This window comes from Eleutherodactylus coqui, chromosome 4 (genome assembly GCF_035609145.1).
Source record: "Eleutherodactylus coqui strain aEleCoq1 chromosome 4, aEleCoq1.hap1, whole genome shotgun sequence".
Taxonomy (NCBI): Eukaryota; Metazoa; Chordata; class Amphibia; order Anura; family Eleutherodactylidae; genus Eleutherodactylus; species Eleutherodactylus coqui.
The window spans coordinates 62714815-62926714 of record NC_089840.1 but is presented as its reverse complement, the minus strand read 5'-3'; the positions used below and the strand labels follow the sequence as shown (position 1 = coordinate 62926714).

Genomic DNA, 211900 nt, shown 5'->3' with positions numbered 1-211900 from the left:
GTCGAGTGATTCAGTAGCGTGCATAGTGAAATAATCAGACAGACCTTGTGGTCAAGATGTTTATTAAAAAAAAAGTAAACCGGTCTAGCTTTACTGGGGAATGAGGAAAACTATTCACCCTCTGCATAATATGGTTTTATGTATCAGGATCCAAAGAAATTGGCTCTTAGAAAGTATGAAAATTAGGTAAGGCTGGGTTCACATTTGCTCCATTCGGACACAGATCTGTCACAAAATACTGAAAGAAATGGTGCTGCAGCGCCTTCTCTTCTGGAAAATTCCAGGCCACTGCGTAGGAACCGAATGGACCCCATCATAGTCATTGGGGTCTGTTTGTTTCCATCATAAGACCTAGCCATTCGGCCAGGGAGTTCCCCTTTCCTGTGTGCTTTTATAAAGCTGATGATTGATTAATTAATCAAGGGCATTTGATTAGTATCTGGCTGCTACTTAATTCCTTTGGAAGTCAGTAAGGGTGCCCTCACACTTGCGATCGCTGCGTTTTTTAAGGAGAATATCAATAGGACTTTCCAATGTTAATGCATCATACAACAATCTCAAGTTTGCGCTTTTGTAATTTTTGTGCAATGCGTTTTTAATATAGATGAGCGAGTAGACTAGCTAAAGGCAATTGGTCACGTCTGCCTCTCAAAAATTTTTCTTATGTCCTGATATATAAACCGATTGAGGATGTACTTAGTTTTTTGTGACCGTATATTACAAGTATGGAACATTAGCACTAGAGATGACTGAGCACCAAAATGCTCGGATGCTCGTTGCTCAAGTCAAACTTTTTGTAATCCTCGAGAGCTCGTTTCGAGTAACGCATCCCATTGAAGTCAATGGGAGACTCGAGCATTTTTCAAGGTGACCGATGCTCCACATAGGGGAGGTTGTGGGAATCACCTGAAAACATCAGAAAGTCATGGAAACACCACAGAAACTGATAGGGAACGGCAGGGGCAGCATGCATGGGTGCATCTGAGGCTCCCAGGTCGCACTATTAAGACAAATTGTGGGCAAGAGCCTGGTGGTCAACCCCTACAATTTACATGACAGACCATAAGAAGCAAGGCACATGCGCTGGCACATCTTAGCTAAGCACCACACTAGGTGCAACGAAGGACTATCGCCGCCTGTGGGTGACACCACTGTCGCTTCTCCTGTGTTACATGTTGGCATTGCTGTCCAACCCCCCCCCCCCCCCCCACACGAGCCTATGTCCACAGCGCACACAAAATTTTCCCTGTGCAGCGTTCAGCTGCCCTCATGCGGCTCGCTTGATAGCCACACCACCCTCCTGTCTATTTATAAGTGCGTCTTGGATGAGGAGGAACCAGAGACACACACTGCAGAGGGTTGGCAGGGCCTGGCAGCGACCTGCTTTGAAATTGTGGGCGATAGACCACAATGCTGATGATGAGAATTGCTGATAAATTAACGTACAATCCTAATTCCAATCCCGTGCCACCTCTGTCACAAAATTGTCAGGAGCCGTGGGCATAAAGGGGACTCAGATGCCAGCACTTCTACACATCTCCACAATGCAGCAGCGCATACTAAAACAAAAGATTGGTTTGAAGCAGGAGGTGTCGCAAAAGTAGCAACCACAGGTATACAGCGATCCTGTGAAAGTTTTATTAAATCAGTTGCGCTTCCTGTGAACGCTCCAATCCAGTATCTCGGATAACTGTGGTAAGTTGTAACATGAGAGCTAATACATGCTGACCAGTGCAGACCCCCCCCCTCCCCCCCCCCCCAATGAGTTGACCTGTTATACACCCGGGATGCTTGCAAAAGCCTAGTGCGCACTACTGCGCACAACAAACGTGGGCATAAAGCGGACTCTGATGCTAGTACTGCTGTGAACGTTTCATTAAATCAGTTACGCTTCTTTTAATTGGTCCAAACCAGTGTCTCAGATAACAGTGGTAACACGAGAGCAAATACATGTCGACTAGCGCTGATTCCCAGACACCGAGGAGGAGGTGGCATAATAAGCCCCAGAAACCGTGACCGAAGTAGGACCCGCAATCATCAGTTACCTCATCGTCCACCCGCTCTTCCTCTGACTCCTCAGTCTGCTCCTCAGTCTGCTCCTCCCTCAGACTTACTGCCCTAACAACAACCTCACTGACAGACAACTGTGTCTCGTCCTCATCATCCTTAAATAGCTCTTGAGACAGTAATTCAAAGTCCCCACCCTCATCACCCTGAGTCTGTGAAAGTTCCAATGTTTAAGAAGGTTTGCAATATTACATAATGAGATTCTCAAAGCACAACCATTAACAATCCCTAAAAGAAGGAAGAAAGGGAAGCATTGATAGAAACCAGAGTGAATGAACACAGAAATTGCATACATGCTAAAAAGGAAGAAAGATGTGTTTATCAAATGTAAAGGGGGGGGGGGGGGGGGGGATATCTAAAGAAGAATATAACGCAATCCGCAGAAACTGTAGGGCAATTGTCAGAAAAGCTAAAGCTAATAATGAATTGAAACTTGCAAGAGGGGCCAAAATCAATAAAAAAGGATTTGGGGGTATGTTAAAAGCAAACGAAAAGTCAAAGATGCTATTGGAAGTACAGGAAGAAAATGGTGAATGTTTAAAAATGATGTTGAGAAGGCTGAACTTTTAAATTACTATTTTGTATGTTTTCTCTCAGGAAGTAAATGTAACAACAGCTGATCTTCCCTGTGCTATTGAAGGAATAAAAGAATACAGGTTATCTATAAGCAGAGAGATCGTGGGGGAACAATTACCTAATTTAAATAAATTCAAGTCTCCAGGTCCAGATGAATTAGATTCTAGGGTACTGAAGGAAGCAGCAGAGGTAATTGCTGCACCTCTTGCAACAATCTTGGAGAGCAGAAGTCCCAGGAGATTGGAGAAGGGCAAATCTTGTCCCTGTCTTCAAAACAGGAAAGAACGTTTACTCAGGAAACTAAAGGTCTGTGAGCCTGACTTCTCTACCACTAAAGATCTCGCAACAAATTATTAAACAGAATGTATGCAAATGACTTGGATGAGAATAGAGTAATTAACCAAATCCAGCATGGGTTTGTAACTAACAAGTCATGCCAGACTAAATAAATTTCGTTCTATGAGAGAATCATTGACTAGGTTGATCAGGGAAATGCTGTAGATATAATATATCTTGACTTTAAATCTTGACAAATATCTGAAGGGCTGTCACAGTGCAGAGGGATCAGCCCTATTCTTTTTTGCATAAGGTAAGACAGGAAGCAATGTAAAGAAACAGAAACGGTGGAGACACAGACTAGATATTAGAGAAAACTTTCTGACAGTGAGTGTGATCAATGAGTGGAACAGGTTGCCACAGGAGGTGATGAGTTCTCCTTTAATGGAATTCTTCAGAGGTTGGACAGACATCTGTCTGGGATGTTTTAGTGAATCCGGCATTGAGCAGCAGGTTGGAACCGATGACCCTGGAGGTCCTTTCCAACTCTACCATTCTATGATTCTAAGCCTTACAAACTGACATTTCAAACGGTCTTAATATAACTCCAGGTCTAACCTGGCATACATTTTTGTTGTAATTTACCCAATTTCTTGCATAGATTATACATAAATATGTCGATCCGGCATACATGAGCGATCTCAATCAGCTTCTCTTCTCATTGGATGCCATGACATGGAAGGAGGGACACACACCAGTTCATCCTTTAATTAGTATCACACATTGAATAGACCATAGATAGGATCTTGAAATTGCTAGTCTGGAGCTTTAGGCACTTGTTGTGCCTAAGGCCTCCTTCCCACGAACGGATTTCCGCCGCGTAATTCGCGGTGAAAATCCGCTGCGTTGCCCGCAGCTATTAGGTTCTATTGAACCTAATAGCACAATGCTCACGATGCGTAATTCCACCGCGGAATTACGCACCGCGATTTCTCCCGTCCTCACCCGCAGCATGCTCTATTTTCTGCGGGTGAGGACGGGCTGTACGCACTGACGGCTTCCATTGCAGTCAATGGAAGCCGTCCATTCACGCTATCTCCCGCTGTAACCAGCGGGAGATAGCGTGAAAAAACGCTTTCCCGCCCACCGCCGAGCGTCATATGACGCCAAATGACGCGGTCCGGCCGCGTCACGTGACACGGCCGGCCGTGCACGTGACACGGCTGGTGACGCGAGGGCGGTGGGCGGTGACGGGCGGTGACGCGCGGCGGTGGGCGGGGAAGCGATTTCACGCTATCTCCCGCAGGTAAGTATAGGGGCTCTGGGGGGCGCCGTGACGGGCTTCGCAGCGGAATATTACGCTGCGGAGCCCGTCACGCTCGTGGGAAGGAGGCCTTAAGGTCCAGACCAGCAAATATTTCCAGATAGAAAGGAAATTCAAACATCTTGTGTGGCAGACAGAGCTCAGTTCTAGCCCCTCCTCATCTTCGATATGAGATCAGCATTGTCAAATGTAACCAGCGAGAACACTTAATTTCTGTCTTACCAAAGGTCAAGGCTAATGCTTTGTTACTCCTCCATGCTTTACACTGCAGCTCTGCTTGTTTAGAGTGACTGCTGTCTACAGCCATAAAGAACAGCAGGAAGTCAATACAAGAAGAGATTATAACATTACAGTTTAAACAGGTGATTATAAACTACAAATAACTAAATTACCAGAGAGAATAATAAACTTTATTTGTATAGCGCCAACATATTCCGCAGCGCTTACATAGACAGGGGATACAGAAAGACAAAAGTACAAACATTGCAGAACCACGGTTACATAGTAATCAATTGATGGAAACAATAGGGGTGAGGGTCCTGCTCCAACGAGCTTATATACTACAAGTAATGGGGTGATACAGAAGGTAAAGGGGCTGGAGATGTGCACAGTATGGCGAGGTGGAGAGTGAGGGATTCTGTACACAGACAATGGTCAGACATTTAGCCGTGTGACGGCAGAAACGGTATGGCTAGCATGGATTGCAGTCAGTAGGTCAGGGAGCATGTTATCAGGCGGAGTACAGAGAGGTTTGTTTAGGGAATGCGGTATGCCTCCCTGAAGAGGTGCGTTTTTAGAGCACGCCTGAAGTTCTGCGAGTCCTGGATTGCTCGGGTAGCCTTCGGTAGTGCGTTCCAGAGGACCGATGCTGTTCTGGAGAAGTCTTGGAGGCGGGAATGAGAAGTTCAAATTAAAGGGGCGCTCAGTCTGGTTTCGTTAGCAGAGTGGCAAGCCTTGGCTGGGTGATAGATTGAGATGAGGGAAGCAATATAGGGGGGCGCTGCACTGTGGAGGGCTTTGTGGATGAAGGTAGCGAGTTTAAATTGAATTCTGTATTTAACGGGCATCCATTGCAGTGACCGGCACAGGGCAGAGGCGTCCGAGTAGTGGCTGGACAGAAAGATGAGCCTGGCTGCCGCATTCAGGATGGATTGGAGAGGGTAGAGTCTGTTGCAGGGGAGGCCGATCAGCAACGAGTTGCAATAATCGAGCCGGGAGTGGATGAGGGCAACGGAGCGTTTTTAACGTGTCCATAGTGAGAAAAGAGCGGATTCTTGGGATGTTCCTGAGGTGCAGCTGACATGTTCGGGCGAGAGATTGGATGTAGGGGGTAAATGATAGATCAGAATCGAATATGACCCCAAGGCAGCGGGCATGTTGTCTAGGAGTTATGGTGGCACCACACACTGAGATGGAGATGTCAGGATGAGGTCGGTTAGTGGAGGGTGGAAATACCAGTAAGTCAGTTTTAGAAAGGTTTAGTTTTAGGTAGAGAGAAGACATAGTGTTAGAGACAGCGGACAGACAGTTAGTGATGTTTTGGAGGAAAGGTGCATTGATGTCACGGGCAGAGGTGTATAGCTGGGTGTCGTCAGCATACAGGTGGTATTGGAGGCCAAATCTCCTGATGGTTTGTCCAATAGGGGCTGTGTAGGTAGATAGAGAAAAGAAGGGGGCCGTGGACCGAGCCCTGGGGGACCCCAACGCAAGGGAAAGGGGGAAGAGAGAAGTGGATGGTCTGGTGACTACTGCATACAAACTGAGGGGGAGGAGCCAGAATAAGGGGAGGGGTCTCAATAAATGGTCAAAGTCTCAATAATGGGGATTTAATGCAGATCTGCTTTAATAAAATAAAAACAAACGGAATAGTCATTAATTATTAGGAGATCATAAACAGTAAATGCTGACGGATGGGTTGGTCGATGGTCTCCAGACTATGTCCATGGATTGGTGGAGCTGGGGTCACATTACTTTGCCTCTGACAGATTTGATCTGGTCAAGAGGATTTTTTGACTAAAGAACCAGCAATACAATACAGTGTTGTGAAGGTAGTTTTTCTTGGGACTATGCAGAACAAGAGCCCTTCCAACAAGCCCTTCTAAAGAACCCTCAGATGAGGTCTTCTTCCTTCTGGAGGACAGTTAAATAAGAATCTTCGCATACACCAGCCAAAAATGCCTTTGGCTCCAGTCATTTGCTCCTTACAGTTTGGAAGATAATAACATTTTCCAGCTTTTCATTGATACTATGATGGTTCTAGATCAAGTCATTCCAACGGACAAAGGTATTAGAAGAATAAGTGGGGCCCTTCACTGGAGGGTCCTTGAGGGCCCATTTTCCTGCAGTTATCTCCTTCCATAGACATGAAGCCAGCACTGGAACCTGAGGGAAAAGATGGACAGTCGGGATTCAAAGATACTGAGAGGCCATATTTATTTCCTACAGATACAGCCCATTGTCGTCAATTATCTGGTGGACAATGTGTGGAAAACCCTACCAGCTCCAGATATAGTCCCTTGTATTTTTTAAGTGGAGATGACAACACTTCTAATTGCCAGTTCAGCACAGTCAAAAGCTTGTTGGAGCCTCGTATCAAAACCCATGGAAAAAGAGCCCTTGTGCACATCAACTACTTGTGCAGTTCATACGGTCGGAACCCAGAGCATGAAGAGCAGTCGTAAGGGCAGAAGTTCTGGAGCTTTTCTCACAGGGGCCAACAGCCTTCACTACTGAGAAAACAAAAGTGGTGTCTATACATTAGAGCAGTGATTCCCAACCTGGTGTGCCGTGTAAGAACCTGCCAGGGGTGTGGTGACACCATGGGCAGATTAGCCACTCAGTCCACCGGGAAAAATCCTTGAGGGCTGGTCATATCCTGGGGCCACCCACAACTGCGACTGCTACAGGCATTCCCTTTAGACTCCAGCTTACGAAGTGGCCAGGTGAGGCTATAAAGTAAAAGAAAACAGAATACTTACCTCCTTTGCTTTTTCCCGATCCAGTCCTGCCTGACTACCGGCTGCATTGTCATGTGCTTTGTGGTATGTGACTACTGTCACCAACTGGACATAACAGTCCCGTGTGACCATACAACCTGGAAGTCGGAAAGGACTGAAGTGTAAGGAAGGACCGCCGCAGAAGAGCAGATTAGACAGTAAAGGAGGTGAGTGTATATATATTAATTATACAGCATATGAGGGAACGAGGAAGAACTATTGCTGATGGGGACAAGAAGAGGGCATCATTATAACTGATAGGAGCAACAAGGGGGACCATTATTACTGATGGAAGTAACAAGGGGAGAGGGGTTTACTGATGGAGTGCTACAAGAGGCAGCATTATTATTGACAGGACAATAAGGGGAATCATTATAACTGACAGGGGGCACAAAGCGCAGCATTTTTAGTGTTACTGGGGTCCGGCTATACTATTACTACAGAAGTATTAATAGGGTCTCCCTAGACTTCTGCAACATAACTGTTAGTGGGGTCAGCTTATACCTTTGCTACAGGAGTTTACAGGGGTCTGTGCATACTATCGGTCCACTAAGTGTTCCCATCGCGGTGTTCCACATACATGGCCGAAAAAAAAAATAACCCAGTCTGACTGGGGCATGCAGTGTGGGCCGAAGCCCACCTGTATTTTATCTGACGTTAGCTCAGCTGTGCAGGGCACTGCAATGGGATATATTTATGTACCGTCGGTGGGTTCCAGGGAGCAAATTCACCACCCACCGAGACTGGTTGACTTGAGAGGCTCTCTGCAGGGCCTGAAATAATTCACCGCCCACAGATAATGGTAGCTTTTATAGATTCTGAGCAAGGCCAGAAAAAATGGTAAATTCCTATGTACTGTGTGTACACCGCTGGCAGTACACTGCATAAAACCTCTACCAGTGGGCAGAATACAGCCAGGATGCTTGGGAAAAAAAAACAAAAAACAATTAGCGCACTACTGGTCCCAGCCAGCCAAAATGCTAATGCACGCAATGAGGAGTAGCCCTAATAAGGACTGTTAGGGTAGAGATTAGGTTGCGGTTAGGCAGGGATCCTGACTTCAAGAACCTAACGCTTTCACTCTATTGGCAGCTCTATCCCTAAAACAAAATAAGATATTTCCTATATAAATGGATTTTCTGGCTTGTACAGTCTCTTAATAGTTTGCCCCCTTAACACAACATTTGTCTCCCCTATTAGGAGGTGTTAGCCTGAAGGTGGTGGCAATCAGCCAAATAATTGCATCACCGTGTAGACCGGGAAGTGCTGCCAACAATGGAATTGGATGTGCTCTAGAAATTATTAGAGTACGCGCAATACTGCACATTTCACAGTGAAGCTAAACAAATGCCAATCAACTTGCAAAAGCATTGCTTTCCCGACAAGGACCCTTGTACAGCCATCAATTAAAAAGTAGACAACTTTTTTTTCAAAACTTTTGTGTCCTTTAAGCAGCTCACAATCGCGTGTCTTTCTTGTAATGCGACAGCGCTACAAATCACATGTATGTGAATCTTTCCAATGGGTTCCTTCACATAAGCGATGTATTGTAGGCTGCTACATCGCATGAAAAAAAAACAAAAAATATTGCCGCGATTTGCGCTGTTTTATAACCAATGTTTCCCTATGGAGCCTTCCTTTGAGTTGCATTGCATGAAAACACTGCTTTTGTGCGGTGCAACTTTTACAGTAGGAAATCCAACTGTTTCCCCTAAAATAACCACTAGCTGCATTTTAAAAAAATAAAAAAAAAAAAACAAAAATCACCACTTAACAGGCACTGTCTGCTCTGCCACACATCTCCTTTGCAGCTCCGTCACACTTTTCTGTAGCCTTCACCCAAGCTTGCCTCTAGGAAGCACTGGCTCTGCTTGGTTCTCGAGCACCACGACTCAGCCAATCACAGCCATTAAATGAGGTGGCTGTGATTGGTTCTTGAGTACCGCGGCTCAGCCAATCACAGCCATCTTATTTAATGACTATGATTGAGCCATGGTGCTCAAGAACCAGCCATTAAATGTGAGAGCTGTGATTGGTTGGCGAGTGCCGCGGATCAGCCAATCAGAGCCAGCACTTCCTCGAGGCAAGGTTTTTTAACCTCTGACCAGGAAGTGTTAGCTGAAAACTACACGTGTGCCGCAGCTGACAGTGCCTGATCAGTGATGGGGCTTATTTATGGGGTAGGGATTACACTTTATTGATATAGTTAAATCCAGCCTATAAGTAAACAATTTTTGTATTTACCATTACTAGAAAACTTAAACAAATGGTTGTCTCAAAATTTAAACCCTTTCTAATCTACTGTCTGCCATCTGAAGACATGATTTAAAGCTGTACAGCTCCGATGTTGGAAGACGTCCTTCGAAGTTCTCATACTGTATATTGGCAGCTTCTCTGCTGTCGGAGCCTATCCAATGTGTCACCTCATTCAGTACTGGCTTTAGCCAGCAGATAGCGCCATTGTATAATGGTAGAAAAAGAGTAAGCCCCCTAGGAAAACCAGAATACAAATTGGACTGGAAAAGGTTAAGGGTGCCATTTACCTTATATAGCTGTCAGTCAAGTAATCATTTGGTTGACAACTCTTACTTCATTTCCCATACCCATTACGCTCAGCTGATCTTGCAAGTGTGCTCAATAAGCAGAAGGGAATAAACCACTGCCAGGCATTTCTGGCAGTAGCTCATCTCCCTTTAACCCCTTAAGGACTCAGACATTTTTTTCAAGTTTTGGTCGCCTATCAAGCTTTGCCTGTGAGGAGAAATCAGCCGTGGTGACCTTCAGAAGGCCCCCAGGTACACGGCAACCGACTGCACTCCACGATCTCATCACAGAGGGGCCATTTAAGCCTCCCCACACTCCAATCGGGGAATTTAAGGGATTAAAAACAGCATTCACGTCGATTGCTGCGGTTGTGGGCCGCTATTAGCTGTCAAAGCCAGCCAACACCCGCATTGTATGGAGCAGGAGCCCACTTCATACACACCCAAGCCTTAACTATGTCCTGTATCATTAAGACATTAAAGCACTGGAACGGGCAAGTTGAGAAACAACGTGCCAAAAATTTTTTATTTTTTTTTATTATAAATTTTCATGAAAGGAGGGACATATGCCTATAGCTCAAATAATAAGAAAAACGAGAGATCTATGACCAGCTGACTATTTGACTTTGCTGGCCATTGATCTCGCATCCTTATGAAGTGAGGGGATTCTCCAACAAACAGTTTGGTTGCTGGAGAACTGAGGGAAAGGAAAAGCGTAAGGAAAAAAAAAAAAGGAGAGGGGGGAGGGCAGGGCTAAAAGAGGGAATTATGAGAGTGACGAGAAAGAATGCGTAAAAGTGAACAAAGATAAGTCAATCCCGTGAAGAACCAGAAAATATTCTTGTGGGTCTAAAGATAGATCAGAGCACATGGAAACTCAATGATTTTATGTGCTTCTGTATTCAAGAGTCTTGGAATTCAGTTCAATAAAACCATATTTTCAGAAATTTGTCATATGTACCTGAGTGAGGCACTGCCGTCTTCCATCTCCATGGGCTGCTAGTCCTACTGCAATCATCAGATTCGGCCAATGTACTTTTTTTTTTTTTTTTTTTAAATGTCCACCTTTAGCCAAAGCCAAGCCAGGTCCATCCTTTATATTTCCCATTCCTTCTGGATCCACTCCTGGCTTTGACTTTGAAGACAAAAAAAACCTTCCTGTGCATTTTTTAGCCATATCAAAATTTGTTTTTCTGTTTGGGAAACTTTTTTTCTGTCATGCATATCTATGTTGTAAGCTTTTTACATTTGTTTAAGAGCAGCAATTCGATTTATACTACTCGATTAGCATTTTTGCTCCTTTTATTTTGAAGGCTTGCCATCTTTGACATGTCGGATTGTGAAGCTACAGGTTCAGTGCTCAGTTGGTATTCCCTATCATTTATTTTAACCCTCCCTCTCCAGGTGGGGAGCATTGGCCACATTGCATCCTCTCAGAACGTGGCTGAAAGTGCAGTACTGGTAATGTAAAGAAATACTAAACACTTGTCATGCCTAGTTTAGGTCCTAAAGGGCCATACATGGCTTCTAACTTTGATGCTTTCTGAGTGTGAGTTACGAACTATCCCCATAAGCTCTATGCTAGGGACACCACAATATCAGTTTTACTGTACCCCAGTATATAAATGTAGCAATCATTAATATGACTTGACACGTTGTGATCTCTCAGTTTATAACACTATAGTACATTGTACTTGCATTGTAACAAATAAATGTCAAGTTACCATTTGCTACATCTGTACACAGCCAACACTTGTAGGGCTCGGGTGAAATATGTAGATCTTCACAACACCAACGGTTTACATGCATCACCGGCAAGATGCGGTGAACCTGTTCAGCCACGGCTCCAAAACCTTCATGCACAAAGTCACGGCCCATTACATGTAACCGCAAAACCACTGCGAATCGTGAGCAAGTTTGACAAGTTTATTTTCTGTAATTGTAAGTGAAACTGAGGAACACAGATGGTATTTCAGAAAAGAACACAAGGACACAATGTACTTTTAAAATGGTTTTAAAAAAAACTTGGAAGTGATTATATATAAAAATACAAGACCACCACAAAATACAACTGCTTCACATCAATAGTACAAAAATAAATATACTGTAAATTTATAAATGGTTGCCAAAAGCAACACTTACATTTCATCTTAAGAAAGCCGCAACGGGCTGTAGTAGATAATTCTCTGTTACAGAGAAAAGATGGCAGTGTTTAAAGAGACCGCTAAATCCAAAATACACCGTGGAAAATAACGTCACGTGGGCACGTTCTCAAATAGAAACTGGCAGCTACATTCATTTACTGGATACAGTCGTAAGGATTACATAAGTAGAACCTGTAGCTGATTTTTTCTTTAAGTCATATAGCCGATGGCATTCGGTATCTAGCACAGATTTGGCACAAGGCACAGTGAAAAACAGAGAAAACATAAAATAAGCCATCACCCAGTCTAGCGCGGCTCTGCTGAATACTAAGTAGCAATTATCTTCCTTTCTGTCAATGGACTGGAGCTTAAACAGCCATCAAACATCATAGTTGTGATATAGTGTATCCATCAACTACACCCCCCCCAAATAAGACCTACTCCCAAAATAAGTCCTAGCCTAAGTTTCAGGAAGGCTTGAAATATAAGCCCTACCCCCAAAATAAGCACCAGTTACACTACATTAAAAATAAACAAACTAGCAGGCTGTCCAGGTACCCCCAGCTGCTCTCTAGAGCTTCAGCACACTTCAGCAAGGTTCCCGCAGTCCTCAGCCGGTCGCACATCATCACTTTCTGGTTACTGGATTCATAAATCCCACCTCCAGCAAGTGATGGCTGTGATTGGTTCTTCGACCACTGCTTAGCCAATCACAGCCATTGCATTGGTTCATCCAGCGATGCATTAATTGGTTCCTCAAACGCTGCTCAGCCAATCACAGCCATCGCTTCCTGGAGGCAGGATTTATGGATAACGTGACCAGAAAGTATTGTTCTATGAGCGGCCGAGGACTGCGGGAAGTGAGTCGGAGCTATGGACTGAGCCTGCTAGTCTCGTATAATAGGACCTCCCCTGAAGATAAGACCTAGTGCCTCTTGTCGCAAAAATTACTATAAACACTGAGTACTGTGTTTCCCCGAAAACAAGACCCTGTCTAAAACTGGAGCTATATCTGAAAGTGAAGAATGTCATAGACCAGTATTTCTCAACTCCAGTCCTCAGGGACCCCCAACAGGTCATGTTTTCAAGATTTCCTCAGTGTTGCACAGGTGATGTCATTATTGTCAGTCCTCAGACATTGCCACAGATGTTCTTACTATAGAACATCCTGAAAACATGACCTGTTGGGGGTCCCTGAGGATTGGGGTTGAGAAACACTGGTCTAGACTACCATTAGAGTCCACATCTAAAACAGGTGGTGATGTTAATGCAGACACCGCTCTATTACTAACTGATTGATCTTACCGGCATTTTAGATTTAGTAGTCATTTAAAAAGTAAGCAATATACAAAATAATGCTGAATAACCAGAGTGAAATTTAAGACATCCAGGTTCCAAAGCTCTTCAGATGCCTACAGGCTTCAGACATAAAATGTAGCACACAAAACGGAGTAAATTGCACAAAAAGTCCAACGGAAAAAGTTAATTCCATCTTATGTGGGTTAATGAACTCTGCAAAACCTAAAGCTGCAAACAAAACTAAATGGATCATCCTTGTAGGGGCTACTGGAATAAAAAAAATCTTATAATGGAGCCCTCAAACCTAGAATGGACTATAAAGAGCAGAGGAGATACTTCTATGGCTATGATCACCGATTTACAACAGAATCAGAGGTTGACCCTTCAATTTCTGCCATAGATTTGTAGTTTCTTACTTTGTGGATAGTAGGTATCCACACACCTCTTTTCCTCACAACACAAATTAAACCCCAGCGCACACTTCATCCATGGGCGGTGGATTTCACACCAAAATCCTTGCGAAAATTCTATTATGTGAACATACCCAGAGAGAAAACATGCACTGCATGTAGTATATAGCTAGTAAAAGTCTAAAAGGTCTGCATAATTAAGAAGGACATAACTGCTTTCTTCCAGACACAGCACCACATCTGTCCATGGTTGTGCCTGGTACTGCATCTTAACGCCACTTAAGTTGGGCTAGGGCTACACAGCAGCTTCAGTGATGTGACACCAAGTCACACGTGACTAAAAAAAAATCTGCTAGACCGTTGTAGAATTGTCATTTGGCCGTAAAACACAAAACACACACACAGGCATATTGCAGACCGATCCCAGGCAAAAATCACAGTTGCATGCAACTTGTGACCAAAAATACAACCGTTTTGGATTCTTTGAGACCATCATGTCACATTCAGGACCCCATTAACAATCACAAGATGCAAGGTCACGATGCGACACTGAACTTGATGTTGAGCAAGCAAAATCACCATGTAGCCCTAGCCTAAATAGGGCACAGATGCAATACTATACACAACCTAGTTAAAAAGGACTTGTACGAGATTCTAAATAAGTTTCCATTCCCGGCTGTGTCTGGTATTGCAGATTCACTTTAATGGGCCTGAGTTGCAATACCAGAGACCGCCCATAGACAAGAGTATCTCTGGGAACGGAAGAGTCTTCACTGCTGTAAACTTGACCTTACCAGGAAATAAAAGAATAAATATATCCCTGTCAAACATGAATGTGGCATTACTAAGACACAAAGTCACACTTCCACGATAACTGGTGTGGTCCACAATTTCATTCCCTTTCTTGTGTGTCTTTCCATTTCCAGATCGGCTACACCGGCTCCATGTGATGACCTACTCTAGATGTGTGCACTTCTAATCTGAACTTTCACTCAGACTTTCATACAAGACCATAGGGCTTTTCTTGCGGCCAGTCCATTTCTTGCGTATGCTGTGACCTTGAACCAACCTCCTTTTGATAACCGCTAAGAAAAAAAACAAAACAAAAAACACTTCATACTAATGAAAGACAAGTTAATTGTACAGTCTTTAGAGAAATACATGGCAACAGAACATTTACATAAACGCTCACAAAAGGGTAAAAAAAAAAAAACACGCATGCTCCTGGTTGTAGGCGGTGACATGCCAGACTGTAGGATCACGCCCCTTTAAAAGGGGTTGTCCGAGACCCAGAAGCACACTTTAATCTAGTAATAATGGCCGTATTACAATACTGTTGTGTGAGGCTGGTCTTCGAAACGGTGTGCCCTTTTGTCACCTTTAGGGGGTTATTTTTAGTTTCTACTAAAGTGTGCACAACTAATCACACCCCGCACCTAATCGAGGCATTAGTCAACTCTGTGACTCATTTACTGGCATTTGGATTATACAGAGATTGTTGGTATATCGGTTTTGGTTAATGAGTGAAGATCTTAACCTGTAGACGACACAAGTATACATAAAGGAACTCTGAACTTTTATTTTTAGAAGTCTCCTTCTCTGTTTGGGTCAAACTTCACCACAAACATTACAATTTGATGCAAAATTGCATGACGGTGCAAATTACTGTAAAGTCCCTGGTGGCATTTACACAAAGTGCGAGGCATACCTACTCTCAGAACAGGCGTATTAGGGGGTTATTTTTTTGCAATTTAGGTTTTGTGTTGGTCAAGAGTGTGAAATTGGTTTTAGCCGCATAAGAGCTAAAAAGTTGCTACTTTGTGACTATATTATGAGATGACAAACCAACCTGTATTGTACACTATAACAAATACTTACACGCCACAGACTCCTCATGCTCCAAGTGGCTTTCGGAGGTCCAGTACAGAGACTGACTTTTGCGGAATTTCTTGTAAATTTGTGTGTACAAAACCGAAAAAGCGAGCAATACGAAGAGGAAGATAAGAGATGCCGCTGCCCACTTTGCTTCTTCAGTTCGTGGGGTCGAAACAAACACTCCAGATTTCTTCTGTTGATTGACACCCAACCTCCTCTGGGCTTTTACCGGTAACTGCACTGTGGCATCTTGCTGACACCGGCACTCTGGCTTGGAAGGCTGTTCAGAGGGCAATACCCGCTGGTCAATAGACTTACCCTGTGTTTGGGGAGTGGGTGTAGGAAGGCGAACAGTACTCACAGACACCTTGGATTCAGGAAAGACCACATGAGTACTGGCAGCATCTGGCAACTCCTCTTTTTCATGAGCATGGTGACTTGCCCCCTGGTTGGCATTTATTCCAAGAGAAGAACTCAAATTTAGTCCAGAGAAGCCATGCGCGCCATCTCCAGGAGTGGGTACGCTATTGTTTGCTGGCAGTTTGGGCATTTCTGCTTGGAGATTCCCATCTAATTCTCTGCTGTGGAGGTCAGTCTTTGATCCTTCAGGTTCGGTTTCTGGAGGTATGTACACACGAGGCCCTGGTGTTACAGGACCCGGTAGAGAACTAATGTTGGCAGTAACAAGTATACCTGTCCGATTGACGAATTCTCCAGTTTGTGGTCCAGCTGGTGTAGTGGAAGCCGTACCGTTGGATATAGTATGGACTGTTCGTTCTTGGACAACTGGTAACTGTAATCTTCTCCGCCTCCTCTTTATAGTACGCCTCCTCCTTAAGAGGAAACCTTCGTTGGTAAAATAATTTAGTGCCTGGAAAAAAAAATTCCAAAAATAGAATTTATATAGTGGGGTTAAAAGGAGTAAACAAAGTTTTAAACAAGAGTCTTAATCTTGGACAACCCCCTTAATACTGCATTATGACAGGCATCCTGTCGGGTTTAATCCAACCGAACTGACGAAGGGGCTCGACCCGGAAACGCGTATTCACTTGCTGGTTCTCTATGTTAAATAAAAGAGAAGTGCTTTCACTATCGCATCTTGGACCTTTAGCTTTCAACTAGCTTAGAGTGTTGCGCCTTCACCATCAGTATTTTAGCACATTCGCTCGTTTGTTTTGTTTTTTTTTAAATTCAAGACTTCTGCAATTCGCCCTGGCATGCTGAACATCAGCTTATGGGCCAAATCATGACTGAATGAAACTCATTCTTCCTAATTACTGCTTGGAGTTTATCACAATCTCCGTTTTCCGCACTTTGAGGATTGACCATAGGTTCTCAGTGGGATTAAGATCGGGCGAGTTTCCTACTATGGACCCAAAATTTCGAAGATTTGTTCACTGAACTTCTTAGTTATCACTTTTGCCTTGGTACACGGTGGTCCATCATGCTGTAGAAAGCACTGCTCATCGCTAAATTTCTCCTGGATGGTTGGGAGAAGTTGCTCTTGGTTAAGAAATTCTTTATTCGTGCCAATGTTCTTAGAAAAAATTGTGGATGAGCCCGCTCCAAGGAGAAGCAACTCCACATGAATGGTCTCAGGATGCTTTACTGTTGGCCTGACTCATGGTAGCGCTCAGCCTTTCTTCTACTGACAATCATTCTTCCAGATGTTCTAAACAGTCTGAAGGGGCTTCAGAGAAAATGACTTTACCCCAAGTCCTCTGCACTCCGATCCCTATACTTCCTGCAGAATATCAGCCTATTCTTGATGTTTTTTCTTTAAGGGAAGTGGTTCTTTGCTGTCCTTATTGACACCAAGTCAGTCACGAAAAAGCCTTCGCCTCACTGGGCATGCAGATGGCACCGACACCTTCCTGCTGCCATTCCTAAGCATAAGCAAGCTCTGCACTGGTGTTGAGCCGACACCATAGAGGAATCCTCTTTAGGATTTTTGGCACTTGTTAGACATCACAGAAATTATGTTAGCAGGTCACTTGGTGGCAAGGTAATGGTAATGTTTTTTTGTGATTAAGTTAATTTAATGGCAAGGAATGACTTCCGATTTATTGCAATTCACGCGATCACTTCATAACAATCTAGAATATGAAAACTGAAGCATGCAAACTTTATGAAAAAACAAAGTTTGTGCCAGTCTCAAAACTTGTCGATGACTTTAATTTAGGGGACATACCATCTCAATAGCAGCTTGTAACCCTCCTGTACTTACAAGCTATAAAAGGATTTATGGGTGAATCTCTTCTGTAGAGAAGAGTACGGCCAAGATCAGTCCCCCATGTGGGCAAAAAGCTAGTTTCAAGTCTGGATCCAGGCAGAGTAGTAAGGAGTGATGTATAAATCCCGAACCAATGCAAGTCTACACCAATGGGGTCATGAATTTATTAATATTTGTTTGGGAAGGTGGGGACCAGGTGCAGAGAAAAGAAATTCGAGAGCTGGATAGATGTCCCAGAGCTCAGTGGGCTGGGATCAGCGATGGCCATTATCTCTTCACGGGACAGCCAGCTGGAAGCAAACAGTTATGCATTTGCCCGTCGTCCACTAGTGTTAAAAAGGTTCAGTTCACAAGTCAGCGAAAAACTGTGGGTTCCCTATGATAGGGAACAAAAGTGAGGGGGACAGTTGTAAGAATTTTGAAAAAAAAAAGTGCCCCATAACTCAAAGAATTAGACCTACGATGCAGGCTAAAGGTCATCTGGTGGAATAGAATTTAGCAATGGCAACGGAAGAGAAAGAACGCTATAGCGAAACCCAATGATGTAGGTCATGTGTGTACACCAATCTAGGATTTCTAAAGAAGGAAGGCTTCATCATTGTTGTTTATAATCCGGCAGTCCAACACCACTTGGAAAGAAAGAGAATGGATCGAGCCAAACGGATAGTTTGTCTACCAAGATAAACTTAGAGCACGTTTTAGTAATTGGAAGAATCTGTATCGGGAAAGACTGCAAGTCCAACTGAGCGCAAAGCCCTTTGAGCCATCTACGCAGGTTTTCCCTAATGGTTTATCCTTAACCCCTTTTTAATCTAAGTTCACATCAGTGAATTAAGTTTAGAGTTTTCTTACTTGTAATCACCTCCTCTTCCCCCTGCCCCCTTTGAAACAAACTGTATGTTAATTATCTCACATCTCAATGATTTTGACATAATGTGACTAGGTTGAGGTGTCCGTTTCTTACCCGTAAGTAGATACTAGAGTCACCAGATGCCATCACTGATGGTCTGATGAGTAAATGCTGGTAGGAACCTTCTTCTCCTGCCTTATAGCGTCGTTCAATGTACACGTTGTCCCTTAACCAACTAAGGAGCTCAGTCCTATTTATCTGAGACATCTCCAGAGTCGAACACCAAGCAGCCAGTGCAAGAGGCTGAGAAAAAGAAACAAAAAAAGTAACAATTAAGGGACCACAGAAAATGCAAATAAGGCTTAATCACACTAGTAGGTTTTCCTACTCCACTACGGAAGCAGGAAGATGGAACAGTCATATGACAACTGACGAAGGGCTCTGAAATTTCTTTACAGGCCTTTAATTCAGAAAAAGCAAACAGTGGAAGTTCTAGATCACAGACTTCACTTAGTTCTTTCCTCTTGAAACAGGAAAACCAGATCAAACGGTTTTCTTGTGCTAACATCTTATCAAAGACCCAGCTATATATTTTTTTATTAAAGGGGTGGTCTCGCGAAACCAAGTGGGGGTATACACTTCCGTATGGCCATATTAATGCACTTTGTAATGTACATTGTGCATTAAATATGAGCCATACAGAAGTTATTCCACTTACCTGCTCCGTTGCTAGCGTCCTCGTCTCCATGGTTCCGTCTAAATTCGCCGGCAGCTTGCTTTTTTAGACGCGCTTGCGCAGTCCGGTCTTCTCCATTCAGCACGAGCCGCTTCAGTGTGCTCCCCGCTACAGCTCTTCTGCGCATGCGCAGACGAGCTGTCACTGCTCGGGAGCGCGCTGAAGCGGCCATTCTGCACCATCCTCTGTTAGAGGAAGGTGCAGAAACTGGAGCTGCCCAGCGGAGAAGCCCAGCCCAGCCCAGCAGCCCCGAGAAGCCTCCCAGGTAAGTGATGGGTCGGGGGGCTGCCGCTGCGCCGGGCTGCGCCGGGGGGGGCTGTCGCTGCGCCGGGGGGGGCTGCCGCTGTGATGGGGGGGCTGTCGCTGCGCCGGGGGGGGGCTGTCGCTAGGCCGGGGGGGGCTGCCGCTGTGATGGGGGGGCTGTCGCTGCGCCGGGGGGGGGCTGTCGCTAGGCCGGGGGGGGCTGCCGCTGTGATGGGGGGGCTGTCGTTAGGCCGGGGGGGGGCTGCCGCTGCGCCGGGCTGCGCCGGGGGGGCTGTCGCTAGGCCGGGGGGGGCTGCCGCTGTGATGGGGGGGCTGTCGCTAGGCCGGGGGGGGGGGGCTGCCGCTGCGCCGGGCTGCGCCGGGGGGGCTGTCGCTAGGCCGGGGGGGGGCTGCCGCTAGGCCGGGGGAACTAGCGCTGGGCTCCGGAACCTAGCGCTGGGCTCCGGGGCCTTCACCTGGGCTGAGGGTCTAGCGCTGGGGAGCCGGGGGCTAGCGCCGGTTACCTGCTGTCTGGTCGGCGGCTGCGGGGCGTCTGGTCGGCGGCTGCGATGCGTCCGGTTGCCATGGAGACACAGCTGGCGGCGTCTCGGGAGCGCGCACGTCGGGCTGCAGCGAGCGACGGGGAAAGAGCCGGCGGCCATCTTGAGGAAACTTTTATAAGTTGCTGAAACGCTGGAACGGTAAGTACGAACCAGCTAGAAATGTCATTTACAGGGGGGCTTAGTTATGTATGTTTAATGGGGGGGACTGGGCAAAAAAAAAAATTAACTGCTTCCTCGAGACATCTCCTTTAACTACTCACATAAAACAATCTTGAAATATTACAGTTTCTACACCGCTGACTAGAGCAAAACACATTGGGTTGACATTTCCTGTTTTCTGCAGTTCACTTGGCAGTGAGGTCAGGATCAGAAGAGGATTGGGGGGGAAGGGGGTTAACCCCTTAATGACACGGCCTATTTTGGGCTTAAGGATGTAACGATTTTTGGCGGATTTTCTTCTCCATTTATTAGAAGTCATAATTTTTTTATTTTTTCGTCGACGCGGCCAAATAAGGGCTAGTTTTTATCGGCGTCCTTTTTGCGTACATTCACTATATTGTAAAACTTAAATTTTTTTTTAATGATAGCAGGGAGAGAAAACGCATCAATTCTGCCATAGATTTTTTTTACAGCGTTAATTATGCAGCATAAATAAGACAATCCATTTTTTCTGCGGGTCGGTACGGTTACAACAATACCAAAATTCTAACTTTTTTTTAGGTTTTTCCACTTTTCTGCAATACACATTTTTTTCCCCCTAAATTGCTGCATTCAAAGTCCTGTAACTTTATGTTTTGATGTACAGAGCTGTATGAGGGCTTATTTTTTGCGAGACAAGCTGTAGTTTTTATTGGTACCATTTTGGGGTACATACGGCTTTTTTGATCACTTTTATTGCGTTTCTAGTGAGGCAAAATGCTAAAAATTAGCATTTTGCCTTAGTTTTTTAGCGTTTTTTTTTACGCTTTTCTCCGTGGACAGTGAAAAGCATGTGCAGCTTATTGTACGTGTCGTTACGGACGCGACAATACCAAATATGTGGGGTTTTAATATTTTTTAACCTTTTTTTATGCTAATCTGAGAAAAACATAAAAAAGGGTTTTTTTAATCTTTTATTTTTTTTTACAACATTTGTGTCCCTCTGGGGGACTTTGACCACAGTACTGCCCATCGCTGTGATAAGGCATGGCAGGGCTACTGCCCTGCCATGCCTTATCGCTAATACAGCGATAACAGGCATTGGCAATACAGGACGCCAGTGTCTGGCTTCCTGTTGCCATGGCGACAGGCCAGGCTCTTGCAATAACATCGCGAGAGCCGGCCGAAGACACAGAGGGAACGGGCTCCCTCTGTGAACTCTTCCCCTGCCGCGATCTACTTAGATTGCGGCAGGGAAGTGGTTAACAGCGGGACGCCGGCTGTGACTGACAGCCGACTCCCGCTGCGGGATAGCGCGGGATCATATGTGATCTCACGCTATCCCCAGGACGTAAGTTTACGCCCTGTTGCAGGAAGTACCCCGCTCCCAGGACGTAAACTTACAATAGAGCTGTTATGAACCCCTTCCCGCTCCAGGGTGTATGACTGCAGATTTTCAATGCAGTTTGCCTTGCCGCACTCTTGACTGTCGGAAGAAGGCTGCAGTTCAGCTGCCATAAAGCATACACCCCTTAAAGGCCATGTACACCTTTGTCCTATTTTTTTAAACCATTTGTTTTTGTAAAAAACGACTTTTTGCAATTGGTTTTTTATAAAAAGAACTTCGGATTGCTTGATTTCTATATGCTTATATTGTTTTCCAAAGCACTGCAGACTAAAGGACTGAGGTCTTAAATTCTGAGAAAACTAACAGCTCTTGCCCTAACAGCTTCCATGTTGTCAATGTGCATTCACTGCCTTTCTACTAAACTAATACAGAGGGCTGAATAACAGTATTGGGGGGAGCAGTGAAAGATCAGGATAACAGAGAGCAGAGTAGACAGAGCTACTAATACAGAGGGCTATAATTTACTCCAGGTGAACTTTCTACTCATCAGTATTGAAGGGAAATGGTACCAGCATCTACTCAGACAGAATGGAGAGATAGCTGTGTAGTATTGAGTGGGCGTGGATATGCTACACAGCCTCTGAAAGACGAGAGGGAAGGGGGAGATTAGCTTGTGCTCCTTCATGAGAGACCAGCTGATACGTGCTGGGAACATGAACCACCAAGTACAGAGAACAATTAACAATATAACTTAAAGGGCATTATTAAACAAATGCTAGTGCTCAAGTTTTACAGGTATTTGCCAGGCTAGAGTTGCAGGTGCAGCTGGGCAATTAATCACGAGAATTAGCCGAGTTGTAAAACCGCACCCAAGTTGTTTTAGTACATGGTCAATTGATCAAATACCTTTAAGAGTCAATCTATACAAATTCTATGAAGCGTACATCATATTGAGATGCTTACCCTGTCTCTGGAGAGAGTATGAAGGGGTGTAATTACATGTTTTGCAATGTATCGTCTGGCCAATGAAGATAAAGCTTCCTTCAGCTTTGGATGTACACATGGATGATACAGGAAGGCCACACCACCATGCTGGAAAGCACAGGTAAGACACACATTACATTCACAGGTGGCTCAATGAGCCCCAATGTGGGCAGGGACCAATGTAAGTGAGGGCAAGCTTTGTACAGCACTGTGGAATATGAATGCACTATACGAGTTAGTAAAAAACATGCAGCAAAGTAAGAATGCTCTCAAAAACAGAAGTGTTAATAGTTTTTTGGTCAATTAACAAAATGCAATTCCAAAATTATTACAAATGATCTTCCCAATCTGGAACCCTCATCACTAACATTTAATGCCTCAGATACATAAATTTGATATCAATGGAAACAGAAACTCAAAACATTTTGTTGCACAACAGCAAAAAATGTTTCCCACATCAGAGGTGACCAGTGTGACCCCCTTTATCACTCCACACACGGAGCCGGTAGTCAAGTTCTTGGCATACACATTGTAGGGTATCACGACTGACTGATGCAATGGCTTCTGTTATATGTACTGGCAGATCATGTATGATGGGTGGTGAGGAGGGCATGTAGACCAACACGCCGACAGAGAAAAAAAAAAAATCATAAGGTCCTGGGGAACGTGGAGGCCAACGAAAAAGTTCACTATTGTCACAACCTGCACGGACAATCCACACCAGTTTGGCAGTCGCCTATAAAGCTGACTTCATTGGGGTGGGGGGGATGTAGTGCCCCATCCTGTTGGAAGATGAAACCTGGGATTTCCTGTTCCAGCTGCGTTGGAAGCCAAATATATATCCTTTAAGTCAGCTCAGTTTCCTTCCCTACAATCTCCAATCGGCCAGGTGACCTTCAGTAATCTGGTAATCACTGCACAAGGTAGATTATTTTCTTATCCGTGTACTCTGTAACTGAGTATAGTGTAAATAAAGAGACCTGTAGACATAGAAGATGGGAGCCGTCTGCAGCGAACACTTCACAAGTACCAGATGCTTATAGCAAAATGGCAGCGGCCTTCTGCCCACGCATTCTTGGCCAAGCCGAGTGCACGTGTGTGTGTATGGAGGTGAGAGATAGTCGAATGAGTGTCCAGCCAACAGCTACCCAATGTATATGGGAACCCAACATACAGTTTGGTTGAGGAATGAGAATTGGGGTCTCCCTAATTGGGTTCTTCTTAAAAATGGCTCTACCCTGTGCAGTCACTCCTGACCACTTTTTTGTGTATTTAATGGGCATATACACCCTATGGTGTAGACTGCAATAGCCCACTCATCTTGTTTACTGGATGATTCTGAATGGAATAGCATTGTTTGCATATACCGATCCAACAGAGGCAAAAAGGACACTTTTTTTGGCAACCACCAAGTGAATGGAGGCCTATGGATAGACTTGACATATGCGCTGGGAGCTCTCCCGGCATATACTGCAAGCAGACACTGCAGAACGCAGTGTAAAATTAGCCTCATAATATGACCCACCTGGAGATTGTGAACCCATTGCTGAGGTGGGCAGTAGATGTATTCTCCATACTTGGCCCATGTAGCTCTATGTGCTCCACTGCAAGAAGAATGAATATTCAGAAAAAGAAAATACCATAAAAAACCCAAAATACAACCATATAATTACAAGTCAACAATGTAACTTGGGCACAGAGACTATACAATTATTATGTGTTAATAGATCACTATGATGCTCAAAGTTCACATTAGGAGACTGGCAGTCAGGTCAGGACACTTGTCTGTATTAAGGTCACACAAATGAGGCCAGAATACACTCATGCGTCACTGGCTTTACATTGCTCAGTACTGCTGTATAATGTCCTCCATGTTGCCTCTGTTGCTTTTCTGTATATGAGGGATAGTAGTAGGGGAGCAGGATCTTCTCTTTCCTGTGTGTAGGAAAGATCGTAGCAGCTAGTCTCCACCCACCAGCTCAGAGAAAACTGAGAATTAATGATACAGCCTACAGAAGGAAAAACTGCTTAAAAAAAAAAAAACTGTGTACAAGTCATAACGATCAGAAATGGTTTTTTCGTAACGTACATTATTGTACAACAGAAGATGCTCACGATATCTTCAGGGCCTCTATATAGTCCTCTTCTTTATATAGCAGCTGTTCTCAGAATCATTCTTATGGGGATTCAGGCACACAAACTTCACATCCGTGTGACCAACATCACACGGACCCATAGTAGTCAGACATTCACTTGTATGCACTTCTGGTCCGATTAAAGGGCCCAATCGCATGGGTGTATTTTATATGGATGTAATACGGACAGCATACAATACTATTGATTAGCTTTGGTGGATTCATAGGAGTTTGCTTTTTTTTTTTTGCAGTTTGTTCATACACATGAAAAAAAAAAAAAAATCATCACATCCTTTTCGTCCGTGTCTATGGATCAAAACCTCCCATTAAAGTCTATAGTATTATGTAAAAATGCAGCAAATACACAGTTGCATGTGAATTCACTGCTGTTTTATGCAGGATGCCAGAAGACAGTGTGGGAAAAAAGGGACATCTATTGGGCCTTCTTGCTTTTTTCACATACACACAGTGAAAACGGTGTGCCTTTCATGGGCTGAAAGTCAAATTCCTCCAAAATTGACATTGGAGCAAAATGGAGCACAAAATGGCATGATTAACAGGGTTGTACTTGTATTGCAAGTTACCCTATATCTACTTGATAGGGGATGACTTTCAGATTGGTGAGGGCCTCGCCCCCATCGTTTCCGGAGAATGGCAGTCCCCCATCCTCCTCACTATGGGCTTACTGCACCCCTTGCAGTGAGGAGGAGAATGAGTGGAGCGCAAACACGCTGAGCTCCATTCACTTTCAATGGGACTGCCGGAGACACCCAAGCACTTGTCTCTCAGCCATTTCAGTCAGCCCCATTGAAACGAATGGAGTGCTGACAGTACATGCTCAGCCATGACGTCATTGTGGGAGAGAAGCCACCCTGCAGTAACAGGCAGAGGGGGAAGTGGAACCCCAAGGCCTAAGTGGCGAGACCCCCACAATCAGCAAGTTATCCCTATCCTGTGGACAAGGTGCCATGCTTTTTTAGATTGCGCCTGTGTAAACAATGATGGGTATACGTCGCTCACAGCAGACTCCCATCAAACAACAGAGGTAGACCATAAATATCTAGGTCATGCAGAACCCTTCAATACAGACAGTTAACCCCTTAAGGACCAAGCACGGTGTAATAAATAGATTTATGGCACTTTGTCCTGGGCTTTAATCCCGCCCAATAGGAAAAAGAAAGCATGGGATTAAAGCCTCTCTGCAATGAAGCAGGAGCAGGTTGGGTCCTGAGCAGTTAGTCACAGCTGAGAACCCAGAGGAGAAGCGTTTTCTTTTTTTAACCACTTCTGCCTTCTCCTGTTCCTGGTACACAGCACTCAATGAGCGCTATGTACTAAGAAGTGGAAGTATAACTTCCACCACGTAAACCAGCAATCATGTGACCACCGGAAGGCGATTGCTACAGCAAAGCTGCAGGTCCTAGCAGACCCTGATCAGCTCTGTCAGTGACCATTGTCAAGGGGTATGTTTACCACTGTAGCTGGGGCATCTATAGGAGCTTCAGGTACTGGGGAAAAGTTTTTTTTTGTTTTTTTTAATTTGCAAAACACCATGTGAATGACGCCCAGTGGTCTTAAATGACATCATGGGGGTCAAAAATCGTAAAAAAAAAAAAATTGTTACAAAATTAAAGAAAAAAAAACTCCTAGCATAAAAAAAAAAGAAAATGACCCAAAGCTGACGCCAACCAAAACAGTCGCCGTATGCGCCCTGTAATCCGAAACCATACATATTATCTATCAAAGTGTCTGAAACAAAATGAGGAACCCATTCCCAAACGTTAATTTAGCATAAACTTACTCATTATAAAAAAAAAAAATAAAAAAAAACACAACAAACTATAAAATGTTTTGTAGACCAATAAAACCACCACACGGGTAAAATCCCTAAAAAGTGTCTGGTCCTTTAGGTACATAACAACTTGGTCCTTAAGGGGTTAAAACATATGCAATTGTCATAAACGATTGAGAGCAGGAGACTGCTTCTGATGTTGTAGGGCGACCGCTCACTTACCGCCGGGCCACTTACCTATTTGGTATTGCAGCTGTGTAGACTATTGCAGTGTCCAGGCACACTTGAGCAGGGTTCTGCAAGAGAATATGTAACCCCCCATTACCCTTATAAGCTGAAGAACGTACAGAGCGCACAGATTACAAAGCGTGGATACAGCATAACACAGCGGGCGTGACCTGCGGACATACTTTAAGTCTCCAGCAAGTCAATATTACGCTGAGAAGTTTCACTACAAATGTCACCCTTTGCAATATATAGGAAGTAATCTGCAGCAAGAACGCCACAAATCTGGAACAAAAAACACACCGAATTTGGTGCCTTTTTTTGCCATTGTGCATTTCCAGCGGGCATGCTGTGGTAACCCCAGTCCTCTGCAATTCACCCCAATATTTTCCCCCAGATGAGGTTCAGAGACAGTCAGCATGCAACTGAGCAACAGCAAGAGCAGAGGAGACTACAGCTCTGAAAGCAGGAAGGGGCTTCAGGCTGGGTCTTCTCTGCCTCCCCTGCTCAGTGTGCCGCAGCTCCGGGACCCCCTACACACTGGCCGCTGTTTGAAGGGAGCGCAATATCAGAAGATGGTTACATTTCAGAAGATAGCGCTGCTGCAGGCGGTCTGGCGCTGTCTGGTTCAGACCCCCAAGTGGTAGGGACTTCCCAGTTGTCAGTTTATTAAATCTGCACATCAGTCAATGGGTGGATTACGGGGTAACGGAAGCAATGACCAAAGTGATCTACATTCAGGGGACACGCAGTAGTTGAGGCACATGGAGACATAAGAGGGAACGCTAACAAATATGACAAGACTAATGAGTGGAAATCACATCCATCTCTTACCTCCTGCTCGTAAATGGAAGCAACGCTGGGGAGTACCTGTTCAGAAGAAGAATGTAGAGTAAGCACATACAGCATTATACATAAAGAGTCATGTGCAAATATCACAGTATGATCTTTCTTCAGCACAGCAGATGCATCTGGTGATGGGATCCCCTACTTTCCCGTGGATCCGTGGCACCTCCACAGTGTCCGCTACGGGTGTGCCATGGCGGGGACGGCTTCCATTGACTTCAATGGAAGCTGTCGCTGCGGGACCCGCAGGAAAATGAAGGATGCTGCGATTTCGTCCCATGCATGTGACCCGCACAAAAAAAAAAATTAAGAAATCTTATCCGCATGCTTTCACTTGTGGTGCGGATGCTAATGCATCCCTATGAACAGCTGGAGGTCCGCACGTGGACATTGGGCCTAAATAGGGCATTTCGAACTGTGTAGTTCTTACTCATGCTGCGAGTAATGGCCCTATAATGTGATTGTTCTCAGTAACAGAAACCAAGTAATCTTGTAGATTTGATACCTTTTAATGGCGAACAAAAATATATTTGATCTTATTGCAAGCTTAAGGATCCTCTCAGGATCCTCCCTCAGGCATAATGGAACAGGTCTAGATGCGGCAAATAGAAGTAAGCCGGCGACAGTCACCAGCTCACTCGCACAGCCCATTTAAAATGCATGGTCCTCAGGCACTCAGCGTTTCACATTCCTATATAAAACGCTGTATGATCAGCGTTTCAACTGCCAGCGCAGCTTTTCTGCCGGCTGAAACTGAACGACAAGCAAGAACCCCGCGATTCTCACTAGTCGTTCAGCTGTTTGAAGGATAATAGTTCAGTGTAAACGTGGCATAAGAACTACCCTGTTTCCCTGAAAATAAGACATACCCTGAAAATAAGACATAGCATGCTTTTCCAGAATTTGAGGATGCAACATTTTTTCAGGCTTTTTGAGGATGCTTGAAATATAAGCCCTACTCCAAAATTAAGCCCTGCTAACAGTTAATTAAAAAAGTTAAAATAAATAGTGTCCAGGCAGCTATACATGTAAAAAAGTTAAACCTTTTTGAACAAAAATTAATATAAGACACTGTCTTATTTTCGGGGAAACCTGGTATAAAGAATAAGACAAGTAATCAACGCGGTGCTGGGGGTCTGTTTGTCATCTGATGTTCTTTGATTCTGTGGCTTGTAATAAAGTATTGGATGTTATCGCTTGGCTGGGACACTTTTCTTTCACTGTTTGCCGCCATTGCTTGAGCCAGCGATGATTATATAAGACAAGGACCGACTTTATTTAAGAAGTTACAGGTGAGAGATCTACTTCTTTCATTACAAAAATAATGATCCCAATCGGTCTTCATAAGGAACAAGGTGACGGCTGACAAGGTGAACTTTGCAAAGGGTTCAAGCCAGTTGGAAGGCCGGCCGTCACCACCCTGCTTCTGATATGGAAACTCTGAATTTGCACTTTGAGACCAAATGTCACCAGGTAGTCCCATCCTTATGGGTCCCTCTCACAATCCCAAGACACGCTAATAAGGGAGTGACCCGTAATACCCGCTATGTGGCTGTGATCAGGACATGTAAATGAGTAGAATCTATGTACAACACCATGGAATAAAGTAGAAGTCCTTCACCTACCTGACGGGCCTGTGGTATATAATGGCCAGTGCAGGTATACACATCCTCATCCGGCAGGTCCAGCTGTATATCAGACTGTAAGAGTAAAGTAAGTGTATGAGGACAGGTTGGTAAAACTGCACATACGGACAAGCATCCTGTTGGCTGCTTTACTGTGTGAGCTGGAACATCTGTCACTCACAATAGTTTCCATGACCAAGAAGGGGGGGGGGGGGGAGAAAAAAAATTAAATTAAAAAAAAAAAAATTGCATTTGCTGCAGAATCCAGAAGCAGACACCCAGTCTGTATTCCGCAATGCCAATCCTCCCGTGTGCAGGCGGCTTTAAGCTACAAGCCAGGTCAATTCTTGATGCGGTATCAGCATAGAATCCGCACTGCATGGCTGCACATGGATTCGCCCCGCTGACTGGGACCAAATGTATGTGCAGATCTGCATGAAAATCTGCGCCGGCGATCACATGGATCTGCGGTGAATGGGCCGCAGGATAGACGATCGCACAGACGGCTTCCATTGCAGCCAATGGCAAGATTCGCACTAGAATAGAACATGCTGCAATTTCCCCTCCCATGAGCGGAAAATTGCAATGGATTTCCGCTCGTGGGCATGGAAAAGAGTTTTGCATAGCAGGTCTATGGGCAGTATTTGCTGCGGGATCCGGAGGCGAACGCCCGCTCCAGATCCCACAGTGCAGATATGCCCGCGGGCATTGGGCCTTACACTAAATAACTTTGTAACTTCTCTACCGAGCAGAGTCATTTATCACAACAACAAAGTTGCAAAGATGCTCAGCGGGCGATACACTAGAAAGTTTAACTGGGGGGGGGGGGGGGGGGGAATACTAGAAAGTTTAACTGGGGGGGGGGGTTCTGAGGCTTCCTTATGGGAGCACGGGGGGGGGGGGGTCTGAGGCTTCCCTATGGGAGCACGGGGGGGGGGGGGGTCTGAGGCTTCCCTATGGGAGCACGGGGGGGGGGGGGGGGTCTGAGGCTTCCTTATGGGAGCACTGAGGCTCATTCACACTGTGCAAAAAAGAACAAGCAAAGTCGCACTGATTTTGTGCATAGAGAATCTAGATCTTCACTGCGTGCCGCGCATATTACACGGGTGTGAACGAGCCCTAAGCTGCAGCAAACAGCAGGAAAGTGCAGGAAGTGTAATGCGATGTACGCAGCAGCCCGAGAGGCGGACGTCAAGCCGCCGCTAACAGCACAACCCCGGGATCGGTATTCATGCCCTCCCGAGTGCACCGGAGAAAGTTGCTATAACCGCGCCGCAGGTACAAGGGGGCTGCCGCCTCCGCCCGCAGCTCTCACCTGCTCCTCGGCACACGCGGCGGCTGCTGGAGGCGCCCGGGTCAGGAGCAGAGCTACCGCCGCACAGAGCCACCACATCCCGCACATAAGCCCCGCTACATCCTGGAGCCCCGGCCTACACACAACGTCACGTTCTACCAGCTCCGGCGCGTCTCAGCCAATCAGAGACAGCAAAGTGCGGCCAAACATATTCTATTGGTCAGTCATGGTCACACCCACATGAGTGACACGCCCCTCCCCTGGTCGGTTTCCTATGTGTTTGGAGACGCGTTCTTTGCTTCCGGACGACGATCTCTGGCGGCACCAAAAGCCTTAAAGGGCAGGTCCATCAATACACAAACGTTTATTTGCTTCCCCCTGGCACCTTCCAAAGACGGGAACAAAAGCTGGAGCGCTTATTGCGCTGCATAAAGTTTTTTTTATTCCCATATGCCACGCCCATTTATCTAGGACACGCCCCAACTTCAGTTTTTGAATCACAAAATAGTACATATCATCCACGAAATACGCATGGGATAAAACGCGGAATGCCCTATATTGGTGCATATTACACTATGGATATGGAATATACTCTTGCATACCCCTGCGTTAAAACAACGCCTAATACACACTTTCACGCGCTCATGTGGGTGAGGCCCCAGTGGGTCCATAATGCCAACCGCACACAGCAGATCCTTTAAATAAAGATATTGGCGTGATTTATAAAGCCTTTTTTTTAGGGTAAAAATAAAAAAACTTTTAAAGTTTGGCACAACTCCTGCTTGCACAAAAAAGATTCCAACTTTGACAGGTACAACATGCTTTACCACTTTCCAACCCCCAAAAAGGGGCATGGCTCGTCAGGAGGGGGCGCGACCACCCCAGACCAACGTGTTTATGTATAATTTGTGCCAGAAACTGGCGCAAATTATACCAGAAATCTATGCTGGGAGCGGCCATAGATTTCTGTGTAGGCACAGCGCGTGGAGCTGATGAGACGCACATCATACGTGAAGGGGAGTGCGCCAATTCACACGTAAGGCTGTACAATACATGCATGGATGGAGGAATCATCTTTTTGGTCCTAAAAAAATAAGTCAGATTTTTCATGCAATCTTACTACATTTTAGCGATTTTCATCAGTTTTGCGTGCATCTCAAGCATGTAAAAAAATTAATTAAAAATTTGCTTCCTGCTTCTCATTTTTTTTTATGGTTCCCATGGTTACATGCAATAAAAATGGATCGCACTCGCATCATATAAGTGCAATCCGTTTTGTTTAAACGCAGCCGTAGACTTGAATGGGCGATTCTTATATGAAAATGGCTACAAAATAGGACATTCCTTTTTTTAGGGTAAATGACCGATTTTTCCAACCGATTTTCGGACAGAAAAAAATCGGTCCGCAAATTGGACGGGAATAGCACCCCGTTCAATCGAATGCGTGTATGACTGATGTCAGTCCGAGTAAAAAAACAGCAGCAAGTCCCATCCGTGTTCTGCACATTGATGGGATATCTGAGTGCTGTCCAATGTGAGCTGTGCCCGAGAATCTCAGGCACAGCTTTAACGCCCATGTGCATGCCCCCTAAGGCCCCCCTCACACGAGCGTATGCTTAGTTGCACACGCCTGGGCTCTGCCTATTTGCGGAATTAACTGTGCTTTTTCGCACGTGAATCGGTGTATTGTACTGTACGTTTTGTGCCTGCAAGGCACCTTCATTTTCTCGCGGCTAAAACATACTGATTGAAATGGCTAATGAGTCTAAACCCACATTTACACTGAAAGATGATCGTTCAAACATCACTCAAATGACAGTTTGAGCGACAGTTTTGAGCGATCATCTTTGCATAGTCTACAGTAGCTAAGTAGCTACTTAAGAGCTTTGCGGGACGAGCGGGACACCGCTGCTATCGCTTGTCGAACAATACAGCTGTTTTGCATAAGCAAACAGCTGCATTGTTCTGCGCGCTTACAGCTCGTGTCCCGCTGTGAACTACCTGGCTGTAAGAATCTTATCAGCGCTGCCGACTGTGATAACAGCCTGCACTACTAATAAGAGTTCATCACTGAATTCTAGAAAACTAGAATTGAGCGAGGAACGAAGTGTGCACGAAAACTGAATTACGTCCGTGTATTTAGACGCCACAATTATCGCTCAAAAGACTGCTTTGAGCGAATTTTGAGCGATAATCGTTGTGTCTAAATGGGCCTTAATGAGTTCCAGATATGTTCTTTTTCTTGAGCAATTCTGCAGTGTTTTATGCATCTCCTTGCGTATTGCATGCGCATTTGCGTATGACCATTGACTTCTATGGGGACTCTGCGTGCACAATTGCGCATAAAAGTAGAGCGTGCTGCGGGTTTTTTTGCACAACCGAAATGTGCAGGGAAAAACCGTGCATGTGAACAAACCCATTGGAATCAGTGGTTTCTATTCTTTGCATATTTCGCACCTAAATTTTGCATGCGCAAATGTGCCCCGTGTGAAGAGGATCTAAGGCCGCTCTCACACTGGATGCTTTGTACTGTGATTAGCATGGCGCACCGAACGCAGCGCTAACTGCGGTACAACACCGCCATTCATTTCAATGGGGCCTTGTAGACCAGCGCTCGTTTTTAACGCCACAATTTTCAAGTGCTGTCTGCTTTATCGTTGCGTGTTTAAAAGAGCGCTGTCAGATGTGTTCAAATGGTAAAATGCTGTGGTTGTGCACAGTTTTCTGAACGTGTGTGAGAGCAGCCTAAGGGCTTATTCAGACGGGCGTATATCGGTCAGGTTTTCACGCCCAGCTGATATACGCTGCTCCTCTCTGCAAGGGGAGGAGGCAGGGCAAGCCGGAATCTAGTGCACTGAGCTCGCGCCCCCCCCCCTCCGCCCCTTGCCTCTGTTTGCAATGGTAGGGGTGGGGCTGAACTTAGCCCCACCCTATCCCACCCCTCCCATTGCAAACAGTGGAGAGGGGGGCGGGAGCTGAATGCACTGGCTCCTGGCCCGACCCTCCCCCCCCCCCTTGCAGAGAGGCGTAAAAACCCGACCAATATACGCCCATCTGAATAAGCCCTAACTCAGACTGTTTGCCCGAGTTCAAATAGCCCAGAGTCACCACACAGCTAGGGGAGCGAGACTGCAATCAATTTTTCGACTTTATAAAAAGTTCCATGTCTTTAAAAACTTTACTCAAACCCCGCCCCCATTTATAGACACTTTTAAAAAGTCGAGTGAGAGGTGTAAGATCTGCCCTTTTTGGTGGAAGTCGATAGTACATTTGTTTAAATTGATTTGTAGCAGAAAAAAAAAATCACAACTTACTCCAGAATTCTGACATAACGGCAGTCATAAATGTGCCCCTTTGCCTGGAGTGCAGGAACGCAGAGGGGCGAGTATGTGAGGCTCACAGGAAATTTGTTGACTCTTGTGGGAATCTGAAAACTTCATGGCATTTGACAATTGAGTTTGAAAAATGTGTTGAACCGTGCGATGTACCTGTCCTCCAGCTCACCTGCAAGACAAGTGAGCTATTAGTACGTCAGTCATCACCAACCAACAGGACCAGGGAGTGCAGGACAGGGCAAGGTTACAGTCCTACCAGCGGGTGTACTAGTAATACAGGGTCACAGTCCAGCAAAATGTAATGGCTCCCTGCCTCCTTAACCAAGGTCAGAGATGTCGCCGCACATACTCAGCAATCACCCGCTGGCTTCATCTTCCCCAGCTCCAATCTACCCCACAAAATCATGTTGGCCCCTGCCAGTAGCCCCCAAAGAGGCAGGCCCAGACAGGAACTCTAGAGTGGGCGGCTACAGAAGTGGACAACCAGGTCATCTTAAACTATTCTTCATCAACAACCAACAAGTGAATTCTCACTGATTGCACAATTGCTGCCGTTTCCACTGGATCATAATTGGAAACATTTGCTCAATATGATGAATTTTTACAAGACAATGGCTCCAAACTAGCTTTATTTCTCATTTAGTTCCATTGGAACGATAAGGCTATGTTCACACCTGCATTGGGGCTTTCTATTGCTGTGTTCCATTTTTTGAACAGAGATGGAAAAAAATGGAATTAAATGTTTCCATTTTCTCCCCATTGATTTTAATAAGTTTAAAAAAAAACAAAAAAAACGGAAAGCTCCATTGGAGCCATAAAAAAAAAGAAAAAAAAAAAAAGAATAGAACGGAAGCAAACCGAAAACTCTCTGTTTTTTTTTTTTTGAAAACCTGTTGGAACCAATGTGGTAAAAACAAACTTTTAACTCTTTGGAGTTTCTATACTCCAAAAATGGAACAGATGGAAAGCCCCAATACAAAAAAGTGTAACGCTGCCTGATAGGATGATGAGAAGGTGGATAGAGCTTTCAAGTTCTCAATGTTCAGATCTGGCTGAGGTATACAGTTTTTTTATTTAATGGTTTTACTTAAAAACATTTTTTTGCCAAAAAAGCATTCACCAGGGTGTATTGAGTGTTACTCGGTAGCGCCTTACAGCAGATAGGTCTTATTCGCAAATCCGATCACTTAACAAGAATCCCACCATAACGGTCCGTGGGGCTGCAGAGGTGTTTACAGAGGCTTTAATCCCGTGATGTACTTCTGCTATTGGCGGGGATTAAAGCCCAGGACCAAGTGCCGTATATATTTACCACTCTTGGTCCTTAAGGGGTTAAAGTGAATTATTCTAAAACGGAAGCATTGCATATTTCATTATACTGGACCCACATTGGATTACCTGATTTTAAGCAATATTATCAGGCAGCGGTCCTTATGGGAGTTGCAGATTGGTTCAGGTCAGTTTATAGGAGCAATGGGTAGGGCTGGAAGGGGAAATGTCCCACTTGGCACTTAAATCACAGCCATTGATCCACAAAACCCAGTGTAGTAGTTTAGATCTTCCATTTCTAACTCCAAACTTCCTCACCGCCTGGGACATAGATGAAAGCATAGCTTCTGACACATATCAGGCCCCTTCTCGCTGCTTTTTGATAACCCAGTTATTACACTTGGTGTAGGAGTCGATTTTTTTCTTGATCTTGGATAAACAAGATGGCACTTATTTGGCACAGATTCTTCTGGGCATGGCAGAGACGATGCTTCCCTGACGATGCTTCGGGAGCTCAGTCCAGACAAGACTGTATCGTGGTTCTCTTATCTACAATTTAAAGGGAAATGGAGGTCCGAGTCAAAGGAAGGTGGTGGTGGGGCGCCAGCTTCTCCCTGCCTGCAGCATGTTGATTGGACAGTCAGCATACAGCAGGCAGGGAGAGGCTGGCATTGCCCACCTCTTTGAGGCAAAGACTTGATTCTGAGTCAAACTTTAAAGTGTGTTTATTCTAAAACGTTGCAACGGTCCAGCATAAAACCTACACGAGTGCAATAGGCACCCAGTGACAGCTTTCCTTTAAAAACTACATCTTCTCTCTTGGGAACCCCCATGGGTTCCTCCAGAATAAAAGTCTTCTGCAAAACTTATAAAGGACGACCCCCTTATGCCGCTCACTATCTGTAGTTCGCAGCCTTTTACAGGATTCCTCTTGTAAATTGACCTGTGCTGCAGATTTTAAATAAGTAGCGTCAATTTATGCTGCATATTTTCAATACGGGTTCTGAAATCCACACCAATTGGTACAAATTTAGTGTGGACTTTACATTGCAGATTTGCTGTGGAGTTACTGAGTATTTTCTACTGTGGAGATTACTCAACATTTTTAAGCTGTGGGAACATACCCTTATTAAATGCTTTTTGCGCAAATACATCTAGAGCCCACTAGAGGGCACTCCAGTTCATTAAACAAATGTATAGAAAAAGGAGACAAAGAACATATTTATGGGTATTTATATTACTAAGAAATGGTCAGGAGGGGAACTATTGTGCATTAAAAGGGTTGTCCAGAACTTTTACTACTGATGACCTATCCTCAGGAAAAGTCATCAATAGTTCATTAGCGGAGGTCCGCCACTTGGAACCCACACCCATCAGCTGTTTACCAGGCCAGTCATCATTGTAGACAGTACTGGAAGCAGGTAGTGTGTCAACATTACAGCGACTCAGATTGGTACTAGAGGCACAGCTCTCACTGAATTGAATGGGAGTGGTACCTACAGTACCAATCTGGGCCACTGCATTACAGACAGTGCTATCTACTTCCACCACTGTGCTCACTGGCAACTGACAGCTGATTGGTAAGGATCTGAAATGGCAGAGTCTTGCAAATCAACAAGGATAGGTCATCAGTAGTAAAAGCCCCCAAAATCCAACACAACCCCTGTAACTAAGTCTTACATGCCTTAGGATAATGAGTAATAAGCATTAGACTATTTATTAAGCTTTACGGAGTTGTCATCACCATTACATTTTTTGGCAGCTATAATGAATCATCTTGGCTTCTGTCAAGTATTTCTTCTCTGCCAGGTAGAACAGAGCAGCAAACAATGCCATTCTGACCAATAGGAGCAATGGTGATTTGGTAGACTGTAACTAGGTTGCCGGAGTGAACAGAGTTTAGGTACTTTTCACAGGTAACCAGGTGGCCTTCTTACTGTGTTCAGCCAATGAGCGCTTCTCATTTATTTATTTTTTTAAAAAGTGATAAAAAATCGGGAGTACAAAGATGGGAAACATGGCCGTAAGAAGTTATTGGGAATGTCTTCCATTTTTAATTAAAAAAAGGCATAGAGGAATCAGCCCATCTACCCTGCTAAAGGCAACCCTAGGATAAGACTCACAGTGGCATTATGGTTCCATTCTGCCTTTCTGTTGCCCCCTAATGGGCAGGATAGTATAGCTTGGTCTGGTGAAAGAAAGCAAACCCGCCATTGGACAAAATCCACACTGCAATATCTGTGTCATGCAGGCTCATTGGGGAAGAAGCCAAGTCCCTTCTACTCAAATTACACCGAAATATGCCCACAATTATGATCATACAATGTACTACACCAATTAGCAGCACAGCATGGATTGTATGAGTAGCTGCTAGAGACATGGGATATTGGGGGTACATATAACACAGAATGAGAACTTAGAATACAGAGCTGTCAACCAGGGAGAGCTTTTCACAGGGTGCTTCGCAGGTAGGACCAAAAAGTAGGACCATTTGTTGTCCAGATAGAAAGTCTGTGACTCATACCTGCAAATGTGCTAATTGTAGTGCTACTTCCTCTAAATAAAGTAACTTGTGAACTGCACTTTAAAGAAATGTAACTTTGAATTGTACAGAAAATGCAAAGTAATTCTCCAATTGCACTAAAGAAAGCTGAAGATTCTTGTTATTTTGAAGAAATAAACTGTTCAATGTTTGCACCGCTCATTCTGCCTCCTGGAGCCCATTCCCACCATTCCCCATCTGTGCTGAGGTACTGCACTATGCTTCAGGGAAAAGAAATGTTATTTTATTTTTCTTATTTTTATATTATTATTCTGTCTAGCACAGGTTTTGGTCTGCATGCAGACTGGCGTCACAAATTTGACAATTCCCCTTTCCACCTGTCAGAAGCTGCACCAGAAATGCATATTTTCCAGTGAGGAGAACAATGGTGCCACCGTGACAAAAAGCTGCTGTTCCACTGCTCCCCCACCTGGCTCTGGTCCAGCCAACTGCACTAGCAGGCTTGCTTAGTCCTCAAAATCCACTTTTAGTGTTCACACTATTTGGTTTTTAATGAGGCTGGCCTCACTTACAACCCAACGCGTAAGCCCTTTGAAATATTTTACCTGGTCCTAGTCCAGTTATATAGCACCCCCGGTCAACATGCAGCAGCTACTCCTGGGATTTCTCAGTGACGTCTCCCCAATTCCAAGGTACATTTCTGTCCAGCTATCCTCCCTCCTCTCTGTAGCAGGCCACTCTTATTGCAATCATACTCTGGTGCCAGCAGATAGGTGCACGCTACTGTCAGAGTCCCAGCACTTCCTCCCTTCTGCCCAGAAGTACCTCTGTAGTCTGTAAAAACTTCTGTTGCAACCCTCTTACTTAGCCCTGTTCTGCTTTCCTCTCTCCAATGTGTAGCTTAGAGGCCCTTATATATCAGCCCAGAATCTTCTTGACCTTTCTAGAGAGGGAGGAGGAAAGATCCTTATTGCTCCAGATTGAGGGGGCTGCTCCCTGAGTAGAGCTGTCCTTAACCCCCTTATCTCCCTCCTGCCTATGCACTGGGGCCGCATGTCTTCTGCACCCAGCTGTTCTCTGCTCGGAGTTATACAGCCAAGCTCTCCGAGCGGGGGATGAAGAACACAACTGGAGAGCTGTGTTCTTCATACCCCGCCTGTTTTCAGGGAGCGGGATACAGCTGAAACAATAGTATCAGCTGTATTCCACTGTGAATTCCTGATAAGGCTCATCATTGTCTTTCAGCATGCTGAAAGACAACGATGAGCAACGGCTTAACGAAAACTGTGCGATGTCAGTGCAGTCAGACACAACGATTATCGCTCAAAAGACGGCTTTTGAGCGAATTTTGAGCGATAATCGTTGTGTCTAAATGGGCCTTCATGCTCCCATTCTACAACAGCATCTGGAGATCCACAGATAAGTGATCATATTGATCCTCTTGATATTAAATTTGAAAAAAAGCCAACTACAAATGTAGTTTCTTGAGCTGATGTGAATATCTGCCAAAAAAGGAAATATAAGCACCAAAGTTACTTGATAGTTGCGATGAAACCAGTTTTTAACTGCCTATTATTACATGTATTTCCATGTAACCCATGAGATAGGTGGGTTGAATACAGAATTTCCAGTCCAAACATGATTTTATCTTACTGCAATGAACTTTACCAATCCTGGTAGGTCACAGCCCAGCAGGGCATTGACACCAAGGAGGATGCCCTGTAGCTGCAGGCTTCACTTGAACACAAACATGAATCACTGTTCAAACACTTTGGCACAAGAACAGCTCAACCTTTACTAAACCTCAAAGCCAATGGAGAGCTGCGGACTTAAAAAAATAAAATATTTGCTAAGTAAGAGAGATAGTAAAATGCTTGTGTTAATGATAGGTTAAAGGATAACAAATCAGGAAGAGGCAGCTCCGAGGTCTCTCCAGAAGTTGCATCAACATTATGTTTTCATTACAAGGTTTGTGGCGGACAATCTGTTCCTGGATGCATTTCCTTATGGGTTGTATTTCCAAGATCAAGTTTTGGTCTACAAAGGTCAAACAAGAATGTCCTGGAGAAACTGAAGAGGAAGATTGCTTTGAAGATGACTTTGGAGACTCTTGGGAATCTCTTCCAGAAGGATACCAACTTATATGCAAACCATCAGCTCTTGCCCAATGGCTGCTTAAAGATATTCAGCGCTTAGTCCTGGAGCCAATACACTGGTGGTGGAGTCGTTGGCCAAACCTTCAGACCCTTATTCAACACTTCCTTCCTCCTGATAATGCTTTGGAGTTAGCCAGGGAAAACCTACAGCTCACAGATGGTGGCATCATTGCTTTGGACTGGGTAGTGGGACCAAGGCAAAGTGTAAAAACAAGAAGGGGGACAAACGTCACAGATAACCCACCAGTACTCCTGGTTATTCCTAACCCTTTTGGAAAGCTGACTAGAAACGTTCATCATCTTTGCCTGCTTGCATTAGAAAAAGGCTACTATCCAGTCATTTTTAACAGACGTGGGCAAAACGATTGTCCACTGACAACACCTAGACTGCAGGATTTTGGAGAACCTGAAGACCTAAAAGAAGCTGTAGATTATATTCGTTATAGGCATCCAAGTTCAATGCTTTTTGCTGCAAGCGAAGGACTTGGGTCTGGACTGTTGCTTTCTTATCTTGGAGAATGTGGCTCGTCCAGCTACATGACAGCCGTGGCCTGCATTTCACCAGTGTTCCGCTGCCAAGAGTGGTTTGAAACAAGGCTGCCTTGGTTTTATGAATGGTCTCTCCTGATTTATCAAAAAGTCATTCTTAGCAGGTAATGCAAAGCTCAAATTAATGGGATGCTGCTATAATGTAGCACAGTGTAGTCTATGATAGCTACAACCTCTATTGCAAAACTGACTTGCCACAGTTAAGGGTGCAACTCTCAACTGCTAGTTTAGCAGATACACCTTCATGGGTTCTAGCTGAAGCTACTTTTAAAGGCCTTATTTATACTTTTCAGGTGCAGTTTAGTTTTTGGTGTTTATGGCAAGGCATGATATAAATCTCTCCTGTAGCCCAGGCTCACACAGTTGTATTGTAATATACTGTGTAAAAATCACAGTATTTTACTGGTGTATGGAACTGCGTATTGTCGTGTTTTTGCTCGCATATGCCTGCACATGAACAGCTTACTAATTAATTTGCATGGAGATCCTCTATATGAGCGGTTCCCAAACTTTCCTCTGCAGAGCCCTTGGGGCTCCGCACGCGACAGTCAGGGGCTCCGACAATCAGGCTGCAACGCTGAACCCGGTGTACACGCTGACGTCAGTTTTCATCCGGGATCCTCCTCCCCGGAGTCCTCTCCTCCTTGGTTCTGCAGGAGAGGACTCAGGGAGGAAGCGTTCTGGGCACACACGCTACTGTCAGTGTGCACCCGGGCATCAGCGCTGAGCAGAGGAGGAGCAGCGCTGACTGCAAGGAGAAGATAAGTATATGGGTTGGGGGGCTATTACTACTGGGGTTGATTTGGGGTTCATATTACTGAGGGGGTTAATACTGTGACTACTGTGGGGTTAATATTACTGTGGGGTTAATATTACTAAGGGAGTTAATATTACTGGAGCCACTGTGGGGTTAACATTACTGAGGGGGTTAATATTACTACTATAGCCATTGTGTTGGTCACTATTACTACAGAAGCCACTGTGGGGGTCACTATTATTACTGAGGCCACTATGGGGGTCACTATTACTCCTGGGGCCACTGTGAAGGTCACTATTACTACTGGGGCCACCAATATAGGGGGTCACTATTACTACATGGAATGGATTTGCTGCAGAATTTACAGTAGCTGTAGCAGCAAAGTGGATAAGATGTTGAAAATCTCGACCCCACGCTGTGGAAAAAATCTGCGCAAAACCCGTGTGGATATTGACATGTGGTGCGAGATTTAATTCTGGAGCATTGTAATTTAAGTATGATGTATATCACTAGCCCATCCAGTGCTCCAGCGTTCCTCCCTGTTTTCTTTTTTTTATTTATTTTTTTAAATGGCTCTGTCCTTTTTATAATGACGGAGGTAAAAATTATGTTGTGGTAAGCCACGCCCCTAACCCCTCCCCTGACCACACGTTGGAGCTCCACGAGAAACTTTTGCTTCAAAAAGGGCTCCATGGCTGAAAAAGTTTGGAAACCACTGCTCTATATGAACGATATATCAGCAGACAAATAATGAACAATCATCACTGTGTAAAAGCAACTTTTCTGAGTGACTATCTGAAATATAGTATATTCTTAAAGTACCTTTATAAGGAGAAACTAAGGCATAGAACACCATGCTAAATGCCGGTAAAGTATCAAAATAACTACAATGCAGTAACGTAGCACAGAGGGAAGGGGGCAGCCATCCAAATATCATCTGCACTTTTCCTTAAATCAATATTGCATGTAAAGATTAAAAAAAAAGGTTGATATATCTTGTTAGAGAGAAATGTCACTTCCCCTATACCTGGCTTTTACACTGGAACTATTCAGAAACTCTCATTGAAAAGTCACAACTAGAGATTAGCGAGCATACTCGCTAAGGGCAATTGCTCAATCGAGCATTGCCCTTAGCGAGTACCTGACCGCTCGGGAGCAAAGATTCGGCTGCCCCTCCCCGCTCCCCCCTGCTCACCTGTCACCCGCGCCGGAGATACTTGCTAAGGACAATACTCGATCGAGCAATATACACTAATATACACTGTAAGGAATTGGATTTGGTGCAAAAATTTCCGTGCAAATAGTAAGCTATTGGCATTATTTACAATTTTCCAGAACATTGCAAACAGTGATTTACGAGAAGTGTTGGCTCCTTGCGTTCGCATATAAGCTGCATGTGATTTATGAACTTCAGCTGCTCACTGAGGAGACATGTTAGCTTGTAGCTTTTGGATATCTGCTGCACAAGATTTACAAACGTCAGCTGGTGGGTGAGGTGAAAGCGTGGCTTGTCGCTGTGCCATGTAAGCTGCACAGCGGCATTGAACCCTCTGTGGTGACATGTTTGCACGACATGGACGGTTACTTTCAACACTGGACAACCGTTGACGATTAGATGAAGGCTGGATTGGTGTTGGCGGCATTAGCACTTGAGATGACAGGCTATCGCATTCAGATGTGAAGATAACGGTGAAGGACTATGCTTCAGTGTTGTTGGTCAACATGCAGCGTGAATTATGTATGTGTACATTTGTGAGGTATGATTTATTGGAGTCTCTACACAGTTGTGCAGCTGTCTCACAACCAGCTACAAACTGCCAGACTGAGTACTGCTGTATCCACAGCAACTGAGGCCGTGTGGGTTTGTGGGGGATGTAGTCCGCCTGTAATCCCTCATTCAGTGCACACATGTGATGATGTCACCGTTATGTGGTCAGGCTCTGCTGGTTTAGAACCTGCAATGACGTCACAGGCATGTGGTCAGGGGCGGCGCTCAGAGACCATGTGACTGATCACATGATGGTGACACCATCACAGGTCCTGTGAGCACATGGCTGCTGTCAGGCTCTGTGTTTTATATATTCTTTAGGACCTGCGATGATGTCGCCGTCATGAGATCAGGGGGTGGAGCATGTCAAGCACTCACAGACAAGTGGCCATTAGCACTTTGATTAGTCCAATTTGATCAATCACTCCTAAAAGTGATTGATAGCTGCACTGGTCAGTCGTTTCAGTGTAAAATTATAGTTAAAATGTGGTTAAAAACTGCTACCAATGATTGACCATAGCATCGAAGGTGGAAAGGTCCCACAGCTCATTGATGAGAACCCTCTGCTATGGTAGTTCATTTCAAGCAGACTTAGAATTGTGGACTGGGGAGTGCGGTGCTTCGGAGTTTGAAGAAACATTATAGCAGCCAGTACCTCCTGGAGCCAGACTCATAAAAGACTGACAATTAGGCGACTGCAAAGGCTGCCATGGATTTGGGTCAAGATCCGGATCCACTCTTCGGCTTTGCATTTTTTATCCTCACTCTGGAGGGCTGTGAACACCACAGGCAGTTGTGCCTTCATTTGCTGCTGGCAACTATTGTCGTTTCTTGATGCACACGGTCTAATTGACACTGGAACCTGGCACTGGCAGCTGCAGCATCCATGCGTACCTGTCATTTGTCTTTTCATCGGTACCATGGTTGGTTCGCACGACTCACCGTCAGACATGCGTAGTACAGATTATTTTCTTCAAATATTTACTTTTCCCGTGTCGTTGCTAGGCGAGGACGAAGAATTCACGAACTGTCTGCAATGTTCTTCAGTGGAAGCCGTCCACGTGGACACCGCACAAAAATGGAGCATGCTGTGATTTTTTTGTCGCAAGCAGAAATCACACTTGCCTTCCGTTCATGTGCAGGAAGAATCACTTTTCCATAGCATGCTATGGACGGTATTTGCTGCGAAACCCGGAGACGGATGCCCGCCCCGGATTCCACAATGCAAATTCACCCCTGTGTGGAGGGGATCTTAGAAAGAGTCTTCAGAGTGGGGAAGCCACTAAAATATGCATACAAGTTATAATGCAGTCAGAAACGCTTATTAGTCAAGTACACACTATGGCATGTTCTTACGGTTTACCTGGATTGATTCTTCAGTACCATAATATTGCACGTTCTTGTCACAAATTACTCCAGAAGGGCTGTTCATCCAGGGGTTTATTCTGATTTCCTGATTTTGAGTCAGAAAGGAATTTTTTTTTCTCTAAAATGACAAAAATTGGTTTCTACCTCATGGTTTTTTTTTGCCTTCCTCTGGATTAACATGGGGGTGGGGGTGATAGGCTGAACTGGATGGCATATGTTTTTTTTTACTCCTACTATGTAAGCTACCCTTTAATGTCAAATTGGGTTGGATGTCACCTCCCACCAGTCCCATCTTCCTCAATAATATCCCATGAAATGGGCAGCAAATGGTGAAGACCTTATGTAAATTTGGATGAAAAGTGGGCATTCACATGTGGATCGTGGTGGGGTTTAACAGTGTGCCGTAAACGGGGATGGAAACGGTGGAAGGTTTAACAACAATGCAAATACACATTGGTAAAAATATCAAAGAAGAGAGTAACGGATTTGATTCCCAATGCCTTAGAGATAAGGCCCAAATACAAATGATCCCTGTGGGGTTACCAAGGAGCCCAATTATTTATGGGAATAGAAGGGCTCCACATGGTCTTCTTCCATCAATGTGCATTTCGAGCAGCAAATCATGGAAAGGTACCAGTCTTAGAGAAAATGCAGTAGTTTACATAAAGGCAGAAAGATCTCCCACTCTGCTCCATCATTAGGCAAAAGAGGCATCACCCACCAATATGAAAGCCCCTTATCCAATATGAGGGTAGTAAGTGACTTAGGAACATTCAAAAAATTCTGTGGGCAAGTATTCAAGCCAAGGTTGAAGTTGTCCAGCTGATCCTCTTGCCATTTGTATACGCCAACTTATTCCATAGCACTTTCAAGTAATTTATTATTACCCCCCACCAAGCTGGGTACTCGTGTTACCGACCTCAGAAGGATGGAAGGTTGAGTTGATCTTGGGTCAGCTACCTGAACCTTGCGAGGATTGAACTCGCAACCTTCAGGTTGTGAGTGAGAGCTTAGGACTGCGTTTTTGCTGCCTTAACACTCTGCGCCACACATATAATTTATAAATTATATGGTTATCAGAAGAACAGTTGAACACTCTTGGGTGTTGAGAGAAGATTCTGTGGGAGGCCCCTAACATTAACATTTAAAAAGGGTTTTCTGACACTTACAAAAACAAGGTTAAAGGCAATGAATGGCACAAAATGGCAAACTAAGCTGTACTTACTTGTCAGATGCCCAACCACTGTAGTACCAGAAGCTGGTGCAGTGTTCACATGCTTCTGGTATCATCATTCATATGATCACTGCAGCCAATCACTGGCCTTAGCACATGCCATCTATGCACATATGACCACTGAGGCCAGTGATTGGTTGCAGTGGTTACATGAACAGCCTGTGACTACTGCAGGGCCTCCCGGGACTGGCATAGCTTTGCTGGACAGCTAACCGGTGAGTACTCTGTAGTTTGTTAATTGTGGCTATTTCCTGTCCTTGGCATTTTTTTTTTTGAAGTCTTGAAAACCCCCTTTAAGAATCAGTCCAACATTCAATAACTTTGAAGGTCTTTTCTGGGACTGAACTATTGATGTATCCTTAATATATGTAATCAATAGTCGATCAGTGGGGTTCGGCACTCGAAATTCCTACCGATCAGCTTATTGAAGAGGCCACGGTGCTTGACTGATCGCCACGGCCTTTCATCAGGCCAGTGCACATGGCCTGAGAATACTAGGTACAGCCGCTATATACTGTGCCTGGTATGGGCTGAAGTGACAGATACTCACCTGAGCACCTGATCAACTATTGATGACATATGCTGTGGATAACCCCTTTAAAACGTCACAATATTAGATTTACAAATCCAAATATGTAGTATGTGTTTTTTGTGGGAACCCATTCTATGAAATCTGCTTGTTATGGGCTACAATTACAGTTTTGTTTCTCTTGTGTTCTACGCTGCAGATATTTCACAGCTTTAGGAGAAGTTGTATCTACTGGGAAACTATTTGGAAGCAATTCGCTACAAGAACTTCATGAGACATTACATTGCCAGTGTGAGAATAGGCGATTAAGCTGGGACAGCTACTGGGAACGCAATGAGCCCCTACGTGATGTGGATGAAGTTGCAGTCCCTGTGCTATGTATCTGTAGCATGGATGACCCCATCCGAGGATCACCACAGACGACGCTCCCTATTGAACTTTTCAGAACCAACCCTTACTTTTTACTTCTGTTAACACATTGCGGAGGTCATTGCGGCTTCCTTACGGAATCACCTGTAGCCTGGAGTCATGAAGTTACATTAGACTATTTTAGATCTGTAACAGAGTTTTTCCGTACAGAAGAAAAGAAAAAGTGGTTCACAAGAAGAAGGAATTCGAACTTGATGACCCGACTGAGAAGGCCTACTCTGCAAAGACGAGAAACTGCTATTTATAAAGATCTCGAAGAGGAGATTTTTAGCTGGAAAAGGTCATACACCAGATGAAAGTCCCAGAGTCTAACTGGACATCAGAGTAAAGCGGTGTTAATAATACAGTCAGACAATATTGTGCTAGAGGTAAAATGCCAACTATAGCTGCTTTGTCTCCTACAACTCTAGCAATGCCCTAGTAGTGATGAACATCAGGAACACAAGTCCAATGGCATACAGTATGCCCCGCTCCCCTACATATACAAAATTGTATTCATATATACTTAGCAAATAATACCACCATACCATGACCATTATCACTATATTGTCATTGAGCATTATCCCCATACAGGGACCACATAATTGTAGGTACCACTCTACACAAAGGTAAAAGTGATTACAGTAGCGTTATACCCAGTGATCATAGGGAGCATCCATTCTTACTGGAGTTGTTCACGTTCCCTTTTCTTCTTCATCCGGCCAGATCACCACGATGACTTATCCCATCCATGACTTGTCACTGCAGAATTTGATAGACATCTTTGACTCCTTACAGTTTCGGCACCCTTTGTAAGTTATCAACTTCAACACGATCTCCCCATCCATACTGCCCTAAATAGCAATAATAATAATAATATTAATAATAATCTTTATTTGTATAGCGCCAACTTATTCCGCAGCGCTATCTGTGGTGTTACACGCCTCACCTTTTGCTTCCCCCTGCTAGTTTGGTCTGAGCTGCTCCGTTCTCCCATCATGAGACTGGAACTGCATTTGGTAGCACTCCCTTATGCAGGTCAGACGAGGAGGCAAGCGAAGACCAGTCCAGTAATCGGCTGCAGCAGGGGGTGAGGTTCTTTCATTTTCTTTTCTTTTTTTTTTTTTTTGTAATACTGTCATTTTTATTTGAAGTTTATGAAATCACAATAATGCAGTAAACATTAATTAGAATGAATTCCAGTCTTGTTAATACTAAACAAATGCTTTTCCCATTATACAGATTGGGGAAAGAGAGAGAAGGAAAACATAGCAGAAAGGCAAGGTGTAACATAATCCTCTCTTTTGAGTCCCGGTTCAATCCAGGAGTTGAATTGTTATATAAAATAACCTGAATGCTGGCGGCCTGGCCAGGGCCTAACCTGAATTAAATGGAAAGAGGGGATAGGTAAGGGGAGGGAAGGGGAGAAGAGGGGGGTCCTGGAGATGAGGAGGTTTTTCGCATGGGGTGGCTTCGTGCTATAGGGTAGAGTTATAATAGGTGTTTTTTGTTACTGTTATCATCACATTGAGGTTAGGGATCTGTTACCTTGTGGAGGGATAGTATATTCTAGCCATGGGGTCCATATTTTCAGGAATTCCCCATGTCTATCAGCTAGAATAGAAGTTAGTTTTTAATTAATTAGGTACCAATCCATTCTGGAGAAGAGGAAGGGGAATCTGGGCAAGAGACAGCCTGGTTATGAAAGCAAAGTGCTAACTGTTTTTATATTTTAACTAGTTTAGAGGATTCTTTGTACAGTTCCACTAAGCAGTCGTCGCCAGGATTATTTCTTTCTCAGTATGTTTCCCTCATTCGTTTAGTAGGTTTTTCTTGGGTTTCTTTGTTGGATGGTCTCTTGCATGTCAGGATGAGGAGGAATGTCCACCGCAGGCGAGGCAGAAAGTTGTCAGGTCATGTCATCTCGGAGGCCTTTTGGAGTGCTGCGAGTGCCTGACTGTGGGTTATGCTTGAGAGTTGTGGCAATTTTCTCTCTGGGCCCAGATGCAGGTTTAAAAGGTGAGGAGGGAGTAGGTGATGAAGCTGCGGAACCCAGCTGAGATGGAGGTTGCTATAGCTGTAGCTCCTTGAGGCAGTGACGGGCGCCCTCAGGGGATAGAACAGTATGCTTTTTGTCATGGTTAGCTTAAATGGGAAGCCCCATTTAGATTGGATTTTTTCCCATTGCAGGATCATTAAGTATGGGTTGAGGGCTCTGCTCTGCTCTTGGATAGTGTCGATGGTGCTAGGTAGGGGAACATCTGGTACTCAAAGCCCTGGAATGTTAGCTTGTGGGAGGCTCGTGCTGCGTGCATCAATTCCTTCTTAGTGCGGTGGAAGTGAAGTTTTAGCACAATGTCCCTAGGGGCACGATTTGGGTTTGGTTTTGTCAAGTTCTAATCATTTGATTGAGATGCTCAGGCAAAGCTCCTGGAACAATGCCGTCACTGTTGTCTGTAGGTCTCTGACAGATCAGGGGAGCCCTCGGATGCCTATATTGTCTCTACACGCCCTATTTTCCACATCTTATAATTTGTCATTGAGAAAGTGTATCTCCTCATGCAGTTACTCTTTTTCGTGGGAGTCTAGTACTCTGCTGGCATTGTCCATTCTGTCTCCTTAGGACTATTGTTCTCTGGCTAAGGTCCCAAAATTCGTTAGATAGTTTAGTTGTGATTTCGGAAGAAATCTTGGAAAGTTCCTTCTGCAATAGTGTTTGTATCTGGGCTAGAAGGTTTTCTGGAAGATCGGAGTCTGCGCCCTCTGAATCATTATGGCTTGGGTTCTCTCTGTTGATGTTCGATGGGGGCTGCAGGCCCTCCATCAACATGTTGGATGATTCACCTAAGGAGTTGCCTGCAGCACTGCTGACTTTTTGGTTAAATGTTGTGAGCTTTGGCTAGGTTTTCCTGCTTTGGTTTCTATACGGCTCATGGTCGCTGTGCCAGTGAGGAGTAAACTGGAAGGTGCTTGAGTCGTATTCACAGGTAGCGTGGGATTTAGGGCCTTTCCAAGATAATGACCACTATACGGTGTTGCGCGTGGCTATCGTTTTTTTTAAATGTCATCCTCCTTGTAGAAACTTGAGTCTTCTGCTTAACACACTATGGGCGTGACGCACTATATTGGCAGTGTATGTGTTTGGTGTATATTATATGACAGGTTACAGTTAAGTGACACCTAATGTGAAAAAGTAATTGTTTTTTTTCTTGATATATCAATACTGGCCGCTAGATGGCAGCAGAGGCAGCCTGCCGTGTATAGCGAGCAAGGTATAGCGCAGTTGAATTGGGTTAAGAATCTTGCAATTGGACCAGAACTACTGATGGTGATGCTGGGTGTAGTAGTAATCTCAACACTGGGGGGGGGGGGGGGGGGGGGGAATGTATTTTTGCAGGGATCTTCATATACTGAAGAGAGTCCTTCAATAGAACATGTGGTGGTCAGGTCCTCAGTTTGAAGAACGGGGACAACTGGAGAAGGGAGGCCGTTTGTGCTGTAGAATGGCTGATGGCCAGGCAGGGCATGCAGGTGATGAGGAAACAGTGTCTTTCTATTGTGAGACGGTATGCAGGGAATGGCCTGTCCTGCTGGTATGGGATGTCTCAGCTGTTCTAGGTATCAGCCATCTACTGTGCAGGGGTCTCACCCAGGTAAATGGTGCGGTGTATTATCCGGCACTCTGCAGGTCCAGCTGCTCTGCCTCCAACTTGAAGGCATCCTTGGGGATGGGGTCCCTAGTTAGCTTCCACTTAAACACTGGCCATGGTAACAAAAACTCACTGACCTCATAGGTGCTGTGAACGTGCTCTGTGACATGTGTCAAGGTGGGCGCCGTGACCTATGGTGTGTTCCCGTGTCATCTGCCTACAGCTTTTAATAAACAGTTTACCTTTCAATGTAATTCTATCTGCGATAGTGACTGCTGAAAAATGCGCTCTAGAAAAGTGAAAGAAGGAATTTATTGAGGTACTCACACCAATTTTCAACTAAACAAAAAGTGACAAATTTTGGCATCTGCCTTTTTTTTGCACAAACATTTGCAACTATATGTCATAAAAGACTACTAAAAAAAAAAAAAAAAAAAAAAAAAAAAAAAAACGAGTAGGAAAAAAGTGAAACCTTAACACTCGAGTAGTCTCCATAGTTTGATTTACTATATTTTAAGCCATAAATGGTTATAAATTATACCTGGCGCAGAGTTGCGCTTCTTGCATGCGGACAGGGAAAAGTTGTGTTAAATTTAGAAGTATGAACCTCTTAATAATGGACAGCTTACCTCAGTATCAGTCTATTGTGAGACTCAGCGACCAGTGTAAAAACTGCAAGACCAATGGTGTACGCCAGTAACAGGCAATGGTTCAATTCCGGACAGGGTACACAAGCTGCCTGGGCCACACGCACCTACTGTCAAAGATGCCTTGGAGGAGGGTAGAGTTGTTTCATTCAAACCTATCAAGACTGCTGTAAGAAGTGAAACCGACCCCAGGTTTCCGCAGATCGTTGGCATCACGAGCAGTGCCAGGTGAGCTGAGCACTTCATCTGCTGAAGTTAGACGATTTTAGAGTCAAAATCAGCACCAATGATGTGGAATTGGATTGTTTTGGATACGGAAATGTTAGAGTATGCCGTGGAATATTTCCTGCATTTCTGCCCCATGTGACCACTTACTGTTGGTGTTCCGTTTGGACCTACAGCTGACCACAATCGGGTAAGAGGACCTTTACTATTGCACCTTTTAGATGGCCCGCTTGAACAATAATGCAGGAATCTGAATGATCTATGCAAATGCATGCCCTGACTGAATGACGACCGAGAATTCATTCATTTCTCGTTCAGTTTCTGCATGTATAAAACTGAATGACCTATTAGCCTGTGTAAACAGGCAGTCATTCAACTATGAATGACTGCCTGTTTACTGTGAATGGAGATCGGCTCTGGAACGATCCCCGGCCTGCTGTCTCCATGCACTGACTGTGGCTCGTTCCTCCAGGAATGATTATCTCTGGGAAGACCTGTCAGGCATCCATGCCACGATCACGGACATTGACTGTTGCAGCTTGTTTGCAGACGGGCTTCAGTATCTAAAAGTGACATCATAGTGGAGATTGGAGCTGGTGGCGGACGGACAGGGGTTTCCATAACTCAGACAACCCCTTTAAGGCTAGGATCACCAGTTTCCTTTTTTAATGCTGGCTTCAGAGTTGCATCATAAATCCTTAGGGCTCGTTTACAGGCACCAAATTTGTTGCAGACATTTCAATGACTGTTCTGTTTCTCTGAACGGGGTTTGCAGAAATCAATGCTCATGTTGCAGAAACACCCCATTCAGATATATGGAACAGATTTTTCCATCATTGATGTCTACATCTTAAGGTGGCCCCTACAAAGCATGTACCTAAATATTCCAACCCTCGTAAGATGAAGTCTTGCTCGTCAGCAAGTTACTACTTACCATTAATTGCTTATAATGTCTCCAGCAATGACACATACATTCCTCCCTCTAGAGCCGCACCACGCATTTCAGCAAGATCATGCTTATATATGCAAGTGTGCATCATTCTAGAAAATGAATCATAATTACAGCTGACCTAAAAGGTTTCAAGCCATTTAACCGAGTGATTCAGCTGTTCATGCCAGCATGTATCCATGTATAGAATTTAGTTATTTCTATGGGGTGTTATTCAGACCAGCCTAATAAGATCAAATACCTCTGCAGCGCCAACTATTGGATGGCAGGATTCCTGCAAATCAATGTGCGACCCTTTATCCAGGTCTTTAAAACAAGGATTGCAAATTTAAATTTTGGCTTGGTTTTCAATTCCTAGTATTTGTTCTAAAGACCTGGATAAAGACTCAAACATTGACTTACAGGAATGCTGCCATCCAATAGGTGGCGCTGCATAGGCATCGGTCCATCTTCCTTATTTGCATATATTTCCCAGAGGAGCATGCATGGCCTTAGAAGTCTCCTCACTCACTTTCTAGGTTCTCTCGTCAAGGAGCTCAGACCAGACTAGTAATGGTAATGCCCAAGTTGGGGATTTGGCAACATTATTAGGAGTTTATGTTTGAGAAGTGCAAGACGTCAATGAAAAACTGAATGCTCGGAACTGCTCAACAGAATGTAAGAATCTCTCGGCCTGGTTCACAGGGGGTATCTTCTCGGCCTGGTTCACAGGGGGTATCTTCTCGGCCTGGTTCACAGGGGGTATCTTCTCGGCCTGGTTCACAGGGGGTATCTTCTCGGCCTGGTTCACAGGGGGTATCTTCTCGGCCTGGTTCACAGGGGGTATCTTCTCGGCCTGGTTCACAGGGGGTATCTTTTCGGCCTGGTTCACAGGGGGTATCTTTTCGGCCTGGTTCACAGGGGGTATCTTTTCGGCCTGGTTCACAGGGGGTATCTTTTCGGCCTGGTTCACAGGGGGTATCTTTTCGGCCTGGTTCACAGGGGGTATCTTTTCGGCCTGGTTCACAGGGGGTATCTTTTCGGCCTGGTTCACAGGGGGTATCTTTTCGGCCTGGTTCACAGGGGGTATCTTTTCGGCCTGGTTCACAGGGGGTATCTTTTCGGCCTGGTTCACAGGGGGTATCTTTTCGGCCTGGTTCACAGGGGGTATCTTTTCGGCCTGGTTCACAGGGGGTATCTTTTCGGCCTGGTTCACAGGGGGTATCTTTTCGGCCTGGTTCACAGGGGGTATCTTTTCGGCCTGGTTCACAGGGGGTATCTTTTCGGCCTGGTTCACAGGGGGTATCTTTTCGGCCTGGTTCACAGGGGGTATCTTTTCGGCCTGGTTCACAGGGGGTATCTTTTCGGCCTGGTTCACAGGGGGTATCTTTTCGGCCTGGTTCACAGGGGGTATCTTTTCGGCCTGGTTCACAGGGGGTATCTTTTCGGCCTGGTTCACAGGGGGTATCTTTTCGGCCTGGTTCACAGGGGGTATCTTTTCGGCCTGGTTCACAGGGGGTATCTTTTCGGCCTGGTTCACAGGGGGTATCTTTTCGGCCTGGTTCACAGGGGGTATCTTTTCGGCCTGGTTCACAGGGGGTATCTTTTCGGCCTGGTTCACAGGGGGTATCTTTTCGGCCTGGTTCACAGGGGGTATCTTTTCGGCCTGGTTCACAGGGGGTATCTTTTCGGCCTGGTTCACAGGGGGTATCTTTTCGGCCTGGTTCACAGGGGGTATCTTTTCGGCCTGGTTCACAGGGGGTATCTTTTCGGCCTGGTTCACAGGGGGTATCTTTTCGGCCTGGTTCACAGGGGGTATCTTTTCGGCCTGGTTCACAGGGGGTATCTTTTCGGCCTGGTTCACAGGGGGTATCTTTTCGGCCTGGTTCACAGGGGGTATCTTTTCGGCCTGGTTCACAGGGGGTATCTTTTCCGCATTCGGACACAGATTCAGTGCCGAAATTGATATCATTCTAGCCTCCCATTGAATTCAATGAAAATCTGCACCCTAGTTCATACAGAACGGAGTTTTCTGAAGACAGTGTAACTGGAAAAAAAAAAATTCTGACATGTCCATTCATGACAGCCGGGAAATCCAAGAATGAATAAACTTTTAACTAAACCAAAGTAACAGCAGAAATCCAAGGCTCTGCCTCAGTTACCTGCCTCGGGCTAGGAGGTGAATCCACATTTGAGGTTATCTTGTGAACATACGCTTACACCTTCTTCACACAGTGGACATGGACTTAGTGATTTCAAGTGAACTCTGCCTCAAATTCGAACTCTATTCATTTAAAGCAGAATCATGTTCGTTTATATGGTCCAGATTTGAAATCAGCAAAAGATATGAAATGTTGCTTTTTTGATACGGACTCTGTGTTGGATTAACTGCACACAAGTTTGTGCCATCAGCAAGTCTGCTACACAAATCCAAGACTCAGAATTATGGTGTGAAGTCATGTGACAGATCTGTGAGGCTTTTTCCCAACACCCATCATGCATGTGAATAATATTCCAAGGGGGTGGAAAGAGTAGCTGACAAATTAGCAGCTGCTGAACAATTACATAGATAGGGGTCTGAGCCACAGTTGTAACTTGCAGATATTAGTGGGATATTCCTCTTAAAGTGATGGCATATCAATCCTCTAGTTTTTAAGGTGAGATTTACCTTCATTTTAGCTTCTATACCGGCAGTTTTATACACACGAAGGGATATTCTTGTCTTAAAGTGTTGGCTTAACAGTAGGATATGCCACTGGAAATCAAACCTCTGGGATCCCCACTAGACAAAGGGGCTGCAGCATTGATACAACACTGATTCTCTTCCCCCCTCCCCCCGAAGACTTTCACTGCATCTATGAGCCATGTAGGGCAACTGCAAGTGAATGGGGATGGTTGTAGTTCCCAGCACAACCAGGCTTATTATACTTACCAGGCTCCCCGTTCCCATGCGGTCACCACCGATGCAAGCTTGAGCTTGATCACTCAGTCCTCCTTCTATAGGCTGTATGTGCACACTTCCACTATGCTCTGTGAGAGTGCGTGGACCACCAACAGAAAGGTAAAAATGACTGACCAAGCGCCCAATTCCAGTAGTGACAGCATGGGACCAGGAAGCACGATGAGTATAACTTACAAACTCTGGCTCCTCATTCCCTGTCCTATATGCACCATGTGGACGAGGAAGGAAAAAGAGGGGTGGAGCAAAACCCGTACGGTCGTGTTAATTGTGAAGGATGAATCTACATAAAAGGTGGAGAGTAGAGTGATATCTTCAATAGGGGAGGTGCTGCCCGACCAGATGGCGCACCACCTGGGTGGGCGTAATAGAGCAAGAGATTAGGACTAAAAGCTGGCAGTGGAGGAGGCGAAATACTCCAGGTTCTCCTGTTCTGGCTGACCCTCGCCACGCTGGCAAAGAGGATCTCATTATAAACCCTTTTGGGACCCACAAATTGCTTGTATGTTTTAAACACCAGCTAAACTGATAAAGGGGTTATCCCTGAAACGCCTCTTCATATGCTGATCACATATTCTATTAAATAAAAGTAGAAGTTTCCCAAACCTTTGGTCACTTCCTATTTGCTTTAACCTGGAGTGTTGCGCCGTCTCCACTGCCAGCTTTTAGTCCTATTCTCTTGTTCTAGATGCACCATAACTTAGTACTTAAATGGTACTTCTAAGAAATGACAGGTTCCCTTTAAGATGCATAGAACTGCAACCAGTGTCAAAGTGAAAACGAAAATGAAGGCAAATCTTACCTGAAAAACCAGAAACAAATATGGCCACACCAGCTTCTCTGACTACCAAGTGCAAACTGTGCCTCCTTAGTCTAAGACACTATACACTGATTGATCAGTATGAGCAGCATTGACCAGTCACATCCGCATGGAGTGTCTTAGACTACTGCTTCATATTAGTGCACAGGTCGTCAGAGTAGCGGTTCGCTCATCTTTGTTTCTCGAAGACCGGAGGATTGCTTAAAAAGGGGTTATCTAAAAAGGTATAAACTTATCTCCTATCCCCAGGATATGGCATAATATTATTATTGGTAGGGGTCTGACTGCTGGCCCCTCCCCAAGCGATCCCGAGAATGGGGGTTTAGTCTGTCCCCGAGAAATTGGAGCAGAGGTTGTATAGGCGTGCCGCTGCTCGATTCACTTCAATGGCAACGCCGGAGATTACAGAGTTTAATGGCTTCTGCAATCTCTGGCACCATCATTGAAATGTGCGTCCTCAGCTCTATTTACTCGGGGTCCATTCTCAGGATCGCTGGGGGTCTCAGCAGTCTGACCTCCACCAATCAAAGTTATCCCGTAGAAAGGGCAAAACCTCATAACTTGATACAACCCCATTTAATTCTAATCTTCTCACCTCTTAACAGACTTACAAGGATGCAGGATTCTTAGGCCCAATGTCCATGGGTGAATTTCAATTATAAAATCCGAGTGGGAGATCGGCACCTCTTGCCACCCACAGGGATGCATTAGCATCCGCACGGCAAGTACCCGCCACAGCACACCCGCAGCTGTCACTGTGGAGGTGCCGTGGATCCGTGGGGAAGCAGGAGATTCAAAAACAAAAAAAGAAAGCACTGCGCATGCAACGGGCGGCTCAAAGGAGACCTGTGCTGGACCTGAGGAGGTAAGAAACGGTCTTTTCCTCTCCATGTCCGCGGGCACGCATGGATACCACTGCGGGACTCAGCGGTGGTATTTGTGCGTGCAAGTGGACATGAGGCCTTACGCTGGAGATTTGCTTTGGCCGTCTATCTAGTACAGCAGTTCTGGAGAGGTTTTTCACACTAAACCCTAAGGCTGGGTTCACACGGGGCGGATTTTCGTCAGAAATCTCGCGGTTTGGCCGCAGCAAAAACCGCGAGATTTCCGCCGGGAGAACCGCCGCGGTGGCTTTGAAGCAGCGCGGCCGCGCTGCGGTCGGCGCTCCCATAGAGGAGAGCGCGGCCGCAGCGAAGAATGGACATGCTGCTTCTTTTGAAACCGCGTCTGCGGCCGCCGCAGCCGCGGTTTCAACCGGATTTACCGCAGCGGATTAGCCGTCCCGTGTGGACGAGATTTCTGAGAAATCTCATCCACATGGCTGGCTAATCCCGGGATTAGCGGCCGCGGGCGGATCTGCTGCGGCAAAACCGCGGCAAATCCGCCCTGTGTGACCCTAGCCTAAATAGCCATTTACATCGCTGAAGGCGGGAAAAAAGAAAAAACTAACAAAAATAAGCAATAAAGAGGATGCATTCCATACAAATCGTTCTCTAAAACGTCAGAAACGTAACAAAGAACCACTCTCAATGTGTACTAAAATTACTTTATTACAGTTGATTTTTAAACATTTCCTTTGCTATGATACAAAGGATAATTACAAACAAAATATTACATAGGATTTAATTTCTCTCCTTTTCTGACAACTTGGTAACAGCTTTAAATGCACAATCTATACAATTAATACAGGTTATATAATATATTGTGAAACCAGAGGAATACCAGAATACTGACATTACACTGTACAAGAGACCTCACTGTACAAGACCCCAAGAGGCAGTGGTGTGGGAACACTGCACTGCAGAGATAATGCACACCCGCAGGAACTTAGACCGGTACAATATGGAAACGTGAGTGGGATTTGTGCTGATCTCTTACAGGAAGTTCCGATTAATGGTAAATAAAAAAAAAAAAACTGCGGAAAAAGCAATATTTTTCAATGGGAGGGGGGTTTTAACATAAATGCCTATAAATCCATTCTACTCATACTGGTAAAAAAAAATGACAAATGCAATAAAAAGGTTTAAAAAGCTGTGCTAAAACATGAGCATGAGCCCGCAGGTGGGGAAAAAGCCTCCAAATGCTAAAGTGCTACCTACAAGCAACAACCTTAGCTTGGCTTACACCATTCTGGTAAATATAAAAATAAAACTGTATTTATACCCTGAAGGGAAACTTTGTGACATGACTGGTGGTTACAATCTTGGCCTTGATGGAACTTTTTGCTATGCAGAGAGGCAATAAGGCACGGCATTGGGGATTCTGATTATCAAGGGACGAAGTGAACCATGCAGTGAGCAACTTAAAATTGTGAGTTTATTGGGTTAAAAACCCAGGCTGGATATAGTATACAATGCACCCTCCATCTAGCATTCACATGGTAGGCTGCTACCCATGTCTATGTACAGACACCAGCATGTTCCCATTACTAGCGGTTCAACAACGACTGGCTTCCCTACAGGCGTTACGTGCAATGCTAACTACTGATGAGGCTTTCTAAGGTGCTCAGTGTGTAATGTCACCTGTACCCACACCCTATGCGACGGCTGTGTGGGCCGAGTAAATATGCATGCTAATAGAGCAACTCACCCTGTGCCCCACAGAGTTCACTCATCCCCCACAGTGGCAAAAAAAGCCATTTCTTCTAGAGCCTTCCAGCAGATACAATATTGACGGAAATGTAATTTTACAGTCATAATCACTGGTATGTGCCCAAGAGGGCAGCTGGATGGCAAGAATGACTACAATCTGTATCACCAGCTACTGCACAGTCTATAGAGGTAACAATCTCATGAATTTAGCACTTTAGTGAAAGTCAGTTTGACCGATGCCCCTTAAGGCGTCGCTTGGCAGCATCTTGCCTGGGTATCTGCGGGTGTGCATTCGTAATCTCCCTAATTAAAGACATTCTCAGCCATGTGTGTCTTCACTACAATAGCGGGGATGGGTGGGTGAGCAGAACTTTTTTTTTTTCCGGCTTTTTTTTTGTCCAGATGTTGCAAACAGTGGGAGTGTACAGAGTAAAGTGAATAAAGATTTCAACTTAAAAAATATATATTCTTGTAACTACAAATAAATGTGCAAATAAAAATTCAGAAACATGCCAGGAGCAGGAAATGCAACAAGAATATATCATCATGACCAACAGAACGTAGTTGAATGCTTTAATTTCTTCGGTTCGAAGCTGATTGAAGGGACCGGGCATACATTGCAATGTGGTACATATCTAAAAGGAGCAGTCCAAATGGGATGTTACTTAATACCCGAGCAACATATTGACCAGGTAGAGGTATCTCGAGCAGGGCACACTAGAGATGGAACCTTGCACCTAGCGATAGGAACGTCAAAAGTTTTGATAGGTGGGAATCTGCTGCAGAGACCCCCATGATCACTAGAACGAAGTAGCAGAAGCATGGATCTGAGCAGCTCTGTCTCTGCTAGCTACAAAGTCTATGAGCCAGTCTTCAGCAGCGACTGGATAAAGGCTTCTGCTGCATCATTCTAGCGATCAGTGTGGGTTTCAGTACCCAGAGGAAAACTTTTGACATGTCTGCATAACAAGTCAAATGTTTTTTGTTTTTTTTTAATACAATTTAAGGCCAAAAAAAAAAAAAAAAAAGATAACTATAGAAATCCGTATAAAAAAATGGGTAAGAGGATTTACCTTAAATAATGCTGGAATGGTCCCATCACTTTAGTGCACCTGCAATGTATGCCCAATGCATCCGTCAGCAGCCTGGATAGCTTTACCCAAGATCACATGAAGGATATAAAAAGGTATCGGAGGGAAGTTTTCATTCAGTAGAGTGTTAAAAATGTGTTAATAGAATTGTTAGACAACTCATAGTCCTTAGTCCTCTCAGCCAACCTTTTTGTTGCCCTACATAATACAAGCAAGCTATTAGAAAATGTACAATATACACAAACCTACCCTTTCCCCACCTCAGCTTTTAATAAGAATCTCTTCGTAAGCTTGGTTACACACAGCGCGGACTCAACAAGTCCTTCAATATTTTTCTTCTGCTTAGATCGGCTGGCTGAAATGGGCGCTGGGATCTCATAAATAGAACTTTTTTTTTTTTGTTTAGCAACCTAAGTGTTAATAAAAATGCTCTAGCATTTACAATTTATTAAGTCAATATATCTTTGTGTAATATGCACTAAATATTTTTAATGTAGATTATTTACACCAGTGTCTTTGCTGCCCTATCACCATCAGATTCAACAGGAAGAACCAGTCCCTGCCGCAAAACCGGTGATAGACAAGAAAAAAAAAAAAAAAAAAGCGTGGTACTAAAAACAAGAATAAAGAGGACTCTCAAATACAATCCAAGTCTCAGAAATCTTCACTTTTGCATTATACTCCTAATCACCAAAGCATGTCATATGTCTTACGTTACGGCCCTCGCTAGCCATAGGACAGCTACTATTTGTCAAATCTAGGTGTTAAAACAGGAGCTGTCACTTGTACTTGCTTCCCCCGTGAAATAAAAAAATCTCCAGCATTTTACATTTTGCATTGTGCTGTTCCTCTGTTATTCATCCTGTAAATTGTCAACTATTACCAGTTCTCCACAGTTACTGACCAATCTAGATTGACAGCATCTGTTTCCTGAGGGACAATTTCCTATTCACAAGGGAAATCGTAAAACGTTGCCTATTTAAAGCGACCCTCCGGTTTGGGGACAAAATTTATGTCCTAGTACTGAATGGGGGGGGGGGGGGGGGGAATATATTACTGATGGTTGTTCTTCTTGGCCGTCTTTCGATCTATCAGATCAGGATCCTGTTTTCGGCCATCCAAGACCGCCAAAAGAATCTTCAGACTACCTAATCCCTACAGTGCATTGCCAGTGGTCGACTACTTATGCACTATACCTGCTGCGTGATTGGCCAGAGCTGCTCATGTGATCAGCACAAAGAGCGGCTCTGACGTGCATTAGGTGTTATTAGAAAATTGCTGCAGCCATCATATCCAAAAACCAAATCCGAAACTGGTGGATTGGGGGAGCGGCAGAGAACAACTGCAGGTAATATACCCACCTGACCAGTATGGAATTTATTCTGAAGCTGGCATGTCGCTTTAAACATTTCCAGCAGTAATAGAGGAATGGCACAATACAGAGATCAAAGAAAAGATGGTCCAGAATTGTTTGAGAAATGCAAGTATTTACTAAACACTGACCGATACTATTTAAGGGTGTGTTTACATGGGGCAAAAATGCTGCGAAAATTCCGTGGGAAATTCTGCAGCATTGCCGCATCCAGAACAGAGTCACAATCCGCTGACTGCAAATCAGCTGCATACCTGCAGTTGATTTCAGAAGACAGCGCTCACCTCCGAAGTCTCTGGCTGTCAGTGCTTCCTTCACCCGTTAGCCCGCACTGAGCCGCTGGGCACTTCAGCATCACCTGACCAGCAGCGCTGCGCTCAATACAGGCTGCCAGGCACTGGGCGAAGGGAGCGCTTCTACCCGAAGACTGCAGAGTTCTGAAATCAACCGTGGGCACGCAGCCTTTTTTCCAGTCAAAATCTGCACCAATGTTGCGTGTTTTGACTCTGTTTTGGTTGCAGAAATGCTATGGAATCTCCACTGCGGACATGCCGCACCATTTCCGGCCCGTGTAAACATACTCTAAGTGGTACGTTAATGCAGCTAGATGGAAGGGAAAACTAGAAGATAGAAGGGAAGTTAATTCACTGTGTCAACTGCTTCCTTAAGACTGGTCTGGCAATAAATATGCCCATATGAGGTTGGCAAGTGGAGAATGGCATCAAGAGAATAGGAATGTATCTCTATTGGTGTCACGAACATTTATATGTGCGCACTCCGTCAACGCATACGAACGGATCCGTAATCAAATTAAAAACAAGATATCTGTATTTTCACACATGGCTTGGTTCCTAGTTTTGAATGCAAGTACCACCTCTTATCCAATCATTAGAGAATTACAAAGTGCATCGTTATCAAGCCAAGTCATGCAAAAACTGCATACTATTTCATCACCCCTCCGACCTAGAACACTTCCTCAAGCACACGTTAAGATTGAAATTGGCACGTCCTCTCTCAAAAAGGTAGCATAGCATGGTACAGAGCCATCTGTTGGTGGGACATATTTTGGCTGATGGCACGTAATTGGTTTCTACCCTTTGCAGTGGTTTCCATTGACAGAATGCGTGCTAGGAATGCCACAGCTCTACATTCACAATCGCATCTATGCCTGTAAAACGCTGCTTCACAAAGCCAAAAGGAGGCAGAGGTAAATATACAACAGCCTGAAGCTGCACCATCAATGGAATTAATAACTATGTAATTACACAACTTTACTGAAACTTCAGTTTCCTTTATACACTCTTACAAGGAACAAAGTATAAGATTATTCATATATAGCATTTTTAACTGGGAAACCCTTGGGGGGGAAAAAGGTGAAGTTGCCAAGAATTGTATTATAAAAGAAAACAACTTTTAAAAGGGAACCCATCATGTCCTATAAACTAAGGTTATGGGCTCATGAAGGGGGTGCTGAGTCTGGGGATGAATGTCATACTCCCCTGCCTCCCCATTTCCTCACTGACCACCTGTAAGCAAATGCTTGGTCCACTGAGCGGACTCCTTCACCGCATTGTGTGCGCACAGTGCCTGTGACGAGAAGACAGTGTGCAGGCGCCTGCAGTGAAGTTCACTCAATGTACTAAACGGCCGATTTGCAGACAGACGGTGAGGGAACGGGATGCGGGAGAGTAAGGAAGTCATTTCCTCGACACAGTACCCCCGTCCTACAAGTCCATAGCTCACCACCACAGGATTGAATCCGTTCTCATGTGAATAAGGAGGTGCAGGAAAAAACAAACAAAAAAAACAAAAAACACTCATTCCAGCAGCAAACCAACAGGTCACAGAAAAAGCAGGACTTCAAGCACGCTCTTAAAAATGTAGTTTTTATTGCATCTTCTAAAAAGGCAAAGAAGTGGGAAGCAGAGACTAAAAAGAGGAATGTTTACATGTTTCGAGCCATGTAACTCTAGCTTTTGACTAAGATTATATGGCTTGAAACATGTAAGCACTCCTTTTTCTACCTGCTGCTTCTCACTGCTTTGCTTTTTAGAAGATGCAATAAAAGCTAGGTTTTATTTATTAGAGTATCGGAAGTCGGACATTTTCTGTGACCTACGAATCTATAACCTTAGAACATGAAGCATTCCCTTTAGGTACACATGCCATTCCTGTTATTCCTTCTATTTATGAATAGGCTAAAGGGGTGCATTCCTACACAGTCTGATACGGTCAAAACTATGTGGATCAAGTCAGACTGTGCAGTGACATGCGCCACACTAACACCCAGTTGTCAATTTATAAATTTCCAGAAGGAACAACAGATGAAAGACAGACACCCAGCTCTAAGTAAAGATGCTACAAAATTGTTCCTTTATGAGGAATACATTCATTTACTAAAATAGACATGTTAGGAGAGCATATAGGTCCTATATAAAGAGCAAGAATAGGAAAAAGCTTGTAATTTGGTGCCCCACAGCATGCAATGTAAAAACGTGATTTCCTGCCCACGAGCAGAAATAAATTACGATTTTCCGCTCACGGAAAAGAAATTGCAGCACACTGCGATTTTGTGCGGACTACGCAATGACGGCTTCTATTGAAGTCAATGGAAGCCATATGTCCAGTGGGCATTCTGCAATCATTGCAGAACAGCCGCAGGAGCCGCAACATCGCCATAGCGATAGAGCGTCGTCCTCTGTACTACGTTCCGGCTAGCACATCTGTAGCACAGAGAACAGACACCGGACAGGTAAGCAGGGGGTCACTGGCCAGGCACCGGGTCGAACTTCGCTGCAGGAATCCTGCAAGCGTGTGCAGGAGTCGTTAACAAGCTTTGCGGAATTCGCAGCATTTATGTTGTGGATTTTGTATTTGTACTTGCGTTTTCACGTTTGGATTTTCAGCTGCAGAGGGAGGGTGTTTTTGTGATAGGTTAGTGGTAGTTCCTGTACTGAGTTCATACTGACAGACTATTTTCAATTAGCAAAGGCAGATTTCCAAGCAGATTCCGCTAACATGACAGCTCCTGCTCCATACATCCCCCACTGCCAGAGGGCATATATGTATACCCTCTTGCAGGAAGGGGGTTATAGTTAAAATCAATGGAAACACTCCAAAATCCACACAAAGGTGTATTTTTATGTTCTCCATTGATGTCTATAGTGAAAATACGCTGCATTTCCTCAGTTTCGGCAGCATAGACAGACATGCTCTGGATTCGTAATCCTCAGCGGTTTACAAATTTCTGGCATTTCTACAGCAGAAAAATTCATTAAATGTACGAAGGAAATGTCATTTACTTGCTTTGAACTGTAAACTCTGCGGAATGTTTGCAGCGATTCTACAAATGGAAATTCCGCAGTAGATCCATCATGTGTGAAGGCAGCCTTAGTTTATATTGGTACCAGTTTTGGGTACACACAACTCTGATCACTTCTTCATTACATTTTCTTGGATGGGGTGACCAAAAAAGTGCCATTCTGGCATTGTATATTTTTTTCCTCCAATAGCATTCATGTGAGATAAATGATGCATTATTTAATAGGTTGGAGTTTTATGGATGCGATGATACCTAATTTCAAGTTTTTGCAAATTAAAACTGGGGAAGGGTTAACTTTTTTGAGCGGCAATAATTAAATATGGGAAAAATACGTGAAAAAAGTTTATGTCCCTATAGGGATCTGAACGAGAGATTGTTTGTTTGCTTATACAACGTAATGCAATACTTCAGTATTGCAGTATATTGTATTTCTGAAGGCATACTATTAAGCGATGCTACAGTCACAAGTCAGTAGGCAGAAATACATGGTAGCCCTGGGGGCATATTATCCTTTTACTTCCCACTTCTACACGAGCCAACCTAAACAACCAATCAACGTGAATCAGCCAACTCATAACACCGGGAATGCGCCAACCCAAATAACCAATCACCGGGAATGAGTAAATCCAAACAATCAATCAGGTTGCGAATGGTGCGGATTTGGGGAGTAATATAGATATATGCGCCCTGGGGGCCTTCATAAGGCCTCAGGCTGCCATGACAACTGAATGTCACCCCGTAATTTCACCCCATCTGTCAAAGGATTTAAATGCCACTGTCAGAATTGACAATGGTACCTAAATGGCTACTCTTGGAGTTATTTCCAACTGCGGCCAGGAGACAGTTGTCAAAGACAGCTCCTGCCCCATACATACCCCCCTGCCGTAGGGCATATATGTATGCCCTCTTGCAGGAAGAGGGTAATAGTTAAAATCAGTACACAGTGCTACAAAAGTAGCAGTGTAGCACAAGTCTTAATCTTCTCCCGTTTTATACACTGACTCAGCTGTATCCTTATCTCCCATATAGTTTAGTTTAATGTAGAGGATGGTTGAAACTTCACTATTCTGACAAATATGGCATATCAAACTGAAGTGCATATAATATTCAGTGTCAGATAATCTGAATGTGCAAACAGTTTAATCCGCCCGGCCTACTGAATAATCCTGTGTGCCAAGAGGCTGATGAGACTGGAGACATGCTCATTTTAATGCCTTCATTTGGACAGATATGTACCTTCTTTGGGACTATCCCTCTTAAGTTGACTCATGTGGTGGTTGGTGCTTGTAACTACAGGATAGATCATCAATAGCATTTCCCTTTAATCTGAAGGCAGATGACATCTACCCAAAAAAGAACCAGTGATAGATTTGCAGATCACATTTATCATTTTGCGTGGCCATGCTGGGACCTCCAGAGCGGAGCCTCCTGACAGACACTGTGTTCCATGGCTACTAGAGGTGGGTTTTAAAATGCTGGATTCTAACTACAATTCCTGAATAGGGTATTTGAAAAATTGATTATTTTTCTAGAAGGGCCCTTTCACAAAGAGCAATGAATTGTTGGAACGAGACGTTTAATTCCAAATGATGCCCGTTTACACGCGCGGCTAAAAGCTTAGATCTTTTTCATCACAGTTCGTTCGGTGCATCGATGGTTGGTCGGGGGAGTCTGCAAACATCTAAAAACAGTTTGAGACCGAACAATCATCCTTTATATGAAATGACTGGCAAGAAATGATGGTTATTTCTGCATAAAATGAAGAACAAACTAAGCGAACAAATTGTTCACCGCTCATTTATCATTCTTACAATGAACAATTACCGTTAATTATCGCACAATTCAACGATGACCTGAATGATATTTGTTCCGTGTAAGAGGGCCCATACCCCCACAACCCCTTCAAGAGCAAATCTCGGCAAGAATACAGCAGATCAAAAGAAAATAAAGACCCAATACTATAGAAATTATATTCTACCAATAACGCTCTATTGTCTGTAAACGAGGCGATCAGATCAATTGATTCAGTATTCCAGTTGGGGTCTAAACCAGGGTCTTATTTATATTATAGCCTACTGAAAACAGCTCAAGAAGAGTTTAGGATCTGCATAGTTCTGTTCCCCTCAATAAATCTGTCCTATGATTATTACAGATTGGTTCTGACAACTGCCACCCCACTCACTTATTAGGATCGTAAAGCAGAAAATGTAAGACTGCCCTTTACATGGGGTAGTTATAGCATGAATTATCACTGGAAACAGTGAATTCAGGCAATATTCGTCCCATGTACAAGTGGCCACTGACAGGGCACCGAGCAAAGAATCGCTCATTTGTCAGTGTTGGTTTTTTTAGCAACTGTCGGGCCAAGTAAACAGGAGTTGCTCAAGTTTTGAGTCATGGCACTCGCTGGCATGGCTGTCGGAAACGGATGTGCCCAACAGTCGACCGGTGTAAAAGGTGCATAAGTCTCTATGGTGACAAAGTCCTTCTAATGAGAATTATCCCCAAGTTTACAGGCTTGAGATGCAAGGACTCTACCTGCTTCCCCCCACAGAGATCCGTAAGTCACCTATGCCCCGGTGTAAGGGTCATACCTCTACACTGAACAGTAAGCAGTTTACCTCTGGCCTTCTGACTTGCGAGTAAATATTTACTGTACTAATGGTAAGAGCTAAAGTACAGCGATGTATAACTTTGTTAAAACTAATTTGGTTTTGATAAGGGCATTTCCGCAGGAGTGCTTCACATAAAACTTCAAAACTAAACGAACTGAAAGCTGATAATATTCTGTGCTACAAGAAAAAAATGCAGAACCATTTACTAGTAGTTGGCTGGAGAGAAGAGAATTAAATGGGTCATCCTTCAACCTTGATAAATGATACTGCGTCTCTCTGTAGGTTTTTTTTTTTGCTGTGGATTCTGATAGCAATGGATTACGTAAAAGTGCACCTGTCAGCTCTCCCTATATGTCTATTTTAGTAAACAATTGAGGTCTCCATAAAACAACAATTCTGCAGAATTTTTTTTTCTAGAACTCTGCAATGTGCCGTTCCTCTTTTAATGCTCCTCAAAAGGATGTTGAAAAAAAAAAAAAAAAAAAGTTACTGGGCGCTACGATCCCCCCTTTTGTCAATGGGGTGCGTCCCTCTACACTTACACTATCCACTCAGTGTCACGCTGTGTATGGAAACACCTCATTAAAAAGGAAAACCGGTAATTCCCAGCTGTTCGATTATTCATACATATCCATGAGTAATAACAGAGGAAGGCACATTGCAGCGTCCTGAGAAGAGATACTTCAGCATTGTCATTTCTCAATAAATGTTTGCATTCCCCATGAAAACAAGTCAGGAGAGCTCATCAGTCTTTAAAAATGCAATAAAAAGGGAAAAAAAAAAATGTTAAATTTTTTCATTTTGCACGTAACCAACATGAACTCCGTTCTCCCAATATCACAGATTGCAACCAAGATATTAAAATAACCTAGTGTGTGATAAATGTAATAGTTTTATATAGTGAGGATTATAAAACAAGTAAAAGATACCAAATTTAATTAGAACGATACGTTCTGAACCGTGATATCTCCAATATTCCCCAGTAGAAGGAATACTGAGAAGCGGAAATACTTTCTTCTGCGTAACATGTAAATGCTGTGTCTTGTAAGACACCTGCTGCAGCGGGTGCAAGGCTCATTGCACACTGCCTACACCAGGATCCAAGACAAGGGCTTGTTCATAACCTTAGTGTTTCAGACCTTTTATTTTTTGGGGAGGGATTTTTTTTTTGCTACCAGAAGGAATCCCAGCCGCATTAAATCCGCACAGGCAAGCACATCGCTGACATGTATGTGTGACTTTGAAATGCTGGGACATGTCAGACATACTTCATAAAGCAGCTGAAAATGGAAAGTAGAGTCTTGAGGGATGTCTCTCGCAGGCTTCTGCCCATCTGCTTAGATCAACAGGTCTTCTCGTGCATAGGGAGTAACCTGTCATTCTGGGCAGGGAGAAGCCAGCGGGAGGCCACACCCCCTATGACTCTTCTCAGCACTCTCAGCTGCTTTATGAAGTATGCCTCCTCTGAAATACTGCAGCATTTCACAGCCAAACATATGTTGATACTTTGCATGCCTGTTGAGGTCTTATACTTACTGGGTTCGAGCAGCATAAAACTCCCTTTGATAATAAAGAGGGTGTACGGGCCTGAAATACATACGTGTGAACGAGTCCTATGTTATGGGAGTTACATGTTCCTAACTCCCCCCCCCCCCCCTCACAGCCCAGCAAACATACCATATCCACACATCAAATCTCTTCACATTCTGTGCTGTCCATATAAGACACTGCATACCCTCCAAAGATCAGCAGGACTAAAACCGTACCACTGCCACCCCACCGATAGCACCTAAATGGATAAAATTGAACAGAATTCACTCAATTCCTCACTTAAAAAAAAAAAATGCAATTGGCTCACATACAACTGTGCAGGAGGCATGGCATCAAACAACATGCAGTTAGCGACTAACATGGTAGCATTGATGTATGCCTGATATAGTTATGGCATAAACTGATGGAAAACTACTAAAAAGTACTGCGGCTAGAGCAGGATATGCATAAAGAAGGAAGAAGTTTCTGAAATATAGTTCACTGCTACACTGGGTGCCAAGCTTCCTGCGACGTGCAGTTATGAGGATGCAATAACACCTATTCCGAGACCACTGCCACCCAAAAAAAAAAAATGCTTAGTAAGCTACCAGCAAACATTGCTGAGATTTACATATCTTACTAAGCAAGGTAGGAGGGTGTCCGGACATCAGTTGTTATGCTCCATCCGACAGCAGCAAATAGTAAGCGAACATCGGCAGGTATAAGCGCCCGTCCATATCTAAGAGGACTGACCGCACCTTATGATATACGGCAGAAGAATAGGAGCACGAATGAGCATTAGACCACTGCAGTATAGCAGTAGAGAGAAAGAAAGAATAGTAGTAAAGCAAGCGTCATCTCAGCTGAAGAATGGATATGCTGTTAGTAAGCTAGTGCTGCAAGAATCGGCAATTCTGGAATATCCTAACATACTCTACACAATCCAAATGCAACATTTTGGCCTAGTTAAAGCTAATTCATTTGACACAATAAGCAAATACAAAGAAATGTTTAGGAAACCTAAAAAGTAGTAACTGCTATGCTCCTTGTAATCTTTTGACACTTGTCAAAAACGGCATCACTCACTCAGACAAAGGAGGATTAACTTAGTTCTAAAAAAAAAAAAAAAGTGACAAAATGACAATGCCCTTCCGGAGTGTAAGTGATGAATATGGAGAGCCAGGGAATGTTTCCGAGTGCTCAAGGTGCCAAAAAAGTTTTGGTAAGTGGAGTAGGTGAAAGTGTCTCTGCTTCCTTTAAGTCAAGAAGCCATTCCAAAACCACGTCCACTTTCAGCACAACCCAACATGCTTTACTTTTCCTTCAAACGATTCCCTGATTAAAAAGAAAAAGATAAAAACAAAAAAAAACCCAGCAGCCAATGCAATCATACTCTAGATTACACACATACAAGTAACCCTGTACAAACGGATTAAAATACAGCATGTGTAGGAAGCCTTATTTTGGCAGCTGCTCAGTACCATTGAGAAAGCTGCTGTGAGGACATCTGTAGGCAGTTTGTGTTGAATGATCAAAAGGAATGGCCGTTAAGTTTTTCTTGCAGTTATGTATAAGACATGTGTGAACCATTGGATATCTGTGAAGTAACACTTGTGCTCCTACTCATTCCCTGCTCTGTCCGTCCCCCAGAAGCTGTCCGCCTCAGAGCCTGGGGGCTGTTGCGGACCCCCATTGTACTGCCGCGTGAGACACCTTGTACAGACCCTGATGGATGACCCCATGGTTGGGGCCCACCTTGCATTGGGTGTCCCCAGGCTTGAGGTGGGCCTCCCATGGGGTGTCCCCAATGAGGTCCAGGGCCTCCAGTTGGATTGTGGGACCAGCCAGAAGCTCCCGGGTAGCTGTGGCTGAACGCCTCGGGGGAGAGATTAGAAAGTATCATGTTACTAAACCCTAGCCTCATGCTTTCAGAGTCAAAAGCTTCGATTTCTCGAGCTTGGCGTTCCAAAAGGCTCCGTATTCGCTCTGTTCTCTCATTCTGAAGAGCCAGCATTTCCTCTTCAATCTAAAATAAAAGCATAAAATAGGATAGTTTGAGGATAGCTTTCAAAGTGCAATAACAAAACTACAGGTACCACAAGAGAGACCCAAAGTAAAAAGTATACTGAGACTTCACACAGGGCTCATTCACACAGGCATATTTTGCCAGCTTAATCCGCATTGCTATAGGCCATTGGTTTACATTGGGCCATTCAGACCTGCATTTATATGCATGAAAAAAGCAAAATACAAAACAAAATATATCGTATTTTGGTGTATAATACGCCTATTATAGGCTATGAGTGCTCAAATTACGCAGTGAATATGTATGTCACATGTGTATGTGCTGTGTTAAACATATTCCTGTGTGAGTGATCCTAAGATATGAAAGGCAGCAAAAGTTTATAAAAAATAGTACTATTGTAATATTACAAGTAATAGTGATAAATATGTAATGAAGTTATTTTCTGCATCTCATGAGATCAGCCATGTCCCTCCCGTGTCTAGCTATAAGGCAAGTAAATGAAGAAGGCCCCTTCCTCCTATAAATGCACAAACAGCACTTTATGCTTCCCGCACTGACTACAGTGAAAGTGGCCCTGGGAATCAACTGATCGTCAGAGATCAGCGAGGCAGATCCAGGTTAGGAAAGAAAGAATAAATAAATAAATAAATAAAAAAACAAACACACGACACACAATTTACATGCAGTTTAGCAGTATGCAGTAACGGCGACGCGGATGCAAAACAAAGGAGTCCAATATATATTTGTACCCTCAAAAAAATAGTATGTGGTCTTGTTCACAGTTAGATCACAGTTCCATTGAAATTTCTGGTATTATAGAGAGCAAGTATAAACTGAGCCCAAGAATAAAACAGCACAGTTAAAATTGCCAAAACAGACACGCTGCATTCAACTTATTCACTGTATTAGCAGACAAGGGTACCTCAAATCACTTACTTTCTGCTCAAGAAGGGCTCTACGGAGGGAAACCCTTTGTTCCAGTTCACGTAATTCACGCTCATGTTGGGCCTCCGCTTGCATCTTAATCTTACTCTGATAGGCATTCAGTAGCTCCAGTTCTTGCTGCAGCTGCATCTTCAAAACCTGGCACTCTGCTTCCTGTGCTTCATCCAGGCGCAGCTGCAAGAAAAGGTAAGTTATTTACCCAAACTTTGTTAAATTCAACGGAAAACGGTCATCACAGTTTCAGTTGCTCCTACTCAGCAAGGATTTAACGATAATACCTCAATATACAGCAGAGGAGCTTAGCAATGCATTAATACAGTAGAGGCAAGTAACAAATGAGTGCAAGGTGAACTGCAGCGCTACCACAACCCTTCTTTGGTATCCTCAGCCCAAGAGGAGACCAAAGTACTTCCTGTACAGCATGTGGTAATTCCCTGACAGATTCCTACACTACATTGATGCCTTCCAATCAGCACCTAAATAGATATTGATGATATTCTTTAACAACTGCAATCATTCCAGACTTGCAAACTTGAAAATAGGCCGTACACTTAAAGAAGAATAAAACTTTTTCCCTTAACACTTAAACTAGGCCTAATTGCATTTATATTAGTGTAGGGACCCACTACAATGCAAGGAACCGTGAAGTGGTTAGTGGGCTCATGTATCTTGGCCAACATCCAACCAATGCCTTGTATTTATTATCTATCATTCACATGCAGTGTGGCATTAAGACTCCAGGGGGAGCCCAGGGTGCCAGTACCAATGTGGGTCACTGAAGGAAATGCAGGACAACCCGCCGAATTATCATGGCATCAATAGGTTGCTGGTCTGCATGGTGAACTACATATATCAGAATGGTCTGGCACCTTGTATCCACTGTGTGGGAGTGTACACCAAGCAGCCACCCCCCTCATTATCAAGAGGCAGTGTGAGTGGCTGTCTTATCGGTGTCCTGCACAGGTGTTATTGGCTCCTCCATTTAGTAGTCAGCTACCTGCATGGTGAGAGGAGGCTGCGTCTATATGCACTCCTCACTCAGTAAGTAACGGCCATTTTCTGTGTAGGCCTAATCTCACTACAACTTCAGTCATCAAATTAAAGGAAACCCGTTACTAGGTTCATACTGCCCGAACTACGGACAGGTATGCCTTATTCTGAAACGCTGTGGCGTTTCAGGATGACCACACATAAGTTTGTTTCACAATGGCACTCTGAGCCTGCCTCGCCCCACCCGCAGCATGTTGACCCTCTCCATCCTCTGATTCGGAGCTCCAGTCTGTGTCAAACTTTAAAGTGTGTATTGTGAAATGCCAGAGTGTTTCAGACCACCACCACATACACGGGGGCAATAGGCCTCCCTGTCCTGGGTGGTTTCATGCTGCCTATGGTTCTTTAATAAGCAGACCATTGAAAACCACACTTCCTCTTCTATTTCTAGGATCCCAAAAAGCTCTCATTCTGCTGTCAAGCCTTGGAGGTTACTTAATAAGGACATAGAGCTAGTGAAACTTATTTTATAAACACTCATTTCAGGACGTAGATATCAGAACATCTTCCCATAAACGCTTGGATCACACAGTCCTCTATAATGGGTGTGAAGAGTGTAATTACATAGCACACAAATGTATCAGTGCCTAATAGTGCTGACGAAGAACACTAGAAGCTCACAGACCGTTCTAAAACTAATAATGCGGAGCCACTAGTCCCCTGAAAATGGACAAGCAGACAGAGGAGAACCCAGTCAGTGGTTTGCTTCAAATCAGGGTGCTCTGCGTTCCCGCAAGCAGAAGATACCACTATGCCCATCCTTTAGTCTGAGGACCGGCGCTGACCATATACATTTTAAAAAGCCTTAAAGCCTTTGCATGCACTTACTGCTTGCGTAGATAGCATCTCGTTAATGCTATGGTCATACTGCTCGGCTAATATTGCCAGTTTACGGGTTTGCTCTTCTTTCAGCCGCTTGAGAACAGCTTTGTGTTCGTTCTTTGGTGTCGTCTCCAAAAGGTGATTTCGCAAAGCTTTATACTGCCGCGTCTGGATCTTGCAAGTATCCTGGAACTGCTTCTTGATCTGGAGCTCTTTAGACTGTGCAAAAAAAAAAAATGGCAACCCTCTTAGACAAGATGATTAAATATTAAAAACATACTATTACATCCACTCTTTACTAGTACTGGCTGCAGTGCATACTAAATATTAACCTCTTGCTAAGACACAAGTGTTTAGAGATGTCACCCATGGCAGTGCCATTTACATAAAGGTGAAAATGCTTCAGCCCCTGTTGAGCACGGAGGCCCGCTGACCGCTCGGAACCTAGAAGGAGCTGCCCGGCGGTCACGTGTCGTCCACTGTGCATGTAACAGCTCTGTCAATCAGAGGCTGCAGTGGCCATGGAAGACTCAATGCTGATGCCAGTGATTGGCTGAGTAGTCACCTGACCACCAGGCCGCTCCTTCTGTGTTCTGATCGTCAGGTAGTGGGGCTGCAGTGCTGAAAGTGAACGGCTGCAGCAAGCAATTAGGTTTTTGTTTTTTATTTTACACAACTCTAAGCTTGTGAATTTTTTTTTTAAAGCCCCGGAAAACCCTTTCTAAAACATTGACCGGGGCGGATTACCTACCACATAAACTTTTCAGTCAGAAATCCACACATTTAAAAAGAGGTATTCCTACCCGAGACGTTTATGCCAAATAGAGAATAGACCCCAAATATCCGATAGGAGTCGCAGAGGTGAGATCCCTACTTATCTGAACAGGGGTTATCTAACTGCGCTCCGCTAGGTGAGGTGGCCGGATCCTAGATGATTAAGAAGTGGTGATGTGAGCGGGGCACTCTTAATTTAAGCCGGTCTCACACGACTGGATTTGAATGGCGGATTCCGCGATCAGCGTTTGCGCAGACTTTCCGCAGCAAAATGCAGGCATTGAAAGGCATGTATTTCTGATATTTCCTTCACACTCGCGGATACGAATTGCATATTCCGTGAGCAGAAGAAAAATCGCGGCCTGCTTTATTTTCCACAGAATCTGCGCAGATGGCCTTCATTGATGTCAACATTGCATGTGTGTGGTGGGTACCCGTGTCATCGCTAAGCAACGGTGTGGAAAATACAAACAAGAATAAACTGTACTGCACATGACTGCCTGTGAGCCTCCGCGGTCATCCGCAATACAAGTGTTGTATATGCAGGATCACCAGTCGGGCTCACAGCCACAATCTGCTGCAGGCCTCCTGCATACAGAATCCAACCCAGTCGTGTGAGCCCGGCCTTATACTTTTTGGAGTTTTGAAAGGGCACAACCGCTATGGTCTCAGTAAATTCCAGAGCTGGGAGCCCCACCAATCAGACCTTTACAGCATAACCTGCATACATTCCAGAAAAAGCATTTGGATCCATAGTCTGACTTCACATAAAGAAAGAAAATCTGGACAATTAACCATCCCCCTGGCAGATTCTATAACGAGCGGCACACTTTAGCTTAGAAGAGCTTATTTTCTTATGAATATAATTTGGCATTGTCATTTTTAAACACGCTGCAAACACTACAAGCCGGTAAAGAGATCGTCGCTCTCAGTTTGCTCTCTTCATACAAGCATGCTGGCCCTGAATTTCTAAGCGGTCGCAGCCTTTACCTTGAGGCTTTTAGGTTGTTGTCGGACCTCCATGACATGTTTGCGTCTTAATTCCCGCTCTCTTCGTTTATTATACTCCAGTTGGTTGGTGAGTTCAGTTTGGTGCTGTAACTTTATAAGCTCACATCTCATCCTTTGGATAGTATTGAGATGGCGAAACTCTAATTCTTGCATGGACTCGTGCTGCCGTAGGAGCATGGCGTGTTCCAGATCCTTTTGTGTCTGTCGCTTATTTAGCTCCTAGCAAAGAAAAGACGTAGCATAAGTAAAAACTTAGTAAAACATTACAAAGGAGTGAGATTTCCCACAAGACTGTGAAACCAATTTTTAAAAAATTTTCACAACCGAAAGTAATTGATATGTTTCTGTAAAATTAAAACCTGCTGATTGCACTGGTAAAACAGGATAATAGCGGCGCGTCTCATTTTCAAGTTGTTTAACCCCTTCGTGACCAAGCTTTTTTCGTTTGACAAAAGAAAAAAAAAAAAGGAAAGAAAAGCGTAACTCCTTTATTTATCCATCAACTTAACTATGAAGGCTTGTTGTTTTTTGCGGGACGAGTTGTATTTTTCAATGGTGCTAGTTAACCCTTTCCAATTCAATTTGTACCCTGGATTTCCTAGGGCGATTACTCTTTTTCTGTTATAAAACGACGCTATCTGCTGGCTAAAGCCAGTACTGCATCAGGTGACACACTGGATAGGCTCCGATAGCAGAGAGGCTGGCAGTATACAATAAGAGAACCCTGCCGGATGTTTTCCAACATCTGAGCTGTACAGCCTTAAATCATAATGTCTTCACAGGTCAGACAGTGGATTGGAAAGGGTTAATGTATCATAATGTACTGGAAAAACGTTTAACAATTCTAACTGGAGTAAAATAAAAAAAAACAAAACACAAAGTTCCGCCATCTTTTGGTGCGTCTTGTTTCTACGGCCTACAAACTGCAACAAAAATGACATAACTTTATTCTATGATGCAGTACAATTACTACAATACCAAACTTATTTAGTTTTTTTTTTTGCTGTACTACTTGGATTTTTATCAAAGACATTTAATTTTTTTTCTAATTATTTTCGGCCACCATAGTCCACGTAGTTGTGCAAGGCCTAACTTTTTGCAGGACATCCTGTAGTTTGCCGTAGTACCATTTTGGAATACATACGAGTTTTTAATAACTTTTTATTGCATTTTTTCTTGGAGACAGTTTCCCGAACGACTTTCACCAAGCGGGGTAAATAATGTGTTACTTTGAGAGATCGGATTTTTACAGACGCAGTGATACCAAATATGTATTTTTGTTTTAGGATTTTGATTCTTTCGTTTAGTCTAACCAATGACCTGTAAACCACAGTTCATTAATTACAACTTACTGGTGGATGATCCGCAGCGTTTACTACAGTGGAAACATACCCTATATGTTACATAAACCTACCCTTATAGTGTTCAGTCAGCACAAGGTGTGTAACAGCGATTGCAAAATAGTTGCGTAGTCACTTATTGTTATTCAGCAAGGTTAATGGTGAGCCGACTGGATTAATTGTATAGGTATATTTCCAAAAAATACAATACAACGGCAATTGGATTACATTATTCCCCAGAATTGGAAAACCTTACGTGGCAGGAAAAAAAAAAAGCTTCTATTTGAATTCAGCGCACCAAGGTTACTATAAGCCGCATATCTGTTACAAAAATTGTGTTTTGCAGTGTAATGTTAAAAGTTTGAATAAAAGTTCTTTTCATTCTTTAGTTTTACCAAAAAACTCTGCAATATGTCTTTTCCACAAAGCTCAATATACCAGGACCACAAAAACAGCGAACAAATGTATAACTAGCATTATTCTCATAGATCGGCAAACCGGATATTACGGCACATATACCTATACGATTTGGCTTGCACGGCTGTGAAAATTCTAAGATTTCATTAGCCTTAAGCATGGGGTATACAGGTAGTCCACAGACATCTATGACTATTAGGGTTTGCAGTTCATCTATAGTTCTTTTTAAGACGGTCAAGAAACAATGCGAATTCTCTCCAGAAAACACAATGGGTAATGACTGTTTTAAGTCTTTCAGTAAAACAATTTGTTCTGACCACTGGAGATTGATAGAGGAAAATGTCAGAGTACCGGTTGGGGTAAATGGACATGTGCATTACTAGATTCTAGGTAGTGTATTATAACTCCCAACGAGCAGTACAGTCGATAACATACCTCTCTGACTAAATCCTGCTCAAGGTTATGTCTACTAAGTAACATCCGCCTCTTGAAACGGCGGCATTCCAGCTCTAGGTATTGCCTTTGACGGCGCAGGAGATTGGCTTCTTCTTCAGCCTGGTAATGCTGGAAATTCTCCTTCTGTTTTGACAGCCACTCTTGTTTCTCTTTCTTTGGAGTACTCTGGTTTTCATTTAATTCCTATGGGGGAAAAATGCAGAAGACAGATGTGTCATTTCTTATTAGCTGCGCAAAAAAACTTCAGAGGCAAATCTTGTACATTGTAGGTTGTTGATCATGAATTTTCCATTCGACATGCACAGTGAGCATTGCTTTACATCAAAGAAAATTGTAAGAATGTGGCAAATATCAAAACAAACATAAAACCATCAGAAAACAATGTGTTAGGCTCTTTCCACATGTGCGTTGGGGCTTTCCATCACCTCTGATGACAAGGCCAGCGCAGCATGCTGTGAAATTCTTGCTGTCAAAGCACTAGGCACTTCGACAGAAAAGACTGTAAAGGTTAATGAACAGTTTAGCTCAGCTATTTCTGTTAGACCCAATGAAAAATAAGCAGCAGCATTGCGCATGTGCAGCCAGAGCTTAATTTACTCAAGTGGGATCAGTGATTCAGCAGTTCATTCAGTGGTCCCGTATGTCAGACCCGCAGTTTCTGAACATAAAAAAAGGGGGCAGTGTCTGCGGAATACCTTTTTAGTTTGCTTTTCTGGGACTTTGATACTGATAAGAGGACGAACTGCAGCAATCTGCTAGCTGAAGTTGTTCAGGTACTCCATCAAGTGCGGTGCCTCCTGCATGGTTTAACAGGCACGATTTGTATTTTCTAGTGGCAGTGTCTGGTACTACAGCTCTGCACAGCCAAGTACCCTTTAAAAGAATGGGACTGAGCTGTAATACCATGGACAGCCACAACAGAACGTGCAATGCTGTGTCTGGTAAACAAAGGTGAAATGACACAGCGACTTCAGCCAGCTGATATGTCAGTGCCAGGAGTTACTCGCACACATAAATAAGCCATCAGTAGTAAAATACTGGAAAACGCTTTGTAGATGTCTTCAGAGGTTCAGAGCTACTACAACCACACCTTCACTTGATCTGTTTGGTAGAGATGGAATAGATCAACTAAACATGGTTACTTCCACACTTGGGTCTTGTTCACATAGCAGATTCTGCTTTCAAAAGGGTCTCATTGCTTTTAATGGTAATTCGCCACATGGTCAGGAAGTGACAAGTCAAACTTAAAGGGGTTGTCCCGCGCCGAAACGGGTTTTTTTTTTTCAAACCCCCCCCCCCCCCCCCCCCGTTCGGCGCGAGACAACCCCGATGCAGGGGTTAAAAAAAGAACACCGGACAGCGCTTACCTGAATCCCCGCGTTCCGGTGACTTCTTACTTACCCGGTGAAGATGGCCGCCGGCATCTTCTCCCTCCGTGGACCGCAGGGCTTCTGTGCGGTCCATTGCCGATTCCAGCCTCCTGATTGGCTGGAATCGGCACGTGACGGGGCGGAGCTACACAGAGCCCCATTGAGAAAAGCAGAAGACCCGGACTGCGCAAGCGCGTCTAATTTGGCCATTAGACGGCAACCATGGAGACGAGGACGCCAGCAACGGAACAGGTAAGTGAATAACTTTTGATAACTTCTGTATGGCTCATAATTAATGCACAATGTACATTACAAAGTGCATTAATATGGCCATACAGAAGTGTATAGACCCACTTGCTGCCGCGGGACAACCCCTTTAAGTAAGAATCTGCATATGAATTTGTCCGGTGGAACTGGGTCAATTCTGCATGTAGATTGAATCATAGAATGGTAGCGTTAGAAGGGACCTCCAGGGTCATCAGGTCCAACCCCCTGCTCAGTGCAGGATTCACTAAATCATCCCAGACAGATGTCTGCTCAGCCTCCATTGAAGGAGAACTCACCACCTCCTATGGTAACCTGTTCCACTCATGGATCACCCTCACTGTCAGAAGGTTTTTTCTAATATCTAATCTGTGTCTCCTCCCTTTCAGTTTCATCCCGTTGCTTCTAGTCTTTCCTTGTACAAATGAGAATAGGGCTGATCCCTCTGCACTGTGACAGCCCTTCAGATATTTGTAGACGGCTATTAAGTCTCCTCTCAGCCTTCTTTTTTGCAAGCTTAACATTCTTAGATCCTTTAACCGTTCCTCATAGGACATGATTTGCAGACCGCTCACCATCTTGGTAGCTCTTCTCTGAATTTACTACAGTTTGTCAATGTCTTTTTGACTATCCACAGCTCAGGCTATGTTGACATTTGTATCCGGAGCTTCAGTTTTCCTGCTCCATTATGGGAGCAGGAAAGGGGAATCCCCTGGCCGAATGTATCCACCTTATGACGGGACGGAACAAAACAGCTCCAAACAGACCCCCTTGACTATAACGAGACCTGCTCCATTTCAGTTCATGCAGGACTTTTTGCCCGGCATTACATGCCAGATCTCTGATGTAGTCTCCGAAACGAGGTTCCTACTGCAGCCGTGAACATAGTCTCAGTCATGGATTCAAGTAAAACACAAGGAAAATTGTTAACAGATGGCAAAGAGCATCTCTATACATGAACTGTAGCTTTCTATTACATGCAATATAAGAGGCTCTTAGAACCAGATCTTTAAGCATGCTACCTTATGACTTATACAAGGCGCTTTCTTACCCAATCCGTCTGCACTCTGCCTTGTATAGAGTATAAAATCTCCTGCTTCCACATCATGACAAGACAGACTGCATTCTGTTTAGAGCTCAGTTATATTATATAGGATGTATATATTGTACCTCTTTTAATTGTTCCTTTCGCAATTTGTATTCCCTCTTCTGTGACTCCAAAAAGCTATTCAGTTCTTTCTTTTGCTGTGCCTGGATGTGTTGCTGAAATTTCTTCTCTTCATTAGCCATAAGCTTCAGCTATTGAATGAAAATTTGAATTAAACCAACGCAAATTTTACTTTTACTCACAGCCTTCTTATGGTCACATCACAAGACCAGATCTAATAACCCATTAAGAACATTGTTCCTAACACTCAGACTGGGCTATGTTTTTCTGGAGGATATGCTGTATTATTTTAATCACACTATTCCGGGGTCATATAATGTTCTGAATAACGTTATCCATGGGATATGGGAGAAGAAAAAAAAAAGCAATTCCTCCACTGTTTTTTGGGATTTGCAGTATAAATGGCCTAACAACTTTATTCTGATCATTATGAGCACAGAGATACCAAATGTAAATTCATTTTTTTACCATGTTTTGTACAAAAAAAAATATTAAATTATTGTTGTGGCGTCTCATTGAACGGAGCCTGGATGTATTCATGGTGCTTTATATGTTTTGCTAGAGCAGTTGACTTTTTCAGCTTTTCTTTGGTAACACTGAGGTACATATGGCCATTTTGTTGTAGCAATGCCAGTTATAGCTTTCACCTTACAATCCCTTGAGTGTTTCAATAATACACTGCAAGAGTCCTATATTACAGCGTATTATGTATCGCAGAAGCTGGCAAAACCATATGTAAATTACATATCTGGAGCGGTTTTAAGGTCCCCTGGCAACCCATCAGCAACCCCTCTTTCTGTAAATCCGCTTAGGTGTTTCAGTACCTATTGAGCACAACAGCTAAATGGTTAAACAGTGGAATTGAAGTCATTTAGACCCCTCAGCTAGAAGTTGGATATTTGCTGGGGTCTAAGTGATGTAACTCCTGCTGGTTGTTAGAACGGAGTGACCGTGTAGCCAAGCAAGCATCACTGACTTTGTTTTAGCCATCAGCAATAAGTCTACATGACAAAGACAGACTAATATTATGGCAGCCCCACCTCTTTATCCATGGCTGCTTGGTGTTTCTTTATAAGTTTTTCCATTTCCGCTGCAAAGTTGTTGCGCTGAGTCTCTAGGTCCTTGTCAAGCCGGAGCCGATGCTCATCCATCTCCGCCTTCAGCTTGTTCTCTAATGCCATCAATTGCTTTTGATGTTGCCGCCTCATGCGCTTGTAGCCAGACATCTGCTCCCGCAGCTCTGAGTCTTGCTCATGTTCCTGGATTTGCCTCGTCACCTGGAAAGATGATAAACAGGAACTCTGTTAGAATCTACCAAAAGAGCAGATTTATTCAAGCGACGTCATTATCAGTTCCTTGACGTACTATATGAATTCTTCTCTATTTAAAAATAAAGCTCTAAAAAGAAAGTGGCATCTTCTCATGTGATGATTTCACATTTTTATTTTCCTAAGGCCACATCCACACGGGCAACGCGAGAAAATCGCACTGATATCGCATCATGGTCCATGCGATAATCAATGCGTTTTCTCGCGGCGATACCAAGGTTTTATGGCACTACAAAAACGCACGATGAACCAATCACAGCCATTCATTGAGCGCTGGCTCTGATTGGCTAAGCATCACAGCACACAGCCAATCAGAGGCAGCGCTTCCATGAGGCCAGAAGAGATGAGGAAGAACAGTGCCGGGGACCGAGAAGAAGATGCAGCGGAGTCAGACAGCGCTTGTAGGGTTATTTTATTTATTTTAGGGCTTTGACAATAGGATTTTCTACTGTCCAAGTTGCATCGCACTGCATGAAAACCGCATTTTCGTGCGATGCAACAGAAAGGAAAGCTCCATAGGGAAACATGGGCTACAAAAAATTGCAAATTGCAACTGTATAGAGCATGCCACGATTCTGTAGTCATGCAATTTCGCAGGCTACAAAACATCGCTCATTTGGAAGAACCCATATGAAAGCATGGGCTCTACATACAGGCGATTTGTAGCACTGTCACATAACGACAAAATCGCGTGATAAAGTTGCCCATGGATGCAGCCTAACTCCCACAATGAATACTGCTTACAGGGGGATTCCAGCGTATAAAGTAATGGCATCTCTCACAGGATATGCCATCGTTTTATGAAACATTTTCAGAATGAAGGGGGCACAGCTGTAGCTCCGTTCTGAATCCAGTTCTAATCCAATTGCAATTTTCCCTGTACAGTTAAGCCACTAATAACCGAGCTGAGTAGGGAACTACAGCACATCCCCATTCACTTAAACAGGGCCCGTGCTGCAGCTCCCCATTTACTAGGTGGTCAGCGCACCGCAGTGCAAGGGAAGGGTGGGAGGGAATGGGACGAGAACAAAATTAGAGATTGTTCACACCAGTGTTCATTCTGCATTTTAAGGCTTTCCATTCCTCTGATCCGCTTTTTTGAAACGAATGGAATTAAAATATAATTAAATGATTCCTTTTTTCCCCCATTGATTTCAATGGCTTAAAAAAAACAAAAAAAACACACATACACAAGGAAAAACTGAAAGCTCTTTGTTTCCATTTTAAATGGACCGCCACTACAGACTGCGCCATTAGTTCTGTTAAGGAACGGAAACCTAACTGAATAGAAGCAAACTAAAATCTTTCCTTTAGTTTTCTCATTTTTTTTTAAACCCCTTGAAATCAAGAGGGAAAAAAACCCCCCAAACGTTATATTCTGTGCCTCTGCTCTAAAAATTGAACAGATAGAAAGGCTGAACGTTGGTGTGAACGAGTCTTCGCCACACACACAGCTCCTTCACTCTCAGGACTGGTGGGGTCCCAGGGGTCTGGCCTATAAGCCAGGACCCTAAAAGATGGGAACAATTCTTTAAATGAACATCTCTCATAATACTCCATAATATCCCAAAAAGCAACAGGTAAAACGGTATTCACATATTCAAATATTCAGTTGGATTTAAACAGCATTTAAAAAAAAAACAAAAAAAAACAAAAACACACCACTGCAGTATTTAAATACAGTTTTCTTCAGACAAAATTAAAAGTTGATTCAAAAGAAATAGGAAATATAAAAAGGAAGGAAGACTTCCTGCTGGATCGACTTCTGACTTTGGCTCAAAACAGTGTGAAAAACCGTCACCAATGCTGCAGCGGTTTTCCAAAGAGAGGAGAAAAAAAGACTACTATACTGCTATATTGTTTACACATATTACAGCATCCTATGACAGCCATAAGTGTGTGCTTTAAACAGTTGGATCCGTTATTAAACACATCCATCAGTCACAACGTACACAATTCCAATGCATGTACCGCTGTCCAGCTGTAAAGGCCAATGATTTCTTGCAAATTTGATAACGTAACAAACAAGTAGAAATAAATAAATAATTTACAACAATAGCAAAAGAAAACATACCAGCGAGGCAGTGCGTATGGTGGCAAAGTGCTCTCGGTTCCGATAGTGGGATTTGTGGCGGGAAACCTGGGGTGGAGACTGTGGTTCTGATGGCCGCGTTCTGGATTCAGATTCCTCTGGGAAATTTTCTTCCTCCTGAAAATTAAAATATAAAGTTATTATATATATTAAAGCCCACCATAATGAGTATAAGCAGCTCGTGTGCATGTGTGTTTTATGGCTTAATAGAACATCTAAATTATAACCCCGCACCCATAGATATCTTTGGGACCGTACCTCATCTGTGTCCTACTGCATCTAGGGTGGAATAAGGCAGATTCATAAGGAATCGTAGTATCCTACATCCGGTGCCATATTATGGAGGTAGACTCCCCTAAAGAGAGAATCTCTCCGGAACCAGAGTGCCTACGATTCCATAATACAAAGCTACAGGGATTTCGTAAGCCTTGGGTTCCATGAAGCTCACGCTATGTTGACACGACCAAGATATCTGCTTGTAAAGATACACAGCAGCAAGATCTTACATTGCAGTGAATGGAATTTTTAACCGATCCATTTACAATGCGTGGTACAAAGCCATGTGGGTTTCATGGCAAGCTGCCATTTTCTTTTCAATATTGCAGCACATCCTATCCTCTATACTACTCCCCATTAACTTTAATGGGTGAAATAAGTGGTATAAAGAAGCATCCAAGCGATTGATTGTAAGATTTACATAAAAGCTATCTTAAGAACATTTTCTAGAATTCATGTGCCACACAGAAGAAACTTTAGTTCATAAAAGAAAGGCCAGCATTCAGGGTCAACGAGATATAAAATGTTTTTGGCCAATCAGAAAAAAAGCTAATTCTGCAAACTTTCAACTTGGTGGGTAAAAACAAAGATCTATCTTATTGCCAGTAGTCCAAGAACACTGCCATAAAAAATGACTGATGAAAAAAAGGCCATGTATCGGTGTATAATGTAATAAAGAAAGAAAACTTACTGGTTTCAAATGAATGACAGAACTGTTTGACATTACAGTGTGATCTCCTTCCATCATGTCCAATTCACTCTTGTCATCTGAGGCATCTGGAAGACTATTCACACTACTACTTTGGCTACTGGCACTAATAGACATGCTTGGGATAGACTGATTACTACCAATGCTGTTTACAGTTCCTGTTCTACCAACTCCATGATCTTGTTCCTAAAAGAAAGAGAAAAAGAAATTACCAATTCTACAATTTGGATGTTTTTCAAAAGATCCTTGTCTGCATAGACACCATCTTTCACACAGTAAATATAGTTTGTAGAGAACTAGAGAACTTAGCACACATCAACACAGAGCTCGAAAATGATGCGTGAAATTCGGACAGCCTCTACCGATATGGCCCAAATGGGACATATGGCTGCTTCAGAGGACAGTTCTCACTTGTGACCCCCATTCAATTAGCCAGATTAGAAAGCCTCTAGAAGGAGCTGCTTTGCACTGGCAGACTTAGTCATCCATTCATTTCAACAGACATTAGGTAATACTGCATTTCCACAGCAGCAGCCACGGTCGAGGATAAAATTGGCCGATTGTGATGACAAGTGAGCATCAAGGATTACAGAACTCCGGCCTCCAGCAATGATCTGATAGAAAGGATGACTATATACTAAAAGCGAGTTGTGCTTTATTGTGAAATCACATATACATAGCCTTAAGTGCAAGCAACACAAGTGAATGATCATACCTCCTCCTCCTCTTGGGTGTCCACAGCAGGGCCATTATGGGCCTCCTGGAAAAGCAGCTTCTTCATTTTACGGTACTGTAGGTTATCCAGCTCTCTGACTGCATCCTTTGTCCTCTGGATCAGGTCAATTAACACTGTTTCTGGTCGCTCACGCAAAACAAACATGTGCTGCAATATTATAAGCATATTAAATCACTCACGTAATGACCTCAAAGTGAGGTATGCATGTAACAGTACACTAAAGGTGAATGCGACCGAATCCAAGTCGGTATACCCAACATAATGAAACTTTCACTTTATCCCGAATTTAAAAATCATTAATCAGTCTCAGCTTTGTGCAGATACTACAAACAAATCTTACAACGTATATAGAAGGCATGAAAGATGACCTATCCCTAATATACACCATTAATGTTTGGCTGGTGAAAGTCTGACCTCTTACCTCCCCAATGATCAGCACATTGCACAATAGCCACTTCACACACAGCAGCGTCTCCATAAGGGCAGTTGTACATATAGTACTGCAGCTCGTACCACTCAGATCCCGTTGATCAAATAAATACTGACCTACTTGATCAAATATGGACCTCCTATCCTAACTACTGCCGGTGGGGTGCTATACTAGCTTGTCCTATAAAATGGTTGAAAATGGAGGAAATGCTCTATGGACAGTTTTAGTAACTAGAAAGGAAAATCTCACCCCATCATAATAATACAAGGAAACCTAAAAGCAAGACTCCACTGATAAGGGCAACCCCACGTCTAAAACCTGGGGGCAAGCTAGACTGCTACCTGGCGATGAGAGGGGGTGAGATTGACATAAATAACAATTGTGACAGAAGTACTAGGAAGCAGATGTTACTAAACTAATCAAAAAGTAAAGACACCATTGACCTATCTAATAAGCATAATGACACAAGGACAGCACAGACTGGACCAAAAGTCCACCTTGGGGGTGAATAACCTATGACCTCTAAGAGGAGGGGCTGGTATACAAAATAATAACTGTTGATTGGCCAGCTGGGGAAGCCAACTTCCTCCCGACCAACGAAACCTCAACACCAGCAGATTATGCGTTTACGTCAGTGCCCATCTCCCAATGACATGGCATGTGCTGACACGGTCTCATGCGTCAGGGAAGAAGTCATGACATCACTCCGGAGGCATTACTTGGTTCTGGCCGATGCGCAGCAACAAAAGGTTTTTTTTGGTGCACCACAATAGTCTCTGAATGCGCATAGTAGAAATATAACAAACTAGGAAACCCGTGATTGGATTTTCTAAGCTAATACAGCAATAAAGGTCATTTAGACTATTTGGAGATTGCCAGGATTCTCTTCAAAGTACAAGGAAAATAAGCACTGACCTTAAGCAGCTCATCTGATGTAGGTCGATCTTGAGGGATTTTCTGGAGACATGAATCTATAAAGTTTCGAAAGTAGTCAGTCCTGAGGTAGGAATAAGAAAACACACCGTCACAGATGCAGTTTCTTTTTCAGTGAATCACAATTCCTAATACTTGGCATAAACTGAAGTCTCAAAATACCATTGTAGATCATTGTTCTCAGCTTAAACTAAGAGCATTGAGAAGGATGAAGAAAACTACAGTACTTCCCTAAGAACTGATGAAGTTATGAATGCTGGGTAGGTTTTACATTGTTTGTAACTTTTACACTTAAAGGAGTTGTACCAAGATGCACTTTTATAACCTATCCACAGGATAGATGATACAACTTTGGTAGGTGGGGGTCTCACTGCTGAGACCTCCACCGGTCCCCAAGAACAGGGGGTCTGTTTTCCCTGTCCTCCTTATTGTGGGCTTGCTGAACCCACCCCACCCAGTCAGGAAAGAGAGAATGGAGCAATGGCAGCACATGCACGGTGCGGCTCCATTCATTTTTAATGCGAGTACCGAAGACCCCAAAGCACTCAGCTATTTCAGTCAGCCCCATTAAAATGAATGGAGCAGTGATGAAATGAATGGCCATAGCTTCATTCATTCTGACATTACTGCGGGTGGGAGACAGGAGACCCACACAATATCAGGATCGGTGGGGGTCTCACCTATGGATAGGTGATAAACGTATGTCTTTAATACAAAAAGGAATTTGATCCCATCTAACTTGCAGTATAACTACCTGGGGAGACATCTGCACATATGTGGAAAAAGAGCAATCTATATTGTTGTATATCACCATGCTATATTGTGTGTTCTACAAAGAAAAGTAACAAGCTGTCAGAATTACAAGTGCAGCACTTGGTTGTACTGGAGGCCCCACCCGGTCAAGTAGTCCCCACTGATCTATGACGGTTATATTATCCTGACATATTAGGATTACGACACTTCCAGGAAAAGGCAAGGCCTGCTGGCAGCACACCCATCATAGTTCAGTGGAGACTACGTCACTGGGTGGTGACCACTGGGAGAACCAAGAACAATAAAATGCCACACATGTTCTGTGACTGAGGTTGTCTACCAAGTATCATGTGATTAACCTAATTCTGGTTACTGCCAGATTCCAAAAATGAACTGTGCAGTTTATAGCTGAGAACTATGACTAGACAGGAGACTTGGAGACTATATATATATATATATATATATATATAAGTATATTTGCAGACCACCAGTAAGTTATTTAAAGAAACTTTTCAATTAAGGAGCTATCTGGGTTTTTCTAAAACGTATCTTTTTAGATTGGCACCTGTTTTTACAAATGTACGTTCACATAAAAGGGCCCTTGTTTTTATGTAGCATAGCCCTTTCGTTAGGGACGCCGATAAACAATTCACATTCTGTAGGACTCAGTTTCTTCTGTCTTATTTATGCACTCTAGCAAGATAACAAGATTATCCCCTTGCAAAGTACTTTTAACCCCTTAGTGACAGCCCTATAGTGTTTTTACGTCCTGCAGATGCAGGACGTGTATGAAGGGAGATCGTAGGGCGAACTATCCCAGGTGTCGGCTGTTTTTTTTACAGATCACACTTGGCGGCAACAGTGGCTCATCGGGGCTGTTAACCCTTTAAATGCCGCTGATAATTCTGACAGCGGCATTTAAATCCCCCAAATGATGTTCAAGGGTCCTGTACGGCCCCCGGCGATGAGATCGCAGGGAGCCGTGTGGGTGTCATGGCAGCCAACTGCCTTCTGAAAGGACCTGGGGCTGTCATGGCAGAATGCCTATCAAGCCATGTCCGTGGGGTGGTTTGATACACTGCCTGCCCAATAGAAAAATGATGTAATGCATCAATCAAAGCATCACAAGTTGTTGTCCCCTAGGGGGAATAAAAAAAAAAAAAAAAGTTTTGCCAATTAAAAAAAAGTTTATCCCACCCCCACCATGCTATATTTATAATAAAAGAATCTAAATAATAAATCAAAAATACAGCTATGTTGATGAATAAAGGAGTTAAGATCTTTTAAGAAAGGGGGAGGAAAATAGAAACAAAAAAGCTCAGTCACTATGAGGTTAAACTGTGTCCATTTGTAATATATGACCGATTACACTCTAACATATTGCAAGTAATTGCCCTGAAACAGACCTTTAAATAACAGCCATTGTCATCATTTGCAAAGCATGAACAAGTAACATTACAATAGGCATGTGTAATACTCACCATTCACTAGACTGAAGTGTAGGAGAGTCATTCTGCGCTATGTGGTATAAGGCACTCATTGCATTCATGTTAAACAAAGGAGGTTTCCTTTCAGCTGTAAAGAACAAACCAAATGATAAATCCTGAAAACTCTGTATTACAATCCTTGCCACAACTGTAATCAATGCCTTTATTTTATTTCCTTTCACAAGTACGTGAATGAAAGGTCACACCGATTGTGTCATGGCCTGTCATAGCCCTTATGACAAAGTGAAAGGGCAACCTAAAGACAAATCACTTAACTGGACATCTAAGATCTACTGCCAGCTCTCATTTCCCAGACATGAGCAGCACTAAAGGTGTCTGGCAGCTGCTTGGCCCACTAGCTTAAAGGAGCTGTGCCATGTTATCCCTTATCCACAGAAGAGGGGATAACTTTATGATCAGTGGGTTCCAACAGCTCAGAACCCATTGATCCCAAAAATAGGGGTTCCAAAGGTCAATGCAGAAAAGGAGTGAAGAACGTGGCTCCATTCGTTTCAATGGGAAAGATGGAAATTGCCAAGTACAAGTGCGCTCCACGATCTCCAGTGCTCCCACTGAAATGAAAGGGGCAGCAGTGCACGTACGCATCCTCTACTCCATCCATGTGGGGACCTAGGGGACCCCCAACTTTCCAACTGTTGAATGATGACAATCTTATGTGTATGGTCAGCTATACCCTTCTAGATCAGGATGATCATGGCACAAAGCCAAATCTGCTTCACAAACAAGAACATTTAAGCAATTTGTAAATAAGACCACAATATACAATCTGACTACACAAATCAGCAGTGCAGGCTTAGATACAGGGGGGTCTTAAAAGAAAGAAGACATCCACATAGAATGAAAACGGTTTGGCAGATCATTCCAATTTCAGACACAAGCTGTGGAGGAAGGCATAAACCGGTTAGGCCATAAGCCACCATCTTGGATTCAACTTCAGTAGGTAGGGGTGTGAAATATCAAACTGGTAGAGAATTTCACCAGAAAAACAATTGTGTGCTTCATGTTGGCATAACGCTATTCAGTCCCTTGTTAAAACAGTGATTTTTTTTTTAATTCTGTACAGGCATATGTGTTATCCAAAGCAAGAATTTTAACCAGTGCCACCCAAACAGGCCTCCCCCATTACCCACAGTGCAGTTTGCAAACTTTTTGCCAAATCGGCTTCATCACTTTACAGCACCTGATGGAGAAAACAAAGGTTTATCCGAGCTTGCTATAGTACGCATTGTGCAAATTCTATCCGATGGTCTGGGTAATCCTCGGTCAGATGTTGCAGCATCTGAATTTTGTAAGGATGCCATCTTTGGGTAGACAATTTGCTGAATTAAGGCACGGCTCACCCCTCATTATTGAGACAGATGAGGAGTGCTGCATTGTGGGCTCTTGCTGAATGTGGCCAGAACAGCAACTGCTGTTACTAAATCCATAGCCCAGCTGGTTGCCCAGCTTTTGGCTTATTGGCAACAGAACATACGTTGGCAAGAAGTTTGCCCACTGGACTGTGGATAATGGGAGGGCTGCACAGCGGTGCCCTTGAATGGAGCTGTGCTGCAGTTCCCCTGCACAGTCAGTGGCAAGTGAACATGGTCTGATACAGTTTTCCGTACTGTCAGGTGGCCGTAAACGCCACTTTAAAGAGAAAAAATAGTGATCCAAGATTGGTGGTGGCGGTGGGGAAGGGGGGGGGGGGGGAATTGTCTCAGGGGTAAAGTGATGGCATATCCTATCAGAAAGGAAAAACCCTTTAAATAATTTTGACTAGATGAACTCCATCGAAATATTTTTTATCCAATAAGTGTTTACCTAATTCAATACAAGTGATCCCAAGAGACCAAACATCCACTTTTCCATCATACTGTCCTTCATCCATGGCTAAGATTACTTCTGGGGCCATCCTAAAGAAGAAGGGAAACACCACAGGATTAGTCTGTAAAATATCTGGAAACTGCAACACATTTACCAAAGTTAGGTTGTTACATAATATACTGAGCACAAGCAACAACAGACACACTGAAGCTACTGCTTGGCAGTCATACATGTAAACCAAAAGGACGTGGGTCAGGAACGCTATCTTTACTCCTTAGGGAGAGCACCTAGAAGGTGAGTGAGTGCTCCTCTGGGTAATATGCAAATAAGGGAGATGGAACAAAACCTCTGCAGCACCACCTATTGGAGGGCAGCATTAGACTCTTTATACAAGCCTTGTAACAATCCCCAGTCATTGTTACAAGGCTTGGGGATTGTTACAAGAGTAACATGGACTTGCAGGAATACTGCCTCCCGATAGGTGGCGCTGCAGAGGTTTTGTTCCATCTCCCTTATTTGCATACTAAAAGGACAGCACATAATACAATGTTATAGTATAAATCATTGCAAGTTCTGCTCCTTTTTCCTGAAAGTCTTGCTCCACCGTGAAACGTCACTTAAGCCATTTTCTAATTGCACATACCACCAGTTTTGCATTGCCAAGTGTGTTCAACTGTGTGAAAGTTTTCAAGTCATTAAATGACCAATTAAGAGCCGACTCTGCAAAATGCTGAAGCGACATAGTTAAACTGCATCTGACACAACTCCTTAAAGGGGTTCTGACATGAATAATTTTTTTATGCTTTACCAGCCATTGTTCCCTGGTCTGCCTAATGGACACAGGGAACCCACGATTTAATGGCTGTTAAAGCATAAAAACATGATACATACCTTGTCTCCTGTTGTTGTCGACATCGGCGGGGTCATCTCCCGGCAGGCGCTGTTCTTCTGCTTCTTCCTCCACGAGCCGAGCCGCTCCGGGATCGTGCGCATGCGCAGTGGAGAGGTGCCCTCTGACAGGAGTCAGGACGGGCTGCGTCTCCACTGCGCACGCGCAGAATCTCGGAGTTCAGTCAGGACGGACGGGCCGCCCACAGCAAGCACTGCTTGTGACATGCTTGCTGTGGGCAGCCCGTCCGTTCACCTCGGAAGTGACTGACGGAGCTGAGCAGGAAGCGGTCATTTTGACCGCTCCTGCTCTGCTTCTACAAGCCACAGAAGAAGATGCCAGACGGAGGGGACATGCCTGGCGATGGGTCCTGGCCAGGCAAGGTGAGTAAAAATTTTTTTTTTGTGTGTCAGAACCCCTTTAATAAAACCATAAAATTATAATTTCACATAAATAAGCTAAAACATTTATACCCAAAACCAGTCATACTGTCACTAACCCCCTGAAATGTAATTGTACAATAATGAGCATTAGCTAACGCTAGCCCCGTAATTTCAGACATTTGGCATTCTAACATTACCGTTTCTATAGCAACACAAAATCTTCTTGCAGCAAAAACATTGCAGCATTTTAGTACAACATAGCTATCAGTACAAAGACATTCCATACGTTTCATTACTCCCTTACCAATATGGTGTCCCCACAAATGAATTGGCAGGAGAGGCTATCGATGCAGACCCAAAGTCAGCAAGTTTCACCTGGCCCGGCTCTGTGAGAAGGATGTTTCCTGCCTTTATATCTCTATGGAAAACAAAGTGTTACATAGGTGAGAAATCAGCCAATGTTGCCATTATTAATTTTGGGTCTTCTTTTACAATCAGGTATCAGCCTTAATTATAGGGTTTGTTCCAGCCGACTATCCCTATACCAAGCATGAGGAAGGACTGCATGTCCTAAATGTTACCACGTTGTACTACATTCAGTGGAGTTCAGATGAAAAACATTCTTCCTGAGAACAGTTTCTACTTCTTCGTTTACCCAAAGTCTAATTTCACACGGGCGAGCGTGATATGGGGCCGTAAATCCCAACCCCATATTGTGCTCACCGTCCAAGTGAAATCCCCATTCAGCCTTGCATCACTTTGGGGTTGCAGGGAACTTTCGCCACAGCATTGTTGTCAATGGGAGACCTCACATCGCAACACGTGAGCGATGCTGCCGCCAGCCCCATTGAAAACAATGGCCGATGAGATATGAGAGCACGTACAAGTCAGAACATGCCGCGATTTGTTTCCTGCATCATGGTGCCATGCAGGAAAACATTGTTCTTGTGTATGACCCCATTCAAAAGAACGGGGTTCATATTTGTACAAGATTTATGTATCTCCTAAATCACAAATGTTGCCTGATTTTATCGCCTGTGTGAAGCCGGCCTCAGGGGCTTCCATTGCAGATTCTGTCCACAATGCATGCCGTGTTATTTTTCCGGTAATATGCTGAGCGCTGTGATGGAAACCGGACCCTCCTACAAGAAAAACGAACATTGAAAAATTACGGCATACGCCGATGTAAAGAAGCCCTTAGGGGTTTGTATTGATGCCAATTTATGTTAATTTTGTATTGCATACGCAGAATCTCACAGATAGTTGCCACCTCTCCCCTGTACAGCGCACGGACATCGCACCTCGCAAGGGCATACAACACACATAAAGACACATGCCCCATGGGAAGGAGCTAAAAGTATCAAATGTGTTCTTTTAGTACAGAAGTTAAGTGACCGACCACCATGGAACCGGGTACATACAATAAAACACATTAATGCGTTTCAGACGGTGATCGCGTACTTAGTTATAGCAGCTATGACTAAGAACACCATCAGTATGTGAAACCCCCGAGCGTAGGCTTTTTTTTATATACCCAGTTCCATGATGGTTTGGCACTTTTCTATTAATAGAGGCATTTTCATGATTGTTTTTGTAACCCTGGCTCTATCTGTATATATTTACATAATATATCCTTGACAACTGCTCTGAACAAAAATGAGAAGTGGAAATACTGTCCTACGGGTGTTTCAGTAGTAGTGCAGCCTCAAGCTTTAGGGCTCCTGTCCACGGGCGTGATTCCGCTGGTGGTAAATCACCGGCGAATCACGCTGTCTGAAGCTTTCCATAGCATTGCTATGGAAAGCGCCACATCCCCGTCCACGAGGGGAAAGTCATTGCGATTCTCCACTCGCGGCCGGCAATTCGTAGCATGCTGCAAATTCCTGCAATTCTCTGCGGTCAGCCTGTTAAATAGGCTCACCGCGAAGATCAGTCTGCCGGCTCCTGGGGCGGCGATCTGCCGCGGGATATCGCAACGCCCATGGGCAGACAGCCTCAGGTTCAAAATAATCAGCTTTATTTAATCCACATTCATTCTTTACACCTAAAAAAAAAAAAAAAAAAAAAAAAAAAAAAAAAAAAAAAGGCACCAAGAAGTTGTCGTTTCATTGCAAAACCCAGCATGTAGTTACATCTCAGGCAGTTTTGATGTGATTAGATGAACGGTCTTGCCACCTGAGGCCCTAAAAGTGGGTCCACCTTCGGCCTATAAACAGGTCCTCAGAGGCTCCTTGTGAGTAGTGGACCTCTTTTTTCAGTTGTTGATCACTAAACGCTTTTACGACGCAATCCAAGAGATGTCACCCAGCTACCAGAGTTTGAAAGGAGGGCATTATTGGAATGCGAGAACCTGGATGGTCGAATCCATGAATTGCTGCCACCTGGGCTGTTCTGACCAGAATGTTAGGAGGTGTTGGGGCTAAAGGATGGGGGCATACATAGAAGGCGCCTGGGCTCAGAACGCCATCAACAGACCACCAGTTGAGAGGATCGTATGATCATCTGCAAGCATGAGCAACTCCGACTGTGTCGTTGTCCGCCATCTAGAGACAAGTGGCAGCATTGTTGTAGACCTGTGTCTGTCGGAAACATTTCCAGGAGCTCGGCTGAAGGACGTTTGGTCTCACAGCACCACCCATTCTGTGTACTGCCTTTGTCACCCACCATCACCTCCATTTGCAGTGGTGTGGTGAACGACAAAACTGGACTGCTACGGAGTGGAACCGGGTTGTCTTCAGCAACGAATCCACTCATTTAGTTTGGGCACGGACGACAGCCGTGTTCATGTCTTGAGACCTAGGGGGTAAGCGGTTCACTCCGGTCTTGTGATGGTCTGGGGAGCCATCAGAGCCGGTCACCCCTAGACGTGCTATGAAGGACAACGACAGCACAGCGATATGTTCATGACATCTTGCAGCCACGTGGGTTGCCCCTCATGGCATGGCTTTTGGGGCACTGTTCATCAGAATAACGCTTGACCACAGGCAGTTAGGGTATCATAGGAATGACCCCACAACATTGCAACATTTCTGTGGCTGCCCGGTCACACGATTTATCGCCAATACAACATTTATGGAAGTATCTGGGACGCCAACTTCAACAGCCTACGAGTTTGCCCGATCTAGAGGCTCTGATTAACCCCCAACTATATGGATACAGAAATGCTCATCTGTGTAAGGCATGTTCCCTATTTGGCTCTCCCAAAATGAGTATATGAGCCAGAGATAGCCATCTATAAATGTGGCTCTAGTTTATGGAAATTGTGAAATGCTGGACTGCCACATACGGGTTGTACCATAAAACATCTCAGATAGTAATACCCATTTTAAGTTTTGTTGCGGCCCTTGGGAGTGGTTCAATAGGACAGTGTGGCCTTCAGACCAGAAAAGGTTGTACATTCCTGCTTTAGAGATATTAGAGATTTTAGGTGGTCTGACATAATATGCACAGTACACAACTACAGCTAAATAAACTTAAAGTACATAACCGTAGTTGGCGGTGACACTTATTTTTAATTCCTGTAAACTGGAATGGAGAAAATCAAACGCATTCAATTATGTACTTACCTATGGATTAAATTATGAGAATGCAAATAAGCTAATCCCTGCAGTGCCCCATGTGTGATTGCTGCAATTTCATTTTCTTGCAATGGCTTTTTGTGTACTGGAATACAAAAAAAATATATATATAAAATATATAATCGTGTAAAGTCAATCTTTATAATGATAAAGTGATTCTGTCATTCTATAAATTCTTCTATGGAAAGGTTTGGCATCCAAGGCGCATTCTAATTATGGCGCCTCCCAACCTGACTGAAGGAGAAGCAGACCTCGCTCAATGCTATTGTACAGTTATGCAACAAAGGGACACGGACATGAGTCTTAGCTAAACAGGCCGGGAGGTGCCATTACTGGGATACAGCGTGCAATTCTGAACACGCCTCGAACTCCTGCAAGAGTTCCCACTGATTTACCTTAACCCTTGCCAACCCAGCATCTACCCTCGTCCGACATTAAGACTTCCCTACGTAGCTCCGACGTTGGACGCGTGCCGACAGATTTCTAGTATGCAGGCCAGCTCTCCGATATCAGAAGCTGCTCTGCATATGTATGCTACAGTATGCAGGCCAGCGCTCCAATGTCGGTGTGGGGTTCTGCATACTGTTAGAAACATGCGTCGCCCCTCATCCCAGCTTTGGGAGGAAATTCTAATGTCAGACGAGGGCGACACAGGATTAGAAATTAATTTAAAAAAAAGCTAATAAAATCATCACGACCGTTTCATGCGTTTCTGTGGAGTAATTCCAAGGAATCCACAATGCGCTTTCCCACCCAAAATAAGAACAGGGGAGTGTGCAGGTAGCAGGGAAACTAAAGTGGAAAGGGTTAAAAACTAGCATCTTTTTAGATGAGCTTTATTAACCCCTTAAGGACATGGCCTATTTTGGGCATAAGGATTTCTGGGGGATTCTCATCTCAACTTTTCAGAAGCCATTATTTTTTTATTTTTCCGTCAACATGGCCGTATGAGGGCTTGTTTTTTTTTTTGCATGGCGAACTGTAGTTTTTATTGGTCCTATTTTTGGGTACATAACACTATATTGTAAAACTTTTATTACATTTTTTATGATAGGGAGAGAAAAACACATCAATTCTGCCATTGCTTTTCTTCACAACGTTAATCATGCAGCATAAATTACAATAATTGTTTTCTGTGCGTTGGTATGATTACAATACCAAAATTTGGGGGGGGGTATTTCTCTTTTCTGCAATAAAACCCCCCTTTTTTTGAAATTTTTTTTTTCTAAATTGCTAGATTCAAAGTCCAATGCCTTTTTTATTTTTCCATCGAGACAGCTCTGTAAGGGCTTGTTTTTTGTGTAACGAGCTGTAGTTTTTATGGGTGCACTCGGAGAAGAGGCAGTTACTCGAGATGAGCGAGGCTCGCTCGAGTAACTGCCCTTACCGAGTGTGCTCGCTCATCTCTACTCAAAAGCCATCTTTTGAGCGTTAATCATGGTGTGTAAATGTGTGTCCATTGTGCACTCACCGTGCAGTTTTCGTCCATCACAGAGTTCAGCTCAGCTTAAAACCCATAGTCCCTGATCAGAGGGACCGCACGCCGAGTTCTCCGCGGGCAGCGGTGATAACATTCTTTCAGCAGCTGTCCCGCTGGAGACCAATAGCGATGTATTTAGAGAACAGACCACCCACTGTTCTCTAAATACATGCAAATGAAGCTGCAGCGTTAAGAAAAGTATCTCTTTATAGGAGTCAATACAAACCATGAACATGAATTACCTTCTAGCAAGTCTGATGCAGATCCTAAGCAATATTCCATGACCAGCTGGAGAGAGAAAATACACATGTATAAATTGTATCATGTACATTCAATCTACTGCACAGAAATACTGTATCTGCTTCTGAACGTTTACTGAGGACTGAACTGCACTCAAGTGCCCAATAAGAGAAAGTACGGACAACACACATAAGGACAGGTCGGCATGGTGCATAGAACAGAGCTACACAGAATACTGCAATATAAAAGATAGTAAAGACTTGGCTAGTGAGGGCCCCCTAGTCCCAAATGTATTACAATAGGCCTCAGTGTAAGCATTGGAGATAAAACTAATCTGTTAACCTGGGCTAGGTTTCAACTTCAAGACAAAAAGTTTTTTCTCTGTATTCAAGAAATCAGAAGATTTTACACTTTTTTCCCCCTATATTTGTAGTTTTTATTTATTTACTACAAAACCCTAATAGCAACGTAAACTTGTTTAATCTATATTCAAGTAAAAATGCTGAAAGCTGCAATACCGCTGCAGTGTTCACTTCTATCTGTCTGGTATAATCCAATTATAAAGGCTGCGATACGTTTATTGCACAGATTGTTATGGTCATGACTATACTAAAACATTTTTTAGGTTAATCAATGTTTTGGGACATTTAAGAGACGTTCTACAAGAAAGAATTATTGCTCAGATTCTCGCTGGATCGCGCAAATCTAAACGATAATCATTCATTCAGTGTAAACAGCGCCAGTTTCTGAACAAACGAAGCATAATTCTGTCGCCTATCGGTCATTATTCAGTTTGTGCAGGTGTACAAATGAAACAGTAATTGGCCCATGGAAACAGGCGGTAGTTCATCTATGCACAACGGCCCGCTTACTGTGAATGGAGACGGGCGGGCGGACCCATTCCGTCTCCATTAACTTAGCAATAGTCACTCCTTTAGGCCCCCTTGCTATGGAAAGCGCCGGCCCCGTCCATGAGCCGAGAATCATTGTGATTCTCCGCTCGCGGATGGCAATTTGGAGCATGCTGCGAATTGCCACGATTCTCCGCGGTCATCCTATCCGATTAGGCTGACCTGCGGATAACTGTCTGCAGCTCCTGCTCCCGCGGCGGAGATACCGCAACGACCGGGGACAGGGGGCCTTATGAAAGCACAGGAGCGATAATCGCTGGGACAACTGTCGGGCACTTAATCACCTGACAACTGTCCCGTCAAAAAGGACCGCAAGTTAATAAAGTTTACCTCCAAAAAAGCAATTGTGTTTTACTCCAACAGAACTATTTTTAAATTCATTCTTATAGTTAAAGGGGTTGTCCCGCGCCGAAACGGGTTTTTTTTTTTTTCAACCCCCCCCCCCCCGGTCGGCGCGAGACAACCCCGATGCAGGGAGGTAAAGAAAGCTTACCGGAGCGCTTACCTTAATCCCCGCGCTCCGGTGACTTCAATACTTACCGCTGAAGATGGCCGCCGGGATCCTCTGTCTCCGTGGACCGCAGCTCTTCTGTGCGGTCCATTGCCGATTCCAGCCTCCTGATTGGCTGGAATCGGCACGTGACGGGGCGGAGCTACACGGAGCCTGCATTCTGCACGAGCGGCTCCATAGAAGACTGCAGAAGACCCGGACTGCGCAAGCGCGGCTAATTTGGCCATCGGAGGGCGAAAATTAGTCGGCACCATGGAGACGAGGACGCCAGCAACGGAGCAGGTAAGTATAAAACTTTTTATAACTTCTGTATGGCTCATAATTAATGCACAATGTATATTACAAAGTGCATTATTATGGCCATACAGAAGTGTATAGACCCACTTGCTGCCGCGGGACAACCCCTTTAATACTTTAATAGACCGACTAAAGTATAAACTTGAGATTTAACATGTTATGATAACTTTGTGCCACCATTTACCCCTTTTAATTGATTTATTATAGATTTTGCTGCAAAAAGTTTTTTTTTTTCCTTCTAAACCGCTTCAGGTAAGATAACTTGTAGCAGAGTCATCACAAGTGGGTGTCTATAATCTATAACTTCGTTCTGTCGCTATAAGCCAAGCTTATGGACTAAAGGCAGGCGACTCGTGGCGTCTTGGGGAGTAACTTTTAAACTTACCTCTCCTGTCATTCTCCCAGTGTCAGCACTGGAAACCCCCCTCAGTGCATTCAGCGGTGGCTTCTAGCTCCGACACTGGGGGACCGACAGTGGTGTATTATGTGTCTGTTCTTGAAAACGCTGCACATTCACAGACCGAAACCTTGCCTATAACGTGTAGTTTGGCCTTTCTTGCGTGTTTTTTTTTAGCACATAAATCACTGACTATTTGTGTGTAAAAGAAAAAAAACGTAAGCCGGTCCCATTGATATTATGCGCAAATAGGCAGTACATATTTGTGCATTCCCATTGACTTTAGCCCCTTAAGGACCAGGTTGTTTTGTACCCTAAAGGGGTTGTCCCGCGGCAGCAAGTGGGTCTATACACTTCTGTATGGCCATATTAATGCACTTTGTAATGTACATTGTGCATTAATTATGAGCCATACAGAAGTTATAAAAAGTTTTTCACTTACCTGCTCCGCTGCTGGCGTCCTCGTCTCCATGGAGCCCGCCTAATTTTCGCCGTCTAAAATGGTCGAATGGCCAAATTAGACGCGCTTGCGCAGTCCGGGTCTTCTGCTTTCTTCAATAGGGCTCCGTGTAGCTCCGCCCCGTCACGTGCCGATTCCAGCCAATCAGGAGGCTGGAATCGGCAATGGACCACACAGAAGAGCTGCGGTCCACGGAGGAAGAGGATCCCGGCGGCCATCTTCAGCCGGTAAGTATAGAAGTCACCGGAGCGCGGGGATTAAGGTAAGCGCTGAGCGGTTTTTTTTTTTACGTCCCTGCATCGGGGTTGTCTCGCGGGGTTGAAAAAAAAAAAAACCCCGTTTCGGCGCGGGACAACCCCTTTAAGGACCAGACACTTTTAAGGGATTTTACCCATGTGGCGGTTTTACTGCTCCATTTTTTTTCCTTTAGCTACCAAAATTATTTTTGCTGCGTTTTTTCCCTGTGACATATAGGACTATTTTTTAAATATTTTTTTCACTGACTTTTTTTTCCGTTTTTTAGTTTTATTGGGGGTAAAATGCTAAAAAAAATGATTTATTTAACATTTATAGTTTTTAAAAAAAAATTTATATTTACACTAAAATAAAGTATGGAAATGGGTTCCTCTATTTCGGACGTTTTGATATATAGTATGTATGGTTTTGGTTTACAGGGTGCATACGGCGACGGTTTTTGTTGGTGTCTGCTTTGTGTTATTCTCTTTCTTATGTATGTACTGTTTTATTCTGTTTTATTTATGTATGTAATTGTGTATTTTGCTATCTATGTCCCCCATGACGTCATATAAGACCTCTGGGGGACATTCACATTTTTTTTTTTTTTTTTAACTTTGACACTTTCCCACTGTAGCTAGGGCGTCCATAGGAGCCCTAGTTATAGGGGAAAGCAACCCCTGTGGTGACATTAGTCACCTGCAGAGCTGCCAGGGTCTATGTCTGACCCTCCAGCTCTCGGTGATCCGAGGATTATTGATTGCCAGATTAAAGATAGGAAGGAATTTTTTTCCTTAAGGCCTCATGTCCACGGGGAAAATCAGGCCCGCTACGGATTCTACATGCAGAGTCCATAGCGGGTCCCTCCTGCCCCGCGGACATGAGCGCTTAAAATAGGAATTTGAAAGAATAAACTCACCCGCAGCGGACCGGGAAGGTCTTCTCTTCATCACGGCCGGATCTTCTTTTTCGGCTGGCGGATGAACTCGGCACGCCGGCGGCACGTCGCCGGGCACATCCGCCAAGCCGAAGCAAGAAAGATCCGGCCGTGAGGAAGAGAAGACCCTCCCGGCCCGCTGCGGGTGAATTAATTCTTATTTTAGGTCTCCCGCAGATCTGGACGGCTTCCATAGGCTTCAATAGAAGCCTGCGGGAGCCGTCCCTGCGGGAGACCTGCACGAAAATGGAGCATGGTCCAGATTTTTTCATGCTCCATTTTTTTTTTAAATCACTTTTATTGACCATCCGCGGGTGGTCAATGCATCCCTATGGGATGCGGATCCACGCGCGGGAGAAGAGTTAAAATCCGCTGCGGATTTTAATTCTTTTTTTGCCCGTGGACATGAGGCCTAAATGGGGAGACTTGGCTTCTACCTCATTGCGTTTTTTTGCCTTCCTCTCAATCAACATTGGAGGGTAATAGGCTGAACTGGATGGACATGTGTCTTTTCGGCCTTACATACTATGTTACCATTCACTTTCTCAATACGATATATCCCTAAACTGACGTGTGTGTTATGGGATACGCCCCATTTGCAAGAGAAATGATAACACCCACTTAAATTTATTTTAACATATCCAAGAGGAACGACAGAGAAATTGGCAGAATGCAGAGTTCTAAGAAAAGGTAATCTTGTGTTATTTCACCGGAAATGCAATTGTTTAGTACGATTCACCTCTTTAAACACACACAACCAAATTTAATTCTATGTATCAAATTACCCACTTTCTTTATTCCCACATTTATTTGCTCTTAATGGGGCATTACAAACTAAACAGCCCAAAAACTGCAGGACCGTTTTGTACAATATTAATAAATAACAGTTTCCACGAAAGTATGGGCAGAGCTTCATTGTGTAGTATAAAAGAGCGAATGCATTCACCAGCAAGAAAATGAGAACATGTAATAAAAAGCATGTAGCAGTTGGATGAAAGGCTTCTTACCCATGCCGTGTGCTCCCTCAGGTAGCAGCCTTTATATTCTATACTGTTCGGATGTTTTATCCTTTGAAGGAACTTCACTTCTTTGATGATATCCTGCCATTTCTGTTGAAGGGGGTATATATAAAAAAAAAAAAAAAAGTCATATTTGCTTTGGTATAATGAAGCAATGGAAGCACTAAAACTATTGTAAGCCAGAAAAAAAGTGGGGTGGGCGGTTGTTGGGCTTTCTTCAACTACTAAAGGTGACCTTAGGATAGGCAATGAAGTTACAATAAGACACTACAGAAAAGGCTGAATTTTAGATTAAAGTACTCCATCATTTCTTGTCGGCTACACGATACAGTTCAGCGGGGATTTATTTAATCAGATGAAAACAGTGCATAGCTTATCAGAAGGGGAAATGGATAGTGGGATATACAGGTAAATATCACTGTGTAACACTGCAAACAGTTGCCCTGTGCTGATCACTGGATCAAAGCCAACACTTCAGGCTTTGGCTAGCCTTAGCTCAGTAAAGCCTTATTTTTCCAAGAATCATGAAAGGGCAAAAAAGGATAAGAAAGGAGATAAACTGAATTCAGTGCAGTACCAACCCAAGCTGCTGCAACGCTGATAGCACTATCTGCTTCCAGTGCTGTCTGAACAGCTGATCAGCAGGGAATCTGAAAGCTGGACCCCACCGATCAACTACTGATGACCTATCATAAAGATGGGTTATCTATAGTAAAGGTCCTCCAACAACCCCTTTAAGGGGCCATTCCAGTGTTTTTTCTCATTTATGTAACTATCCCCAATTCCAGTGTTTTTTCTCATTTATGTAACTATCCCCAGTATATAGTGTATAGTTATACCTTTCCATCTGAAACTCCTAGCCATGTGATCTCAGTTCTGATTTACTTTGGTTTATGTATTATCAAGCTAGTCAGTAATATCTGTAGGATGCTATTACATGAACCCTTACACAGAAACTGCTTAGTAGGGACACTACAGTCCTAGGTACTGCTGATGATCACACAGTTAAAAAAGAGGAGATCACAGCTCATCCTCCTGAAAGTATACTTACGGTCTGTAGCTTATTTAAGTGAATTCAGAAGGTAATCATAATTAAACTGTCCCCCCTGCAGGCAGAGATGGTACAGTCTTTAGCTAATTCTTTGCTGATGCTTCATTGGATTGATAGCACAGAATAGTAAAAGTGAATGCAGTATCGAGATTGTGCCTGATAAGCATCAGATAGGAGGCTGCACTGCATGGGAGGGACTGCAATACAGAAATGAAATCTTTAGAGAGTGTGACAAGTGAGGAAAGCAGAGATGGAAAATGTGTTTTCGCCAAAGCGGACCTTTAATAGCAACTACTGAGACTATAGAGAGCATGAGCTGATAGTACACCGAACGGATACCTACCTCATTTGACTGCTTTCCACTATAGGACATTTTCTTGATGGCCACCACTTCATTGGTGCGCACATCGTGTGCCTAGGATAAAAATAAAACCAGGATGTGAAGCAACACGTGTTAAAGGTGTTCTTGAGCTCATAAACTATAAAAGTTAGCTAAAAACTTAATACAAGACACTCCCACCCCTTACCCTCCCATGTTGTGAAAATAATTGAGCAATTAACAGATTGTAGTTCATTAGAAGCATACCACAGCAAGGCCAATCATCTCAATTCTCCAGTGGATACAAGCGACCACAATGGGTATGTGAAGACTTCGGTCTGCACCATTAAACTTCCCAGATGACGACAATCACAACTGACAAAGATGAGAGTGACCTCTAAAGAAAGCGGTGAAGTGGTATATCCCCTTTCCCCAAACCTTTATAATTCTATGAGGCAACAGTGCAATACAATACAAATTACGGGTGCAAAGAGCAATGATTGATTGGCCAGAAAATAAGATGAACTGGAAGAGACAAGTCTTACTGCTTGCAAGAAAATAAATGTGTCACACGCACCTAGTAATGAACCCGATTGTATCTTTAGCCCACTGTACAAACTTTAATCCAATTGCTACTCTAGGAATGCAAGATGGGATTATTACTGCTATATTTTGCCCTATGTTGTCAAATCTCTCAACTAAATCCTATTTTTAAAGGTTCTGCAGCCGACACGAGTCATTTAACTGCGATACAAATCGTACTAAAAGCAGCTGTCAAGTGTTTGAGTACCCAACTATTAGAAGCACCAATTATCTGCCTCGTTCTTCAGATTCTAATAAAGTAAAGCCAAGATGAAGAAACGGAATGCTAAGAAACCCATGCTCAAACAAAAACAATGTATCCTGTTATAAAGAAATCGTGGCATCCTCTAGCAGTAAATGACAACAATGCAGCCCATTCTCCACTAGAGGGGGCCATATAATTAGCCTTTTTGTGTCCAGTACCTGAAGCGGAGTTCATATATTAGTCATTAATCACTAGTCTATTTTCTCCTTTTTAAATTTGGAGTTTTACAGGGTCATAAAAGCACTGCCCAGAAGAGGCAGGAGGCATTTACTGAGCAGCCTAAAAAGTGCAAGCGGAAAACATTTCATCACCAGACAGAATATCTTGTAGAAAACTTCAGGACAATCCCGAAAACTACAACCAAATTAATGGAATGCTTTGTTATAGAACATTGCAGGCCGTAAAGCTACTGAACAAGGTGCTTGTTAAGGAAAGGAAGATCAAGCCTGAATATGCAGCATTGATTGGAGTTCTCTCTAGCTCCCTTAACCACTGGTATCCAGGAAGCTGAGCTCTGAGGTGCTGTTTGCAGGGTCCTTGCACTGTAGGGCCATTTCAGTCCTCTTTCAAATTTTTAAGGCATTGCAAAGCAAAGCTTTCAGTCAGGAAAAGCAATTTAGGAATGACCAACTTGGTGCCTGACTTGAGGTTTTCGAACACAGAAAGAGCTAAAGCAACGATTTAGTGCAAGAATGTTGCAGAATAGATCTGTTTCATGTGCACTTTATGCAGTTTAAAAGGGGGTTTTCTGGGCATTTACTAGGTCATCATTAGTTGATCAGTAGGGGTCAATGAATATCATTTGATCCGCCAGCCTGCTGCCGTATAGCAGAACCAGACATCTGCACTGGGGTCAGAGACGTAAGGGTAATAAAAGGCATTGCTCTCACTAAAATCAATGGGAGCAAAACCTATTATACGTCTGGCTCCAACTCTAATGCAGACATCCAGCTCAGCTGCACAGACAGTAGGCCTAAGGATTAGGTGATCGGCAGGGATTTAGAGTGGCAGACCAAGTCAATCAACTACTGATGTCCTATCCCGAGAATAGGACATCAATAGTAAATGCCTTGACAAATACCTTTGAATGGGTTGCCCCTTAACTATTGATGACCTTGCATTAGAAAAAGGTCATCAATAGCAGACTGGTGATCAGTTGTTCTGGTATAGGAATCTGCTGTGTTGATGGAAGCACAGCTCCATACAGCGTGCAGTGGCCCAGAGCAGTACTGCAGGCTAAGACCTCTTCACTTCAAATGGAGCTCATCCCACAGTACTACTCCAGGCCATTGCACACCGTACAACTTCGACAGCTGATCAGTGAGGCTCAAGTACAGTGGACCCCCAAACAATTGATGACTTACCCAAGGACAAGTCATCAATAGTTAGAAATAGGACAATCTCTTTCAAAGGGTTGGAGGGGAGCCACTAAGGGTAGCCAAACATCTTCAACTGTTGTCCAAAATTTCTTATGACCTCCCGAAATATATATGCCCAGTTTAGCCAAGCGTACATGTGCTTTCAATCTGCACACCTGTAGCAGTATCTCCTAGGAGGGCAAGAAGTCTGACGGACTTCGGACCACCCTATACACATAAGATAGTTAGCCAGTCCCACCGAAATAGACGGATCCAGGCGACTGACTTTATGTGCATGGGCACCTTAAAAAGGGATTTTCCAGGCAGCATTCGCCATCATAAGCCGGGATACACCAAGATTGGAGCGGAACCCACTGCTCCGACTCGTATAAGGGTCGACACTCATAACTGCATTCATTTCAATGAGAGCTCCACCTGCAATTATAAATGCCGGTCTCTACACAGAGGTTGGAGCAGCAGTTCCCACTTCAACAGCAAGCGCTGCCTGGAAAACCCCTTTCACACAGGAGAGATGACCACTCATTGAATGGAGGCGCTGGAGTTCTCTTCTGTTTGCCTCCATTCAGAGTAAGCTGGCAGATAAAGGACTGCCTGTTTACACGGGCTCCGATAAGTTAGTGACTGACAGTCGCCCGTAGAAGCTCTAATACTCGGGTGACGGTCAGCCCATGTAAAGCACCCTACTGTTCCAAACTGTGCAGACAACTCCAACTTCCCCCAAGAACATCTACCGCTGTGGCAGAAGTACTAACAGCTGAGTTTTGCCACAAGTCTGCAATCAAACATCAGTTTTATCTTCTTGTGAATGTATAGATCACATAGCAGCAGTGGAATCTCAGTGGATTTCCCCATTGGGGAAGATCGTGCTCAACTGTATTAAAACATCAACGCTCAGGTTTGGAGAAGTACATAACGTACTTAAACCCTTTTGTTTAAAAAGCAACTTTTCAGTAGTTTTAAGATACCAATTCACTTGTGTTCCAGTCTGTTTAGGATGACTTCTCCTAGCAATGGCAGCAGTAAGTATATACTGAATAACAGCCACTCCCACCCATGTCATGTTGGACAATTATTCACCCTGAACAAAGCAACAAAGAATGAGTCACTGCCTGTCCGGGCTGTACTAGCGAGCGGCCAAAATGTTTCTTATATGACAAACATTCCATTGGTTTGCAGAACAAGTGCTCTCTGGCCGCCCCGATCATACATCTTACTTTGGCTGGCTGTACTTATTTAAAAAGGGGTTGGCCGAGAGGTTAAGATATTAACAGCTGCAGAAAATGTTACATTTACCAAAAAAAAACCCAGAAAACAATAATGACCTGTTCACCCCCTAATACTGCAAGTGTTAAGGGCCAAACTATTTTTTTTTATTGTCATTTACTGCCATTTCTGGAGTTATAACCTAATTTTCGGCAGTGCCTTGTTTTTTGATGGATGAGTCGTAGGTTCCAATGGCGCCAGATGTTGGAGTTAACTTTTTTCAATTGATTAACTTTTATTTTTGGGGGGTTGGGAGGAATGTAAAAAAGTTTCGCATTTTCTTTTGTTCCCCATTTACGGTGAGGTGGGGCTCTCACATATGTGCTTTTTACCACGATATCGCGCATTTGTGCGAGAGCGGCCGTAGGGATGGGTGACAAATTGAATTCACTATTTTAATGACGAATAATGCTGACTATTAGGGATGACAGGGGGTCCCCAATCTCTGGCAAATTCCTTAGATTCCTCTGGTGCTATTGACCGTAGTATTTAAGGGGTTGAAACAATCAGAGACCAACATAACTGGTCTGTGATTAGCATCCATTACCGGGGGCTGTTAGGTACAGCCTGTGCATCAGGATTGTAGCATTTTGAGGCATCTCCATAAAAAGGTAGGGCATCAAAAGTCATCCTTTAAACATCCTCCATAAAACACTATAAAGTGTAGTGCTGTACGTCACTTAATACAGAGTTCTGTCCCAACTGGGGTTCTACTGTAAAACCACCTATTAGTATGTTTTTGGAGTGCAGGAGGAGACCCACACAGACAGGGAGAACATCAACTCTAAGCAGATGTTGTCCTTGCTCAAACACTGAGCCACCATGCTGCTCTGTGTTCTGTATGTTGTGCATTAGCTAATACGAGGGGCTGCTGATAAGTCTTTGGCTTTGTGTTCTTTTTTTGTTTCTATGGTAACGAATGTTACATCACATGAAAGTCTTGTGTGTCTAAAACGTGTTTTCAAAATTTTGCGTTTGTAGCTTATGGCAACAGTGATCTAGGCCCGCGGGAAAACATGGCGGAGTCTAAGGCGATATTCACAGCAAATGAGAGCAGAGGAGCGATAAAATTCTTGTTTCTGCAAGGAAAGTCCATGAAGGATATTGATGGTGATATGTCACAGACATTGGGGGAGCAATGCCCTTCATATTCTACAGTTAAGAACTGGGTTGCCAACTTTATAACGGGCCACTTCAGCACCAATGATGAGGAACGTCCTGGACGACCGAGAGGTTGTTGTTTCGGAGATCGTCGATGCTCTGCACAACCTCATACTGGAGAATCGGCCAATTTCAGCTGTAGGAATAGCAGACATCATGGGGATTTCTGGTGAACGGGTTTGTGTCATTATCCATGAACATTCGAACATGAAGAAGCCATCTGCACAGTGGGTCCCCAAATGTTTGACAACAGATCAGAAAAGCTTCAAGTGAAAACCTCCCGGTCCATTTGTCAGCGTTTCCGGACTGATAAGAACTTCCTGGATCGACTGGTCACTATGGATGAGACCTGGATTTATTTGTATGACCCTTAAACCAAGGAGCAGTCAAAAGAGTGGAGGCAAAGTGGTTCTCCTCACCCAAAGAAGTTCAGCCACCAAGGTGATGGCGTCTGTGTTCTGGGATAAGGAGGCTGTGCTGCTAGTGGACTACCTTCAAAACGGTTCCAAAATCAATGCAAGGTATTACATTGAACTTTTGGACCAATTGAATGCAGCTCTGAAGGCCAAAAGGCGCAGCAAGCTGTCCAAAGGAATCTTGTTCCTGCAAGACAACACCTCCGCTCACACTGCACAAGCGACCACGGCAAAACTGGTGGAGCTAGCCTTCCAGCTGGTTGACCACCCACCTTATTCACCAGATCTAGCTCTCTTCGACTATCATCGGTTTCCAAACCTGAAGAAACACCTCAAGGGTACCAAATTTCACACCATTTCTGATGCCATGGCTGCTATGGATGACTGGTTTGAGGCACAACCGAAATCCTTCTTCTTGCAAGGCTTACAGAACTTGGAAACCCCATGTAAGAAGTGTGTTGGGATCAGTGGAGAGGATGTGGAATACATGTATAGTTTCATCTTTCTATCTCGTTTCTTTCTGGGTAAAGCCAAAGGCTTATCAGCAAACCCTTGTAGATTTTACAATTCACATTTCAGAAGATGCAAAAGAAGGAACCATGTCGGTAAAGGATGTCCTGATTCCCAGATTTTTGATTGGTTTTATCCGTGTAGGAATGTACAAGTCATGTAAGCTGTACTAGCAACCTTTGCTGTGTAGTTAAACAAGATAAATTGTTGTTGGTACTCCGCCACTAACGGCAGAGTTTAACCATTAGTGGCCTTCAATAGGGTTTTTGACCGGTTTCATTGCTGGATACCTCTGGCTTTTTGATACAACCAAGAATCAGAATGTGCTTTCAATCTCCTCTCAGGCCGCTCTCACACAGGCGTTTTTTCAGCGTTTTTAGCGCAGCGCTAAACGCTGTCAATCGCTACCAGTGATTTCAATGGGGTTTCTCAGACATGTGCTAAAATATTGCACTTTTTTTTAGTGCTGCCTGTTCTATTTTCATGCGTTTTAAAACACAATGTTTCGCCCATTGAAATGAATGGGGTGCGTTTTCAGCGCTGCTCAAAATGCGGTTACCGCGTTTTTGACAGCATTTTCAGCTACGTTTTTTCAGTTCTGGTATCAGCTTGCTTGTGCTGATGATGCAGTCAAACACGCATGACAACGCAGCTGAAGGCGCAGTAAACCCTGCGTTAAAACATGCGGCGTCTGTACAAGCGCCTGTGTGAGCGGCCTTATACATCTTATTCAGCTATTTAATTAGGTGCTGTTGCCATGTGCTTCTGCTTGTAGAATTACTAGATGAAGCTGCTAAGAAGCACTAAGGAAGGACAAAAGATGCAGAATTCAGATATCTTAATTAACCCCTGGGTCACCAAGGCCTCTGATACCTAAATGTCCACATCAATATTTCAGATTTTCAAAAGAATACATTCTAAGGCCGGTCTCACGCGACTGGATTTCAATCGTGGAATCCTCGATAGTCACCCGCGCGGACGATCCGCGGTATTCCACACACATTTAAAAAAATATATAGATCATTAGGATATCTGCTCAAATGAGCGGATAGCGATTGCGCATGTTCTGTTTTTGTGCAGACTCCACATGGACTGCTTCCATTGCAGTCAATCAAAACCGTCCGACACGCAGCTCATCCGCAATTGACATTTCAGATGGGCCGTGGCTACGAGCCACAGTGCCTTGTGACGGCGCAGGGGAAAAAAAATCTTTAAAAAAAAAAAAATCTGTACTGTGCATGACCGACGGCGAGCGTCCGCAGTCATCCGCAATACAGAAAGTGAAAGTACATGGTGTCCCTGGTGGGGGTTACAGCCAAATTCCACTGTCAGCTCTTGCATGTGGAGTCCAGGTCACCCGTGTGAGACCGTCCTAATGCCCAATGTCCATAAGGTGGGAGCCTGCAGCAGAATCCGACCCTATCCACGGTGCCTATCCAGATCTATTATTTTCTTAACTGCGGATGTGTGCGAAAGCACCAGTCGGCATGCCGCCGCCGCACGCACGCAGTAGAGTTTTTGTTTTTTTTTAAACTCCTGCTTTCCCACGGAATCCAATTGCGGACAGGGGCCACGGATCAGGCGGCTTCCATTGACTTCAATGGCAACCGCACTGAACTGGAGCATGATGCGATTTGTTTTCCAGACCCAAAGGTCCACAAAACAAATTTGCGTGCTTTAATTCATGAGCGCATTCCCATGCTTCCCTATAGGCAGCTTGATTTGCGGATCGTCCTTCCGTCAATGGACATAGGGGCCTAAGGGCTAATATTTTTTATTTAATTTCTAATTGTTTTATTATTTCAGGCATATATTCGGCTCTCTTATGGTCCCAGATAAGGGCCAGTAAATGCAAATTCTACGTTTAATATAGAGAAAAATGGGCAGAAAAATAGTATAACAATCACATTTTCTTATTTTTTTCCTACTTCTAATTCAATGTAATAAATGTGAATAGGAAAAAAAATGTAAAAAAATATAAAAACTGCACTCCTGTGTATAAAAATACCAATGGTCTCCATATTTATTTTTTAGCATCGCCTCTCATTAGCTGGTAATTCGGCTTGCTTTGACCGCTACATTGAGCACTTCATTGCCGAGAGCTGAACATGAGAATTCCATCATCCTAGTAGGATTGAATCAACAGTCAGATTTGCCACTAAATAAGGAGGACGGCACGGTAAATGAACAATTGGGATGTATATACACAGATGGTGGGCACTAAACGGGCTAACTACATCTCCCATATCATCCTTCTGTTACAAGAGCTGCCATTTCTTCCACATCATCCACACTACATTATATAATCACACCACACATTGTGGGCAATTAAAACCACCTACTAAATCGGTTGTTGGCCCAAGCTTTTGACTTGGTGCTCGATCCAAATAGTCTATTATGTGACTGCTACACATCTTTTCCCCGGTATGAATCTAACCCTACTCTACCCCATACCAGGACCCAACAGCCAGTGATCGGCAGTGCCGTATTACAGACAGCCTGTAGGCACTAAGTATCGTTGAATACCCAGGAAAGTACCCAACCACACGACGCACATACTGAACACATTCACTTGGTTTTACTTACAAAATAAACGGCTCCAAAACTCCCATGACCAATTTCTCGGAGGTCAGTGAAAAGCTTCTCTGGATCATCTCTGAAGAAGAGCTCGGCAATCTCTGGGTCTTTCAGGCTTCCAGCTCGAACTGTTGACGGCATCCTGCTTGAGCAGTCTGCCGTCGGACTATCTAGGGTTACACTGCTGCCACTGCTCTTGGCTCATCTGTGTGAACGTGGCCTCTTTAGCATGGGGAACTGAAAGACAAAAGGTTAGCGCAGGTTGATTTCACTTGAGTTAGGCAAGTAAATCTACTATTACCATACACCATGTGACATAAGGCTGGTCACCGGGCGTTTAGAATGTGAAGCTTCTCCTTTAACCTCTTTAAATTCTTTTACATAGATATTTAATGACTATTAATCTTCATTAGGGGTTCTCAGAGGCCAACTCCTGTCTATAAGCCATAATAGGGTATTTGGACATAAGTGGGTACCCCACTAAGGGTGTATTCCCGTGCAGATTCCGCGATGGACAGAACTTGCATGGGAAAATAACCTTTTTATGTATCTATACCCTTATGGTACATATCAATCAGAGTAAAGAAATCCATAGACATTTCATCTACTACATCTCTCTGAACAGATCACCCGTGGGTCTAGACTCAAAATGTAAATAGTTAGAGTAACACAAATCCTTAACTGCATGGGCACTTAGTTAATAAGAATAAGAATAGTGGCATTGAGCATTTAGTGTTAAAAGAACTGTCATTACAAAAAACACTTTAAAAGGATCCAATGACTGCTGAGTCCGACTACCAGAGCCGCAGCGGCAGAAATGTATCACATGGCGGTCATTCTAATAGAGACTAGCACTTTATTTTGGCTGATAGTAGGAGGTCCTGAGACAGGGACAGCCTCCCGTATACCCCAACAGGTGAAAACCTAATTCACAATAGAACAGCATGAGAAACATGATAAAGACAAACACTAACTGGTTAACAGAAACGGCATACTGAAGATGCATTATAGAACGGCCTCTTTACACTTACGGCAGCGGTGAATACGCTTTAATAGTATACAGGTCCCAGCAATATAAACACTTGAACATATTAACTACTATGGAGGAGAACAATACATGTGTGAGAACAATGCTCAGCTAAGAGGCCAGTGAGGAAGGAGCGGAGGGGAAGTCGCCATGCTACTGGAGGAATGTGATTTGGACGGACTGTGGCGGTGATGTCATGCTGTTCCATCTTTTGAGGAGCATCAGTCTTACAAAAAGAACATTGTTGAAAATCAACTGTTCGAATCCCACAATGCATCACACCCTACATCTGCTGATGAGAGGCTTCATCCCCCTAATGAGCCACATATTTATATCATGTTCCGGCACACAGGGGAATTCATTTGTGCACAAATTACACTGGCTAGCCGCATCTACTGTGTATGTGGGATGCAACGATATGACAGCAGTCATCTGTGCACATCGGGGGTGAAGAGAAACCTCCGTGTAAAGAAAGGAGGGGATGAGTTTGGGAGAAGGAAGAAAAAAAAAAGGAAGAAATAGAATTAAATTCTACAAAGCATTTGCAGTCTGCAGTGAAGACCCCAGGTCACACAGTAAAGCTTTGGAGCAATCTTTCCATTACTTTTCTCCTCCTCTCTCGACTCAAGCATTCAGCAACATATAGTTTAGGTTTACATGGGACGGATCTTTCATACGGACCATCTACACAGAAAACCTGCTGCATTTAAAGCACCAGTAGGGTGGATTAGATATTCAAAATCCTGTCCACACGCTGCAGAAAAGGTCTGCACAAAACCGGTGGACATGTAGTGTGGATTTTAAATCCGCAGCATGTTACTATAAGCACTGGATACACTGCGGATGTCAGCCAATAGGCTACAATGAAGAGGCTGAAATCCTTGCCAAATCTAGACCAGAAGCTGCAGATTTGGTGCTGATTTTCCACTACAGATATTATGCACTGAAAATACGCAGAAATTCTAATGTCAAATCTGTAGAAAATCCACAACATTAGCTGCGGGTTTGAAAAGCAGATGTTCTGTGCGGAGACCCTGCACAAAACCTGCGCTGTGCAGATGTAGCCTAGTGATATGCTTACACAGCAGAGGTTGTCGCAGGGTTTCCATACGAATTCTGCCTCTAAAAACCAAGTCAAAAACTGCAACAGAAAAACAGATTTTGGAGGTGGAAATCACACAGAAAATTCTACGGCGAATCGCGCCATGTCAACATACCGTAAAAACTCAAGCACATGGCCCTATTACAAAACCTTGCGTTCACAGCCCTAATCTATGGGCCTCGTACTGTACATCGCTCTCGGTGCTCCAGCTATTAGTGAAGAATTTGGTGCTGTACAGTGGCACCTTAAGACGGGCACATGGGGTGCCTACAGGTCCACGGGATAGAAGCATAGGGACTTTGTGTCATCCTGTTGCGTTTTTGGGTGTGCTTTAATTTGGTGAGCGGCTTTAATACAATATTGGTTCAATCTGTAAGTACAGCATATTTTATTACTCTGGGGGTATTCTGGCCGGCATGCTGGAAGCTGGATGGAGCACATTATAGTCAATGGGTGGACTGGCTGCTGAACAAGTGAAATCAAACAGGGAGGAAGGTGTGAACTTGGCATAGAGTCAGAGACCCCGCCATTTAAAATAGATAAACAAATCAGTGCAGATTATGGCTGCAGCTCCATTAATTACGGGAAATAAGAAAAAAAAATTCCCAAATTGACAGAAGGATTTTATTTACACTTTTTGCATGTTTTGAGCCTCCACAAGGATCTCCTGAACAACATAAACGAGGTAAGTCTCAGCGAACTTTGCTTCCGAGCCAAATGTTTAACCCCTTAGTGGCCAAGCTTTTGTTTTTTCCTCACTTTTTGAAAAAAAATAGTAACTCTGTTATTTATCTATCGACGTCGCTGTATGAGGGCTTGTTTTTTACGTGACTAATTGAAGTTTTCAATGGCGCTATTTAATGTATCATTAAAAAAAAAACAAAAAACACAACATTTCGCCATCTTTCGTTGAGTCTTGTTTCTACAGTGCACAAACTGCAACAAAAAACACAGAACTTGATTCTACGGGCCAGGACAATTACCACGATGCCAAGCTTATACGGTATTTTTTTTTTGCTGTACATGAAAAGTACATTTCATTTTTTTCAGCTTATTTTCTGCCGCCATCTTCTGCGCGCAATAACTTATTTTTCCAATCTAGTTGTGCAAGGGCTTATTTTCTGCAGGATGTCCTGTAGTTTGCATTGGTACCATTTTAGAACACATGCGACCATTTGGTCACTTTTTATTGCATTTTTTCTTGGAGACAGGGTGACCGATAAAAAGCGCAAAATCGAACGACCTTCACCTTGCAGAGTAAATAATATTGATAGATCAGACTTTTACAGATGCAGCTAAACCAAACACGTATTTTTGTTTTATTATTTAGATCTTACATTCTAAATTGCGCAAAAGTTTTGTTTTTTTTTAAAACCTTAGTACTTTTTCTTAAATTCGTAAAACTTTATTGTTTTTATTTTAGTCCCCACAAGGGACAAGAACTTGCGATGCTTTGATCGCTCCTGCAATATGATGTAATGCCATAGAATTACATCATACTGCGATCGGACAGGCAGCCTATTACGCCACTCCACGGAGATGGGTTCATAGGCATTCTACCATGACAGCCCTGGGGACTTTCAGAAGGACCTCAGGCTGCCATGACACCCGCACAGCTCCCTGCGATCTCATCCCGGGGGGACCCTACAGGACCCCGGAACAGGTATTTAAATGCCGCTGCTCGAATTGACAGCGGCATTTAAAGGATTAACAGCTCTTCATACATAGACCGCCGACACAGGCAGCCAACAGGCATCACTAAGGGGGTAACATCTACTCCAGGAAAAGATTACAGTGTATATGTTAAACGTATCCATAGTGCTCCATGCACCCAATGGAGGCCACAAGTGTCCTTCCAGCCTCCATGGGAGTGAGGTGTACCTCACTATATCATTTTGTCAAGGGTATCATTTGAAGTACCATATACTGTATTGAAAGATGTAAACCTTCCTAAGTGTGCTGAAATGGAAAAAAAAACAAAAAACACAACCCGAGTGATTTTGAAGGATGGGGTTTGCTTTTACAGTGTACATGGTGCTGTAAAAATTACATGTTAAATATTCTGCAGCCCAGTACGATTATGGCGATACCAACATTTTTCCTTTAAAAAAAAAAAAAAGATTTCCGTCACCGCATTCCAAAATAGTTTTTTTGCTCAACGAGCCATATAGTCTTTATTGGCACCATTTTAGTATATACACATCTTTTCGTCAATAGTTGAATGGTGCGGGTCCGTCACTCAAGATCCCCACCGATCAGGTGATCGCCGTGCTTGAAGTCAGTGTGGACAGTGGTTAACCCCTTAGTGACCAAGCCTGTTTGCGCCTTAATGACCAGGCCAAATTTTGCAAATCTGACATGTGTCACTTTAACATGGAAAAACACCATAAAGGTTTTGCATATCCAAGCGATTCTGACATTGTTTTTTCACCACATGTTGTACTTCATTTAGGCGGAAAAAATAGACCGATAGAATTTGTGTTTATTTATTAAAATTGCCAAAATTGGGAAAATTTTGAAAATAAAAAGTCATTTTTTCACATTTCCAACTGCAATATCTTAAATATGTGCAAACATAATATAGAAATTTTTGCTAAGATTTATATTTCCACCCGTTTATTTTGGGCGCACATTGGAAAAACTTTCTTTTTTTTAACCATTTAGGAGACGTACAAATTTAACATTACTTTTTAACATTTTGAGGAACACTTTGTTTTTCTATACCAAGCCAAGATTGGAAATTAGATACCCCCCCCCCCCCCCCCAAATGACCCCATTTTAAAAACTACACCCCTTAGTGTATTCACTGAGGGGTGCCATGAGTATTTTGACCCCACAGTTTTTTTTCAGGAATTAATTCAATTTACAGGAGAAAAAGTAAAATTTCATATTTTTGCAAATCTGTCATTTTAAAGACATATTTTTTTCCTATAGTTTACATGAAAATCAGGATTTAAACCCCAAAATGGATACCCCTATTTCTCCCGTGTTCAAATATATACCCATTGTGGCCCTATTGTTATATCTGAGTCCACAACGGGGCCCAAAATGAAAGGAGTAGTCAGTGTCTTTCAAAACAGAAATTTTGCTTGAAGTCCTTTTAGGCCCCAAAGCACACATGTAGAGTTCTTGAGCGCCCAAAACAATAGAAAACCCCCACAAATGACCCCATTTTGAAAACTAGACCCCTTAAGGAATTTATCTAGGGGTGTACTGCGGATTTTGACCCCACAGTTTTTGAATGAATTCAAACCAAGCAAAAGGAAAAAATTGTGATTTTTGTTTTTTCAGCAATTCTGTCATTTTAAAAACAGCTTTTTTTGTACAGCACACATATGAATGAAGACTTGCACCCAAAAATGGATACCCCTGTTTGTCCCGTGTTCAGAGACATACCCATTGTGGCCCTAATCTTATGTCTGGATACACAACGGAGCCCAAAATGAAAGGAGCGACCGGTGGCTTTCGGAACACAAATTTTGCTTGAAGTCCTTTTAGGCCCCATTGCCCACTTGTAGAGTTCTTGAGCGCCCAAAACCATAGAGAACCCCCATAAATGACCCCATTTTGAAAACTAGACTCCTTAACGAATTTATCTAGGGGTGTACTGCGTATTTTGACCCCACAGTTTTTGAATAAATTCAAGCAACGCAAAAGGAAAAAATTTGGATTTTTGTTTTTTTTTTGGCAATTCTGTCATTTTAAAAACAGCTTTTTTTGTACAGCACACATATGAAGGAAGACTTACACCCCAAAATGGATACCCCTGTTTGTGCTGTTTTCAGAAATATACCCATTGTGGCCCTAATCTTATGTCCGCATGCACAACGGGGCCCAAAATGAAAGGAGTAATCGGTGGCTTTCAGAACATAGATTTTGCTTGAAGTCCTTTTAGGCGCCATTGCCCACTTGTAGAGTTCTTGAGCGGCCAAAACCATAGAGAACCCCCACAAATGACCCCATTTTGAAAACTAGACCCCTTATCGAATTTATTTAGGGGTGTACTGTGTATTTTAACCCTACAATTTTTGAATAGATCTAAGCAAAGCAGTAAAAAAAAAAAAATTACGATTTACATTTTTTGGGCTATTGTGTCAATTTAAAAACAGGTATTTTTTTTGTACAGCACACATATAAATGAAGGCTTTCACCCCAAAATGGATGCCCCTGTTTGTCCCGTGTTCAGAAACATACCCATTGTGGCCCTAATAGACTTACAGGACCCATGGCAAGGCCTATAAAGGAGGGAACACCCGTTGAATTTCAGGGTACCACTGAATAAATTTCAGGCCCCATTGCCCACTTATAGAGCCATTAAGCAGCCCAAACTATAAAGAACCCCCTCAAATGACCCCATTTTGAAAACTAGACCCCTTAACGAATTCATCTAGGGGTGTACTGCGTATTTTGATCCCACAGTATTTGAATGAATCTAAGCAAAGCAGAAGGAAAAAGTTACGATTTTCAATTTTTTTGGCAATTTTTTCAATTTAAAAACAGTTTTTTTGTACAGTGCACATAGGAATGAAGACGTTCACCCCAAATGGATACCCCCGTTTGTCCCGTGCTCAGAAACATACCCATTGTGGCCTTAATCTACTTACAGGACGCATGGCAAGGCCTATAAAGGACGGAACACCTGTTGGATTTTAGGGCACAACTGAATAAATTCCAGGCCCCATTGCTTATTTGTACGGAATAAAAATTGACTCCCTAAAAATCCCCCCCCCCCCTCCGCGCCCTTTAGGGCGTTTGCAAATCTTAGATAAAAGTAATAATGTGAACTGTGTAGTATTTCCGAAGACACGGGTAATTACAGAGGCTGGTTGGAATGGGCCCATGGGGCAATAAAACCGGTATCCCCCCTCCTCTCATGTATTTTGAGGGGCTTTTCTTGACCTCAGCGGCGAGGATGGGGTGTAAAAAGTGGCGTTCCGTGAGTCTTCATAAGCTTGCTGAGGTGCGGCGGTCTCACACAGAAGGCGCTCAACAAGGGGCTCCTAGACTGCAGGAAGGCGAGCGTTCCCAGGGCTTCCTGTAAATTACGTATTACAGGTAGCGGTCTGAATAATGCCGGGCTCACGCGGGTGCAGGGGGAATCCGCTTGCGGAGGCCCGCAGCGGATTCCAGCTGTGAGCCGGCTGTGACCCTGCGTACGGCTGCGTAATGTACTGCGCATAACTGCCTACTCACACAGGCGGTCATGCGCAGTATATATATATTTTTTGTTTGTATTTCCCACACCGTCGCTTAGCGAGGACGCGGGTACCCGCAGCCCGTATACAAGGTAGTTGCGTATGGGCTGCGGGTATATCCGCGACTATGGAGCACAATGGGCTCCATGCTGCGGATAGCCGCGGTAAAATAGAACCTGCTGTGTTCTCTTTTCTGTGAGTGGATTACACAATTCCGACCCGCTAATGTGAGCGGAATTGTGTAATCCAATGCGATTGATCTGCGTAATACCGCGGATCAGACGCATGCGGAATCCGTAATTCCTATCCGGTCATGTGAGACCGACCTAAGGTAGATCGCTACCTTTTTATCACGTGACTGGGGAACGCTCAACGAGGCCACCCGTCACTGCTACAGGCTCTCGGCGACTGTTGGTCGCTGGGAGCCAGGAGATTTTAAGTTTCCTGGGCTCCCCGACTCCTGCGCATGTGTCCGGCTTTTTGCCGGCAATCGCATGTGCAGAATTCGGGAAGGTCCACGGAGGAGGATCGCGTCGGAGTTCAAATACGCAGGCCTCCGGTAAAAAGTTTCATCTCTTCTCACCGATCGCATCAGTGAGGGGAGATGAAGCTTCAAATTTTTTTTTTACTTTTACGTAATCGCCATTATTGGATAATGGCGAAAACGTGACCAGGAACTGCTCACCGCGGCCCCCGTGAAATCTCCATGCTCTTGGCTACGTTTTGTAGCCAGGAGCAGGGAGAATTTAAATGATCCTGGCAATCCACAGCTTTTGCGCATGCGTCCGCCATTTTGGCGACGGGCGCGTGCGCAGAAGCTGTGGTAAGGTCCACGGATAAATCCGGGGGCCTTAGGTACGTACTTTCATCCTCCCTTACGGATATGATCCGTGAGGGGAGATGAAACGTACGCTTTTTAAACTTTTTTTTTCCACTTTTTTACACTTTGTTTTTACTTTACATGATCACTGTCATCCATTGGATGACAGGTGATCATGTCCCCAGTGACATCCCTCTGCTCTTGGCTACACATGGCAGCCAGGAGCAGAGGGATTTTAAATTTCCCGGGGCTCGAGCCCCTCTGTGCACGCGCCCGATGCGCAGACGGGGATTCAGGTCCCGGGACATCGGGACACCGCCGAGGACTGGGGGTGAGTATTTTCACCTCCCCTCATGGATCCGATCCATGAGGGGAGGTGAAACTGACTTTTTAAAAACTTTTTCGCGATCGCCGCTATCTATTGGATAACGACGATCGCGGTACAGGGGACCGCTCACCGCGGTCCCCGCTGACATCTCCTGCCTGTGGGTAGCCGGGAGCCAGGAGATTTTAAATCTCCCGCGCCGCCGGGCATTCTGCGCATGCGGCTGACGTAATGCCGCCTGGCGCGCATGCGCAGAAGACCGGCTTCGGGGCCCGGAGCGGCAGGAGAGCGGGGAGCAGTGTGCCGGATCTGGGCGAGTATTTTCAGCTGCTCCGATGGATCCGATCCATCAGGGCAGCTGAATCTAACTTTTTTTGTACTTTTATTTACTTTTTTGCGATCAGCGTTATCCATTGGATAGCGCCGATCGCAATGCCGGGGGGGGGGGGGGGGGGGGTCCCCGCAGCCCGGGATGACAGCTCCAGCATGGAGCTGTCACGTCCACAGCCCGAGGGGCTTTATTCTCTGCAGGACACGTGTTTTTACGTTCTCAGAGAATAAAGCCCACTTCGGGAGGACGTAAAAAGGCTATGGCCCAGTCGTTAACGGGTTAAAGGAGACTCTGCTGTCAACATTGCGGTGGCCCATTGATTTCAATGGGAGCTGTGCCTGCAGTACCAACTCAGGTGTTTGCAATACAGGCAGCGCCATCTGCATCCAGTGCTGTCCGCATTGCAAATCACCAAACCGCTGATCAGCAGGGATCCTGAGTGGTGGACAAAAATGCTTGGTGCCTGGGGGCCTATAGAAGGCCCAGGATTCTATGGAACCGAACGACACCCTTCACTTTCTTTACACAGGGACCATTTGAGGAAAAGAGATAGACCCTCTCTTTCTTGTGCCCTCTAAATGACAGTCAGTAATCTCCCATTCCAGATGCTGCGGGTGGGTGTCAGCTATCTGACTGCAGCCTCCCAGGACTGTTCCATACAATCTCCAAATACATCCACTGTATTGGTATGCAGGATGTCATTAACGGGTTAAAGACTAAAAAGATATTATATACACACACATACATATACACACACAAAGTTAGTATTTGAATATGCGACGGGTTAATATGCAATTACTATGTACTCTTGTTTTTGACCCATGTAATGAACTATAAATTAAGTGCTACATGTAGATGCTATAGGGAACACAAACAAAACCCAGCTATTTTTAACATTTTCCAAACAATTAGATACTCTGAGCTTATAGTACATGGAGATGCCCCAAGGAGAAGTTTCACCTCCAAACAAAGGCTTTTCTTGAGGGTGTATTCTACTCCTCGGCGGGGTGTAGAGAGCAGATTTAATCTGACTCACATTTTCTGCATTAGGGAGAGGATCAGAAATGTATGTATTTATTGGTGGCAGATTCCTTTATGCAGAGCGTTAGGGGGACAGAACTAGAAGGGGTGTAGAGGTAGGGCAAACCGTATTATAAATGCCATATGGGAGGTGGGGCCCTGGGACTCATTTTGCATTTGGGTCCACGAGCTTCAAGTTAACTTTCTGGATACTTAATGAAAAAAAAAAACCTCTGAAAGAACTTCGTCTTAGTAGAAAGTGGAAGCAGCAAAGCAGGCCAGATACTACTGATCCTTTTTAGAGGCATAGCAATAGGACGAAGACATTACTTGACTTCGGCTACATGCATGAGCGCGAATATGAACTCTATTCTTGTGAAAGGAATCATACACACAAGGGATGTTTTCCCTCACAGCGATGCTGCGAGGTAAACACAAAACAAACCAACACAAAAACAAAACAGTGCTCATTTTTTGCATTCCCTAGAACGCATCGCCCATTGTTTTCAATGGGACGGTCAATGTGCATGCGAGTGCAATGTGATGTTTCTGAAAAAGTGACAAACAAGTGTTTTGCATGAAAAATGCCTCACACCCGTGGGTATAAGGAACGTTGAAAAGCGCAATACTGGTGCGAGTTTCTCGCCCATACGAATGTGGCCTTACGCTTATAGTTAAAGCAGCCAAGATCGAGGATTTGCCCAGGGCCGACCTAGACTGAGAAGGGCAATGAGGCGACCAAACAAAAGCAGGACTGGCTATGAATTCATAAGTAGTAACCCAAGGCGTTACATGTACACTATCTAGGTGCGGGGTTTGTATATGGCGGGAGTTGGCTGTCTTTGACTGTTAACACCTGCCTGTAATAGCCATGATCAGCGCTTACACTGAATGTTGCCATTTACATTCAATTGTCCTCAATTACGACAACAGCATTGATATGTCCTAATCAGCGTTTGAAGTCGAGAATGGCGCCTTCGTGATTAGATCACAAGGTGTCATTTAGCTGTCATAGCAGACCAGGGAATACTAAAAGCCCTCAGGACTGCCATAAATGACTGCCCATCAAGAATGCCTGTCAGAATACAGTATAAGGCCTCCCTCACACAGGCCTTTCTGTACAGCGTTTAGCGCTGCACTAACCACTGTACAACGCTCCCATTCTTTTCAATGGGGCTGTTCAGACAAGCATTAAAACGCTGCGCTCTGACAGCGATGCATTTTCTATCTTTGCCTGTTCTCAGCCCTGTGTCGCCCATGGAAATGAATGGACAGCAGTTTCAGCACTGCAGGAAAAATCGATACTTACCTAGCTGGCACCGTCCAGGTCCCTGTAGCTGCTCTTCAGAGCTCAGCAAGGAATCGCACGCGGGGGGAAAATGCAGCATGTGCCCCTTTTCTGTGGATCCCACCTGGGACAGCTTCCATGGAAATTTCAATGGAAGCTGTCCTGTCCGCCGCACACCCGCGGCTGTCAAAGCGGACGTGCCGCGGATCTGTGGGAAAGCAGAAGTTTAAAAAAAAAAAAAAAATGATGTGGCACGCCGGCCGGCCTGCCAAGCACATCCGCCGCGCAGAAGAAAGAAGATCCAGCTGCGACAGAGGAGACCCGCGCTGCATCCGGACAGGTGAGTAAATGTATTTTTTGTCTGTCTGCGAGCACGGCTGGAATCTGCTGTGGGATTCTGCACTCAGAATCCGTGCGTGCCCGTGGACATGAGGCCTAAGGGCTCATGTCCACAGGCAAAATAGGAATTAAAATCCGCAGCGGATTTTAACTCTTCTCCTGCCCGCGGATCCGCACCCCATAGGGATGCATTGACCACCCGCGGGGTAGATAAATACCCGCGGATCGTCAATAAAAGTGATTTAAAAAAAAAAATGGAGCATGGAAAAATCCGGACCATGCTCCATTTTCATGCGGGTCTCCCGCGGGCTTCTATTGAAGCCTATGGAAGCCGTCCGGATCCGCGGGAGACAAAAATCATATTTTACTCACACGCTCCGGTTCTTCTCTTCGGCGCGGCCGGATTATTTTGCTTCAGCCCGGCGCATGCGCGGGGCACGTCACCGACATCATGCACATCCGCCGAGCCGAAGAAAGAAGATCCGACCGCGACGAGAGAAGATGACGCCGCAGCGAAGAGAAGAAACGGAGCGGATGGGAGGTGAGTTAATTCTTATTTATTCTCCTTTTCAGCGCTCATGTCCGCAGGGCAGGAGGGACCCGCTGCAGATTCTCCATGGAGAATCTGCAGCGGATCTGATTTTCCCCGTGGACATGAGGCCTAAAAGTCATCAGATAAACTATACACCAGAATTGCATCACCCCTTCTAAGAAAAAGAAAAGTGAATACCAAAAGTGATCAAAAAGTTGTATGCACTCCAAAATGGTAGCAATAGAAACTACAGATCATCCCACAAAAAAAGCAGACTTTTACACAGCACCACTGAAAGCTTTATAAGAAAAAAAAAAAGGAAGGGCAGTTCAGAAGACCGATCCGTGCTGTTTAAAAAAAAAGTAAGAAAAAAAAAATAGATACATTTGGTATCACTGATCATAATTGCCCACAAAACAAAGTTATGCCATTTTGTCCACAGTGTGTACCCCATAAACACAACCGCCAATCCCCTAAAAGATGGCAAAAATTGCATTTTTTCCCCGAATTTCAACCCACTTAGAAATCTTTAAAAGTTTTTCAATACATTATATGATACATTAAATACAGCTATTAAAAAAAAAAAAACACAATTCGCAAGCAAAAAACAAGCCCTCAGACAGCAACGTCAACGGAAGAATAACAAAAATGTACAATTTTTAAAAAGTTGGGAGAAATCAAAAATTCACAGAAAAAAAAAAAAGACACATCCTTAACAGGTTACGGCGTAGAAGAAAGCAAAAAACTGTTTTATAACTAGGGATGAGCGAGGGTACTCGGTTCGGGTGTTTTTGCACTCGAGCACTGCTTTTTCCGCGTAACTGACTACTCGGACGAAAAGATTAGGAGGGTGCCGGGGGGGGGGGGGGGGGGGGGGAGTGGGAAGAGAGAGAGCTCCCCCCTGTTCCCCACTGCTACCCCCCGCTCCACCACGCCGCCCCCTGAATCTTTTTATCCGAGTAGTCAGTTACTCGGAAAAAGTGGTGCTCGAGTGCAAAAACACCCGAACCGAGTACGTTCGCTCATCTCTAGTTAGAACCCATAGCCTGTATGACCGGAGTGAAGGTATGTTGGTAAGAAACAGTGACACTCACCGACGAGAGGCATCAGCTTGTCTGTAACCAGTCAGATTGAATCAGGAATAATCCAGGTTAGATCTTTCTTGGGGCCACTTCACTATATATCTGTACAAGGAGAATAAAACCTCATTAGAAATACAGTACATGTAGAAAAACCCAAGTAAAACTGCAATGCAAGGGGGAAACTTTCTGTTCGCACCATCCCTAAATGTGTATAAGCCATAGACAGAACAAGGCTAGCTGAAGTTGCTCACTTGGAGACCCCCACTATCACGAGAACAGGGCTCCATGTCATCCTCACTGTTGAGGAGGACACTGAACATAGCAGTGATTACACTTCGCATCGTGAATCAGAAGAGCTCTAAGGATGCCCAACAGAACCTGGAAGAAACGGTTTTCTGACTCATCAAGATTCCAGCATTTAAAAACAAATTGTCTTCTACTTTCTGTGACAGGAGAAAACAATTAGACAGATCTATTAATACTGTGATAGAGAGAACTTAAAAAAGGATGCAAACATCTGAGACCAAGTGAGAGCGGCTCTGTCAGCTGTAGACTATCCCAATAGGAGGGCAGCATGGAAAAGAGGCCGAGTTCAGGAAAAAGTGGTTTTCTATGAATTCTCTTAGGCTGCATTGTGCACATTGGCACCAGGTTTCACATTTTCTGCTCCGTTATGGAGCAGAGAAAAAGCAACTTTTGCCCAAACGGAACAGTCAAATGACAGAACCAAACGGACCCCATTGTCTATAGAGTCTGTTCGGTTTCTGGCTGGCCGGTTGTCAACTTACAGGACGAAATAGCGAGCGCTGCTTCATCCTATTACTTTAATGAAATTCAGCAATGGACGCTGATGTGCTGATGAGCCCCAACTGCTGCCAGGACTTGATAAAGCCCTTCCCCAGCATCCCTACAAACAGTTATAAGAAGGGCAGCGGTCCATCTGCTCGAGCTGAAGAGACGTTGGGTGATGCAACAAGCCAATAACCCAAAGCACACAAGTCAGGCAACTCAAGAATGGCCGAAAAAGGTGATTTGCGTTTTGGATTGGCCAAGCAAAGAGCCCTGACCTTAACCTTATTGAGATACTGTGGCATAGCCTTAAGGGAACTGTACACGCAAGGCATCCCAGAAATAGTGAAACATTTGCAGGAGGGAGGAATTGGCCAAAAGTCCCTCTGAACATTGTGCAAATCTTATTCATAGCTACAGGAAAAGTTTGGTGGAGGAGACTGCTGCTTACAGGGGATCTACAGCTTATTACATTTAGGGGTTCATTTATTTTTTCCCCTGCACTGTAGAGGTCTACTCAATAAAAGACAAATGATACAACGGTTTGTGTTATTACTTTAGTTAGATTTATAATTGTGATTTGGGTAATCAGAAGACACTGCTAGTAAAAAATGCAAAAATACTTATAGGTATTCTTCTAGGGGTCATTCACACGACTGTATACATACAGCGGTTTACCGCCATGTATGACAGCGCATTTCACGCTCATGGTCATGTGCAGTCTGACTTTTTAAAATAAATTTACTGTTCTGTCTCATAGCGGGGTTGCGTATGTATAGTCTCCTGCATGCAATGTATTGTATATGGACGACACTGCATACGCTAGCAATAGAAAAGAATAGGGCTCTCGCTGTGCGATAAGTGGAGAAATAGAGCATGCTGCAATCTTTTCTTGCATGCGTATTTACTTGCAGTGCATGCACGGTATTGTGAAATCAGTGAAAGTCCATGTACTTTCATTGACTCCATTCACAGCGTGTCAAGCAAACGTGCATCATGTGCGCAACACGCACCAAAATCATGGTTGTGTGAATGAGCTCTTACTTTGCGGGGGGGGGGGGGGGGGGGGGGGGGGGGGCAACTGTACTAAATGAAACCGCTTTTGAATGAAAATACTTGACCGAATAGAAAGCTATTTAGATAAGCTGCTCTAAACATGATGGAAAGCCCATTGTAATGATAAAGATGTCTCTTATGCTATCAGATGTCATAAAGATGGCACAAGAGCCGACTTGTTATACACGTGCTCACTATCTATTTAAAAAAAATATATAATTTAAAATATTAATGAACATGTTGCACAACTGTGAACAAACCATCCCCGGCATCTCCACACCCCCGTCATATACACACCTCTGGCGAGATAAAATGGGAGAGGTATAAAGACAGAATCATGTACTTATATAAACCCATCGTAGCCCCTTTAAAGGAATTCCCCCATCCCCACGCAACAAACTGGTCCCCCTTGATCCCATAAGTCAATAGGGGGTCCTACTGCTGGGATCCTCACCAATGGAGTCCTGAATGAATGGTGCAGTGATCCTATGTACACACTGCCGCTCTAGTCACTTCAATTGAATTGCAGGAGATAAGCCAAGTGCTTGTATCTCCAGCAGTCCCACTGAAATAAGTTGGGGGGGGGGATTCATTCAGGGACCTTTGGTACCCACATTCTGGTCATCGGTAGGGTCCTAGTTGCTGCACCTGAATGGATCAGGTGGATAAGGGGATAAATTTGTTTTGTGGGACAACCCCTTTAAATTTTGCAACCAGCACTGGAATAATGAGGAATTGAATCTTCGTAGTCACAAATGCTCCAGCTTAGTTTGCACTAGTTATGAAAATCTTCACTAAAATTCAAGACCCTTCACAGTTGTTCAGCGGCCTCACAAAATGGTACAATTGTTTGAAAAATCTGGACAAACTCCAGTAATTACGGCTTTCAGGACAAAGGTTTTATGGCATAAAAAAAAAAAAAAAAAAAAAAAAAGAACCCGTCGCCATCATGCCACCTCCAGAACTTGACTGATCAGCAGGGAATGAAGAATCAATCACTTCTAATGTCCTCTCTTCCTCTGTAATTAGGGTCCAAAGATATCCTTGATGTATGCAAATGAGCTGAGAAGTCTCACACGACTCTAAATCCGAAGCATGGCTATTTGTGTTGTGGAATTCGACCTTTGAAATACAATGGGTAAATCCTGCCGCATGTCCGCTTCAGAAACAACCACCAAAAACGTACCGTTTAGTTGCAGATTTGGCCGATATGGTTTTGCAGCATGATTCTTGCCGATCTCACGTGACCGGATTTGAATTGCGGATTCCACGATTGAATGATCCGCAGTAATACGCAATTTAATCAAATACATTGGATTACACAATTCTGCTTACATTAGCAAGTCGGAATTGCGTAATCCGCTCACGGAAAATAAAACACAGCATATCTTATTTTACTGCAGAACCCGCAACCATAGAGTCCATTATGCCCTGCGGTCATAGAAACACTGCCACCCCCTCCCCCCAAAAAAAAGTACTGTGCATAACCGTGCGTACGCAGTCACATAACGCAGAGTCACCGTCCGGGTTCATAGGTGCTGTTCATAGGTTCATAGGCATGATGATTAGTCAGTGTAAAATGTCTATTGATTTGTACTAAACTAGATGTATTACGCAGCTGTAGTGACTAACTCTTAGAGGCTAATGACTGCATAATTTCATTATAGTAATTGCCGGACAATGGCATGGTGAAAAGATGTGTTTTGTGACTTCAGCCTAATGTGGAACTCTGCTGCATAAGGAAAGAGTTAAATCACAGTGTTATATATTATTGCTTGTGTTCATCTTGAGTGTTTTCCCAGTCCTTCCCCATCCCCCCACACAGAATCTTCTTCAACAAAGAGATACTTATTTTCAGTTTCAGTTTCGAGCACATGTTTGTAAGACAAAGACTTGCTTATACATTGGACTTGAGAGAAGGTGGGCATGAAGGAGGGGGGATTCTATATGATCCGACAAATGAGAATCCTATATGTTACTGATGTAATCTGTTGCACGCCCATTAAAGGGCAGGTGTTATGCTTTACAATAAAAGGGGCTGTCTGGGTGTTTCTGCCCAGAGAGCCATTTTGGATATGAGACTGATAGCTTGTGTCTGATCTGGTCGATGATGTGTGCACACTATACAATTTGGAAGCTACAAAATACCCCGAAACCTGCTGGAGAAAACCAATGTCCAGCTCAGTGCGACCCGCTACAAGCCTCCCGCTCACAGAATCCTATCCCGTTTGTGTGAGCCCGATCTTATTGCTGCAGGTTTGTGTGCGAGTGTACCCAAATACACAAGGTTTCTGGTGTAACACAGATGTGATGAGCTGTCCATCAAGAGGAAGGGGGTGTGGTTAGCTCATGAATCAGCACGACTCTTCTCTGCTCATTTGCCTAAGTTGCAGGGTAATTATGGCGGTACATGGGACTCCTTAGAAAAAGAGAAATGGTATTACAAATGATAATGAACAATTGTTCATCTCCCGATGGTGACAGGTGCCCTTTAAGAGAATACCGTTTACACAGAGAAGTCTATAAGGTTCCGTTCTCACGGTGCCATGTGGCAAAAACACAGTTTTCCTGAGAATTTCCATGTTCTGCAGCTAGCCTACCTGAAGCTCCTTAAAACTGAACAGAAGTCAACCCACCGGTGGTTAGCTGAATGATACTACAGCTTCCAAATTAAAGTGTCAGTCTGAAGAGCTCCTATCATGAGGCGTCCGGAGAAGGCGAACAGCTCAACGTGTGACAGTACGTTCATACAGTTTGGTCGATGCAGTTTTTTTTCCCTGCAGTTTCCAAACCAACATTCTGCAAATGGTTCTGAAGGTAAATGGATAGTTGGTTGCATTACAAGTTACAGACAGAAGTTGGACAACTTGTAGCGATAACTGCAGTCTTATTCCCTCTCCAATTGTTTTTTTGCTCCAAGAATAGAAACTAAATGGGAAACCACCACAGTAAAACAAAAAAAATTAAAATTAATTAAAAATAAACTAAAAGCAATGTGGATTTCCAGTGTTTTTTTTTTTTAAGTGTGGTTTTCTGCTGCATCAAGCAGCCTCTTAACTGCACTGTGTGACTGTAGCCTATAGGCAGGTTCATATGGGATGTAAGTTTATAGTACAAGCGATACGAGTTTCATTTCACGTGGTGCATAGAACAGCAGCACAGAATGTGCAATAGCATTCAGACACTCTGTGGTTTGTAAATCCGCAGCGCGTCAATTGTGTGCATTGCAAAACGTGAAACACCATGTGCAGATCTGCGGTGCAGTTGTTGCAGATGCAGAAAACCTGCAGCGACTACGAACCTTGTGAGCATATCCTATGTTGAAAAGCAATGTTGATGCAGAACCCAAAGGGCCCTTTCACATGGGTTGGGACGGTTTCGTAACGAGCAGCGGAACTTACAATTGTGCAGAACATTCTGCAACAAAATGCGCATGTGTATCCTGCGGAACGGAAGACTGCTTAATTCTGCATCAACACAAACATTCCTACTTGGACTTTGGTGCGAGTTTCCACAGCGGCTTAAAGAATTCCGTTTTGCGTGAAAGGTCTCAAAGAGGTGGTTATCGAAACAGAACAAGTCATATGAAAAATAGATGTATTTCCTCCCATCTACACAAGATACACTAGTGAATTTCATGCCAAGACACAGGAATTAATTCAAAGGCGCAGAAAGTCTTGTGACACAATTGTGTCCGGAGTACAATTTGCTTTAAATTTTAACCTCCAGCCCTCATTCAGCACAACCCGCATGAACAGAGGAAGCGTCACAAAGGTCACCAACAAAAAGGAAGGTTCTATGAAACTAGTTTATTCGCCGCTCATACCCTTCATATAAGAGTCAACGCCATCAACAGCTATTCCACCCAACTCCGCCATGTTTTTCAATGTGGAGAAGGAAATAGCGGAAACCACAACGCTATGGCGGTGGCTTAGTTCCTACATGAACAAAAGATGGGGGAAATTAAAATTCATCATGCCTGATCCTTCTTTCCCCTGCTATTTGCTATTGAGGCAGTCAGGAGATGCTCCCCTCCTCCAAATGCACATTGGATAGTAATAGGATCTTGCCAAAATCAGCGTTCATCCGACTTTTGCCTAATGTGTAAACCCACTTTAGTTGATAGGAGGTATCCGATATCTTTCTAACTTTCTCTACTGTGTGAACAGCCCCATCATAGGTGCATAAAAACCCGCAAGAGCGAGCGAAATACACAGGCAAATGTGATTTTCAATTGCGTAAATATGCAGTATATTTATCCGACCGAAACCTATATACGCCTGTGCCAATGAGACCCAAGTCCCTAGTAGGTGAAAGTAGTTGGAAAAGAAGAACCCAGAAGTTATGTGGAGCAAGGCATGAAGGCAAAGAAATCCTGGAATTGTAACACTTCACTTAGTATCCAACTAAGGACTAGGAATACATCTGCTGGGTACAAAGAGAAATGGAAAAATGACAAGCACCAAGTAGTAAAGCCATCTTTTGAGCAATAATTGTTGTGTCTAACTGCTCAGAGATTGTGCAGTTTTCGTTAAGCAGCCGCTGATCTTTCAGCATGCTGAAAGATCAGCGATCAGTTATCAGGAATTCACAGCGGAATAAAGCCGATACTATTATTTCAGCTGTAACCCGCTCCCTAAAGATAGGCGGGGTATGAAGAACACAGTGGTCCAGCTGTGTTCTTCATCCCCCGCTCGGAGCGCTCGGCTGTATAACAGCCAGGTGCTCTGAGCAGCGAACAGCCCGATGCAGAAGAGAAGTGGCCCTGCATGTCTTCTGCATCCTTCGCTCGGAGCGCAAGGTGATCACTCAACGTTTGCGCGACCACCTGGCTCTGTAAAAAAAAAAAAAAAAAAAGCACAACGATTATCGCTCAAAAGATTTGAGCGATAATTGTTGTCTAAACCAGGCTTAAGAGGTTTGATTAGTGCAGATTAGGACACCATTCAGCAGGTGCACCTATAGCCTCTGCTCATCGGTCTGCCAGTGCTGCACTTCCGTTATCCCCGTTGATACTGTTTACAGGCTGCAGTTTGCCCTTCTATGGGACATGCAGCCAACAATGTGCCTCGGCGTACACGGCTGAGGCCTGCGATTAGCTGTAGTCAGTCTGTCATGTTCCATATAAAGACAGACCGCAGCTTGTATACACAACACAGCAGGGAAAACTGAGGTTCTATGCTTGAGGTGCAGGGCCCAGGGACCAGCGAAGGCATAGGGCCTCATGCACACTGGCGGATTTTTGCTGCGGAATCCGGGGCTGGCGGCCACTTCCAGGCTCTGCAGCAATAACCCTCCTTAGCATGCAATGGAAAAATGATTCTTCATGCACACCAGCGGAAATAAAGTCCAGTTTCAGCTTGCGGATGAAAAAATAAAAATAAAAAAAATCACAGCATGCTCCATACTCTTGTGGTTCCTGCACAGACAGCTTCTATTGAAGTCAAATCCCATCCACCTTTGTCGGTCAAAGGCTAAATGCAGCCTTATTTCCAAACTCTTCCGGCCATTGGGCGGGGCTTCTGCCGGACGGCGGTGGGAGCGTACTCACAGCAGCATCAAAAACTGTACAATTGCTCTAGAATTACAATATAAACACAGCAGGTGTGATGTATGCAAAATTAGTTTTGCATCTGCGATCGCTAGTACAATCAGATTTCGTTCCAAAATGAGTAAGAGTTGTGCCGCAATAGCGGCCACACCCTGCATTAATGAATAACCTTGGATGAAATGCTTCTGCTTTCCAAAATCTATTTTAGTGCAGTGGCTAGTCCTGAAGAAGCAGCTTACATACACTTAGTAGGGAAAGGGGACAGGAGGGGGCGCTTTACTATCCTGCAAAACACAGCAAGGAAGGGGTCAGGCAAGTTCAACATGAAGCCCAGTTACCCAAAATACACCATCAAGTAACCAAAAAGGGTGAAACACTACCCGATGGATACAGCACCGCAACCAATCCTCCATAGGCTCATAAAGCACCATGGGCCATAATGATTGCACACAGCTGTATGTATACCACTTTGTTTAAAAGATTGAGGGAAAGTTGCAGCGAACAAGCCCCCGTGTGCCGCATGTTCCTTCTGACTTGTAAAGTGTGGCGGAATAGTTAGCACTATATAAAAGAGAACTAATAGTAATTAGATTACTATGTGACAACAATCTATCCATGTGTCCCAGTAATGGGGTACGAGGGCTAAGGGCTCATTCACAGTAATGTTTACAACCTTTAACATTACATCATTCTGATCCATCATAGGAGCAGAATAAGGAAATTAATGACAGTGTTAGATTAGGCCTATATAACCCTCCACGCCAGGCAAAAATCCATAGACACGCTGCTAGGACCTTGACAGCCAATCGGGAGCTAGAGGCGTGACAGGGGTATTCCTCCATGCAGGCCCCGTCAAACCCCTAGCTTCCGGTGGTGACAAGGTACAACAGTACCCCGATTACAATGGTGTCCATCAGGTTTTCTGTCAAAGTGTCTGGAATATTACTGGGAAAAACAGAGCTGTGCGGAGAGCTCCCTTATACAAGATTGTGGATGGAATCTGTGACAAAGGCCCCTAACGGGACCCCTGATGTGTTAAAAGGGGCACAAAACCAAATAGATTGGCTCGTGTAAACAGGCAGTCATTCCCCAGCCCACTCCACCTCTATTTACTCAGTAATGCTTGTTCCTGTGTAAAAGCAGGAATTATCACCAAAATGACCTCTGCAAGAATCTCAACTGTGTGAAAACGGCCTTAGACACTAAATGCTGCTCTGACCGGCCAATACTGCTCACATGGACAGCACTGGTCAATTAAAGCCAGTCTTATGCCAATTATGCATACTAATGCAGTGTGTCTCAGGTAGTCCTAGACGTAGTTCAGCCATTTTTGTTTCTCCAGGAGTCATTTTAACCCCTTTAACGATTGATGACCGGGGGTATCCTCCAAGGTATCCTCCAAGCTGATCGTTGGGGATCTCAAGTGGTGGACACCACCCATCAACTTTTGATGACCTATTCTAAGGATTGCCTATCAATACTACAAGGGGTAAAAGTCTATCAGTGTTTGAATGGTGAAGGTGTGACCTCCAGGTTCCCTACCAATCAGCATAAATAAGTGATCCCCCTTTATTTACAGAAGTAGGAACTGTACGGATGACTGCGCTTGGTACTGCAGCTTATTCTATTCCCTTCCATTAGATCAAATAAGACAAGCTGCTGTACCAGACACCACGGCTCATATGGACGAGCGTCCATGTGTTCTCAGTAGGGAGAGTGGAATAAGCTGCTGACAGAATCCCTGGCAGTAGATTATCTCCCATGAGAATAAATAGATTACACATGCTGAAATCTAACATGTTTATTAGGGCTATCCTGACAATGGCAGTTGTCAGGGAAAGCAGCATTAGAGGGTTGGCCCGCCCAACCGATATTGATCTAAATGTATATGGTCACCTCACTCCAGGCAAAAAAGTAATGATGACCTATCCTACATTAGTATGTATGCTTCTATGTAATGTGAAGTTAACCATACAGTTTAGGGCACATTCACACCTGCGCTTGTGGCTCCGATCCATTTCCGCTGTTCCCCTCTCACTCCTCAGTGCTGAACAAAAATACCGACACAGTCGGATCTGGTAAGGACCCCATAGACTACAATGGGGTCTGTCTAACTTGTAGCATTTTCCTGGATGAAATAACAGCGCCCGACACTTCCGGTAGTGGCCCATCTTCTAGCACAACCAAGGATCAGTATGGAGTCCCTTCAATGCAATAACCAACATAGTGACGTCTATATATAGTGGTGGTCTAAGCTGCAACGGAGGGACAACGCTCTAGTGAGAGCTGCTACTTCTCTCTGCTTACTGGTAGGGTCCCAATGGTCGGTCCTATGAATCCTGCTAGTTGTATCCTGTATTAAAGTAAAATCCCATAAAACCCATTTAGATCCCTATTTTTCCAATCATATATGCTGCGCTGTCATGGAAAATGACCAATACATTCCTGCGGGATCAGACTCCACACTGGTATGCTTTAGTCAGGCAATGATTGGCTGCATCCTCCCGGTTGTGGAAGGGTATTTTCCAAATCAAGCCAACTTGCTTCAATTGTGTTTCTTTTGGATGCATTAGAATAAACAGGGAAACAATGTTGCAAAAGCAGCACACAGACATTAAAGGGGTTGTCCCGAGGCAGCAAGTGGGTCTGTACACTTCTGCATGGCCATAATAATGCACTTTGTAATGTACATTGTGCATTAATTATGAGCCATGCAGAAGTTATAAAAAGTTTTATACTTACCTGTTCCGTTGCTGGCGTCCTCGTCTCCATGGTGCCGACTAATTTTCGCCCTCCGATGGCCAAATTAGCCGCGCTTGCGCAGTCCGGGTCTTCTGCAGTCTTCTATGGGGCTCCGTGTAGCTCCGTGTAGCTCCGCCCCGTCACGTGCCGATTCCAGCCAATCAGGAGGCTGGAATCGGCAGTGGACCGCACAGAAGAGCTGCGGTCCACGGAGGAAGAGGCCATCTTCAGCGGTGAGTAGAGAAGTCACCGGAGCGCGGGGATTCAGGTAAGCGCTCCGGTGAGCTTTCTTTACCTCCCTGCATCGGGGTTGTCTCGCGCCGAACGGGGGGGGGGTTGAAAAAAAAAAAAACCCGTTTCGGCGCGGGACAACCCCTTTAAAGAACAGGTTGTCTGTTATCTGCAGTAAATCTAAATACACTGTGTATTGGGGAGAGCGGGTTACTGTAGAAGCAGTGCAGTACGATTAGGAGTCTTGTACAGCCCTAAGGCTTTTACATTGTCATTTCTGCATTTTCTCACAACAGTTCTGATTTAAAGCCAACGTGGAGCTGACATCAGCATCTTATTACACAAAAGAAGGGGGATTGTTCTTTCAGGGAGAAGCATGACCATTTCATCAGATTCTCAGATTAGCATCCACATAATACATACTCTGAACCCTTATCATTCCAGAGACGCTTATACAAATGCCAACCTCTAAGAACACCGCTTGTGAAAGCCGATCACACAAAAACGTAAAGGATTCGGATTAGTTTGAAAAATAATGAAAATACAAACATTGTAGCATGTGAATCAAAACTCATCCATCATCTGACACATCGTAGACCAGAAGCCATGATGCTAGTGTGAACGCAGCCCAACACGTTTCATCTCCACAAATTTGTGGAACTACAAAACATAATGCAACTTCATCACTTTAGCCACAAAAGCCTTTCAAATTGTGCCAGTCGATAGTTGCTGGTGCAGTTCGCGGGCCTAGAATATTGGGAAGCCGCACCTATTTTGCTGCAAGTTTCAAGCTAAAGCTCTGCAGTGTGTGCACACGGTCAGAAAGTCTTTGTAAAGTTCTGTTCACATTCTGATTTTCCCCTCATGTCCACGGGGCCTGCACAGATTCCCCATGCAGAATCCCGCAGCGGGTCCTTCCTTTCCCGCAGACATGAAGCCATAAAATAGATTATACTCGCCTGTCCAGGCACGGTGGGTTCCTGTCAGTCGCGGACGGATTTTTTTTTCTGCCTGTCGGGTGTGCTTGGCAGCATGCCGTGCACAGGTTTTTTTTTGTTTTTTTTTTTAAATTCCTGCTTTCCGTGATACGGACGCAGTGACAGCTGCGGGTCTGCCACGGGACCGGATGGCTTCCATGGGCTTCAATGGAAGCTGCGGGAAACCCGCAGAAAATGGAGCATGCTGCGGGTGCTTTCTAAACGGCAGGGAAAAAGGACATCCGCAGGTATTTAATTACATGCTGGTGTCCAATGATTCCCTATGGGTGCGGGACACCCGCACGGATTCACTAATTCGATTTTGCCCTTGGACATTGGGCCTTAGCCTGTACATGGGGAAAGCTGCCGACGTACCCGCTAACGCCTCTCTTACACCCTGCATCAATTATTTTGGTTGTTCTGTACCATCATAGGAGCAGAATGAAAGTCACTGAAGTGATGGATCTGGCACATGACTGGCAGGAATGGTGCCTGACACTTGCTACAGATTACAAAGACTAAAGTTAATTGTTGCACAACCCCTTTAACCCCCACAAGTGGCAGGTTTCTTACCACCCTGTCGTGCCCACCAGGGCAGGTTTTTTAAATGGTCTAAGCATTTAATTTCAACTAATTATCCAGTCGCGTTCTAAGAGCCATAGCTTTTTCATTTTTCCATCGACACGGCCATATGAGGGCTTGTTTTTTGCGGAACAAGTTGTACTTTTTGATGGCATTTTTTGGTATATATAATGTATTGCATAACTTTTGTAAAAACATTTGTAGGAAGATTGGGGGGGGGGGGAAGAAATTCATATTTGTTTTTTGGATTTCATTTTTACGGCATTCAGCGTGCAGAATAAATAATGTGACATTATTCTGAGTCACACGATTCGGGCGATACCAGGTTTATACAGTTTTTTATTGTTTTGTACATTTAAAACATTTTTTTTCTTAAAAAAAGGTTTGCTTTTGTGTCGCCACATTTCAAGAGTTATATTAAATTTTTTCCATTGCCAGAGCTCTAGAAGGCCGTGTTTTTTGCGGGATGAACTCCAGTCTTCATTTATCAAAATTTTTAGGAACATGTAAAATTTTAATCGCTTTTTGTTCCATTTTTCTAGTGGCAAGATGAACAAAATCTGTAATTCTGGCATGTTTTTTATTTTTATCTGCATTCTCTGAGCAGCATAAATAATATATTAAAGTAATTCTACAGTCCAGTACGATTATGCCAATACCAAAGTGTAATAGCTTTTTTTCTTCTTTGCAACTTTTTCACAGTTTAAAAAAAAAAAGTAATAAAAGTTTAAATCACCCTCCTTTTGCCATATCTATAATAAAAAAAAATCTAAAATCATAAAAGAAAAATACATATTTGGTATCACCGCGTCCGTAAAAGTCCAATCTATCAAAATAGTGCATTATTTACCCCGCACGGTGAACGTAGTCCGAAAAAAATAAATAACGCCACAAATGAACTTTTTCCAGTTACCGTGCAATAAAAAGCGATCAAAAAGTCGTATGTATTCCAAATTAGTACTAACGTAAACTACAGTACATTGCAAAAAACGAGCAGTGCTCAAGTACGTCGACGGAAAAATAAAAAGTTATTGCACGCAGAAGATGCAGCAGAAAATTTAAAAAAATTAAATGTCTTTGAAAAAAATACAAGTACTACAGCAAAAAAAATAACTACGGTATACACGTTTGGCATGGTAGTAATCGTACCAACTGATAGAATAAAGTTATGTCATTTTTGTTGGTTTTTGCGCCGTAGAAACAAAACGCACTGAAAGATGGCGAAATTTTTTTTTTCATTTTACGCCACTTAGAATTTTGTAAAAGTTTTTCAGTACATTATATGGTACTTTAAATAGCACCATTAAAAAAATACAACTCGTCCCGCAAAAAACAAGCTCTCACGCAGCAACGTCGATTGATATAGGAGTTATGATTTTTTAAACGGGAGGGGGGGGGGGGGGGGGAGAAGGACCACAGCATGTAAAGGGTTAACAGCAGAGATCGGATGTTTTCTCTATTCTCTGCTGTGTAGAGCTGGTGCCTGGATACGCTCTGATAGCTAAGCACCAGCTCTCCCTGCCACAGAGACCATCGGCTGGCTTCTAACAAGCCGATGGCCTCTATGGCAACCTGTAAACAAAGCAGTGCAGGACTTTGAAAATAGAAGTGGGAGATTGCCGGCAGATCGGCAATATCTTCCTGATCCGGTTTTTCAATTCCTGAACTGTTCTGAGGGACTGTGCAGGCAGAGCACAATGCCACAGCTTATGGCAGTGTGCTCTGCAGCTCCCATAGTGAAACATAGCCTGGAAATGTTCCAGGCTATATTAATATGGGCAATAGAGCTTGTCCCTGAAAATTTCCGAGCGTGCCACTCAACGGGTTAAAGGCCAAAAATGGCTCCAACCTTCATGTGACTGTTCAGAATAAGCCGCTGTGTGTAAACGTGTGGAATAACATTGTCATTAGATAACTTCCATGCTGTATTTATCACCATTTCCCCTCTCTGCAAGCTGTATCTCCAATTCTCAGTTCTCTGAGCTGGTGGGCGTAGACTGGCTACTATAACAGCTTAATACACCGCATACAGAGGAATAGGATTTCTTCTGCTCTATAGCACACCATAATAGCAGCATGGAGGACATTATGCAGCAGTATAAAGGTCATCCTAGAAACTGTGAAACCGTAAACATTAGCAGCTGCCAAAGCATGTCTACATAATTTTTGCGGCTTCCATCTCCCTCCTGCAGAAGCCCCCTCATCCCTCACCTCTATAGACTTCAATGGGCAGCATGAGAACACCCAAACCTTACTTCCTGTCACTGGAAATAGACTTCACAGGACAATAGTCCACGGACAGTAAGTAAGGGATTGTTCACATCAGCATCCGGGAGTCCCATTTTTCTGCTCCTTTCCTGCGCTATGTCAACCCTATGTTCTAGTGTAAATCAGCAATGGAGGTTCCAAACTGAACCTTCCAACGCTGATGTGAATCAGCCCTTATCCAATCCCACATTTATCCCAAACGTTGTTTTTTCATCTGAATATCCCTTTAGGTTTTACCTACCAAGATTTGACACCTTTAAATTGTAGTACAAACAGGTATATTGAGAGATCATTCACGGGGTACACTGACACTGCAGAAATCTCTGTGATTGCTTCATTCATGTGAATGAGGCTTGCAGAAAAGCCATGTACGAGTATGCTGCAAAAACAACCTTAAGGCTCCTTCAGAAAACAGTGTTTGCATGCAAAGAAAAGGAGGGGAAAAAAAAGTAGGACCTGCTCTGTTTTCAGGTGTTTTGTGCAGCAAAGGCCCTATAGAAGTCTTTGGAAGATGCGCAAATACGCAAGCGGAAGTGTGAAACTGCAAAATGCAGGGAAAAGAACACATCTTGACCTTATTAAGCCAATTAGCCTTTTAATCCACGGAAAGGGTATGGAACAACCGTGTGAACTAGCCCTGCGTGCGTAAAAAAGTAGATCCACGTTAAGTAGATTTAGCAGCACATTTCTGCCGTGGTTTTTAAACGGCGCAGACCACATCTGATTCCGCCGTGTGAACACATCCCAGCGAGATGCACAAGACCATCAAGCCGGATCGATCCTTCCCAGCCACAGAACTTCAAAGACAACCAAAACGATGTCAGCATCTCCAACGGATGTCTTTCTGGTCCCAGAGCATCATATACAAAATTACAAGGTTTCAGCTCTTAAGAGCCTATATAGTATATCTTTATCCTCTTACGGCATGATCAGTCTCGCCCGTCTAAATAAAACTTTTATGAACATATGCACATGTTGTATGAAATGGGCAAGGTCTTAATGAAAAGTAAGGACAACCAACATGTGAGTCAGAGAGAGAGAAGAAGAGCGCCACACGGGGTAAATAAGTCTCAACTTGGGGAAAGCGATCCGAATAGTCAATTCTTACCCGATGGTGAGAGCCTGGCCTACAACCAACATATGGTTACAGATTATTATGCGCACGTAATAAGCTGTACCAAACTCTCATAGGCTCCCATGTTGTCGTTCACATGAATTGCGTGAAATATGCAGCCAAGAACAATCCCAGCATGTTCTATCTTGGCCTGTAGTACACCTGCATACACACCAAGATAGTACATGGCGATTGGTGGTTCACTGCAGCCATGGCGGCACGCAGCGATTTACACTCGTGTGAGCCTGGCCTTGTGATGTAGGGAGGGCCCTTCTACACAGAACGATTATAGCTCAAATCGTGTAATCACGGGGGGGAAAAAATGATCTCAGATAATCTTTCAGTGTAAACACGGCCAAAGATTGAACGATGACTTGTTCGCTTAGGCCTCCCCCACACAGGCGTTTGCAAAAACGCAGCGTTTTTCAATTATGTGTTTACTGCGGCTTCAGCAGCGCTGACATGCGCTTTCTCAGCGTTTTCAGCAAGGATGCTGGATGCCAGAACTGTATGAGGAAGGCCTTATACTCACCTAGCAGGCACCACCTGGGTGCCTCCTGCTGTTCTCCGGCATCCCTGCAGGCTTCCAGGCACTTGTCATCGCCAACATAGCATCTTTTGATGGTAACAGGGTTTGAAGACCCCACCTCCAGCTAGAGATTGCTCCGATTGGTGCATCGAGCGCTGGCTCTGATTAACCAATCACAGCCATTCATTGAATGGCTGATTGGTGCATCGAGCGCTGGCTCAACCAATCAGAGCAATCTCTAGCTGGAGGCGGAGTCTTCAAAACCCGTTCCCATCAAGAGATGCTCTGTCGGCGATGACAAGTGCCCGGAAGCCTGCCCAGAGCTCCGGAAAGCTCTAGGAGAGTATTGCTTTTTTTCTCCCACATAGTGTAGCTTTCATGCCTCCACCCCTGAAAATCAGGGTAGCAACCTGCATTTAACAAGTTGTGCTGCATTTTCAGCAGCCCCTGAAACCACTGCCCATTCATTTCAATAGGTGATGCAGGGCTGAAGACTGCCAAAAATAAAACATGCATCGCTGTCAAAGCGCAGCACCAAGCACTGAACAAAAACGCCTGTGTGAGGGAGGCCTTAGCGTTCATTTTATGCTCGCATAATAATCATTTATCGTTCGGAGTCATTGTGTGTAAATGGCACTCGTTCAGTCGTTCGCAAACCATCCCCAGGTTAGCCACTTCCCTGGCAAACTAATGATAAACTGAACAAGCTGAAGAAGACAATGCGGAAAAAGTGTAAAACGATAATATGTGCGTGTCAGGCCGGGCCCACATGAACAGGTCGGATATCCGCAGCGGAAGACCTGCGATCCATCACAGAACGTAACTGCGAATGGTCACAGAGGATCACAGATGTGTGCAATTTTTTCTGCGGATGTAAGCATACGCACAGCGCATCATCCACGCGCAAGAAAAATTGCAACAGGGAATGCCATTAGATCATTGCACAGGCAACCGCCTATGGGAACATGTATTAATCCTCTTCTCCCCCTCCCTCTACTGAGTATGGGCTGCGGGACGCATGCATCCATTCACTTCAATGGATGGAATCTGTGATAAATTTGCGTGGAACCCGTGATAAAACAGAGCATGCTGCGATTCCATAAGGTTGCGGAATATGCAATTCGTACCCTCGAGTGTGAATGAAAGTTTGAAAATACACGCCTTTCAATGCCCGCATTTTACCGCGCGGACAGTGATCGCAGAATCCACAATTCCAATCAGTTTGTGCGGGATCGGCCTAAATGAAAGCAAAAAGACTCATTTGCACATTCCAACATTTTATTGCTCTGTGTAAAAAGGACCATGACACTAGAAAAAGCTCTAGATAAGTTTAGGATACGTTTGGGAACTGCTACTATAATGAGTGCTCTCTCCGAGTAGGTGGTCAGCTCCCTCCCATATGGATTGGATAACATATGAGTAGCCCTTTCACAGTGGTGACTTGAATTAAAAAATATAATTTTTATTTTGAACTTTTTAAAAATGCACATATAGGGGCACAACACATAAAACAACAAAAACAAAAAAAGTAAGTAAGGTCAATACACAAAACTCCATGTATTTTTGACACAAATGACCAAGAGAAGATTTACATTCCAATGACAATGATACCAATGATACCATCGTTTGTACCACCTAGCTTTTTGCAATTCCTTAACCTAGATCGCCTATAATAGGCGTTTGTCTTTTACTTTTATACTAAAGACATCTTGTTTCTTCCTGTCACTGCTAAACAGACAAGATAAGCGCACCCACGATCTTCACAAGCCAATACAAACATAGTAACATAGTTCGTTAGGCCGAATAAAGACAATGTCCATCTAGTTCAGCCTGTCTATCCTCCTGTGTTGTTGATCCAGAGGAAGGCAAAAAACCCCAAGGCCAGAAGCCAATTAGCCCTTTTTGGGGAATAAATTCCTTTCCGACTCCCTAATGGCAATCAGACTGTTCCCTTTACTAAGGCCTCATGCAGATGGCCGGGTTGCATGCTGCGAGAACTCTCGAAGCGAAAGCGACCCGTGCCCCTGCAGTAACCCGCAGCTCACCTCCTCCGGCTTCTTCTCAGCTCTGCTATGTGCCAGCTGCCACTCAGCCGGACCGTCAGAGGTGACGTTTCTGTGCCGGCCTTTTCATTCGGTCAAATCGCCGCTGTCTGCATAGGATTGCATAAACTAATGGAATTTTATGGCAGTGTGCACTGGCGGAAATTCTACGAGAAATCCCGCCATAGAATTTCCACCCGTCTGCATTTACCCTAAATCCACACACCTTTCAAAAAACTATCGCTCAATTAACGCAAACCATCTTCACTGCAGGTATGGTGTTCTTTTGGTGATGCGCAGTTTTGGCTTTGTGACAAAGATACCTTTTGTAATTATGGCCAAAGAGGTCATCATCCATGACACGTTCTCCCACATACATTTGGCAGACTGGATGTAAGTTTTGGCAAAACATAGCCGGCTTTGATGATTACATTTGTTAGAAAAGGCTTCCATCTTGCCACCCTACCCCACAGCCCAGACATATGAAGAATACGGGAGATGGTTGTCACATGCACTACACAACCAGTACTTGCCAGACATTCCTGCAGCTCCTTTAATGTTGCTGTAGGCCTCTTGGCCGCCTCCCCAACCTATTTTCTTCTGGTCCTTTCATCAAATTTTCAGGGGAAACTGGAATTAAGAAAATATGGGGAAAACCCTAGAAGAAGAGCTGAACTTTATATGGGATAAACCAGAATCACTGTAAATAACGGCAGCAGAGTAAGTTTAAAGCCGCTTTCACACGTGCGACAAAATCGTGCAATTTTCTCACGACGCGACAGCGCTACAAATGGTAGGTATGTGAAGCCCATGCTTTCCAATGGGTTTCTTCACATTCGCAATATTTTTCTGTGATGCGATGCTGCGAGGAAAAAAAATTGTGGCAAGCTCTATACAGACCCAATTTGCAACAATTTTTTTTGCGCAGCCAATGTTTTCCACAAAATCGCGGCTTTTGTGCGATGCAATACAACTTTAACATTGTCATCGCAGTGCGCTGGTGGCTTCTGTGCATTCGCAGCACAGAAGACTCTGCACAGGTACGCAGGGGTCACTGGCCAGGCACCGAGTCGAACTCCACTGTGCAGGAGGCCTTATGATAAATGTGTCCAGGTGGGAAAATCTGATGCCCTGAATGAAGTGTTTAATGTTACAAAAGTTAATGGCCAATGGTTATCCACTGAAGACAAACAACTTAACTATCTACAAGTGGGAAGCAAAGGAGAAGTGGGGTCCTCAACAGGTCAAGTTGCAAGTCAGAAAACAATTCACCCTTCAAAAAGACAAAAACTTCTTGCTTCAGCATCAACATCTTACGATCCGCTACCTAGTGGTGATACTGAGTCTAAGGACAGCGACTATGAAGATGAGAGTACTTGTCAAGCAGCCAGAAAATACAACAGTAGTAAAATTGGAACCTGCTTGATGACATACACAAGAGTATCAACAAATAAGGCTGCTAAATTATGCATTTTAGATAATAAATACCCTGTTTCCCTGAAAATAAGACATACCCTGAAAATAAGACATAGCATGATTTTCCAGAATTTTTGAGGATGCAAAATGATTTTTCAGGCTTTTTGAGGATGCTTGAAATATAAGCCCTACTCCAAAATTAAGCCCTGCTAACAGTTATTTTAAAAAGTCTATTTAAATAGTGTCCAGGCAGCTATGCATGTAAAAAAGTTAAACCTTTTTGAACAAAAATTAATATAAGACACTGTGGTATGTTTCTGTGAGTAGTAGCAGCTTGAACATTCCCGTATCAGTCCTGAACACCCCACGCCAGACATTCGCATTCAAGGCTGATTTGGGTCATTAGGATACGCTATCTCTGGCAAATCTCAAATTATTGCTTTTGTCAATAAGAGAAATTTGAGTATCGAACTTTCTACCCAGGCTAGACCCGATCCTTTGAGAAACCTGCTGCATGAACAGGCCCTCCAAAAATTAAGATATTCGTTTCTTTATCAATTGGTCTATTGGTGACCTCATGATATCACCTATACTGTCTCTACTCAATCCCGATTTATAATGCTCCTGATGATCCACGAGAATTGAAGTGGTGAAACGCGTCGAGCAATTAAATACGAGAATCAGCATACTAAAAAGGGAAATTCGAATACGCTTGGGTCAAGTATTTACACTACGACCCTTATCTATAGAGGCGAGGCCGCCCTATACTAACCGGGAGACTCTCTCTGGAGGTTGGCATCATACATATCTAGCAACCTCGGGAGATGATCCCTACGGCCAAGGCCAATTCCGACTATCCATTTAGGAATTGGTCAGGTACCTCTACCCTCCTTTGAAAAAAAAGGGGGGGGGGGGGCAAAAAAGAATTGTGAAGAAACGAACGTTCAAATCACTAAAAATTGCATCCATCTACGGTGTGTGGGCTTTATAAATAAAAAAGACCAAAACAACTGGGGATTATCTTACAAACCCCAAGTACCAATATACCCCTGCCTCATACATTACCGGCTTTAAGCAGGACAAAAAAACTTCGTGGTCGCCGGTGACCAGATCACACAAACACCCACACACACAGCACAATTGGATGCCCATCTTTAGTGACGGTGTGGTTGGATGGTATTTACCACGCCCCTTACTTACTTTTTTTGTTTTTGTTGTTTTATGTGTTGTGCCCCTATATGTGCATTTTTAAAAAGTTCAAAATAAAAATTATATTTTTTAATTCAAGTCACCACTGTGAAAGGGCTACTCAAGTTAAATTTGGAGACTTTTTGCTCTGCCTACTCTGTGAAATATTGTTGGATAACATATGAAGACGACTTGACTAAACCCAAGAAGCACAAGATCCGGTCGGGTTGTGGAACACTTCATTGGAAATCACAGTATGAGCCGCTTCATATGTTAACATGTGAGGATGAGGAGGAGCTCATGCCCGACACCTGTAAACTGTGACCAATGACATGAGGTCAAACATATATTGCTGTTTTATCTGAACCTACATGGGGAACGCATAGACCGATAGAAGACGAATGCCTATATAGTAGCCTCAGAACTAAGACAAGTCCCTGCCATCCTGTGACTCAGTGATCAGCTCCTATGTAATTAGTAGCTGAGAACTACAGACTATTCTTCACTTCCCACAGCTTATATAGGTTGATAAAAATAACTAGCTTTGGTGAATATCCTTCCTACACATCTGCAATCCAATGGATTTACTGCAATATATGTAAGCTGATCAATATACATCGAAGACCTTAAAGCAACCATCCGGTTTCAGTACCAACTTCAGTGCCGGGACCGATGGGGGTATATTAACTGCAGCTCTCTGCCATCCTTCTGATCTCTGAGTTCTGACTTCCGTTTTCAGTCAGTTTTCAGCAATTTTCTAACTCGCTAACATACACGGCACTGCTCTGATTGGCCGATGCTGATCACAAGGAGTGCTGGCCAATCAGAGAGCAGATTTAGTGTACTGTTAGCTTAATCTGTGCGAGATTAGGTAGGCTGAAGATCGTGTCGATCATTTTGGACAGCTGGTAAGGGGACTGCTGATCAGTGGGTCGTCAGAACAACTGCAGGTAATATACAACCTCCGGTACGGAGACACAATGTTGTCCCGAACCTGGCGAGTCGCTTTAAGGCCTCATGCACAAGGTTGTATGGTGGAAAATATAGTCCCTTGCAGCTACCAACAAGGACGGTGTAGGATATTCTGTGGAAGGCATATTACACAGTCTTCCTTAAACCAGGTTCACATGACCATATTTGCATGCGCAATATACAGTGAACAGAATCCACTTATTTCAATGGGGTTGTTCCCAAGCGTGCATTGTGTGCGCAATTTCGCAGTAAACCAGAACATGCTGCACATATTTTTCGTGTATTTGCGCAGGGAAATTGCCATTCATTTCACAGTAAAAAACGCAGTTGCGAGTGCAAATATGCAACACCCACTGTGCAAAAAAGTAGCACAAATACGCATATTCTTGTGTGAATCCGGCCTTAGGAATATCATGCCATGTGATGCAGCAAAACAAAAGCCTTTGCACATAAATGGAGGCATACGCAGTCACCGTAAGGCCCCACGCTCCTCCACGAGGGCCATATCCTGGTTCTGTACAGCTCAGTCGTGACAGCTTCAGCTTTACACCACCAAGGATAGACCATCAATTGTAAAGGACCAGAGGGTCCCTTTAGACAAAACAGAATCTGGAATAATTGTGAAGAAAACTGTTATTATTAACCTTAGGCTGGGTTCACACAGGGCGGATTTGCCGCAGAAATTCCGCGCGGAATTTCGCCGCGGCAAGTCCGCCTGCGGCCGCTAATCTCGCCATTAGCCAGCCAAGTGACGGCCAATCCGCTGCGGTAAGTCCGGCTGAAGCCGCGGTTTCAGAATATGCAGCATGTCCATTCTTTTTTGCTTTCCGCTGCAGCCACGCTCTCCTCTATGGGAGCGCCGGCCGCGGCAGAAAAGCGAGCGCCCGGGCCGCTTCAAAGTCGCCGCGGGTTTTTCCGCAGCGGTTCTCCCGTCGGAAATCTCGCGGTTTCGGCTGCGGCCAAACCGCGGGATTTCCGACGGCAATACGCCTAGTGGGAACCCAGCCTTAGAAGAGAACAAAATTTTGTTTAATTCACCAAAACTGGGTTGTAATTTCAGCCACCCAAGATAGTTCAGTCTTAAAACCAGCTAATCCCCACAGCGCTCTGGTAGTGTTACTGGACTACTAATTATCTAATTGGCCAGAGCTGCTCAAGTGATCAGTACTGACCAATCAGAAAGCAGTGCAGAGTCTGCATTAGGTAGTCAGAAATTTGCTGCAGCCATCTTGGACTGCTAAAACAGGGCGCAAATCCGGCCAGTCAGAGGAGCGGCAGCGAACAATTCTTGCAGGTAGCAAATCCATAAGATGGCCATTACATTCAGGCCTTACAGTGCAAACCAGAGGTGAAATGCACTGCAAAACCCACATTACCCTCAGAGTGATGAAGTACCGTCAGTAGATCACCGATGACCAGGTTTTATTGCTGTAGCAAGGAAAAGAAGAAAGCTCATAGGTCCCCACCCACATGGATGTAGTATAGAGCCACAATACAGCACCTCCCTTCCGCTGTAATGTTCTCCTGCTTGGACACTGCAGTTATTAGTCAGCCCACTGGAGAGAGTGGGGCGCACTTCACACCAGTCCTGCTGCTAATGAAACCATTGACAAAGGTATATGTAATCCCTCTCCACAGCCCCTATGTAGCGCCAGCAGCAGTTTTGCATGGCCAAAGCTATTGACAGACTCCTTTAAGACCCAGCCTATTTGACCCAAAAGACAATTTTTGGGGGAATTTAATCTCAACTTTTCAAAAAGCCATAACACTTATTTTTCTGTCGACGTGGCCATATGAGGGCTTGTTTTTTGCGTGGCTAACTTGTTTTAATGTTACCATTTTTGGGTACATATAATACATTGCATAACTTATACTTTTTTGGCGGGCAGGGAGAGAAAACACATCAATATTGCCACTTTTTTTACAGTGTTAATTACGAAGATAAATTTTTATTTTTTTTTACATTTTTCCACACTAAAAATGCCTTAAGAAAATGTATTTTACATCGTCACATTCGAAGTCCCATAACTTTATTCTTTCATGGATACAGCTCTGTGAGGGCTCAGTTTTGCGTCGCGAGCTGTAGTTTTTATTAGCACCATTTATGGCCTTTTGATCACTTATCACGTTTTTTTGGGGAGGCAAAATAAACAGTAAGCATTTTGCCTCTGTTTCTTTTTTGGGGAGGCGGGGGTAGTTTACAGGTTTTGCTGTGCAGGATAAATATTGTATTCAATTTATGATACAGGTCATTACGGATACCAGGATGCCAAAGCGGTGTTTTTTAAAAAAAATTATTATACAAAACGAGAAAACGTGCAAAGAATGTGCTTACCTTTTTTTTGTTTACTTTTTTTTTTTATAATTGTCCCTGTAGGGGACTTGAACCATAAAAGCTCTGATCGCTATGATAATGCATTACAGTACTTTTGTACTGCAATGCATTCACAATAGTGATCGCAGAGTGTATGGCATTCAATTGCCATGGCAACCCATCGGCCCTTCCGCAATTACATCACGCCTTGCTGTCCTCACTTCTGAGCCCGTGCCATTCACAGGACGTAAGTTTACGTCCCGTTGCGTTAAGTGCCCCAGCTAGGATGTAAACCTGCGTTCTGTAACATTAGGGTGTTAAAATTGGCACTGCATGTCAAGTATGCAGCTTTTTTCCTGCATCCTCTGGACGAGATTTGCTACAACCTCATCTGCTTTGCCGCAACTGCTGTTGATTTGCTACAATTCATGTGTTTGCTGCCCAAACAATCCAGTTTGGATGAATGGAACCTCCTTTCAGTAGCCCAAGTCCCTGCAAGACATCTGCTGTGTGTGAATATTCTCCCCACCAGCTCAATACTGACTCACCAAGTAGGTAGGGACACAACCTATCGCCGGGGGCAATAGAACCGCTTACATATGAATAAACTAACACCTTTCCAGGAAAAGCAGAGAAACCCCACAAGGCAGAGTTCTAAGAAAAGGTGCTCCAGCCGTGTTGTCTTATGGGATTGCAAGTATCAGAGAAAGACCTGTTAGGAGAGCTGAGCCATCTCCTTCAAGAGGTCTTCCCAACTAAACACATTCATTCATCACCAATCCTAGGACAGGTGACATAATTCAGGGCGATACAGAAAGAATGGTGCAGATTTATACATATATCAGAATGACATGAAAAGGTGGAAGAATTCTTCTAGTTTTTAATGCATCTTACGGATCTCCGACGCGAGCGCCGTTGGTGACATTGGTCGACCTAAAATACGCATTTCCGCTGCTGTGGAGCTGATAACAGAGGATCTGCCAGGACGTGTCTGGCAGAACTGGTCTATTGACTTGTCATCTGTTGTGTCACTAATAGCGCCATCAAACATCTCTTAAGGCGCAGTAAAAACTTGAAGAGCTCCATATTTTCATGTCATTCTGGCTGTTTTATGTTGATTCTGTACAAATCCACTTTACTTTTGCACCATTTTCTGAAACACACTGTATATAAGTCACTGGGAGCCCCCCAGTAATCAAGAAACCAGTGGTCCCCAAGTGCCCTTTGTGAATGGAGCGGTATTGAGCATGTGTGACGACTGCTCCATTCACTTCTATGGGACTGATAGAGATTGCCCCACCATCTCCATAGATTAGTAAATTGCTTATCACACATGAGCAACAAAGCCACCCCATTTACAAAGGGCACTCGGGAACTGCCGGTGGTGAGGGAGGGGTCGCACCACCACCTATCAGACATTTCCCACCTATCACTTTTTGGGTTGTTTTGCTACTAATGTCTATGGCAGCTTTTAAGGTGAAATGAAGTCCAGTAGGCTAATGTGGTGATCTAATCGGCTTCTACTGTAATGAGTTCTTCCATATTATCCAATGAAACAATCACAGCAGATCATTAGATACATGCAGCATTGTAGATTCCTTCCTGACATACAGAAAAACAAGTACAAGGCAAACAAGAATGATCCTAGACTACTTGGGACTACTCAAGCACAGCGCATCCAACAAGGAACACAACATTTCTGAGTATTAAGTTACGGAGGACTGACAACTCCAGCCTGACTGGGAATCTGATAAAACACTATGAGAATGACTAATGAGTTCATCTGAGGTTATGCCGCTGCCCTTAAAGGGGTTGTCAGAGTTACAGCTAATCTGTACAACTCCTTTCCCAGGCACTAAAATAAACTGTGATCTACTCGCCTCTCCCGCTGTATCCGATCCTCGGTCCTCTGTGCCTGTGGTTGTTTACAGGCTGCAGCTCTGCCCGGTGTGTGGGACGTCACAGGCGCTGCAGCCAATAGCAGAGCTCAGTGATTGCCAAGCTCTGCTATTGGCTGCCGCACCTGTGATGCCCCAGGCGGGACAACCTGTAAATGGGATGTCACAATGGAGACCCAGCGGGAGAGGTGGGTATATCACTGCTATTTTAGTGCATGGGTAAGGAGTTTTGCAGTAAACTATAACTCAAGACAAGGACAGAGTACTTTAGGCCTATATAAACACTAGGAGATTAAAACGGTTGTGAAGGATTAAAAAAAACATGGCTGCTTTCTTCCAAAAAAACAGCACCGCACCTGTCCGCAGGTTATATGCGACACTGCAACTTGGCCCCCAGTCACACAAAAGAAGCTGAACTGCAAAGTCAAACACATGGACAAACTTAGCAACTCCTGGACAACCTCTTTAAGGCAAACCCCTGGCTTTCGGGACTAAATTCTGTCCCAAGACAGAAGGGGAAGGGAGTTCATTACCTGAAGTTCTACTCTGCTGCTATTTGCCAGTTCCAGGTCACATTTTCAGCTGTCCAGGATATCTACAGCAATTTCCTATCTACCTACTGCACACTGCTCCGATTGGCTAGTGCTGCTCACATGAACCGCTCTGCCCAATCAGATTGCCGGTATAGTGCATTAGTAATCTAGAACTACCAATGCACTGTGGGGATTGGTAGTCTGAAGATTGCATTGGCCATCTTGGATGGCCTAAAGGCCCATTTAGACACAACGATTATCGCTCAAAATTCGCTTAAAAGCCGTATTTTGAGCGATAATCGTTGTGTCTGACTGCACTGACATCACACAGTTTTCGTTAAACAGTTGCTCATTGCTGAAAGACAACAATGAGCCTTATCAGGGATTCACAACGGGATACAGCTGATACTATTGCTTCAGCTGTATCCTGCTCCCTGATGACAGGCGGGGTATGAAGAACAGAGCGGCCCAGCTCTGTTCTCCATACCCCACATGGAGTGCTTGGCTGTATAACAGCTGGGCGCTCCATGCAGAGAACAGCTGGATGCAGAGAACAAGCGCCCCCCCCCCCCCCCCCCGCTTGTCTTCTGCATCCTCTGTAGTGCAAGGTGATCGCTCAACGTTTGAGCGGTCATCTTGCGATGTAAATGACACGAATATCGCTCAAAAGTTGATCAAAAGACATCTTTTGAGCGATAATCGTTGTCTAAATGGCCTCAACACCGGACACGAAACATGCCTCATCAAGTATGTGAGCCCAACCTAACGCAACCCATACATGTTAGACTAATGTCCAACCAGGTGGGCTTCAGCCACAACCTAATAGGTATCAGGGCATCCAGACTGTCACCTGGTAGACGATTGTGGGAAAACACAGAAGAGTGTGTTTTATTCAAAATCTCAGAGTCACCAATGCAGTGAAGCTCTAAAGGACATTAGAAGTGCTGGCAACACAACCTTTTGCTCCACAATTATGGAGAAAAAAAAAACTATTTTCTGGGATAACTTGAAAACTGCCATTTATCATTTTTTGTTGCTAAAAAGAAAAATAAATTGTTTATTGCATGTAACACATTTATACAACTGCACCCCGACGCCGGCTCCAGGCACCAAACTTTATATTGACTAGTTCTTACTGACAACCACTAAAAATACCCAACGAGCTCCTGAAGGCTTTACATGTAGAATTACTACAAGTCATGTATATAGCGCCCCAGTGGGGAAAGGGATCAATCTGGGTTCCAGCCTCGGCTATCAGTAGGCTTTTTCTAAACACGTGAAGAAACTGGAGTAACAGGGAGGACATACAAACTCCATGGTGAGGTTGCACTTGGTCAAACTGGACCCCGGGATATCAGCTCTGCAAGGCAACAAGTCTAACCACCGCTGGTCAACGCAAATGGCCCGTTGTTTGCTCACAAGAAAAACAGGATAAACTCGTTAGCTTCACTCCTCACAGAAGAAGCCGTTTAATAACAAAGAGGCCAACAACCAAAGCGATGGAGTGAAACAAAGTTCCAACACCGCAGCATCACACCCACCATGTGAACAACTAATGAACACCAGAAACACATCCATAGTAAGTGCATTTTTTCCACATTAGTGGGAATGGCCAATAATAAACAGGCCGTGTACGGTGCCCAGTTATACGTTTATTGATAGGCAGAGTGCTGCCCGAGCCATCTTACAGCCCAAAATAAGAAGCTTTAATTCCAAATGCTGCACATGTATGAAGATTAACCCATGCATGGTATAGGTCATCAATAGTAGATCACCAGGTGTCTGACACCCCAGATCCCCACAGGTCTGCCGTTCTCGGGGCTGATACATTCCTGCAGGAAGCAGTCAGCTTCATTCCCATTGCTGTGGCCAGGCTTGGTATTACAGGCAAAGTTCTCATTTACTTCAAAGGGAACTTTACCTGTAATACCAAGCCTGGCCACAGCAGTGGGAACGGAGCCGCTTGCTTCCTGCAGAAGTCAGCTCAATACAGGAATGTATCAGTCCCGATAACAGCTGATCGATTGGGATCCCGGGTAGCAGAACCCTGCTCATCTACTGTTAATGGTTTATCCCAATGATAGGCCATCGATAGTTTACAACTAGATAACCCCTTTAAAAATCTATGTTCAGAAACGCTAACATTTGCTGAATTCCATTTCACATTAGGAGAATAAACGAAATTTGTTATTTATACAAGATTGCAGTTTGACGTTTACTGAGGAGTAACTGCAGAAACTTTCCAACGAAGTAGAATTTAATAGAGGTTGTCTTACCAGAAACAACCCCTTTCAGAATTCGGCTCCTGACAAAACAGCACTTTTCCTAAAGCCAGGCAGTGCCCTTTTAATGGGACAACTGCTGGTTTTACTGCTCAGTCCCATTAACTTGAATAGGACGAAACTGCAGTGAGCCGAAATACCAGGCAGAAACACTGCTGAAAACAGAGCTGTGGAGCCAGTAAGACAAAGCTCCAACTCCACAGCCCTGGAGGGAACGGATGCTGGACCACTGATGTATGCAAAGTTTATTAAACGTTTAGGTATGCTTTTACTTGCCGTAAAGGAGTTATCCGTTTACTGGACCCCCTGTATGAAAATAATAAACACAAGTATACTTACCCCATCTAAGGCTGCCTGTCAACAGGCGACTTACCACATTACCCCGTTGCTATGGAAAGCGCAGTGCCAGCATCCGCGAGTGAAGAATCAAAGCGATTCTCCGCTCGCGGGATTTAAATCACAGCATGCTGCGATTGCCGCGGTGAACCCATTAGATAGGCTCAGGGAGGAGACCTGTCAGCTCTCCCCCGCGGCGGAATATCACTTGCGATATTCTGCCTCGGCCGTGGACAGGGGGCCTAATGGAGAGGAAAGGCAAAGACTGATTTTCTATTGCTGTTTCCACATCCTAGTTATCAATGTTTTTGATAAATAGGGGCTTAGATGAACATATTTATAGGATACTTCAAATATTTCATATTTTATATATAAAATTAAAATAAATAAATCTTATTTGTATAGCGCAAACTTATTCCGCAGTGCTTTCAAGTTATTTATTACACTCCACCAAGCTGGGTACTCATGTTACCAACCTCGGAAGGATGGAAGGCTGAGTCGACCTTGAGGTCATGAGTGAGAGCTTAGGACTGCATTTCTGCTGCCTTTAACACTCTGCTCCACATGAGACTAGTAGAATTTTTTTTTAGTTTTTTTTTCCTATATAAGCTGGAGTTGGTACATTCCTACTGGCCCCACCAAGATGGGACTCCGACTCCACAGCCCCCTGGCTGCAAGTATGGAAGTCAGATTCCCACCAAGCTGATATTGGTGACCCTACCCAAGGACAGGCCATCAATTTTGTAGGCCTGGAAACCTCCTTAAATGCTGCACGTTTGGGGTTTCTCTGAAGATATCCGGTATTCCTCACAGCAACAACAGTGCTATTGTACTGAATTGTAGAGCTAGTCTTGCTTTCAAAAATACCAGAAAATAGTAAAGTCAATGGTATAGGTCAACGACCGCTTGGAAGGATCAAAGCATTATGGCTTCTGTACATGAGGGTGAACCAAGCCTAATCAATTGCCCAAGATTAAAACAAAAAACATCACACACTAACCACAACTCTATAATTATTAGAGATGAACGAGCTTACTCGCTAAGGGCAATTGCTCGAGCGAGCATTGCCCTTAGCGAGTACCTGCCCGCTCGAGACAAAAGGTTCGGGTGCCAGTGCGGGGGAGCGGTGAGTAGCGGCAGTCAGCAGGGGGGAACGGGGGGAATGGGGGGGGGGGGGGGGGGGAGAGATCTCCCCTCCGTTCCTCCCCGCCCGCCGCCGGCACCTGAACCTTTTAACCTTTTGTCTCGAGCGGGCAGGTACTCGCTAAGGGCAATGCTCGCTTGAGCAATTGCCCATAGCGAGTATACTCGCTCATCACTAATAATTATAGGTATTTATTTTGCTCTTAAACTGCACTCAGACGGTGCAGATACACAAGATATACGAGTTTAGTACTAAAAGGATGCGTCTTGTTCATGTTAAGACTCAGCTTACAGTACCATCCTGGGCCACTGCACAACGAGTGGAGCTGTCTGCTTCCTGCAGCTAAGCAGCTACAAGTGGGAGATCCCCTATAAGGAAAACCATATTTCCAATACCAAATTGCAGTATTTAGATTATATAGATTCTTCTGCTGTTAAATGGATACAAATTCATTGCCTGTATAAAGGATTATCATGGCACAATGCAATGTTGGTATAAATGTAGGGCAACTAAGGCTGGGTTCACACGGTGCGGAATTGCAGCAGAATTTCTGTGCGGAAAGTCCGCAAGGCAATTCTGCCGGCAGCTCCTTATCCCGGGATCAGCCAGCATGGTAGACAAGATTTTGCAAAGTGCAATTCCGCAGCATGTCAATTATTTTCTCTTTTCTGCAACGGACTCTCCCCTCTCTATGGGGAGAGAAAGCCGTAGCGGAATGCTGATGGCGAAACAGCCCCAAAACCCGCGGCTAAAGGCTGCGAGTTTTGAAGCTGTGCTTTTCAAGCAGAATTCTCGCGGTTTTTCGGTGCGACCATTCCGCGAGAATTACGCTGAAATTGCATCCCATGTGACCCCAGCTTAACAGTCCTTTTACACAGAGCAAATAAGCTTTGGAATGGGAAAACGAGTCATTTACGATCAAACAACGTCCATTTACACGTGCAGTTAACGGTTCAATTTTTTTCGTTATAGCTCGTTTAGTCCATCGCTGGTCCGTCAGGGGAGTTTGGAATCGCCTGGGAATCAAACTACTAACAACCAATTGTCAGTGAGTCTGTGAGTGCTTCTTATGCTCCGCCCCTGGTGACGTCATCGAAGGTCCTACAACATATAGGGATTATTCTGACATATGGAGTCGGGAAGACTCCATATGTCATAGTAACATAGTACGTTAGGCTGAATGAAGGCAGAGTCTGACTGACAGTCTAACACCAGTTAGGGCTCTTCAAAAGGGGAGGACAAAATAACAAAATGAGAATACAACTAAACAGTTATTATCTCAGACACAACTCAGCAGTCCTGACAGAGGACACGGACCTGCTGCCACCACAGAGATCCAGTGGGCTGAAGAACCTATGGTAAAGTCACTGCTGTGGGAGGAGCCAAGCTGTGTTTGTCTTGTGTGGGAATTAAGATGGATGTAGTAAAGCTGTGTGTGTGATGTGTAGAGATCATAATGGATCTACCATATAGCACAGCTGTGTGTGTAATGTGTGGGAATTAGGATGGATGTAGTAGAGCTGTGTGTGTGATGTGTGGGGATCATAATGGATGTAGCACAGCTGTGTGGCACATTGTGCCACCAAAAACACTGGTACTATAATTTCCTAATAATTACTAGTAGTCTGTAAACAACTGAACAATCAACTTTAGGCTGGCTGCGCACAGGCATTTTTGCATTGCAGAATCAGGAGCAGGCATCTGTCTACGGATTCTGCAGCAAATACCTTCCGTAGCATGCAATAGAAATATACTTTTTCTTGCACATGAGCAAAAATCAATTGGGAAAAATCACAGCATGATCTATTTTTCAACAGATTCCGCATGGACAGCTTTCATCGAAGTCAATGGAAGCCGTCCAACCCTTGGACCTTCCGCAATGACATTGCAGAAAAGTCGCGGGTACCCGCGACAAGGAGAAAAAAGAAAAAAAAAACTACCGCGTAAGTCCAACGGCTCGTCGTGCAGACCATCCGCAGTACAGAAAAGAAGAAAAGACAGGTATGAACGGATGTCGGCTGAGTACAAGGTCAGATTCCACTGTGGCTCCTGCATGCGGAGTCCAACCCAGTCGTGTGCAGCCGGCCTTACACAGAAAGATTGGCAAACGACTTCTATGCCTGCATAAAATGAAAAACGAACAAGTCGTCATTCAATCGTTGTCCTTGTTTGCGCAGAACGATGTCCAGACAATAAGACAGCATAAATCCTGTGGATACACAAATATCTATGATGGGAATACACCTTTAGTGTAAAGATAAGCCAATAGTAAGGCTGGGTTCACACAGGTCTGATTTCTAGTGGAATTCTTGTGGATTGGCCGCACCGAAAACCCGCGAGAATTCTGCTGGAAAACCGCAGCTGCAGGTTTTGGAGCGGCTTTGCTGCCTGCATTTCCACTGCGGCCATCTCACCCTGTAGAGAGGTGAAAGGCCGCTGTAAAAAAAGCAAAAATTGACATGCTGCGTCTTTAATTCCCATGTGGCATGGCCATTTCCGTGCGGTTTGGCCGCAGCATGTGGACGAGATTTTTGCAAAATCTTTTCCACTTTGCTGGCTAATCCCGGGATTAGGACCCGTGTGCAGAATTTCCGTGCGGACAATCCACATGGAAATTACGCAGCAAATCCATCCCGTGTGAACCCAGCCTTAAAGGGGTTGTCCCGCGCCGAAACGGGTTTTTTTTTTTTTCAACCCCCCCCCCCGTTCGGCGCGAGACAACCCCGATGCAGGGAGGTAAAGAAAGCTCACCGGAGCGCTTACCTGAATCCCCGCGCTCCGGTGACTTCTCTACTCACCGCTGAAGATGGCCTCTTCCTCCGTGGACCGCAGCTCTTCTGTGCGGTCCACTGCCGATTCCAGCCTCCTGATTGGCTGGAATCGGCACGTGACGGGGCGGAGCTACACGGAGCCCCATAGAAGACTGCAGAAGACCCGGACTGCGCAAGCGCGGCTAATTTGGCCATCGGAGGGCGAAAATTAGTCGGCACCATGGAGACGAGGACGCCAGCAACGGAACAGGTAAGTATAAAACTTTTTATAACTTCTGCATGGCTCATAATTAATGCACAATGTACATTACAAAGTGCATTATTATGGCCATGCAGAAGTGTACAGACCCACTTGCTGCCTCGGGACAACCCCTTTAAGCTTCTAATTTGGATAGCTGAGGTGCGCTGCTACCTCTCCATTCATTCTCCGCCTGAATGTGATGGCTTTACTACACTGGACAGAGGTGGGACCCACATCTGTCACACATTTCTGACATACTGCATACCATAAATGGCTAAAGTGTGAATACCCCCTTAAATGGGCCTTGGGCACTCCTTAATTTTGTCAAGAAGTGAAGATGCCAACATCCAAGTAGGTTAAATGAAGTCCTTGTGTTTATTAACACATTAAGTACGTAGGTTGTCATCTTCATCCCTGTTAATATATGTCCGATAGAGGATTTCTGACTTAGGTCATTTGCAACAGACCAATTTGGAAAGGAGTGTCCTCCCAACAGTTTGCCTTTTATCCTATAACTATTGGTCATCAGATTGGGCCAACATGCTAAATTCTTCCTCCATCCACTTGCTAAACAGGTTTTCTATGTAATCTAACAACAATAAATTACAACACTGCTGCGCATTTCCCTCCCTTCATGTTCGGATGCCTCCTTCTCAAGTGGTAAATAAGGACTTCCTATACCAGTGGCCACAATGTTTACACACATAATAGATAATGTTTGTAGCCATGGGTAGTTCTGTGCAGCACGGTAGACTCCCTCATGAAGCAGCAAAGCTGTGCCTGGCCCCGATACACGGGACGCCTGGCCCCACTACACGGGACGCCTGGCCCCACTACACGGGACGCCTGGCTCCACTACACGGGACGCCTGGCCCCACTACACGGGACGCCTGGCCCCACTACACGGGACGCCTGGCCCCACTACACGGGACGCCTGGCCCCACTACACGGGACGCCTGGCCCCACTACACGGGACGCCTGGCCCCACTACACGGGACGCCTGGCCCCACTACACGGGACGCCTGGCCCCACTACACGGGACGCCTGGCCCCACTACACGGGACGCCTGGCCCCACTACACGGGACGCCTGGCCCCACTACACGGGACGCCTGGCCCCACTACACGGGACGCCTGGCCCCACTACACGGGACGCCTGGCCCCACTACACGGGACGCCTGGCCCCACTACACGGGACGCCTGGCCCCACTACACGGGACGCCTGGCCCCACTACACGGGACGCCTGGCCCCACTACACGGGACGCCTGGCCCCACTACACGGGACGCCTGGCCCCACTACACGGGACGCCTGGCCCCACTACACGGGACGCCTGGCCCCGATACACGGGACGCCTGGCCCCGATACACGGGACGCCTGGCCCCGATACACGGGACGCCTGGCCCCGATACACGGGACGCCTGGCCCCGATACACGGGACGCCTGGCCCCGATACACGGGACGCCTGGCCCCGATACACGGGACGCCTGGCCCCGATACACGGGACGCCTGGCCCCGATACACGGGACGCCTGGCCCCGATACACGGGACGCCTGGCCCCGATACACGGGGCGATAAATCCTTCCAATTCCAGTCTAGATGTACAGCATGCCCCAACTGAGCGACAAACAAGAACTCCATGACAAATGGTCATCCTACGTAAACTTCGCTTACATGGGTGAATGGAGGCCCAATCTGCCTCCATTCACTAGAATGATTGTTCCTGTGTAAAAGCACAGGAACGATTATCGCTGGGCTGACCTGTCGGGCATTTGCTCCAAACAGATCGTTCAATGTAAAAGGGCCCTAAGGTGGGCAGTAAAATTGCTTATTTTTAGTGTTTTCTTCTTCAAAGTGAAGTAGTAAAAGTCCTCGCCATAGACCACATAACAAGGTCATTTCTTTTTCTATCGCTTTCAAAAACGCAGTGTTGGGGTTCATGCAAACTCCCTGTAAGGAGGACCACAAGTCCTAGGCCTTATGACCACGGGCGGATCAGATTCCACATGCAGATTTCTGCAGCGGGAGACCTGTGGAAACCATTGCGGGAGATCGCCTGTAATGGTTTTTCCACGCGGATGCACTGCGGACCATCTGCACATAAAAGAATCCACAATCCCACCTCCCAGCCTCTTCCCACCTCCCTAATTGATATCAACCTTCGAATCCGCAGTGCATTTGCAATTATATTTGCGGATGCACCGCGGATCATCCGCACCCATTGACGTCTATTGAGCCCGCTGCACAGAATCCGCACTGAAATGGCGCATGCTGCAATTTGTTTTCTGCACCAAACTGTCCGCAAATCAGATCTGCATGCTTAAATTCAGCTGCGGATGCCAATGCTTCCCTATGGGCACTATGAGCTGTGGATCTTCAGTGTGGGTGACCCGGGTGGATTCCGCTAATTAAATCTGCCAGTGGACATTGGGCCTCAGAATCATAGGGAATCCGAGGTGGTGGTATACAGATATACAGTGTTGGCCCTTGCTGCAGTATGATAAATCTGTACAACATGCATCGATAATAAGGCAGTGTGCATGAACCCATTAAATAGCAGTAGGCCATCCCCGGTAGTTAGCCGAAAAGCTGCTTTCACATGGAACGATAGTTTAAAAAAGAAAACAAGTCACTGGATCCTTTGGTTTAAACCAACAATTGAATGACGAATAATTAATTCACTTATAGTTCATTTTGTGAAAATAAGTAAACGTTATTGTCAGCTCGTTCACTACCGTGTTTCCCAAAAGTAGGTCCTACCCCAGTTTACGGGGGAGGCTTGAAACATAAGGCCTCCCCCGAAAAGACCTAGCTTACCTGCCCCCCATTTCCCCCCCTCCCCCCCTCAATAAAAAAAAAAAAACAATACTCAGCTGGTCTGCGGCGGCCCGATGGGCTCTAGGCGGCGCTGCAGCAAACTGCCCGTCTGAATGACATTACTGAATGGCTGTAATTGGCTGCTGGCGCCCGATAAGCCAATCATAGCGCTTGCTTTGCTGGAGGCGGGGTATTCAAAGTCCCGTCACCAGAAGAAGCTGAGATGGCAGACAGGGAGGACTCGGCAGTGTGCCACAGCGCCGCTGCAGACCATCGGGACGCCGCGGACCAGGTGAGTATAACTCCCCACTCCCCCAAAAATAAGACACTGCCTCTTTTGGGGCAAAAAATTAATATAAGACAGCGCCTTCTTTTCAGGAAAACACGGTAATAGTTTGGTTTAAACGCTGATCGTTCAGTCTCTCATTCACTGCTACAGTGAACTGAACGATCGTTCAAAAAAAACAACAAAAAAACATAATGTACCCGTGTGTTTAAACTGAACGCCTGAGCAAATTATATCATCGTTTGATTGTTCGCTCAAGTGAACAATTTCTCATTACGTGTAAAAGTACCCTTAGGCCCCTCTCACACACGCGGTAAAAAGTGGCCGGTGTGAGAGCTGACATGGGCAGAGTTCACACAGGGCGGAATTGCCGCGTGGCATTTATAGTAGCAGCAAAGTGGACAAGATTTTGAAAATCTCATCCACATGCTGCAGAAAAAAAACACCCGCACAACACCCGTGCGGAAACTTCGTTGCGGCGCGGAATGCAAATCCGCGTGATGTCAATTGTATCGCCATCTCCGCCGTGGAACTCACACCCTCTCAATGAGGAGGAGAAATCCGCATAGGAATCAGCAATGAAACGCACTTCAAAAACACGCACCAAATGGTCTGGGCTTGGAGGCAGGCGTTCCACAGCTGATCTGCGGCAGAATGTGCGCTGCGGGCATACCGCTGGCAACTCTGCCACGTGTGAACCCAGTGTTCAGCCATCAAGTCCCCACTAGCATGCTTATCAGCCAAATACAATATTGTGATAAAGGGTGTGGGAGGGCAACGGGAGACCACTATATAAATGTGGAGGACGTTATCTCCAAGCAAACATAGGACCCGCTTGGTAAAAATCCTAATTGTTGGATCCTAGTTTCCATCAATGGCAGCCACTGGAAGACTGGCAGTGCCAACAATAAATTGTCAGTGGATTCTGCCAGAATCAAGGCCAGCCTTCACCTTCAATATATACCAAAATGTCCTAATCTCATAACTCCCTCAGACATTAGAAGAGGCCCGGTTAGCCGCATTACATTGTAGGGCAGGATACCCAATCTTTTTTAGTCTGAGGGCCACATTTCCATACCGAAAAACTTTGAAGGGCCACAATAAATCTTAAACGTGATATTACCATTAGAGACCTTTATGGCATAAGAAAAGGACTCCCTATCTAATGGAAGAACGAGGGCCCCTTTTCCCACGTGGAGACAATGTGGCTCTCTCCACTGAAGATCATAGCTGTTGTGGTAACACCCTAGCATGTCACAACACCCAGTGGCACACAGCAGAGCCAGAGTCCGCATGCGGATTCAGTCTCTGCTAGCAGCGATGTCCACACGCATTTGCTGTCTTCTCGTTTGCAGATGGTCCGCAGGGCGAGTACAGTTTTTTGTTTTTGTTTAAACTCCTGCTTTGCCCGCGTCATCCACAACCTTTCCGCAACTTAACTGCAGGAGGGCCGCGGATCAGATGGCTTCCATTGACTTCAATGGAAGCCGTCCGCATGAAATCTGTGGAAAAATGGAGCATGCTGTGATTTTTCCTTTGCTGGCAGAAACCACAATCTGTGTACACGAAGAATCGATTTCCCATAGCATGCTACAGGCACTAATTGCTGTGAATTTGCGGTGCAGACGCCGCAGCGGATTCCGCAGCAAATATCCATCCGTGGGTCAGAGCCCTAATGCAAAGAGCTGCATGCGTAGACAGACACCTCTCTAACGCATCTACAATTTTGGGAGCAACCAACAAGGATCAAAAGGACTCTAATTTCCTGGTAAACCGGAGACCCAGAGGAGACTACCACAATACAGCATTAGGCTGGGTTCAATCAGGGCGGATTTGCCGCGGAAATTCCGTCCGGAATTTCTCCGCGGCTAATCCAGGTATTAGCCAGCCATGTGGACGAGATTTCTCAGAAATCCATCACGGATACGCTATTTTTTTTCCTTTTCCAATGAGGCCGCACTCTCCTCTATGGGAGCGCCAGCCGCAGCGGAAAAGTGTGCAGCCAAGCCGCTTTGAAGCGGCGCTTTCCTGGCGGAAATCTCACAACTTTTTCACTGCGGCCAAAACCACGAGATTTCCAACAGGATTCTGGCGTGTGAGAACCCAGCCTTAAGGTCCTTTTACACGGAACAATTATACTAAAAAATGTTATCGTTCAAACAAGCAAAAATAAATGATAATTCGTTCTGATTTTTGTTAATCGTTCATTTTCTGCAGGCATAAAAGTCATTGTTACGTCGTTTGCTAATCGTTCGGTTTAAACACCAATCAGGGATTCATTCTCATTCATTTACTGTCGTGGATTCCTGGTGGCATGCAGATTAGACCTATGGCATGCAGTTTAATCTGTTGCTCCATTAATTGCTAACCCGCTGCAGAAATCCTCGTGAATTACTACAGCGGGATTTAATGGAAAGCCGTGTAAACACACCTTTAGTACTTACCCATTCCTGAGCTGCGGGCCACTCCTCATGTCCTACATGTAGGAAGCCATAAACAAACAAGCACTTGGGTCCAGGTGGTTGGGGGCGCAAAGAACGGCATCACAGGTGGCATGTGGCCCTCGTAGATCAACTATTCATAATCTATCCTGAGGATAGGGACTCAATAGGTAAAGTATCGGAATACTCCTTTAAATGTGTCTAGTACTAATGCTCCTTTTACAACAGACGAGAACCTCGCGATTCTCCTTTGCCTGCGGGAACGAGCAGGTAACGTCATCACGTTGAAAATGGTGATGACTAGGGACTGTACCCCTGTTTTTTGAGGGGGTGTTGGTACAGTACTACTACCCCTCTGTGACTCCTACCTAACACCCTGATACGAAGCAGTCTTGCACGCTGTATAGATGATTACTTCCATCTTCTTTCTGCACTTCTGTAAATTAGAGATCAGAGAGTAGTAACCAAATTAGCTACTCACTAGTACTGCTACCCCTCCTTGACTCCATTAGCTCAAACAGGCTGCGCAATAGTAATATGAAAGTGTGGCTTTATAGGTTACGGCACTCGCATCACAGCATTTCCACATCAAAACCACCATGTTAAGTATCAGGACATACTTTCATGGTGGTTTGGTGTTCAAATAAAAGTGATGCAAGCATGAGGTTCCGCAGCAGCCCAGGCATTATGAGGTTCCGCAGCAGCCCAGGCATTATGAGGGTCTGCCAATCCCAACAAGAATATTTTCTACGGGCAGCAATTTGACGTGTGTAAAGAAAGAAAACTTCTCCCCTGCCCAGCTATTAAAAGTCTTTCTTTTCCTCGCACAACACCTTTTAAATTACTGCTTTAATTATTGGGAAATGCTGGTACTTCTAATGCAACAATGCAGAAGACAGTCCGGCTGCAGTCACACTGCATGTACCATGTGCTTGGTGGCAAAAACCATGAAATACATATGTTCAGTTCTCAGATCACTGCCACCTGATAGAATATTGCCCACCTGCCATACCACTCCAAGGCTTAGAGGGTATTTTGATCATTGGGCATCCAACCTATGGACCCTCACTGAGAATGAAGGGGCCGCAGCACACCTGTACTCACAGCGGTGCAGAAACTGCAGCCAGCCCAATTCCTTTCAATGCTGCATTTCTCTGCACAGACAGGTGAACAGGGCGGCCGCTATATCAGACAAATGATGAAGGGGACAAAACACTACACCGGTGGCCCTTCGATACTCCAAATCAGCGGGGATCCCAGGGGTGTGGCCCCCAAAGATCATAGAGTCAATGCATAACTTGATCTAAGACAGTAATTTAAAGGGGTTGTATCAGAATTAACTTTAATCACCTATCCATAGCATAGATGATAAGGTCTGATCATTGGGGGTCTCACTGCTGAGACACTGACGAGTTCAGGTGGTTGCTTAGCGATAACAGGTATATCTGCTGCTCATATATAATGTAACCACGTATGTGTATATACGCGGCAAAAGAGAACAATGGGCTCTGACACATATACGCGGCAAAACAGAACATGCTGCGTTCTGTTTTGCAGTCGCATATTACACGATTCCGACACTAATGGGGATGCAATTGAATACCTGCAAGTTACCACTTATTACATGAGCGTACGGAGCCCGCGGTACAATCGCTTTAATAGGGGAAAACCACTTTTAAAAAAAACCAAAATGAGTGGGACCTGCGCTTTCACCTTCGGAGCACTTCTGCTTTGTGGGCCGTTTTCCAGCAGCTGAAGATGGCCCCATAGTGCTATACAAGCATTCTATAGGGCAATCTCCAGGTGCTGGAATGAGCCAAAGACGGCCAATGGAGCAGAAGCGCTCCAAAGGTTGGTGGACTTTCATTTCATGTAGACCAAGAAACAAATTCCAATCACAGCGATAATAAACCAGAAATAAGAAATACTGCCACCCTAAAAGGCACAGCTCGGCGTTACACAAAGAGAAGCTAGCTGACAGTGTCCAGATGGCAGGTTACCATTTCCCCTTTTCATTAATAGGCCGTGCTACTAATGGCAACCTATAAAGTCACATGTGTGTCATGTCCGTGACTAGATGGTTCTTAGATCTGGCCTCAGTAACATGTCATAATACTGCTATAACTACTTGTGATTGGCTGCAGCGGTCACATGTCAATACTGCTATAACTAATTGTGATTGGCTGCAGCGGTCACATGTCAATACTGCTATAACTAATTGTGATTGGCTGCAGCGGTCACGTCATAATACTGGTATAACTACTTGTGATTGGCTGCAGTGGTCACATACTGATACAACACATCATCACTAGCAACTTCTAATAGAAGACCCCACCTCTCTCGCTATCTAAAAAAAAAAAAAAAAGGACATCCTCTTCAAAGCTTCTACAGGGTTACCAGGGTTACATCACTAGTGTTAGTCAGACTAATGTAAGGACGCCCTGATGGTACTACATTATTTAGGATTGCAAATATCCTTTGTATATTCAAAAAGTGCAATGACAGAAATCGCCGTATAATTGTGATGCATAAAACAGCTTTGTATACATGTAAAATGAATTAAAGGCATTGTCCACCATAGTAACTTATCACCCATCCACAGGACAGGGGATAAGTGTATGATCACTGGGGGTTCTCACTTCAGGGACCCCCACGATCATCCCGAGTCTCCCTGCATTACTAGAGTGGTGGCCACTACGGTGACATTTATCTCTATGGAGCTACCAGATATTTCCTGCACAAAATTGCCCTGCAAACAAGAACCCAAACTGCATGGCTGCCACACACCAATAAAGACTAAGGGGTGACCTGTTGGGCGCTGACCGCCCAAAAGTCATCCAGGCGATGATCAGTCCTGTATAAAAACACAGAAACTATCACCACTCAGTGACGGGAGATGGGACGGCCGGGGATCATTCTGGCCAGCCTCTCTTCATAGACCAACGACTGCCTGTTTACATGGGCTCATCGTTATTACATGGGCTCATCGTTATTACATGGGCTCATCGTTATTACATGGGCTCATCGTTATTACATGGGCTCATCGTTATTACATGGGCTCATCGTTATTACATGGGCTCATCGTTATTACATGGGCTCATCGTTATTACATGGGCTCATCGTTATTACATGGGCTCATCGTTATTACATGGGCTCATCGTTATTACATGGGCTCATCGTTATTACATGGGCTCATCGTTATTACATGGGCTCATCGTTATTACATGGGCTCATCGTTATTACATGGGCTCATCGTTATTACATGGGCTCATCGTTATTACATGGGCTCATCGTTATTACATGGGCTCATCGTTATTACATGGGCTCATCGTTGTCATTCATGGTTCACTCAGTGCATGCATTTACACTGAAAGAGAATTGTTCCGATTCTCACTGAAATGCAGGAATCTGAAGAATAAGTCACTGTTAATGCTGCCGGCGAATGAACGACCAACAATAATTCATTTGGTGTTCGGTTTCAGTAAACCTAAAAATCTAACGACGATTGGGCAGTGTAAACAGGCAGTTCATCTGTAAACAACTGCCGTGTCACTGAAGAGGACCCCTTTAAAATGCAACTTTTATTAAATTAAGTTTAAAAAAAATAGTTTTTGGACCGGTAACAAAGGACAAACAAACATATCAGGTGAGGCTGATGCAAAGGAAAGTTGAATTAGCCACATACATACACACTTACAGTAGGCTATGTACTACCTTGAGCCTACACAATTAAGGTGCTAACGGTAGCCTATGGTACTCTCCCCATCACCTAGATGATAGTATAAACTTGTGCCTGGCACCCTAAGAGTGGTGGTAATCGATGTATATGTATCACCACCTCTCTAAAAGTGCAAGATCCTGAATACCCACATAGCCGAGTTAATAACGGCCATATGGGGAGGTACTGCTCAGCAATTGTATATAAGGACTGCACGACTAATTAGGTGTGGGGTGGTTCAGTGCTTGAATAGGGGCATTGGAGGTCTAATAGATAACTCCCTTTCTTTAAAAATGAGGCAGGCGACTGTAACCATATCCGGCCGGCTCCACCTCCATTCACTGAGCGATGATCAGTCATGTTTATAAGGACAGGAGCGAACATCACTGAGGGCATCTGTCCCTGACAGGTCGTCCCATGTAAAAGGGGCCTAAGACACTACGAAAGACTAAACCAAAAAAGGAAGAGCAAAGTAATGAGCTACAGGCCAAGTAAGGGGAACAACAGAGATGAAGATGTAAATCTGCCACAATCAGCCATCTACTCTTTCCTAATACTTAAGGCCCTTTTACACGGGTCGATAGTCTTTGAAACGACTGCACAAGCGCGGCCATTACCGCTCTTGCAGAGCATTTAAACTGCAAGACTTGCTGCCGGCTTCTTTTCCGCTTCTCGCTCAGTGCCTCACCTCCTATGGGAAGCGCTGAGCGGGAAGCCAGCGAGCCAACGACAAGCGAGAGGTTTTTTTGCTTCACACTGAATGATCACTAAAATTCATTTGTTTGAACGAATTTTGAGCGATAGGCGTTACGTGTAAATGAGCCTTCACTCATCCTTAAGATGTGATGTCTACATTTATAGACGGGATGTGTGCGCCTACTGTATCACTGAAGAGATATTACATCTTTGTATATAGTCGACCATAATTCTAGCCAATACTCCAGTACTCCAGCCCATAACCAACAGGACACCTAATGACTGCGCCTCCCCGTCACGCGGGAAAATATACTTTATCCAAGGATTTCATTTAACATCTGTTGTGCAGGTGTTTACATATTGTTAATTGTAATTACTGTATAAGATGTGAACCTTCCATGTATGTTTAATCTGTGAGGAAGCCAACATCTTGGTGATACACGCAGTGCGCCCTGAAAATCTGCAAAGTTGACCAACATATTAACTGAGGGAGATCCTTAAAGAGTAAATCCCTGCTTCCTAATGTTTAAGGCCTCATGTCCACGGGGACAGATCCGCAGCGGGTCACCCACACGCCTGATCCGCGCCCCATAGGGATGCACTGGACACCCGCAGGTAATTAAATACCTGCGGATGCCATTTTCCCCTGAGGCGCGGATTGCGTGTGGGAAAACAACCGCAGCATGCTCCATTTTAGTGCGGGTCTCTCGCGGGGACAGCTCCCGCAGGCTTCTATTGAAGCCTATGGAAGCCGTCCGGATCCGCGGCACACCCGCAGCTGAATTCCTGCTGTCCGGCGCGGGAGCGCGGCAGAGCAGGAGTTTTTTTTAAAAAATTGCACAGTGCATGCACGCGGCACGCTGCCGGCGTGCCAAGCACATCCGCCGGTCCGAAGAAAGAAGATCTGGCCGCGACGGAGGGAAGATCCGCAGCATCCAGACAGGTAAGTAAATGTTTTTAGGCCTCATGTCCGCGGGAAAGGAGGGACCTGCTGCGGGATTCTGCATGAAGAATCCGCGGCGGGCCTGATTTTCCCCTGTGGACATGAGGCCTAAGTAAATACTTGCATATCCCATAAAACATTTGAAGAATCACTGTCCTGAGAACTCTTCTCTATGTACTTTCTTCTGCAGTGAGAATAAATTGACAACTAGGCGTTACCATTCCCATTGTCAACATGGTCTGTCTATACATGCTGATTGGGCAATGCCAGAGTATATAGGGACATACATATTGACAAGGGCAATGGTCACAATCAATGGTCTATTAAGGCGGCCTGACACGGCCGGGTTGGACCTGCATGTCGAACTCTGCTGCAAGACTCCCACCCAGTACCCAGCCTGCGGCCTCAGCATACCTCTCTGGCATCTTCCCCTCTGCTGCTGATGTGCCGGCCGACGCGCATGCGCAGTATAGAGGACGCCGCGCCGTCGCTATGGTGCTGCCGCGATCATTCTGCAATGATGATTGCAGAACGGCCGCGGGGCGGACAGCTTTCACCGACTTCGTGGGCAGGAAGTCACCTATTGCTATAGCATGCTATGGGCTGGATTTGCTACGGATTTCGCAAAGCACATCCGCCCCTGTGCATGAGGCATAATTCATACATTTCCAGGAGGAACAACAGGAACTAAACAATGCAAAACTGTTAGAAAAAAGTGCTCCATCAAAGTGATTTCACAGGAGTGCGAGTATTTACTGAAAAAGACCGTCAGGAGAGCCAAGTCCTCTCTAACAGACCCAAGGAATGAAATCCACAGCAGGGATAGACATGCTGCAGATTAATAACGCACAGTGTATTTCAAACACACCGTGGATGCTTTGTGGAAATTTGCCAGTCGGTGTGAACAAAGTTTTTGAGATCTCGTCCACATGACTTGTACTGCAAATGCTGCGGAATAACTGCAAAACTTCATAGCGTTTACCCTGGGTTCACACACACCGTAATCCCAACGGAAATCTCTTGGTTTGGCTGCAGCGAAAAACCGTGACATTTCCGCCTGGAGAAGCGCTGCTTCAAAACCCGCGGCACTTAGCCACGGGTTTTGAAGTGGCCTGGCTGCTCGCTCTTCTGCTGCGGCCGGCGATCCCATAGAGGAGAGCGCGGCCGCAGCGGAAGAAGCAAAAAAAATGAACATGCTGCGGCCAGCGAATCCGCACCGCAGCACCCGACTTTGCAGCGGCGGCGTCTCCATCCCGTGTCCCGTCCACATGGCTGAATAATCCTGGGATTAGCGGCTGCAGGCGGATTTGCTGCGGCGAAATTCCGGACGGTATTTTAGCGTCAAATCCGCTGTGTGGGAACCCAGCCTTACAGTATAAGCCAAAAACCTCGTCTACACAGCGGGAAATTTTTGCACATAATTCGCAAGGTATTTCAAGTACACAAATATGCCATGTGTGAAAGCACCCTTAGGCTGCCTGCCCACGCCCGTGCCGAAATATCGCTAGCACTGGTAGGTCTCCGCGATGAGCCTATCTGATCAATAGGCTTACCGCGGAGAATTGGGGCACATCACAGCAAGCCGCGATTTGATTCCCATGAGCAGAGAATCGCTATGATTCTTCACTCGTGGATTTTGGGCTGCGCTTGACATAGTTAAGTCTATAGGAAGCATGCACTGCGTTACCTGTGGCCGGGTTTTCGCTGCGGAAATCGCAGTGACATATCGCCGGTGGACAGGAGGCCTTAGGTGGGGTTCACACGGAGTGGAACTGCTGCGGAGTTTCCGTGTGAAGATTCCGCTGCATTTACTTTAGTGGCAATGGGGATGAGATTTTGAAAATCTCATCCACAACCGGCCAAATCCCTGCATAAAACCCGTGCCGAAATTGACTTGCAACATGGAATTCAAATCCACGACATGTCAATTTCATCACCGTCTCCGCTGCGGAATTCACCTCCTCTCAATGAGGTGAATTCCGCACAGAAATTCGCAATGAAACCCGCATCAAATGTGTGAGTCTGGAGGCAGGCATTCTGCAGCTGACCTGCAGTGGAATGCTCGCTGCGGACACTCCACTGGAAATCAACCCCCTAAAGGGGACCCATGAGGCTTTTTTTGCCAGAAAAACTCCTTGCATCGGCATGAAAACGCATGTTTGGAGCGCAATAATCGGGCCGACAAGTCTGTTACACGGATATTCTTTTTTTCCGAGTGTACCAAGTGAGGCCTTGCTCGTGTCACCATTAAAACCTGCGGTCTCACTTTGGTTGTTCTGACCCATTAAAGCAGCATTTTTTGCGCTGTGCTAGATACAATGTAGTGCTGTACAAGTGTGCCCCTTCCCTAACGATACAATGTAGCGCTGTACAAGTGTGCCCCTTCCCTAACGATACAATGTAGCGCAGTACGCTGTGCCCCTTCCCTAACGATACAATGTAGAGCCGTACGGCTGTGCCCCTTCCCTAACGATACAATGTAGAGCCGTACAACTGTGCCCCTTCCCTAACGATACAATGTAGCGCCGTAGGGCTGTGCCCCTTCCTTATAGATACAATGTAGCGCCGTACAGCTGTGCCCCTTCCCTAACGATACAATGTAGCGCCGTACAGCTGTGCCCCTTCCCTAACGATACAATGTAGAGCCGTACGGCTGTGCCCCTTCCCTAACGATACAATGTAGCGCCGTACGGCTGTGCCCCTTCCTTATAGATACAATGTAGCGCCGTACAGCTGTGCCCCTTCCCTAACGATACAATGTAGCGCCGTACAGCTGTGCCCCTTCCCTAACGATACAATGTAGCGCCGTACAGCTGTGCCCCTTCCCTAACGATACAATGTAGCGCCGTACAACTGTGCCCCTTCCCTAACGATACAATGTAGCGCCGTACAACTGTGCCCCTTCCCTAACGATACAATGTAGCGCCGTACAACTGTGCCCCTTCCCTAACGATACAATGTAGCGCAGTACAACTGTGCCCCTTCCCTAACGATACAATGTAGCGCAGTACAACTGTGCCCCTTCCCTAACGATACAATGTAGCGCAGTACAACTGTGCCCCTTCCCTAACGATACAATGTAGCGCTGTACAACTGTGCCCCTTCCCTAACGATACAATGTAGCGCTGTACAACTGTGCCCCTTCCCTAACGATACAATGTAGCGCTGTACAACTGTGCCCCTTCCCTATAGATACAATGTAGCGCAGTACAGCTGTGCCCCTTCCCTAACGATACAATGTAGCGCTGTACAACTGCGCCCCTTCCCTATAGATACAATGTAGCGCTGTACGACTGCGCCCCTTCCCTATAGATACAATGTAGCGCTGTACGACTGCGCCCCTTCCCTATAGATACAATGTAGCGCTGTACGACTGCGCCCCTTCCCTATAGATACAATGTAGCGCTGTACGACTGCGCCCCTTCCCTATAGATACAATGTAGCGCAGTACAGCTGTGCCCCTTCCCCATAGATACAATGTAGCGCTGTACAGCTGTGCCCCTTGATTATAGTCACACCAAAGCCTACGTGCCATAACATTGTAATTGGCCCAGGCTTTAGGGAGTAGAGCACATTATGAAATGCCTGACTACTTACTACCCATTTGTACTTGACGTATCTAGGACTATTCATCATAGAGTTCAGCTCCTGACATTCCTGTCTGTCATTGACTATTCTAATATACAAATCACAAGATCAATGTAAAAGAAAAGATAGCTGGGCATTTCAGTAGCGTGCGATGGTGGGTATTCTTGTTTCTGCAAGGCTATGTTCACACGCAGTAGATTTGTTGCAGACACTTCTGCGACTGCCCATTCATCTACACGGGGCTTGCAAAAATCCACGCACGTGCTGAAGCATTCCAGAATGACTCCGCAGGGTGCAAACATACACCAAAATCATCTTCATGCGTTTTATAAAAGGGCTCATCAGAGATGGAAAAATCCTGGAAATCAGGTAAAAGTTGAGTCCAATCACGGCTCAGTCTCATTTTTGAGTTGTGTAGTTGATGTTAAAGGACACTTTCACACTAGCAATGAATTACAGGTGCGTGGTCTTGGACTGACCGTGGGTCTACTAACCCAAACTTGCAGAAACATAGTTCCCTACGATGCTGTGAGCTAGTAGACGCATTGTGGATCCAGGCCACTACACTTGTCCATGCGAAAACAGCCTATATCCAAGTTCTAATTGCCCGATTACAAATGGACTTGTGAAGAGGTCTATCGCGGACTTTGATTTCATGCACAAAGGCATATTATGACTTCATTTTATATGAAGGTGTAATACGGCACCCACAGAAGTGCAAGGGGCTTTTACTGCATCTCAGCAGAAACCAAAAGCATGCTGCTAACCCAACATGGGGAGCTTTTCTTGCCCAAAAGCATTGATTCTAGAGAGAGAATAGCTCTACACAAACAGCACCCAACGTAGCATTGTACGGTAATACGGGGGTTCAGTAGACCCATGTGATGCACATAAGGCCAAGCTGACAGCAGCATGGGTCTCACGTACAAGCACGCAATGACGTGTACTTACGTGTTGCCAATCCCCATGTACCATCTTGGCGTGCAATATGAGCCAATACAGAATATGCCGCTTTTTCACACACATCGTGTGAGCAGCACAACTGAAAGTATGGGAGATTAGTACTGCATATTACATATGCAAAAACTGCAGCGTAATATGCAGTAGTATATGCTCATGTGAGACCGGCCTGAGGCCTAACACATAACTTTGGTTGGTAACACTTGTATTCCATAGGATATTACAGGAGTCTTCAGACATCAAAAGGATATGCCACCGAAAAGGTCAGTGAGGGTTTAAAGAGGTTGTACCAGACTTTTGACTTATCCTCTGGAAAGGGGCTAACTTGCAGATTGCCAGGGGTCTCAACATGTGAAGCTCACATTTACACGCAAGTGTGATTCACCCTATGGCCTCATGCCCATGGCCGGGTCGGGTCCGCATGTGAAATCTCACAGCAGAATCAGACCCACGGCCCTCAAGAGACCCTATACTCAACTGTCTGGATCCGCTACGAGAGTGTCTGTGTGCGAGCCGATGTGCATGCGCCGTGGGGTAGGACGCGAATTCCAGCAAAATTTCTGCTGTGCCCAGAAGTATGGCAGGACGAACGGCTTCCATTGACTGCAATGGAAGCCTTCAGTGTGTTTTTTCCGCACAAATTAGAACATGCTGTGATTCTCCCCCCGCGAGTGGAAAATGGCAGCTGATTTCCGCTCATGGACAGGGAAGAATTGCTTTACACAGCATGTCTATGGACGGACATTGCTGTGGAAATCGCGGCGGGTGTCTGACCGCGATTTCCGCAGCAATAATCCAACCATGGGCATTCGGCCTAAAGCAGACAAGTCAGAAGAGCAGAGTCCACATGGCTTGTACTGTATACACTGCGGAAATTCTGCAGCAGGTACTGCCCATGTGAAGACGGCCTTAGGCCCGGTTCACGCGAAGGGATCGGCTTCTGCATGCAGCAGATTCCGTCTGCGAGCCTGGCCGGTGACCCTGTGTACCTCATTGTGGGATGGATGCCTCCATTGACTTTGAGAGGCCGTTTGCATAGATTCTGAAGTAAAATAGAGCATGCCGCAATTTTTTTTCCCCACTTGCTGAATATACAATTTGTATCTGAGTGAAAAGCAAAAATCAAAAGTACATGCCTTTCAATGCACGTGTTTTACCGCGGATGATCCATGCAGACGATTGCAGAATCCGCAATACAGATCTGATCATGCGAGACCGGCCTAAGGTCATATTCTCACCTGTATTTGGGGGATAACATTTTCCTATTCCATCATGGGAAGGCAAAAACACAGCAACAGCCAGGAACGGAATTGGTCCTAGAACGGCGCCCAAAGAGCCCAGTAGGCTTTGTTGGACTTTCAGCATTTTCCTGGACGATACTACAAGGTTTTAGCCAGGATTTTATTCCGGAAGACTCTGAACGAAGCCTCCAATGCATATGTGAATTAGGCTGCCTGCAGACGGGCAGGTTGGATCCGGCGGCGAGGATTCTCGCTGTGGGACCAGACCCGAGTGCCTGCAGGGACCAGCGCGTACTCACTCACGCCCGCGGCTCCAACTGTTTGATGTGCCGGCTTGCCGGCGCAGACCGGAGCCGGCGGCGGGTGAGTGACGTTTCTGTGCAGGGCTCAAATAGAACATGCCGTGGTTTGTTTGCCGCGCGAGATTTCGTGCGGCCGTCTGCATAGGATTGCGTTTGTTAATGCTATCCTATGCAGGCTTCCAGCGGCGGAAATACCGCCGCGGAATTTCCGCTCATGTGCAGGCGGCCTATGGCCATGTTCACACGATCATATTTGTGCACGAAAGGCTTGAGTGCGCAATAAGCAGAAAATAGAACCCAATGATTTCAATGGGTTCATTCATGTATGCGTATTTGGCATGCACTATTCGACTGCAAAAAAAAAAGAAAAGGAATATGTTCTCTCTGTGTAAAAGTGCAGAAAACAGAAAGTTTTGAACTCCTGAAACTACTGGCCATTTCAATAGCTGAGAGCAACAGCGCACGTTTTTGTGTACAAATTACAATAAATACGATGATGCGCGCACGAATGCGTAAAAACGCTTATACTCATGTCAATCTGACCTTAGGATGTATTTAAACGGAGGATAACGCGCAAGTTCTGTGGTTGCAAGACGCACAGAACTTCCATGTTGATATAACATTTGCAATGGGTTAATTTACATGAGCCAATTATCGCTTGCACTGATAGTCTGAGATGGAAAAATTGCAGCATGTCCCATCTTTGGGCAATTCCACTAGAAGAATTTGCCTATTGGAACAAACGTGCAGTTTTTTTTTTCACACATACATGAAACCACGTAGTACAGCAATGCAAATTGCGCTTTTTTTAAAAGAAACATTTCAGAGGCCTGAAAATCACCTGTTTACAGGTAAGATACAGGTCCGATTTTCCTCGGACCTATATTGCATTCACACATGCAAATCCCGCCACACATGAAGATGCTATAAACTTGCATTCCTGTTCTATATCATGAAAACACGTTACCAAACACATCAGCAATGTCAATAATGCAGCACAACCTCATGCTTAGAAATCTGATAGTCAACCCCAAGCTTGTCACTGTCACATACAGAAGCCAACAAGGAGGTAGCTTCCATAGCTGGGACTTTGTCAGTTTTTGATGAACTTAGTTTGACCATTACGTAATGCATTATCACATCATTGGCCTTCATGTGACCAGACTAGATCAAGTATTCGTCCACCCTACACGAAACGCAATGATGTCATCAGGAAAAAATCAGAGCATCTCCCTGCAAAGCGTCACCCACCAAACAAACAACTCCATCCAGCCCTCAAACAGGCTGGCAAGGAGGGCAACCTAAACAATTCCCTGTTGTGAGTGAACTTACGGTGCCAGTCTGAGGACACAACTGTACCCGAGATGTTTACAGATGTTGTTGGCAAAGCTGAGAAGAACGCTGATCTGTCAACAATGGATCTGAACGCACAGCAACATGACATGTGGACAGCAAACAGAATCCACCTATGTAGCATGCAAAACATCCCCAATGCAAACACCACACACACACTTGCTGGCAAGCAGAGGCTGATATTTCTTGTATAGCCCAGCACAAGATTCATGCATGCGTTAGGTGGGGCTGGGATAAAGACAATGAGAATGATTTTCTTTGTTATTTAATGTAAGTATGTGGTGCCACCAACCTTCCTCTGAGCTCCTTCCGCTGCCTTCCCAGGCCTCCCCTCCTCCCTCCAATAACATTTACAGTAACACACAGCCAGGCTCGTGTTTGTCAGGAGAGGATAGTGGAGATCTGCAGCATTGCAGCACTCAAGATACAAACATAGAAAGAGATAGAAAGCAGAAGAGAAGCAGGAAACATTCCGAGCTGGGGCTCATTAGAGAGCTGTTAACCTTGGCACTGCCACCGACATTACTAAGCAGTGACTGGCGCTGCAAACGCAAGAAACAAAACTGCAACACATTAAAAAAAAGGACTGGCGACGACAAACCAGAAGCTGAAGCCCCGTTGGGATGCGATGATCCTACTCTCGTGACAGCTGCGTTTTTGACATCAGACCTCTTGCAATTACCTACACTGCTTCTAGATACAATGTAACGACCAATGTATTAGCCAATGTTACGTGTGAGCCTTCCTTATGGATACAACGTATCGACCAATGTTACGTGTGACCCTTCCTTATGGATACAACGTATCGACCAATGTTAGGCGTGACCCCTCTTTACGGATACAATGTATCGACCAACGTTCAATGTGCCCCTTCCCTACCGATACAATGTAGCGCTGTACGACTGTGCCCCTTTCCTATCGATACAACCTATCAACCAATGTTACGAGTGACCCTTGCTTATACAATGTATGAACCAATGTTCCATGTGCCCCTTCCCTATCGATACAATGTAGCGCCGTACGACTGCGCCCCTTCCCTATCGATACAATGTAGCGCCGTACGACTGCGCCCCTTCCCTATCGATACAATGTAGCGCCGTACGACTGCGCCCCTTCCCTATCGATACAATGTAGCGCCGAACGACTGCGCCCCTTCCCTATCGATACAATGTAGCGCCGAACGACTGCGCCCCTTCCCTATCGATACAATGTAGCGCCGAACGACTGCGCCCCTTCCCTATAGATACAATGTAGCGCCGAACAACTGCGCCCCTTCCCTATAGATACAATGTAGCGCCGAACGACTGCGCCCCTTCCCTATATATACACAATGTAGCGCCGTACGACTCTGCCCCCTCCCTATAGATACAATGTAGCGCCGTACAGCTGCGCCCCTTCCCTATAGATACAATGTAGAGCCGTACAGCTGCGCCCCTTCCCTATAGATACAATGTAGAGCCGTACAGCTGCGCCCCTTCCCTATAGATACATTGTAGAGCCGTACAGCTGCGCCCCTTCCCTATAGATACAATGTAGAGCCGTACAGCTGCGCCCCTTCCCTATAGATACAATGTAGCGCCGTACAGCTGCGCCCCTTCCCTATAGATACAATGTAGCGCCGTACAACAGCGCCCCTTCCCTATAGATACAATGTAGCGCCGTACAACAGCGCCCCTTCCCTATAGATACAATGTAGCGCCGTACAACAGCGCCCCTTCCCTATAGATACAATGTAGCGCTGTACAACAGCGCCCCTTCCCTATAGATACAATGTAGCGCTGTACAACAGCGCCCCTTCCCTATAGATACAATGTAGCGCTGTACAACAGCGCCCCATCCCTATAGATACAATGTAGCGCTGTACAACAGCGCCCCTTCCCTATAGATACAATGTAGCGCTGTACAACAGCGCCCCTTCCCTATAGATACAATGTAGCGCTGTACAACAGCGCCCCTTCCCTAACGATACAATGTAGCGCTGTACAACAGCGCCCCTTCCCTATAGATACAATGTAGCGCTGTACAACAGCGCCCCTTCCCTATAGATACAATGTAGCGCTGTACAACAGCGCCCCTTCCCTATAGATGCAATGTAGCGCCGAACGACTGTGCCCCTTCCCTATATATACACACAATGTAGCGCCGTACGACTCTGCCCCCTCCCTATAGATACAATGTAGAGCCGTACAGCTGTGCCCCCTCCCTATAGATACAATGTAGCGCCGTACAGCTGCGCCCCTTCCCTATAGATACAATGTAGCGCCGTACAACTGCGCCCCTTCCCTATAGATACAATGTAGAGCCGTACAGCTGCGCCCCTTCCCTATAGATACATTGTAGAGCCGTACAGCTGCGCCCCTTCCCTATAGATACATTGTAGAGCCGTACAGCTGCGCCCCTTCCCTATAGATACATTGTAGAGCCGTACAGCTGCGCCCCTTCCCTATAGATACATTGTAGAGCCGTACAGCTGCGCCCCTTCCCTATAGATACAATGTAGCGCCGTACAGCTGCGCCCCTTCCCTATAGATACAATGTAGCGCCGTACGACTGCGCCCCTTCCCTATAGATACAATGTAGAGCCGTACAGCTGCGCCCCTTCCCTATAGATACAATGTAGAGCCGTACAGCTGCGCCCCTTCCCTATAGATACAATGTAGCGCCGTACAGCTGCGCCCCTTCCCTATAGATACAATGTAGAGCCGTACAGCTGCGCCCCTTCCCTATAGATACAATGTAGAGCCGTACAGCTGCGCCCCTTCCCTATAGATACAATGTAGAGCCGTACAGCTGCGCCCCTTCCCTATAGATACAATGTAGAGCCGTACAACAGCACCCCTTCCCTATAGATACAATGTAGCGCAGTACAGCTGAGAGCAACAGCGCACGTTTTTGTGTACAAAGTACAATAAATACGATGATGCACGCACGAATGCGTAAAAACGCTTATACTCATGTCAATCTGACCTTAGGCTGTATTTAAACGGAGGATAACGCGCAAGTTCTGTGATTGCAAGACGCACAGAACTTCCATGTTGATATAACATTATTTTCAATGGGTTCATTTACATGAGCAAATTATCGCTTGCACTGATAGTCTGAGATCGAAAAATTGCAGCATGTCCCATCTTCGGGCAATTCCACTAGAAGAATTTGCCTATTGGAACGAACGTGCAGTTTTTTTTTTCACACATACATGCAACCACGTAGTTCAGCATTGCAAATTGCACTTTTTTTAAAAGAAACATTTCAGAGGCCCGAAAATCACCTGTTTACAGGTAAGATACAGGTCCGATTTTCCTCGGACCTATATTGCATTCACACGTGCAAATCCTGCCACCCATGAAGATGCTATAAACTTGCATTCCTGTTCTATATCATGAAAACACGTTACCAAACACATCAGCAATGTCAATAATGCAGCACAACCTCATGCTTCGAAATCTGATCGTCAACCCCAAGCTTGTCACTGTCACATACAGAAGCCAACAAGGAGGCTTCCCTATAGATACAATGTAGCGCCGTACAACAGCGCCCCTTCCCTATAGATACAATGTAGCGCAGTACAGCTGTGCCCCTTCCCTATAGATACAATGTAGCGCCGTACAACAGCGCCCCTTCCCTATAGATACAATGTAGCGCAGTACAGCTGTGCCCCTTCCCTATAGATACAATGTAGCGCAGTACAGCTGTGCCCCTTCCCTATAGATACAATGTAGCGCAGTACAGCTGTGCCCCTTCCCTATAGATACAATGTAGCGCAGTACAGCTGTGCCCCTTCCCTATAGATACAATGTAGCGCTGTACAACTGTGCCCCTTCCCTATAGATACAATGTAGCGCAGTACAGCTGTGGCCCTTCCCTATAGATACAATGTAGAGCTGTACAACAGCGCCCCTTCCCCATAGATACAATGTAGCGCCGTACAGCTGCGCCCCTTCCCTATAGATACAATGTAGCGCCGTACAGCTGCGCCCCTTCCCTATAGATACAATGTAGCGCCGTACAGCTGCGCCCCTTCCCTATAGATACAATGTAGCGCTGTACAGCTGCGCCCCTTCCCTATAGATACAATGTAGCGCCGTACAGCTGCGCCCCTTCCCTATAGATACAATGTAGCGCAGTACAGCTGCGCCCCTTCCCTATAGATACAATGTAGCGCTGTACGACTGTGCCCCTTCCCTATAGATACAATGTAGCACTGTACAGCTGCGCCCCTTCCCTATAGATACAATGTAGCGCCGTACAGCTGCGCCCCTTCCCTATAGATACAATGTAGAGGCATACAGCTGTGCCCCTTCCCTATAGATACAATGTAGCGATGTACAGCTGTGCCCCTTCCTGATAATCACACCAAACCCTACATGGGTAATGGACATCAGATCATTAATGGACTGGGCATTTCCTGCCAACTAGGTGGCCAATGTGGTTGTGTGCCACCACTCCTATGGCATCTATCAGTATAGTTTCAGGGGCTGCCCACTTCCAACAGTGCAAAGGCCACCACAACTTCAGAGTTTGCTTCAGCGCATCTGACAACTTCAGCTCACCCACCATGAAGCAGAGCCGAACTGGTCATGTAAAGCAGAACAATGCAGTCCCAAGTAAACAGATGGCAAGGGCAGAACAAGATGGCAAGGACAGACTGAGCTCTGCTACATCCGAGCTCTCCGGCAGTGACATGGGGGGCTGTGCTGTTTGACACTTGCATGCCCGGCGGCTGTCAGTGACTAGGGGGCGCTCACTATGACTAGACACATCCATGGGAGGCCTTGGGGAGTGTCCCCTTCCGAGTAAATGCCCCCAGCTCTGCCCCTCCGGCCTCATGTTTACCCCATGGAAGGGCAAGGCCTGTTTCGGGCCTGGGAGCCCTCAGCCCTGGGCCCTCCTCATAACTGCCGGCAGCAGCCCCACACAACACCCTCCTTTACCTCACAGCGACGTCCAGACGGCCTCGTACTGATCCCAAAACCGAGCTGGGGAGGGGCAGCAAGAGGGCGCTGCGAGCACCGGAAACAAAGGCCGGCCCGGGCTGGTGGAGGCGGGAATGGAGGGCGGAGCGGCCGCGGCTGCTGCTCGTATCGGTGTGACCGGAGCTCCCGGCCTCCTTCTCCGCCTCTGGGAGGGCGGGCATAGAGCGCGCAAAGATGGCGCCGTGCAGGTCGTGCCGGGAGCGCCGCGCACACCCTCACAGGGACGGGAGGGTCACCGGCCTCTGATCACCGCACTCGGCCCAGCTTCACTCAAATCTCGCGTTATTACAGGGGGGCACAAACTTTATGGACTTTCATGTGGAGACGTGTCCTCTGTGAACTTTGTGGGGCCATCACTCAGTAGCCAATCAGATGGCAGCTTCTTCTGGAAATGGTCTGATTGGTTGCTAGGGGCAACCACTTGAGTGCTAATCACCCGGAACCAAGCTGGTTGCCCCTAGCAACCATTCATTATTTCTCTCATTTCCGCACTTACGGTGAAACCTGATTACACCGAGCGAGAACTGTTTACGTTTTTTCCCTCATTCGCTCGAGCGCTAGCCTTTCAAGGGACTGAAAGATCACTTTTTACACGGAACATCAAGTTTTTCAGTCGCGCCGGAGGATCGGCAAGTGTTTTCCATGGGAAACCTCGCGTGTACTTCGCACGCTATACGAAGTGTTTTCCAGCCGCATTGAAAACAATGGGCAAGGCGCTCCGAGTGAGCGCCTAAAATACGACGTGGTGCGGGAAATAAATGCTCATGTATATGACCCCATTCAAAAGAATGGGGTTCATATTTGTGCGTCTCGCAAAGCACAAATTGCGCACGATTTTCTTGACCGTGCGAAAGCGGCCTCAGATGTTGGACATGTTTATGCTGAACAATTATGGTCCAAATTCACAGGATCCAACTTTTTTTTTAACGGTAATCATTCCGTGTTGGGGGTCCTTCTTTCGCGATCGCGGTTACTAATCAGAGTTCACCTTCTGTTTCAACAATGTTGGAGAGGAAATAGGTTATCTGATTGGTTGCTATGGGCAACCACTTTACATTTTGTCTTTTTTTATGAGACATGTTTTGGGCTCCCTGCTGTTAGGCCCCTTTCACATGAGCGTTTTTTTGCTGCGCATTTTGCACGCTTAATATGCAGCATTTCAATGGGGCCTCACACTAGCGTTTTTGCGCCGCGTATTTTACATGCACTAAATCACACGCATTATGACGTTTTAGCGCGTATTTCATACATAAATTGACCTTCGAACTGAATAAGGTGCATGAAAACACAGTAAATGCTCAGTTGCGCGCACAATATTGTATTTTACTGCGTTTTTAACATAGGTTGCCATGCGGTGACATCAGCTTGCTTGTGCGCAAAAATACACAAGTAAATGCGCACAAAAACGCTGCTCTGCATGCACTAAACCGCTGCGTTAAAAAAACAGCCTTTTCACTTACGGTTGTGCGAGAGTGGCCTTAGGCCTCATGTCCACGGGGAAAATCAGGTCCGCCGCGGATTCTTCATGCAGAATCCCGCAGCGGGTCCCTCCTTTTCCACGGACATGAGGCCTAAAAAGATTTACTTACCTGTCCGGACGCTGCGGATCTTCCCTCTGTCGCGGCCGGATCTTCTTTCTTCGGCCCGGCAGATGTACTCGGCACGCCGGTAGCGTGCCGCGCTCATGCGCCATGCACTCCATTATTTTTAAAACTCAGCTGCGGGTGTGCCGCGGATCCGGACGGCTTCCATAGGCTTCAATAGAAACCTGCAGGAGCCGTCCCCTTGGGAGACCCGCACTAAAATGGAGCATGCTGCGGGTGTTTACCCGCACACGCAATCCGCGCCTCAAGGGAAAATGACATCCGCAGGTATTTAACTACCTGTGGGTGTCCAATGTATTCCTATGGGGTGCGGATCACGCGTGTGGGACACCCGCTGCTGATCTGTCCCCGTGGACTTGAGGCCTTAGGGTATCATCACACATACTGGATTGGCAATTTGCAGAATATGGCAAATCAGATATGTTTCGGGGAATATGCGGCTTAATCGTGGCGCAATTCTGAACATGTGGATATAGCCTTGTCTAAGGCCGGATCCACACAAGTGTATTTGCGTGTTAGAAATATACGTGTTCAATACGCAGAAAATAGAATCCATTGATAAAACATGCGTGTATCTTGTGTGCGCAATTCAGTCGCGCAATTCCTGCGCATTTGTGCAAAGAAAGAAAACTTTTTGAACTGAAACTATTGACCATTTAATGACAGAGCATTGGTGAGTGACTTTTTGGGGGCAGCACTCAATTGTGCACAACTTGCGCGTGCAAAAAAGTAAAGTAAAATGCGCCGATGCTCATGCAAATACGCAACGCCCATTCTTCAAAAATGCACGCAACTATACTGATGCTCTTATGAATCCGCCTAAAGCAGACGGCTGCTCTTCCCGATCAGTGGACACCGTGTAATGCTTCATTTTCATCTTTTTCGCTCTTGATCAGAGTTTTTGCACTTTTTGTTGCAGTTTCGCTATGTATTAAAAGAACCTCTCAACCATCAGTGGAATCTTCAATCAATCTTCAGTTAACTCTTTCCTCACGCTTGTATTAATGAATTCCCTTTCCTCTTACATCATGGGAGCAGGAAAATAGAATCCCTGCTGGGAACAGATCAGTTTTATGACAAAGCCTGAGGGCCGTTTTACACGGACCATCAAATCGTGCAGATTCCCGCGATCAGCGAGGATCCGATCAGTTGTCACTTAATGTAAAAGCATGCAAAGACGGAACGACGAACAATAATTCATTTTATACATGCCTAAAGACCAAGCGACGAATCGGCCAGTGGTTTATCTATGCACCACTGCCTGTTTACTGTGAATGGAGGCGGGCAGGCAGGAACAATCCTCAACCGGCTCCACCTCCATTCACTGAATGAGGATCATTCCTGTGGAAAAGCACAGGAATAATCATCGCTGGGATGACCTGTCAGACATCTGTGCCCGACCAGTCATGTAAAAGGACCCTAACAGTGCCGTGCACCATTGACTATAATAAGCTCCTTGACTATAGCGGGGTCTGTCTGGCTTCATTTATGCCCTCATTGACTATAATAGGGTCCATTTAGCTTCCGTCATGCCCTCTGGCATTATCCTAGATGAAATGGCATGCTGTGCTGTTTCATCCTGGATTTTGGGATGAATCTGTGGCAACAAACGTTTCATAAACGAATAGTGCAAGCAAGTATCTGAAACTTTGTAATATACCTTAGAGAATAATAATAATAAACTTTATTTGTATAGCGCCAACATATTCCGCAGCGCTTACATAGACGGGGAATACAGAAAGACTAAAGTACAAACATTACAGAACCACGGTTACATAGTAATCAGTTGATGGAAACAATAGGGGTGAGGGTCCTGCTCCAACGAGCTTACATACTACAAGTAATGGGGTGATACAGAAGGTAAAGGGGCTGGAGATGTGCACGGTATGGTGAGGTGGGGAGTGAGGGATGCTATACACATAGACAATGGTCAGATATTTAGCTGTGTGACGGCAGAAACAGTATGACTGCAGCGGCGGATTATGACAGCTAGCAGGGATTGCAGTCAGTAGGTCAGGGAGCATGTTATCAGGCGGAGTACAGAGGGGTTTGTTTGGGGAATGCGGTATGCCTCCCTGAAGAGGTGCGTTTTTAGAGCACGCCTGAAGTTTTTTGAGTCCTGGATTGCTCGGGTAGCCTTTGGTAGTGCGTTCCAGAGGACCGGTGCTGCTCTGGAGAAGTCTTGGAGGCGGAAATGAGAAGTTCGAATTAAAGGGGCGCTCAGTCTGGTTTCATTAGCAGAGCTGAGAGCCCCGGCTGGGTGATGGATTGAGATGAGGGAGGCAATATAGGGGGGCGCTGCACTGTGGAGGGCTTTGTGGATGATGGTAGCGAGTTTAAATTGAATTCTGTATTTAACGGGCAGCCAGTGCAGTGACTGGCACAGGGCAGAGGCGTCTGAGTAGCGGCTGGACAGGAAGATGATCCTGGCTGCCGCATTCAGGATGCATTGGAGAGGGTAGAGTCTGGTGCAGGGGAGGCCGATCAGCAATGAGTTGCAATAATCGAGCCGAGAGTGGATGAGGGCAACAGTAAGCGTTTTTAGCATCTCTACAGTGAGAAAAGAGTGGATTCTTGCAATGTTCTTGAGGTGCAGCTGACAAAAAATATTTTTTTCACATCGCTGCTAATTCTCTTGCTGTGATCCTTCACTTCCAATTTACTTCTAAAATCTATTTTAAGAGACACAGAGACGAGATAGATTACCAGCTCACTGAGAGATCAGGTTACTTGTTGCTCATAGAAGTCTATGGAGACAGGCGTGAGACATGCAGCATCTAGTAAGTGTTTTATTTCACATCACTTCTTTATTCAAAGCTCGGTACTGCAGTATAATGTCCTCCACGCTGCTACTACGTCTGAGGATGTGTTACAGAGATAGAAGAGCAGATCCTTCTCCCCATATGTGTGCAGTAAATGGGAGTGTTTCTTTTTTCCTATGAAAGTCACATCAAGGCTCTCATAGGAATGAATAGGGAAAAGTCACTTCCTGAACACAAAAGATGCCAGATCATACAGCTAGTTACTGTGGAGGTCGTGGGACAATAGTGGACCTAAGCAGAGCCGAAGTCTCAGCAGAGTAGCGATAGCTAAGTATATCATCTGCCCTAATATGCTCTCTATGACAATGCACCCCAAGGAGGTTATTTACACTTTCCTTGGTGTGGGCCTTTAAAAGGAAGAACTTACTGGAGTCTAAATCACTTTCTATATTGAGAATAGGAGCTGCTACTAAAGTATTAGCGCATCCTGGGACGGGTGGAGAGTAGAACATTACATGTAGCTCTGTATTGTACTATAAAGAGGTACAATTAGACTACCAATCGGTGCATGCACTTCTGTAATACCGGGGTGTTACCAGTGAAATGCTGATTGGCTGGATCTTCCAACCAACCACATCCACTGCAGATCTGGATGGTCTGTGGCATTGTAAATTGAACCTAGTTTCTTGTTACAGTGGCAAGGAAAGCCCATTGTATGTTGAAAATATTGTATCCTGGGACAATTGTTAGTGGAGGGATCGCTGTATTGTATATGTAACCCCTATAAGAACTCATGAAAATAAGAAGCAAATCATTTTGGACCTATTTAGAGCATGAAAAATGATATAAGCTTTCGACTACCACAAACTTTTTGCTGCGAGACAGTCACAGTCCATGGCTAGATGTATAAAAGCCACATAGGCACATGACTTTGACATATGATAGTTGTTGTTTAAACTGTTGCACAATTAAAGGGCTTTTGCAGGTCTAAAAAAAAACAACTTTTTCCCCAATTGTGAAATGTTGTGAAAGAAAGAAAAAAATTAAAGCCGTACCTACTTGAGTGTTTCCCTGCCCAACACTGGAGCCCCAGTCCCCACACCACTGAATCTGCTTGTGGTCATATTCCAATTCAATGCAAATGTGATTAATGAGCCAATCCCATAGTTAATTCTGCCTTGACCACTGAAGCCTGTAGTAGGCTAAGCTGTGATTGACACTCTAGCTATTACTATGCGTACTGACAAAAGTGTCAATCACGGTAAGTACTAGCTAGTAACAGTAACTAATGCACAATCACTAGTACTACTATCCCTCCCAGGCCATCACAGGCCTGTGGCAAACAAGCATATAACATTTTTGCACATACACCATGAAAATGTCACGACTTGACCACAGGTCTACCGATCTCAACTAACAGCGTCATAGGGACTTATGACATGAGTTTGGTCAGAAGACCTACAGCCAGGATGGGAAACTCCTCCATATGATGCATGCATAAATAAATTGTTATATGTTAGTCTGAAACTGGCCACATAGAGAGGCAATATATTAATCATAGATTTAGCCTTAATGGCTTGGTACTACAGGGCCACGGAAAAGTAGCCCATCTCTGATCCCAGCACCACACTCTTTGGAGGTGGCTGTGGCCCCTTGCACCCTGTCTGACAAAGTTGTGTCACCCCGTAGGTAGTGTTCCAGTTTTATTTTACCCTGCTATTTAGTCCTTCTGTGCAAGTTGCATAAGAAAGATGTTGTTTATTCCTGCGACAGCGAATAGTTATTGTGGCAGGCTAAATTAGGCTAAATAAGAAAATGCAAGAGGCCTTCGCCGACAAGTACGCAAGTACAAAACCACCTGCTAAACATTGTTTTCAGAACCTGGCTCAGAAATGGCACCAAACTGGGTCTGTCAAATCAAAGTGCTAATTATCACTTGTCCGTGAGTCTGTGTGTGCTGTGTGAGTTACATGCTCCACCCCTGATCACATGATGGTGAAGTCATCGCAGATCCTAAAGCATAAAACATGCAGAGACTGACATTTGCCGTGTCCTGACAGCACCTGTGATTATGTCACCGTCTTGTAATCAGTTGCCGGCTCTTAGCTCCACCCCTGATCACATAGCGATGACGTCATCACAGGTGCTGCTTCACTTTATTAAAAAATCTGCAGACCCGGACAGCAGCCGTGTGCTGACAGGACCTGTGGTGATGTCACCGTCATGTGATCACTCACCAGCTCTTAGCTCTGACCCTTATTACATGATGGTGACCTCATCACAGATAATAAAGCATCAGAGGCCGATGACAAATGTATTTAGCAGAGCTCTGTGTGCAGTGTGTGACACGCGCATGTAGCAGAACTATGTGTGTATCTGACATGCACATGAAGCTGAGCTTTGTGTGGTATGTGTGACATGCATGTAGCATAGCTGTGTGTGACACGCATGCAGCACAGCTGTGTATGGTATGTGTGACACGCATGTAGCAGAGCTGTGGGTGATGTGTGTGACGTGCATGTAGCAGAGCTGTGGGTGGTAATTTCCTAATAATTACTAGTACATAAAAACCCAGAGCCCTCCATCAGTCAGGACTTCCGAAGTTGTCTGTGAAAAACAGCAACAAATTGCAAATAGCCCTCAAAAATCAACTTGAAGACTGTCCCAGGAAGTTGGTGTATCACGAACAACATATCGGCAAGTGCTAAAATCTCTGAACCTGAAACCAAAATGAATAACTTGTGTAGGAATTGAAAGAGCTTGACAAAGCTAAATACATAAAATACTGTATGTTGTTGATAACTGTGATTGCTAGAGGAGTTTTTGACCTATTGCTGTACTTTATATTGCTAGTATGTGCCATCACTTTATAATTGGTGGGTTTCGACCTCTAGGATCCCCACAATCCTAGAAAAAATGCGCTGCTGTTCGGAATTCCCTCTGTCGGTAGATGTTATGACTTACTGACTTGTTATGTCTAAACTACAGACACCTGTCTTCTTTTCCAAGCATGGTTTACAGCTAAACTCCCTCCCCCCTCTCTTTTTGTCATGCTCCCTTAGGAGTCTATGGAAACTCCTGCGCAGCACACACCAAAGATAGGTGAGGTCCTAGTTTTCTTGCGGCACCTTAGATGCGGGCATTGTAGCCACGCATGTACTGTTTTTGGAAGGTGCGAGTTTTTTGCGTGTCTAAAATCCCTTCATCTGACACTTTCCATAGGAAATCATTGGTTCTATCAGATGCAATCTTTTCACGTGCCTATTCTGCGCTACAATCACGCTCATGTGAACAAGGCCTCATTCTCAGGATCAGTTGGGGTTCCAGAGGTCAGACCTCTAATGATGATAAAAATTATGGTACATCTTAGTGATATGCCATCACCTTAGATTGGAAAAATCCTTTAAAATGTATATATATATATATTGAGAAGTACTCTTTAAACAGACTAAAGAACTATTATTTGCAGATATTTCTATAACTGGTCCTGTTTATTAACAGATTAAACTAATCTCTGTAGCTATAGTCTGTCTCAGGGGCGTAACTATAGAGCATGCAGGGGATGCGGTTGTACCCGGGCCCAGGAGCCTAAGGCCTCGTTCCCACGGACAGATTTCCACTGCGTAATTCGCGGCGGAAATCCGCTGCGTTGCCCGCAGCTATTAGGTTCTATTGAACCTAATAGCTCAGGGCTCACGGTGCGGAATTCCACCACGGAATTCCGCACTGTGAAATCTCCCGTCCTCACCCGCGGCATGCTCTATTTGCCGCGGGTGTACGCGCGGACGGCCTCCATTGCAGTCAATGGAAGCCGTCCGTTCATGCTATCTTCTGCTGTAGCACAGCTTAAGATAGCGTGAAAACGCTTCCCCGCCTACCGCCGCCGCGTCATATGACGCGGCCAGCCGCGTCATGTGACACGGTGGGCGTGTCATGTGACGTGGCCGGCGTGTCACATGACGCTGCGCCGCGTCACGCCGAAGCATCATGCAGGAGCGAGGACGCTGGATCCGCAGGTAAGTTTGGGGGTCTCTGGGGGGGCGCCGTGACGGGCTCCGCCGCGGAATTCCGCGGCGGAGCTCGTCATGGCCGTGTGCAGCCGGCCTTAGGGGGCTCATAAGGTCTCTCTTCTCCATATAGGGAGCCCAGTACTATGAATAAAGCATTATAGTTGGGGGCTCTGTTACAGGTTTTGCATTGGGGCCCAGAAGCTTCAAGGTATGCCTCTGTGGAGCATGGTTTAGGTATGGGTACGGGTACAGATACAGATAGAGGGGGGCCCCAGCTCACGTTTTGCATCAGGGCCCCTGAGCCTTTAGTTACGCCCCTGGTCTGTCTATATGCTGTAGCTTCTGAAGATGACATTAACCCCTTCTAGACCCAGCCTGTCTGTGCCTTAATGACCAAGCCAAATTTTTAAAATCTGGTATGTGTTACTTTAAGGGCTTATTCACACGAGTGTATATCGGCCAGCGTTTTCATAGCCGGCTGATATACGCTACCATATATGCTATTGGACGAGGAAGACAGCTTAGCTCAGCTAAGCTGTCTCCCCCTTCCCTCCCCTTCACCGGCTCACCACCTCTCTCCTCCCCTCCGGCTATTTGCAATGGGAGGGGACAGGATGGGGGCGGAGCTAAGCTCCCACCCCTTGTCTGCAGCCAGCAGTGGGATGGGGGCGGAGCTTAGCTCCACCCCCACCCTACCCCTCCCATTGCAAACAGCCAGAGGAGAGGAGAAGAAGTCACGCTGCTAAACTCCCTCCCACCTCCCTTCTCTTGACGCTGTCATTGGCTCTAAGGGCTATCTTTTCTGCCCGGCGTGAAAGCACCAGCCGGGTACTTTTACACCATGGGAATATGCCTGTGTGAGCTGATGCATTGGAATCCTATGCATCAGATGGTAGCGTATATTAATTAAAATAATTGATATAACTAATTGATGCAATAAATTAGTGTAAGGGTACGTTAACATGTAGCTGAATTCATGCACCAAACTCTGCATGGTGTTCTGCATTACTTCATTGGTGGGGATTTTGACACAGATTTTGATAGAGATCCGTCTGAAGATGAAATAAGCCAAAGATCTGCTTCAAAAACTGTGTCAATATCTGCAACAAATTGTGTGGATTTTGGTGCAGATCCGCAAATCAATTTTGGTCCAGATCTGCACCAATATTTACTGTACGGACATTATACATTTATTCCTTTTCTAGATATATTATTAAAAATGAACCCGTTATTATACAACCACCTATAATAACTAAATATATTAGGTGATTGTAATTGAATGGGTTAATGTGTGGGGTTTAAAACATTATACAGATAGTCCCCGACTTGCGAACATTCGAGTTACGAATTTCGCAAGATACGAACTATCTGTCCTGCACAGTATGATGTAATGCTATGGCATGAGATCATACTGTGCAGGGACCGGAGAGGCTTCTATCAAGCCTGATAGAAGCCTGTCCGGTCACATCGCGGTTGCTAGGCAGCCGGGGGCCTTCTGAAAGGCCCTAGGGCTGTCTATGCAGAGCGCCTAGCAAGCCGTGCGCTTGATAGGCACTCTGCATAGGCAGCCCTGGGGCCTTTCAGGAGGTCCCCGGCTGCCTAGCAACCACACAGCGTCCCGCGATCTCATCGTGGGACGCTGTACGGGCCCCCTGAACGTCGGGTGCAGGCTGTTTCTTACAGTGGGCACCCGGCGGCAGCAGTTCTGATGAGCCGCGCCGCTCGTCAGAACTGTTAACACTTTAAATACCGCTGTCAGAGCGGTATTTAAAGTGTTAACAGTTCCGACAAGCGCCACGGCTCGTCGGAACTGCTGCCGCCGGGTGCCCGCTGTAAGAACAGCCGGCACCCGACGTTGTATGGAGCGGGATCCACCCGCGATCCCCTCCATACTACCGTTTGTTCGACTTGCGAACAAAACGGACTTGCGAACGGGCTCCCGGAACGGAACCCGTTCGCAAGTCGGGGACTATCTGTACTTTGCTTTTCTCTCCTCCAATCTCACATTGACATGAGTGAGACAGTGACTTTACAGCACTGAAATGCCAAAAAAGTTTGTTCTCAGTCACCGCTATCATTCTGATTACGTCATTGGGACCTAAACCTATCAGATCCAAATGATGGCATCTCACCATTAGTAACAGCCTGTTTCGGGTGTTTCTCTGGCTGGCGGTGGACACAATTACCAGCGAAAAGCAGAACATAAATTACGACACTGCTGCACAGAGCCCAGCATGCAGCAACACAAATTTGGTGTAGGCAGTTGCGAAGGGGGTTCACACGATTTTACAAAATTCACCAATAATTCACTGTGCAAAAGTTAGAGGTATCACCAAAAAAGCTCATTGTTCATTTTGGCAACATTACTAATTGTGATATACAAATGCATAGGTTATGCCCTGACCATCAAATCACTTGTCTCTGCCAGAAAATCCTGCTCAAATGTTCCTCTGTGTCAAAGTCGCTCTGGTTGACAGCTATGGTAAGATACTAATTGTCCATATAGTAAATTATCACAGATACAATGCAGCTCTCACAGCATTCTGATGCAGGCAATTATCCTGCCCTCTGTGCAGAGGTGTAACTTGAAGCTCCCGGGCCCCAAAGAAAAACCTGTAACGGGGCCCCCAACTATAATGCTTTATTCATAGTACTGGGCTCCCTATATGGAGAAGAAAGGGCCTTATGGGCCCCCTAAGGCTCCTGGGCCCGGGTACAACCTCATCCCCTGCATCCCCTATAGTTACGCCCCTGCCTCTGCGCAAAGGGACCTCATGGCATATCTCTCCCACACTGTATAGTGACTTTCTATTGTAACTAGTTTTAGTTCTCATCTCCATTCTTAACTTCCTAAGAAATAAGTTAGAATTATTTTTAACTTAAGAGCATACTATTATTTAAAGGGGTTGTCCCGCGCCGAAACGGGTTTTTTTTTTTTTTCAATAGCCCCCCTGTTCGGCGCGAGACAAACCCGATGCAGGGGTTAAAAAAAAAAACCGGACAGTGCTTACCTGAATCCCCGCGCTCCGGTGACTTCTTACTTACCTTGTGAAGATAGCCGCCGGGATCTTCTCCCTCGGTGGACCGCATGTCTTCTGTGCGGTCCATTGCCGATTCCAGCCTCCTGATTGGCTGGAATCGGCACGTGACGGGGCAGAGCTACGAGGAGCCGCTCTCCGGCACGAGCGGCCCCATTCAGAAAAGAAGAAGACCGGACTGCGCAAGCGCGTCTAATCGGGCGATTAGACGCTGAAAATTAGACGGCACCATGGAGACGAGGACGCTAGCAACAGAACAGGTAAGTGAATAACTTCTGTATGGCTCATAATTAATGCACAATGTACATTACAAAGTGCATTAATATGGCCATACAGAAGTGTATAACCCCACTTGCTTTCGCGGGACAACCCCTTTAAGGTCTGTATATACAGTATATGTTGCGCTTCCTTAAAGGGCTAGTCTGGGAAAACTTTTTGTCATTTACTTGGGGTACATTACCATAGAAAACAAATGAGGTCAGGGGAGATACTTACCGATCACTACTTTGCTGAGATATTAGCACTGCTATGGTTCCCCATCATCCCACTTGAGCTCAACTGTGATTAGCTGTATGCTGGATGTTCCACAATGCTTCTGGGAAAATCTATATAAAGATGAGACAAAAGTGAGATGTTTTAGCACAAATGTGCAACTTTATGATTTGTGGAAAAAGTACTTTGTAGACCAACATGAAAACCTTATCCCAACTATAAAGTATGATGGAGGTAGCATTATGCTTGGAGACTGGTTTACTGCCTGAGTGCCTGGACACCTTGTGATAGTTGATGAAACAATTAATTCTAAGGTGTAGCAAAACATTTTACAGGAGAATGTAAGGGCAGACGTCCATGACCTCAAGCGGAAGCAATGTTGGGTGATGCAACAAGCCAGTAACCAAAGTACACAAGTACTTCAACTAAAGAATGGCTGAAAAATTAGATTTGTGTTTTCCAATACAGAATCCTGACCTTAACCCTATTCAAATGCTATGGCATGACCCAAAGAGGACTGTGCACACAAGGCATCCCAGAAATATTGATGAATTGAAACCTATTTGCAGGGAGGAATAGTCTAGTTATTCCTTTTTGATGTTGTGCAAATTGTATCTGCAGCTACAAGAAATATTTGGTAGAAGTTATTGCTGTTTAAGTGGGATCTTCAGATCATGAAATTCAAGGGTTCATTTATTTTTTTCCCCCTGCACTGAGGACTTTTACTTAATGAGCTCAATCAAATACATGAATGGTACAACTGTATGTGTGTTATTAGTTTAGTTATATTGTTTAAAATTAGATAACAATCAGGCCCCATTTTATTAATCAATCCAAAAATCGAGGCAATTCCAAAGGGTTCACTTATTTTATCTTGCGACTATAAATTCTTAATTTTTTGAAAATTCTTCTTTTAAAATCCAGGTCAAAATTATTTTTGACTTTTTTTTTGTAGCTGCAAATTAGAAATATGCAAAAATAGCTTGAGTCGCATTTGCCCAACACTCGCACATATATGTTTGTAAAAGGGCATTATTTGTTAGTGGTGGTGATGAGACATATTTTTAGTTTATAAATACAATCACTGAGGAATGTATGACAGGTCTGACTTGGCTCAGAGCTCATGTTCTGCTTTAGGGCAGCGTTTAGAAATAAAGGCATTTAACGTTAAGTGACAGGCACCACTGCAACCAAAACACCAAAACCTGACCCTGTAATTATATTGATACATAGTTACGGTGCGCTTCTGTTTACAAATTCGACACGCTTTAGGGGAAAAAAAAGATAATGCACTGATACATCTGCCCCATTGTGTTTATTTAAAGGCTATGGAAATCTTTGTGCACAAAAAATCAATACACACATATCTTAGGAAAAAGAAAATGATGCATTTAAAGGGGTTGTCCCGCGCCGAAACGGGTTTTTTTTTTTTTCAACCCCCCCCCCGTTCGGCGCGAGACAACCCCGATGCAGGGAAGTAAAGGAAGCTTACCGGAGCGCTTACCTTAATCCCCGCGCTCCGGTGACTTCAATACTTACCGCTGAAGATGGCCGCCGGGATCCTCTGTCTTCGTGGACCGCAGCTCTTCTGTGCGGTCCACTGCCGATTCCAGCCTCCTGATTGGCTGGAATCGGCACGTGACGGGGCGGAGCTACACGGAGCCGCTCTCTGGCACGAGCGGCTCCATAGAAGACTACAGAAGACCCGGACTGCGCAAGCGCGGCTAATTTGGCCATCGGAGGGCGAAAATTAGTCGGCACCATGGGAACGAGGACGCCAGCAACGGAGCAGGTAAGTAAAAAACTTTTTATAACTTCTGTATGGCTCATAATTAATGCACAATGTATATTACAAAGTGCATTATTATGGCCATACAGAAGTGTATAGACCCACTTGCTGCCTCGGGACAACCCCTTTAAGCTGGTTTCACACCTGCATTGGAACCTCCGGACGGAGCTTCAGTCTCAGATCGGACTCAAAATACCAGAAGAAAAAGCACTTCTGTCTAAAAGCCGAGCAGAAATCGAACGGACCTCATTATAGTCAATGGGGTCTGTTCAGTGCTGTTCGGTTCCGTCCCGAAACAGAGCTGTTCGGCCACAGGGATTCCCCTTTCCCGCTCCCTGAATGGAGCAAAAAAGCAGAACCCCAAGTGCATATGTGAAACCACCCTTATCTGTTTTTATTTTGCATTGAGTTTTCCTTCTCATACATTTAGAAAACCTCATACTTGGCTTGCTGAGTCTCCTACATTCAAGGGGCATTCCAAGCACTGATCGGTTGGTCTTTCATTTATGAATGCACACAAGCTCAACTTCTCCTACCCGCTTATCTTTCATAGACTGTGTAGCATACACACCACTGAATAATACACAGCTCTCTGATCCTCCCTCTGAGTAGCTGCTGGTCCAGTTCTAATAAGAGCAGAAAATTTGCCTGGAGTTAATTACAGCCCTCTATAATAGTAGCTTTCTCTCCTCTCTGTCAATGCTATCTCTACCATCCTCCGAAACTGTCATATTGCCCTCTGCAATAGCTCAGTGGAAAAGCAGTGAATGCACCTCCACAACAGAGGAAGAGCTGTTAGTTTACGCCGACCTTCAGAATTTGCTAAGATTTCAGTCCCCCAGTCTACAGTACCTTGGAAGACAATACCAGCATAGAAATTAAATAATCAAAATTTTTAATGAAAACCAACTACAAAAGTACCGTATATTCCGGCGTATAAGACCACCTTTTAACCCCGAAAAATCTGCTCTGCAGTCAGGGGTCGTCTTATACGCCGGCTATACAGAAATAAAAGTGTAAAAAAAAAATCAGTACTCACCTCCCCCGGCGTTCTGCGGCGCTGCTGCAGGCTGTCACTCCCTCCTTGTCCCCGACAGAGCATTGCTTTCTGGATGCGGGGCTTGAAATCCCTGCCTCCAGAAAGCTAATGCTGTGATTGGCTAACACACGCAGCATCAGCCAATCACAGCCATTCAATGTTGAATGGCTGTGATTGGCTTACGCCGCGTGAGTTATTGACATCATTGAATGGCTGTGATTGGCTAACTCACGCGGCGTTAGCCAATCACAGCCATTCAATGTTGAACGGCTGTGATTGGCTGACGCCGCGTGTGTTAGCCAATCACAGCATTAGCTTTCTGGAGGCGGGGATTTCAAGCCCCGCATCCAGAAAGCAATGCTCTGTCGAGGACAAGGAGGGAGCGACAGCCTGCAGCAGCGCCGCAGAACGCCGGGGGAGGTGAGTACTGATTTTTTTTTTTACACTGTATTCCAGGCATATAAGGCGACAGTTGGGGGGTCGTCTTATACACCCCGTCGCCATATACGCCGGAATATACGGTATTCAAAAAATCTTAATTTCCAAAAACACATTGATTAAAAAAAAAAAGAGTACAAAGGTGTACATAGCCTTAAAGAGATTTGTATAAAGTTCATACTGCCAAATTACCTTCATACGTTATTGAGATGTATCACAGTAGAACATGCTGATCTGTAAGCCTGTATGGGTTAGGAAGAGTCACTGCTTTGAGGTGCTATTTGAACATCATGGTCACTAATGCGGTTGATACATCTAGGTATTTGAGAGATGAGTAACTTGCGGAACTATGTGTAATGTGGCCAGATGAGAAAATTACGTGTTTAGAATCAGTGAAGTAATGAGAGATCAGTAACACAACAGTGTGGGTGTCCGGATTCTTAAAATGCATGAAGCGTCGGTTAAACAAAAACACACCCAGAATGTAAAGACAGTAGAGTGTAACTCCAAGTATGTGTTCATGGTTTAGACTAAACAATATAGTGTCTGAGACTGCTCCGACCACACCAGGGACTCACCTATGTAGCTAACTGCAATCACATACCTGAAGATGAAGGCCTGCCAGTTCCTCATTCAGGTTAAATCACTGGGAAATCCAAAGCTGAAAAGATCTGCTGACATAAATGTAGTATGTGTGTAGTTTAAGCTCTGTCCAATCATGTCTGTGGTGTGCGTTCAACAGCCAACACGGTCATAGACTTCAACAGCCAAGGGTTTGCAAAAAAAGTTTACTTTTGCCTTATGTCTGGCCAGTTTACGTTAATTTTTTAAACTTTTTTTTTTTTTTACAATGGAGGTCAATAGCAGACATCCATACTGTGAAGAACCAGGCAACTGGGGCATCATTCACATGGGCACTTGCAATTTTGGTCCGGGAACTACACAGATTTTTTGTGATCGGAACTGCGTAAGTCAATACATTTGACTGCCAGCGTATTATCACAGAATCCGCAATTCAAATAGGGTCGTGTGAGGCCGTCCTTAAAGGGGTTTTGCCATGATGGTATGTTATGGTATATCACTAGGATACTGGAACAATATTCAGAATGAAGGTAGTTGAAGGGGCACTAACTTTTTAAATAAAGTCTGCTTGTGTTAGACTCATCATTTCCGTAATATACTTGCATTACAAATTTTGTTGCTTTATTACTGTAAATTATTTTTTAAGGGACTGCAACTAGGGTGCTCCCTTCCAACTTCCCTGCAGTCCACTCACTGTTGTTAGGTACAGTAGCAACAAGGACATAGGGACGTTTACATAGCTACAGAGGTAGGGGCTATCTTCACAGGCAGCTTTCATGCACTTACAGACTGCAGGCTGACAGATCTGCAGACACTGTGATAATGATTTCCACAGTCTCTGCCTCTCCCACTGTTACAGTGTGTGGGTTTGTGTTTGTGTGTGTGTGTGCACACATTGCGCACATATTATAGTGGGTTTACTAACCTTTTGGCCAGAATGTCTCTAAATGTCTGACCATCCTGGGTGGGCATTTAGACACTGCCTCCCTGATGACTGGTCAGAGACAGTGCAGTGCAGCATGGGAAGTAAGGGAAAGAAAGTGCAAGACTTTGAACTTCTAGCAGAATGGTAGTCTTACTACATGCCCCCTCTTTGAAAGTGGATTGCCAACAGCCAAACAACAGAAAAGTGGTGAATACAACCTGAAAATCCAACTTACTGATATGAAACAGGGTGCAAACTGTAGTAAATGAGACAGTAAGGAGGACTTGGTATATTTTTGAAAATTTGTTGAAAATTCAGATACACTTTAAATGGAACCTGTCACCGGCTATGAGCATCATAAACTAAGCTATGGTGCTCATTGGCCAGGAGCCCGGGGAGGTGTCTTTTATACTTACCCACCCCCAGTTTCCTCTGCTGTCAGCCCCGAAAGTTGGCGCACAGGTGACAGGTACCCTTTAAATGTATTCAAGAACTCATTGCTAATAGTATGGAGTGTTCTTATTACAGTCTGTCCTTTCCCGACTAGAAATACCCTTTTCTAGTCGATTCACTAGAGTTTAGTTAGTCAATCACCATGAACCCAATAACCTTGCCCAGACTATGAGAAGCAGGGTAGAAGACTCAGACAAACAGATACTCAAACTCAGTCTCATAAGGGTAAGTCTATGACATAACTTATTCCAAAAGACAAAATGATTCCCCCTGACACGTCTTCTTCATGATCCTGATTATGCTAATGTGATTAGGGCATTGTCGAAAATTAACCATAAAAAGTAATTGGCTACTTCAGAAGACACATATAATGGATGAAAATGTACTCATTGCTGGCAATGTGCTTGGAGCTTTAACACATTTCCACTGCATTTCTGCTTAGTTTTTAATGTACATATTACTTTCACGTAAAAAAAGGGTGTATGAAAACCACATGCGTCTTACTACAAAATGCCATGGTTTTGCAATGGTGGTTTTCAGCCAATAGGCTTCTTCAGATGCAGTACATTGCAAACATATGCCTCACCTACAGCAACCGATTGGCTGAAAATCGCACCACAAAATTACGGCATTTCACTGTAAAGTCATGCTGCTAAACTTACCCCACCTACCTTCTCTGGCCACTGTCATTAGCTCCCATAGGAGTCAAAGGCAGCAGCCATAGTCTGGGCAGGAAGATGGCTTCCTGCCCAGCGTCAAAACGCCGTCCGAAATACGCTTGTGTGATATACGCTCACCAGCGTCCGATATACGCTCACTAGGCCATCGCCCATTTCTCCTTCCTCCACATTGCAGGCTCACTTCTCGTTCCTCCCCGCTCAATCTGTGCAATAGGAGGGGGTGGGGCGGAGCTAAGCGCCGGTCTGCCCTGCCCCCTCCCATTGACGGCTATGGACAAGGGGTGAGGAAAGGGTGGGCGCTTAGCTCCACCCACGTCCTGACCCTTGTCAATAGCGATTAATGGGACGAGGTGGGGCAGACCGGCGATTAGCTCTGCCCCGTCCCGCCCCCTCCCATTGCACAGAACGAGCAGGGAGGAACGAGAGGTGAGCCTGCACGGGGGGAGGAGAACAGAAGGAGGGAGTTTAGCAGCCACACTACTAAACTCCCTCCCACCTACGGCCGCTGCCATGGGCTCCAGCCCAAAACATAGTTCAAGGACTATCTTTTGGGCCTGATGCAAAAATGCCCGGCGCTATATTGGATTAGGCGGGTGTTTTTACGTCTCAGAAATACGCCCATGTGATCTGATGCATTGGAATCCAATGCATCAAATCACAGCGCATATCGGCCGGCCATGAAAACGGATGGCCGATATGTACTCATGGGAAAGAGCCCTTATGCAGATAGTTTAACCAAATGCAGGGGTTAAATGCAATGTACCTTCATAACGCACCCTAATTATAGCGGCCTTGGATATGTATGAAGTCTAATCACTGGCATGACATGTTGCCTACACACTTTAGATGTCATTGTAGTTGTGTGCTGTTCACTTGTTTGGCCAATCGCTCTCTGTAAATTTGCATATTAAAATTACACTAATTTTGCTATTTTCTTGTTAAGGCTATTTGCACACAGACGTTTAAAAAGTTGTGCCTGAATTTGTATGGCCCATCTCGCATTGCACATCCTGTCCGATGTGCAGGACACCATGCATTTACATGTACTATTTTTGTTTGAAAATTAGTCAAGAATAGAACATGTTTCAATTTTTTTGTAAATATACCCATTTGCAACTGATTTTCAGGCTGATTTTACGTCTGAAATTCGAACCGAAAAATTGTCCGTGTTCATATATTATAAAACTGACATGTTCTGATTTTTTTCCTACTTTTTCTAAAGGATTCCTTGTTTCAAGGTTATTTTCTTTTTGAAGGTCATGCCTATTGTCTGTATCACTGTGATCCTACAGCAACAGTTGTGTACACTTTGTGCAGCCAATCCATTCCTGAGCGCTCTGCAGCCAATAGTGCAGTTACACACGCACTCTCCTCTCACTACTGGCTCAGCTCTCTTAATCCCTCAGTGTGGGTATCTAGGCGATTACAACGCTTGTTTTTAGTTTTCACTTAGAAACAGAGATGTTTTCATGTATCCTCTATTTATATATCTGCTTACATCATTATTACTATGCAAACTACGAGATTTGACATTATTTCTAGGTCACATCACGCATGTGCTCCAATTTGCAACTGTGCTTATTACTTCACAAAGTTGCTGACTTATATGGACCAGTCCTAAATAATGTTATTTTATTAGCAGTTAGATAGATATGAGAGATCAGAGATATGAGATATTAGAAATATGATATATTAGAGATATGAGATAGATAGATAGATAGATAGATAGATAGATAGATAGATAGATAGATAGATAGATAGATAGATAGATAGATAGATAGATTTCTAAAAAAGTACTAAAACTACCCTCCTTGTTTCCGGTCATTGCATCAAGAAAGTAAAAAAATTAAAAATATCACATTTTTAATCCCACACAGCAAACACTGTCACAATAAAAACTGTACTTAATGCAAGAATTGCGCTTTTTGATCACCTTTAATTTCAAGAAAAGAATTGTAAAAAGGCAATCAAAAAGTCGTAAAAGTCACATATACCCCAAAATAAAAAGGTTATGGGGGTCAAAAAATAATGACAGAAAACTCATTTTTTCATATTTTATTTTTTTTAATTAAAACTACATAAATTTGGTTTCGCCATAATCGTACTGACCCACAGAATAAAGACAACTTCATTTTTACTGTACCGTGAACATTGTAAGAGCAAACCTCCCATAAATGGTGCAATTCTTTTTTTTAAAATTTAATTTCTTCCTATTTAGAAATTTTTTTAAGTTTTCTAATACATTAATTGATACCATTGAAAATGCAACTTCTCGCACAAGAAACAAGCTCTCACATAGAATCATTGGAAAAATAAAAGTTAGGACTTTTTGAAAGGGGAGAAACAAAAATGACAACATGAAAATGAAAAAGGACTGCAATGGGAATGGATGGATAGATGGATGGATGGATGGATGGATGGATGGATGGATAGATAGATAGATAGATAGATATTAGATAGATAGATAGATAGATAGATAGATAGATATGGCACTGGTGTCTCCACTGGATGTATGGGTTGAGACCTGGGTTAGGTGGGTTGAGACACTGAAAGAGCAAGTGACACTAACCGTTTCTGATTGGCTGAACCCGCTATCAGTCCCATGTTCACTGCCATCTGCCCTGGAAACCCATCTGCTGTACCGCCTCCCATTTGCCCTGTCGATGCCGCTGCTGCCAATGTCTGGCCTGGCATCTCTGCAGCGGCTCCCTGCTCCCATGTCCCAGTGTCTGGCCTGGTATTTCTGCAGCGGCTCCCATGTCCCCTGTCCACACTGGTGCTGTACGTATCAGCTGGCGACCACGCTACTGTCAGTGTGTAGCCTCTCATCTGCACTGGGGAACCCTGCGCCGGCTGTGTACCTGGCCCTAATGTCAGTGTTCTTGCTGGCATTGCCTTACTACTTCTACTGTGACTGTCCTACTCCCCAGGGCACTAGCATCTCCCCTCCCGCTGTCGCTGTAAAAATCCACGGTGGTCCCTAGGTGTGTCTCTGCCGCAGTCTTGTGCTGGATGGATGCTGGCTCAGACGTCTGTCCTCCAACGGCTCTCCGTTGCTGTGTACTGCTGCGGCGATCGCTGTATTCTGCTGCCTATCGCCGCTGTGTGCCGGGTGTCAGGAAGCACCGCTGGCTTACAGAGGGATGAATCCATAGAGAAGTAAATATGGGGACAGGACAGCAGACAGACCATTAGCCAATCAAAAGCTAGGGGCGTGACAGGGGCGTCAACTCCAGCTAAGGCCGGTTAGACTCTAGCTTCTGGTGGAGACAAGATGCACCAGTACCGATAGATAGATAGATAGATAGATAGATAGATAGATACATGAGATAGATATAAGATGGATAGATAAATAGATATGAGATAGATAGACTGAAATATAAGATAGATACATAGTTATGAGCTAAATAGATATAAGATAGATAGATAGATAGATAGATAGATAGATAGATAGAAGATAGACAGATAAATATGATAGATACGAGATAAATAGATAGATAGAGATAGATAGCGAGATATGAAATAGATAGATTCAAGAAGGTCTACATATTCTGTTCACATTTCACTGGTAGCAGAGACACTGTAAAAATTCTGAATCCCCCCAGCTGCACAACAATAGAATCAGATGCTTCTCGCAGCATTTTATTGGGGAATTCCTATTTCAAAGAGAAATTTACTTGTAAGTGAACTGACAAGTTATGGAAGCATGTCAAGAGATCACACCCAAGACATTTATGGCATATTCACTCCCACAGATTCAATGCATGAGTCATACACGTGTAGTGTTACCTCCCGACTTAGCCTCTGGGACCCACACCTATCTCCAGAACGGGCATCCTCTGACCCCCATTCCTGAGGAGGGACCCATATTTATCAGAAACATTTGGTATGTCCTATGTCTAAGGTGGGAATACCCCTTTACATTTCTGGTCAGTCTGGGTCCAGTGGGTGGTCCTACTATGATTGTGACAGTGAAAGAGTGCATAGAGGTAGCTGTCAGTCATTAAGAAACCCCGCCCACTGGACTCATAAGCTTAAAGGGAACAGTGAATTAACTGAATAAAAAACAAGTCATACTGAATCCTTTCCCACTAAACTATATATCCAGCTGCTCCGCTCCTCCTACTCTGTAATGTGCTGCTGGCAAGATAGGACATTGTACTCAGCATGACATGAATAGTCTTGTTGTGGAGGCCGCAGGGGGCAGGCCAGCAATGGCTTTGTGTCCCATCACTATCTTAACAATCTTAACCCAATTATGAAGAATTATCAGGACTGTCTTCAATCAAGAGGTCTTCATACACATTAGTGAAAAGTTATCCAAGCCTGTTGATTTCGGCTGAATTAGATGACTCTTGCATTTGTATATAGTATTAGGAGGGCGCTCCTGACGGAATCCAATACACAATGTGAGCAGCAAAGATATAAAAACAACGGGACTTACCCGGTGAATAGTGAGGTCTATTGGAACCCCACTATCACCTCCATATCCAAGTGGGCCTGTAATAATATATATATATACTCCTGTATATATACACTGCAGCAATGATAACACTTGCTTCACCAATCCAGGGGGGCTAGGTCTGGAGAGCTGCTGATATTGTGGGTCCTATTATCAGATAGGACCCACTGTAGAAAAGATCACAGAATGTTGCACATAAGTGCCAAAAAATATATCAGCGCTACTTACAGGGAGTATATAAATCAAGAGAATCCACAAACTGATAATAACAGAAAGGATTCTTTATTCGGACACATAGGTCCTAGGTGCAACGGGTTTCGTCTAAAAAAGACTTTATCAAGCACAAAAAGTTTTACTGTATGATTTGCATGTGCAAAGCATGCGCATTTGTGCACACAACAAAACACGCAAGCATGCTCACATTCATTGAAGTGGGCAGTTAAGTTAATTAACTTAATTTATGTGCAAATGTGTGAGATGAGTCATTTTTTTAACGCCATGGTCAATGGGACTTTCTAATGTTAAAAAGACATCGCACAAAAATTGCAAAGCACAAACTTGAGATGCGTTTTTAAAATTAGAAAGTCCCATTGACAATCACGTAAAAAAAAACGCAGCGATATCACAGCGTTAAAAAACGCAAGTGGGTAGGAGCCCTAAGACCCATTTACTGTGACAGATGATCGCTCAAAAGTCACTCAAACGACAGTTTGAGTGAGTTTTGAGCGATCACCTTTGCATAGTCTCTAGTAGCTAAGTAGCTACTTAAGAGCTATACAGGTGGAGCAGGACACCACCGCTATCGCCCGGAGAACAATACATCTGTTTTGCATAACCAAACAGCTGTATTGTTGTCCGCGATTAAAGCTCGCATCCCTCTGTGAACCACCAAGGGGACACGAGCTGAAAGAATCTTATCAGCGCTGCTGACTGTGATAACAGGCTGCACCGCTGATAAGAGTTCATCGCTCAATTCAAGAAAACTAGAATTGAGCGAGGAACAACTTGTGCATGAAAACTGCACGATATCCGTGCATTTAGACCAAACAATTCTCACTCAAAAGACGGCTTTGAGCTAATTTTGAGCGAGAATCGTCGGGTCTAAATGGGCCTTTACTTTGGAGAAGAGGCATGGATGTGCCCCTTGTTCTCTGTTCATTTGTTGGAACTTGAACAATAATCGCTCAGTGTAAATGCTGGCAGTAACTGAACGACCGATGATAATTCATTTGTCATTCAGTTTCAGCAGGCATAAAAATCAAACGACTATCGGTCTGTGTGAGCAGGCAGTCAAATAAGGGAGATGGAATAATTGGAAGGCAGCATTTCTTCAAGCCAAATACGAGTCTTGTAACAATGACTGGGATTTAAAAGCAAAGCCAAACTCCATGCACAGACAGCTGTTTCAGGATATTTGCGCTTCATCAGTGTAGGGTAGCAGTCTTTGCCTTTAATTCTCAGTCATTGTTACAAGGCTTGTAAAAAGTGTCTAACTTTGGCTTCAAGGAATGCTGCCTTCCAATAGGTGGCACTGTGGAGGTATTATTCCATCTCCCTTATTTGCATATTACCCAGAAGAGCATGAATGGCCTTTAGAGTCTCCTCACCTACCATCTAGGTGCTCTCCCTAAGGAGAAAAGATAGCGTTTTGACACCAGCAGGCAGTCAGTCATCTGTGAACAACTGCTTGCTTACTATGAATGGAGGCGGGCAGGCAGGCAGAAGCGATCTCTGGTTTGTCCCATTTCCATTTACTGACTGATCTTTGATTCTGTCTAAAGCACGTCATCCCTGGGACAACTGTCAGATGCTTAAGCGCCCAAAGGGACCTTCCACACAAGATGGAATTGTCCACATGATGCAGCGTAGCTGCGTAATGTATCAATTAGTGTGGATTTTGCACTACCAGTTACCTTCAAGTCAATGTTTTACTTGCTAGGTATTAAAAGTATTTCTCAGGAAGCAGCAGTATACCAGAATACAGCGAGATTCACATATTTTGGTCAATCTAATTATCTTATTCATTTTTATAAAGTCTCGAACTGACGCCAAAGTGTTATCAGTCTCCATAACTTCTCTGCTGACCATATATATATTAGTTTTTCACTGAGGTCATTAGGTGATGGATTGGAAATCTTATGCAAACAGTGCAATTTCATGGACCTAACCTAGAGCCTTATGCACACTACAAGCTATACCGTTGGGGTCATTCAGAGAAGTGGAACTACATGTGTATGTCTATGAAAAGCTTTGCTGGCCTCCTATAGAGAGTGACACATCATTTGACTCTGCAAGACACTGCATTCCGGAGTCGTCTGCTAGCAGAAGAATGTGATTTGGTGACTTTGAGGTATGCTTATATGTGAATGTATTTATGGTCAAATCTGCAGTGCGCCAAAGTATGTGGAGTAACATAATACGGACCTTTGCATTTTTCTTTCAGTAGATTAGCAATAAGGAACAGACCGATTTAAGGCCGCCTGCACACAGCGGAATTTGACCCGGTGCCCGGCCGGAGACCTTGCGGACCTCCAGCATACCTGTCCGCAGTGGTCTTCAGCTGTAATACGGATGTGCCGGTCAGGCCGGCCAGCATATGCGCAGTACAGATGACGCCGTGCCGTTGCTAGGTGCTGACGTGGAACCTGTGACCTTTCCGCAATGCAGATTGCGGAATGGTCGTGGGGCGGACGGCTTCCATTGAAGTCAATGGAAGCTGCAGAGAATCACAGCATGCTGCTTTTTCTCCCCCGCGAGCAGAAAATTGCTTGTGGGCAGGAAATCACGTTTTACCATAGCATGCTATGGGCAGCATTTGCAATGCAAATCCGCCCGTGTGCAGGCGGCCTAAAAGTGTGTTACAAGCTTTCAACAATTTTTTAATAGTTACAATGTATCTACAACAAAGTAACATTGTAAATAATTTATAAATCATGTTATCGTTTTGTGTCTACAGCTCACATGTAAAATTACGTGTATTCAGGGCTATAGACTGCAAACAAACCTTGGTTGAAGTCTGATCCTCTAGTCATGCTTTATGCCACCTGCACACGAACGGGCCGGATCCCAATGCAGGATCCTGCAGGGGAATCCAACGCTGTGCCCGGGCCGGTGACCCCACATATCTGTCCGGAATCTTTTTAATCCGTACTGTGGATGGTCCGGCCGGCACATCGAAGCACATGCGCAGTACTGATTATGTCACGCCGACGCTGGATCCTGCGACCAATTCCACAATTATGATTGGCAAATAGAAAGGGAGGGCCACAGGATGGTTTTAATAGGAAGCCACACGATTCTCTCCACATTAAACATACTGAGGCTTCATTCTCACGGGCGTGACAGCTGCTGGCCGTGTCATGGCCACAGTGCGGCCGATAATCACGTGAACGAGAGGCAGCCATGACCAAGTCACGGCTGCAACTCCCGTTTAGACACCCGAGACTGCGGCGCATATACGCCGGAGCCTTGGAATACCGTCAGTTAAGGAGGTGGGAGTTTAGCTCTGCTAAACTCCCACCCTTTTTCCGCCCTTTGCCAGCTTACAACGAGGGGAGGGGGCGGTAGCTCAGAAAAGCTAGTCCCTCCCCCTCTCCACTCCAGCCTATGGGAGCTGCCAGCAAGGGGGACAGAGCCGGACTTTAGCACACTAGCTCCTGCCCCATTGCAGACAGCCGGCAAGGGGCAGAAAGGGGGAGGGAGTTTAGCAGTCATGCTTCTTCCCACATCCCTTCTCTGGCAGCTGTTATAGGTTCCCATAAGAGTCTATGGCAGCGGCCGTATTCCAGAACTATTTTTCCCGGTCAGCGTAAAAACGTTCGTCTGGAATGCGCACTGTATGCGCTATCTTTGCCAGACGGATGTTTTTACGCATCAGGAATACACCCATCTGAACTGATGCATTGGAAACCAATGCATCAAATGGGTACGTGAAAACGCCGCCAATATATGCCCGTTTGAAAGAGCCCTGAAAGAGGTTAAAAGGGTTCCCTAGGCAATTTCTATTGAAGACCTATCCTCAGGACAGGTCATTAATAGTTGATTGGTGGGGCCTGTCCCTTGGGACACCGACTGATCAGCTGTTCTAGCGACCGCTGTCACTGGCAAAATACACAGGTTATGGACTAGAAACTGATGCTCTGGCCCATGTAGTAGCCGGCCATAGTAATTGCAGGTGCAGTTCTCATTAAAATCAATATGAGCTACACCTGCAATAACCAGCACCAGCCATTGCGCAGAGATCGGCGCGGTCTGCTTCCGCTTCGTGTATTTTGCTGGTAACAGCAGGCGCAGGAATAGCTGATCGATTGCAGTCCTGAGCAGCGGACTTCACCAAACCACTATCGATGGCCTATTCTCAGGATAGGTCATCAATAAAAAATATCCCTGAAAACCTTTTTAATTGTCTTCCAATGATTGTGGTGTATACATATATGTTTTGAGATTATGAGCCCCATTGAGGGCAAAGACTGATGCGACTGCTTACAATCTGCGTGAACGCAGAAAAGTATGTTGGCTCTATATCAGCAGTAGGAAATAGAGTGACAGGATCTATTTAAACAATGTTACAACATCCAGAAGACTCTTTTTCTTGTTCACTTTCCATTCTGTTGCTATACTGCCACCATCTGGCTCAACAAGGATACTGACACGATAACGCAAAATAGGCTGAAGGACAATTTTTTTAGAGACAGTTGCCTTTTCATGATTTGAACTGCATGGAAATTAGACAAATAGCCCTAAAGTGCAGCATAAAATCAAATGAACAAGTTTTCTGTGGATCAGTTTCACATTGGAATGGGAAAATCAAGTGATCTCAGAGACGTTGGATGAGGCATGGCCATCGATGCCAGACTAGCCTGGGTCAGTATATAAAATAATGCAACCTTGTGGGGTTTTCTCAGGCAACAGTGTTGAGAGCATACTGAGAATGGTGTGATCGAGGATAGGCATCAAACAAAAGGGGACCCTGTGGATGTAAACAACTCATCAAGAAAAGGGATTAGAGGAGGATGTCAAGAATCATTCTGATTATCACGCAGTGCACAGTCAACAAAACTGCAGCCAAATACAATGTCAGTGCTCCAACTAATGTGCCTAAGGGCTTAGGGACACAAGCGCATATCAGCCAGCGTTTTCACGGCCGGCCGATATACATTACCATATACCTTAACTCCTTGCTCCCGCCCATTGTCCGCAGCAAGCAATGGGAGGGGGTGGGACAGGGCGAAGTTAAGCAGTCTCGCTGCTAAACTTCCTCCCACCTCCCTTCTCCGGCCGCTGTCATTAGCTCCCATAGGAGTCTATGGCAGCGGCCGTAGTCCGGCCAGGAAGATAGTTTCAGGACTATCCTTCCTGCCCGGCGTAAAAGTGCCCAGCCGGGCGCTTTTATGCCGTGGGAATACGCCTGTGTAATCTAATGCATTGGAATCCAATGCATCAGATGGTAGCATAAATCGGTCGACTGTGAAAACGCCGTCCGATATACGCTTGTGTGAATTAGCCCTAAGGGTGAATGCACACAGGCGGATTTGAATTGTGGAATCCGGAGCGGGCGACCGCCTCCAGAATCCGCAGCAAATACCACCCATAGCATGCAATGCAGAAGTGATTCTTCATGCACACGATTTGCAGTTTCTGCTCGCAGATGAAAAATCGCAGCATGCTTCATTTTATTGCAGATTCCGCATGGCCATCCAGGCCGCAGATTCCATGGGAAAAGCAGAAGTTTAAAAAAAAATCTGTACTGCGCATGACCGACAGCGAGCCGTACGGACCACCTGCAGTACAGAAAGAAGAAAAATAAACCAGGTACACACGGACGCTGCTGCTGCCAGGGCCGGATTCTGCATGCGGAATCCGACCCACTCATGTGCATGCGGCCTAAATGCACAACTCACAGATGACCAGTCTGAGTTCCGTTGCTGTCTCAGGGCCCATTGCACCAAAGTTTAGATCTGAGATCTATAAGAGTTGATTTAAGATAATGTAGAAAAATGTCCGTGATCATGGTTCAAATCTAGGTTGAATTTGATCACCTGATTTTAGCAGATAAAATTAGTTGAACTTAGTTCAGCATCCGAAATACAAGATGGACTACACAGCTGACAGCCTGATAGGCTTTTTTGGTTAGTGAAGTTACACCCACATTTGCTGCTGCTGTAGGCCAAGTCTTTGCTATCGCGATGAATGCTGGAAAGATCACCTGACTGCAATAACCAATCATTGTGCTTGATACATTTATATACACACACACACACACACACATATTATATATATATATATATATTAGAGATGAGCGAATGTACTCGGTAAGGGCGATTTCGCAATCGAGCACCGCGATTTTCGAGTACTTCACTACTCGGGTGAAAAGTACTCGGGGTCGCCGGGGGGCAGGGGGAGGCGCGGCGGAGTGGGGGGTAGCAGCGGGGAACAGGGGAGAGCCCTCTCTCTCTCCCTCTCCCCCAACTCCCCTCTGCAACCCCCCGCTCACCCACAGCGCCCCCGAGTACTTTTCACCCGAGTAGTAAAGTACTCGAAAATCGCGGTGCTCGATTGCGAAATCGCCCTTACCGAGTACGTTCGCTCATTTCTAATATATATATATATATATATATTTATGTGGAAGTGTAACAGCACAGATGGCCTGTAGAGAGCAGTAGAGCAGTCATTCTGCTAGTGAATTAAAAAAAAACCTGTGTGGGTGTGGCAGGGAGAAATACAACCTCCAGCCCTGCTACGATCAGAGTCCCTGAGCCAGGATCCTGACAGGGGAGGACGCCCCCTAGGATGACACCCGACTGGGTAAAAACAAGTGATGGATTGTGTTATATGGCCAGGGAACGTGTTGACATATAACTGTGCACTGTGACACTTAACAAGAGTGTGAAGAGTCTGTTATTATGCTATTTGTTCAAGTACCGCAATAAAGAGGGATTTGTTACGTTTTGCCCCAATTCTGGTCTGGACATAGGTTATTGAGGTGGGACTACCTATCCAGGTGGAGAAAAGATAATGATCCCGTGAGCTTAATAGCCCCAAGTTGCATATATATATATATATATATATATATATATATATATATATATACTCTTTGAATTTTTTTTTTTTTACAATCCCTCAGAAGGAGTTGTTGTTTTGCTGCAAAACTCAGCATGCAGTTACATCTCAGGCAGATATACAAATGATTACGTTTTGGTGATTAGATGAACGGTCTTTTCACCTGAGGCCCTCAGATGCTCCTTGTGTGTAGTGACCTCTTCTTCCACTTCTGTAGAGCTTGTTGACCACTAGACGCCTCTACGATGCAGAGAAGAGATTTAGCTCACTTAATAGATTCTGGGAGGGGCACATTATTGGAATGTGAAAAGCTGGGTGGTCGTATCAACAAACTACCCACCACCTGGGCCGTTCTAACCAGACTGTTAGGAGGTATTGAGACAAGTGGATGTGTGAGGGCACATACAGAAGATGACCTGACTCAGGATGCCCTCAACAGACCACCAGTAGAGAGGATTGTCTGATCATCCGACAAGCATGAGCAGCTCCAACTATTTCGTTGTCCACCATGCAGAGACAGATGGCAGCATGGTTACAGTCCCCTGGCTAAAGGACATTTGGCCTCATGGCGCCCATTACATGTACTTACTTTGACATCCATCGTCGCCTTTATTAGTCGTGGTGTTGCGAATGATGAAACTGGACTGCTATGGAGTGGAACCGGGTTGTCTTCAGCGACAAATCAAGGTTTAGTTTGGGCCCTGACGATGGCTGTCTGGAGACCTAGGGGTGAGCACCTCAATCCTGCCTTTGCTGTGGAGCGGCACATTGCCCCCACTGCTGGTGTGCTGATCTGGGGGACCATCTCATACAACAGTTGGTCACCCCTAGTAGTGGTACCAGGTACAATGACAGCTCAGCGATATGTTCAGGACATTCTGCAGCCACATGTGTTCCTCTCATAGCGGCTTTCAAGAGGCATCCAGCAGGATAATGCTCAGCCGCACACACGGTGGTCACAGGATCCTCCATAACATTGTCACACTTTCATGGCTGCCCCATCACCAGATTTATCTCCAATAGAACACGTATGGGACCATCTGGGACACCAAATTCGACAGCCTACAAGTCTGCACGATCTAGAGGCTCAGAAACAGCAAATGTGTAGTGATACACCGCAGGATACCATACAGGACCTGTATGCCTCCATGTCCAGCAGTATCACATCTTGTAACCAAGCTAGAGGTTGCCCAACAGGGTACTAAAGCCTCCATGCCTGCCGATATCACATCTTATATCCAAACTAGGGGTGGTACAACAAGGTACTAGAGCCTTTATGCCCACCAATATCACATCTTGCGTCCAAGCTGGAGGCGGTAGAGCAGGGTACTTGAGCCTCCATGTCTGCCTGTATCACTGTTGTATCCAAGCTAGAGGTGGTACAACAGGGTACTAGAGCCTCTATGCCCGCCTGTATCACATCTTTCATCCAAGCTAGAGGCGGTACAACAGGGTACTAGAGCCTCCATGCCCACCCGTATCACATCTTGTACCCAAGCTTGAGGCGGTACAACAGGGTACTAGAGCCTCCACACCCACCCGTATCACATCTTGTAACCAAGCTAGAGGCGGTACAACATGTCCGCAGTGGAAACGGCGATACAATTGATATGTCGCAGATTTGAATTCCGCGCTGCATGTAAGTTTCCACGCGGCTTGTCCGCAGCGGACTGATAACAGCGTGTGAAGAAGATTTTTGCAAATCTTGTCCACTCTGCTGCTTAGTCTCAGGTTTAAAAATGCATGCGGAATTTCCGTGTAGAAGTCCGCAGGGAAATTCCGTGGCAATTCCTCCCCATGTGAACACACCCCTAAAATGACAGGTCTTGTATCACATGGTGTCCCTTGCCAATGTGTACATCACATCTTATTCCTCTTTAGTTTCTCCTAGCAGCAGTAAGACAGATGATATTTTCATTACTTTTTCACATAACTATCAGCATCTTCTGTCTTTTCTTGTTACTGTGGTGTAACCACTGAACATATCATTACTA

At 44.8% G+C, this 211900-nt stretch overlaps 3 protein-coding genes across 5 annotated transcripts; 1 reads left to right on the top strand and 2 right to left on the bottom strand.

The window, feature by feature from the left end:
• Positions 1-11783: 11783 nt before the first annotated feature.
• TP53I13 (tumor protein p53 inducible protein 13) lies at positions 11784-30663 on the bottom strand. Of its 2 annotated transcripts, none has more exons than XM_066599581.1 (9): positions 30544-30663; positions 29229-29303; positions 27592-27627; positions 26770-26828; positions 24131-24209; positions 22585-22713; positions 18708-18896; positions 15514-16381; positions 11784-14720 (listed from the first exon to the last, which is right to left on the bottom strand). In XM_066599581.1, exons 1-9 carry the CDS (start codon positions 30628-30630, stop codon positions 14611-14613), a joined length of 1632 nt encoding a protein of 543 aa, XP_066455678.1. In that variant the 5' UTR covers positions 30631-30663; the 3' UTR covers positions 11784-14610. The 2 variants fall into 2 exon arrangements, with proteins under 2 accessions (XP_066455678.1, XP_066455679.1); XM_066599582.1 differs by having other exon boundaries at positions 16204-16381.
• Positions 30664-39581: 8918 nt separating this feature from the next.
• Positions 39582-46715, top strand: ABHD15 (abhydrolase domain containing 15). Its single transcript, XM_066598596.1, has 2 exons — positions 39582-40438; positions 46190-46715. The coding sequence occupies exons 1-2, from the start codon at positions 39582-39584 to the stop codon at positions 46713-46715; spliced, it is 1383 nt and encodes a 460-aa protein (XP_066454693.1).
• A 10444-nt stretch (positions 46716-57159) lies between these two features.
• On the bottom strand, positions 57160-180717 carry TAOK1 (TAO kinase 1). 2 transcript variants are annotated; one of them, XM_066599579.1, is made up of 21 exons: positions 180532-180717; positions 124295-124384; positions 111231-111458; positions 103093-103164; positions 101687-101788; positions 96935-96980; positions 95201-95297; positions 91939-92052; positions 90360-90451; positions 88530-88623; positions 86278-86359; positions 84912-85079; positions 84179-84382; positions 83194-83328; positions 80832-81068; positions 79794-79922; positions 76969-77172; positions 74756-74995; positions 72998-73210; positions 71111-71293; positions 57160-70174 (listed from the first exon to the last, which is right to left on the bottom strand). In XM_066599579.1, exons 3-21 carry the CDS (start codon positions 111360-111362, stop codon positions 69713-69715), a joined length of 3006 nt encoding a protein of 1001 aa, XP_066455676.1. In that variant the 5' UTR covers positions 111363-111458; positions 124295-124384; positions 180532-180717; the 3' UTR covers positions 57160-69712. The 2 variants fall into 2 exon arrangements, with proteins under 2 accessions (XP_066455676.1, XP_066455677.1); XM_066599580.1 differs by lacking the exon at positions 180532-180717 and adding an exon at positions 175580-175662.
• Between the last annotated feature and the right edge of the window lie 31183 nt (positions 180718-211900).

What these genes read in the sequence shown, in the direction of transcription:
- ABHD15 (XM_066598596.1), top strand. Translation starts at nt 39,582, where the DNA reads ATGTTTTCATTACAAGGTTTGTGGCGGACAATCTGTTCCTGGATGCAT. An exon ending in CAAAAAGTCATTCTTAGCAG is followed by an intron (nt 40,439 to 46,189) that starts GTAATGCAAAGC and finishes TCTACGCTGCAG; the next exon opens with ATATTTCACAGCTTTAGGAG.
- TP53I13 (XM_066599581.1), bottom strand. Translation starts at nt 30,630, where the DNA reads ATGTGCGGGATGTGGTGGCTCTGTGCGGCGGTAGCTCTGCTCCTGACC. An exon ending in ATACTCTCTCCAGAGACAGG is followed by an intron (nt 18,897 to 22,584) that starts GTAAGCATCTCA and finishes TCTTTTTCTCAG; the next exon opens with CCTCTTGCACTGGCTGCTTG. An exon ending in GCATGAGGAGTCTGTGGCGT is followed by an intron (nt 14,721 to 15,513) that starts GTAAGTATTTGT and finishes TTTTTTTCTTAG; the next exon opens with CGGTTATCAAAAGGAGGTTG.
- TAOK1 (XM_066599579.1), bottom strand. Translation starts at nt 111,362, where the DNA reads ATGCCGTCAACAGTTCGAGCTGGAAGCCTGAAAGACCCAGAGATTGCC. An exon ending in GATCACTTGTATTGAATTAG is followed by an intron (nt 88,624 to 90,359) that starts GTAAACACTTAT and finishes TGTTCTTTACAG; the next exon opens with CTGAAAGGAAACCTCCTTTG. An exon ending in CCATACGCACTGCCTCGCTG is followed by an intron (nt 81,069 to 83,193) that starts GTATGTTTTCTT and finishes TCATCTTTCCAG; the next exon opens with GTGACGAGGCAAATCCAGGA.